This window comes from Pristis pectinata, chromosome 2 (genome assembly GCF_009764475.1).
Source record: "Pristis pectinata isolate sPriPec2 chromosome 2, sPriPec2.1.pri, whole genome shotgun sequence".
In the NCBI taxonomy this organism is placed as follows: Eukaryota; Metazoa; Chordata; class Chondrichthyes; order Rhinopristiformes; family Pristidae; genus Pristis; species Pristis pectinata.
This window is the reverse complement of record NC_067406.1, coordinates 91487303-91765495: the sequence shown is the minus strand read 5'-3', so window position 1 is coordinate 91765495 and position 278193 is coordinate 91487303. Positions and strand designations below refer to the sequence as shown.

General features: G+C 40.2%; 1 protein-coding gene across 3 annotated transcripts; it reads left to right on the top strand.

The window, feature by feature from the left end:
• The first annotated feature begins 162928 nt into the window (after positions 1 to 162928).
• On the top strand, positions 162929 to 274274 carry pde5ab (phosphodiesterase 5A, cGMP-specific, b). 3 transcript variants are annotated; one of them, XM_052010103.1, is made up of 21 exons: positions 162929 to 163452; positions 206070 to 206643; positions 207839 to 207928; positions 212677 to 212748; positions 214931 to 215020; positions 218370 to 218507; positions 224173 to 224240; positions 229025 to 229133; positions 229253 to 229337; positions 239893 to 240068; positions 241455 to 241514; positions 246636 to 246782; positions 253779 to 253904; positions 254114 to 254208; positions 258792 to 258879; positions 259699 to 259799; positions 260770 to 260847; positions 261734 to 261797; positions 265143 to 265217; positions 265364 to 265447; positions 267584 to 274274. In XM_052010103.1, exons 1-21 carry the CDS (start codon positions 163355 to 163357, stop codon positions 267695 to 267697), a joined length of 2532 nt encoding a protein of 843 aa, XP_051866063.1. In that variant the 5' UTR covers positions 162929 to 163354; the 3' UTR covers positions 267698 to 274274. The 3 variants fall into 3 exon arrangements, with proteins under 3 accessions (XP_051866063.1, XP_051866065.1, XP_051866062.1); XM_052010105.1 differs by having other exon boundaries at positions 229022 to 229133; positions 241455 to 241505; XM_052010102.1 differs by having other exon boundaries at positions 229022 to 229133.
• Positions 274275 to 278193: the final 3919 nt, after the last annotated feature.

Genomic DNA, 278193 nt, shown 5'->3' with positions numbered 1-278193 from the left:
TACGTACAGTTTTCTCCTATAAGTTGAGCTGAAACATTTACTGTTTGTATGTGATATATCCAATTAGCTATTTTTGACCTACACAGTTGAAAATGCAAAAAAAACTTCAAAGTATATAGTATTAGTGAAACTATTTAATGAGACTAAGATAACAAAATATTTTGAAATTCTTAGTTTTCCTTTCACATTAACTCAGTCCTAAATTGACCATAATTTTAGATGTTTCAGTGTTTTGGAATTCTGCACCACTGATTGGTTGAAAGAGGAGATTTGATAATAGAACCATAGAACCATAGAACCATACAGCACAAAACAGGCCCTTCGGCCCACCACGTTGTGCCGTCCATCAAGTATCCATTTATACTTATCCCATTTACCACCACTTAGTCTGTATCCTTCAGTACCTTGTCAATTTAAATGCTGGTGCTGAAAGCTACTTAAGTGTTGTGAGATTACCTGCCTCCTCCACCTTCCCAGACAATGCATTCCAGATTTCAACCACCCTCTGGGTGAAAAGATTTCCTCAGTTCTCCTCTAAACCTCTGCCTCCTCATCTTATACCTCTGCCCTCTGGTTTTAGACAACTTCTTCTCTCCGCCTCCTTCCACTTCCACATCCTCTCAAACTCAGCCTTTCCTTCAGGCCCTTCTTCCTGCTCCTGGTCATGCCCGATGCTTAGCAGGACCTCCAGTAATAAAGAGCTAAATATGATAGCCTTTACTTCACTGCGTTGAACATCTACCCACAGTAATGACATTCCGTAGAGCACAATATGCCGTCATCTAAATCAAAGCCCAGCGTAACTCCACATAATTAAGGATCTCTACCTGTGGTTTAGACCTGACTTCCAATGTGCAGTTCACGTTGTATATGGCACATATATACAGCCCAGTATAGAAGGACTGATGTCAATGAAAGTTGCCTGAGATTCATGTGAAACCTGCATACTCTGTGTGGTTTGTTTGTGTGTGTGTGTGTGTGTGTGTGTGTGTGTGTGTGTGTGTGTGTGTGTGTGTGTGTGTGTGTGTACACAGTCTTCGTAGAACTGTGTTAGGCATAGCAGAAGATGCACATTAACATTGCAATTGCAAGTTGTAATTGAAATTGTATGGAAATGGAAACCTTTGGCATGTTGGAAATATGCAATGTGTTAACAAATGTTTATCCCATTATATTTTGAAACATGTTTCACATTTGTATATTTGTTATGATCAATAAAGATCATGTTGATCCTGGACCACTTTTAGCTGAGATTTGATTTCAAAAGGCCTGTTGAGGATGAAATGTCTTCCATCAGTAAGCAACAAAGTTACAAATATTTCAAATAATCTGGAACTAGTTGATGTCCCCACTCCCACCCCCACCCCCACCCCCACCCCCACCCCCACCCCCACCTGCACCTGGTACTGGTCAATGATATGAAGGAACTAAAATACAAATACACAGGCACAGCTACAACTGTGTGTGTAGTCCAGATCAATAATCTCAGTGGGTTGATAGTATCCCTGATATTAAGGTAAGGTTTATAGTATACAGGTAATTTGGTTTTACTTACGTAGCAGATATCACAGGGTAATTACCAAACAGAACTAAGTCTAATGTCCAGGCTTTAACTCTGTACTTTGTCACGTTGTGGTCATAAAAGATGCAATATGGAAAAGCCGCTTAGGTTTTGAAATTATGTCTGTAGTAGATGGCCCAGTTAAGACGTCTGCTATTAGAGTGGTAACTCACTCATGCATACCCAGCAAAGTCCCAGGTTTATTCCTGCTGAGTCAGCTGATCCTAATACAGTGACAAGTCTTTGGCTGGCACCAGTTAACCCATCTCTCCACAGTAGTCAGCTGCTTCAGGCACACAGGCAAGAGTGGAGGAAAGAATTAAATTCCATGTCCATCATGTAATCATTGTAAAATAAGATCTGTCCAGGTAAAATGTACACACTAAGATAATGTGTACACGAAAATAAATGGCTCGGAGGTAGGAAGCAGAGGGTGGTGGTTGAAGGTTGTTTCTTGGAATGGAGGCTGGTGACTAGTGGTGTGCCACAGGGGTCAGTGTTGGGACCCTTGTTATTCGTTATTTATGTAAATGATTTGGATATGAATGCACAAGGCTTGATTAGTAAGTTTTCAGATGACACGAAATTAGGGGGTGTTGTTGATAGTGAAGAAGGTTATCGTAGATTACAGGGGGCTCTTGATCAGTCAGGAAAGTTGGCCAAGGAGTGGCAAATGGATTTCAATACAGATAAGTGTGAGGTGATGTATTTTGGAAAGTCAAACCAGCGTTGGACTTATACTCTGATAAGGTAGGGCACTAGGGAGTGTAATGGAAGAGAGGGACCTAGGAGTACAAATGCATAGTTCATTGAAAGCAGCATCACAGTTAGACAGGGTGGTGTAAAAGGCATTTAGCACACTGGCCTTCCTCAGTCAGGTCATTGAATATAAGAGTTGGGACATTGCGTTACAGTTGTATAAGTCGTTGGTGAGGCTGCACTGGTGAGTATTATGTATAATTTTGGTCACCCTGTTATAGGAAAGATGTGGAAGCAGTTCAGAAAAGATTTACAAGGATGTTGTCAGGACTAGAGGACCTGAGTTATAGGGAGAGGTTGGCCAGGCTTGGTCTTTATCCCTTGGAGTGTAGGAGAATGAGGGGTGATCTTATAGATGTTTATAAAATCATGAGGGGCTTAGATAAGGTGGATGATAGCAGTCTTTTTTCCAGGGTAGGGGAGTCCAAAACTTGGGGGCATAGATTTAGGGTGAGGAAATTTTGTTTGAAATAATTTTTAATTAAAAGGTTATCTAAATATACTTCCACTGTTTCCAAACATCTCCAGTGATCAGAGACATTTAGAAAGAAAGGTTGTGAAATCAGAAGGCCATCCAAGCAATCTGGAGCTCAGCCCTGACTCTGCTGCCTGAGGCCTGCTGGCCACTCATGGATCAGTCCAGCTCGCATAAGGACACAGGCAGCTGCACAGCCCCATAAAGGAATGTGTTATCAACAACAGTCCTCCTTTTAGAATTTGTACCTGGATAGATAAAATTGCAACTCCAATGTAAAATATTATCAAATTTTCACTGATATTCACAATATTTTGTTTGATACAGAAGTGGCGAACTCTTTATAGTTGTTAGATAGTTATTCAATTAGGTGCAATCACAGTGGGAAATTGAATGTTACTACCTTTTGTGCCTTCAATTATTTGCAGCCTGAAACTGATTTGGAAGCATCTGGCTCAGGTTTTATATAACAAATCAAGGGTTACTGAACCAAGCTAAGGTTAAAGAACATCTTCTAACAACATTTGTAAACTGACTGGGTTGGGTTACACTTACAGGAACTGTCCTAATAATTTGGATTTGTGAGAATGAGGAAGCAGTTCATGGAGATGGCAGAAATGAGCAGGAACCACGGAGCAATTTTCTGTATTTGTAGATGATAGGAAGAAGAGCCCAAAGCATTGGAATCAAACAAAAAGAATACAAGAAAATGAGGCAGGAGTGGTTGCACAACCCCACAAGCTTGCTCTGCCAAACAATAAGACCATGGCAGAGCCTGAATCTCCTTCATTATCCAAAGTTCTGATTGCTTAGAATTCAAAAATGTATTAATTCAGCTTGAATATATTTAATTCAATATACACAATCCTCTGGATTAATGAATTCCAAAGATTTATAAGCTTCCGAGTAAAGAAAATTCTCCTTAGTTCTAAATGGTTGAATCCTTATCCTCAGCCTATTCCTCCAATTGTAGACCATCCAGCCTGAGAATTAGCAGACTGAGCAGATGTGGGGAGATCTGGATACACTTGGACACAGAAAATGCAAATCAACAAAACAAGCAAAGTAGAAGTGTCCTTAGAAAGATTGGAACAATAACCTTAATGGAAAGAGCCTGCAGGGAAAGGATTTGGGCTGTTGATAGCGTGACAGGCGCCAACAAATCATCTAAATGATTGAAGTGAGGCAGAAGAGTCCTGAGGTTCCAGAGCAGATGCTGCTTAGCCCACTGAATTCCTCCAGCAGTTTGCTTTTGCTCTTGAGGTTTTTGGTTGTTTTATGTGCCCTATCTACATTGCTGGTTATGTTCCTGAAATGAGCAATTTTTATCCCATTTCAGGTTAGAGAAGACTGGAGATGTTGGGGTGCAGAGATTCAACATCTTTGACTGGTGATGTGTTCATCTGGGGGAAGTGTTCATCATGACTGGGAAATTGACTGCTAAGGAATTTAATGAAAGTATCTAAGAAGATAAAGTGGATGGTTTGAGCAATATAACCATTCCACACACAAGCTGAGAATGTTTGAAACTGGATGTTAGGGAACTGGAGATGCAGCTCGATGACCTTCATCTGGTCAGGGAGAGTGAGGAGGTGATAGAGAGGAGTTATAGGCAGGTGGTCACACCGGGACCATCGGAATCAGGCAATTGGGTCACAGTCAGGAGGGGGAAGGGGAAGGGGAAAAGTCAGGTACTAGAGAGTACCCCTGTGGCTGTACCCCTTGACAATAAGTACTCCTGTTTGAGTAATGTTGGGGGAGACAGCCTACCTGGGGGAAGCAACAGTGGCAGTGTCTCTGGCACAGAGCCCGGCCCTGTGGCTCAGATGGGTAGGGAAGGAGTGAGAAGGGCACTAGTGATAGGGGACTCTATAGTTAGGTGGGCAGACAAGCGATTCTGTGGACGCAGGAAAGAAACTCGGAAGGTAGTTTGCCTCCTAGGTGCCAGGGTCCAGGATGTTTCAGATTGCGTCCAAGATATCCTGAAGGGGGAGGGAGAACAGCCAGAGGTCGTGGTATGTATTGGTACCAACAACATAGGTAGGGAGAGGAATAAGATCCCGAAAAGAGACTATAGAGAATTAGGAAGGAAGTTGAGAAGCAGGACCTCAAAGGTAGTAATTTCTGGATTACTGCCTGTGCTATGCGACAGTGGGTATAGGAACAGAATGAGGAGGAGGTTAAATGCGTGGTTGAGGGATTGGAGTAAGGAGCAGGGATTCAGTTTTCTGGATCATTGTGGCCTCTTTTGGGGCAGGTATGACCTGTTCAAAGAGGACAGGTTGCACTTGAATCTCAGGGGGACCAACATACTGGCGGGGAGGTTCACTAAGGCTGCTGGGGAGAGTTTAAGCTAGAATTGTTGGTGGGTGGGATCCGTACTGGAGAGACTGGGGAAGAGGTGTTTGGCTCTCAAATAGAGGAAGCTAGGAGTAAGTACCATAGGCAGGTGATAGAAAAGGGAAGTGTTCAGACAGGCTTGAGATGTGTCTATTTTAACGCAAGGAGTAGTGTGAACAAGGAGGATGAGCTTAGAGCTTGGATCGATACTTGGAGCTATGATGTGGTGGCCATTACGGAGACTTGGATGGCTCCGGGGCTGGAATGGTTGATTCAAGTGCCGGGTTTTAGATGTTTCAGGAAGGACTGGGAGGGAGGCAAAAGAGGTGGCAGAGTGGCACTGTTGATCAGAGATGGTGTCACAGCTGCGGAAAAGGTGGACATTGTGGAGGGATTGTCTACAGAGTCTCTGTGCGTGGAGGTTAGGAACAGGAAGGGGTCGATAACTTTCCTGGGTGTTTTTTATAGGCCGCCCAATAGTGACAGGGTTATTGAGGAGCAGATAGGGAAGCAGATCCTAGAAAGGTGTGAGAATAACAGAGTTGTTGTGATGGGGGATTTTAATTTCCCAAACATTGACTGGCATCTCCAGACAGTGAGGGGTTTAGATGGGGTAGAGTTTGTTAGGTGTGATCAGGAAGGGTTCTTGACAGAGCATGTAGATAGACCTACAAGAGGAGAGGCTGTGTGCTTGATTTGATATTGGGAAATTAACCTGGTCAGGTGTCAGATCTCTCAGTGGGTGAACATTTTGGTAATAGTGATCATAATTCTATCTCCTTTATGTTAGCACTGGAGAGAGATAGGAATAGACAGACTAGAAAGTCGTTTACTTGGAGTAAAGGGAATTATGAGACTCTCAGGCAGGAAATTGGAAGATTAAATTGGGAACAGATGTTCTCTGGGACAAGTACGGAAGATATGTGTGGCAAATATTCAGGGGGTATTTGTGTGGAGTTCTGCATAGACATGTTCTGATGAGACAGGGGAGTCACGAGAGGATACAGGAACCCTGGTGTATGAAGGCTGTAACAAATCTAGTCAAAAGGAAAAGAAAAGCATACAAAAGGTACAGAGAGCTAAGTAATGTTAGAGATCTGGAAGAGTACAAGGCTAAAAGGAAGGAACTTAAGAAAGAGATTAGGAGAGCCAGAAGGGGACATGAGAAGGCCTTGGTGGGCAGGATTAAGGAAAACCCCAAGGCGTTCTACAAGTATGTGAAGGGTAAGAAGATGAGATGCGAAAGAATAGGGCATATCAAGTGCAGCAGTGGGAAAGTGTGTATGGATCCAGAAGAAATAGCGGTGGTACTTAATGAATACTTTACGTCAGTATTCACTATGGAAAAGGATCTAGGGGATTGTAGTGGGGACATGAAGCGGCCTGAAAAGCTTGAGCATGTAGATATTAGAAAAGAGGTGGTGCTGAAACTTTTGGAAAGCATCAAGTTAGATAAGTCACCGGGACTGGATGAGATGTACCCCAGGTTGCTGTGGGAGGCGAGGGAGGAGATTGCGGAGCCTCTGATGATGATCTTTGCATCATCGATGGAGGCAGGAGAGGTTCTGGAAGATTGGAGGGTTGCGAATGTTGTTCCCTTATTCAAGAAGGGGAGTAGGGATAGCCTAGGGAATTATAGACCGGTGAGTCTTACCTCAGTGGTTGGTAAGCTGATGGAGAAGATCCTGAGAGGCAGGATTTATGGACATTTGGAGAGGTATAATATGATAAGGAATAGTCAGCATGGCTTTGTCAAGGGCAGGTCCCGCCTTACGAGCCTGATTGAATTTTTTGAGGATGTGACTAAGCACATCGATGAAGAGAGAGCAGTAGAAGTAGTGTATATGGATTTCAGCAAGGCGTTTGATAAGGTACCCCATGCAAGGCTTATGGAGAAGGTGAGGAGACATGGGATCCAAGGGGACATTGCAGTGTGGATCCAGAACTGGCTGGCACACAGAAGGCAAAGAGTGGTTGTTGAAGGGTCATATTCTGAGTGAAGGTCAGTGACCAGTGGTGTACCTCAGGGATCTGTACTGGGACCCTTGCTCTTTGTGATTTTTATAAATGACCTGGATGAGGGAGCAGAGGGGTGTGTTAGTAAGTTTGCAGATGACATGAAGGTTGGGGGTGTTGTGGATAGTTTGGAGGGCTGTCAGAGGTTACAGAGGGACATAGGATGCAGAGTTGGGCTGAGAAGTGGCAAATGCAGGTCAACCCAGATAAGTGTGAAGTGGTTCATTTTGGTAGGTCAAATATGTAGGCGGAATATAGTATTAATGGTAGGACTCTTGGCAGTGTGGAGGATCGGAGGGATCTTGGGGTCCGAGTCCACAGGACACTCAAAGTGGCGGCGCAGATTGACTCTGTGGTTAAGAAGGCATATGGTGTATTGTCCTTCATCAATCGGGGAAATGAATTTAGGAGCAGTGAGGTATTGTTGCAGCTATATAGGTCCCTGGTCAGACCCCACTTGGAGTATTATGCTCAGTTCTGGTCGCCTCACTACAGGAAAGATGTGGAAGCCATAGAGAGGGTGCAGAGGAGATTTACAGGGATGCTGCCTGGAATACGGAGCATGCCTTATGAAAGCAGGTTGAGGGAACTCGGCCTTTTCTCCTTGGAGAGACGGAGGATGAGGGGGGACCTGATAGAGGTGTATAAGATGATGAGAGGTATTGATAGGGTAGATAGTCAGAGGCTTTTCCCCAGGGCTGAAATGGTGGCCACAAGAAGACATAGGTTTAAGGTGCTGGGTAGTAGGTATAGAGGAGATGTCAGGGGTAAGGTTTTTACTCAGAGAGTGGTGAGTGCATGGAATGGGCTGCTGGAAATGGTGGTGGAGGCCGATATGATAGGGTCTTTCAAGAGATAGGTACATGGAGCTGAGTAAAATAGAGGGCTATGGGTAAGCCTAGTAATTTCTAGGGTAGGGACATGTTCAGCACAGCTTTGTGGGCCGAAGGGCCTGAATTGTGCTGTAGTTTTTCTACGTTTCTATGTTTCTATATAGGTTGTGTATGAGTTACCACTTTAGGGCAATGAATTTTCATTTAAACTCTGACTAAGCAGGAGTTATTTCTTAGTTCTAGAAGTTACATTACAAGTAATCATAAGGACAGAAAACTGGTTTTAAGTTCGCTCAGGTTCATTGATACTTCAGGAATTCTCGATGTCTGTTTCAAATTATAAAAGTGAAGAAACAAATGTTTAAGGTCACACATAGAGTCATAGAGTCATGAAGCTGTGCAGCACAGAAATGGGTCCTTCAGCCCACCACGTCCATGCTGACTTTTTTGCCCATCTGCACTAATCCAATTTGCCTGCATTAGGTCCATCTTTTAGTTAAATTGAAAGCCTTTTGAACAGTTACGTTTCCATTCATTTTCTTTACATTCATCTTTGGATATAGAGTCAAAGAGAAACACAGCACGGAAACAGAAACACTGACCATCAACTACCCAGCTAGTAAACACTAATCCCACGCTAATCCCATTTTCATTCTGATTTACTTCCCCCAGATTCTAGTTCTCACCTACAACCTAGGGGCAGTTTACAGTGGCTAATTAATCTACCAGCCTCCCCTCCTTGGACTCTGTCTTTACCTCTTGTTGTCTTGGTGAAGCAGCCAGCATAATCAAAGACCCCACCCACCCGGGACATTCTCTCTTCTCTCCTCTTCCATCGGGTAGAAGATACAGGTGCCTAAGGGCATGTACCACCAGACTTAAGGACAGCTTCTACCTCACTGTGATAAGACTATTGAACGGTTCCCTTATACAATGAGATGGACTATGACCTCACGATCTACCTTGTTGTGACCTTGCACCTTATCGCACTGCACTTTCTCTGTAGCTGTGACACTTTACTCTGTACTGTTATTGTTTTTACCTGTACAACATCAATGCACTCTGTACTGACTCAATGTAACTGCACTGTGTAATGAATTGACCTGTACAATCGGTATGAAAGACAAGCTTTTCACTGTACCTCAGTACAAGTGACAATAATAAACCAATACCAATACCAATACCAACCTACATGACTTAGGGAGGAAACCAGAGCAGCTAATAGAGACCCACTCAATCACAGGGAGAACGTGCAAACCAGAAATCAGGATAGAACATGGGTCACGGGATTGCAAGGCTGCAGCTCCACCAGCTACATCACTGTGCCACCCATTTTTATAATATTATAGATGGATTGGTTCTGCAAATTGAAAATTTAGAGCAATTAAGTATATTAATTCAAATTTGATATAGTAAACGTTGCTTCTCATATGGATATAAAAGTAAAATTGCCAGCAAGGTTTTTACAATCTACTCCAAAATGTCTTCTTGTTCTAATTATCTGTCAAAATCGGAGCAGGAGAATGTCAGAAGCCCACTGGCAATAAATGCTACATTTCTGTTTAACAGGGAAATTTTAATAGGTTAGTTACCAATAGGAATATCTGTACAAGTAACTGACCTAGAAATTCAGAGACCTAGTACTATTATCTACACCTAGTATTAGTACTAGGGGGCTTAATTTTAAGCTGATTGGACGAAGGTATGGGGGGATGTCAGAGGTAAGTTTTTTACATAGAGAGTGATGGGTGCGTGGAAAGCACTTCTGGCAGAGGTTGTGGGGGCAGATACGTTAGGGAAACTTAAGACTCTTAGATAGCCACATGAATGATAGAAAAATGGAGGGCTTTGTGCGAAGGAAGGGTTAGATAGATCTTAGAGTAGGATAAAATGTCTGCACAACATCATGGGCCGAAGGGCCTGTACTGTGCTGTAATGTTCTACGTTCTATTTTTTTAACAGCATGTAAATGAAATATCATACAACACAGAAACAGGCCCTTTGTCAAACAAGACCATGCGACCATGAAGTACTCATTTATGCTGATCCTACACTACCCGATGAACCCCATGTGGTCACTGGGTGAATATACAAACTCCACACAACTAGCACCAGAGGGGGATTGAGCCTGGTCCACTGGAGCAGAGAGGCAGCAGCTCTACTAGCTGTCCCACTGTGCTACCCGAAATGTGACTATTTCCAGAGTATGATTGCCACCAATTCTGGGTCAAATCATGTCACTCTGGAAAATCAATAGATCATTCTTGCCTGAGAATTAAGTCATCTTGTTCCAAAGTGAGTCTGTCCTTGAGCACTCCAGGAACAGTCACATTTGCTGCATTTGTATAGCACAATCAGTAACTTCCTGAACTGTGGCTTCTTCTCCACCACAGTGGGCAGAGCTCTTGACCACTTCTCATCTATTTCCCCCACCTTTGCTTTCACTCCTTCTCTCTCTTGACAGAGCAAGAAAGGTTTTCCCCTGGTCCTCAGTTCCCACCCCACCAGCCTGCACATTCAACAGATTATCCTTTGTAATTTCTGCTACCTTCAATGAAATTCCACCACCAGGCACATTTCTGCTCCCCTTCCCTTTTAGGGACTTTGCAACCTCCTGGTCCACTCCTCTGTCCCCACCAACTATTCCCCTTCTCATGGCACTTTCCCATGCAACCGCAGAAAGTTCAACATCTGCTTTGTTCACCTGTCCCTTCCCACCATCCAGGAACCCGACAGCCTTTCCAGGAGAAGCAGCGATTCACCTGCACCTCTTCCAATCTGGCGTATTGCATTCAGTGCTCACAATGTGCTCTCCATTCCTTTGGAGAAAACAAATGCAGATTGAGTGACAACTGTGGAGCAGCTTCATTTAGTTTGCAGGGGTGACACTGAGCTTTCTGTTGCCTGTCACTTTAATTCTCCATCCCACTTCCATTCTTTTTTGTTTCCTTTTCCAAAGGTGGTTTATTCAGTGATTACAGAAATACATTAATACAATATTACAGTACTTCACGATACACACTATTTACAGTTTCATGTTATAACACAGTCATCACTATCCAGAACGCACTTGAGCCCCTGTGGCACCCGCCGGTCCTGGAAGTCCCCCAACGTAACCATGGAGACCGTGTGTGCTCCTTCTCCAGGGACACACGGACATGGGCATAACCCTGGAACAGGGGCAGGCAATTGACTTGGGTAGAAATCTCGACTGCCCACCACCTCGACCCATGAATGGCCACCTTGGCCAGGCCCAGGAGCAAACCGAGCAGGAGATCCCCAGAACGATCCATCCCCCCACCCCCCCCCCCCCCCCCCCCCCACACTGGATGACCAAAGATCAGGAACTTGGGGCTGAAATGCAGCCAAAACTTGAGGAGCAGCCCCTTCAGATACTCAAATAAAGGCTGCAACCTCTCACACTCCGTGTATACATGATACACTGTCTTCTCCCGGCTGCAGAAATGACACCACTTCCACTCTGACCTAAAGTGCTCACAGCTCCAGCAACCTGGGTTTGATCCCAACTTACGGTGCAGTCCATGTGGAATTTGCACATTCTCCCCATGAATGTTTTCTCCGAGTGTCATAATCATAGAGTCGTAAGAGTTATACCTCACGGAAACAGGCCCTTTGGCCCAATTCGTTCATGCTGACCAAGGTGTCTTCCTGAGTTAGTCCCACTTGCCTGTATTAGGTCCATATCACTCTAAATCTTTCCTATCCATATACCTGTTCATGTAGTAAACCTGTAGTTTCCTCCCACATCACAAGTTGGTAGTTTAACTGGCTATTGTAAATTGTCCCTAAATTGCAGATGGGTGGGAGGAGAATCCGGTTGATGTTGACGGGCATGTGAAAGAGAATAGGTTCCAGGGAAATAAAGGAAGGAATGAAATTGATAGGATCGTTCTGAATACTGGCATGGCCTTAATGGGCTGAATTGCCTCTTTTTATATGATAAGGAAGTATACCTGGCTATATCTAAAATAAGCTTGGGGAACAGTGCCTTATCTTCCATCCTTTGGAATTTCATATCAAATTTGACAATATCAGGTAACTTGCTTTCTCTGTATCAGAACTGGCCAGTTCTGCTGCAGCTTATCTATCTGTAATGTTAATGCAGTTTTCCTCTCTCCCCACTGACACTGCCTGATCTGCTGAGCACTTACTACAAGTCTGACCTGGATTTTACAGTGTTTACATGTTCCATTGCTTGTTCTCTCTCTGTCTCTCTCCCTCTCTCTCTCTCTCCCTCTCTCACAGCCCTCATTAATCCATCAGCCACATGGTTTCTTCCTCACAGCAATCCTGGCCGCACCCTAGCTGAGATACTCCCTTCGTCCTCCTATCCATCTCCACCCTCTTAGCAGAAAGCTAGAATGTTTTCTCTCTTTTCCATCTGTGCAAGGATCTTTAACCTGAAACACTAACTCTGTTTCTCTGTCCACAGGTGCCACCTTAACTATTTCATGTTTCAAGTTTTTTCTAGTATTGGTATTGGTTTATTATTGTCACTTGTACCGAGGTACAATGAAAAGCTTGTCTTGCATACTGATCGTACAGGTCAATTCATTACACAGTGCAGTTACACTGAGTTACTACAGAGTGCATTGAGGTAGTACAGGTAAAAACAGTAACGGTACAAAGTGTCACAGGTACAGAGAAAGTGCAGTGCAATAAGGTGCAACGTCACAACAAGGTAGATCATGAGGTCAGAGTCCATCTCATCATATAAGGGAACCGTTCAATAGTCTTATCACAGTGGGGAAGAAGCTGTCCTTAAGCCTGATGGCATGTGCCCTCAGGCTCCTGTATCTTCTACCTGATGGAAGAGGAGAGAAGGGAGAATGACCCAGGTGGGTGGGGTCTTTGATTATGCTGGCTGCTTTACTAAGGCAGTGAGAGGTAAAGACAGTCCAAGGAGGGGAGGCTGGTTTTCATGAAGTGATGGGATGTGTCCACAACTCTCTGCAGTTTCTTATGGTCCTGGGCAGAGCAGTTGCCATACCAAGCCGTGATGCATCCAGATAGGATGCTTTCTATGGTGCATCGATAAAAGTTGGTGAGTGTCAAAAGGGACATACCGAATTTCTTTAACCTCCTGAGGAAGTAGAGGCGCTGGTGAGCTTTCTTGGCCATGGCATCTACGTGATTTGACCAAGACAGGGTACTGGTGATGTTCACTCCCAGGAACTTGAAGCTCTCAAACCTCTCAACCTCAGCACCATTGATGTAGACAGGTGCATGTACACCACCCCCTTTCCTGAAGTCAATGACCAGCTCTTTTGTTTTGTTAACATTGAGGGAAAGACTGTTGTCATGACACCATGCCACTAGGCTCTCTATCTCCTTCCTGTACTCTGTTTCAGTTTTGCAATTTAAAGGAGGTTTCATTCAACAGGTCCCAGTTTGGTGCTGGGAACCAACACTAGTAAGTCCACTTTAATTATTTATTGGCTCTCCTTGGACTCCCAACACTCCCTCCTGTACCGAACCTTCTCCCACCTGTTTCCAAGACGATATTTGACAGCCTTATGTTGATCAGGGATACCTTCCCCTGTGTGCAGGAAGGAGGGGTGGACCTTGCCTGGTCAGCTTGGACCGGGAGAAGGCCTTCAGTGGGATATTGCACACGCATGTAATGGATGTGCTCGCCAAAGTGGGCTTTGGGGAAGCAATCAGAGATTGGATCCAACTGCTCTACATAGATAGCTGTAGTGCAGTTCAAATCAATAGGTGGGAAACAGATAGCTTTCCCAATAGGTCTGGAGTAATGAAGGGTTGTCCACTCTCCCCATCTTGTTTGTGTGTTGTATAGAACACTTTGCCAAATCCATCAAGAAGGACACAAGCATAAGAGGAAAGCAGGTAGTAGGGGCACTCAGATCAAAGCCTCCCTGTACATGGGCAACTTCACTACCTTCCACTCAGATCCAAGGTTGGTCTGCAGACTGATCAGTATCTGTGACCAGTTATAGTTAGCATCAGGGCCAGGGTGAACCAGAGGAAGAATGAGGCCATGCTTTTCCGCAACTGGCCGTACTGGTCTGCCATCCCCCTTCACCATCAGGGAAGGTGCTAGGGATCTGGTTTAGAGGGGCTGAGGCACATAACAAAAATTGGCTGGACTGGACAGGCAAGGTTAAACAAAAATTGGGACTGTGGGAGTGGTGATCCCACTCAATAACTGGTAAGAACCTGGTCACCGGATGCAAGGTGCTCTTGGTGTTGCTGTACTTAGTGCAGGTGTGGCCCATTCTCCACTCTTCCACCCTGGCTGTCACCTGAGCCATCTTCTGGTTCCTCTGGGGATTCAAAATGGAGTGGGTGCAATGAGTTGTAATGTACAAGTTTCTGGACAAAAGAGGCAAAATTGTACCCAACATTGTCCTCACCCTTTGTGTGTACCTGCATTAGGTGCTTCGAGTTTAAGTACGTTGGTATCGTTTTTCACTACGTCCTAAAGTTCTACCTATCTCCCTGCATAGTGAAAGATAGGCCTGGCCCCATTACTGCGCAGTGTCCCGGTCAGCTGGACATTGCAGAACTACCTATCCTCGGTAGAAAAGTTCTTTCAGAGAAACACCTTGGACCACATCTCCATCGGGCAATGGTCAGCCTGGAATATCATGCAGGCACCGTGGGACAAAGGCATGATATTCCACCGGGGGTAGTTCCCTGAGCACATTGTCCAAATCATCTAAGATATCTTTATTAGTCACATGTACATTGAAACACACAGTGAAATGCATGTTTTTTGCGTAGAGTGTTCTGGGGGGCAGCACTCAATTGTCGCCATGCTTCCGGCACCAACATAGCATGTCCACAACTTCCTAACTTACATGTCTTTGGAATGTGGGAGGAAACCGGAGCACCCAGAGGAAATCCACGCAGACAGGGGGAGAACGTACAAACTCCTTACAGACAGCGGCAGGAATTGAACCCGGGTCACTGGCGCTGTAATAGCGTTACACTAATTGCTACACTACCGTGCCTCATCACCAGAACTCACCAACAAGAACCATGACTTTGCTTGGTTGGCAGTGAGAGGGGCTCTCCCTGTCAGATCCTTCCTGTATGGTTGGAATGTCACTCGCAACGCTTGCTGCTCCCGGGACAGCTGCAATGAGAACGAGCTGTCGCCCACCTCTTCGCCATCTGTGCATTTGCATAGAAGGTCTGGAGAAGGATGCAAAGGGCCTTGCCTCCATTCATCCCAAGCAGCTGCGTAACAGAGGACTCTCTTATCTATGGGCTGTTCCCAAGGATGCAAACCAAGACAGACAACAGTGCTGTTGGAAGATCATCAGCTTAGTATAAGACATTCTTTGGTCTGCCCGAAACTTGTTGGTCTTCCAGCACAGTGAGATGTCTGTAGGGGAATGCTGCTGGCTGGCGCATTCCAGGCTGCAGGCATATGTGCTGAGGGATGCTCTGAAGCTCAGTGCAGCCAATGCTAAGGCTCTGTGGGGAAAGACTGCAGTCTAAAGTCCTCCTACTACTAAACACTGAGGAGCTAAGTCTGGGGTAGAAGCATCTCAAACTCATCTCGAACTGTATCATCCCAGGAGGCCACATGAGTAGCAATAGTGCTATGTACACAACTGTTTGAACACTACCGATGTATAGAACAGGTACCTGTGTGAAACTACAAATGTATACAGTCATGCACTGGGTTTTTGTACTTGTATATCTTTTTACGAATAAAGTTTGTTATTGAAATATAAAATAAAACCCTGTTTCCAAGATGATGCCTTATCCACTTGAGACACCTCAGTCCCTCACAATTTAGCCTTATGATTCCCCCATACCTCAACCAACTGCAACACATCCAACTCTGGACTGTTGGCCCTTCCTGCCCAACAACTCCCTGGACTGGTCTTGCCGAACCTTACCTGAGATTTTCCCTTATTTGTCCTGTGATGTTAAAGTGTGTAAAGGACCTGTCAAAGGAGCCCAATGTTGAATTTTGCTGCTGAGTTTTGGACAGGTCAATGGTCAAAATGATCATTGTTGCACTCTGCCACACACCTCTTACAATGGAGAAGGACTTCTAGGCCAGTGTATCAAAAATAATTAAGACCACTATGAGTGTATGGATATCAACTGTGGGATAAGCAGTGATCTTATAACAGAAAGATCGATGTTCTTCAAAGATACTGATACTGCTGAACTATCATAGGGGGATAAGTGCAAAAGTTGCTTTCCAACCAAATGTATCCTTCAAATTATCCAAGCTACATTCTCAGCTCAGTGGCTCGCCCTGCTGGAGAATGTTGAAGTTTAAAGCTTTTCAAACTTCTCAGGGACTAAATATGAAAGTGCTCAAAAACAGCTCAAAAAAAGGCAGTCTGCTCCTCAGTTTTGGTTGCAACTGGTTGTGCCAATTATTCTGGAGATGATTGCAGTTTGCTACAGTAGATGGTATAATACAAGAGAGCACGGGGAGTTTATTGGTGGTGCTTGATGGACTAAGTCACAACTTGGCTTTGTTCCAATAATTTTTTAATCTTTTATTTATTAAAGAGTGGTAAATAAAAGATTAAAAATTTTGATTTTTAACTGTTGAAATGAGCACCAGATCTAAAGCGTCAGCTAATGCTAAAGGTAATGGAGACCAACCTACTTTGGAAGCTATTTCTAATCTGGGTAGAAAGTTCGACTGGAGCTTTGCCGAATTGAAGTCCATTTTAAAGGACTTTTAAGACAGACAAAATACACTTATCCAGGAAAACACCAAACAAAAGCAACTAATTGCTGAAATCGACCAAGCTGGTAAAGAGAGAGATGCCAAACTCCATTCACTTGAAAAAGCCTTAATTACGACCAAGCAAAACCTGGAAAAGCAACAACAGAGGATCATGGACCTGGAAGGACGCAGCAGGAGGAAAAATGTAAGAATCATCAATTTTCCAGAGAACACCGAGACTGGTAACCCTACAGAATTCTTTTCTAAACTTCTGGTCAATGTGTTTGGTTCCAAAATGTTTCCTGTTCAGCCCATTCTCGATAGAGCTCACAGAGCAATAAGATCCAAACCTGCTCCGGACCAAAAACCTCAGCCAGTAATATTGAGATTTCATTATGTCAACGTCAAGGAACTCTTGATTCATACCGCTCGTGGACGTGGAATGATTCAATTTAAACAATGGAAGTTTCAAATAGTTGAAGATTACACCCCAGAAGTTATGAAAGAGAGGCTGACCTACAAACCAATTATGGCTCGTCTCTATCAAAGCAATTATCATCCTGCATTATTATTCCCAGCAAGGTTGAGACTTACACTACCTGATAAATCTCGCAAATGGTTTAAATCCGTCCAAGAGGCTGAAGAATTTCTTATGAACTAGCTTTTAATTTTAGAAGCTAAGAAATGCGAAAGAGACACAATGTTTTTCCTTTGATTTACTACCTACTTGCTTTATTATCCAATTAATTTTTAGATTTAAACCCTTCCTTTTCCATCTTTTAATATTTTTAATGTTTTGTTTTAATAATAATTAAGAATTTAACAAAATGACTGAACTTTTGCTTTCTTTTCAAAATAACTATTAAATTGTATCTTTTAAATGTTGACTCTTAACACCCTTTGGCTCTGTTTCATTCTCACAACTATGGTTGTTAGTTCGATTTGTTTTGACTATGTTGACAGCCTTTAGACTAAACATGGGTGGTTTATATATTTTTTTTTAACTTAGACTACTGCCACCAATAGAACTGGGGTTAGTTTAATTTGAGGGTAGCTTTCTGGCTGCCAATTGGCCAGTTTCTGGGCAGTTGGGGGAGGGGGGCTGGGGCTGGTTTTAGGTTTTTTTTCTTCTGGACTAAACTACAAATATTTCTAAGTTGTCGTCATATTCGCTTCCTCTTTCAACTTTTTTTTTAACTTCTTCCTGTTGGTGAGACTCGTGCATAGCAAGATTAATCCTTTACATACCATATGTTTTTTAATCTGTTAAAATGGATAAGACTATTAATTTTATTTCATGGAATGTTAATAGTTTAAACAATCCGGTTAAGTGCAAGAAGATTTTTAAAGTTTTTCACAGATTAAATGCTCAGATCATTTTTGCTCAGGAGACTCATATCGGGAAGAAAGATAATCAACGTGTTTTTAGATTTTGGAGGGGTCAACAGTTCCATTCAAATTCACAAGCAAAGGTGAAAGGAGTTTCTATTTTTATAGACTCCTCAATTTTGTTTGTCCATCATGAGACAATATCAGACCCAAATGGTAGATTTTTATTAATTACTGGTCTACTTCATAATAAAAAAGTTATGGTTAATGTTTATGCACCCAATGTAGATCACCCTGAATTTTTTAAACATCTTTGCATTTTTTCCTAATTTAAATGAATACACTTTGATTATGGGTGGAGATTTCAACTGCTGTTTAAGCCCTTCGATGGATAGATCTGTGTCAAATCCTACACTTCCAAACAAATCCACTGCTTTATTAACTCCTTCTTAGTTGAATCTGGAATTTTCGATGTTTGGAGATTTCTACACCCATATGATAAAGAATTCTCATTCTTTTCTCACATCCACCATAATTACTCCACGATTGATTATTTTTTTATTGATGCTAGACTAGCTCCACTTACTACAGACTGTAAATACGATGCAATTGCCATTTCTGATCATGCACCATTGAAATTATCAATTAAATTAGCAGATGTATTTTTTGATGTCAGACTATGGCGATTTAACCCTTCTCTATTACAAGACTTAGATTTCATTCAGTTTATTAAAGAACAGATCTCACTTTTCTTTTTAATGAATTTTACTGAAGAAATCTCCAGTGGGATAACATGGGATACTTTTAAAGCATATATCCATGGTCAAATTATTTCATACTCCGCTGGATTGAGAAAACGAACTGATAACGAAATACGTATATTAGCTGACAAGATTAAAGATATCGATAAAAACTATTCTGATACTCCTAATCTGGAGCTTTATAAAAAGAGAACAGAACTCCAATTACAACATAGTTTATTATTAACATCTTCAATTGAAAATCTACTACTTAAAAACAAAAGTCAATTTTATATACATAGTGACAAATCTGGTAAATTATTGGCCAACCAATTCAAACCTACTTTATCTAAACGTCAGATTAATAAAATTCATAAACCAGATGGTACCTACACGATAGATCAAGTTCAACTTAACAAATCCTTTCAAGAATTTTATTCTTCTTTATACCAGTCAGAATCCCCTGAGGCTTCTACATTAATGCATGAATTTTTAAGAGATCTGAAGATTCCCCAATTATCTTTAAATGAACGTTCTACATTAGATGCTCCCATTTCGGAGGAAGAAATAAAGAAAGTAATATTTTCAATGAACTCAGGTAAAGCACCCAGCCCTGACGGATATACAGCTGAACTTTTAAAATCCTTTTCTGATATTCTTGTTCCCTGGTTAGCCGAAATTTTTAAAGATGCCCTATCAGTAGGTAAACTACCACAATCTTTCTATGAAGCAACTATTTCTTTAATTCTTAAAAAGGATAAAGATCCCACTGATTGTGCATCTTATGGACCTATTTCTTTATTAAATGTGGATTCAAAAATATTTTCCAAAATATTAGCCTTTAGATTGGAAAAGATTCTTCCACAAATTATCTCTGAAGACCAGACAGGATTTATTCAGAGTCATTATTTACACTTTAATATTAAGAGATTAATGAATATTATATATACCCCCTCATCCCAAGTTCCAGAATGTGTTGTTTCACTAGATGCTGAAAAGGTGTTTGATAGAGTCGAATGGGAATTCATTACACTTCAAAAATTTAACTTTAGCCCTAAATTTATATCTGCGATTAAAATGATTTATTATACACCTATGGCTTCAATACTAACTAATAATCAAAGATCTCCTTTGTTTAGGCTTTTTCGAGGTACGAGACAAGGTTGCCCTTTAAGCCCTTTATTATTTGATTGCTTTGGAACCCTTGGCTATTACACTCCGGGACTCTTCAAATACATGTGGCATTACTCACGGACAGAAGATTCATAAGATATCTCTTTATGCAGATGACCTGTTACTTTATATTTCTAATCCAGAAGAATCTATCCCCGCAGTACTATCACTACAAGATCAATGTAGTGTTTTTTCTGGCTATAGATTAAATTTTAATATGAGCAAACTTTTTCCATTAAATATGCAAACCTCAATTTACAGGCAATTACCTTTTAGATTGGTAACTGACTATTTTATGTATTTAGGTGTTAAAATTACCAAGAAACATAAAGACTTATTTAAAGCTTATCTATTGCCTTTAATTGACCATGTTAAACAATTATTTACTAAATGGTCCCCATTGTCTTTATCATTGGTAGGCTGAATTAATGTGGTTAAGATGAATATTTTACCAACATTTTTATATTTATTTCAAGCAATTCCAACTTTCGTCCCGAAATCTTTTTTTGACACTATTGATTCTAAAATTCTTTCATATATTTGGCAGAATAAAAACCCAAGATTAATTAAGAAATATTTACAAAAATTAAAAAAGGATGGTGGCATGGCTCTGCCTAACTTTAGATTATATTATTGGGCAATTAATATCAGATATATAATTTTTTGGATACAAGATTCAGAAATAATTCAATGTCCCAAATGGGTACACCTTGAGCACCAATCAGTACTTGGATTTTCATTAGTTTCTATTTTAGGAGCTTCACTCCCTTTTGCACTTACCAAATTAAGTAAACATATGATTAACCCAATTGTTAAACATACAATATGAATATGGTTTCAATTTCATAAATTTTTTGGATTGAATAAATTTAACTTGTCAAGTCCCATTCAATCAATCTAATTTTTTCTTTCATCCATCCAGAGTTGATTCAGCTTTTTCTATATAGAAAGGAAGGGAATAGTATGTTTTTGTGATTTATTCATTGATAACTGTTTTTCATCTTTTGAACAACTGTCTAACAAATACAATTTGTCTAGATCACACTTTTTTCGATATTTGCAGATTAGAAATTTTTTAAAAGCTACTATACCCTCTTTTCTGACACCTTACAAAACTGAAACTATGGAAAAATTTTTGGTCTTAATCCTATTCAGAAGGGCTTGATAGCAATAATCTATGATTTAATTATGAAAATATGTCCAGAATCACTGGACAAAGTTAAGAATGAATGGGAAAGTGAACTCCAGACATCTTTACCTACAGAGACATGGAAGAAAATTCTTTATTTAGTTAATACATCTTCAATGTGTGCCAGACACTCTTTGATACACTTTAAGGTAGTTCACAGGACCCATATGTCAAAAGATAAGCTAGCTTTTTTTTATCACCATATAAATCCTATATGTGACAGATGTAAGTCGAATGTGGCTTCTTTGACACATATGTTTTGGTCCTGTCCTCTTCTGGAAAAATATTGGAAAGACATTTTTAACATTATTTCAAATGTATTGAATATTGATTTACACCTCACCCTATTACTGCAATTTTTGGATTACCAAGGATAGAGTCTGGCCATTTATCTGCCTCTGCTAACCGTTTGATTGCCTTTTTTACACTAATGGCCAAACAATCCATTTTGCTTAAATGGAAAGATCCAATACTCCCTACTACTTTTCAATGGTTCTCTCAAACTATATCATGTTTAAACTTGGAAAAAATTAGGAGTGGTACTGTTGATCCTTCACTTAAATTGGTTTTTAAGGGGTCGTATTCTGAGTGGAGGTCCTCAGGGTGTACCTCAGTGGTGTACCTCAGGGATCTGTACTGGGACCCTTACTATTTGTGATTTTTATAAATGACCTGGATGAGGAAGTGGAGGGGTGGGTTAGTAAGTTTGTGGATGACACGAAGGTTGGGGGTGTTGTGGATAGTTTGGAGGGCTGTCAGAGGTTACAGAGGGATATAGATAGGATGCAGAGTTGGGCTGAGAAGTGGCAGATGCAGGTCAACCCAGATAAGTGTGAAGTGGTTCACTTTGGTAGGTCAAATATGTTGGCGGAATATAGTATTAATGGTAGGACTCTTGGCAGTGTGGAGGATCAGAGGGATCTTGGGGTCTGAGTCCACAGGACACTCAAAGTGGTGGCGCAGATTGACTCTGTGGTTAAGAAGGCATATGGTGTATTGTCCTTCATCAATTGGGGAATTGACTTTAGGAGCCGTGAAGTATTGTTGCAGCTATGTAGGTCCCTGGTTAGACCCCACTTGGAGTATTGTTCTCAGTTCTGGTTGCCTCACTACAGGAAAGATGTGGAAGCCATAGAGAGGGTGCAGAGGAGATTTACAAGGATGCTGCCTGGAATGCAGAGCATGCCTTATGAAAGCAGGTTGAGGGAACTTGGCCTTTTCTCCTTGGAGAGACGGAGGATGAGGGGGGACCTGATAGAGGTGTATTAGATGATGAGAGGTATTGATTGGGTAGTTTGTCAGAGGCTTTTCCCCAGGGCTGAATTGGTGGCCACAAGAGGACATAGATTTAAGGTGCTGGGGAGTAGATATAGAGGAGATGTCAAGGGTAAGTTTTTTACTCAGAGAGTGGTGAGTGCGTGGAATGGACTGCCGGAGATGGTGGTGAAGGCTGAAACGATAGGGTCTTTCAAGGGACTGTTAGATTGGTACATGGAGCTGAGTAAAATAGAGGGCTATGGGTAAGCCTAGTCGTTTCTAGGGTAGGGACTTGCTCGGCACAGCTTTGTGGGCTGAAGGGCCTGAATTGTGCTGTAATTGTTCTATGTTCTATGTTCTAAATTTGAAGATATTTGGAGTCCATTTATTCAATATTTTCACATGATATAGATCCCCTTTCAATAACTTTCCAATTTAGAGGAACGGAGTTGACGACGTAATATTGTTCTGTTTCTACTGAGAAATTTTAGTCTAGTCTTTTTTTTGTTTTTTTTTAATTTTTCTGTGTAGTTTAGTTTGGTTTGATATATTATTTATAATTTTTCTTATTAATTTAGGGATTTTTTTCTTTCTTTTCTTTTATATATATAATAAATCTTTTTCTTTCTTTTAGGTTATATTCATTTACTAAGAGATCGTGGGATCTACAGATTTTTTTAATATTTTATTGTTCTTTATGATTATCTATGCCATGATTGTTCTCCTGATCTCTTTGTATTACATGTACAAACATTGATGTTATATATTAATCTGCATTAATTTGAAAACTAATAAAAAGATTGAAGAAGAAAGAATTGAAGAAGAGCACGATGCAACAATTTTCCAATACAGCACTGACAGCCTTATGCAGCAAGGTGAAGAGAAGGATTGAGGTCTTCCATTTGAAAAGGACCAAGATGTTCTTGCACTCCCCTCCATTCACTCACTGAAAGAGTTTTGGGAGTCATGGAGGTGAATGTGTTGACTCTCAATGTACAGCTGCAATAAGCTGAGTAACCTCACATGTGTAGTCAGTTAATAGACCTAACACTGTGTCCCACCAAATGCTCCACTAGCACCATCTGGTGTCCCTTAGAGTATGACTGCAACAGTCTGAGTCTGTCAGACTTGGGATTCACCACACTTTTACACACTTACCATTACTTCAAGCCTCAGAGGCTGCGCACATTGCCAGTAATTCAACCGCAGGAGCCGATCACTCAACTGCATGGAATTACGCTCACTGACTCACACCCATCTCTCTTGCAGGAAAGGTGGTGGATAACTGGCACCACCAGTACAGACAGGTGGGGCACACAGGTTTGCAACACCTTAACCACTGAAGGAAAGGTTCCTCATCATAATTATAGCTGCCACCACAGAGTCCATGGCCAATGGCATTGAAGAAAACAATATTCTCATACTTAACCCTCTTCCTTACCCCTCATTCTACAATCTCTCCTGTTTTAAAAATTATAGATTATATCAGGACATATGACTTTCTACCACTTTCTCAACAAAGTGGCAGAGAGTAAGAGAGCAAAAATGAAGACACACCAGAATTATTACTTTTAGTTCCCTCTTTGTCCAATCCACATATTACTTCTTGGCAACTGCATCTGGAGCCACAGAGTCAGCTTCCTCAGGCAGACCAATGATGTCCAGGTTCCTTTTCATCCTCCTTTTCATCCTCTTTTCCTCTGTGCTGCTCCAGCATTCAACAGTGTGTGTATTCTGAAAATTACAAAAAAGAAAATCAAGAAACTGCAGATGCTGGAATTCTGAAATAAAACCAGTGCTGGAATGCTCAACAGATCAATCAGCATCTGTAGAAAGAGAAACAGTTAATGCTTCAGGCCCAGGACCATTTGTCAAAACTAAGAAAGAGAGAAAACAAGTGAGTTTTAGATAACAGAGAAGGGGTGGAGGGGCAATGGGAGGAACAAAGAGAATATCTCTGATAGGATGAGACCAGATGACCTAATGTGGCAGATAAGGAACAGATTAAATTAAGCTTTTAAGTCACTGTAATGTTTACTAATGGTAGGCCGTAGGATGCATCTAGCAGGCCAGAGTGCACACAAAAAAAATAGAAAAAAAGAAAAACTGAGCCAAAATGAGGGCAGGCAGAAATGATAGAGAAAGAAAGAATGAGTTATCTAATTTGGAGAACTTGATGTTGAGTCTCTGAATGTTCTCACTTACACACTGAGAAGAATAAAGGTCCAGGTCTTCAGTGCCTGCACTCCAGAACATGAAAATAATTACTCACAAGTAAAATTAAAGCAAGTTGCAAATCTATAAACAGCTGGAGCTTCTCGACTCTTGTCTGTGAGCTGGTGTTCTGGGTACACTGTTAGTACAGTACTAATTTTGGCCCGACTTGGGAATCTTCTACATATACACAGTTTTATAAAGATTATTTCAATACACCCATTTCTGAACTTACTTCATGCCACCTTCCACAGAAACCTTTGTCCATGTCTTCGGCATCTACAGACATGCTTATTCAAAGGTTTACTGGATGGCTTCCCATCACTTACCTTTACTCAAAATTCTATCTGTATCTTGTCCCATACATCATTTGGTTACATTTGTTAACACCTTTTGGCTATAAGGAAACTACAGCATTTTGGAATATTTCTAGGCACCTCTCAGAATTGTACTTTCCAAAGCCAGAACTTATTTCCCTTCACCTATGAGTTTTCATCAGAGAGTTGTCAATCGAGAAGTGAGGTTCAAGTGAATTGGAAGCTTCAATATCCAATTCATCTTTTGACTCCACTTGATTTCCGGTGGGGATGTTTTGAATATAGAAAGGAGTCTGCAATTCAACAGTCATTAGAATTGAAGTGGGCATTTGCTCATTGCGGCAATAATATAATAATGTACAAAGGAAATGGAGAGTCAATTGGTTTCGTCCATAGATTCTGGTGGAAAGCCCTACTGGGACAAAAGAAAGTGAACACCTTACATACCACACAATATATACTCGTTTTATAAATCTGCTTTTAAATTTCAGGTTTGAACTCCCTGAGCCAGCTTTTGCCAATTATGTTGATGTATGAGTTATCCCATTATTTCAGGGCTGCTTTTGGTTGCAGTAATTCATGAAGGTGTGGACAGATACAGAGCTATTCTCAACACCTTTCACTATGTAAGAGTCTTGTTGGTCTACTAGGTTAAACAGGGTTTATCACCATAGAACCATAGAACCATAGAAGACTACAGCACAGAGAAACAGGCCATTCGGCCCTTCTAGTCTGTGCCAAAACGTTATTCCACTAGTCCCATTTACCTGCACCCAGTCCATAACCCTCCAGAACTCTCCCATCCATGTATCTATCCAATTTATTCTTAAAACTCAAGAGTGAGCCCGCACTTACTACATCAGATGGCAGCCCGTTCCATACCCCTACCACTCTTTGAGTGATGAATTTCCCCCTAATGTTCCCCCTAAACCTTTCCCCTTTCACCCTAAAGCCATGTCCTCTCGTACTTGTCTCTCCTTATCTAGGTGGAAAGAGCCTATTTGCATTAACTCTGTCTATACCCCTCATAATTTTGTAAACCTCTATCAAATCTCCCTCATTCTTCTGTTCTCCAAAGAATAAAGTCCTAACCTGTTCAATCTTTCCCTGTAACTCAACTCCTGACGACCCGGCAACATTTTAGTAAATCTCCTCTGCACTCTTTCAATCTTACTGATATCCTTCCTATACTTAGGTGACAAGAACTGCACGCAATACTCCAAATTTGGCCTCACCAATGTCTTATACAACCTCACCACAACATCCCAACTCCTGTACTCAATATTTTGATTTATGAATGCCAAAAGCCTTTTTTGCAACCCTGTCTACCTGCGACACCACTTTCAGGGAATTATGTATCTGAACTCCCAGATCCCTTTGTTCCTCCGCACTCCTCAGTGCCCTACCATTTACTGTGTATGTCCTACCTTGATTTGTCCTTCCAAAATGCAACACCTCACACTTGTCTGCATTAAATTCCATCTTCCATTTTCTGGCCCATTCTTCCATTTGTTTCAGATCCCTCTGCAAGCTTTGAAAGCCTTCCTCGCTGTCCACAACACCTCCAATCTTAGTGTCATCAGCAAACTTGCTGATCCAATTTACTACGTTATCATCTAGATCATGGATATAGACAACAAACAACAATGGCTCCAGCACAGATCCCTGAGGCACACCACTAGTCACAGGCCTCCAGTCTGAGAAACAATCATCCCCTACCATTCTCTGTCTTCTCCCACACAGCCAATTTCGAATCCAGTTTACAACCTCTCCATGGATACCTAGTGTCTGAACCTTCTGAACTAACCTCCCATGTGGGAACTTGTCAAAGGACTTACTAAAGTCCATGTAGACAACATCCACAGCCTTTCCTTCATCTACTTTCTTGGTAACCTCCTCGAAAAACTCTACAAGATTCTTTAAACACGATCTACCACGCACAAAGCCATGCTGACTATCCCTAATCAGCCCTTGGCTGTCCAAAAACTTGTATATCCAATCTCTCAGAACACCTTCCAATAATTTACCCACTACTGATGTCGGGCTCACCGGCCTGTAATTACCTGGCTTACTTTTAGATCCTTTTTTAAACAACGGAACAACATGAGCTACGCTCCAGTCCTCTGGCACCACATCCGTGGCTAAGGAAGTTTTAAATATATCTGCCAGAGCCCTTGCAATTTCTACACTAGTCTCCCTCAATGTCCGAGGAATTATCTTATCTGGCCCAGGGGATTTATCTACCTTTATTCACTGTAAGGCAGCAAGCACCTCCTCCTCTTTACTCTCTATATGTTCCATGACTTTATTGCTTGTTTCCCTTCCTTCCATATCCACTATGCCCGTATCCTGTGTAAATACTGATGCAAAAAAATTATTTAAGATCTCCCCCATCTCCTGAGGCTCCACACATAGACGACCACTCTGATCTTCTAGGAGACCAATTTTGTTCCTTACTATCCTTTTATTCTTCATATACTTATAGAAACCCTTCGGATTTACCTTCACATTATCTGCCAAAGCAACCTCATGTCTTCTTTTTGCCTTCCTGATTTCCTTTTTTAGTATCTTCTTACTTTTTCTATACTCTTCAAGTACCTCATTTGTTCCTAGTTGCCTATACCTGCTATACACCTCTCTCTTTTTCTTAAGCAGATCGCCAATATCCCTTGAAAACCAAGGTTCCTTATGCTTTTTAACTTTGCCTTTAATCCTGGCAGGAACACGCAAACTCTGCACTCTCAAAATTTCGCCTTTGAAGGCCTTCCATTTACTGAGCACATCCTTGCCAGAAGACAACTCATCCCAATCCACTCTTCCTAGATCCTTTCTCATTTGCACAAAATTGGCCTTTCTCCAATTTAGAACCTCAACTCGAGGACCAGACCTGTCCTTATCCATAAGTAACTTGAAACTAATGACATTATGGTCACTGGACCCAAAATGCTCCCATACACATACTTCTGTCACCTGACCTGTCTGGTTCCCTAATAGGAGATCAAGTATTGTATTCTCTCTTATTGGTACCTCTATAGATTGATTTAGAAAACTTTCCTGAACACATTTGACAAATTCCAAGCCATCCAGCCCTTTCACAGTGTGGGAGTCCCAGTCAATATGTGGAAAGTTAAAATCCCCTACTATCACAACTTTCTGTTTCTTACATTGGTCTGCTATCTCACTACAGATTTGTTCCTCCAATTCTCTCTGACTATTGGGCGGTCTATAATACAACCCTATTAGTGTGGCCACACCTCTCCTGTTCCTCAGCTCCACCCACATGGCCTCTGTAGACGAGCCCTTCGGGCTGTCCTGTCTCCGCACAGCTGTGATACTTTCCCGGACTAGTAATGCCACTCCTCCCCCTTTCATCCCTCCCCTCTATCATGTCTGAAACAACGGAACCCCGGGACATTAAGCTGCCAGTCCTGCCCCTCCTGCGTCCAAGTCTCACTAATAGCAATAATGTCATAATCCCACGTGTCAATCCATGCCCTAAACTCATCTGGCTTACCTACAATACTCCTTGCATTGAAATAGATGCAGCTGAGAACGTTTCTATCACGTACAAACCTTTGATTTCTGTTTATACCTGCTGTCCTCACATGACCTTTTTCCTCCTCCACCTCACCATCTGTTCTAACACTCTGGTTCCCCTCCCCCTGCAAATCTAGTTTAAACTCCCTGGAGCAGCACTAGCAAACCTACCCACAAGAATGTTTGTCCCCCTCCAGTTCAGGTGCAAACCGTCCCGTCGGAAGAGGTTCCACCTTCCCTGGAAGGAAGCCCAATTGTCTAGAAACATGAAGCCCTCCCTCCTGCACCATTTCCTTAGCCACATGTTTAGCTGCATAATCCTCTTATTTCTAGCCTCACTAGCTCGTGGCACGGGTAGCAATCCTGAAATTGCAACATTGGATGTCCTGTACTGCAACTTTGCACCTAATTCTCTAAACTCTCTTTGCAGGACCTCTTCCCTTTTCCTATCCACATCATTGGTCCCTACGTGGACCACGACATCTGGCTGCTCACCATCCCTCCTGAGAATATAGAGAACTCGATCCGAGATATCGTGGACCCTGGCACCAGGGAAGCAACAGACCATCTGGGATTCTCGATCTCTCCCACAGAACCTCCTATCTGTCCCCCTATCGAATCCCCTATCACTACTGCTCTCTTCTTTTGCCTCCTTCCTTTCTGAGCTGAGGGTTCCATCTCAGTGCCAGAGACGGGACCACTGCCATTTGTCCCTGGTAGGTTGTCCCCACCAGCAGTATCCAAAACGGTATACTTATTGTTGATGGGAACAGCCACGGGCATGCTCTGACCTGTCTGTCTATACACCTTCCCTTTCCTGACAGTCACCCAGTTACCTGTTTCCTGACTTTTAGGGGTGACTATCTCCCTGAAACTCCTGTCTATTTCTACCTCTCCCTCACGAATGATCTGGAGTTCATCCAGCTCCAGCTCCAGCTCCAGTTCCCTAACTCGGTTAGTCAGGAGCTGCAGCTGGATGCACCTTTTACAGGTGTAGTCATCAGGGACAAGTGTGCTGTCCCTGACTTCCCACATACTGCATACGGAGCACACGACTGCCCTAACTGCTGCCATCACTACCTATTCCTAAGTTATTTAAATTAAAGGAACTTACCGGCCTTACCTCTTTGGGGGCAAGCTTGTCCTCACCCTCTGCTCGCTGAAGCCTCGCGAGCCAAAGCCTCAGAGCTCCACTCCTAACTCTGAGCCACTCAGGAAGACATTTGCTGACCCAAGCGTGTATTATTGTTACTGCAGCAAAGTCTATCTCCAGCAATATTGGTCATTAAGATTCTTTATTAGTATTTGTTCTTCAATTTCTATCACAAAGCAGTGGTTTCAAAAATAACACAATTTAAGCTGATGGTGTTTAGAAGATTAAAGGATAGGACATCCACTTTTATAATGCCTTTTGTGGCCTCAGAATGTCCCAGATCTCCATACAACCAATAATGCGCACTTTTAAAGGGCATCGCCATAGACAATCTGGGCACAGCAAGACCCCATAAACATTAATGAAACAAGTGAAGGATTGTGGTATTGAAATTCTATCATATAGTACATTGCTCTTGCAACATGATAGAATTTTATCAAAATGTTGATCACGTTTAAAGCTCAGTGGCTATGAAGATGTCTGACCATGTATATCTATGTCCAAATGGAATGAATGGGTGGATGGACGCTATTCACATAAAATACTTCTGCATGTGGCCTGTACTGATTATGCAGACGTGTGAGGCCAGGTTCAGCAAAACAAAGAGACTTATCTGACCATATCCAGAGCCATGGAGTCCTGTGCTAGGATCCAACTACTCTTTGATTGTTAAACTATTTGCCTTCCTATCTAGATCTATGAGGATCATATGCTTCTGTAAATGGAGTCAGTAACCTATTCTCCATGGTTTCTGTTCCTCAAGAGTGCTGTTGCTCTTGAGGTAGGAGTGGGGGGAGACATTTCTCTTCCTTGGAGCTCCATTTTGTTTATTATTTGGACAATCATATAGGCTATTGAAATTTCTGAGCAGATTTGCTCTGATCATCCAAAGCTAACCTCAGCAAAGTCCTTCAGTGGGTGTTTGGGCTCTCAGTTCAGTATGAAGGGGATTTATTGCCTATTTCTGCATAGACTGAATGCAGAATAACCCATGGCCAATGGCAAGGATTTCATCAATTTTACATTTGAAAACGATGACTAGCACCCACCAATTCATATCCCAGTGTGACTGAAGCCATCTTTCCTCTTTTTAGATGCTGAAAGACTGCAGTGTATTTTGTGAATGTCAGAACATTTCTATTTCTGGTTAAAGTCATCATGAAGGCAGGCAATGATGATGAAATTCACCACTGCATTCATTATTCCACCACAGCATTTGCTGTCTGATGAAAAGTATGACTGAAGATCATGACCTGGTCAAAAGCTTATGTACCACCAGGTAGCAGTGATCCTTTTGTGTATTTCAGAGAATGGACCATCTCCAGCAGGCACTTTAAAGCTCCTGAATAAGTGTCAGGTTTATTATCACTGAAAAATGTCGTGAAATTTGTTGCTTTGTGGCAACAGTACACTGCAAGACATGAAGAGAGACATAAAGACATAGAGAGGTACTGCCAACAATTACTCAGCAAAATTCTCCAAATCCATAAGAAGAATAAATTATCCAACATCATCAAGCTCTCCTAGGTCAACATCCCCAACACTGAGGTATTAATTACACTCAGTGAGCCCAGTGGGGCTGGCCATGTTCTTCAACTGCCTGACACCAGACCCCTGATACAGACATTCTACTCCGAGTCCTGTTGTAGGAGGAGATTGTGCAGCTCGAGAGAAGGAAAGGTTCAAGAATGTTTTCAAAACCACTTGAAAAAGTTTAGCCTCCTCTCTGACATGTGATTTCCTGGAATGCAACTGCTGAGAATGGAGAAAGAACATCTAGGGCGGTATTCACAACTTTCCACGTGTACATCGGGAACACATAGAAGCCCTGCATAAATGGCAGGAGTGCAGCACCTCCCAAACCACCCACTGGTCCGCCCACCCCATCAAGCACTTCCTGCCCCACTTGTGGCAGAGTCTGTGGGTCCCACATTAGTCTCCTCAGCCAGCTCAGGACTCACAGAACTTGTACAAACACGTCATCCTCAACCCTGAGGAAAAGATTTTCGATTTTGTTTTGTTTCCTTCATTGGAAGATCACTAGAGGGCACCATCTTAACCAGAATCAGTTTCAGCTCACACAGTACTTACCATTGAGAACTGCCACCCAGCTCAGAATGAGCACACATTTCACCGAACACTGTATTCAATTCTTTCTTAAATGACACCATGGATATTGCCTCAACCTCTCTGCAGTGTCCATTCCCAGTGTCCATTACCTTCTATCCATCTAAAACTTCCTCCTTCCTTGTTTTTGTGTCCCTTGTCATTCTCTGATAGTTTAATTTAAAGCACCACTCTTTGTTTTGCAGCATTTATGTTCTCATGTGCCTCAACATGTAGTCAGCTGCACTTCTTCTAAGATGAGAGGCTGAAATTTACTGTGTTTTTTCCCATTGCCAGGTTGGGTACACCAATAGTTAGTTTCATGGCTCTAATCTGCTCCACCATTAATGCATCAATTTTAGTTACCACAACACCTGAGTTGCTCCCAAACCTTCTGTCCTCACTGAGAGCCTGAGATTGAAATTTACAAGAGATATGACTGGGAGCTTTAACTTTATAGCTTTTTGGAGATTATACATTAGACAAATACTATCAATGCTCTTGTCATCTTTACAACTAATTTAAACTGCGTTAAAATCATGTTCTCATATCTCATATGCCTTATGAGAGACCTAGATAGGGTAGATAGAGTTTTTCTCTGAGGGTGGAAATGTCAAATACTAGAAGGCATAGCATTAAGTGAAAGACCATAAGACCATTAGACATAAGAGCAGAATTAGGCCATTTGGCCCATCGAGTTTGCTCTGCCATTCAACCATGGCTGATTTATGTTTCTCTCTCAACCCCATTCTCTTGCCTTCTCCCTGTAACCCTTGATGCCTTTACTAATTAAAAATATATTAACCTCTGCTTTAAATATACCCAATGACTTGGCCTCCATAGCTGTCTGTGGTAATGATTCACCACCCCTTGGCTAAAGAAATTCCTCCTCATCTCTGTTCTAAAGGAATGTCCTTTTATTCTGAGGCTGTGCCCTCTGGTCCTAGACTCTCCCACTACTGGAAGCATCCTCTCCATGTCCACTCTATCCAGGCCTTTCAATATTCAGTAGGTTTCAATGAGATCCTTCTTCATCCTTCTAAACTCCAGTGAGTACAGGCCCAGAGCCATCAAATGCTCCATCAAATGCTCCTCATACATTTAAGGGGAATGGTTAAAGGAGATCTATGAGACGAGTTTTTTACAGAGAGTGGTGAGTGCATGGAATGTATTGCCGGGGGAAGTAGTGGAAGCAGATATGACAGCAACGCTTAAGAGGCATTTAGACAGGTACATGAACAGGCAGGGAATGGAGGGATATGGACCATGTGCAGGCAGATGGGATTAGTTAGCATCATGGTCAGCACAGACATCGTGGACTGAAGGGCCTGTTCCTGTGCTGTACTGTTCTATATTCTATATTCACATATGACACAGAAAGAGGTGATTTGACCCATCGAGTTCAAACCAACTCTCAGACCAATCACATCCAGTCCATTCGGCCTCTTATCTCCCGGTGACCTATTCTCTCTCACATGTTCATCAATCCCACCAGACTTTCCTGCCATCCACCCACTGGACCTAATTTACAGTAGGCAACTAACCTACCAACCAATGCATCTTTGGGCCATAGAGGAAACTAAAGCACCCAGTGGAAACTCATGAGTACACAGGGAGAATGTGCAAACCCCACTTAACTTACTATCCACAGCTTAGCTGATGTTGTGTATGAATGACCCTTAGATACTCAGTCTGGGCTGGGTGTGCTTTCTTGAGTTGACTGACTGGATCAACTCCTCCCTGGACTGCAGCCCCAATTGGTATATTGGTAAACTGGTTTATTATTGTCACATGTACCGAGGTACAATGAAAAACTTTGTTTTGCATGCCATCCATACAGACCATTTTGTTACAACAATGCATTGAACCAATACAAGGGAAAACAATAATAGAATGCAGAATAAAGTGTTACAGTTACAGAGGAAGTGCACTGCAGGCAGACAATAAGGTGCTGACACTCTTGCTCTTTATTCTCATTGTCCACTGCTAGAGATACATGATCAGCCACCTGATCTGCCTTTGGTGTTTTATGTATAAGATGTACTGTCTTACTTTGTGTCTTCATTGCTGTCTCCCTATGTACGATTGGGTTGTTAGCCCCTGTGAAAAATGTAGTCTTCTTTAATCCATGGGGGTCCAGTTTAACAATTTATACTGTGTTTGCAGTAACACAGAAGAACACAATTCAATGTTCTTGGTCATAAGGTTTCAATAATTACACAGGAGGATATTTCTACAGTAATATAGTGCCCTTGGTAAAGAGTTAGAGAAGGACTAGTAGATTAACACCCAAATTTCAACCCTTTAAGTTCTGGAAGCAGTCCTGGAAGACTGGAACTTTTTTATCAAAAGGTTGGAGAAACTTCCAAGGACATGCTTGAAAAACACAGGGGCAGATAGGACCTTACACAAAGATGTTCAACTTATTAGTATTTAACTTCAATTGAACCAAATTTTGGAAGTGAGTACAGCACATGCATGTATCATGCATTTAGAAGATGTGATTGAAGTTAAATTCCTACCCTACTGTAACAATTCAAGTCATAGAGGCTCCTATTTTTACAATCCTGGGTTCTACTAAAGTGCATTGTGCTCAATACTGACAAACTGCTCAGGATAAGACCTTCAGAAAGGATATGACCTGCATCACTGTACCTGAGAAAGTATCCAAGGCAGAAAGCAAAACTCATGAGACCATATTTGGTAGTCTTTGTACCATTGCCAGCTATTTTTGTGGGAACAGAGTATAAACATTGTTGCTTTTTAAGCTATCTTGGGAAGAACAGAAAAGGTCTCATCTCTTTTTACCATGTTTTGATGTTTCACATATAAACTAGAAGATCTGAGTTGTTCTAAAAATAGTTCCCTGAGAACTTTTGTTCTCAGTAATTTTCCATTCCGAGGGGCTGATCTTCATCAAAAGTATAAGTTGTAAGAGTCTTGCTATCAGTCATAAACAAAATCTGTAAAATTCTGGACTGCAGACTGCTAGCCAGTATCTGTTCAATCATGGACCTATGATCTGGTATAATTAAAAAGCTCAAATTTCCATGACACAAATCTGAGTCACTTCCAACATTGAAATTGCTCATGTTTGTAGATTTTATCTGTTTCTGGAGAGAGAGGCTTGGGGAAAGTGGTGTGGCCTGTAATCCAGAGAAGGGGGTCAATGGGACCGGTGCTGTGGAATGGAGTCTCTAAGGATAATTTTCCATTTAGTACAACGTGAAGAAAGTGAAGGTAGTGAAGGGGGGATATCTGGGAGAATGAAGGGAGGCAACTGTGATTTTAAAAGCAGAGCAAAGGACATTAGAGCAAGGAAAGGGGTAAATGCATGAAAAAGAGTGGGAGAAACTGTGATCATAAGAACATAAAGAAATAGGAGCAGGAACAGATCACCCAATCCATTGAGACGGCTCCACCATTCAATAAGATTGGAGCTAATTTGATCTTGGTCTCTACTCCACTTTCCTACCTGATCTCCCTAACCATTGACTCTAATGGACCAAAAATTTGCCTACTCTGGCCTTGCACTGAAAAGCTCAGGTGATTTTGATTCTTGCAGCAGAAAATAAAGTTTTCAGCTCAGTCAACAAGGAAAATTTCACTGGGAAATTCAACCACAGCGTGGATCTTATGATAGTATCTTCAAAACTGACAATAAACTGAGAAATCCACAATGGGATGAATTAATAAAAAGAGGGATAATTTACTATATTCACGGTTAGATGGAAGCCATGTGTGATTTGGGTAATCAGTGTTTCATTGTTTGGCATGGCTTTAAACCTAATGGGAGAGGATCAAGCCTGGATCTGCTGGTAAGATGGGCAAAGATTTGGGAGGCAATACATTCAAAGACATTGGAAGGTTAAGGGAAGTGAAATTAAGGACAATTATGGACCTTTTCCTTTCTCTCTTCCTCTCTCACACACATGAATTTCAATCTACTGTTTGCTACAAAAAGGCAATATCCAATGCAAATCATTCTGTAACATCACATTAATGGAGCCAATAGCAGAAGAAACAGATGTCTAGAAATTCAGAGACATAAGAGACTATAGATGCTGGGGTCTGGAGCATAAAACAAGCTGTTGGAAAAACTCAGCGTGTCAGGCAGCATCTGTGAAGGCAAAGGGATAGTTAATGTTTCAGGTCAAGAACCTGCATCAGGACTCCATCAGTGTCAGGTAAAAGATCCTAGAAGCTGGCATGGTTTTACAAACTGCATCCAAAACAATAAAAAGCTTTCCACTGTCACTTAGGGTTCATTTCTGATCAAAGTGGTTACATATCAAAATATTCTAGCACATAAGGCCAAAATACGGACAAAAGGCTCTTTGGTCGATTTTGTAATACTGAAGTTACTGAATTAAGCCTAAGACATTTCACAAAAGGGTTTCACCATACTGACTCCAGGACCCAGGTATGCAGAAGTCACTCTATTTATATGGAGAACTACAAAGTAGACCAACTGGAATACCAAAACAAGTTTCTGTCTTCAGGCTCGAGCACACATGGTTATTGTAAAATTGCTGTTAATAACTACATAGCTAGCAGTGATAATTTCCCCACAGAGTCTGGGAATGGTCCCGCAATAAGTACAATCCTATCCGGCCACATATTCGGCTCAATTTGGATGTGAAGCACATTGGGACATTCTGAGGTACTAAAGATTCAATAATTCATCCTGATACATTTGTATGTTATAATGTGTGTTCATAATGAAGATCATCAACAAGTATCTCATCTATTATTTACGTAACAACTGAATGAAAACAAAGGATCACAATTTATCTCCTGCATTATTAGCACACAGTTCATCAAGGAGTACATCACACTGAAAATAATGAAGCCTGGATTATTTAAAATACTTGCCTGCCCTCCATCCCAAACCCAGTCACCTGCTGGTTTGTGTTTTGTGAAGCGAGTAACTTACTTATTTTCTTTCTTTCTTCCTTTCTTTCTCTGTTTCTCTCTTTCTCGCTCTTCCTCTCTCTCTTTCTTTCTCTCTCTTTCTCTCTCTCTCTTTTTCTCTCTTTCTTTCTCTCTTTCTCTCTCTTCTTCTCTCCCTCTTTCTCTCTTTTTCTCTCTCTCTCTTTCTCTCTTTCCTTCCTTCCTTCTTTCCTTCTTTCTTTTCTGTCTCTACCTTCCTTTCATTTTTTTTCTTTTTTAACTCTCTTTCAAAATTAATGTGCAAATTTGGACACCAGCTATGTTCAAATTACTGCTACCAGAACAAAACAGATCTTAATGCATTAGATGATATTCTTCCTCCCAGTGATTTCAAACTAACATTTGCCAGATATCAGTTGTGGAACAGTTGATAACATTCTTCTCAGAAGGTTGTGAGTTCAAGTTCCATTCCAGAAAAGTGAATGCTATAATCTTAGATGACATTTTATTCAGTGCAATCGACTTCTTTGCTGTTGGAGGTCCCATTTTTAGAATGGGATACAAAAATGAGATGCTATCTTTCCTCCTCTGTGACTTCTAAAGATGTAGGGGTAGGTTAATATGGGTTTAAAATGGGCGGCGCATTGGGCCAGAAGGGCCTGTTACCACACTGTAAATAAAGTTTTAAAAAAAAATTGAAATTATGAAGAAGCGCATGGGAGTTATCCTCACAGTTCTGGTTAATGTTTATCCCACAGCCAACATTTATCTCTCACAGACAGTTTATCTGCACATTAACAAATGTTTGGGAGTTTGCTGTCTATAAATTAATTGCAACATTTTCTTCACTGCAAAACTGATGGAACTGCATGTAGTTGAAAAGTGACGTGGGATGACCTGAGGATGTGAAAGACATCGGATAAATTCAAGTCACCTTTAGAAATTTAAAGGTTAGCCCAGAAGTCACCATAGGAACTGAGTTTGGAAAATCCAATCTGTAGAGAGCACAACCAGAGGGGAGGGTAGATAGAGGGGGTGGTGAATAGGTTAGGGAGCAAATTCAATTGACTGGGAATAAAAATTCAACATATGCATATTCGGCTCCTGATTTGGAAATTTATTTTGAGTTGTTTATGCTGAAAATTGTTCAGTGGTAAATATTTAGGTCGGTAAAAAATTCACACTGATAACACAATTTAATAAAATTAGTTTACTTGTTTGGCTCATCAGTTTGGAATTGATACCTTCAGAAAAAAACTTTTGACAATTTTCTGTCAAATATCATTAATATTTTGAGACTGAGTTAAGCTCCTGTTGGCTTGTTCCTTTTTGGATAACTGATTGGTAACAGAAGGATGAAGACCTTGTTATGTTGTTAAGAAAAGCAAGGGGACTTTGGACATAAACTCTAACTTTTGATCCATGAACCACAGAATCTGATTTATTTTGTGTGCATTTTCATTTGTGTGTGTGTGTGTGTGTGTGTGTGTTCCTTAAAATAATCAGTATCATTTTGAAGTAGCAATCTTTGACCTCACCATATTTTAATATTATACTGAAATAGAACTTTAATATTCAATCAAATGAAATACACTGCTCATAAATTACACAAGGAAACAATAGCTGATTGACAAAGAAGAACATGTTTATGATCGTGGTGAATCTGCAGCCTATTATCACTCCAGGGAACTAGGATCCTTTGAGAATTCAGCTAATGGAAAATTGGCTAATTTCATCCTGCAGGACATTTCTCAGCATCTGTCCATGTGCAGAGATGGTGTTGTGCAATTAGTTTTGTTTCAGGTGACATGTCAGCAAAATAAATAACCACTGTGACCTTAACTTTGCTCTGTAGGTAGTGGAGTTCTAGTGCCTACCTATTCCTTCTAATACTACAACTTATTTTTACCATTTAAATGTATCCTCAGTTTTCATTCAGATGTGAGCACTATAGCCTAGACACTTTTCAAGCCCTATGGGATTAAATTTTGAATTTACCCAGAAAAGGTTGCATTGGATATTATTTCCAGTGAAATCAAGCCAGTTGCAAAATTAGACTGGGTGCTTCTGGATGCTTCTTTTTGCCATGCCAAAGTAAATTGGAGCAGAAAGCATGAGACTACTACTGTTGTGAACTAATAGCATGTTGAGCTAATGTGTTACTTATCTTGTCAGTTGATGAGAACTGCTGATACTGGGAGACCTGACTATATGCTTTTAGAATTGCATCAGAATTAACTGCAGGCTGCTGAAACATCTTCCAAAGACCACAAAATGTATTTAAAATAACCAGGAGTGCTTTATCCAGCAATTTGCAACTGAGACAATCAATTGTTTTTCCATCACTGGCAACATTACGTTACAGGAAATGTTGTCATGGCCATGGTTGATCACACAGAGTGGGTCATTAGTAAAGAGCCCACACCTCAGGGGTACTACATCCCACCCTAACCTCTCTGATGTTCAATCTATTCACAGGCTCCATTATTCCAAGGCTGCCCTGTGGCCAAGCATCTCCCTAGAACATGGAGCAGGGAATCATGGAAAGGTTGGCCAAGCTGATCTTAGACTATTGGAAAATCCAAATCCTCAAAGCTAGCTGAGCCAGTCTAAACTCATAGGTTAATGATACCATGGATGGACGAAGTTATTCTGACCACATGCAGGTAAGTATTGATCCAGGGAAAGAGAAAAAATAGAGAAACAAACTCAATGGAGCCTCGGTTTCCCACCTCCATCTTATTTGGAGGGTTGTATTCAAAGCTTATCCCAAACACATTATCTTTAGAAGTGACTAGTAGTGTCCATCCCACCATGCCATCCAATTGGTCAAGCGAAGAGAAGTTTCTCGAAGGCCACAGTAAGGGTATAACTATCCCCCATTAGCAAACCAGGGCAGCAATAACTCTGCCCTGGTGGTCAGCAGTGAAGAAACTCGACAGCAGCCAGTGAAGCCAGCGAGGACCACAAACAGTAACAGCCTACTCTGAAGGCTCCAATCAAGGGAGTGAAGATGGCACCAGCACCACCTGAGGCAGGAGACCAACCTTCATGAAGCACAGAAATCCTTGGACTCCGGGAACGCAGAGAAGAGACCTGTGACTACCTCAAGTGAATCAGATAGTTAGCGCGTAAGTTAAGTATTGCATGATTAGCTCTGTGTGTGTGTGTGTGTGTGTGTGTGTGTGTGTGTGTGTGTGTGTGTGTGTGTGTGTGTGTGACAGTGTGTTAATAAAGCTGTGTTTGCATTGGGATCCGACTTATGTCTTTTTGTTTGCCTTGAAAGAATAAAGCACCTGGATAAAACATACTTAAAGGGATATTGGTCGAAGTGTTCAGAGAGCGTCCTCACTGGGATAAGTGTCATCCTGCAGGGAGACCTATGTCTGTGCTCTCGCTCCTGGGCTGCTTTCTACGTGGAGGTCAAGTTGTGTTAGCTCCCAACTTCTCCACCACAGGACCTTGCCATGTGACCACAAAAGATGTCTGCCATCTCTCTCAATCTGCTGCTCATCACTACATCAGAGAGGTCACCCAGGTACTGTGTCTACAAAGTAATAATTTCATCTACTTTGCTTGCAGTGAGGAACAGGTGTCACCTTGGCACTGGGATATGGAGCATTGTTTCCTTCCCATAACTCAGGGAGACAATGAGTGCATTCATGTGTCCACAGGTGCTAACATGAAGAACCTGGATCCTGTATAGGTCATTGTGGACACAAGAAAAATGTCCCTATTTTTAATACTTATGACTGCTTCATTCTGAGAAAGTGTGCACTGCTGGATATTTTTGACAGCCATAACTGCACAGATGGATGCATTCCAGATAATAAGGGCCAGCCTCTACTTCCCTGACTCCTCACACCAGTGTGCTCTTGAACCACAGCACCTAAGCACAAACATATTGCAAGTACCAGGATTGAAAATGCTGCAGGTCTCCGACCTTGAGAACTTTGCAGTATAGACCAAGCAAATGTAGAGACTTCATTATCATGTGTTGAATGTAACGTAATCTTGCCAGTCAAATACAACAGCTCCGCCAGAGGTGGAAGAGCCCGGGGCTGGGAGTCTGAAGCCATGAGGCAGTGTCTGAGGAACGGCAGAGGTAAGGGGTGCAGGAGAAATAAGGCAGCTACCAGGGGATGTTCCTGCTCAGACTCATCTCCCATCTGAGCAGAGGAGGCAGGCACTGGTTGTATAGGCTATAAGATATTCTCAACTTATCTTCATTTCCATTAGAAGCTTGCAAAATAAAACTCCCTGATGAAAACCAAGTAACTTCTACAGTACTTCAACCCCAAAAGACCAGATGATGCACATGACCCCCTAAAATCCTGCTGTGCAAGTCCACCTGTTCTGAATATAAAAATAAATGAACGAATCTCTTTTCTAATTACCTAAATGCCTGATTGATATCTTGCTTAAAGAGCTCACAAAATAAACGTTTTGTGAGGCTCTGTTCTCTGGAGGTGTAAACAGTGTCATGTAGATCACCTTGATATTTCTTGTGAGGACATTAAAATTCTCCCTATATTGCTCCATTGTAGGGATTCTCATTCCTGATGAGATCAGTGTAGCCAACTCCTGCCAGGCTCTTCAGCACCCACTACCCCACTCCCTTTACTCCACTTCCGCAAAGGACCATCTTCCTGGAATGTATCTCATTGACCAGGATTTGTTGTCTGTTTAGGTGAACATCAGGGACACTTCCCTCTCCTCTGCAGCCTCTATTTTCTCCATGGCAAGGAGAGTCTGTGTTTTTCTGTATGGCTGCCATGGGCTGTGTGCTTTTAAGGGCTAACGCCCTTCTCTGTTTGCTGCACAGCAAAGTGTTGGGAGCTGTGGTAAATTTGATGAGGCCTGACGGGAATAGCATGTGTCTGTTTTTAAGCATTTTGTGGGCTTTTAAGCTGGTTTTGGGTCATATTACACTGTTCTAACATGGAGTTGGTCAATCCTTAATACCAAAACAATGTGGAAATGATTAGCCCGGAGTTGACTAAGCATTAATGCTAAATGCAACCATGTATTTGTACACTACAAAAAAGGTGCTATCCAATATCTTGGCTTGTCATTTTAAAAGACCAATTGAAAATAATAATTGTGCCTTCATGTTTCTCTGGATTGTATACTGTAAGAATAAACTTAGCGTACTTGACTCAGCGTTCTGAGAAATTAAACATTTTTTAACATTACTAAACCAATAACATCAGTAATATCAATAATATCCAGATTTCTCATCAATACAAATCTAAGAAAATTGACTAAGAAAACCTCTTTGTTAAATGGGTTACATGACAATATTTGCCTCAGGAAGCAGGTTAGTGGTTGTGTCTGATTGTAAAATCCATTTCTGAGCTTTAACTGTGTTTTTTTATGTATCTGGGAGTAGCGCTGTCAGTTCTTTTAATGATCGGGGAAGATTGTGCATCACCGATTGTACCCTATAATCTAGCAGGAGTTAAATGGAGAAAGTAGAGAAGCAATATTAGATGAAGCTTGTATTAATCAAAGTAAAACTTGAATATGGGATGGTTGGCATCTCTACTTGGGAGTGATCGTACAGGTTATCATTCCAATGCAACTACTTCCTTGGGAGACAGAGGTGATGGGTTTGGGAAGTGTAGTTGAAGAAACCTTGGTGTGTTGCAGCAGAGTATTGTGCAGATGGTACATTACTCCCATTATGGTGTATCAATGGTGGAGAGAGTGCATGGTTAAGGTAGTAGATAAATCCAATTAAGCCAGATTCTTTCACCTGGATTTTGTCAAGTATCTTGAGTGCTATTAGGACTTCACTCATCTAGTTAAGTGCAGAGATTCCACTACACTCCTGCTTCCTTTTTGAACGGGCACGAAGCTTTAATTTTAGGAAGGGAGTAACTTGCTTCATAATATCCAGGCACTAAATGTTTGCGCACAGTATTTATGAGGTAGTCCTGTTGGGTTTCCAGGAACAATAGAGATGCAGCCCATTGCAAGGTCATTCACTCAGGTCTTTGCAGATACTTTACCATGTTCACTTTTTGGTCCGATCCCCAAATCCCCCGATTCCACTAGTGTTCAAAAGTCTCTCCTAGGGTACACCTTAAAATGTTGTTAGATTAGTGATGCATTGAGCAGGTTTGTAGTGCACTTGGTGGAATGTGGCATTTAAAGATGCCACAGTCATGTTAGTGAGTCATAACAACAATATGGGTCACCTGGTAATGACTTACCCATTATGTAGTTCTATCCAATTCACCTCTCAGATTTCCTTGCTGTGTCCCCCTAACATTAGGTGGTTTGCTGGGCTGGGATTGGGGAGACGGATGAGAATTAAGGGTGAAAAATCCATGCACTTTTATAGCACTTTAGCGCACCATGTCACCACGACTGTTTCATTGACAAGTAACCATGTAGAGGACTACCTTTAATTTGCTAATGTACTCCTTTGTGGGCCCCATTGCAGAGTAAATGCACCCAGGAAATTAAAAGTAGTAACTAGTAGAATTAATATCAAGTGGATCAACAATCTTATAACTCAATGTTCCCTTCCACCTTAAGCAAATATTAAGCCCATGAATCAGAGAGAGGGTGGGGATTACATGTAGCCTTAACAATTATGTCCTGAGATTCTGTTTCTTCCTTCACACTTTGCAATTCATAATGCTTAATCTATTTGAACAAAATTTGTTGTGCTATGCAAAATGTATTTGTTACAGTATATGATAATGGAATAAAAAGTCAAGCATTGGTATTTCAATCTTGGATTGAAGGTTGTATAAGGGATTCTAATTTGTGCTTTTCAGAACAGCAAAACAAAGACCATTATAATAAATCTCCTTGCATAACGATCGGTCAGTCAAGAACCTTTAATTTAAATGACTCTTTACAGTTAAGTTCCTCCTATAAATGTTCAGTCCAGTACATTGAAGCTCCCCACACATCACTTACACAATTCTTCAAAATTACCGCACAACATAATCGCTTTGAGAAAATTCACATTCAGCATAAAATACACCAACAGATGCAGCTCTTGTTTCCTCATTATCCTGGCTGCCATTTAGCTCAAGGCGAGAATGTGATACCATGGCAGTCCTCAGGTTTACTTCCGCTCCAGTCTGTCATCATTTGACAGTTGACCTATATCTTTCTAATTCAAATAGATGGGCAGGACAACTGCTGTCTATTATCCTATCGGAGGTTAGCTTCTTTGTCATCTGCTGAGCACATTGTTTTGCGTACAAGACTGATGCATTTACAGACAGTTTTGTTTTATGATGAAGACCAAACACTGTATTGAACTTGGCTGTGAAAATAATTGCTGGAGGAGGCAGCATTTGATTACCACTGTGCAGCCCAAGAATGCAGTTTCTACCCACTTCCATAACCCTGCTTATATTCCTGCTCCTGTAATTCTGGCCTCTTGTGTATCACTGATTTTAATTGCCCACCATTGGAGGCTGTGCTTTCAACTGCTGAATCCCCAAACTCTGGAATCCTTCTTCTAACCTCTCCACCCCTTAACTACTGTTTGCTTCCAAGACACACCTTAAGGCTTTTGGTCATATCCTCTAGCACCTCCTTCTGTGGCTCACTGTCAAAGTTATTCTAATAATGCTGCTGTGAAGCAACTTGAATTGTTTATTCAGCTCAAAGCAGCATGTGAATGCAAATTATTTTTTACTTATACATGACTTGCAATTTTAATTTCTAATGAAGTCATTTAATACATTTCCAGATGTCACTTCCAGTTTCTATTCCCTCTGTCCATGCCTATATTACGGAAGTCCTCTTTTGATAAGTCTCCTTCTAGTCCCATCACTCCACGTTCTCTGTTTACTAGGGTTGATAACTGACATTCAACCCCATTATCCTGATGTGTGGAGTGCCTTCATTAAACAACTTTACTCCCTCTCCTGATAGCTCTTACACAAATCATTCCGCAAAACTCCTTGCTTTTAATATCCCATTAAAAATCTTTCTCTTCAACTGTGTTTCCTCCCTTGTTTTCTGCACGTTTACCTGCATTGCCACAATACCATTCTGGAAATTCTCCTACAGCTCTTTCTATTAAAAAGGTCATGTTACGGTCCATTTGCAATCTACTTATTTAATCAACAATCTTAACTCATGTTTTGTGTCATCGTCAGCTTTGCAGATATTTTCATTGATACCCTCATCCATCACAGAAATCATGCAGGAGACAAACTGACCTTTAGTAGAATTTGAACTCATCATCACCAAAACCAAATTTACATCTTATTGTCTTAAGTGTTCTGACATTTCAAGATATCTCAAGACTGTTATGAGCATACAAAATGCTTGATTTGTCCTAATACTTCTTCTGGCACTCACAACGTTATTATTTTCAAGAACAAAAACAATTTGATGAAACAAATATCATTGTTGAATATCTCTGGTGTATTTGAAATCCAGAAAAACAGGAGGAATTTCTATAGCAACCTTGCCCTGCATTGGATGTTCAATGTCACAGTTCGCATTTTTGCAGGAATGGATTAGTCTTCAAAATAAAAGCTCAGTATCCAATTCTAACAATACATGTACAAATATACTACTTCTGTATAATTCTTGAGCACATTATTCATATTCATAACTGGTATTTTTCCAAACTTCAGAACTTGATCTATAAAAAACTCTAGAGTTTTTTTCACATCTTAGCAGAGTTCATACTGCAGCCCTAGTTCTATAAAATAAGAAAAAGAATGAAACAAGAAGCTTATCTATTGCAGTGACTACTTTGTTATGCTTTTTAGAATTTGCATTTATGAAAAAGAGATTGCAAATAAGAATTACATGGTGTCTACATGTCTCTCATACCAATTGTGTTTGTAGAAATAGAATAAATTAACAGTAAAGATGAAAGTGAAATTGTATTGTTTGTTGGAATGGTAGAGGGATTTCTCTGCATCATTATCTGGGACATTAGGATGCCTTTCAGCAAATAAAGCAAAAAATGCTGGAAGTATTCAGCTAGTCAGATAGCATCTGTGAAAGCTAAACAAAGTTAATATTTATGGTCAATGATCTTTCATCAGAACCTGGGAAAATTAGAACTAAAACAGATTTAAAGGTACAGAGAAAGTGGCATGGGCAGAGAGAACAGAAGGAAAGATCCATGATAGGGTGAGGTGAAAGTGAATGATGTGATAGAAGAACCAAATGAAAAATGGTGTTAAAGGCCAGTGAATAACAATAGGTAGGTCTTGAGGCTGTGTCGTTAGAGGTCAAAGAAAATCTGATATTACCAGAAGAAAAGAAAACTGATTAGTGCAGATGCAAAATTGAAAAGCCCAAATTCTGAATTATCTGCAATTGTTGAATTTAATGTTGAGTCTGGAAGGTTGTACCATGTGTGACTGAAAGTTGAGGTGTTATTTCTTAAGCTTACACTAGGACCAGTATAGGAAGTCTAAGGCTGAATGGGAGTATGATGAAGGATTAAAATGACAAGCATTTGGAAGTTCAGGGTCATGCTTGCAAACTGAGTGAAGATGTTCTTCAAGTTGCCACTCAATCTGCATTTGTTTTCCCATTGCAGAGGAGACCACATCATGAATGTGGAATATGGAACACTAAATTGGAATCAGTTTGGAAAGTTGCTGATTCCCTGAATGAGTGTGTGGATCCCTGCAGGGACAGAAGGGGTGAAGAGAAGGTGTTGCAGTGCCTGTGATCACATATCAAAGTGTTTTGAGGAGCAGAGTGGGTTTTGGTAAAGATGATGAGTTGTCCAGCTCATCTCAGGAGTCCCTTTGGAACACAGAAAGGTGAGGGAAGGGAAGATATATCTGATTAAACATGTCTAAAGAACTGCAGATGCCAGAAATCTGAAACAAAAACAGAAAATGCTGGAAAAACTCAGCAAGAGAAGTAGCGTCCATGGAAAGGGTCAATGTTTTGGGTCTGCGACCTTTTCTCAGAGCTGTTCTGAGTTTTCCAGCATTTTCTGTTTTTGTAATGCGATTCTGTTGGAGGTATCAGGTATTAAAGAGGATGGTCTGTTAAATGAAGAGGCTGGTGGTGTGGATGATGGACACAAGGGGATTTCCATCTGTGTTCTGTGTGGCGGGGGAAGGATTGAGAGCAAAAGTGCAGGAAATGGAATAGAGATGGCTGAGAGCTCTGTCAGCCATGATAGAGGGAATCCATGAGTGAGGAGAAAGGAAGTTGTGTTAGAAGAAATGGTGTGGAAGATGGCATTACTGGAATAGACGAGATGGAGAAACTGGGAGAATAGAGTCCTATCAGGATGCAAAGGAGAGCAAGTGAAGTTAACTTATTCGGGGGAGTACATGGTTTTATATTGGATGCTCATTACTAACCTACCTTGAAATGAAATAGAGAAGTCAGGCAAGGGTCAGAGAAAAAAATAGGTGAATGTGACACTTAACTAACCTACTGTCATTTACAGAAATTTCTCTTTGCATTGAAAACCACATATCTCTCATATAATACACCATGCGAAATCATCCATTCAATCTTCTTCAAACCCTCAAATGGTATACAGGGTTTCCATGAGAGGACAACACTATTCCTGGGCTGTGGTTAGCCAGGAGATGCCACCCCTAAATTAGGTTGCATCCTGTCACCTTTCACTCAACCATGCTTTCTTGGGAAGACCCCTTTTAAACTTCCCATCTGGTGTCCAGCATAGAAGTTCTGGACAGTGTATCTGAAAGAATTTGTCACGTTTGCCCAGGCATCTCCATCTCCTTTTCACCGTCTTGGTTTTGCATTTCTTGTCTGATGCAGTTCTCAGTCTGAGATTCTTCTCAGTCAGAAAATTTGGAAAATCTTCCACAGACACCAAACTCTCCAAAATCCTACAATCAAAACCCTAGAACTTAATTTAATCAAAATTTTGCTTTAAACCTTTTTTTTTGAAAGTGTTTACTACTGCTCTGTGATTGACTTCACAAACATTGTAATCCTGATTGAATATTTTTACTGTTAGGGATTGTCATATGATAGTCCCTTTAAGCTGACGTTAGACTTTGAAATTCATTGTCATGCCCTTGTTCTTTTGGCAATTACCTTAAATCTGTGGCAAATGCTTATCCAACCTACTCCCACTGGAAACAATTTCTTACCTATTTTACTAAAATCCTTCATGGTTTTGAAGGCTACTGTTAAATCATTCCTTAACTTTCTCTTCTTTAAGGAGATCAGTTTTTTAAATCTCTGCATTTAACTGATCTGTTTTCCATGGTGACATTCTGGTGGATTTCTTCTGCACCTTCACAAAAGCCTTGATCCTTGATATCCTTCCAGAGCTGGTCCTGGGCCCAGAGTAATAATTTATAGAGGTTGCACATAAGGTCCTTGCTTTTGCATTCTATGTGGATAAATTTAATCTACAAGTGGAAGGGGTGGGGTCAGGAGGGGGGTTGGTGTGGTCAGGTCAGTGAGAGGTTTTAAAAATCTGATTCCTGTCCTCAACTTGTCTCTAATAAAACATTTCTCTCTGTAACATTGACAGAAAGGAGGAAGAGCAGCCAATCCACTTTCATGATGTGCTCTGTTCATTGAAATATTACAATGATGCCAGAAGACCCAAATGTACTCTGTCTTACAGATAGATTAGTGGGGATGAAGGGTTAGGATCAGGGCTGTCAGTTTCAATGGGGTGGGGATCATGAGGTTGGGGAAGGGCAGATTGAGGGTTTTGGGGCCTGGGACTCAGGTGATTGTGGGGCCTGAGGGTGGGTAGAGAAACGGGTGGTGATGGTGGTGGGGCAGGGATTGATGAGTGAGTGGTGTAATCCAGAGAGAGATGTAGTCCAGGACGAAAGTAACTTATTTACTGCTAGAACACTCAGCAGATCAGGCAGCATCTGTGGAATTCTGATGAAGAGTCTTCAATCTAAAACATTAACTTTGTTTCTCATCCCACAGATTCTTCATGGCTTTATGAGTCTTTCCAGTATTCTGTTTTACTTACCTGGCAGAAATGTGAGTCCCGTGTCATGCTGTTGGTGTCAGTCATAGGTGCCCGCAGAGCAACTCGTTCTAGTTCCCTGCAATACTTAGAAAGAGGCATTTTATACATCTGTGCTCTCTTGATAAGGAAATCATATCAGGGTCACAAGTGTTACTGATGCTGGAAAGAGCCTGGTCAAATTTTTTGATTCAAAATGACCTGGAATTAATCATCGTCATGCTTGTCTCTGGGGGAAAAAAATGTTCAGTTGCACAACACTAAAAAAACATATTATGCAATTGGATTCCTGGGCACATGCTTTTTACCCTACTCTGCTGTCTTCTTTGGAGTCTTCCCCACCTAATCATGGAGGCTAGCCTGTCAGTCAGACTGACTTCCTGATCAAAATCTATTGAAATGAAAAGCTTTGCATCATGGACTGAAAAACTCATGAAAGTGAGGGCTTTCCTCCCGCTTTGTAATCTGTTCCTTTCCACATTAGGCCTTATGCTTCCGTTTATAAAGGGAAGAATTCTATATTCACTTTTAACAAGGCTACAGCACCCCAAAATTACTTCACAGCAGACTAAGCAGTTTGAAATGCAGTTTTTGCTGTAACACGGAGAAATGTCATCCAATTCATGCACAGAAAGAAGCCACACAACAGCAATGATAATAGTGATGAGGTCCTCAATTTTTATTGATACTGGTTGAGGTATAAATGTTGACCAGGACATCTGAAAAAATAAACTTGGGATCATTTATATTCACCTGAAAAAATACAAAATAATCTGATTTATTATCTCACCTGAGAGCCAGAGCCTCCAATTATGCCCCAGTCATTCAGCACAGAGCCGAATTATCAGCTGAGATTTCTGGAGTAAGATTTGAACCAAAGCTTTCTGACATAGATGTATTTTCCCTGAATCAAGGCTAATTCACATGAACTTTAAAGATATTTAAAAGTGAAAGTGTTTCTGAATATACTGACGTAAATGGGACTGGGACTAGCTGGTTCACTTTTTAATTTGGTGATTTTCTGTTAAATAAATAGTTAAGAAGTGTGATTAGCACAAAACCAAACCAACAGTTGTTGCAGTCTGTAAAGAATTAAGTGTTTGGACTCCTGCCACCAAAGTGAAAAGAACTGGTTTTAAAATGCTCATAGCTTGCTCACACATGGAGTGTTATGACACAGTCTATTGCACAATGTTCTTTGTATGATGGCTCTATGAACATAGTTTGGTGAGAGAGACAGGTGCCTGGGGATATATTTTCAGTAAGCAGTGTGAGAGCATAGTCAAAGGACTTCTAAATTTGTTTGTGGATGTGGGTGTTACTGGAATTTATTTAGTTTCTCTGATTGCTTTGAAAGGTAATCTTATGACTTCTTCTTGAATGCCTGCAATCCTCGCGATAATAGCTCTGCCTTCCCCTGGCTGCACAGCACTATTCTTCCCATTGTTTTCTGATCTCTTTCCTCTTGCAGATTCGGGATGTTTCTCCCTCTATCTACATAATATACCAAAATCTCCAGTGTATTCTCTGAAAACGTTGGTTCACTCTCTCTCACATGGTCAGTATAAATTCTGTTCACAAAGCACCTACTGCTTCTTGAAGCCACAATGTCTCTCCCCCTAAGCATTGCTGGATGCCTTTCAGAAGTAATAGCTCTCAGTTGTATTAGCCCATGGCATTACCTACAACAGCTGACAGAAAGTTTATGCTTTGCTTGTTAAAAATATTGGTAAGAACATGAGTTTCATTCAAAGGAGCATTCATTAACTCTGAATTAAGTGATTTCACTTGAAATTTGTGTCAGAATTTGACTTAGCAGTAGATTTGTTGTTTGAAGTCACTATGCCTATGTTTACAAGATTTTTCAGCCTAAACCTATGTGGAAAGGAAACTGCAGATTAGATTTTTAAGGCTGTGTTTTCAGGCTGACAAAAGACTACATTTGTTTTATATACTATTAACAAGGTTAACAACAATTGGAGCAATTCCTATTTTGAATAGTAGAAGAACTTCCTTCACCCAACCCCAACACCATTGTGTTCAAAAAACTCAAAATTGTTACATTGTATAATAACTCTTTGTCTATTTCTGTTGAAAGACCCTGAAAAAACTTCTCACCCTTTGGCTTTAAAATGGGACAGATTTGTAAACACACATCCTAAATACTACCATAAAACTCACTCATTGACAAATAAAGCACCATGATATTTATATGGAAGTCATGCAATACTTGTTTGTGTTTACTGTGATGCCAGTTGTGTGATGGTTCCTAGAAGTTAATGGTAACAGACGAAGGAGGTCCTAGCTGCTGTTGGTGGAATGGAGCAGATACATCTGACCTTTGCAGAGTTCAGGAAGTAATTACTGGCCAACAAACTCAAATGGCAAAGGGACACAGAAGGTTTTTGCTGAGAGCTAATTAGAACAAGTTCGTAGGCTTATACTTCATAAATATGCTTATGATTTTCCTGCACCTAGGGAGAGAAAAATGATGTGACATGTGACAATCGGGAATGGAAGCTCTTGTAAGTTTTCCAGAAGAAAGTTGGGTTCAAAGACATTTATTGACTTTCATGATATGAATAAAATAATTGACTTTCAGTAACTACTCATTTTCAATTATAACTCTTACTACCAATAGTACCAATATCTATGCATACAATGATAACGACTATAACCGTGAGTTTTAAGGTTGTTATAGAGAAGAACAAGAAGACACTGGAAACTAGGGTCCTCAATTAGGGCAAGGCAGACTTCAGTATAAAACAGGATCTGGCAAATGTAGATTGGAGAAGGTACTTGCAGGGAACTCTACAGGCAACTAATGAGAGGCATTCAAAATGAAGTAGTCAGAGTTCAGGGCTGACATGTTCCCATGTGAAGGGTAAGGTCAACAAGGCTTAGGGCAGGTTTAGAGAGTTGAAATCTGGTGAGGCTTTATAAGAATATAGAATGTGTAGGAGGGTACTTAAAAAAGTAATTAGGAGGATGAAGAGGGGTATGGAATGGTACTGGTGGGCAAGATTCAAGGAAATCACAAAGTATTTATAAGTATATTAAGAAGAATAAGAAAAGAGTAGGGCCCATTAAGGACCAATGTGGCAACCTGTCCGTGGGTAAAGTATGTTAATGATATGTTAAAGTATGAAAATACATATCTCTTGTATTCACTATGGAAGAAGAACATTGTAGTTAGAAAATTCAAGGATGGAGACTGTCAAACTTGAGAAAAAATTACCATCAAATAGAAGGAGGTATTGAATGTATTAGCAGGCGTAAAGGTGAATAAATCCCCAGAGCTTGATAAGGTGCATCCGGCAGCCAAGAGATTATTGGGACACTGACAGAAATTTTCAAATCTCCTCTGGCCACATGTGGAGTGCCAGATGACTAGAGGATGGCAAATGTGGCACTCTTCTCCAAGAAGGGCAGTAGGGTTAAACCAGGTAATTACAGGATCAATGGTTGGGAAATTATTGGAAGAGATTCTGAATGTCATCATTGATCTACACTTGGAGATCAGGGACAGTCAGCATGACTTTGTTAAGAAGAAGTCCTCTGACTAATTTGATTGAACTTTTTGAGCAGACAATGATCATACTGTGACAAGGATCTGAAACTGGCTTAGTGATAGGAGGGAGGAGTGATGGTTGAAGGTTGTTTTTGGATTTGGAATCCTGTGACTGGTGATGTACCACAGGATTTGGTGCTGGGACCTTTGCTGTTTGTTATAGATATTGGAGATCAGCATCTGAATGCAGCAGATACGATGAGTAAGTTCACAGATAATGTGAAGATTGGTGGTGTTTTGAATAGTCAGGAGGGTAGTTTTCATCTACTGATTGATTTTGATGCGTTGGTAAGAATGGGCAGAAAATTGGTGATGGAATGTATTCCTGAAAAACATGTGAGATGTTACATTTTGGGAGGAGTAATAAGGTTAAGATATACACAATGAATGGGTTGGCATCAAGAAGTGCTTGACACGGCAGGCACGGTAGTGTAGTGGTTAGCGTAACGCTATTACAGCGCCAGCGACCTGGGTTCAATTCTGGCTGCTGTCTGTAAGGATTTTGTACGTTCTCCCCGTGTCTGCGTGGGTTTCCTCCAGGTGCTTTGGTTTCTTCCCACATTCCAAAGTTGTATGGGTTAAGAAGTTGTGAGCATGCTATGTTGACACCGGAAGCATGGCAACACTTGCGGGCTGCCCCCAGAACACTGTCCGTAAAAAATGCATTTCACTGTGTGTTTTGATGTACATGTGACTAATAAAGATATCTTAAAAGAAAAGAGGGACATTGGTGTATACACCCAAGGATCCCTAAGGGCAGCAGCACAGCAGATATGGTGGTTAAGAAGGCAAATGGGATACCTGCCTTCATGAGCTGGAACATAGAATATAAGAGCAGGGAGGTTATGCTATAACTATATAAAACATAAGTTTGACCACAGCTGGAGTATTGTGTGTAATTCCGGTCATCACAGTATAGGAAGGATGTGATTGCACTGGAGAGGGTCCAGAGGAGATACACTGGGATGTTGCCTGGATGAAGCTATGAGGGACAGAGTGGGTAGCTTGGTTTGGTTTTATTTGGAGCACGGAAGGCTGAGGGAGAACCTGATAGAGGTGCACAAAATTATAAGGGACATAGATAGAGTAGATAGTGAGAAACCTTTCCCCTTAACAGACGTGTCTATGACCAAAGGGTATAGGTCTAAAGTAAGGGATAGGAGATTTAGAAGGGATTTGAGGAGGAATTTTTAATATAAAGAAGGCTGTTGAAAGTTCGGGTTTTCTTATTACTTATAAATAATATATGCAATAAATGCAATATGACTGATTAATTCATACAGATAAATAATGATAATAATTATATGTAAACTTGAAACACTGACAGCAAAAACAAATTGCCTTAAATTTTACAAGAGCACAAAATGGATTTGCCTGGATAAACCATATCAAGTTCCAACATTTATTCTTTTAGGCAGCTTTTTATACCTTTCTTTACTGTGGTGATATGCTAATTCACATTTCCACATGTTCTTATTCAAATTCCTGCAATAACTTGCATTTTAACAACTGTGACTCTCGATTCTTAGGATCACGGTGCTGGCAAAAACTTGACTGAAAGGTGCTGACATTTTCTCTTAAACCAAGCCTTCCACCTGGATTTACCTTCCACACTTGTCCCACTGAGACTGCTGCAGTCCTGGCTCTTAACAATAAATCAAATCGTGGTCTGACCCTTGCTGCTCCTTTGAACATCTTACCTTGCCCCACCTCTCTTAGCTGCTCTCTGTCCAAGTGAAAAAAAACATTCTCAATGAGTTATCTTCATTATTCCCTTTTTTAGCCTCAGCAATTTCTCACTTTACTTTATCATGTTCACTCTCCTCTGAGTTCACTGTTTAAGTTTGGTGATATGAGTTTACACCTATCCCTTCTTCATCTCTTCCTCCAAGTGATATTCATGGTCACCCCAATGACCTTACCATTTCATGTGATCTTACTACTTCCATTGACTCGGTCACAAATTAAACCATCTCCAATCACTTCCTCAGATTGCCCCTTGTCTGCCCCAGTCTCAGGTTCTGGGAAAATCTTTCTGGTAAAACATTTACTGTACATCTGTACTTTGAAAGTCTAAACTATGCAACCTTTGGCCCTCCATTTTTTACAATAGTTCTGCAGCTCCATTTCTACTCAATCAGAGCTTTGTCCCCACCATTGATGCCCTGGTTCAATTTAAAAAATGCTTCCTCTGATCTTTATAATCTGCTCTGATATCTTTATGTCCAAGGTACACATACCTAATCAGATATAGTTTACAACTGGTTTATCCATTAACCATTGAATCGGGCCAGACGAAAACAAAATGGATCTTGATGTTGTCTGCACAAACTGTTTGCTATTCCAGGAATGCAAAGACAACCCTAGAATCTTTCCTGTACCGCAAACTTTCCTAAATCTTTTCCCCTACCTTCTCCACCCTCATCTTCGATAACAAACAAAGGGAGCTCATGGACTGTTTTGATATTAGAATGGGGACAATGCAATTAACTGCCCGTGTTCCTCTTTTCACCAGTCCATTGACTCAAACCAGTAATGCCTCCCTAAACCTAAGGTTTAATCTTCCCAAATCTTCCCCTTGTTTGTCGCCCAGCTCCCCTTGTCTTCGCTTCAAACTCATCTTCTCCAAAACACTCATCCCCAGCTCTCTTTGCCTTATTCCTAGTAAATCACTGACCACTCAACTTTCTTTCCAGGTTCCATGTTGACTGATATAGTTAAACTTTCTTTTCTCTTCGGTGCTCTCTCCTTCTTAGTCAGTGCTAATGTGTTCAAAGAATTGCTGGTCTTCAGTCTTCGCAAACAACTGCCCCATCTCCAAATTTTCTATTGTCTCTTAGTTTATTGGAAATGCTAGAAGCTCTCAAATTCATGCTCATCTTAACTGGACCTCCTTGTTTGATTCCTCCCATCAGATTCCAACTTTGCCTTCATTCATTCCTTATGCTTTGTCACCTTGAGACTGCTGACTTTAAATACCCTACAGAGCTTTGCAATGTGTTATGAAACAAAATTTGACACCAAGTCACATAAGGTAATATCAAGACAAATGGCAAAGACTTGGTTGGCTTTTAAGGAGCATCTTTTAAGAGCAGTGGTAGATAGAAAAGTGGTGGAGGATACATTTAGGGAGGGAATTTCAAAGTAGAAGCCTTGCCTATGGTATTCTTGTTTAATGGTGGAGTGAGTAAATTTGGGAATAATCAAGAGGTCTGAACTGCTGATTTTCATCTTTCTACTCTTTGTAAACCTATTATCCTAAGCTCAGCTGCCTTGTTCTACCTTGCACTGTCCCAATAAATCACCAGTGTGTGTTTGCTGGCCTCCCATTTCTTCCTAGTTTAGTGTTGTCTCATCTTTGAAATTCTCATCCTCGTTTACAGTAGTCTTACCCTCATCTCTGTAAACTCCTCTAGCTTTTTAAACCTCAAGGTAGCTGGATTCCTAAATCTGGTCTCTTGTTCATCCCGGATTTTAATTGTTTCACCATTGGCTGCCATTCTTTCAACTGTTAGTACCTCAGCTCTGGAATTTTCTTGCTAAATATATCTGTCTCTCCACCCCTACTTAATTAGTTAAAAGTCTCCTTTAAGCTCACGTCTGAACAAGCCTTTGGCTCAACTGGTCTATGCCAACCAAGATGCCCATCCAAGTTAGTCCCATTTGTCAGTGTTATCCAAATGGTTTGGGATCTTTTGTTTGATAACAGTCAAAGTGCATTGGGATGTTATTGCTATGTTATGGCCGTATTGGTATTGGTATTGGTTTATTATTGTCACTTGTACTGAGGTACAGTGAAAAGCTTGTCTTACAAACCGATCGTACAGGTCAATTCATTACACAGTGCAGTTACATTGAGTTAGTACAGAGTGCATTGATGTAGTACAGGTAAAAACAATAACAGTACAGAGTAAGGTGTCAGAGCTACAAAGAAAGTGCAGTGCAATAGGGTGCAAGGTCACAACAAGGTAGATCGTGAGGTCATAGTCCATCTCATTGTATAAGGGAACTGTTCAATAGTCTTATCACAGTGGGGTAGAAGCTGTCCTTAAGTCTGGTGGTACGTGCCCTCAGGCTCCTGTATCTTCTACCCGATGGAAGAGGAGAGAAGAGAGAATGTCCCAGGTGGGTGGGGTCTTTGATTATGCTGGCTGCTACACCGAGACAATGAGAGGTAAATACAGAGTCCAAGGAGGGGAGGCTCGTGTATGTGATGCGCGGGGCTGTGTCCACAACTCTCTGCAGCTTCTTGTGGTCCTAGGCAGAGCGGTTGCTGTACCAAGCCGTGATACATCCAGATAGGATGCTTTCTATGGTGCATCTGTAAAAGTTGGTGAAGAGTCAAAGGGGACAAACCAAATTTCTTTAGCCTCCTGAGGAAGTAGAGGCACTGGTGAGCTTTCTTGGCCATGGCATCTATGTGATTTGACCAGGACAGGCTGTTGGTGATGTTCACTCCCAGGAACTTGAAGCTCTTAACCCTCTTGACCTCAGCAACATTGATGTAGACAGGTGCATGTACACTGCCCCCTTTCCTGAAGTCAATGACCAGCTCTTTTATTTTGTTGACATTGAGGGAAAGGTTGTTGTCATGACACCATTCCACTAAGCTCTCTATTTCCTTCCTGTACTCCGACTCATCGTTGTTTGAGATATGGCTTACAATGGTGGTATCATCTGCAAACTCATAGATGGAGTATAAGCTGCAGTAGTGAATTTATTATAATTAGGCATTGAGTCATTGAGTTGTACCGTGCAGAAATGGGCCCTTCAGCCCATCACATACATACCAATATTCTTTCTTTATCTACACTTATTCCATTTGCCCGCACTATGTCCATTTGCCCTTCTATGCTTTTGGTATTCAAGTTGGGGGAGAGAGGGGTGGGGCGGAGTGGAGGGTGGGGGGGGGGTGTTCCTGGTCAACTTCAAAAGCCTGATCTCTCAACTGAATGGCAAAGAGGAACATTGTTGGCTGGAGCTACAACAGTCTCAGTGATAGAGAGACACATTACCTAAGAAGCCTGCAAAGGCAGGAGAGCCCAGACACTTAAAATTCCTTCACATTCTGCCATGCACATCCAGCTGCATTGAATATAAGTGGTTTGATGCAAAATCTCTCTATTTCCATTGAATGCCACCTAGCTTAAGTACGCTTTTCTGTGAGGATATTCATGCTACAGTGGTAAGCAATGGTGTGCTCCTCATCCTTACATATCTTATGAGGATGTGTTTTTTTTTCTGCACTGCCCTATAGCATGGGCATCCTCACTTCTGGTGGTGACCACTGTATCCACCTTCTGTTGGGCTGTTCTTTTGGTGGGTCTGATGGGTCCTTTGATCTCCTAGGGCTTTGGACCTTTCTTCTAGTGTGTAACACGCATCAGAATTTGCCATGACCCCTTGCCTGAAGATGAGAACTGTCTCCCTCTGTCATGCAGCTTCTGTCTCCTCAGTGACAGCCAAAGTGTGTGTTGCTGCTGTCTGATTGCCATATGGAATGTGTGTCCCTCACCATTCCTACCTTGATGCCTTTCTGTATCTGCAAAGTGCCAGGAGTGCTGGTACTTTGGAAGTCTTGCAATTCCAGCCATTGTGCTTGCAAGTATTTTATACTCCTTTGCACTGAACTGTTTTGTTAATTTTTGTTTGGGGTATCTGATGTGTTGTTAGTGCCAAATCCAGCCATTTTTTTTTTACCAAACAATAACATGGGGAATTCAATTTCTCAGCATTGATGTAATTCTTGGCCTCAAGATGAGCTTCAGCTCTATATCTGACCATACCTTTCCACTCTCTGTCCCAGCTCCTCTGGTGCTGAATCCCTCATTTGTGCCTTTTTTTACCTCCAGACTTGGCTATCAGAATGCTTGTTTTACTCCCCATAAACCAGATTTAATGCAAAGCTTGCTGTCTGTGCCTGATTCACATCAAATTCCAGTCACCCTTCACCTCTCTGTTTGCTGACCTACATTGGCTTCTGGTTAACCAATGCCCCAGTTTTAAAATTCTTATGCTTGCTTTCAAATCTCTTCATGGTTATGCCTTTTCTAATCTCAGGAATCTCCAGCTACATAACACTCAAGAATTCTGTGCAACAGATGGTCTCTGGCCTGATGATCATTGTTGGGTTTAATTGCTCCACTACTGTTGGCAATGTTGACAGCTGCCAATGTCCTGAGCTCTGGAATTTCTCCCCTCCCTAAACCTCTCTTTCTCTCCACCTCTTTCTGTCCTTGAGATGTCCACCTCTTCAACCAAGCTTTTGATTATCTGCCCTAATATCATTTTATTTGTCTGGGAGATAAAATTAATTAGCACTTGGAAAATATTGGTTAATTAATGAACAAATTACAAATTGTGTTAGACTAACTTGACTGAGTTTTTTTGACAAATTAATAGAGAGGATAATGAAAGTAGTGTTTACATATGATCACAAACTCTTGAAGATGCCAAGATGGATTGGAAATGTTATTAAAAAGCATATTGGGTATGTGACTTTATTTATAGAAGAATAAATGATGAGAGGTTAGGCCAGTGAGAGTACTAAATTCAATTTTGGGCACCACATATTAAGAAGAGGCTAAGACCTTCAAGAGGTAGCATAGAAATCATGTGAACTGGAATTGTTCTACTTAGGCCAGTGATGGTTATGGAGAGATTTAACAGAGATATTTAAAATCATGAAAAGTTCCCAGTAGTAGAAAGATCAATGTCAAGAGTACATAATTTTGCAGTAATAGGCAAAAGAACCAAAGGCAAAATGAGGGAAGCTATTCATGTCGAGATTTCTTATGATCTAGAAAGCAATTTCTGAAAGAATAGTAGAAGGAAACTTCATAGTGCCTTTTAAAATGTTGAATAAATTATTGAGATGAAAGCACTTCAAGGGACATAGAGAAAGCCCATAGACATATTACAGACAAAGGTTACAAGGAATGTGATTGATGGGATTTCTCTGAGAGCTGACCTAGACTAGATAGTCTGAATGGCCTCTTTTTATGTTGTAAGAGAATATGAAAAATAATTAATTAATTATGGAAAGAATGGATTTTCTCCCACCTCACATGCACTGAGAGTTGGGTAAAATGATTTTTATTCACCAGCAGTAAGAGAGAGAACATGGGAACATGTCATTCCCAGCTGGACTCCTGGAATGTACCTGTGGGGGACTGAGAACAGTGCAAAGCAGAGTTAAGGAGCCTTAAGAGAATGAGAGAGAATTAACAAACGTTCTCTGAAAATTGCAGCAAAGAGTTGGATTTGGCATGAGGCAGTTTATAAATATGCACCGTTGATTGTGTGCGTGCTTATTATCGGAGGCTAGTATGACAATAACCTTTGCTTATCTGTCTTTCTTAGATTTAGTGTTATAACCTTGATCATTAGAAGGGTGCAGAGGATCAAATTCAAAAAGTCAGACAACAAACTAAATTAGATAATTACTTTAAGCAGTTAAAAGGACCTTCATATTCCGTTTATGAAACTTTTGAAGCTTTGCAATTTGAATAAATGTTACCAGATGACACTCTCTCAATATCAGAGTGCATCCTTCTGCAAACAGCAAGAAAGGATCAAAGATCACTGCAAATATAACACTTGCATGCTTTCCTGCTAACTCTTTGTACTCTGTGTTCCCATTTCTGAAGCTGACCTTTACTCTAAAGTTCTTAGCTTTCACACTCCCTTTCATCCACTTCAAACTGGTGGGTTTCCCCTACCACAGATGCTAAGCCCCCATTGATTTAAAACCACCACAAAATATTATACATGATGAATGATTTATTATGTTTTATTGAGAACTATGGTACAAAACTGCATATTACAGTCAGTAAGTGACGTCAACACAGATGTAAAGGTTTAGAATGTCTCCATTTCACGGTCAGTTTTGTGGTCAGTTTTGTGGCCAGTTTTGGCACAGTGGTATATTACATGACTATATACCAACCAAATGAATTTCCATAATACAATACCCTATCTGCGCAGCTGATGGTTTACAAAGCCAAGGGAAAATAATGTAAACATAGCATAAGTCCTACACCAGCCATCACTGGATTTGGAAATGCATAGCAAATGTATTCAAAATCACAGGATACACCAGCGAACTTGAGAATTAATTTTGTTTTATGAAACACATTAAATTTTAACTAATCTACACCTGTCAGTGTAGACATATTTGAAATCTTGTGTGATTGCATGTCAATTGATAATTAAAAAAGCAAAACACAAGACAAAATAGGACAAGCTGGTCTTAGATCACCTGATTCCTGTGGTTGAATAAATATAATGACCTAGAAATGTGATTGCATAGAATGTTTTTTATTAACACTGACTGAAAATCAGTTTATCCCAGAGTGAAATGTGATAATGACCATTTCTGAGTTGTCTCATGTCACTTCAAAACTTTGACCAGATGTTTCCCAGTGAATAACGCCTGCACGGGTGACATGTTTCTGGCACTGTATCCACACCTAATGACGTCAATCCTCACACAAAGCTGTCCTTCAGCATTTCTGGGTGAAATTTTTCCAAATCTCCCTTGTCACTGCTCAATCAGAAGCTAATTAGGTATTCATAACGATATTTGGTCTCCAGCTGCCTTAGCTGAAGGGACACACATGCTCCAAGTTAAAACTTCAGCACTCTTCTTCACAACATTCTGGAGGCTGATGGCTCATTTTGAAACCTGATCCCAATCCCTCATTCCTCTGACCAGCACTGCCAATGAGTGCATGCGTGGTGCTCCTGCTTGTACAACTGGAAGACATGGAACTGGAGCACAAGCATCAGAGGTAGGAGGCATGGATATACTGTTCTGGATAATATTGAGGGAGATGGCTTCTCAGGGAAATGAAGCAAGAGCCAAGCCCTTGGAACCACAGGTGGCTCAGCTGCATATGAGTGGAGGAAAAAGAGTGGGAGAACTGTAGTAATAGGAGAATCAATTGGATGGGGAGCAGTCAGGCATTTCTGTGACCATAAACATTGTATTTTGCCTCATTAGCTTTGTTTGTAAAGGATGAAATAAGTACAGTTGTGAGGGACAATCTAGGCTTAAAAGATGTAGTATCTATTTGAATGGAGCTGAAGTAAAGCATGGGAGAGAAGACAGTGGTAGGAATAGCATATAAGTTTCCTAACAGTAGCAACACTCTAGGAAAGAGTATAAACCGAGAAATAATGTGGCATGTAAAAAGAGCAGAGCATTAATCCTGGGTGAAAAATAGTTTGGGTTAATCAAATTGAAATTGGTAGCCATGAGAATGAATTCATTGAGTGCATTCAAGGATAGTTTCCCAGAGCAAATGTTATAGAGTCCTCCAGGGAACAAGAAAATTTTGGATCTGGTAACATGCAACAAGACAGGTTTAATAAATAATCTCAGGGTAAAAGATCTTTTAGGCAATATTAATTGTAGCGCAATAGAATTTAGCATTCAGCTTGAGAGTGAGGAAACTGGATCTGAAACAACAGTGTTAACTTTATTTAAGGTAATTACACAGAATGAGGATGAAGATGGTTGAAGTGGACGGGGCAAATATGTTAGCAGATAAGGCAATAGGCAAACAGAGTTTAAGGAAATAATTCTTGACACCCAACAAAATACATCCTGATGAGGACGGAGGATTCTAAGATAAGATAAGATACCTTTATTAGTCACATGCACATTGAAACACACTGTGAAATGCATCTTTTGCGTAGAGTGTTCTGGGGGCAGCTCACAAGTGTCGCCATGCTTCTGGCACCAACATAACATGCCCACAACTTCCTAACCCGTACGTCTTTGGAATGTGGGAGGAAACTGGAGCACCCAGAGGAAACCCACGCAGACACAGGAAGAACATACAAACTCCTTACAGATAGCAGCCGGAATTGAACCCGGGTCGCTGGTGCTGTAAAGTGTTACGCTAACCTCTACACTACTGTGCCTGGAAAGGTGGAATGAACCAACCATGGCTAACCAAGGAAGTTTGGGGAGTGGAGAGGCTGGGGGTTGGATTGAGTTGAAGGAGAAAACATTGAGTTGAAGGAGTTGAAGGTGGCAAAAGTTAATGTTATGATCCAAGATTGAGATAAATACAGAATCCAGCAAAGAAGGACTAAGAAAATAATCAAACTAACAAGAAATATAAAAACTGACACTTTGGAAGAGGGATAAAAAATATTCTTATTTAAAGGCAGGAAGATTGAAAAGTTGCAGCACAAATGGATGTGGGCATCTCATGCATGAAATGCAGAAAACTAGGATACAGGTAAAGCAGACAAATGAGAAGAGTAATAGAATGCTGGCTCTCATTTCAAGCCAGCTGGAGTAGAAAAGCCTTATTGCAATTAGTTAGGCCACATCTAGAGTACTGTGTACAGTTTTGGTCCTCTTATTTATAAGAAAAGGTATTACCATTGGAGGATGTTTGTAGTTATGGAGGGATTATCCAATGAGGAAAGGTTGAACAGATTGTGTCTACAGCCACTGGAGTGTAGAAGGATGAGAAGTGACCTTATTAAAAGATAAAGTATCCTTGGAGGACGTTGCAGGATAGATGCTGGGTGAATGTATCCCCTTGTGGGTGAATTTAGGACCAGAGGATTGTTGTGTCTAGAACTTTTCCTACCACCGGTCCTTGCTGGGTTTATCCCTACACCCTTTTGTGAACAAGGGTGTGATATTTACTACTTTCCAGTCCTCAGGCCCTATTGGTGATTGGCTGATAATGCCAAAGATCTCTGCCATTTCCTATTACTGGAATATTAACCTTCCTTATCAGATTCACAGCTTACATGCTTGTGCCTGAGATGCAGCCACTGAAGTAAGGCAAGGAGAGATCAGAGCTGAACTTAATGCTTTTTAAGGCTGAATTTAAGGGTGATCATTCAATGAATCCACTGGAGTGGAGGCACTGCCAATTCTGAAATCCGAGTGCCTAGTCTTGTGAAAGTCTACCCACACTGTAATAAATCAGACAACAGCAGAACCAAAGAACATACAATTAATGCTTTATTAGTTTAACGCTAGTGGGAGTGAGGGATACAGAGAAAGAGTAAACAGTGTAGCATGAGCTTTGTACTGATCCCCACTTGGAGATCTACCGGTCAGTGTCCCTACTTTTATACCCACTTTGTGGGAAACCTTCATGGGAAGTTGCACTTTACTAAGGCAGTTGCTTACAAAAAACTTGTAGCAAAGTAAGATATGCCTTAAACATTTCTTTGTTTCTCACCAACATTTGCAAAATTGTAGCCATAACTATAGTCACCCCATGGTTGAAGCAATATCACGCCATAGGAGGAATAGCTGCACACCATTAACCCTTATATTCCCAGTCATTAACCCTTACATTTCCAGTTATCTTTTACAGTCTTCTCTAGAGAGAGTTATTTACTTATGACAACACAAAGGAGGCCACTCTGTCCATAAGGTCCATGCTAACTCTCAGGGGAGTATGCCATTATTTTCATTTTCCTCTTCCTGTACCCCTGCAATTTATTCTCTCCCACACATGTCAATGAATTCAACGTTGAAACTTTCTGCCATTAACCTTCACTAAGAATTAATTTACTGTGGTTGATTAACCCACTAGCACATCTTTGGGATATGGTCTCCCAGTGAGGAAGTCGAGGATCCAGTGGCAGAAGGAGGTACAGAGGCCCAGGTCATGGAGCTTGACGATAAACTTTGAGGGGATGATGGTGTTGAGTGCCAAACTGCGGTCAATGACACGTGTGTTCTGGTTGTCCAGGAGGTCCAGAGCAGAGTGGAGAGCCAGCAAGATTGCACCTATTGTGGCAAGAGGTGAATTAAAGTAGGTCCAGGTCCTTACTGAAGCAGGAGTTGATTTGAGCCATAACCAACCTCTTGAAGCGCTTCATTGCAATGGGTGTAATTGTTACCAGATGGTAGTTGTTGAGGCAGTTCACCCTGCCCTTCTTGAGCACCGGTACAATTGATGCCATCTTGAAGCAAGTGGGAACCTCAGACCGCAAAAGCAAGAGATTGAAGATCTCCCAGAACACCCCAGCCAGTTGGTCAGCACAGGTCTTTAGCACTCCACCAGCTACGCCATCAGAGCCTATCGCCTTGCAAAGGTTCTTTTGTAAGGGTTCTTGAAATAGTAATAGTATTTAAACCTTCAAACTAGAATGCAAGTTTTGATTGACCATTCCTGATGAAAGCCTCTGTTTCCACTGCAGACACGATCTTTTATTATTTTAAAGAAAGCAAACGACTGAGCCCCTGTGTTTCAATTACTTGTTATTGCTCTCTACATAAAGAGCATTGTATCTGGTACTTTGGCTTGCAATAACATCATGCTGTACAATTCATTAGATCATCTCAATTGAGCATTTTCAAGCATCGTTCTGCAAAGACATTCTTGTTCATGTGAAATATGAAGGTTAAGCCAAGGTACTTTACCTGGTGTAAAAAATTATTGCTGTCTGAACATAAAGAAAGTTTCATTTGTGGCATAGCTAACAGAAATCTAACTTATAAATGAAACTTATTACACAGTTGATAATTTATTTTATACAACAAAAATGTTTCTCATCGTGTTAGCTATATAGGATCCATAGTTCCAATACCATGTCACAGTGGTGTTAGAAGGTACCATCTTTCCATGGAGGGGGAGCTTGATGGCTGTGTTGGATGCCTATGATAAGCTCTTGCCAACTGCTATGATCCACTTTTGCTTCATGTTACTATTGATGGATGATCTTAACTTCTGTAATGCAGCCTGCTAACCTCTGCTCTGCTGCCAAGGTGCCTGTATCTGGGCTGGTGCTCAGCAAGCAGAGACACAATGATGCAGGGTCCCTTCTGCCACCATATAGCCACAGATTCATCATCCTCAAGAGTCCCTCTGTGCACCTCTTGCCTCTCCTCCCCCTTCATACGGGCCTCTATGGATAGCATACTCCCTGCATGGTGGTCCTTCAACAATAAGTTTAGGAAGAGAAGCGTAGAAATAACATGTGCAAATCTTTTGGTGGAAAATGCCCTTCACGTATCTTAGTGATGGAGGGAGGCAGGGCCTTATTTGGCTGTCAGAAAGTGGAAGGCAAGGAAAGAAAGAGTGAGGGTCACAGTCTGGCTGTCATAGAGTTGGGGAGAGGGAGAAAGTATCACTTTCCAGCTGTCAGTGAGTGTCAGGGAGAGAATACTGATCCCTGAATGACCTAATGTTGCAGGTTGAGTGTTGGGCACAGAGCTCTCACTTTCACATACCTGGTGAGGTCATGCTACATTCCTTCCACCTTTTTTAGTCTATTAAGCTCTGCCCTTATACCCTATCAGGAGTGCCTGGCCATTGAGCTAATAGTCCCCTAGCCCTGGCATATAAAAAAAAACTCTCTGCCTTGATTGGACTAAAATTTGAAGATCTTCCTCTGGGAGCTTACTTTCTCCACTCTCCTGCCTCTCCCTCTGCCATTTTTGGCACAACGCCACTTTTGATCAGTTCCAGCAGTGGCCTTGTGTTTGTTCCCTTTAATGGCAAGAGCCGGAGGTCACCGTGATGTAGCTGAGGACCAGCAGCTGCATGAAACTGCATTGGATTTTTTCTGTAGGGTGGTTCCAGTTCCTGAATAAGCCATTGTTTGGAAAAAATGTCCCTGTGCTGTTGCAATGGAAGGCCAAGATCTTCTGGCAAAACCTAAAGCCAGAGCTAGTGCTGTGCTGTTTTAACATTCTGATTTTTAGATCAGTTTGACATCTAGGGCAACGTCCTACATTTGAACATTAATTTCAATTCAAAGAAAAATATGAAAAACTGGCAGTGCAAAACAGGATAAACTGGCACAAACTTTGAAGAAAACAAATGGATCATATTATAATTTAATCACATCTGAAAGAATTCATAGAAATCAGCTTGCTGGAATATTGCTTAATCTTTTTTCCTGAAGTTTACAACATTAACCCACAATCAATGATAAAATTATTTCCTGTAAAATTATAAGCCTGCCTCCATACCTTTGATCCAACCCCCAGTGGATCTGCTTTCCCCTCCCACCCCCGCACCTGCCTATCACTATTGTTACGGACTAGGTTACTATTGGCGAATGTCCCTTTAAGATAGAGCATAGTGTGTGTCTGTGTGTGTGTGGGGCGTGGTGACGTCAACAGAAGATAAAGGACATGATGATATGTTTGAAGCAGTCAGTCGGAGTCAGTCAGAGGAGAGAGAGAGAGAGAAAAGAGAGAGAGAGACACCAGCCTGCTAGTTTTCTCCATCGATGGATGAAAAACAATAACTATGTCTGTCACTACAATCCACGTATGGATTTTTGGAGTAATCTGGTGGAGTCCACTTTGTCGTTAACCTGTAGAGGGAAACAGGTATTTGTGTGGACGGCCACATCTCGGATGCTTTTTGGGGTGGCAGATACTTCCAAACAAAGCAGTGGAGTTCACTTTGTTGTTGACCTGTAGAAGGAAACAGGTATTTGTGTGGACGGCCACGATTCGAGAGCCTTTCGGGGTGAGGAAGATGCGGTGGAGTGGTCACTGCTGAGTAAACACTGAGGTGTCATTTGGGTTCCAAAGTGGAACATGTGGATTTTGTAATTACTCTCTATTTTCTCTCTACGTTTTGTCTTCAGTCAACGGTGGTTGTTGAAGAAACCTTTGCTCACGTTTCACCTTATGGCTTGCTGAACTGAACTTTAAGAACCAGTCCTGGACTTGCAGTTTGGGAATTTGCCACACACACACACTTCGAGTTTAGTTTTTGGGGTTAATGTTTAAGATTTAACATTTTTACTTCTAACGCCTCTAACATTTTTACTTTTATTTTTCTTATTATCATAAGTAGTTATTAATAAAGTAGTTTTTAACACTGATACATGACTCGGTGTGTTTCTTTTGTTGCTGGTTCCTAACACTATCTCTTACCTGCATCTACCGATCATCACCCTGTGCCACCCTGTTTTTTGTCCACCTATCACTGCTCTTTCCCCCCCCCCCCCATATATTGGGCTTCCCCTTCTCCTATCTTCAGTCCTGAAGAAGGGTCCTGACCCGAAATGTTGACTGTCTGCTTTTCTCCACAGATGCTGCCTGGCCTGCTGAGTTCCTCCAGCATGTTGTTTTTTTCAGTAAAATTATTTGTTCAATTTCTTGGAAATGATTTTGTACTTCTACTTTGACAGATTTTTTTTTAAACCCAGTACTTTGTCTTACCTAATCACTGGACATAATTCAGATTCTCTGTGGAGTTTAACCCATTAAGGGTATTGACCTGGGTAGCCTATATTTATAATGCTTCAGCAACACATCAGAAAAGTGACCTTTAGCCCTAACGTACATGCAATGGATATCCACATAAAAGGTTTGAAAAATGAGACAGAGCCTGTTCCTTTTAGCTGAATGTTAACCATCTGTTAGTGGCAGAGGGTGTCTGGATCTGAGGACATAACATCTGTGAGCTGCTCTCTTCCTTTGCATTCTTCATATATAGTTACCATCTGATTTGGACTTCCTCTGGCTACTTTTATTCTTCTGATATCTTTAACAGAATAAAACTTCCCAAAATGCTTCATGGTCAAAATCTAAGCCACGAACTGTGATGGGAGAAAAGCTGGGAAATGTGACTAAAGAAATACTAAGTTGAACAAAACAAAAACATTTTGAGGAGGTCTTTGAAAATAGGGGGTAAAGTAACAGATGGAAGGATTTAGGGAAAAACTGAGTGCAGTACTGAGGTGACTGACGGTTCCGGCTTCAAAATTGAAATTGATCAGAAGCCCGATTTACTCTCAGTAGATGATCTCCAGCCTTATAGAAGCTGATGGCAAGATCTAGAAAACTGAAACATAGCTTTCTTCAGTTTAGCACTGCTCAGTGTAGGCACCAGTCATGTTATCAATGGCAGTTTGATGGTCATTGGTGTGGGACATGGGGCAGAAAGGTTGATCAGCTGGCTTAGCAGCCTAAAACCTATGTGTTGGGGGGTTGAGGGGGTGGGGGTGGTGCTGGTGGGGATGACTGGTGGCAGTGATCTCTGATCTAATAGTGGCTCAAAGCAGCCAGAAGTTCCCCACTGTAGTAACGTAATTTTCGTGGCAGCCTTCTGTGTTTCTCTTGGTCTTGGGTTATTATTCAGGAAAAATGCAAGCCTGGCAATTCTACTCAGAGCAGATCTGACATCTGTTACACTCCAGGGGAGCTAATTCTGGTTTGGTTCTCTTTAGCGTATTAAGTGGATTTAAGGCCTGTTTTAGTTGACCGATAATGATGGCTCTCTGATATTGGGACCAGCATGGCATTAGATTTGTTTACAAAGGCATTCAAGTTTGAGGGGTTTGCTTATTAATTGATCAATGGCTTGCAACCATTTTCCAGTTGCAAAAAGATGCAACTTCATTCCTTCTGCACTTGAAGATTGAGTGGGAACAGGTGAAATGCCAACAAGGTCTGATCTAGAAGAGCAGAAAGGTTGCTCTGACATGCAGACCAGAGCATACTATAGAGAGAAAGCTGGGTCAAGTTAAGCTGCTACTAACATGGATGATGTTGAATGAGGTGTAGTATAAGGTTCAATCAGTGGGTGATTAAACTTTGGACAAGTAGCAGTGCATGAAAGGTGGAGCTCAGCAAGTTTGTCAGGAGAACATTGGAGGAATTAAGCCTGGAGGAAAGAAATGTATGCAAGAGGAATCCAGTCTTAGTGAGAATGAGACAAAGTCATATTGCTGAACATAGGGCACAAGCAGTTCAGTGTCACACAGGCCAATAGTGTTGTTTAAACTGACCTCAGTCTGCAAATTTACCTAATATTCCCTGTTAGGTATATTAGAAAGTAGAAAAAGAAATCCTCTCTCATGTCTGGAAATAATGTTGCCAAATCTACCATGTAAATGTGGAAATAATGGAGCTGATGAGCCAACAGTGAGAGGAGGCATGTGCCAAGCTACGCAGCGTCAATAAGTAAGTGTACAGAGGAGGCAGGGATGGGAAGAAGAAAGGGTGGAGGGAAGGAATGGCTCAGGAAACAATCTCCAAAATCCATGGCATTTATCACGTTGAAGGATGAAGGCAGCTTCAGCGTAGACACCATCAGCTCCAGGGTACACTCATTGAATCACATTGGCACAGAAGTAGGTCATTTAGCCTGTTGAGTCTAGACTGGGTATTTATGGAACAATCCAGTCAATCCCATCCAGTCAATCTGTAGCCTAGTAAATTATGTTTCCCTCAAGAGCCTGTCCAAACCACTTTTAAAATCACTGAACAATTCTCTTTCTACCACCTTTACAGCCAGTGTGTTATGTAAAAAAGCTTTGCCACACATCTTCCCTGTATTTTTTACCCATCATGTTGCATCCATGCTCTTTGGTCCTTGAACCATCCACAAATGGAAACAGTTTCTCTCTACCTACCCTATATAAACCAGGGGTTATCCTGCATTAAGGTACTCTCTACCTTTCCTTCCCTAAGAATAACCACTGCAGCTTCTCTAGTCTATCTTTGCTGCTGCATTTCCTGAGCCCTGGAACTATTCCAATAAATCTTTCCTGTACCCTTTTTCAGGATCCATTCTTCAGTTTTCACTACCACTTCATATTCCCACATGCTATGTGTACCTGCTGATTACCAGCCTTGTTCATTGCACTTTTACACATAGGCATTCTAAACCTATTTTTGTGTTTCTTGTACACTTACTTAATGTGCTCCCATCTAAGACTGTACTTTCTCGTGCTAACATTCCCACTCTTTTGTGATCTTATTCCTTATTCTCTTTCCCACTGCATCTCCCTGCCAATTTAGTTTCTGTGCTCCCTAGCTGTTCTGGCGAACCCCCCTTCATAAATAGGTCCTCCAGTCCCGGAAATGATTCTTGTACCTCTTAAGAACCTGAAGCCCTCCTTCTTTACCCTGCCCTTCACTATGCATTCATCTGCCTTAGTTCCTGTTTATGCACTCACTAGCATGTGGCACTTCAGAGGTTACTATCTACCTGGTCCTATGTTATACGTTCCTCCCTAGCTCTAGTCTGGCCATAGGACCTTAGTCCTGCCTTCCCATGTCATTCGTGTCAACATATGCCATGACTTCTGGCTCATTCATTTCCCCTCACAGAATACTCTGAACCCTTTCCATATTACCCTACCAGCTGTCATGTGGGGAGGATGGTTACAAAAACGCCTGCCTGCCTCCCTGTTCATGAAATCGCCCATGACTACTGCAGTTTGACCCTTTGTTACTGCATGGTGCCAAGCTCTGAATTGTTCTCCTACAAGGTGCTGTTGATGCCAATGGTCTCTAACACTGAACAATGGTTTAAGAGAAGCACACATTCCAATGATTGCCATCCTTTTACTTTCTTGAACTCTTATGTTTCATGATGACTACCTGAAACCCAAGATCCAGGAAACCCTCATCCTCCATTATGTTTCATAGAGACTCCAGTTGCTCCTCAAACTCAGAAATTCTTAGTTTGATTCTATGCGATCCTATATGTGACAGATGTAAATCGAGTGTGGCTTCTCTGACACATATGTTTTGGTCCTGTCCTCTTTTGGAAAAATAATAGAAAGATATTTTTAACATTATCTCAACTGTATTGAATATTGATTTACAACCTCACCCTATCACTGCAATTTTTGGATTACCAAGGATAGAGTCTGGCCATTTATCTGCTTCCGCTAATCATATGATTGCCTTTGTTACATTAATGGCCAAACGATCCATTTTGCTTAAATGGAAAGATCCAATACCCCCTACTACTTTTCAATGGTTCTCTCAAACTATATCATGTTTAAACTTGGAAAAAGTTAAGAGTGGTACTGTTGATCCTTTGCTTAAATTTGAAGACATTTGGAGTCCATTTATTCAAAATTTTCATATGATATAATCCCTTTTCAATAACCTTCCAATTTAGAGGAACGGAGTTGTCGACATAATATTGCTCTACTTCTATTGAGAAATTTCAGTCCAGTCTTTTTGTTTGGAAGTTTTTCTTTTTAGTTTGGTTTGATATATTGTTTATAAATTTTTTTATTGATTTGGGTTTTTTTCTTTTCTTTTATATGCACGATAAATCTCTTCCTTTCCTTTCTTTTATATTATATTCATTTACTAAGAGATCGTGAGATCCACAGTTTTTTTTATATTTTATTATTCTTTATGATTATCTATGTCACAATTGTTCTCCTGATCTCCTTGTATTACATGTACAAACATCAATGTTATATATTAATCTGTATTAATTTGGAAACTAATAAAAAGATTGAAAAAAAAAGAAAGATTCTATGCAACTGGAGTTACTTCCTCGAAACGTGGCTCTGAGGTCACATGATGCAGCTGCAAATCCCTACATAGTATGTGAATTTCAGACAATAAGTTTCAAATGTCCGTTTATTATCCAGGATAAGCTATATATCCTCTCTGTTGCCTTTTTAAAAATACTTAGTAATCTGTTATTTGAACTACCCATGTCTTTGTTTTATTTACTTCACCTTCTCAGATTAAGTTTTAAACTATAAAATTTTCAAGCTTGCATGGAAAGGTATCGTTAGTGCTTCATTATCACTGGGTCAAAATCCTGCAACTTCCTACTTGGTACATGTTCATTATATGGGTTGCAACATTGAAAATAGATCCTACCACGACCTCCTCATGGGCCATGAGGAATGAACAATTGATAAGATAAGATTTCTTTATTAGTCACACGTACATTGAAACACACAGTGAAATGCACCTTTTGCGTAGAGTGTTCTGGGGGCAGCCTGCAAGTGTCGCCACGCTTCTGGCGTCAACATTGCATGCCCACAATTTCCTAACCCGTATGTCTTTGGAATGTGGGAGGAAACTGGGTCACCCGGACAAAATCCACGCAGACACGGGGAGAATGTACAAACTCCTTATAGACAGCGGCCGGAATTAAACATGGGTCACTGGCGCTGTAATAGTGCTATGCTAACCGCTACACAAAAGTGCCTGCCCAATTGGGAATGGAAGCAGAACCCAAATCCCAAGAATGAATAATAAAAGAACTGGTTTGGTATGTTTAGGTTTGGTTCAATGAGCTTCTTTGTTTTTCTTCATTTTCATGCCTTGCTATTTCAATGTCATTCATGGAAATGCATCTCATGTAATATTCCCTCTGTACCCTGGCCTGCGTTAACTTTGATCCATATTGTTCTTATCACTTGCCTATTCTTTTCAACTCACTTTGAAAGCTTTGAACTCTCCCAACTTGTTCAGTAAATCCATTTAGAAAAATACCAGAGGACTTTCGCAATGCTTTCAGGGACTTGCTGTTAATGTTATGTAACACAGCTTCAGCTGAAGGGGCTTGGAGTCATTCATGAACTACAAAATCCTAAACATCATTAATGTGTGTTCACTCCAGAATTCTGAATTAATCCTTTTATCCTTCTTTATCAGCTTCCATTAAAATTGATCAAACCCCCAATATGTCAGGGGTAAAATTTAACAGGAGCTGTCTGTTGAATCACTGGAAAGACAGCAAGGTTCTGACTGAGCCGAACACCTAGCCAGCCTAAAGAAACCAACCACCGATACCTGATGAAACTGTGATTTGAAGCAATTGTTATTTTTTCTGTTATTTTTGCTGTCAGGACAATGATTCCCATTGCTGATCAGTGAGCCTTACACAAACAACATTGCTGAACAATATAATAAGAATTTTATTGATAAGAGCTATATTAGAGTCCATGCTGACCAAGTTGCCTACCTGAGCTAGTCCCATTTGCCCATGTTTGGCCCATATCTCTCTAAACCTTTCCTGGTGGGTGATAGGTGAATCCAGGTGAGTGGGGGATGATAGGCAGGTGAGGGAGGGGGGGAGAGCGGGAATGATGTACGAAGCTGGGAGGTGATAGGTAGAAGTGACAAAGGGCTGAAGAAGATGGAATCTGATCTGAAGCTGTTACAGCAGATGGAGTGAAGGTGCTCAATGAAGCAGTCCCCCAATCTGCCCCAATCGCCCACACATTCCTCCCTCTGGTTCCCTTCCTCACCTCCTTCCCTTTATTCCATGATCCACTGTCCTGTCCTGTCAGATTCCATCTTCTTCAGTCCTTTGTCACTTCCCCATATCACCTTCCAGCTTTGGCACTGGAAGTGTTGCACATCATTATTCCTTCATATATCATTGCTGATTAAATCCAAAAATAGCCAAAAAGTTAACTTCATCAGAAGACATTTGTTATTAGTCAATCACGTTGGTTTTCGATTTATTGTCACAAGTTCTCTGGCTACAAATGATTAGATAAAAATAGAAATGAAAACAGAAAATTCAGGAAAATCTCAGCAAGTCACTAGCACCTCTTCCCAGCATTTTCTGTTTTTGTTTTAGATTTCCAACATTTGCAGTTTTTTGGTTTTCATTTTTAGATAAAAAGTAGAACTGGCCAAGTGCAGGCTCCTGCAGCTGAACAATGGAGGAGATGCAACAGTGGAGCACAGCGTGAGCAACAATGTTAAAGGTTGCAAACAGATTGAGAAAGTTTGTTTACCAAGGCCGCTGTCACTCAGGACCACATTTGTGACACTGATTAGAACCAGTTTGGTCTTACTGCCAGACTGGAAATCTGACTGAAGTGTTTTGAGCATGGATTTCTGGGAAAGATGATCCCAAAATTATCATGAAGAATAAAATACTTGTATATTCAGTTGTCTGGGCTTTGGCTCAAATTGAATGTGACAGCATATTTGAGCACTTTCTGGGGAAAAGGGAGATCATATTTGTATTTACAAGGGATTTACTGGAGGAGAGGGATGATGACAGCAGATTTAATTTTGGTGGGCACACTCAGCAAGAAGAGACAATCATTAACTAAGTCAGCTTATATCTGGAGCAGGAAGGGAATGTCTTTAGTCAGCAGTTTAGTGGGAGCATGGTCAGGGGAGCAGGAAGTGTATTTAGAAGATAAGATATCTTTATTAATCACACGTCCATCAAAACACACAGTGAAATGCATCTTTTTGTGTAGACTCTTGGGGGCAGCCCGCAAGTTCTGCCACGGTTCTGATGCCAACATAGCATGCCCACAACTTCCTAACCCATATGTCTTTGGAATGTGGGAGGGAACCGGAGCATCTGGAGGAAACCCACACAGACATGGGGAGAACATACAAACTCCTTACAGACAGCGGCCGGAATTGAACCGGATTTCATAGTCAGGATTAGCTCAGGTTGAGCAGTAGGAAAGAAAATCTGGAGAAAGATGTGCAGTAGGTGGGAACCTTTGTCGAAATTTTGGGGTGGGAGCTGCAGACGAAGATGAATCAACGCTCCCAGTTTTAATAATGAAGAAGTCCACAAGGTCCACACACTTGAGGAGATGTTGTGAGGCTCAGGGTTTGAGACTGTTTGCAATATTAGATGACTGACTGTCTTAAGACAATGAGCAGCCACTTAGTTCATTAATATTTTTTTTCATCCTTCCAAAGGACACAATCTGATGCACTTTACACATTCTCCCCACAGAATCTGACTAACTTCCTGTTTGTCTTTAGACATATTTTATTTGTAAAATTCTACGATTGTACATTTTAATTAAAAACTTTCTTACTTACATTATAGTACACGGCTCTAATACCAGGTACAACTTAATAAGTCGGCAGTTGTGTGTTAAAATGAAAAGAAACATGGATATGAACTCAAAAAATAATTGGCATCTTTTGCTATACAACCTTAATTTCTTTTGCCTAGATAATCAAATATAATTGACTAAAAACCTTGTGTTACCCTCATTTCAGTTATGCAAGTTAGTAAATAATGATTTGATGGGAAGTTGTTCATTGAGCCAAAATTTCAATGTGTGGGATCCAGCAGTTCAAAGGTGAATATTCCATCCACACAATTAGGTCAGAAATAATGATTCTCTGTGTTCAGTGAAGTGCCAGCAAGGACATAGAGACAATTGTAGGGAAGAATACTTCTTTAGTAAATGTTGTGGGCTTCGGTTAAAATAAAACGGACATCTATATTTTGTAAATTGTTAAAATAAAGACTGAATTTTTGAGAGCTTCGATAGGACTGAAGAGTAGCTGATACAAAATCAAGGGCTGTGTCTGAATTCTCATATCATCTGAGGACTAAATTGGAAAAAGGTTTGTTGGGTGATGATGCAATCAGGCTCAGTTTTGTTTCATTTCTCTCATTATTAAATAACCTGTCATGGAACTGCAGGTCAGCCAGGAATCCTTCCTTTTTCTTCTTTGTGGTACTTACAGTTTTTTAAAATTTTATTTACAGCGTGGTAACAGGCCCTTCCGGCCCAGCGAGTCTGTGCCGCCCATTTTAAACCCCAAATTAACCTACCCGTACGTCTTTAGCATGTGGGAGGAAACCGGAGCACCAGGCGGAAACCCACGCAGATGCAGGAGAACGTACAAACTCCTTACAGACAGTGACGGGAATCGAACCCCGATCGCTGGTGCTGTAATAACGTCGTGCTAACCGCTACGCTACCGTGCACTTCTATTTGCAATCTCCTTAAGGAAGGTATTAAGAGATTCAGGGAAACATTTAGTTCTCAGATGGAACAAAAAATGAGGCAGGAGCCTATTACATCAAGCCTCAACCCCAAACAGCTTGGAATTTCCTGAACTAACTAAGATATTACCAAGAAGCAAACCAACAATATCCCAAAAAAAATAATGGCAGGGCAAGCACTGCAGCCCTCCTTCCAAGGGGAACTTGGCAGCAACGCAGGGATGTCCACCGGCAGATGGAAACTTCATATTCTTCCCTTTTCCACATAACCATTGGTTCCCCAGGCCATCTGGCTACTGCTTGCAAGCATGCAGCTGTTTTTTTGCTTCCAGCCCAATTTCCACTTGTAAGATTCTGTCAGGGAATGAGTCTGCACTGGGGAGGGGGAAGCACAGGCCAAGTTAATTTTCCAGGTCGGGGTTCAGGTGCTTTATACTGTTCAAAGCTACAGAGCAACTTAAAGGCACTTATCTGTCTAGACGCCGGCATTCAATGGGAACAATAAGCCTTCCTTTGGTGACCTAACATCAAGTCAAAAATGTGTTACAGGACAATTACAGATAGAATTTCAGATCTTTCTATTTTATTTCACATCATTTAAGAAAAGGCAACACAAAAAGTTAACCTTTTAACGCATTTTATGTCTGCATTGATAGATACAAAGATTGGACAATGGTGCACCTTCCGAATTGGAGGAGGGCTGATTCCATCAAAACTTCCATGTTAGTCTAATTATGATAATACCAGCCAATTTCTGACACCTGATATTGGGAGCTAGCTGGAGTGACAGGATTTAACAGTGTGTAGCCACAGCTTTAAGAGTAGGTGTGTCTCTGCTGTAAAGATTCCATTAATGTAAAACTCCATTAATCTGGCACACTCAGAACATTAGTGGGGAAGACTGTCAGATTTTTTGGGATATTGGATGTTATTAATACCTCAACACACTTCTAATTCACTTTTTTAGATGATACACATTATTATAATAACTATCCCAATGAACCCAGAAAGTTTCACCTGTATGTTGCCTGGAATTGAGGGCTTGGAATGAGCTGCCAGAGGAAGTGGTAAAGGCAGATGCAACTACAATGCTTAAAATGCATTTAGACAGGTACTTGGATAGGAAAGAAGTAGAGGGATTTGGGTCTTAATGTAGGCAAATGTGATTAGTGTAGGTAGGTCGCATTGGACGAGTTGGGCTGAAGGTCCCGTTTCTGTGCTGTACAACTCTATGACTGTATGACTCGATGAGAGCACAGGAATGTCCTCCACAGCGAGGATCAGGGCAGTGTGAAAACTTCGGGCCAAGGTGAGTGTTAAGGGAACATCACCTGATGCAGAACCATCAGGATTTCAGAAAAGCTGGAAGTGAATTATCTGAGTTTTACTGTATATTGATTTTGAGGGGCAAAATCATGTAAGGCACACTTTGGAAATGTTATTTGGCCTCTTAAGTTTTCAGAAATGTTCAATTTAATTCTATATCATTTAAAATCCCTCTCCATTTGGTCACCTTGTTCTTGATTGTCTGCAATCCAATCTTTCACATTAGTACCACAAGGATACTTTTAGTTTGTCTCTGATCATGTGTCTTATGTATGTATCAATGATGTACAATATACATCAGTATGCATTTATCAGTGTTGTACATTGTAGCCGGACGCAACGCACTACAAAGAACGACATGGAGGCAGCAAGTGCTGAACTCAAGACTCTTTACTTCCACACCAAAAAAGCACGCCAAACTCTCTATACCAATAACCCTCGCGATCTGCGGGGCGGACGTGACGTCAGACCGTTCCTGGAAGGTCCGCCCCGAACGGGTAGTTCAAAACGCGTTTCCGCGCGTGTGCCCGCAGCTCCTGATGGCGGTTCGAGCCCTGCGTGTGCGGGCCACCACAACATCATGAATAGCTAAAATATGGGACTAATTCTTCAAAGTAGCTGCAAGTACAACTACACTCTATCGGCTTTGATAGCTGATGGTTTATCATGATTTGGATCAATCATATATATTGTCTCAATAATCTTAGCGGAAGAGAAATTGAAAAAGATCTGAAATTCTATGGGACATCAGAGCTCATCTCTCGTGTTTACAGCAGGACATCAGAGGATTCCCCTGTAGGGTTAAAGCCCCATAATGCTAATATTATCTCTTTAATCACAAGTTTATTTTATGATCCAGTCACTCAAGAAGTAAACTGACCCACTGTTAATATAAATACAAAAAATAGGAAAATTGCTATTTTACAATCTGGATCTATTGTATATGAATGGATTTGATGAAAATGTCCTGCACACATTTTACCTTTGATGGCAAGTTTACTGAACAGTTGACTTTGAATTGATAAATATTTTTAACTTTCTCAGTTTTGTAATATTCTTTGCTTACATATCCCAAAACCTCTATACTTCTATGTGATTTTAAAAATAACATTGGTTAATTTCCAACTATTTCTGAATTCCTGTGGTCAACCAGGTATAGTGCCAAAGTAAATAAGATATAATCTGCTATATATAAGAATGTCATTAACTGTAATTGTTATGGCTGGTCATAAGGTAAGTTTACAATTTTGAAATTCCTTTGGCTTAATCAATTTTTTTTGTCTGACTCCTTCTTGTGTTACACTGTTACTATGGATATGGAAGCAGTTTATCGTGAATTGACATTAAACAGATAGCTATTGAACTGAAAAAGACCAAAACACCTCACGTTCTGTCTGAGTACATTGCAGCCTGTAGGACTCAATATTGAATTCTCCAACAGGGCTAGGCTAGGACTTTATTCATTGGAGCATAGGAGACTCAGGAGTGATCTTATTGAGATGTACAGAGTCATTAGGGACACAGATAGGGTGAATGCACACAGTCTTTTTCCCAGGGAAAGGGAATCAAAAACCAGAGGGCAAAGGTTTCAGGTGGGAGGGGAAAGATTTAAAAAGGACCTGAGGAGCAATTTCGTCATCCAAAGGATGGTGTGTATATGGAATGAGCTGCCAGAGGACACTTGAACAGGTACATGGATGGGAAAGGTTTAGAGGGATATGGGCCAAACATGGGCAAATAGGATTAGCTTAGACAGGCATCTTGGGCCAGAGGGCCTGCTTTCATGCTGTATTGATCTATATAACTTCAGGTAACTTGCTCTTTCTTTCTATTTGTATCAGGGTTAGTACTTGCTGTTCCCTTCTTCCTTTTTCTTCATTTGTATATTCTGCCCTGCTGTCACAATAGGACAGCTGCAACATCACACACACTTTACAACAGTAGCAACACATTTCACAGACAGGAGCTTGACTGTCCATTCAATGGCTCTCCATCATTTCATCTGATATTCCCTTTGTTCCACCCATTGCCCTCCCCCACCTTCTCCTCTACTTAGACTAACTTGTTTTTTCTCTTTCCCAGTGTTGATGAAGGATCTTTGATTGGAAACATAACTGTCTCTCTTTCCTGACCTGCTACCTGACCTGCCGAGCATTTCCGGCATTTTTGTTTTCATTTCAGACTTCCAGCAGTTGCATTTTGTTTGGATTTTTCAATTGAATGATCGCACTTGCTCTGCTTTCATTGCTAACAAATAGTCATAGCCATTTCAAATAACAATGATAGTTTTCATTTCCTCTGGCATGGCAAAATGCAGCATTTTGTGAGGAATATAAAGGTAAAGTCTGAGATTCCCACCCCAACTTTTCATTCATCACTGAGGCCTTGTACAGTAACAAAATTTGTTGCAGCAGCTGCATGACCAACATTGGTGCACTGTGAAACTACCTTCTTGTGCACCATTGAGACACCTTTCTGAAGAAAGCTCCATGACTTGAAATTTGTTTCTCGCTCCCCAGCTGCTGTCTAACCTGCCAATTATTCCCAGTGTTTTCAGGTTTTATTTCAAATCTTCAGCAGCTGCAGTTTCTTTTGATTTAAGTGTACTTTGTGGGATGGTTTGCAGCTCGTAACTCATGGACTTCAAAACATTAAATAACAGTCATATTTTGCAATCAATGACCAATGAGCAGTGGTCAACTTTCATTACACTTTTTCCTCATAGAGTTTCTTTGGGATCTTAAAATGGAATATAGTGCAATCAGGAATCTATTTTGGTGTGGTGTCCACCACAGGGGTCTGGTACCCCTGTGAATAAGTCAAACAGCCGTACGTCTCATTAGCCAATCAGACCAAGAAATCTGCTACCGGCATTTCAAACTATGAAATCAATGTTAGACTCTTTAAACAACTGCCTAATCACAAAGAAAAAGAAAATTCCACTGACTTAAGATTAGGAGATAAAAATACGGGACATCAATTACAAGTAAAATCTGAAAGAATGAGAATCCAAATTTTTAAAAGTTAATTTTCAGTGTTATACAGATTGCAATAAGATTTTTATAAGAGAGATAATCATGTAATTATCTTGGAGGCTTGACATTTTCTGGTGAGTTAAGAGGAATTTATACAGTGATCTAGAAATCCCTGGATCCTTTAATGGTGTCCTAAAGGGCAGTTCTACAGTGCACCAATGATCATGTTGGACTTAGGGTCGCTGTGACAAGTTTCCGTTGGGCACAATGCCTCAGTAGAAGAGTAGGGATGATGTGGTGGTGGGTGCTTGGAGGTTGGTGGCCTGGGTGAAAGGGCATTATGAATGGCCCCCAGCCCAGGCTCTAAATGCCATTGCCTTCCTCCAAAACACCGTCTCCCCTCCCACCGCCATAATCCATGAACTCTAAACCCACTAGGCTATAATTTCACACCAAATCATCATCCCTCTCTACTACAGCCACCTCCCCCCTCCCCACCCACACCCCACCATACCCCAGGCAATACCATATTTTCATTCCCACTCTTCTCAGCACAGAAAGGAAAGAGTACATTGGAAAAACATCCCACGGATGGCACAGCGGCACAGCTAGTAAAGGTGCTTTCTTACAGCGCCAGGGACCAAGGTTCAATCCTGATTTTGGATGTTGTCTTTGTGGAGTTAGATGTTTTCCCTGTGACCATGTGGGTTTCCTTCAGATGCTCCAATTTTCTCCCACTTTCCAAAGATGTGTTAGGTTAACTGGCCGCCGTAATCTGTCCCTAGTGTGTAGATGAATGGTAGAATATAGAGGGAGTTGTTGAGAACGTTGGGAGAATAAGTAAAATGGGATTCATGTAGGATTAATGTAAATGTGTGGTTGATGGTCAGCACAGACTTGGTGGGCCAAAGGGCCTGTTTCTGTGCTGTATCTTTCTGTGAATCAATGAGGAAGTTTTAGGGATTGCAGGGAAGGGATAAATGAAGGGGTAGATTGCTGGAGAAAGGCAACAAATTAAAAAAAAGTCATAGTCCTACCTAAACTGGCTTCCTATCACTGGATTGCGATGGCTCAGAGATGGCCTTACTCGAGGCAGCAGCACTGAGAAATGTTCCAGGAAGGACCAACAATGGGCACTCCTCAGAACAAAGTGAACTAATTTCCCAGACAATGACTGGAAATGCCTTGCTGAATTTTTGGAATGTTGTGATTCAACCCAGGAATGATTGTAATTATGTTCCACTCCAGAAATAAGCAATTTTCAGGTACATAGAACTAAAAAAACCTTCACTCTAATTACTACGCGCAAACCTTACAGATGTATCAGTGCAGAGTCTCTCAGGGCAAACCAGACAGCACCATCCTGACTTCACAATTAACTGTGCGTTGTGTAGTTGCTGAAAGTTTCTGTTTAATGTATGCTTAATTGCTATTGCCTTACCATTATTTTTAACTGCAAAATCCATATCAATATTTAAATAGGAGCTGGATGCAACATGATGTGCTCATCAGTTAGCAGATGATTTAATGAGTCTGTGTTGCTGAATTCCATTGTTTATGTTTCTGAAGACTGAAGTAAATTTGAAAGGGATGAGTGACACATAGCAAATGGAGCAAACAACTTGCATGTATTTTGACGTTTAATTCCCAGGTGCCAAAAATCATTTTAGTTTTGGCAATTATTTTATGGACTGTTGAAGAAGGGTTGAACATACTGGAAGGTAGACAATTTTCCATTTCATATCTTGTGAAAACACATCCACAGTTCAGACACAGTACACTATTGGTAATGTCTGTCTCATCCAACATGATTGTATAAAAATAGTGTCCAATGTTTGAGATACCATTTAATACTCTTATTTTCATTTCTCAAGATTGAGGCTGAGAACTTGCAGCTGTCAAACACTACAGATTACCTTAAGGGAACCATGAACTACCTCAGTTTTGTGAAAATCTAAAAACTGCAGATGCTGGAAACCCGAACTAAAAACAGAAAATGCTAGAAAAATCAGCAGGTCAGCAACTCAGCAACCATGGAATTAGGAACAGTCAACATTTCAGGTCAGCAAGCCTTTGTCAGAACTGGAAAAGAGAGAGTTAGCATTCACAGGAGAGAAGATTGGGGTAAAACAAAGGTAATGTCTGTGACAGGGGGAGTTGAGATAACTTAATTGGTGTGAATTTTAGGATGGTCCCTCCTTGTTCTTAAGGGAATGGTAAAACGGTGGTTATGCACACGGCAGACCACAGGCCAGAGGTGAATTGAGCTCCCCTGTCTGAGGTGATATGGGCCGGGACACCGAAACGGGCCACCCAAGTTGACAAAAGGGCCCGTGCGCAGGACTGGGTGGAGGTGTCCGCGAGGGGAATGGCTTCAGGCCAGCGGGTAAAGCGGTCGACAATTGTGAGGAGGTACCGCGCTCCTCGGGAGACTGGGAGGGGACCGAAAAGGTCGACATGGATATGGTCGAACCTCTGGTGGGTAGGTTGAGAGTCCTGCAGAGGGTCCTTGACACGCTGCTGTACTTTCGAGGTTTGGCAGTGTGTGCAGGACCAGGCCCATTCGGAAACCTGTTTACACAGGCCATGCCAGACGAACTTGTCAGACACCATCCGGACAGTAGTCCGGATGGATGGGTGTGCCAGGCCATGGATGGAATCAAACACCCGTCGACGCCAGGCAGCTGGAACGATGGGGCGGGGTTTACCGGTGGAGATATCACAGAGCAGGGTGCGCTCACCGGGGCCTACCAGTAGGTCTTGCAGTTGCAGGCCCGAGACTGCAGTGTGATAGCTGGGCATCTCCATGTCCATTTGTTGTGCCTCCGCCAAGGCGCCAAAATCCACCCCCTGGGACAAAACTTGGATGGTGGGCCGTGAAAGTGCATCTGCGACCACATTCTTTTTCCCGGACAGATGGCGGACGTCAGTGGTATGCTCTGAGATGTACGACAAGTGCCGCTGCTGCCGTGCTGACCAGGGATCTGAGACCTTGTTGAAAGCAAAGGTCAACGGCTTGTGGTCGGTGAAAGCTGTAAATGGCCTGCTCTCTAAGAAGTATCTGATGGCCAGGTACAACGCCAACAGCTCGCGGTTGAAGGCGCTATATTTGAGCTCTGGTGGCCGAAGGTGTTTGCTGAAGAATGCCAGCGGTTGCCAACGCCCTTCGATGAGCTGCTCTAGAACGCCTCCGACCGCTGTGCTGGAAGCGCCGACCATGAGGGCAGTCGGGACGTCCATACGAGGATGCACCAACATGACCGCATCCGCCAAGGCCTGCTTGGTCTTGAGGAACGCGGTGTCAGCCTCCTCTGACCAAACAATGTCCTTGCTTCTGCCCGACAGGAGAGCAAACAACGGGCGCATGATGTGGGCCGCAGATGGTATGAACCGGTTATATAAATTTACCATACCGAGAAATTCCTGCAGGCCCTTGATGGAGGTGGGTCTGGCAAAGTGGCGGATGGCGTCGACCTTTGCAGGCAGGGGCGAGGCGCCATGTTTGTCGATCTGATGGCCCAGGAAATCGATTGTCTTGAGCCCGAACTGGCATTTGGCTGGGTTGATGGTCAGGCCGAAATCCCTCAGGCGAGAACAGAGTTGGCGGAGGTGCGTGAAATGTTCCTGGCGGTTGCTGCTGGTGATCAAGATGTCATAGAGGTATATGAAGACGAAGTCAAGGTCGTGCCCAACCGCGTCCATCAGTCATTGGAAGGACTGACCAGCGTTCTTGAGGCCAAAGGGCATCCGGATGAATTCAAAGAGGCCGAAAGGTGTGATCAGCGCCGTCTTTGGAATGTCGTCCGGACGCACCGGGATCTGGCGATAGCTGCGGATGAGATCATCCTTGGAAAAAATGGACCGCCTGTCCAGGTTGGCAGTGAAGTCCTGAATATGCGGCACGGGGTACCGGTCTGGGGTAGTTATGTCGTTCAGGCGTCGGTAATCGCAGCAGGGTCGCCAGCCTCAAGCTGCCTTGGGGACCATGTGTAGCGGAGAGGCCCATGGGCTGTCCACCCTGCGGATGATCCCCAACTCCTCCATTTTCTTGAATTCCTCCTTCGCGAGGCGGAGCTTGTCTGGGGGTAGCCATCAGGCGCGGGCGTGGAGGGGAGGGCCCTGGATGCTGGACGCCGTGCTTGGGCAAGGTGGTGGAGAACTGGGGCATTAGTACAGACAGGAACTCTGCCAGGACCCTGGTGAACTCATTAGTCGACGTGGTGACGGAGTCGAGGTGTGGGGCCGGTAGCTTGGCCTCACCCAATGAGAACATTTGGAAGGTCCTGGCATGTACCAAACGCTTACCCCGCAGGTCAACCAGCAGACTGTTGGCGCGAAGGAAATCTGTCCCGAGGAGTGTTTGCGCAACGGCGGCCAGGGTGAATGTCCAAGTAAAGTTGCTGGTGCCGAACTGGAGTTGCACCGAACGGGTGCCAGAGGTCTGGATGTTGCTGTCGTTGGCGGCTCTGAGGGCGGATCCTAGTGCGCGGTTGCGACTCTCGTGGCTGTTGAGAGGCATGACACTGACCTTGGCCCTGGTATCTACCAGGAAGCGACGGCCGGAACACCTGTCCCACACATGCAAGAGGCTATCCGGGTGGCCAGCCGCCATAGCCATCAGCGGCGGCTGGCCCTGGCATTTCCCAGAAACCTGCATGGTGGCCGGCACCTGCAGGCATCTGTGCCCCACCGCTGGTGGTAGAAACACCATTGGTCGGTCGGTGCCTCAGACCTGGTGGCGGGTGGGGTGTGGTCGATTGCCGGGTCTGGTCTGCTGGGTACGTGGCATGGCAATGCGCTCAACAGACGCCCTGCTCTCCTTCTTCGCCCGCCAAAGGACATCAGCACGGGCGGCCACCTTCCGGGGGTCGCTGAAGTCAGCATCCGCCAGGAGCAGGTGGATGTTGTCGGGTAACTGTTCCAGAAAGGCCTGCTCGAACATCAGGCAGGGTTTGTGGCCGTCTGCCAGGGCCAACATCTTGTTCATGAGCGCAGAGGAGGGTCTGTCACCCAACCCATCGAGGTGGAGGAGGCGGGAGGCCCGTTTGCGTCGGGAAAGGCCGAAAGTCTCAAGAAGGAGGGTTTTGAACTTATCATACTTCTCCTCCTCCAGGGGCGCCTGGATGAAGCCCTCGACTTGGGCTGTGGTGTCTTGGTCGAGGGCGCTCACCACATAGTGGTACTTGGTGTTATCCCTGGTGATCTGGCGAATCTGGAACTGGGCCTCGGCCTGGTCGAACCAGACATGTGGCCGGAGGGTCCAAAAGGTGGGCAGTTTAAGGGCTACTGCCTGTACCTCTTGTTGCGCAGACATCGTGGGTCCAAAAACGTTTGGGCCCGTCGGGGTCACCAATGTAGCGGCTAGCTACACTACTATAGAATAAAGACACGGAGTCTGTTGCTTGGAGTCAGAAGTCGATTGCTCAACAGGGGCGCGGTGTGCCTTTTAAAACCAAAACTCTTCCCGCGCTTCAGTTCCCGTGCTGACGTCACGCACTGGTCATCTGACCTTCCCGCGCGCGGGCTTTCCTAGCCCAACGATGGAGAAGAAAGAGGGCCCCGCGCCATCTTGGGTTAGGGCCTCCAACGACGCTTGCAATCTCGGGAGCCGGTTCGATACCAGTAAGGTGAGTCGCCACATTATATAGATTAATATGCAACATCATTCTGTTTTGTGTTGTTACGGACTCAGTGAATGTCCCTTTTAGATAGAGTGTGTGTGTATTTGTGTGTGTGGCGTGCTTACGTCAATAGAAGATAAAGGACGTAATGACGTTGTTGAAGAAGAAGAAGAGAGAGAGAAGGGAGAGAGACACCAGCCTGCTAGTTTTCTCTATCAATGGATGAGAAACAATAACTGTGTCTACCACTGAAATCCATGTATGGAAGTTGGAAGTAATCCAGTGGAGTTCACTTTGTTGCTGACCTGTAGAAGGAAACAGGTATTTGTGTGTGGACAACCACGATTCGGATGCTTTTCGGGGTGAGGAAGTCACTACCGAGTAAACACTTAAGTGTCGTTTGGGTTCCATCGTGGACCATTTGGATTTCGTATTTACTCTCTCTATGTTTCTCTACGTCTACATCTTATCTTCAGACAACGGTGGTTGTTGAAGAAGCCCTTGCTCATGTTTCACCTTATGGCTTGCGGAACTGAACTTTAAGAACTATTCCTGAACTTGGAGTTTGAGACTTTGTCACACACACACACACAAAGAGTTTAGTTTTGGGGTTAACGTTCAAAGTTTAACATTTTTGAATTCTAACATACTAACATTTTAAATTTTATTTTACGAATTATCATAAGTAGTGATTAATAAAATAGTTTTTAACACTGAATCAGGCTCAGTGTGTTTCTTTTGTTGCTGGTTCGTGACAGTGTTCATTCTGAGAAATGTGATTTATCTGGTTGAGTTTCCGTATCAGCAGAGAAAAATAATACAAACATCTGGGAACAGCAGGACTTGACACTGAAAGGGTTAGGCAGGCAATGTTGCAGATATTTTAAATAAAGAAGGCAAAGTTCAATGGCCTACTTAGTGCTTTCAGCTGCTTAATTTAATTGTAATTGTTATGCTAGCAAAATTATTATCTCTTTGGATTTCTAAAAAGGCAAGATTACAGCTAAAAACACTTCCAAGAGATTCTTTGAGCACTTTCATCTTTACACTGATTTTGTTTTCTTCTTTCTTATTGGTATCTTTAAGCACAAAATTACATTTAATATATTTTTTTTCAGGATGTGGACATCGTTGGCAAACCCAGCATTTATTTCCCATCCCTAATTGCCCCTGTTCAGAGCAACTTGCTGGGCCATTTGAGAATCAACCACAGTGCTGTGGATCTGATGTCGCAAATAGACCAGACCTTGCAAGGATGGCAGATTTGCTCCCTGAAGGACATTAGGGGACCACATGGGTTTTTAATGACAATCCAGTTGTTTTGTGGCTATCATTACTAAGTGTAGCTGCTCTTTTTCAAATTTCAGATTACTAACAAGACTTAAATTTCATAGCTAGCACAGTAGGATTTGAACTTGAGGCTCTGGATTGTTGGTTCACACTTCAGGGTTATTAATCTGTCATTTAATCACTTCAACCAATATCATTAGTGTTGTTCAGATGACAATGATTTTTTTTAATAAATACCAGCAGTCTCCTATTTCATTGATTGCTGTGAATCAGGGGATTTGTTGCTTCAAAATAATTAATACTTGGATGTAAAGGAACTAAGTACAGGCTCTCTGTAGGGACTAGTAAGGAGGATCAGGCTCCTCCAATCTGATGGAACTCTTTGAAGAAGTAATGGAAATGAATGAAGTACAGAGGACATGGTGCATTAGAACATAGAAAATAGGAGCAGGACTAGGGCATTAGGTGCTTCAAACTTGCTCTACTATTCAACAAGATCTTGGCTGGTCTTCTAACTCAATGTCTTCTTCCTACCCCCAAAAAAGGTGTTACTGGCCTTTACTGCTCCGCCCCTCCCCCCACCTTCCTATTCTGCCTTCTGCCCTCTTCCTTTCCAGTCCTGATGAAGCGTCTTGGCCCGAAATCGCTACTGTTTGTTTCCCTCCATGGATGCTGCCTGACCTGCTGAGTTCCTCCAGCACTTTTTGTGTATTGTTCCAGATTCCAGCATCTGCAGAATTTCTTGTCTCCTTACTGGCCTTTATGAAAGTTTTTGAGATATGTTATTGGAGAATATTAAAGGTGCATGTCATCAGGGGAAAGATAGCAAGGGAATAAATACTAGTTAGAAGGGAGGATATAGAATGTAGAAGAATAGTTTTACAGAATGGTTGGAATTAGATTGCTGAGCCTGACAGGGTTCTTTTTCTTTACTGTATAGATATATGATATAAACACAGAATTCAAGATCTGAGGAATTATTAGTAACATGGTAGAACTGGGAAGAAATGATGGATGCAATTTAATGTCAGCAAATATAAGGAGACACATTTTGACAAAAATAATTTTACGCTGAATGAAAGAAATCTGCATGACGTGGAACAGCATTTAGCATTAGACTTTCAGATTCATGAGACATTTAAATCCCTACTTCAAGTGGATAAGTTTGTAAACAAGCTAATGGAATACTTGGTTTTACAGCAAGTGAAATGAAATATGAGATGTAACAGTAAATCGGCATCATACTTTGCAAAGACCACGAGGAAGTTTGGAATCAACACTATCAGAAGGAATGTAACAGATATATTCTGAGAGAGGTAAATCAATTCATGGAATTTTCCCTTGCGTTTCAGCCTAGACTGATGGAATTACCTAACTATTTAACCAGTCCAGTAATGTCCTGACATTATGGCTAGAGCACAGACTGCATGAACTGCTACTCACTTGATGTCCTCTTCTCTAGCCTCAGCTTACTAAGACAATTGTCTGTCACCCCAGTTGAATCAGCTAAATTGCAACAAATGAGGGGTTAAACTTTGGACTTGTCAAAAAGGCTAGGTCAGTGCCATGCAATGTAGCTCCCTGCAGTGCCACTATGCTATATGATGTTTCCAAATTTCTTTGCCGCATGGATATACAGGAAAAAATATTGGATGCCTGTAGAGTAAAAAGCAATTCCAAAATTAAATTATAATATTATAAGAAATACTCCTGCATGTTATGGTATTGTTAGCACATTAAAAGTGGAATAGCAGAACTTACTTGGGTGAACACCCAAGTGACTAGTTTATACCACCAACTGGAAAATGAGTAAGCGAAGTCAGAATGATTGTTACCAGTGGAAATTGAAGTTCAATTTTGCTGTCAAAGTATCAGTGATTACTGTTGGACCTTGCATTTAACCATCAGAGGAAATAGATTGTGAAGTTAGTGATTGATTTATTCTCATTCTATGGTTGAGTGGATACATCTAAACTGTAACACCACTCTGTACTAACTAGTTGTCGGAAGTTGAAAGTGGTTGGAGAAAGCAAAATAAAATGCACGTATTTTATTTTGTTTGTTTTCTCAAAAATATTTGACATCAACAAATTATGGAAGACCTAGATTTTATAGAAATGGATAGCATCCCATCAGCTCAAGGAAGTAGCAAAAGCTGGGTAAAAGAGATTTCTTAATAATTTCGTCAACATGATAGACTTGAGAAACATACACACTTACTAAGAAGAAAGAAAAAGAACTGAGAGCTTAATACCTTTGGATATTTGGTCAACCCTTGGCAGTAAGATATTAAAAATATATTAATATTTTATATTTTTGTTTGAATTTATTTAAATATTTTTGTGTGTTTGAATTTGGCTTTTAAATTTTAAATTTGCTTAATACTTGCAAATTGTTTGAATATTTTATTTGCGTTTGGAAGTCTCTGAATATCAGAAACATCTGAAGTCTTTGAAAATTTTGATAGTTGGCTAAGCCACGTGGTTTGGTTGAACTTGGCTGTTGAGATTTTCTTCAGCTGTTTAGTGGCAGAACCTATCTGACCTCCTCGTGCAATTGGTATTGGTATTGGTTTATTATTATCACTTGTACCGAGGTACAGTGAAAAACTTGTCTTGCATGCCAATCATACAGGTCAATTCATTACACAGTGCAGTTACATTGAGTTAGTACAGAGTGCATTGAGGTAGTACAGGTAAAAACAATAATAGTACGGAGTAAAGTGTCACAGCTACAGAGGAAGTGCAGTGCAGGTAGACAATAAGGTGCAAGGTCATAACAAGGCAGATTGTGAGGTCAAGAGTCCAGCTCATCATATAAGGGAACTGTTCAATAGTCTTATCACCTTGGGATAGAAGCTGTCCTTGAGCCTGGTGGTATGTGCCCTCAGGCTCCTGTATCTTCTGCCTGATGGGAGAGGAGAGAAGAGAGAATGACCCAGGTGGGTGGGGTCTTTGATTATGCTGGCTGCTTCAGTAAGGCAGCTAGAGGTTATCTTTGGAGGGGAGGCTGGTTTCCGTGACGCGCTGGGCTGTGTCCACAACTCTCTGCAGTTTCTTGTGGTCCTGGGCAGAGCAGTTGCCATACCAAGCTGTGATACATCCAGATAGGATGCTTTCTGTGGTGCATCGATAAAAGTTGGTGAGTGTCAAAGGGGACATACCAAATTTCTTTAGCCGAATCCCATTACCTCACAGTCAAGGCCTTGCCAGAAGTGATGAAACTATTTTCATTTTACAGGTTGCTGCTAAGGTAAATGAGTTAAGTGGGAGGTTTACTAAAGGCTAGCACTAAGTACGGCCAGCTCGCTGCTGACTATAAATTCTGTGCCAATGTGTTTTGACATGACAAGGAAACTGGCTGAATTAAGTATTGGTATTGATTTATTATTGTCACTTGTACCGAGGTACTGTGAAAAACTTGTCTTGCATACTGATCGTACAGGTCAATTCATTACACAGTGTAGTTACATTGAGTTAGTACAGAGTCCATTGATGTAGTACAGGTAAAAACAATAACAGTACAGAGTAAAGTGTCACAGCTACAGAGAAAGTGCAGTGGAATAAGGTGCGAGGTCACAACAAGGTAGATCGTGAGGTCATAAGTGTGATATTGAATCACAATTGATTGTTAATTTTATGGTAAGGGAGCACATAAGGATGTCATTCAACTCATCTTGCCTGTGCATGCCCGGAGGAAACCCACGCAGACACGGGAGAACGTACAAACTCCTTACAGACAGCGATGGGAATTGAACCCTGATCGCTGGTGCTGTAATAGCGTCGCGCTAACCGCTACGCTAACGCTCCCCCTAATTCCACACAGCATGTAATTTTTCTTTTCCCTTTGGGTATTTAACTAATCCATTTCCACCATCCATTCAGGCAATGCACTCCTTATTAAAGATCTTACCTCTGGTTCTTTTACTAATAAGTTTAACTCTGGTTATTCAACCTTCTGTCACTGGAAATTATCTATTTTTATTTGCTCTATCAAGACTGTCATGATTTTGATCATCTTGATCACTTATCACCTTAACCTTATCTGCTCTAAGAAGAATAAAACCAGTTTCTCCACTCCCCCTAATAACAGAAGTCCTACGTTCCAGGTATCATTATTGAAGAATTTATTAGTGTTTATGAATGGACTCAACTAAGCCACGCCAAAGCAAAAGACTTCAGTCCATCTTTCATCTTGAACTATGGTCAGATCTAAATGTAAGGAGACTTTTTTCCAAACTATCCAACATTTTCACAAATATTATCAAGGTATTCCCATCAGAATGGGCTGGCTGCACACTAGCCAATATTTCCAGAACATCCATTCATTTAAAGATAGATGGACACTTCATGGAGTCATTGATGAGGAAAGAGTTCATGAATTAAGAGAGGTTTCAGGCATTGGTGAGTGAATTTAGGTGGGATTGTTGGATTTTATATGGACTGATGGGAGATGAAAGCTGCTTGAGTGAAGTTGCAGGACCAGGGGATCATACCCTTTGTCTACAAGGTTTCCTGACTCAACCTTTTGCTTAATCAGAGCCAAAAGAGAGGAGTGAACCATTAGTTCTGGACATGAGCCTCATGGTTTCATTGGGTTGGATGCTATCCAGTTTTGTGTAAGGTGACCAGGTCCATGTTGAGTACAGTATTCCACCACTGAAGCATAGAGAACAAGAGTGGATTTCCAAGGACTGTGGAGAGCCATGGATCTTCTTTCATATCACGCTCCCTGTCTGTCCCCCTGTAGTCCATCAATGCCTGGAGAAACAGTTAATCCAAACAGCAGATTGAGTTCATGTCCCATTGCGGATTCCGGTCACTTGGCCAACCATGACAACACCTACCATTCTAGGAAACTCCACCTGCGTCGTTCACAAAATTATAATGCTTGGAAATCAAAACAAATTTTTAGTTACAACCTACCAGTATTTTATGAAGGTCTAGCATGACTTCCATACTCCATTATTTAGGCCAAAGTTCTGATGTCTCTATCTAAAAGGATTGTCTTGTGTTGACACCTTCAAAGGTCTCTTCTCTCAATACTCTTAAAATTGTGCTATTTAGTTCCAGTTTCTTTCCCTCATTCCACCTACCAAACTGATGATTTCATAGCTTTCTGAGCTAAAGTTCACCTTCCCTGTATCTGCCCTTTTCATCAGTCTGTCAACTTTTCCTGAAGGGTGTTACTGTCCTCCTCAATACTTATTGCAGATGTGAATTTTGTGCTTTCTACATATATTAAAATATATGCACTGTTCACCCAAGTACAGATCATTAATATAAATCAAAAAAATGAGTGGTTCTAATGGCATACGACACACATCTATCCTTACTTATCCTCAGTCTCATGCATACACAAGTGGCTGCCACTCCATTAGTTCCAATGGGCTTTCATTTTACAAACTACCACCGTAAATGTGGTTGAACTTATTTTTAGAAAGTCATTGGCTTGTTGAATTGGTGAATACCTATCAATATAGTTGTCTACATGGATTTCTGGAATGTTTTTGATAAAGTCGCAGAGAAGAGATTGTTAACAGAAAAGAGAACTCATGGAGTTGGAAGTAATTGTTTAGCATCAGATTGTGATTGAAGCAGAGGGCTGGCAATTGGTTAGGAAGAAGATATCTGAGTTGGTAAAATAGGGACATCAAGTTGTGACAAATTTTATTCTCCATGCTAGTGAAACCTTGTCTTGTTGACCATATAAATCAATGACTTAGATAAAGAAGTGGGGAGTCTTTTCCAAGTTTTCAGATGATACCATTTTTGGAGGTGCAGAAACTTTGTTTAGACTGGAGCAGAAAATTATAGAGAGACATAGATTAAGTCAGTGAGCAAAGCTGTGGCTGATGATGTATATAGAGGGGAACCAAGTTATCCAAGAAGGAGAAAATGGAGTACAAGCATTTGTTCAAAGCCTATTTAGAAATCTGTGTTTGGTTTTGGGAACTGGTTCTCAGGGATGATTTATTGCATCTACTGCACAAGTTTACCAGAAAGATACTGGAGTTCAAACAATTAAATTATAGGGTATGAACATTTATAGGGTTACAAAAACTTGCCACTTATTCTGTAGAATTTAGAAGCTTGAAGGATGATCTGATCCAGATCTTTAATATTTGCTGATGATACTAAATCGAGTGGGATTGTGAGTGTGAAGGAGGAGGATTTAAAAAGGCTTCAGGGAAATCAGTGCAGGCTGAGTGAATGGATGAAAATACAGCAAGCGGAATGTAATTTGGAAAAATGTGAGGATATCCCCTTTGGTGCACAGAACAAAAAAATAGTATTTTTAAAATGTTAAGTGTTTGGGTAATGTTGATGTTCAGAGGAAGTTGTGTGTGTTTGTATCGAGGTTTCTGAGCCATAGAGTCATACAGCACAAAAACAGGCCCATTGCCTCCCCCACCCCTAGCACCCCCCACCACTACCATGTCCATCCCAACTATCAAATAACTATCCATATTAATCCCATTTACTAGTGCATGGTCTGCCTTCTATGGCAATTCACATGCTCATCTAGGTACTTCTTAAATGTTATAACAGCACCTGCCTCCACCACAACTTCAGGCAGTGAGTTCCAGATTCCACCCACCACTTGAGTGAAAACATTCCTTCTCGGATCCCCTCTAAACCTCTTACCCCTTATCCTAACCCTGAGTACTCTGCTTTAGGGTACTCTCTTATGCTCCTCATACTTTTGCACACCTCAGTTTTCTCCATTCCAAGGAAAACAAACCCAGCCTGTCCAGTCCTTCCCAATGACTCAAATGGTCTATCCTTGGTGAATCTCCTCTGCACCCTCTCCATCACATTCTTCCTCTGATGTGTTGGCCAGCTCTGCACGCAATAGTCCAGCTGTGACCTTACCGAAGCTGTATTATAACCTGCCTGCTCTTATGTTCTATGCCCCTGCTGATATCCCACATGCTTTCTACATCACCTTATCAATATATTCTGCTCTCTTCAGAGATTCTTGGACACATACTCCAAGGTCCCTCTATTCATCAATACTCCCTGGGCCCTACTATTCAATGAAAGCCAATATTCAAGTACAATGAGCAATCAGGAAGGCAAATAATGTGTTAGCCTTTACTGTAAGAGGAATAGAATCTGCAAGGAAGTCCTATTGCAATTGTATAGGGCCATGATGAAACTGCGTCTGTGATGGACTTGATAGTATTGCTCTAAGAGAACTGGGCCATGATGTACAATTTTGGTCTTCTTACCAAAACGAGGATGTACTTACTATAGAGGGAGTGCCCCAAAGCTTCACTGTACTAGTTCCAGGAATGATAGTGTTTGCCTGTATGCTCTAGAGTTTAGAACAATGAAATTAGATCTCATTAAAACTTACAAAATTCTTACAGTCCTTGACAAGATGGCTGAAGAGTCTAGAACCAAAGGTCACAGTCTCAGAATGATGGACAAGCTATTTGGATTGAAATAAGGAGAAATTTCTTCACTCAGAGGATGGCGAATGTATGGAGGTTGATGAGCTGGTCCATTCAAAACACAGATCAAATGACTTCTGAGTAACAGGGAAGAAAGGGATATGGGAAAATAGAGCTGAGGTAGAAGATTGACCATGACGGTTGTTAGGTGATTTGACCACTGTAAATTGCCCCTTGTGCAGAGAAATGATGGGTGAATCAGGTGTGGGATGAGGAATGTTAATGGCTATGTGTGAGCGAACAGGGTACAGGGAAATAAGTGGAAGAATGGAATTGACAGCATTTCTCTAAGAGAGCTGGCGTAGACTCCATGGTCCGAATGGCCTTCTATGTAATAAGGAAATATAAAACGCCCAAAGCATAATTCTGATGATTAGTGGAATGATAAAGGGATTCATTAAGTTAGATACAGTTAAATAACTTCCATTGATGAGAATACTTTTCCTTAATTTATTCATTCAGCACATTCCAAGCATTTAATGTCCATCCTAATTACCCCTAAACTGAGAGCCAACCACACAGAGTCATAGATTTATACAGCATGGAAACAGGCCCTTCAGCCCAACTGGTCCATGCCCACCAAGATGCCCCATCCAAGCTAGTCCCATTTGCCAGCATTTGACCCATAACCTTCAAAACCTTTCCAATCCATCTACCTGTCCAACTGTCTTTTAAAAGTCATTGTTGTACCTGCCTCAACCACTTCCTCTGGCAGCTCATTCCACATAGATATGACCTTTTGTGTAAAAAAGTTGCCCCTCAAGTTGCTATTAGATCTTCCTGCTTTCACCTTAAACCTATGCCCTCTAGTTCTTGATTCCCCAAACCTGGGAAAAAGACTGAGCGCATTCATCCTATCTATGCCCCTCATTATCTTATACACCTCTATAAGATCACCTCTCAGTCTCCTATGCTCTAAGGAATGAAGTCCTAGCCCGTCCAACCTTTCCCTATAACTCAGTCAGTCCCTCAAGTCCTGGCAGCATCCTTATAAATCTTGTCTGCACTCTTTCCAGTTTAATAACATCTTTCCTGTAGCAGGGCAACCAAAACTGAACAAATACTCCAAGTGTGGCCTCACCAGCATCCCGTACAACCGCAGCATGACCTCCCAATTTTTATGAAGCATGACCGCCCTGATTTATGAAGGCCAGCATGCCGAAAGCCTTCTTCACCACCCTGTCTACCTGTGAATCCACTTACAGTGAACCATGTACTCATACTCCAAGGTCCCTCTGTTCTACAACACTCCCCAGGGCTCTGCTGTTCAACTGTGAAAGTCCTACCTGGAATTGACTTTCCAAAATGCAACACCTCGCACCTATCTGAATTAAACTTCATTTGCCAGTCCTTGGCCCACTTACTCAGCTGATCAAGTTCCCCCTGTAATTTTTAATAACCTTCTTCATTGTCCACTGTTCCACCTATTTTAGTGTCATCTGCAAACTTACTAACTATGAATGGGTCTGGAGTTACAAATAGGCCAAACGAAGTATGGATGACAGATTTCCTACCCTGAAGAATGTCTGTGAACCTGATGGGTTTTTACACAATCCAATAGTTTCATGGCTACCATTACAGGGACTAATGTTTTTTTTCAAATTCCACCTTTTACTTACGGAATGCCCTTGGTTGTCCCGGGTGAGTTCCTACCAGCACCTCGGGGGCCAGAGGAAGAACCTGCTGCGATGCTTGACTGGCTGCGCGAGCGGCTTGGCAACCTGGCCCCAATACCCACCTCGCGACACGGACAGGCCCCAACCCATATGCTGACATCCCTCCAAGACTGTAAGTTTGTCTTTGTCAAGAGGGGCACTCACCGAACACCGCTGCAGCGGCTGTACGAAGGGCCATTCCGGGTCATCAAGAACAATGGGTCTACATTTGTACTAGACATTGGGGGGCGCGAGGAGGTTTTTACAATTGACCAGCTGAAGCCGGCTCATTTAGACCTGGACCAACCGGTAGTGGTCCAGCGAACGTGACGCAGGGGCAGGCCCTCCCAAGTCATAGTTTATTTAATTCTGGCTTTCGTGACGATATTGCCGGTTCTGGGGGGGGAGGGGGGAGTTATGTAGCGACTCACCTTACCAGTATCGAACCAGCTCCCGAGATTGTGGGCGTCGTCGGAGGCCCCGACCCAAGATGGCGCGGGGCCCTCTTTCTTCCTCATCGTTGGGCTAGGAAAGCCCGTGTGCGGGAAGGTCAGGTGACCCGCGCGTGACGTCGACGCGGAAACTGAAGTGCAGGAAGAGTTTCGGTATTAAAAGGCGCACCGCGCCCCTGTCGAGCAATTGACTTCTGACTCCAAGCAACAGACTCCGTGTCTTTATTCTATAGTAGTGTAGCTAGCCGCTACAATAAATCAATTAAATGGGATTAGCAATTCATTTTCAGTTATGATGTTTTGTTTTCTGATTGAGCAAAGAAAATATTTCCCTGCTGATACAGCATTTGAAATAAGTTCAGACTGTATTACTTTTCAAACAAGCTTGCATGGTATGGTTCTTTCTCCCCAATAATTCAATAGAGTTGCAGGCGTTGCTTAGAATGTGCAACACCACATTTTGCAACTCTATTGTACAATATTGTGAGCAATGGCTGCAATTCTATTTTACATGAAGTCAAGCTCTACCTAAATGGCTCACCTCCTAATATAAGTCCTGTAAAAGGATCAGGTAGGAGCAGGACCACTATTATTATCACTATTGTTAAGTTTGACCTCAGTTATAATGGTTTTACATTGATGACTTTTAACTTCAGATAACTGACATGTGTAGCAAAGGACATTTCTGTCAGGAATTTCCTTGGAGCCTCTTCTGCTCTGGCAGTCTAACTTCAGTTAATTAAATTATGATAAGATTTACTGAATGAAGGTTAAAGTACTTTGTCCAGAATTTAAACATACTGGCCAGATGGAGTTGTCTTCATTAAAGAATGTTGGCAAGTTTCTATTGAATGACATAGATCCTGTTGAAATCTATTACTGTATCACTGGGAGATGATACCATCTTGAGAATAATGACACACACAACCTCCAACTGTCCTCTCTTCCCAAGCAAAAATAGTTTTTCCATGAACAAAGTGTTCCTGTAAAAGAAATTACAGATTTGACTTCTTCATCAAAATCTTTATAAAGAATTTTTCCTATTAACAATTTAAATGATTTTCCTCTGTCATTTTAACAGAGCTGTTAACAGATTCTTCTTAAGAAGATTAAGTGCACCAGTTAACTTATTGGAACACAGTGTCATGCAAACTGTAAATTCTAAGCTTATAAGGCAATTTTTTAGTTTAACGGTCTCCTTTATATCCTTCCCCCAACTCTCTTCATCTTCAGAATATAGCAAAATATCAAAAGGTTTCTTGATTTCTTCATCAATAAGATTGAGATAACCCATTGAAAATACTACAAATATGTCCACCCTTGTCCTAATCCTCCACACAAAAAAAATTCGGAAGCCACTTATGTCTGCAACTTCTCTTTTTATCATCCCATTCCTGCTCTCATTAAGCTAATTTAATCAATAAGACCCACCTCTTGGTTCTTTAATCTTGCCACCACACCATCGCCCTTTTCACTACTCTGGTACATTCACACAAATTCACATATTCACACAAACACAGTCATTCTTCTCTTCAAGACCATACTTATTACTCACCTCCTCAAAATCCCTACCTTTTCAATTCTTAACAAACTTCATTTTATCTCCAAATTCCCCATCCTCTTAAAGGTCTTGGAATTTATCAAATGGCTGTCAATGCGCATCTGGTGCAGAATGCCCTATTGGTCACTTCGGATGTTTTGATCCTAAGTTTAACACCGGCAAGATGGCCCCCACATTATCAAAGATGTAGGCCAGAGAATTCCTTGCAATGCCTTTACAAATAGAAAAAGAACAGTGATTCAATCATGGAGAAATTAGTATGTAATTGTTTCTACATTACACTAAAGTGAAGAACAACTTCCCTGAGAAATGAAAATCTCATTAAAACAAAGAACTTTAAAATATGATGAAAACTGACAGCTTCTTGTCATAGAACATAGAACAGTACAGCACAGTAGTATGGGCCCTTCGGCCCACAATGTTGTGCCGACCTATATAAACCTTATCCACATTCAGTCTATCCCCCTCTCTACTTCACCTCCCGTAACCCTCTATTTTTCTTTCATCTGTGTACCTAAGAGTCTCTTAAATGATCCTGTCATATCAGCTCCTACCACCACCCCCAACAGTGTGTTCCAGACACTCACCACTCTCCGTGTAAAAAACTTATCTCTGACATCTCCCCTGAATTTTGCTCCATGCACCTTAAACGGATGACCTCTAGTACTGACCAGAGGTACTGGCTGTCCACTCTGTCTATGCCTTTCATAACTTATATTGTCAGTTGTTCATTTTATTTTACTTTCTAGCAATTGTGATCTTTTACTCCTGAGGTGGGGTCTGCAGTGATAAGGAGTTGAAAAGGGACATATGGAAATGAAAATCTGATTATATTGGGAGATGAACCTATATTGTCTACCTTATGATTCAATCCATTTGAAGAGCCATACCAGATTCCTGAGCAGTTAATCTGGACTCCTGTGCAGAAAAGTGAGATCATATCTGTTCTTTAAAGTGCATTAAAAAAAACATCTCACAGTAACATTCATAGAAAAGGGAATATTTCCCAACATTCTGGTCAATCTGTCAAATTATAAAAATGCATTATGTCCCCATTTATTCCACTGATATGTGTGGATCATGATATGATAATATCATTATTGGTTGACATAATGACCCTGCTTATGAAGACAAATATAGCTTACATTTGAACAGGGTTTTTTAAAGACTAGTTCAATAAGCTGTAAAGCACTTAGAAATATCCTAGAGGTCATGATGGCATTTTATAGTCAAAGAATATATGGAAACTTTGAAAACTATAGAAAAGGTTCAAGGAAGACAATTAATCAAGTGCTCTGTGCCTGGAAGATGGATTGCAAAGCTTTTATTTTATTTTGTTAGCTTCCAACTTCTCTACTGTTGACTGAAAGAACCAGGATGATCATTATTTTATTTTGATAATGACTAGTTTTTAAGGGCACAAATCATGGTCAATTTTACAATACATAGTGATCTCAAGAAAGCCCTTTAAAGACTGGTAGAGCAACAGTTCAGAAGTCAGAAAGTGAAACTAGCCATCAGGGACTTTGATGTCCTGACAGAAAGTCTACATGGACCTGAGCTCTCTTATTTGAGATAGCGGTTGACAAATAAATCGAATAAAGCAGCAAAGAGTTTGACACAAGATCACTGAGAGAACGACCTTTGACTTCACCAACAGTTGCACCTGGAAGGAGGTCCTTTAACAGGTCAATGAATTAGAAGATGCTCGAACTAAACAAAGAAAATTCCATCAATCAAATAAATCATTGTTTCCATGGAAAATCTCAGTATATTCCAGAACAATTGTTTCTGCATTTATGGGAGAAATATTTACTGGGTTGTTAAACTATAAAGTGACAGTTGTGAATGATTTCAACTAAATGTGAAGCCCACTATTTGTAGGATAATCCACATTGGCAAATGCTGTATAAAATCCATTTGTGGCAATAAAAATAACTGTTCCAAAATAAAGAATGAATATCCAAATATAGAAATGACTACTTAAATATTTACTAGTTGTTTCATCAGCCTTGTTCTTTTTCCCTACTAACTGCTCTGCCTGAAACTGGAATAGAACAAGGGGGTCACCGAAGCCATAAGAGGCATGTGCTGCACATTAGGGCATTGTGCTATTCCCAGCAAAGAGACAATTAAATATGAATATGCAGAGGATTGAGTAACCTGATAGAACATCCAGATATGGAACACAACAAATATAAGCGCTGAGAACAATAATTTTCATGCTTCCTGATGTTGTACAGATTTTGTGTTATTAAAGGACAACCAAGCTAATTAGTGAAATTAGATACTAAACAATCTGGGTTTTCTGTTTGCTGTAACTATAACGTCTCCAGAAGTACCACAGACGGATATGAGACAAAGTGAAATGCTGTGCAATCTTGATGCAAAGTTCTTCTTGATCAACATGATGAGGGACAGTGGACATTAATTAATAGAGTTAAGATGCTGCTGTGTGAAACATTTGGTGGTCCTTTAATCCAGGATCACATTTTGAATGTAAAATGCTGTAAGCGGACCTCAAGCTTTAACTTGGTTACTTTCAATGATATGTTAGCCCTTTTGTCCCATGGTAGGTGCAGGTGTTTGAGCAGCTAATGAACTGTGCTGCATTAACTTCTAGGTTGACCCAGGCATTGAAAAGACAGACCCCAGCACATAGTGTGGCATAAATGTGGCTGATAGCATTTTATCAAGAGTAGTCTATCAGAGGATGCAAGTTGTTGATTCTCCTTCTTACTTAAGTACCACTAAGAGGTAATATGTTAATGCTGTTTCTGAGGAAAAAAATCAGATTTTCAGATACTTTCATGATGCAATCCAATCTGTTGTCCCAGAAACCCCCAGAAATAATTGTACTCCAAAGTGAATTGCATTGACTTTGAGAATGTGGAAGTGTTGGTACAAACAGAAGGCCAAGGAGAATGTCTTCTGCTGCATGAGATGTCTGCTTTCCTTCACACATTCTCCTCATTTTCCAGAAACATGAAGTAGAGGAAAAGACAGCTGTGCTGAGGAGGATCCAACTTAATTTCAATCAAATAGATTATGGCACCCAGGTGAAAGGGAGGGAAGAATACAAGAAGATACATGGAACAAATGCACTGGAGCAGAAATTTTGGTCCATCTCTACCCTGAAAAAGTCTCTTCACTCAGGAAATGAAATAAATTGAATTCAGCTTTCACTAGGTGGTTCTTTAGAAGAACACGAAAACTTAGAAATCATAGAAATCATAGAACAGTACAGCACAATACAGGCCCTTCTGCCCACAATGTTGTGCCAACCTTTAAACCTCACCTAAGACTATCTAACCCCTTTATCCCACATATCCCTCTATTTTAAATTCCTCCATATGTTTATCTATCAATCTCTTGAATTTGACCAATGTACCTGCCTCCACCACCACCCTAGGGAGCGCATTCCATGCCCCAACCAATCTCTGGGTAAAAAACCTTGCTCTGATATCTCCCTTGAAATTCCCACCCATTACTTTATGCCGTCTTGTATTGAGCATTGGTGCCCTGGGAAAGAGGCACTGGCTGTCTACTCTATCTATTCCTCTTAATATTTTGTACACTTCTATCATGTCTCCTCTCATCCTCCTTCTCTCCAAAGAGTAAAGCCCTAGCTCCCTTAGTCTCTCCTCATAATGCATACTCTCTAAACCAGGCAGCATCCTCGTAAGTCTCCTCTGCACCCTTTCCAATGCTTCCACATCCTTCCTATAATGAGGCGACCAGAACTGGACACAGTACTCCAAGTGTGGTCTAACCAGAGTTTTGTAGAGCTGCATCATTACCTCATGGCTCTTAAACTTGATCCCATGACTTATGAATGCTAACATCCCATAAGCTTTCTTAACTACCCTATTCACCTGTGAGGCAACTTTCAGGGATCTGTGAATATGAACCCCCAGATCCCTCTGCTCCTCCACACTACCCAGAATCCTGACCTTAACTTTGAACTCCGCCTTGGAGTTTGTCCTTCCAAAGTGTACCACCTCACACTTCTCCGGATTGAACTCCACCTGCCACTTCTCAGCCCAACTCTGCATCCTATCAATGTCCCTCTGCAATCTCTGACAGCCCTCCACGCAATCCACAACACCACCAACCTTTGTGTCATCTGCAAACTTGCCAACCCACCCTTCCATCCCCTCATCCAAGTCATTAATAAAAATCACGAAAAGCAGAGGTCCCAGAACTGACACTTGTGGGATACCGCTAGTCACAGCTCTCCAATCGTCAAAAATTCCTCAATGTTTTTCTTAAGAAGCTTCGGTCTTTAAGTAGCATGGGTGCCATCCTTCAGTTCCACCTCCTTTGCATGGAGGAAGCTTTTGTTACACATCTATGGAAAAGGGAAGCTAACCTGAATATTGGAATTGCAGAGTCCAAATTAAGCCATTATGGCTGGCGTAAGTACTGCCTTGTTGTATTTCTGCCCTTAAAGAGGATCCACACAATTTCCCTATTTCATCCTCTTCTACAGGTGGTTTTTACATGGTGTTTAAGGATGTAATTACTTCCTAGCAACCCTGGATGCCCACTTAAGTGTTTCATTTTTATAGAATTTTGCATTTTGCATAATTCATTCTGCAGAAGGCCAATATATTATGGCAGTCTTCTCACTGCTACTTGGAGCAATCAACGTTAGTTTTCTTAACCTATCTACATGCTGCATTCTCCTTATATTTCATCCAAATCTGTCAAAACCAGTTTCCATATGCTCATTGGTGACACCCACACACATTTTGGATCATTTTTCTTGATACCACAACCTTCTTGGTATCATCTGCCTTCCTCTAGAAGCCTCATTAATTCCACACATCTTGCCATTCTCACTTCCCTCCAGAATTCAGCAGCATCCATGTGATGTGGTGTCAAGCTGTGATCCTGGAGAAACCCAATCTGGGCACTAGTGTGCAGGTTAGATAAGTGTCGATTTTGTAATATTGACCATTATATTTTCCAGCACAAGAACAAAAAAAATCCTGGAAAAACTCAGCAGATCAGGTAGCATCTGTGGAAAAGGAACTGTCAGCATTCCAAGGTCTGCAACCCTTTATCAGAACAGATGCTGCCTGACTTGCTGAATCTTCCACCATTCTTGATGGTAGTGGGATAGTAATTGGACAGATTAGATTTGCCCTGCTCTTTGTGGACAGGACAAATCAGGGAAATTTTCCAAATGGACAGATGTCAATGTTGTAAAAGCTTGGCTAGAGGCATGGCTAGGTTCCGAAGCTGAGCTGTTGGTTCTCTAGCTGTGCCCAGTGGTCTTAGTCATTTTTTTAACCTCGTGTGCAGTAAAATTAAATTTATTGAAGATTGCCTTCTATTTTGGTGGGGGCTTCAGAAAGAAGCAGAGGTGGATTATTCATGCAGCCTAGCTGAATGCTTTAATCTTATCTTTGGCATTTATGTACTACTCTCTGCCATCAGTAAGGCTGGTGATGATTTTGGAGTTTCCTCTTCCCATTACCTATTAAATTTACCCTCACCAATTACCACTGGATATGATAAGATTCCAGTGATTTGATCTGTTTAGTTGGTTGTGGAGCAACTTAGTTCTGTCTGTTAAATATTGCCCTTGCTGTTAAACACGTTTTATTCCTATATTGCATCCCTGCTTGGTTAACAACTTAATTATTGGTTCACACTGTTATTAAACCAGGGTTGGTCCCTTGGTTGTAATGGTAGAATGGGAGATACGTTTTTGCATTGGTTTATAGATTGTGCTAGAATTCAAGTCTGCTGATGGTGATGGCCCACCACTGTCAGATCTGTTCTGAATCTGGTCCATCCACAATATTTCTGGAATTTATTAACTTCAAGGTGCATTGGCCAAGTCAGCCAATTTGTAGTTTTATGAGACATGAATTATTATTGAGATAATGTGCTTCTCTTAAACCACAATCAAATACACATTATTGGTCGCAAAAGGAATGGAATCATTTTCAGGTAGCAAAAAGGCAACAAGCACCAGCTTGATGTAAACCTCATCATCTTCTGTTATCTTCTTGTAACTACATTAGTCATCAACTGGGACTTCATCTGTCAAATAGCATATGGAAGTTTTTAAACTTCAACCTTCCGTCAGCAAAGTTATGTTTCTGATCTGTTCATTTGGACAGTTAACTGCATAATTTATATTGTGTTTGTCTTTAAGCTACACACTAGAAGGCTTAATCAAGCTATTAATTTCAGAAATTTTGTTGCAATTTTATTACCCATGAGCATATGGGATTGGGAGAAGGTGAGTGATTAAATCCCAGGAAATTGACAGCACACCAGAAAGTCAGTTTCAGTCGTTGTTTCTGGGTTTTACTGAGAAGTGACATAAGGTTGACAGCCAACCCACAGCCAGGAGACAGGTTGTAGTTTTAAATGTTAATGAGGCTGATGGCTGCTAGACACTCTTTGATACAGTTTAAGGTGGTTCATAGGACCCATATGTCCAAGGATAAGTTAGCTCGTTTTTATAACCATATAAGTCCTATCTGTGGTAGATGTAATTCTGAGATGGCTTCCCTGACACATATGTTCTGGTCCTGCCCTCTTTTGGAAAAAATATTGGAAAGACATTTTTGATATTATTTCAGTGGTCCTATTACTGCAATTTTTGGGTTACCAATGATGGATTCTGGCCATCTATCTGCTGCAGCTTGTCGTATGATTCCATTTGTTACTGTAATAGCCAGGAGATCCATCCGATTTAAATGGAAAGATCCTAAACCCCCTACTACATTCCAATGGTTTTCCCAAACTATAACATGTTTAAACTTTGAAAAAAATTAGGAGCGGTACTATTGAGCCTTCGGTTAAATTTGAAGAAACTTGGAGCCCATTTATTCAGCGTTTTCATATGATGTAAGCTGACCTTTTCCAAATCCTTTTCAATAACTTTCTATTCAAATATAGAGGAGCAGAGTTAATGACATAATAATGCTTTTAACCGATGAAATACAACAGCCCAGCTTTTGTTTAGTTTTTGGTTATTATTACTATTTGGTTTGTTATTTCTCTTTTTTTTGGTTTGGATTTTTTTTCATTTAATCAAATTTCTTTTTAAATCTTTTTCATGCTCTATTATCAAGAGATTGGGAGGTTCAGATTACACATTTTACTCTTTGTGTCTGTATATGTTAAATGTCATTATTGTAATCCTGATCTCTTTCTATCATGTGTATAATTACTACTGTTATGTTTATTAATTTGAAAATTAATAAAAAGATTTTGAAAAAGAAAGAAAGAAAGAGGCTGATGGCCTTTAACCAGCATTGTGGGTTTTACTGTGCACGGCAGGACTCGAGAAACCGGACAGGTGGTGGAGGCATTGCATATACAGCACCGCAGCACTGCTCGTTTTCCAAGAGGAACAGAATGATTCCTCTTGCACTCTCTCCACAGCTCCTCCAACATCACAGGGCCACCTCATCTAGAGCTTTTCCCATACTCTCACTCCCCCACCCCCTGAGGTTTGGAGATATCACCTTCCCAGGAAATGGAACACTCCTTGCCACTCTAAAGGGGCTCAGAACTGTGTGCATCTGTAACTTATTCCAGATTTCTTCTCACCCAGTTGGAAACCAAGCTCATCATTTCAACTGACTTTTGGACAGAAAAGCTGTCTTGCCAAAAATCTTGCTGGGAAGCCCTAATTTCCAAATTTCCCACCCTAAACTCTGCCTCCTTCTAGGTAATCCTCTCCAGTAAAGATCCTGAGTACAAATATTTTCAATTGTGATGAGCTGAAGAGGCTGAGTAAATTCCTAACACTGTGCAGGGTTTGCTGAACGGTCCAAGATCCTATGACCCTGCTGCTGCCACTCCGCTGATATAATCATAGCACAAAGCATCCAGTTTCTTAGTCCAAAGCTATGTTGGCTAGATGGGTAATAAATGGTCAGGCAAGATTAGAGATCAGGGGATAATTGGACCAGAACAGAGGGAAGAACGAGGAGCCTTCAAAGGGTGAAGAAATTTAAATTATAGCGTGAATGAAGGGAGAGTTAATATTGGAGTCTTTGAAATGATGAAGGGATTTAATAGTATATCTAATGAAGGAACCAAGAACAAGTGGGCATAATCTTGAATTTAGCGCCAGGTCCACTTTGGAGTGAAATGAGGAAAGTTTTTTTTTCTTATAAAGGATCGTAGAATTGTTGGATTGAATCTTTTTTTGGATTTTGATCCCACAAAATATTGCAGACTTTGGGTCAATTGCAGTTTTCAAGACAAAACTTGATGGATTTCAGGTGTAAATGTATTAATGGACACAGAATGAAGGAGAGTAAATGGAATTAATATGACTGAAAGGTGAAAAAGGCTAAAAGAGAGTATATGGTCTCCTTCTGTTGCAATGGCCCTGCCCACTAACTAAGTAAGCAGCAGATACTGCCACTTACTCTGGGATCCAAACATGTAGGTTCTCAACCTCAATATCTATTTTTTTTCAATAATACTTTCCATTATTTCCTTGATATCAAATGTATCGGTCACGGGTTGCCTTTGAGAAATCATTGCTGGCTGTCTTTAATTATCATGTCATTTCAGGGGAAAAAGTAATTTCATCTTATATTGTGGTGTTCATAAACTGGTCAATGGCTCATCAACTGGCTTATTCCTCTTCTGAACCGAGACATTATACTGTTTGCCCTGCAGCCCTCTGAACAACTTCCATATCCAAAGAAATTGTAATTTGTAATCAGAAGCTATGAGTTTGTGTTTGGCTTCTGGCACTATCCCAGTTCATTCAGAATTAGGTCCATCTTCACCAAGGGTTTGAACTCATTGTTTCACTGTTACTTCCTTCTCTACATCATCTGATATTAGTACCTTCCTCCTCATCATTTCTGCAAACTTCTGTAAAAAAACAAAACTTTTTTTTGTTTCTTTACTATTCCTTCATCCAAAAGATTTCCCATCTTTTCCTCATTGTTTTTTTTCTTTTATTTTTCTTTCAGTTTTTATGTGCTTATAATATCTTCTGCTATTTCCATTTATGTCAAGTTTCTTCATGCCCTTCTTGATATAACTTGTTTCTGTTTGACTTCAATACTTTTTTTATTTGGCTTGATTTTTCAGTTTGATTTCACCCTTTTTAAAATAAAACCTCTTTTTATTTTTTCTCTTCGTGATCCAAAGAGTTCCAGACATCGCTGCTCTACTGTTGTTAAATTATGCAGATATCCTGGAGCTAGGCACAGATAGTCCGGGTGCAAGCAGAGTAGTGTGGGGGCAGATACGGTAGTGTAGCGGTTAGAGTAATGCTATTACAGTGCCAGCGACTCAGGTTCAATTCCGGCCATTGTCTGTAAGGAGTTTGTGCGTTCTCCCTATGTCTGTGTGGGCTTCCTCCAGGTGCTCCAGTTTCCTCCCACATTCCGAAGACGCATGGGTTAGGAAGTTGTGGGCATGCTATGTTGGCGCTAGAAGCGTGGCGACATGTGTAGGCTGCACCCAGAACACTCCACGCAAAAGATGTATTTCACTGTGTGTTTCGATGTACATGTGACTAACAAAGATAACTTGTATTTTATCTTATCCCGCACATTTCAGCATGGTGAAGAGCAAGAAAAATCTTGCAAGGCTAATTTGATGGCATTAGACAGGAACTTGTTGATTGGGAGAGGCCGTTAGCAGATAAAGGGACATCTGACAAGTGGAAAGTTTTTAAAAGTGAGACAGGGAGAGTTCAGGGCCAGCATTTTCCTGTTAGAGTGAAGGGCAATGCTGGCAGGATTAGGGTACCCTGGCTGACAAAGGATGTTGAGGCTCTGGTCAGGGAAAAGGAGGCATATGTCAGGTATTGACAGCTGGAATCAAGTGAATCCCTTGAGGAGTATAAGGGATGTAGGACTACATTTAAGAGGGAAATCAGAGGCAAAAAGAGGACATGAGATGGCTTTGGCAGACAAGGTAAAGGGAGAGACCCCTTAGGATCAATCTGGTAGTCTATGTTTGGAGCCATAGGAGATGGGCAAAGTGTTAAATAAATATTTCTTGTCTGGATTTACCATGGAGAAGGTTTTGGAAACTGGGAAATTCAGGGAAAGCAATAGTGATGTCCTGAAACATATCCATATTAACAAAGAGGAGCTGCTGGTAGTCCTAAGGTACATAAAGGTGGATAGCTCCCTGGGGCCTGACCAGGTATATTATGAAACATGATGGGAAGCCAGGGAAGAAATTGCTGGGACACTGGCAGATACATTTGTATCATTGTTAGCCATGGGTGAGGTACTAGAAGAGTGGAGAGGGGCTAATGTTGTGTCTTTAATAAATAAGGGCTGCATGAACATGCCAGGGATCTACAGGCTGGTGAATCTGACATCACTGGTGGGGAAGTGACTGGAGGAGATTTTGAGAGACAGGATCTACCAGCATTTGAAAAGACGAGGACTGATGAGGGATAGTCAGCATGGAGTTGTGCATGGGAAATCGTGTCTCACAGATTTGATTGAGTTTTTTGAGAAAGCGACCATTGGATTGATGAGGGCTAAACAGGAGACGTTGCCTATTAGCAACGTGTTCAACAAGATTCCGCATGGCAGACTGGTCCAAAAGATGAGGTTTCATGGAATCCAGGGTGAACAAGGCAAATGGATACAAAATTGGCTTGCTGGAAGGAGTCAATGGGTTGTATTTCAAACTGGAGGCCTGTGACCAGTGGTGTGCCACAGGGATCGGCGCTGGATCCACTGTTGTTCATCATCCATATTAACGATTTGGATGAGAATGTAGTTGTCATGGTTAGTAAGTTTGCAGATGACACCAACGTTAGTGGTCTGGTGGACAGTGAAGAAGGTTGTCTAAGATTACAACAGGGTCTAAATCAACTGGGAAAGTGGGCCAAGGAATGGCAGAAGGAAGTTAACTCAGACAAGTACAAAGTGATGCACTTTGGTAAGTTAAACCAGGGCAGGACTTACACAGTGAATGGCAGAGCCCTGGAGAGTAGAACAGGGAGAATGACAGTTACAAGTAATATAGTTCCTTGAAAGTGGTGACACAGGTAGCTAGAGTGGTGAAGAAGGCGTTTGGCATGCTTGCCTTCATCGGATGGGGCACTGAATACAAGAGTTGGGACATTATGTTACAGCTGTACATTATATTACAGCATTGATGATACCGCACTTGGAATATTGTGAGCAGTTCTAATCGCCTAGCTATAGGAAGGATGTCACTAAGCTGGAAAGGGTGTAGAAAAGAATCACAAAGATGTTGCTGGATCTGTGCGGCTTGAGTTATAAGGAGAGACTGAATAGGCTGGGGTTGCTTTTCCTGGAGCATAGGAGGCTGAAGGGTGACATTATGTAAAATCATGAGGGACTTAGGTAAGGTGGATGGTCACAGTCTTTTTCCCAGGTTAGGGGAGTCTAAAACTAGAGGACATAGATTGAAGGTGAGGGGGGAAAGATTTAAAGGGGACCTGAAGGGCAAGTTTTTCACACAGAGTGTGGTGGGTATATGGAACGAGCTGCTAAAGGAAGTGCTAGAGGTGTGTACAATTATAATGTTAAAAGACATTTGGATAGGTTTCTAGATAGGAAAGGTTTAGAGAGATATGCGCCAAACTTAGGCGAATGGGACTAGCTCAGGTAGGCACCTTGGTTGGCCTGGACGAGTTGGGCTGAAGGGCCTGTTTCCATGCTGTATAACTGTATGATCCTTTCTGCCACCACCTTTACCAGTAAAACTGCCTCTTGGCCTTTTAGGAATGGGATTCAGTACTGCTTTCAAGATTAGTTTATTCCTGATCCAAGAAAAAGGCTGTTCTGAATCTTGAAAATTAACTTGGATATGTTGGTAATTTGAGCAGAGAAATATTCAGGAAACAGAGACAGAAACAGTAAATAAATTTGAAAAGGAGATAAAGGTGTTTACTATGAGATGCAACCCACTCATCATGAATATCAAAGTACACAAAGTTGTCCCTATATGAATAAAGTGCCAGGGTGATTCTTCTATCACTGTGTTGAGCAAGAAACTGCAATATATGGCAGAGATCAGTGGCAGAGGTTGTCTGAAATGACCCTGAGGCCAGATGCTCAGAGATCCAATGACCCTGACCTCCATAATATGAGCAGTCTGGACCTGTGATGATTGCTGAAGGCTGAATGTCCCATATCTCAATGATGTCCGCCTATGAAAACCTGAATCCATACACACATTGATCCTTGGAGTGGGATGATCTTGTGAGTCTGAAAAACCTGTGCATTTGGTCTTCAGAAGTGAACATTCGTATGTCTCCTATGCCAAGGACACTGACCCTTCCTGAATCATCTGCAGTGCCTTTGCACAAAGCTTCCAATAGGACATTGCTGTCTGTGGTTGATCACTGGAGTAAAATGGTGCAACAAATAATTCCTGCTGGTTTGAGCACTCATGGAGGGCAATGGAAGATGTTGTAGCAGCCTGAAGTCAATTTTGGACTGCATTGAGAGCGGTCTGATATCAGCAGGGTGACTCATTTTAAATGGTGACAAAATGTACAATGCAACATGCTGTGCTCTTTGTTTCTCAGTGATTGTTCAGCAATGGTTGCTCTCTGAAGCTTTGATCTCTAATTTATTTTGGTAGGGATTGAAATATGCCTTGTGCAATGTTAGACGTAATTAGTTGTGTGCCTGGTGCTGGACAAATTAACATGGATCGCAACTGCTCGTGCCCAGTTTTGTGATTGCTACTATTACACAGGGAAGTGATCCTTAATGCAATTTCCTCTGGATAAAACTGATCTTATATTACAGAGTGTTGAAAAGGAAAACAGCATTACATGATCTAATTTCTCAATAATTGTCCTTTGGCAAGTAAATGATGATCATCTGGTTTGTAACATTACCTCTGTGATTAACAGCTAAAATATTCTCAACATTACACAATACTCAGTTTTATAAAACAATGGGGACTAAACAACTTAGGGAGCCCAAAATATTCTTAGGTCACAATGCCTGGTTTAGCCGAAGATATCATTTTAGTAAAATAGTTGAAATGTATGACGAATGGCCACTCAGCAGATGGTTAAGCAGATCAATGATCATATAATTATGTGTTGGCATTCAATGAAGAAGTTTCATGCTGTTTTGGTGGGTAGCTCTTCAGTTAAGAGCCTCACCAGTGCAACAATGGGAGGAGAAGAAAAGGGCAGGGCATAATACAGCAGTTGGGTGCCGTCTTACAGCTCCAGCAATACGGATTTGATCCTGACCTCTGGTCCTGTCACTGTGGAGTTTGCATGTTCTCCATATGACTGCCTGGGTTTCCCTGGGTGCTCTTATTTCCTCCCATATTCCAAAGACATGCTGGCTGGTAAATTAATGAACTACTGCAATATGCACCTAGCATAGGTGGATGGCAGGAGAATCAGGGTGAATATTTATATGACTCCTGATGGGTATTGAGAATGAATAGGTTGCACGGAAGTGGGTGGGGATTGATGGGATTGCTGGGATTGCTTTGGGAGCTGGCATAGACCTGCTGGGCTGAATGACCTCCTTCTATGAGGTAGGAAAATATAAGAAAAATTAGAAATGTCATGCCACTTAAAGCCTCGTTCAACTTTTAGTGTTGCTGATAGCAATCATTTGACAATGCTGCATTCAAGGAGGATTTTTGAGAAATTGGAAGACATTCTGGGACACTTTCAAGACCTCGCTTACATCTTATCACCATTTTCCTGGATAATTTCTCATAGCATTGCCTAACGAGAGTGAGTGTCCATTGAACAGCTTGTAGTCGTCTTCAGGAGAATGCCCTTTGCTGTGCATGAATTAGAGGAGGAAGAAATGAATGCAAGAGAAGATTGCAGGAGAGAGGGGAAGAAGAGGCAGGAAGGTGAGGAGACCTCTCCACAGGAGACCCTATCCACCCAGTGGATTCAGAGAGAATGAGGAGGCTGTGCTTTACCAAGAAACCTATGAATTCTTGGAATACAAGGATAAAAGCAACAAGAGCAGAAGTAGGTTAATCAGTCCCTCAAACCTGCTCCACCATTCAATAAAATGATGGTTGATCCAATCTTGGCTGCCACACCACTTTCCCATGGTCTCCCCTCACCCTTTAACTCAGTTGCAAGGAACTTATTCAATGACCCAGTCTCAATATGTCTCTGAGGGAGAGAATTCCAAAGATTCACAACCCACTGAGAGAAGTTCATCTTCATCTCCACCTCAAATGGCTGACTTCTTATTCTGAAACTCTCTTCCCTAATTGTGGATAATCCAATCCTCTCAATGTCCACCCTATCAGTCCCCCTCAGAATCGTATGTGTTTCAGTAAGATCACCACTCAGTCTTCCATATTTCAAAGAGTATAAGGCTCAACTTTCTCAATTAATTGCAACATACAAAGTGCTGGAGGCACTCAGTGGGTCAGGCGCATCTATGGAGGTAAATGGTCAATCGATGTTTTGGGTCAAGACTCTTCATCTGGTCTGAAAGAAAGAGGGGAGATAGCCAGTATAAAAAGGTGGAGGGAAGGCGGGGATCCAGGTGAGGGGGGGTGATAGGCAGATGAGGGAGGTGGGAGAGTGTGAATGATGTCAGAAGTTGGGAGGTGATAGGTGGAAGTGACAAAGGGTTGAAGATGATGGAATCAGATAGGAGAGGAAGGTAGAGCATGGATAGAGGGAGGGAGGTAGGGAGGAGAAGCAATGGGAGGAGAGTGTGGGTGATGGGCAGATGGAGAAGGTGGGGGAGGGAAAAGAGATAGGGGTCCAGTTGGATCAGGAGGAGATAGAAAAGGATAAAGGGAAAAAGGGACACAGGGGGAGCGGTTACTGGAAGTCTGAGAATTCAATGTTTACGCTGCCGGGTTGGAGACTACTCAAGCGGAACATGAGGTGCTGTTCCTCTAATTTGCATTTAGCCTTGACTTGGCAGTGGAGGAGGCTGCGGATCTATTTCTCAATCTATTTTCATACATCAACTTCGCCCTGCCCTTCTCAAGAATCAGACTAATTAAACTTCTTTGCACTGCCTCCAATACAAGAATATTCTTCTTTAAAATCGAGTTCAAAATAGCATCCAGTACTCCAGATGCAGTCTCAAGGGTTTCCTGTAAAGCTACATCAAAACCCTTATATTTATACTTCTTACCCAATACAATAAAGACCAACATTTCATTAGCCTTTCAAATTACTTGCTGTGACTGTATGCCATTCCTTTGTGCTCCTTGCATTGAAATTCATTGTATTTGTACACGTTGTAGTCTCAATCCATTTAAATAATAATTTGCTGATAAATTCCTCCCCCAAAATGGTTAACCTTGTAATTTTGCTACATGATACTCCATTTGCCAATTTCTTGCCACTCACTTAACCTATTTCAAGCCCTTTGCAGATTCTTTGCATCCTCCTCACAATGTGCTAATCTACTTATCTTTGTAGCATCGGCAAGGCTGGCAACAGTATACTCGGTCCCTTCATCCAAATCAGTTGTAAATAGTTGGGGCCTTGGCATTGGTCTCCATGACATGCTACTGGTTACAGTTTCGCAATGCAAAAATGACCCAACTTATTTTTCTTTTACAAAAACAGAAGTGCTGGAAATGCTCAGCAGGTCAGGCAGTACCTGAGGAAGGAGAATGGGTGTTTCACTGGGAAAGAGAAAAACAAGTTAGTTTTAAGTTACAATTGTGGTGGGCGAGAGCAAAGGGAAATCCTATGTTAAGATGAGGCCAGGGTTACCATGGGGATAAAATATTGATGAAATTATTGATAGTTAAATGAGGGAAGTTAGAAAGAGAGAACAAAGGAACAGAAAAGCTGTGGAATGCAGATCTGTAGGAAATATCCAGCAGGTCAGTGTGCTGGTGCAGAGAGAAAAACTGAGCCAATCTTCAGGGGAAAAGGGCCAAGCCCATCTAGTCATTCCTTATAACTCAAGGCACACAGACCCAGCAACATCCCTGTGATTCTTTTCTGCACCCCTTCCAGCTTAATGACATCCGTCCTAGAGAATGGCAACTGGAAATACACACCATATTCCAAATGCGGTTTCACCAACATCTTGTACAGCTGTAACATGATGTCCCAACCCTTGTACCCAATGGTCCATCCAATGAAGGCAAGCATGCTTTCTTCAGCTCCTTGTCTATCTGTGTCACCATGTTCAGGGAACTATATATTTGTACCCCTAGGTCTCTCTGTTCTACAACACTCTCCAGGGCCCTGCAATTTACTGTGTAAATCCTGCCTGGTTCAACATACCAAAATGCACTTATCTGAGATAAATTCCATCTGCCTTTCCTTTGCCCAATTTCCCAATTGATCTAGATGCTGCTATAACCTTAGACAACCTTCTTCACTGTCCACCAGAACACCAATTTTGGTGTTTTCTGCAAACTTACTAAAAATCCCACCTACATTCTCATCCAAATTGCTGATGTATATGACAAACAACAGCACCAAACTCTGTGGCACACCACTGGTCACAGGCCTCTATTCTGAAAGACAACCCTCCACTACCACTCTCTGCCTTCTACCACCCAGCCAATTTTGTATCCAATTGGCTAGCTCACCCTGGATACCATATGATCTCACCTTCTAACCAGTCTACCATGCAGGTCCTTGTCAAAATCCTTTCTATAGTTCATGCCAACAATGTCCACTGCCCTGCCCTTGTCAGTCCTCTTTGTCACCTCTTCAATAAACAGAATTAAATTTATGAGACACAATTGCCCACGCACAAAACTTTGCTATTCCTATTTAGTTCTTGCCTTTATAATAGGATCTATCAGAAACCTATCCAGTAACTTCCCCACCACTGAAGTTAAGCTCCCCCACCAGCCTGTAGTTCCTGGCTTGTCCTTGCAGCCTTTCTTAAACAAAGGCACAACCTGAGCCACGCCATACTTCACCCATGGCTAAAGGTGATATAAAAATCCCTGCCAGGGCTTCATAAATTTCTTCCCTAGGATACACTTGGTCGGGCCCCAGGAATTTATCCAACTTTATGTGCCTCAAGGCCACCATCACCTCTGCTTTTGTAACATCAGATAGATTACAGAGGGATGTTTAACCAGTGGATGTGTACCCTATTACAGATGGGTGAACTGCAGTAGAACTGGCCAGTCTGATCTAAACAGAGAAAGCAAATTACATGTACTTAAGGAATTTCATATTGTGTCTAGTCAGCTGCAATGTGCTCAGAGAGAAGATGAGATGCTGTTCTTCAAGCAGAAAGTATACAGTAAATGGCAGGACCCTTGGGAGCATTGATGTACAGAGGGATCTTGGGGTACAAGTCCATAGCTCCCTGAAAGTGGCAACACAAGTGGATCGGGTAGTAAAGGTGGTATACAGCATGCTTGCGTTCAGTAGTCCAGGCATTGAGTATTAAAGTAGGAAAGTCATGTTCAGCTGTATAAAACTTCATTAGGCCACATTTGGAGTATCATGTACAGTACAGGAGCAATATGAAGGCTTTGGAAGGTGCAAAAGTAGTTGGCTATGAGGTTAAATAAACAATCCAAGTTCTAATCTGGATCGAAAATATTGGCTACGAGGTTGAATAAACTTGGATTGTTTTCTCTGGAGTGTTGGAGGCTGAGAAGTTTACAAAATTATAAGAGGCATAGATAGAGTAGATAATCAAAGTCTTTTTTCCCAGGGTGGAAATATCAAATACTGGAGGGCAAGGGTTTAAGATGAGAGGGAAACTTGTGCAAGGTAAGATTTTTACAGAGAGAATGGTGGGTTCCTGGAACCCACTGCCGGGGGAGGTGGTAGAAGCAAATAAGATAGTGACGTTAAGAGGATTTATACAGATACATGAACAGGCAGGGCATAAAGAGATACAGATTGTGTGCAGGCAGATTGGATTAGTTAGATTGGCATCATGATTGGTACGGACATAGTGAGCCAAAGTGCCTGTTCCTGTGCTGTACTGTTCTATGTTCTATGTTTGTTCTACGTTCTTATGTTGGACCTTGTTATAAGAGTAAAAGGAGGTCACAGATAGCTAGGTCTGAATGCGAGTGGGAGTGGAGAATTAAAGAATTAAACTGGAAACTTCCCCACAGACTATTAGTTAGCCAATCCCCTATTAATGCCAATGTATTAACCCCAACCACATGCAATCTTATTTTGTTCAGTAACCTTTCATGTGGCACATTATCACATGCTCTTTGGAAATCCAAATGCACTACATCTATTGGTTCCTCTTTAACCATTCTGTTAATTATATTATCAATAGCAAATTTGTTAATCACTATTTCCTTTCATTAAAGCATGTTAACACTGCGTTACTGTATTATGATTTTCTTAATTTCCTGTTATCCCTCCTCAATAATAGAATCCAGCATTCCCCCCCTCATAAATGTTAGACTAACTGGCCAACAGTTCCCTGCTTTCTATCTCTCTCCTTTCTTGAATACAGTAGATGCGTTACATTTCCAGTTTCACGATCCTTTGGGACCTCCACAGAATGCAAAGTGTTTTGGTAGATTAAAACCAACAAATTGATTAACCTTGCAGTCACCTCCTTTAAGACCCTAGGATTCTGGCCATCAGGTTCTGGGGACTTGCTGGCCTTTAGCTATAGTTGTTTGCCTAGTACTTTTTGTTTCATTTACAAAGATGGTTTTAAGTTTCTTGCTTCCTTTAGACCCTTGATTATCTACTAGGATCGAGATGTTTGTCATGCCTTCTACTGTGAAGAACAATCCAAAATAATTATTTAGAGACATTTCTATTTCCCAGTGTTACTTCCCCAGTTTCATCCTCTAAGGAACCAATGTTTATTTTGGCTTCCCTTTTCGTTAGGACATTGAGGAGATTTGGTACATCACCAAAGACTCTTACAAATTTCAATAGATGTACAGTGGAGAGCATTCTGACTGGTTGCATCACCACCTGGTATGGAGGCTCCACTGCACAGAATCACAAGAGGCTGCAGAAGGTTGTAGACTCAGCCAGCTCCATCATGGGTACAACCCTCCCCACCACTGAGGACATCTTCTAGAGGCCTCAAGAAGGCAGCATCCATCACTAAGGGGACCGGGACATGCCCTCTTCTTGTTACTCGGTACAGGAGCCTGAAGACCCACACTCTGTCATCAGATTTCTGAATGGTCCATGAACACTACCTCATTAATCCTTTTTTTTTTGCAGTATTTATTTATTTTTGTAATTTATAGTAAATTTATGTCTTTACCCTGTACTGCTGCCACAAAACAACAAACTTCCTGTCATATAAGTCAGTGATAATAAATCTGGTTCTGATTCCTCTTTATATATTTGTGGAAATTCTAATGGTCTGATTTTTTATATTATTTGCTTGTTTACTCTCATATTTCATCTTTTCTCTCTTCATAATTTTTTTTTGATCATCCTTGGTTGGTTTCTAATAAAAGCCCAATCTTCTGGCCAACCACTAATCTTCACAACATTGTATGTTTTTCCTCTCAACTTCACTCTTATATTCTGACACTAACTGCAAGTGTAACTGTAAATTTAAGGTTGGTGCGCTGTTATCATCTTAAGGACCACATCACATGGTTAATCATTGCTATATGGTTATACAGTGCTTTAGTTAAAAAGTGACTGTCACAATACACTGAACTTTTCCTGTCCTGTTCTTGGTGAGTTATATGATATCAATACAAGGCATGAAAGAAATAATATACACTTTATTGGTGACAAAAATGAAGGTGATGAAATCATGTGTGTACAGAGAGAACCTTGGCAATACAATGCAATGCAAGGCAAGAGCGAATAAACATGTTCTTCAAAGTCAGCCATATTACTGAAGCTATGGGTGAAGATGCTGAAGCATGCGATGCCAAAATCTTTGAGTGAAAAAAGTCTATCTTTTTAGCGCTGGTTAGCTCTAATATCAATGTGACACAATTTACCATAGTGATGCTATGCCACATAGTCAACATATCATTTATTGAGATTGTGATTATTTTATTGATCCATTTTAGTCCAATTTTAGTGGTGGTCTCATAAAAACTAATTTTTAGCGATGCACACTGAGTGGTCAGGAGGGACAACACGATCATACCTTCACTCTCATTCGTGGCATTGTCAATGTCGGCTTTTAGTGAACTGTGCACATGGTATCGTTTCATTAGTGCGCTCACAGAGAAACATTTTCAGATGCTACTTCTTCATACTATGGACTTGGGATAATAAGAATATAAGAAATAGAAGCAGAAGTAGGCCATCATGATCATGACTGTTATGGTAAAGAGGCACTTCCTAGTCCTCCTGGTCTTGGTGACTCATATGTTACCATAAGAAGGCCCTTGAGGAACAGTGTACACTGCACCTAATAATCAACTACAGCCCATCTTCAGTAATTATATCAGAATTGCTGTTACTCTGAGAACAAGAGGCACTCCCAACATGGCCTCCTCCACCTCTGCAAGACTAAGCACAGACTAGGTGGCCAATTTGCAAAGCACCAGTGCTCTGTCTGCAATGGCCATCCTGAGCTCCCAGTTGCATACCATTTCAATTACCCTTCCCATTCCCACACTGACCTCTCCATCCTCGGCCTTCTCCACTGCCAGGGTGAGGCCAAACTAGAGTAAGTGTAATTACTATATATAGAATAACATCTCGTATTTCATCTGGGTAGTCTGGAACCTTATGGCATGAACATTGAGTTTTCCAATTTCATGTAACCCTCACCTCCCCTGTGTCCCTCACCCTCTCCCACCCCTCTCCTTCTGATCATTATCCACTCCTCCCATTTTTTCCCCTTTCCCATACTCCTCCTCTAGCCCCCATCATCCATTTTTAGCCCCTGACCCCGCGTGGTTCTATCCACCTACTACCCACACATTTCACCCACTGGTTTCTCCCCCCCCCCCCATCTGGTTCTAGTTCTACCTGCCCTTCACCTCTCCCCTAATGGTTCCCATTATCACCTGAAAAAACAACAACATGCTGGAGGATCCCCGCAGGTCAGGCCGCATCCGTGGAGAAAAGCAGACGGTCAGCATTTCCGGTCAGGACCCTTCTTCAGGTGCTGCTTGACCCGCTGAGTTCCTCCAGCAGATTGTTTGTTGAATAAGAAGAGGACTACTAAACTACATGCCACTTATCAGAGCCTCTTGGTACAAGTGTTCAAAATACTTTGTAGTGTCCACTCTTAACAGACCCAGACCACGTGTACAATTGAACCAGTGTGTGCTATAAAGAAAACCAGCAAGAAATTTTGAGGCTATTTCTTTGTCTCAGACTCCAGATCATGGCATGAACCACTGATGCATTGTGCTCATAGTTCTTTGTATCCTATTTGATTATCTTTCTGCATTTTAATTAATCCCAGATAGCCATTATTCATCTGTCATAGAGAAAATCGAGAACAACACATATGGTGGCTGTGAATAAAGGAGCAAAGGAAATTCAAACTTTCATGCACAAGGGCCTAGAAAGTATATTTTCCAATGCTGCTGATGATAGTACCAAGGAAATACTTAATTATATATGATAGCGTGGAGCTGTATAATAGCTGTTTTTACACTAGTAATCCAGAAACAGGATGTCTGCTTGCCTTGGAATTTAAAGTCATTTAATTAAACTAACAATCTAGTTGCCTCAATGGTGATCATGAAACAGTGATTTCTTAAGAACCCTTTGTGCTCACTAATGCATGGTCTGGCCAGTATATGATAGTAGATCCACTGTAATATGGTTAATCTTAACCTAACAAGACATTCAGCTCAATGGCAATCAGGGACAGACAATAAGAATATGAGAAATAGAAGCAAGAGTAGGCCATTCATAATGATCATGACTGATCTATCCCGGTACCACTTTACTGCACTAAAACAATATCTTTTGATTAGCTTAATATCCAATACATCCTGACCTCCCTAGCAGGATTATTCCTTCCTTTAAGGAATAAATGTTTTTTTACCTAGCAGTCCTCAATGTGTAATTTTAATTCTCAATGAGTTTATGTCTCCACAGAAAAACAAAAAGAAGCTAGAAATTTATTATTCATCTGTGTATTCATATTGCCAACAGTGTTTTAAAAATACAATAAGATTGTTATGTTATTTTCTTTCTACTATGATCAGTTTTAACCATATGATTTATTTCCTGATACTTCTAGCATCTTATAGGATACCGAGAACAGTTCCAAAACCTCTAAAAATGATACTAATGACAAAACTAATTAAAATAGCAAAAATAAAACAATTGTATTAAATTATGTGATAAGTTTAAGCATGAGAAATGTCCTACAATATTATATAATTCCATTCATCAAATCTTATTAATATTCCTTTAAAGCCTTCATTAAGATACCATCTCTTCGATGATGTAAAAATACTTTTTTAACCTATGATCAACACTAGCTCTCTGCACACTTTTCTACAGCCCAAACAAAAAACACTTTGTGAATCTAAGTGCCCAAATCCAAGATGGAAGTCTCGAAAAAAGTGTCAGTTTCTCTTCAGAGACACAATTTTCGCTACTGACAGGGGGTGGGTGCATAGCTTCTGTCAGTGATAATTTCATTTCAGGTCTATAATGGAAATGCGAATAGATTACCAACCAAAATAAATAGATAATACCTGCTCTTGTAAGCTATTTGTTGGCAGTAACTGAGATATAAAGATAAAGTTCCAAATTTTGGTTTTAGAAATTGTGCAACTTGCAATGATAAATTATTACAATAGGTGAAGGTGCAAACTGTTAACTTCGGGAGCTCTACATGTTGCACCTGTATCTACTGTGCAGCAACAATTCCCTTGTCCATTGCAGTCTGCCTCTTGTTTGTAGTTTATGCATTAGCAATATTTAATACATAGTTGAGAACATTTCAGCCAAAATGCTGCTGCACATTCTTTTAGAAAATTGAGATCATGTAGGTTATTTTTACAAATGATAGTGTTTTCAAGCGGTGAACTTTAAACAATTGTTAATATTGTGAGGATGAGGCCAATGTCCCTTGTCCTCAAAGCTCTGTTTGTTTAAGTAGTAACATATTGCTCCAGGGCTGAAAGTGATGGATTAAATTAGTTTCACTAACAGTGTGGAGAATGAACAATGCCATTGTGCAAAGTGACAAAGTGAAAGCCTGGAAGTGACAAAGTGCGTCACATGTTATATCTCGGTTTGAGGTTTACAAACTAACTGACCTGATTCTGTCAGAAAGGATTATTTCATTTTTTCTAACTTAGGCATGAACTCAGATAAATCTCTCAGCTCCATTAGGTTTGCTGCTGTTTGAAACCCAGGGAATTAATTTCCTCTGGCAGTACAATGGATAACATTGTTACACAAAATTCTCATGAACATTTTAATAATTTAATTTGGGATTATTCCAGAGTCATTTAAGTACCATGGTTCACAAAGGTTTCTACAGGAGGTCATGCTTGATGGGCAGAAAAACCTTCAACATCTACGTTTATTTTTGACATTTTTCTTATCTTTTTAAAAAGTTAGTTGGGTAATTACTCTATAACATATGACATACGGTAATTCTACTCAAGCAAATTAACCGAGCTGAAGCCAGAACTCTACTTTAATGCAGTACTGGCTCTGTCAACATCTTGACGTCTTAATGTGGGCGCCATTGTGGCTGCTCAGGCCAAACCAGCTGAGAGTTGGATTGAGAAATAATAAGAGGCCTGGCTAAGTTTAGATTTGTTTTAATGAACTATTATGTTGTGAGTTCACGGTCACATGAGATCAAATTTCTTTATGTGTCCACTCACTATGTAACAGCAGCATGGAACTGGAAATTCCCAGTACTGAGTCTGGACGCAACAAATACATAAATAAATATTTCAGTGATTGCAGAAAGGAGCAGTGATATTTCATAACATCAGGTTGAAAACACTAATAACTTGCATTGACCTCGCACCTTTACTGTAGAAATCCTAAAGTGGTCCACAGAGCTGTATTCAAAAATGGAGACTGAGGCAACGAAAGAGCCAATAGGAGGGACAACCAAGACCTTTGTCAGTAAGAGGTGCTTAGAGGTGGGGGCATTGGCAAAGATGATGCCAAGGGAAGAGAGAGAGTTGGAGGGTGTGAGGCTAAGGCAACTGAAGGTATTGGAGCAAGTCAAGTCGAGTTTATTGTCAAATGCACAAGTACGGTGAGGTACAGGTACGGTGAGGTACAGGTACGGTGAGGTACCTGCTTGCAGAAATATCATAGGCTTCATAGGCAATCACAGGATTGGAGCTGCACGGGAAGTCAGTCGAATTTACAGGGTGGTTGTAGGGCTGGTTGAAGTTAGAGAGATAGGACACAGGGAAGACAGTGAACCGTAATAAAAACATGTATGAGACTTTCAAATATAAGAGAATGAGAGATGACTGGCCTATGTGAATCAGCAAGTGATGGGACTTGAGTGCAGGTTTGGATATGGGCAACAAGGGATATGAGGTCAACAAAGAAAATGATGGCACAGTTGATTCTGGTAGTAATAAGCAATGAGTAAGAGAGAAATAAACAGGCATAATGATGGCATTGATTGATTTAAAACTCAGCTCTGGATAAATTGAAAACTGAGGTTTTGTGCATTCTGATTGATCATCTGGGTAGTGGTACAATCTGAAACAACAGCTTTCATTCTCCTAATTCAAGACCACATCTAAATCACCCATATTTAAATTGGACAGGAATGCTAGGCAGTTACATTCATTGTAGTCAGTGGCAAAATTTTCATGCAGACTCAGACTGCATCATTATCTGAGGAGTTGTGAACACAGGGACATCAACAAAGAGCATTCCCACTTCTGTCTTTTTAATGGAGGGAAAGTCGTTGACAAAACATTAAAGATGGTTAGGCCCACATCACATCCAAGAGATGCTAGGAATGCTCTGAGGCTGAGATGTTACACCTTCAACAGCAACAACCATCTTCCTTTTGTGTTACTTTATGGCTCCAGCCAGTGAAGGCTTCTTGTCTTGAGTCCTAACACTGGGGATGAAGATCAGCAAAACATTATACAGATAAAGTGCAAATCCTTTTTATAATTGTCCACTCCTAACTGGTGTCAGCTCACAACAAGCACTACTTGCCACTAACTGCAAAAACCCACTTCTTAGTAACATTCCTGTTAAACAGGCACAAAAGAATGTTGAACTGACTGCACACATTGTATGAAGAAAAATCCTGCTGTAAATGATTGACACTCTGTAAATCAACAAACAAGAAAATAGATTTTTTTTCTTTTCAAGGAAATAGAATATTTTTAGAAATGGTGGCAGCAAATGTTGACAATATTGTTGCAGAAATGGAGATATTTACAGCACCAAGTGGAATGTCAGGGAAAAATAAGTCTACAGTATCACGCTGGTGACCATAATGACCCACATAAGCCTGACCTACTGTTGCATTAGGGGAGTGGTAACTCAACATATGAATGGAAAATAGGGAACAGGATTTGGATAGAAAATTGTAACAGCAACTGATGTTCACTCAGCAGGTCTCATTACTGTTCAGTGAAACAGTATTCTGGTTTGAAGCAGATGTGAGGCCCTCAGGAGAGTGGGCAGGTTACCAAAGAAAAACAGTGCAAACTCACATTCAAGATTTTTTTTGGCATATACATGCAGGAATGTTGAGATGCAAATTTCTTCCATGTTATTATTTTTAATGTAGCGTCTTTTTATTTTAATAACGATTCAGTATTTTTGAAATCACATCACTGAAAATTCAAATGTTTAAGTAAAGCTAGTCACCACTTGTATACAGTCCTTAATTTATTTACCAGAGACTCACTACGGTAATCCCCCTTTAAACCATCTGACGTGTACAGCAGACAAATCATGTTGGGACCAACACAGCTACTATCAGTGATTAGCTTGGTATACAGATGAAGGAAATTTTGACTCATTTGCAATATATCAGACAGGTATTATCAGCATAAGTATGAAAGCTGACTCTATGCTTCATGATCCAAGGAGCTGCTTAGAGATAAGGTAGAAAAATAAAAGTAAACTTCATACTTATGCAATGCCTTTTATGGTGCCATGTCATCCAGATGCATATTGCAGCCAAAAACACACTTTTGAAATATAGTGTACCTTTTAGTGCAGGAATTGTGCACCAATTTGCACACAGGATCTATCACAAACAACTGTGAGATAATATCATCAAAAATGATTAATCAATCATGAATTGAGGCTTGAATGCTGGGCAGGATGTCAAGGATAACTCTCTTGCTTTTTTTTTGCCAAAGTGTCTTTTCCATGAGTACACAGAACATTAGTTATATTATTAGACTAGTAATTGTAAGAGCTGGACCAATGGTTCGGACTTACATTATATCAGAGCAGCTGGGGAATTAAAATGGATTTAATTAAATAAATAAATTTATTAAACTAGTATCCATAATGATACCATAAACATACCAGATTATCGAAAAACCCATTTGTCATCAATAAAGTTCTTTAAGGAAGGCCCCATAGCAATGTAGTTGACAACTGCTTTCATGCTCAAGTCTTTCCAGTAAGACTTGAATTGCTAGCCATTGTGTCAGCATTGACTGTGTTGGTTGGCAAAAGAATCCATTGCTGGAGCTAAAAAACACTAAGAAAGCATTAATTTGCTTTTTCATTATTTATGCTGAGTCCAGAAAGTTTTTTGAGGAATGGTGTATAGTAAGGGGTTAGTATATGCAAGGAATAAGATCTATCATGTTTAAAATGGTGCAGTGATGAATGTCATTGAAGGTGCTGTCAGCCATGCATCATGTGAATGAAGAGATTATTGTCTCTTACAATGTTGAAGGCTGTCCCTTACAACGTTGGTCTGCCTATGGCTCTTGCTCCCTGCAAAAGGATCAATATAGAGTCATATAGTCACTCAGCATGCAAACAGGCCCTTCAACCCATTGAATCCATACTGACTATCAAGCACCCATTTACTATAAGTTTACACTAATCCCATTTTATTCCCCCCACATTCCCATCAACATTCCCACCAGATGGTACCACTCACCTGCACACTAGGGGCAAGTTACAGCAGCTAATCAGCCTGCTAACCCTTGTGTCTTTGGGATGTGGAATTTGGAGCTCCAGGATAAAACCCATGCGGTCATAGAGAGAATGTGCAAACTCTATACAGACAGCACCTGAGGTCAGGGTTGAATCCAAGTCACGAGCTGTGAGGCAGCATTCCATGAGCTGTGCCACTGTGCTGCCCAATTCCCAACTGCTATTTTCAACTTATCTAATGCCCTCTCTCTCCATATGCCACTTTGGATAGGAATGTTCATGGTGTCTTGCTAGTGTGGTCTTGTGAGAAACGTTAAACAGTTGAAGTTTTCTCATTCCTTCTTGTGATAGTCTATTTATCATGGGGAAATTGTATCAGTCACTTGAAAAATTATACCTAGTGTTAACTTGAAATGACCTAGGTGTATAAAGACTCTAGTGTGATTATATGCCAGTGCTGTCAGTAATGTGGGTTGACTACTTCCTGTATTACACATTTCCGTCGTTGCTTATTTGCAGCCTCCAACGATAACTCATGTTGACATATTACTTATATTGCATCTCACTTATAGGCATTGGTTGGATGTGAGCGGGAGCACTGTTGTGTGTTATCTGCTTCCCATTACAGCAAAACTCTTGCCTGCTGTTTGTTAAATATCAAGAAGCCCTTGTTAACCCTAACAGAATTTCATAAATAGTGATAATTCATCAACTGGGGACTTCACTGGACTTTCCAACAAACTCCCTATGCATATTCAAGCAGAACAATCAGAAAAATCCCCCATTGTGTGCATTATCAAGAGTTCCAGTTGAACATTGAAGCAAATTTGATCTCCTTATTTGGTTAATCATTCAAATTCTACATTTCCGTAATAAATGTGTATCAAATAGTTTATTTGCTTCTCTGACTAACTTCAATTTATTGGCTAACCATGAAATAGAACTTTCCAACTATTGTGTTTTCATCTGTTTTATGAGATCATTCTGGCTCCACGCCACAGGGAGCTTTGGCAAGTCAGAGGTATCAACAGAAGTAACAAATTTCGAAGTGCATTCTGCACTTAACACTTGCCAAAATGTCCAAAAATGTTTCAATAAACAGTTTCTAATGTTATTAAATTAAATTTTTTCCATCACATAAGTGTCAATTTCAACTTGCTACACTCTGCATTAACACACTAATGGCTTCAAAATGGGTTAGTAGACTTACCACCTTCTTATGGTAACCCCAATGATCAGCTCCAATGCCATATTTGGAGAGACCTGCCTTTGTACAGTCAATACACCTGTCTGTTAAGCCAACAGACCCCTTTTGGTTATTCAAACCATGGTCTTCTGGTACACATAGGAGCTTGAATGCAATTTTGTGCCATGCAACTTTGTCTACACTTCTTGCTGCTTCGGAAAAGCAGCTGGCATAATCAAAGAACCCACCCACCCCGGATGTTCTGTCTTCTCACGTCTCCCACTGGAGGCAGAAGATACAAAAGCCTGAAAGCACCTACCACCAGGCTCAAGGACAGCTTCTATCCTGCTGTTATAAGACTATTGAACAGTTCCCTAGTACGATAAGATGGACTCTTGACCTCACAATCTACCTCGTTATGACCTCACACCTTATTGTCTACCTGCACTGCACTTTCTCTGTAGCTGTGACACTTTATTCTGCATTCTGTATTGTTTCACTTTGTACCACCTTGATGCACTGTATAATGAATTGATCTGTATGAACAGCATGCAAGACAAGTTTTTCACTCTACCTCGGTACATGTGACAATGATAAACCAATTCCAATGAGGATAAAAGTGGTTGGATTACTAGTTGTACAGGCTTTGAGCAGGTTTTGGGAGGTAGACTCAAAAAGACATTGGAAAATTAAAATATAAACTTTGTTTTGTGAGGTGAAAAAGCAGTATTTACCCAGGCTTATCCTCTGCTGATTTGTGGTTCTGAACTGGTCAATACTGGTCTTCGCTAAGTCTGACAAACTGCATCTATATACTTACTTGGTGGCTGCAACCTGTCGGCTCCCCTTAGTAGATGTTACAACCCTTTGGCCAGAACAGGCTTGGTACTGTTAACATTGACACATAATGCATTTGCTTTTTCCTTTTTCATCACCATCCTTTTTCAGTGATGGTGGTCAGCTATGATATACTTCTAATTCTTTATCTTTCTTCATATAAACTTCCAGATGAAGTGCACAACTTAGTAAATCTGAAAACATGACCTCTACAATTTAATACTGATTTATTTTGTCACTTCTCCAGTTCTGAAGAATGGCTTTTGTTCTGAAACATCTCCTGTTTCTCTTTCCTCAGACGCTGCCTGAACTGCTAGGTGTTTCCAGCATTTACTGTTTTATCTATGATTTCCAGCATCTGCAGTTTTGTGATTTTCGTTAGTCTCTTTGAGCTTTATTGCTACAACTTATTCAGTCTTTAGAAACCATTATTCCCAAAGAAAGTCCTTCTTTGCCTTAGCAAAAGTAAAAGTCCTCTTATCTGACTTATTGCAGAGGTGTATGCATAACTGAAAGAAAACAAATTAAAGGTTGCAAGTTATAGATTAAATCTCTATTTTCTTCACCTTGGTCGCTTGGTAATTATCGTGCTTTATCTAGTTTGCCTTATTGACTTAGGTATGTTTATGCATTAGTCCTCTTACGTATTCATGTAAACCCCTCCAACCCCCAAGTGTACTATGTTACAATCCCATTCTGAATCCCCAATGCTCACTGATATGTTTACTGCACTAGTAAAATATTATTGAATAAATTAAGCAATACAAACAGCTTTTTCCAGATGAAAAGGAATTATACACAAACTAATGAGAATTGTTTTATTATGTTTTCTTTGAAATAGTTGTGTAGGAAAGTTTGCAGTAATCAATTCAACTGAAATTGACAAAATATGGATTTATGTGCCAAGATGTTCCTAATATGAAAAATCTAATTATTTATTCAGCAGACAGGCACTCTAAACCACTTCAGATGCAAGATCAAATGAGTCGAAATGCTGAATGGAATTTTAATTAAATATAATTAGTTCCGGTTTTCAAGACAATTAGTTCTTCAGAGAAGATGAAAATTTGTTTAATAATATCTCTGCCTGGCCAATTTTGAAACAGATGAATCAACGAACCTCCAAATAATATCCTTTTCAATTATAATAAGAATCCACAAGGTCAATGTATCTTCTTATAACAAATATGCATGTCCCTGCAAAGCTGCAGTGATTCAATGCCATATCTCCGCCTTCTCAAGGACAATTAGGGATGGTCATTAGATGCTGGCCACCTAGCAGTACCCAGATTCCGAAAAGTAAATAAATAAATAATGACAATTACATGTTTATTATGATATAAATATATAATTGAATCTAGGCCATTTGGCCCCTATTTCTACGGACCAGTTACAAGTTCTACAAACTGATAATTGGCACAATTGCCCCATTCTAGAAATATGAGGGATAAGGGGTATTGTACCTTTGGAGGAGCCTTCTTACATCAGTAAAGCAGAGATCCTGACTATCTACTTGTGGACATAGAAGATTTCATTACATTATCCTTTAAGAACCACATGAGCTCCCAGAATCAAACAAGATTTATAAACTGCATCTAAATGTTACATCTAACCTCAACCTAAATATAAATGCCCACAGCATTCACAAAACAGTAGATAATTAACAGCACAAATAGAAATAAACATGCAGGATTCTAGTTGCCATTATGGAAACGTGGATGTAAAGTGACCAAAAATGGAGGATGAATCCTCAAGGATATTTGACATTTAGAAAGAACAAACAAAAAGGAAAAGGTAGCATAGTGTTATTAATAAAGGAAGATATCAATGCATCCTTGGCAACTGATCTTGACTTGGCAGATCATGATATAGAATTGGGATCAATCAGGGTGGATCCAAGAAATAGCAAAGGGCAAAAACATTGATAGGAGTTATTCACAGACCACCAAAGAGTAATTGTAATATTGGGCACAAAATAACCCATAAAGTTATAGTAATACAGTACTTGTGTCGGACTTCAACCCAAGTGGAGAAGTCAAATGAGATGGTTTTCTAGATTAATATGTTGATGAACCAACCAGGGAGAAGGCTATTTTGAATTTTGTTTTGTGTAATGAGAAAGGATTAATTGATAATCTTGCAGGGAATAGTGAGTATGATGGAATTTCACTTTGAGTTTGAAAGGAATTCAATTCAATCTGAAACTTGGGTCTTAAATCTTAAAGGAAACTATGAATATATGAGGAAAAAGTTGGCGATAGCTGATTGGAAAATCTCATTAAACGGTTTTACTGGGACAGGCAATAGCTAGCATTTAAAGAAAAAAAATGGAGAACTGTAAATTTGCACCTTCTTCACCCTTTTGCAATGGGACATAAAAGCACCTCCTCCCCACTAATGTGAAATGTATTGCTTTCAGCCACAGAGATATCTTCAAATAAAAGGGGACAATGTCTTGCACTAATAATGAACTTAATGATGAGTTTAGCACCTGTCGTTCAATGACTTGTTGCAAAGGCTGATTGTAATATTTTGGATTAGAACAAGGAACAGCTGCAAAATGCATCAGTCCATTGCTATTCAGCACAGACACTAATTACTTTGCACCATTTGTTTACTTCTTATGAGATTTCAATCTTAAAGAAGTGCTTCATTTTGCATTAAATATTAAATAAAATTTATAATGTCACTGCATAAAAGCCAAATTAACAATGAACAAAGCAGAATGAAACTTATTAGATAGGTGATAAACCAAAGTAGACTGCAAACAAAGGTCCTGAATTGGGGGAAGGCTGATTTCAAAATGATAATGAAGGACCTGGTAAAAGTGGGAGAAGCTACTTTCAGGTAACTGGGAGAAACTGATGGATGAAGTAATGAGTGGTTAGAGCCAACGTGCTCCTGTAATGGTGAAAGGTAAGGACACAGATCTAAAGGATCCGGAGTATCAAGAGCTGGATAGAGAAAGGAAAGGCATCTTTTGGCGGGAACTGAAAACTGGAGAGGCCCTACAGGAGTATAGAATATAGAGAAGATTAAACAGGAGAGCAAGGAAGGGTAGGAAGTAGCACTGTTGGACAAGATTAAGGGAAACCCCAAAACAATTTATAAGAATACTAAGGGCAAAATGTAGTTGAGGAAAGGGTAGGGCCTGTTAAGGACTGAAGTGGAAATCCGTGCATGGAGCTGAAGGATGTAGGTGGGGTCTTAAATGAATTCTTTTCATATGTATTTACTATAGAGAAGGACATTATAGCTGGAGAATCCAGGATAGGTACGGTGGAATTCAAGAACAAATTACCATTGAGAAGGAAGAGGTATTAATTGTCTTAGTGGTGGATAAGTACCCAGGACCTGATGGGATGTATCCCAGGCTGCTATGGGAGGCAAGTAGGGATTCTGACAAAAAATTTCAAATCTTTTCTGGCCACAGAAGAGGTGCCAATGACTGGAGGACACCAAATGTGCACCTTTATTCAAGAGGATCAGCAGAGATAAGCCAGGTAATTATAGACCATTGCGTCTAGCATCAGTGGTAGGGAAGTTATTGGGAAAAAATTCTGAGGAACATCATTAACCTGCACTTGGGGAGGCAGGAATTAACCAGGGATCAATAGCATAGCTTTGTTAAGGGGAAATCCTGTACGACTAATTTAATTGAATCTTTCAAAGAGGCAACTAAGTGTCTTGATGCGAGTAGTGCCGTTGATGTGGTCTACATGAGCTTCAGTAAGGCCTTTGACAAGGTACATATGGAAGACTGGTCCAAAAAGTAAGAGCCCATGGGATCCACGGCAATATGGAAAATTGGATCCAAATTTGGTTTGCTAATAGAAGGCAGAAAATGGTGGCTGTGGTTGTTTTATTTTGTGATTGGAAGCCTGTGACCAGTGGTATAACTCAGGGACTGGTGATGGGACCTTTGTTGCTTGATATTATACATTAATGATCTGGATGTGAATGCGGGAGGTATGGTTGGTAATTGGCAGTGTTTTTGATAATCAGAAGGGTAGCCTTCAGCTATAGAACAATATTGTTGAGTTGTTGAGAAGAGCAGAGCCATATTAACTGGTGTTTAATCCTGAAAAGTGTGAGGTGATACATTTTGCGAGGATTAGGAAAGCTAAGATAAACATAATGAATGGTGGGACTGTAGGAAGTACTGAGGAATAGAGGTAAATTGGTGTACCTGCCCAAAGACTGTTCCAATTACAGGAAAAGGAACAAATGCTTGTCACAGAGTTTCTGGGGATGATGGACGTGCATGTAGGCTGATTATAGTCTAATAGTGGGGTAGAATATCCTGAAGTATAGTTGGTTGGAGGGGAACAGTGTCACTGAGAGAGGGTTGTTAGTCCTTAAGGAATCATAGCAATTTCTTCTGGCCCACAAGCAATGTTAAAATGTCACTTAACTCATGGATTCAGATCTTCTTATCTCCTTTCACCTGCTGGATAGCCTGCAGCCTGGGAAACCTGCCTAAAATAAGTTAAAAATAGAATTTCTGATAAATTATAATATCTAAATGACCAAAGAGGATTAGTCACTCACCCTTTTTTTCTGTCTCTATTAAAGCTGGAATTAAATGAGTCTGAAGGGATCTTGATTTCTGTTTCAGAATATTGGAAATCTAATCTCTGACATGACTCCCAATTCCTCAATTTTGGGAGGTATTTAGCTCTCTCTCAAAGATTTATAGTGTGTAATAAAAGGGAAGTTTTTGTTGTTAGTAGAAACATGGACTAGTTTTCAAAATAGCCTACCAATGATGGATAAGCACCATTCCTACTTCAAAATGCAGAGCTGTAGCTCTTGTTGAAATAGATTGACTGCAGGTGGTATGTGGTCGGTAAATATCCACTAGTGGAAGAACAAGTGCCAGTGAAATAACTTGGATCCCTTTACAAGACTGAAAAGAAAGACAATTTGTTGGTATCAGCAGCAATGTGAAGGTAAGTATGCTGCTTAATTTTGCATGCATTTCTTGTGGGATGAATCAAGCATGATATGCAATTAAGTCAATAATTCCTTTTCTCTCTGGAAATAGCATTTCAAGTTTTTACATAAGCACATCTTTTCTCACACAGCTGAGGTCATAGGCATAAATGTGATTGATTCACTAAACAATAGTCTACTCAGTGCTTCTTTTCCTTCATATAACAAGTCTAATCCTTTGCAGCCAGACTATTTAACCTCCACTTTTCCAAAGCTTTGTTGCCATGTTCTACTCTGAACCAAGTAACCCTGACTGATAAATTTTGCCCTAATTGATCTACTTTGGTTCCTGTTTCTCCAATGCTTCAAATTTAAAAGCCTAGTCCTTATAATAAACTTGCTACATAACTTCACCATGTCTGTATTTTCTTTCAGCCCTATAATCCTTGCCATCACTGATCTCTCATCCTCTGATCTCTGGATTCTTACGTATCCTCCTCCTCCCCCATTACTGTTAACCCCACAGCTTCCCATCAGCCATTGTCCACCTTTGCATCTCTTTATAATCCATCACTTCATCTAAAATTTTGAGTATTTTTTTCTTTGCCTCAGCATCCTATTTTTGAATCTGTTTATGTGAACCAATTGGAAGAGTCTTGTGTATGTGAAATGCTCTACATAGATTCAACTTCTTTGTGTTGTCATTTAATGATAAGTAACTAATTCTGGAATTAATTTACAATTTCCAGCATAATGAAGCTATTTTTACAATGTTGTTAATTTCTTAATTTTCCAGGCTTCATTTCAAGGTTTTGCTGTTTACATCATGCTGAGTAAGGTAACTAATTCAGGTAAATGATGTAGGATATAAAAGGATAGTGCTACAGTTTTGCTTTATTTACCTTTGTGGGAAACTATCTGCCACCATTTGTGCCCATGCCCATTCAAACAGTTCTATTGAATCTCACACATTAGTGATATTGAATGAACTTGAAATATTTCTCCTATTTCTTTGATTTAGAGTCTCTTTGTACAATAGAAAATAAAATGTTGAAAATCTGCGGATCATCTGAAAGCTTTACTACAAAATGTGTTGACGTGGAACCAAGATTTGTTGGAAATGAACAAACTAAATTAAGTTCTCAGAACAAAATCCCAAAATATGAGGTCCATTTTATCATGCTGTCATTTATTTTGTGTTTTGTCAAAAGTGAGTCATGTAACATCTTTAACAATTGATTAGAGATGAGGAATTATGTGACTTGAAAACTTAATTGTTATAATGATATATTCTGTGAACAAAGGTTTTATAATTCTAAGTCTTCTCAATAGTTTATTCAAATTTATTTCTCAAGATTTAACTAACATAGCAAACATGTTAATAAAGAATTAAAATGTCTATGTATTTATTTCAAATGACAATACAATAGAGATTTAACCTTTCAGACTAAACTAATTACTTTGGCAAAATCTTGATGCAGGCTGCTGGTTGTAGGTAGAATAGAGGGAAGCCTCGGAACAATTCAGCAGATGGAAGAACAAGAAGAAATTGCTGGTCTTCCAACAATGTCTTATAGCAGTAAATAAAATGTTAAAATGAAAGAGGTATAAAGAAAAAGAATAAAAGATTAGATAAAGAGAAAGAAAATGAAAGTAAATTAACTTCATTATTTGATATGTTGAAAGTCTACTCAGATCATTCAATATCTGAAGGATATTGACTTGAAATAGTTACTTTTCAGAACCAGGGAGGTTGGTTAATTATTATTACCACTTTTAATTGTTAAAAAGTACTTAAAAAGTTAAAGTGCTACTTAAAAAGTTAAATGATTTCTTTGTGCAGCACATATATTGTCAAAATACGTCAAGTTACTGAAAAAAAGGAAGCTAAGGGTGAGAGGAGGTGTTCACAGCTAATGTGGAAGTGGCACTCAGCAACCTTCATAAATTTGCCTCTGGCGAAGTTCCTGCACTTCAATTAACATTTGTGTATCATCTACCCATAAGTAATGACGATACCAATATATTGACAGCAAACTCTGGCCCAAGGGATATCTCTACCTACTTTTGCCCACTCAGTGTAAGGCCAATTTCACAAATCTGACCAGCCATAGGAAGCTAACCATACCATGTTTTACCCTCCTCTTGAGAGAAGGAGGGAGACAGAGGGCATGGCATTTGCCCATTCCAGCAGCTTAACTCTTTCAAAAACAGAGTGCTCTCTGAGTTTTTATGGATCTTTTGCCAAAACTATGTGAAACGAGTGGGAGGACTGTTTAGAAAATAACGTCATGATGTTTTGAACACATTGCATAGAGCATTTATTTTCTCAAGACATTTTCAGAAGGTCTTAATATATTCATGGACTGCCAGACACTTAAGCCTAACTTAGTATTGCATTAGAGTCATACTCCTCAAGATGTCAAAGCCAGTTGGGATGGCATGGCCTACATGAGTAGGACTCATACTGTGACCATATAACCAGGAATTGGGTCTGTTCCTGAAATAATGTCAATTTTTAGCTCACTGTACAATGAAATTTGTATCACCATAAAAGTGGAATAGATCTGTAACATAAGATTAAGCAGCAAAATTGATTAGGCTTAATAAACCTATATAGACTTATTTTATTGTGCTCAAGAACAGAATGAAATGCTCCACTTCAAGAGTTTTGCAAATATTTGATATTGTCCACTGAAAAGCATCTGATAAAGAAATATGATTTGCATGTGAACTTTTAAATATGAGCATGTGGATATTATTTAATATACTGTATATACTTCTGTCAATGTTATAACATCAGGTTTAAATGCTGAATTTCAACAGCAGCAAATACTGACTGAAAGCCAGTGTTGATTTCAACAGGAAAAAATGCAAAACTCCTTTAACTCAATGAGTCATTTAAATTAAAGGTGATTCAAAATAAATGTAACAACTACAATTACTAATATTTATTACTATGACAGTGCATATTGTAAAATTGGCTGTGATTTTAAAACTATTTTGTGGGAGGGATAAGAACACATAAACTAGGCTGATTAATGAATATCAGGGCACAGTGCAATCATTGGTGCTCAGTTAAATACTTAGGTTTTCAAAATGGTTTTGATATGATGCCTTCTGATCAGAAGAGGAAAGCAAATTATAATCCTGGGAATAACTTGGTAGATTTTTTCCTTGCAATTTTAAATCATTCTTGGCATGTCTGCATTGCTGAGAAAAGGATGGCCGGTATTTATTGTCTATCTCTATCTGTCCTGAGAAGACAGTGGTGAGTTGTCTCCTCAAGGTTCACTGGTAATTGGTAGGCTTCCTTCCCTAAAGGACGTTAATGAGTCAGTTGTGGTTCATGACCTCGAAGTTGCCAGTTCATTTTATCCAGGTTTAAAATTGTTAAAAAATCAAAATTCTTGAACTGTCAGGGTGCCAATTGAACTTGTATTTTGAATAATTAGCCTGAGCCTCAGAGTTACTTATCAAATAACATAACAACTACATGACTGCCTTTACACAGCTGCCAGCAAATAACCTGATTAATTTCCATAAAATTAAGTTTTCCAGATGAAATCCATTGCTGCTAACTCAAATAGTTTTCTGATCTTTCCATTCTGGAATTCTATTACAAATTGTTTTGGAAACTGAATCAAAGGTGCAAAAATAACGGGGTTGTTATCACGGGAGACTTCAACTTCCCAAATATTGATTGGCACCTGCTTAGTACCAAAGATTTAGACGGGGAAGAGTTTGTTAAGTGTGTTCAGGATGGATTCCTGTCACAGTATGTTGACAGGCCGACTAGAGAGAATGTCATATTAGATCTAGTATTAGGTAATGAACTGGGTCAGGTGACAGATCTTTTGGTGGGTGAGCATTTGGGGGACAGTGACCACCACTCCCTAACCTTTAGCATTGTCATGGACTAGGATAGGAGCAAAGAGGACAGGAAAATATTTAATTGGGGAAGGGCAAATTATGAGGCTATAAGGCTAGAACTTGTGAGTGTGAATTGGGATGATATTTTTGAAGGGAAATGTACGATGGAGATGTGGTCATTGTTCAGGGATCTCTTGCAGCATGTTAGGGATAAATTTGTCCCAGTGAAGCAGAGAAAGAATGGCAGGGTGAAGGAACCATGGTTGACAAGAGAGGTGGAACAACTAGTTAGGAGGAAGAAGGCAGCATACATGAGTTTTAGGCAGCAAGGATCAGATAGGTCTCTTGAGGAATATAGGGTAGCAAGGAAGGAACTTAAGAAGGGGCTGAGGAGAGCAAGAAGGGGACATGAAAAGGCCTTCGCGAGCAGGGTTAAGGAAAATCCCAAGGCATTTTTCACTTATGTGAAGAGCAGAAGGATGACAGGAGTAAAGGTAGGACTGATTAGGGATAAAGGTGGGAAGATGTGCCTGGAAGCTATGGAAGTGGGTGAGATCCTCAATGCATACTTCTCTTCAGTATTCACCAAGGAGAGGGGCCTTGATGATGCTGAGGACAGTGTTGGTAAGGCTAATGTTCTAGAACATGTTGATATCAAGAGAGAGGATGTGTTAGAGCTGTTAGAAAATATTAAGACAGGTAAGTCCTCGGGGCCTGACGGAATATTCTCCAGGCTGCTCCATGAAGCGAGGCAGGAGATTGCTGAGCCTTTGGCTAGGATCTTTGAATCCTTGTTGTCCATGAGAATGGTACCAGAGGATTGGAGGGTTGCAAATGTTGTCCTCTTATTCAAAACAGGTAGTAGGGATAGTCCAGGGAATTATGGACTAGTGAGTCTTGCGTCTGTGGTGGGCAAGCTGTTGGACAGGATTCTTAGTGATAGGATCTATGAGCATTTAGAGAATCATGGTCTGATCAGGGACAGCCAGCATGGCTTTGTGAAGGACAGATCATGTCTCACAACCCTGATAGTGTTCTTTGAGGAGGTGACCAAACAGATTGATGAGGGTGGTGCAGTAGATGTGGTCTACATGGATTTTAGTAAGGCATTTGACAAGGTTCCACATGGTAGGCTTCTTCAGAAGGTCAGAGGGCATGGGATCCAGGGAAGCTTGGCCGTGTGGATTCAGAATTGGTTTGCCTGTAGAAAGCAGATGGTTGTGGTGGAGGGAGTGCATTCAGATTGGAGGGCTGTGACTAGCGGTGTCCCACAAGGATCGGTTCTGGGTCCTTTGCTTTTAGTGACTTTTATTAATGACTTGGATGAGGGGGTAGAAGGGTGAGTTAGCAAGTTTGCAGATGACACTAAGGTTGGTGGAGTTGTGGATAGTGTGGAGGACTGTCGAAGATTGCAGAGGGACATTGATAGGATGCAGAGCTGGGCTGAGAAGAGGCAGATGGAGTTCAATCTGGAGAAGTGTGAGGTGGTACACTTTGGAAGGACAAACTCCAAGGCAGAGTACAAAGTTAATGGCAGGATTCTTGGTAGTATGGAGGAGCAGAGGGATCTTGGGGTCCATATCCACAGATCCCTGAAAGTTACCTCACAGGTTGATAGGGTAGTTAACTTTCATAAATTGAAGGATTGAGCTTAAGAGCCATGAGGCAATCATGCAGCTTTATAAAACTCTGGTTAGACCACACTTAGAGTACCGTGTCTAGTTCTGGTCACCTCATTATAGAAAGGATCTAGAAGCTTTGGAAAGGGTGCAGAAGAGATTTACCAGGATGCTGCCTGGTTTAGAGAGTATGGCTTATGAGGAGAGACTAAGGGAGCTGGGGCTTTACTGTTTAGAGAGAAGGAGGATGAGAGGAGACATGATAGAGGTCTATAAAATATTGAGAGGAATAGATAGAGTGGATAGCCAGTGCCTCTTTCCCGGGGCACCAATGCTCAATACAAGAGGGCATGGCTTTAAAATAATGGGTGGGAAGTTCGAGAGAGATATCAGAGGGAGGATTTTCACCCAGAGAGTGGTTGGGTTATGGAATGTGCTGCCTGGGGTGGTGGTGGAGATTGCTAGATAATTCAAGAGATTGCTAGATAAGCATATGGAGGAATTTAAAATAGAGGGATATGTGGGAGGAAGGGGTTAGATAGTCTTAGGCGAGGTTTAAAGGTCGGCACAACATTGTGGACCAAAGGACCTGTATTGTGCTGTATTGTTTTATGTTGTATAAAGTGTACACATAGCTGTAACCCACTTTTACATATTTTATGACCAGAACAATTGTACTGTTCCACTGGAGGTAAATGATACCAGAAAAAAGAATTATATGGAGTTCTTTACCACTATGCCAAATGAGAGCGTTCATTCATTTTAAGTGGCAGTGATGCAACTGTAGGTGCCATGGTGAAGAAGAATCACGGCTATGATATGTGAAAAGAGATGTATGTTAACAAAATAATTCGAAGTTTTTTACCAGTCCCTTCATTACTCTGTTCAATGTAAGGAAATTAGTGAATGATTTTTTTCGCACCAAATTCTGGAATAGACTCAACATAATTCTTGGTGTCAGTGACATTTCATCCACGTTTTTGGTAGTCAATAAGGGGCCTTGTATCTAAGCACATGATACCCATAACATTTATTTAGGTCTGAAGAAAATGGGATATGGAGAAGTATTAGAGTTGGGACATCAAGTGACAGTTGTACAAAACGTTGGTTAGGCCGCACTTGGAGTATTGTGTGCAGTTCTGGTGCCACACTATAGGAAGGACGTGATTAAGCTAGAGAAGGTGCAGAAAAGATTCACAAGGATGTTGCCTGGATTGTAGGGCTTGAGTTACAGAGAGAGATTGGATAAGCTAGGTCTATCTTCCCTGGAGCGAAGGAGGATGAGAGGTGACACGAGAGGCATAAATAGGGTAGAGTGCCAGGATCTGTTACTCACAGTAATGATGTCTAAAATTAGAAGAGCATAGATTTGAGGAGGTTCAAAAAGAATCTGAGAGGTAAATTTTTCACACAGGGTATGTGGAACAAGCTGCTGGAAGAAGTGGTGGAGGCAGGTTTGGTAACAACATTTAAGAGTCATCCGGACTGGTATTTGAATGAATAGGGTACAGAGGTATATAGAATTAATGCAGGTAAGCAGGATTAGTATAGATAGGCATGATGGTTGGCATAAACGTGGTGGGACGAAGAGCCTGTTTCTGTGCTGTACAACTTTATGATTCTAAGCAGCATCTGTTTTGTGTCCATTAAGTATTTCTTTATACTTCCCTTATAAAGATCCATGAGCTTCTGAAAAATCAGTCTTTGTATATTACTATTATGCATATTCATTAATTTATTGCAGTTATATTCAAGATTGGGATTGATGGTTTATAGGGTATCAAGAGAAATGTAGCAAAGGGTAGTAGGGCAGGCACGGTAGTGTAGTGGTTTGCGTAACGCTATTACGGCGCCAGCGACCCGGGTTCAATTCCGGCCACTGTCTGTAAGGAGTTTGTACATTCTCCATGTGTCTGCGTGGGTTTCCTCCGGGTGCTCCAGTTTCCTCCCACATTCCAAAGACGTACAGGTTAGGAAGTTGTGGGCATGCTATGTTGGCACCAGAAGCATGGCGACACTTGCGAGCTGCCCCCAGAACACTCTATGCAAAAGATGCATTTTACTGTGTGTTTCGATGTACATGTGACTAATAAAGATACCTTATCACTTATCACTAAATGATGCTCAGATAAAGATGAGCCATGAGCTTAATGAATGGCTGAACAGGCATGAGGGGCTGAGGGCCTGCTTCTACATTCTTCAGCTACAGCTGAATGTTTACTGTTTGTGACCATTGTTTAGTTGTGTTTAGTTTATGAATGAGTGCTTCATGTGATGTACCTCATAATATCCTTAACTTATTAACTTCTTGATATCTTGCCTATTTCCTGTGGTAATGTTGAGCTATTCCCTTTCTTGCTTACCTTTTCATTTGCTTCTGTTTCTGCATTATTTTGTGCTCCCAAAAGTGAAAGTACAGAATATCATTTCTTCCATCAATAATTTCACATTCATTTATTTCAACTTCAAAATTTTCCATATGTATTCAATCATCAATGTTGGTAAAATTTCTAAATACCTCAATGGGTAAACGGTATAATTTCCAGCTAATTGATATACGTCAAACAATCTTTGCACCACTTTCACATTTTTTTGTTATTTTCTACTTATAAGATCTCATAGGGTGTATTAGAATGATATGACTGAAAATGTTGGTTGGATGTTCTTCCCCACCCGCCCCGCCCCCCCCCCCCCCGCCCACCAAGCCTTAAATATGCCAAAATTCCTTTTCTATCTTATCCATGGAAAATTTGCTAGGATATTTTTAACTTTCACTAGTGGTTGAGAGTAAGTTATTTTCTTTGTTATTTCCAGAAAATAGGATAGATGTCTAATTACCTGATCCTCTTACATTGTTGGGTGTTCCAGAATGAATTATGCCATACATTCTTGCAGACTTGTTGGGAATTAACTTAATGAGCTGACATGCTTCATGCATCAGTGAATTGATGACTGAGTTATTTAACATGAATTTCCTCCTGTTGCTTGAAAGGATCCAGAAGGATGTAATTTCATCTGATCAGTTTACCAGCCACGAGTACAAGTGGGATTGTCTGGCTTGACGAGATGTCAAATTTTCCTTATTTTAGTCTTCAGATATTTCTGATGTCAAGCTCACACTTGATTCAGTTCTGTTGTCATGGAGATGGTGTACCTGCAGTGAAATTGGTTAGGAATTTAAGGAAAGTGAACAAATGTTGATGAAGGAGCAGTGGCTTTTTCTCCATTGGGATGGCATTCAACTTTACAGAAACTCACAGAAGATGACGTGGCAATGCTACATGTATCTTTCTCAGTGGTAGAATTAGAAGGTCCGTTGAACTAATCCTTATGAGTTTAAGTTTTGCAAGGTATCCTGAAAAGTACATTCTGTAGTTAAAATGTACCAGTAGTTAAGGGAAAGGATATTAGATTAAACAGCAGGAGTGCTGATCAGGTTGATGTTAAGCTTCTTGGATCCACCCCTGCAGGGGTATTCTAAAACATTCCTGACAAGAGCCTTGTAAGAAAGTGGAGAGGTCTGAGGAGGTGCCATTCATTTCAGAGCACCCAGTCACGAATGGCCTTGTTGATATGATTAAGCTTGTGGTCACGAGTGACTGACAAGTTGGTGGAGGACTTTGTGTGGTATTAAAGGTGAGAGATTAGACCTTGTCTTGTTCCAGAATGTAATTGTCAGAGAGCAGTGGCATTCACTTCCTGCTTAAGAGAACAATGCAACATCAGAAGAAAGTTAGTCACTGAGAAACTGAATATCATTGAGTTGAGTATGCTACCCTAAGGAACTCTAACAACAGGATACTGGTGCTAAATAACTAATGTTTGACAAAAAATATCTTCCTGTGAATTTGATAGAATTCTAGCCAGTGACTGATATTTCTTTTAACTCCAATTTGGCTATGAGTCCTTAGTATCATAGTCACCTCCCTAGTAAAGCATATATGGTACAGACAAATCTTATCAGACACCCAGTATCTGTTCTTTGACATATATTGGGTGATTGCAGAAATGCCAGTTTTGAAATATATATATGTTCTGAAAAAGCATTCTAATTAGTGGTACTGTAAAACTGCTAGCCAATGAAGACATTCCTGCAACAAGGAGCCTTGTGTGCTGATTGGGCATTAGAAATACCTCCTCACCCCACCTCAAAATCCATTATATGTTATTAGTCATGCCGTGTAACACAAATTGTGGATATCACATATTTGAAATTCACAGTAAGTGGGCTAACATCCAACAAAGAAAAGTTGGTGTTTATATGTTGGAACAAACCCTTAATTAGAGTTCCTATTTAAAACAGTCCAGAATGAAATAAGGAAGGTGATCCTCATTAGGATTGATGTAATATTGGGGGCAAGGCTGGCAGAAATACTGGAAAACCAAATTAAAACCAAAGCTTTGCTAATTTAAATTATTTGGCCTCATTATAATTGTGCCTCATTGTAACTTGATCCGCTGAAAGGTGGTTGGCAAACTGCCTGTCTACAGCTATGTCATGATGGGATGCTTAAAGAGTGGGTGCTTCTCCTGAAGGGAGACTTACATTACTGAATTTTTGTATTGCTTCCATTTCAATTTCTCTTTTTATGGTTGGTGAAACGGTTGAAAGAAAAAGAAATATTGACCCCAGATTTTCAGATGGCTCCCTGGAGGTGCCACTGGCAGTGATTAAGGCCAGGGTGAAACCTCTTCATCATGAAGCAAGGTGAAATGGCAAAGAACTTGCAAAGCAAGCCTGCTTAGAGGTGACAAAGTCAACAGTTAAAAGATGGGAACAAGATTCAGTACTGTGAATGCCTAATTATGTCTCGCACAACAGCAAACCAAACTTGTACATGTCTGCCTGATTGGCCACCTATATCCTACACTGCAATAGGCTGTGCTCATGCACATGTATCTTTGCTAAACGTATGTTGGTTCCTGGTCCTTCCATGCATCAATTTTAAAAAGCCCATATTTAAATTGCTTTGTGATATTGATCCTTCTCTACTCTGTAAATTCTTACATTCTGCAAACTAAACTGAAAGCTTTTCCTCCTCTGGTTTTGTCTTTATGTTCATTGCTTCTCTTTTTACCTTTCCTCTGCATTCTGCCTTCAGCTACCTAAGCTGATAACTCTGGAATTGTCCATTTAAATTTTTGCACTCTCCTTTCTGCTTTAAAATTCTCCTTAAAATGCAATACTGGTTAAATAATTGGACATTCCTTGCAATACCTGCTTTTTTGGCTCCAAACTTTTGACCTACTGGCTGCACAGACAAGTAACATTCACACTACACAAAGGCAAATCAACAATCCTTTCCAATGAGCAAGTTTAACCATCTTTCCTTGACACTCAATGGGCATTACCATCATTATATAATTGTGAAGAAGCTGAAATTGTTCTTGAACTTTAAAGGAAATATGTAACTCACTTTGTTGATCTGCTCAGAACTTGGTTAAACCTACTTCTAAATGAATACCTGCACATTTTTGTTCTTAGTCAAATCCAGTCCTGTCACTTACCACTGTATCACCCTGCACGCAAGCATCTGTAAAATGACAAAAGGCATTCTCAACAGTGCTATAAAGCAAAAACTACTCCTCAATAAGCTGCTTGTTTTCTGCCAAGACCGCATTGTTCCAGACCTCATTCATGCACCAGGACTGAACACTGAAGGTGGGATGACAATAAAAGCCCATGATATCATATGATGAAGTCTGCCATGTAGTACACTGATATCTTTGGTTGAATGCTAAGGGCTAATAATTTCAGTCTCAGGACATTTTTGCAGGAGTTCCTCAGTTCAGTGTCAAATCATCAACTGCCTTTCTTTCACCATAAGGTCAGAAATGGGGATTACACAAACTTCATATACATTTGCATTCCCTCAGATGATGAAGCAGCTTGTGCCCACATGCAGAAAACATCCATGTTTGGTTTAATAACTGGAAGTAATACCTATATCACACAACCGTCAAACAATGATCATCTCCAACAAATGGTCATGGATCACGTGGGAGGTAAATTCCCCTGATATAGTACCTTAAGGCATTCAGAAAAGCTGTCCATTGAATCAAGCCTTGGTTACTGGCTCTAATAAAGCTGAGTCCTGCAAAATCCTCACCTGCCTCTACTGCAATAGAAATAATCTGGTTTTGCACCTGGAAAGGTGGCACCTGCAGTGTTTTCTCACTGATAGCCACTAATGCACCGTGCATCCTCCGTGAGGATCCTGCTTCTGTGCTGGCTCCTAATTTATACATGACAGTAATCTCTGCGGTGTTGCCTACAATACTAGTAGCAGTGCATTCATCCTATATCTCCTCCACCTTGTCTTCCTCTAGCGGTGAGGTGGTCTCCTAGGGCTTGATACATGTGATGTGTGGGAGCCTGCAATGATAAAGCTGAGAAGGGCAAGATGCAGTCTGTGATAAGAAGTTGAAGAAGTTTTGAGTGAGGATGTGTTTGGGTCACTCAGGATCAGAAATAGTTGAGTAGTGGCCACAACGTATGAGGAGAAAAGTTTTTCCTTTCTTGTGGTCACAATGTCTCTTAGTTCTTTCCTGTTCACAACTAATAGAATCAAGCTATGCTTTCTATTCTTTACCGTTAAAGTTGCTGTCACCTTTCACATGTTACTTTTTCTTTGAAGGGAAAGATGAAAAGTCAATGTATTGGCAGGGGTTTTGTTGAGTTGAAAAGTGTGTGTGGGTGTCCAAGAGTGAATAGAGATGAGTAAGATGATAAGGAAAAGGAGGCAGTATTAGAACCCTTCTGGCTGCACAGTCAAGTTACATTCACTGTACACAAACGCTTTTGGCTGTGCATGCCACTGAAACAGCACATCAGCACATTAGTTGTCTCTTCTATTACATTTCTTTGTGGCAGTTGTAGCTGATGCAGATGGCATCACAGAGTGATTCGAGTACTCCAATTACTCCCTAGTGCCCTGGCCAGATAAGGCCTCCTGCTAATAGTCCATCTCCCTGCTCCTCCTCATTCATCTTCCAGTAGCTTATCCTGGTCTCTTGCTCCTCTGCTCATTTCTCCAATTTTCTGTTCTATGGTAATGCCTATTAATCACAAAAGTCTAGGAGCATCTGATTTATGCAGAAGCCCCTAACTCAGGGCAAAGCCTTGCAGCATTTATCTCCGTGAACTTTATCAATTTTAAAGAACTAGCTGAAGTTCCATTAGCAGGATCACGGCAGCAGCCAATAGAAATTAATCAGCAACTAATAAGTTACAAAAACAGAAAATGCTGGAAACATTGAAAGCAGCATCTGTGGAAAGAGAAACAGAATTAGGTTGGTGTCATTAGCTAACTGTTTCTCTATGCATGGATGCTGCTTGATATGCTGAGTATTTCTAGCATTTTTAATTTTTGTCTCTGATTTCCAGCATCTGCAATTTTATTGATTTTCATTCACAGACATGCAACTGATAATCCCCTATAAATAACACTGGTGGGGAATCCTTCCTGCTAAACAATGATCACATGTTTGTATGAGTTTAAGAGAAAGCAGTAGATGGTGGGTTGAGCACCAAAAAGACAGCAGTGTCATAATGTTAGCATTTCATGCTGTATTGCTTCCTCCACATACATCAACAGGCATTATTCGTGGATACCCTAACACCCTCACTAATACAGTATCTGATATAATTTGTTGCACAAATACACACATTATTTTTAAACCAATTTACCACTCAGAATGCTCAGAAATGCAAGTTACAGAAATAAAAACTGTGACCAGACCCTCTATATATTTAAACCCCAACCCAAGCCCCATTATACATATTATTCCAAGGAATTTGCATATTTTGGAATAAATGCCCTAATGCAAGGAATAGCTTTCTCTGGATCTCCATTTATAGGTCATGGCAAATAGTTGTCTTCAAACAGATGCCAAATAGAATTTTTTAAACATGAAGTTAAATAACACAATATTGTTAGTTATTTATAGCAAACTGAGTGCAGAAACTCATGAAATTTTGCAGAAATGGATCATAATTCCATTGCATGCCACACAAATTGATGGATTTCAACACTGTCAACATAATAAAAATACAGAGCAGATATCACTTCTATTGGACAATTTATTGGTTAAAATAGATCCAAAATTTCTTCTAATCATGTCTCAATCATGGTTCATTGCAACAGATACACTCAAATTAAAGTAAATGAACTATTCTTAGATTGGTGCCATTATTCATAATATACAGCCAGATGAAGTGAGGTCTGATTTATGAGATAAATTTTTATTCCTATCAAACATTTACCATCTTTTCAAAATTCAATCTCTTTTTGTTTAGCTTTGTTTTCGGAAAACTATGCTGTTAGTGATGGAGAACGGAGTGCATACCAAAAAGGAATGCAACATCTAAGATGCAGTTTCTTTTCTTTCATTCAAGCAAGACATCTTTGGAAGATGACCAATGTGATATGTATCACGGGAACTACAGCTGCCTGAAATAACATGTCTGATCCAAGTATGAGATTGCATTATATAATTCCAATTTATTTTATTACATTTTATTGATCTTAAAAAGTACTCTGATATCATTATAAAATACTTTGCTTATTTTAAAGGGAGTGTTTAGAGAAAATTTGCTAATACTTTTTCTAGCCAGTTTAATCTATATTTTGTGGGTTAATATGACAATTTCAAAGCCTCCAGCAAGATTATGTTAGGATGAAAGCCTTTGGAGCAGCTGGATAACCAAACTGCAACTTACATAGTTCCAAGTTTACCCATTCTTGCACAGTTCCTGGAAGTTGCCGTCTAGTTTACTCATGTAACTGTTAGTTGATCTTATAGATTCATAATTAATTCCTGGAAAATGATGCTGATAGCCTCATTCTTATTTTTCTAAAGAAATTTTCTGCAAACAATAATCTTAGAAATTGCATTGTATTTCAAAGGTACTAGGTCCACAGAAAACTGCTCTGCCAGAGTCCTTTATATATTACCATTATATGGGTATCAATAACAATCCCTGAGGTACCTCTCTGATCAAAGGGAACGAGTTTGATAGGCTGGGGTTATGTGTGAAAAGGAAGATGGAAAACAAATAAAATTACAGATGCTGGAATCTGAAACAAAAGAGGGAAACAAAGAGGAAAAAGATGGCAGTGGGGTAAGTGGGAGGATGATGGGGAACAAAAGGGAAGGGCACAGCTGAGACCCAGAATTTTAATGATTTTGTTTGTATTTTCAGATTGAATAAAATTTTACTTCACATTCCTTCAGATCAAATTAGTTCATGAAAATAATGAACTACAGAATCTCTCTTCTAACTTAACTATTGCATCATTACTGTCTGATATACACAAGGATACCCACTCATTAACTGGTTGATCAGATTACGATCAGGAATTAAGGACTTTGCATGTTGTTATAGTTTCCTTCAGTCACCGTCTCAACTTTTCACAAGGTATAGGGAAGCAGTTGGAAATTGCAGGCACAAACTTACTTAAGTCCAAAAAAAACTGATTATAAAATCATCTGAACTATGCAGAATGGGAACAAGTAGTGCATTAATCTGGGATCTAGCAATGGGTTTTGATTAAACTTGGAAGGATTTTTAGTTTGCATTAACACATAATTTATCATTCAGATTCATAGACGTAACTGTGGAAAAATAAACTGATTAGTAATACATCCAGATGTTAAAATTCAAATAAGAACAATAATCCAAAAACTCAACTATTAATGCATCATTTCTTTCCATGAAGAATGTGAATGATATAAAACAGTCACATTCATTCAAAGCAATTAGTTGTAATCTGAGTGTTGATTTGTTCAGTTATTGATGAAGAAAAGCAAAACACCAGTTGGCAAGGCCTGCAACAATGGAAGTAACATGAGTAGAAAGATGATAATTGGTTTATTATTATCACATGTTCTGAGGTACAGTGAAAAACTTTGTTTTGCATGCCATCCATACAGATCATTTCACAACATCAGCACATCGACGTAGTACAAAGGAAAAGCAATAACAGAATGCAGAATATAGTGTTGCAGTTACAGAGAAAGTGCAGTGCAGGCAGACAATAATGTGAAAGGCCATGACAAGGTAAATTGTGAGGTCAAGAGTCCACCTTATCGTATAAGGGGTCCATATAATAGTTTTATAACAGTGGGATAGAAGTTGTCCTTGAGCCTGGTGGTACGTGCTTTCAGTCTTTTGTATCTTCTGCCTGATGGGAAGGGGGTGAAGAGATCATCTCTGGGTGTTTGCAGTCTTTGATTATGCTGGCTGTTTTTCCTCAGCAGCAAGAAGTGTAGACAGAGTCCATGAAGGTAGCCTGGTTTTTGTGATGGACAGAGCTGTGTCCCCAACTCTCTGCAATTTCTTGCAGCCTTGGGCAGAGCAGTTGCCATACCAAGCTGTGATGCAACTGGATAGGATGCTTTCATTGGTGCATCTATATTAAAAAAAAGGCTTTCACCTATCAGGATATAAGTCACTTTAACCACGGATGGAGCAGAAAATAAATCATTTAGCAATGTAAATCTTCCCAAAGCATCCAGATCCTGGGAGAATTCAGGGAGTCCAGAACTGAAGGAAACAGCTAGACTGTAGGGGTTTTGGAGGGATGTTGAGACATCCTCTTCCACTTACCCTTCTCTGCAACAGTCCTCAGGATCAGACAGGCCTTTTCTCTGCTTCCTGCCTCTGTCCAAATGAGGAAGAGGCTGTTCATCCCCAGGAATCCTGTCCTCTTGATGCTGCGCAGGAGAGGTTATGAGCAGTGGCTCATTCAACCTCTTCCTACTCTGGATCAGGAAGCATAGGCCTCCTGCCAGTCCATGTGTGCTAATTCAGGTCAGCACTATCTGGATAACCAGTACTAGAACTGGCCACTGACTTTAGGATTGCAAGATCCCACTGGGATGATCAGTTCAATGGACAACATTTGCGGTAAGATCAGTCTTGCTGCAACTTTATAAAACATACAGCTAGAACATTGTCTGCAGTTCTGGTCGTCTCACTATAGGAAGGACGTGATTGCACTGGGAAGGGTGCAGTTGAGATTCACCAGGAAGTTGCCTGGTGTGGAATGTTTCAGTTATGAGGAGAGATTGGAATAGTTGTGTTTGTTTTCCTTGAAGTACAGGAAGCTGAGGGGGAAGCTGATAGAATACACAAAGAGGCATAGATAAGATAGAATAAAAAAAGAGAGGTGCTCAGGAGCAGGGGGCATGGGTTGAAGGTGAAGAGTAAGAGGTTTAGAGGTGAAATGAGGAAGATCTTTTTCACCCAGTGGGTGGCTGCAGTCTGGACACCCTATTTGAGAAGGTGGTGGAGGTAGGTACTCAATACAACATTTAAGAACACACACTTGAATTGCCAAGGCATAGTAGGCTACAGATCAAGTGCTGGTAAATGCGATTAGTGTAGGTAGGTATGATAATTGTCGTGGATAAGGTGGACCGAAGGGCATGTTAATGCATGGTATGACACAATGAAACAAAGGCTGTCCCCTCTGTCATGGCTCTTCATTCCAATCCAGGGTCCTGATGGTATTTATGTACAAAATTATATCAGCAGCCATGGCCCTACATGATGCATAGATGAGAATGTTATCAGCATCTTCAAAATGTGATTCTGCAGTACTCTTCGGAGATTGAATCCCATTTTGTTGTTATCTATTGCATTCTCCAGAGTCTAAGCATCATAAGGCCATCACACTTTCCTATCGCACAGGACCAGGAAGAACACACAGAAGAGGAGAATTAGAAGGAAGAGTAGGAGAGGAAACAAGAGATGAAAGAAAAGAGAAGATGGTGATGAAGAGAAGATCTTAGTGTGCATGAGCATCAGCCTTTGTCCAAAGCTTCCCCTCCTGAGTCCTCCAGAACAGAACTCAAGTGTAACTGCATTTTGTCAAACTGGTAGAGAAAGCTCTGATTATCCCCCAGAATAGCTGTAGTTCATTTGTGCTCAAAGACTCATCACAAGAAGGACTGACATCTCATGATCCAATGTCTGCAGTGCCAAGATCTGAGTTGGTGGATGTAACGATCTGACAGTGTCTTCTTCTTTAGTCTTTGATGACTTGTTAAGCAGGACATGTACTTCAGATAGGGTTTATGATATAAGTTAGGCACAAGTGTATGAATATGGTGAAGAGGCAGGAGTTGGGTAAGAGGAGAACATTTAAACAAGCTGAGCACTGTAAGGGTAATAAAGGAAAGAGGCGAGAGGAAATGGCGTATCACCAATTTTAGTGATCTCTTATCCTCAGCTGATCATAGGCTAAGTGGCAATCAAACACATTGACCATCAGCATCCTCTTCTCAATTCAGCTAAGCCTGTGAGCCCTCCACCTGTTTGTTGCCATTTTCTTCTGAGGGAGGGAAGAGTGTTAGTGAAAGTGTTACAATATGTAACTTGACCATGCCTAGATGACTAGCTGGAAAGATATGTAAATAGTTAGGTACTATTGTTCAAGTAGTGTAATAGTGTTAAGTATGTGATTGTTTGATGGAGCACTTAACCATTCAGTGAAGGTGCCAATGTCTTGAGATTGTTGTTAATTAAATGACGGTGATGTGATACATGGGGCATAGTTGCCTTCGTTGGCAGATAGACTATATTGCAGCTTACAATGACCTAACTCTTAGCTGTGAGGTCAATAAACATCTGGCACTGGCATCAGATTCTTAGTGAATCATTTCAGATTTTAATTCCTTGGTTACCACATCCTATTGACTCCATTTTGAGTCTGGAGACCTTCTAGGGGTCCGCAACAGTGAATAAAATGCCAATGTCAGCAGTGGTGAAATGAGATGCCTGCTTCTGAGCAATTGATGATAGGGCAAGCTTCTTCTCAGTACTCCCCAAGACAGTAATAGTTGGAGTCAGCAATGCTCTCCCCTTAAAGACATACAGGAATTATGAGAAGTAGCGCATCTAGGGTTCAGCAATACACAGAACTCCTGAAGTTGCGCATAGTTCACATGCAATAATAAAGAATAATAATTGGCAATTCCGAGGTGGTTAAATCTCTGTGCAAGGTGCAAGGACAAAAATCATATAACAACAGCACATAGCCTCCACTGAAATTAGAACACAAGCACCAAATGGGAGACAATTGGCTCCTTTGAGTAATATTGTCACATTTTTGATAAGGGCACAGATGTTTAATGACTATAACATGATTAGTAATATAAACAGAAAAAGTCAATGATGAAGGAAAATGCAATCTGCCTGTTCCAGCTTAGTACAGTATTTGTCATCTATTTTCCTTTCTCCTTCTATAAGACTGACTCTAGTTCTGTTTCTTCTTGACCTATTTACTTACCGTTCCCTCTGCTTATTATACCTACCCTTCTACTTGATCCACTTCTGTGTTTATCTACTATTTTTGCTGCTCTAAGGTCAATTTGGAAAGTACTACTGCCAGACAGAGCCTATGATTGTTTAAACCTCTGCAGAATTCTTTGATTAATTAGAGGAATATTAACCTAACTTTCCAAGGCACTATTTAATTTGATGTAAAAATGAAGGCAAGGAGCTGTTTATCAAGGGAGAAGGAATTGGGACGAGGAGGACTGGGAGAATGAGGCAAGTGAGGAAAGCTCATTATTTGAGTGGAAAGCACATGAAAAAGATGACAGAGCAATAAGGGAGATTTAATATAAATGATGAATGAGAAAAAGTCACCAGCAGTGATGATGAAAATTGTTGGAAAAGAATGAAAAATGAGAAATAGCGAAGCAAGAGTATAAGCCAAGTATTTCAACAGCACATTTGGCACATACTGGGACCAAATAACAAGAAAATGTGCCCTCTAGCCTATGATTTTCTATCCATCGTGTGAGTACATTATTTCCTGATATGTAGCCCTGGTATGCATGAACATTATAAGAAATGGAAAATCATACTGTTAAAGGGAATAGCAAAGAGCATTTAGAGAAACAAAAGTTTTTCTAAGCAGGAAAAAAAAAGTTTGAGAAGATTTAAGTGACTAGGAAGAATGACAACAAAGGGAATAACTTAGAAATGCTATAATGCATCCAAATATTCAAGAAGCCAGTGGTCTAAAAATACTACCATACAGGGCAACATTTTTGTGTATTTTATATAACCCTAATCATGCAAAACAAGACTGGTATACAGCAGATTAAGGTCATTACAGGAAGGATGGTACAGAGAGGACCTTTAGTTGGTAGTGAGATGATGGGGTTTATTGAGGGAGAAGGATCAAGCTTGGAGTTAATAGTGTCAGGGCCATCAGGAGATGGGACATCAGAGGGGTGGGGCATCAGGGACAGGGAATCAAGGATCAGGTGGTCAGATATGAAATCTAGCCAGAGTCTAGGGGAAGGGAAGTGTGGAGGTGCAAGCCCAGTGCCCCAAGGAAGCAAGGGGGTTGGGAACAAACACCATGGATCAAACTTTAAAGGAGACTTGCCACAAGTCAATAAGCATCCAGATTCCAACAACAGTAAAATAGGTAAGCTTTAATGTAAAACTAAAGCAGGCCTCTACTTTCAGCCTGCTTCAGTGGGACTCGGAGAACATAGAACATAGAACAGAACAGCACAGGAACAAGTCCTTCAGCCCACGATGTTGTACCGAACTAATTAAGCTAGTAATTAAATGCCTAGCTAATCTAATCCCTTCTGCCTACACAATGTCCATATCTCATATCCCTCCATCCTCTGCACATTCATGAGCCTAAGAGCCTCTTAAACACCTTTGTTGTATTTGCCTCCACTACCACTCCTGGCAGCGCATTCCAGGCACTCACCACCCTCTGCGTAAAAACAAAAACATACCCCGCACATCTCCTTTGACACTTGTCCCCTCTCACCTTAACTGCATGCCTCTGGCATTAGACTTTTCAACCCTGGGGGAAAAAGATACCAGCTGTCTACTCTATCTATGCCACTCATAATCTTATAAACTTCTATCAGGTCTCCCCTCAGCCTCCGCCATTCCAGAGAAAACAACATAAATTTGTCCAACCTCTCCTTATAGCACATACCCTCTCATCCAGGCAGCATCCTGGTAAACCTCTTCTGCACCCTCTCCAAAGCCTCCACACCCTTCCTGTAATGGGGTGACCAGAATTGAATGCAATACTCCAGATGCGGCCTAATCAGAGTTTTATAAAGCTGCAACATAACTTTCAGAGTTTTGAACTCAGTACCTTGACTAATAAAGGCAAGCATGCCATACGCCTTCTTTACCACCCTCTTAACCCGTGCAGCCACTTTCAGAGAGCTATGGACTTGGATCCTAAGATCCTTCTATACATCAACACTGTTAAGGGTCCTGCCATTAACAGTGTACTGTCCCTTTATAATTGACCTCCCAAAGTACAACACCTCAGATTTGGCCAGATCAAATTCCATATCCCGTTGTATCCTTTGGTAATCTTCTACACTATCCACAGTACCATCAATCTTGGTATCGTCTATGAACTTACTAACCCAGCCACATTTTTATGCACGTCATTTACATATTACCACAAACAGCAGAGGGCCCAGTACTGATCCCTGTGGAACACCACTAGTCACGGACCTCCTGCCAAAATAAGTTCCATTGACTAATACCCTTGGTCTTCTATGGGCAAGCCAACTGTGAATCCAAATGGCCAAGTCACCATGGATCCCATGCATCTTTATCTTCTGGATGAGCCTCCCATGAGGGACCTTGTCAAACAAATTACTAAAATCCATGTAGACAACATCCACAGCCCGACCTTCATCAACCACTTTTGTCACCTCCTCGAAAAACTCAATCAAGTTAGCAAGACACGACTCGCCCCGCACAAAGTCATGCTGTCTCCAATTAGGCCATGCTTTTCCAAATGCTCATAAATCCTATCCCTAAGAATCCTCTCCTACCACTGACGTGAGACTCACCGGTCTATAGTTTCCAGGATTAACCACCCTACTTCCCTTCTTGAATAATGGAACAACATTAACTACTCGCCAGTCCTCTGGAACTTCACCTGTGGTGAGAGAGGACATGAAGATCATAGTCAAGGCCCCAGTAATCTTATCTCTTGCTTCTGTCAATAACCTGGGGTATATCCCATCAGGCCCTGGGGACTTATCCACCTTAATGTTCTTTAAGAGACCAAACACTACCTTTTTCTTTATCTCAAAATGCCCTGGCATATTAGCATGCTCCACACTGATCTTACTCTTCACCATGTCCTTCTCTTTGGTAAATACCAATGCAAAATACTCATTTAGGACCTCGTCCACACCCTCTGCCTCCAAGCATATGTTTCCTCCTTTATCTTTGAGTGATCCTACCCTCTCCCTAGTTATTCTTTTGCTCTATGTATAGAATGCCTTGAAATACTCTTTAATCTGATTTGCTAAGGACTTTTCTTGGCCCCTCCTGGCTCTCCTCATTCCCTTCTTGAATTCTTTTCAAGTTTCTTTATAATCTTGAAAGGCTCCATTTGATTTTAGCTTCCTAAACCTTAGATATGCTTCCTATTTATTACTTGACTAAGTTCATCACTTCTCTCAATATCCAAGGTTCTCTTACCATCCTTGTCCTTCCTTCTTACTGGAACATACCTCTCCTGTGCTCCGTGCTGTTGGCCTTTAAATGCCCCCCCACATGTCAGATGTGGACTTACTCAAAAACAGTTGTTCCCAGTTAACTCTCCCTAGTGTCTGCCTAGTTCTTGACTCAAGTGTGCAAAAGAATTTTCATGTGATGTCCATAGGTGCTTTACGTTCTCTTTACTGTTAATTGGCATTGCCCACTACCTCTATGCATTTGCATGTCGTAAGCATGGAGGATTCCCATTAGATTTCCTGAAATATAGTCTACAGACAGAAAAGTCCAGATTCTGGTTAGTTATCAGATAACATTAATTCATGCAGCATAAAAAATCTTTGAGCTACTTGGAAGAATTGTGAGCCCCAATATTCTGTACTTTTCATTTAGGGGTTTTCATATTTATGTAAAAAAGGTCTTGACACAGAGAAAGTAGGATTTACAGGAAATATGTGATTAGAAGTTATGGATCTGAATGTGATCTGAATCTGAATAGTCCCTGGAACTGCTGATTCTTAGCAAGGAGAAGTGCAGTTATTAGATGATGAAACTGGTTCCACCTTTTTAAAACAGTGGGTAGGGTTACAATTGACCAAGTCATACAAAATATAATACAAAATACAAATCTATAACAAAAAGATCCTACAATTTCTGCTTGGGTCTTGAACTTGTAAGGTCTTTCATGAACCAAATGCATTCTACAATTTGCACAGCATAATTCTGCTTATTTTTGCTTTGAATGTGGCATTTGGTGCAAAATGATTCAATGCATCATTTTTAAATTATGTTATTAATTTTTTCCTTACAATATAGAAGTCCATTCAGCCTATGTTGTCTAAGCCAGCTGTCAGAGCAATGTCATAATTCTCAATTCCCAACTTATTTCATTGTCACCTGTTTTCTCCCACATGCCCATTAACTGTTCTCCCAACCCTTCCAATTCTGCAAGACCCATCTATGTTAGGGACAATCTATTCTCTAAAATTTCTTTCCCTGTTGCATATCCATTCTGTCTTACCTCCTTTAAAATAAGAACATTTGGCAAGTACCATAAAAATAGAAAATGCTGTTAGAGAAACAAGTTGTCTTGTTTACAGTCTCCACAAATGCTGCCTGGACTGCTAGTAAGCAAGTATCTTCCTCTTTGTTTCAAATTTCAACATTACACAAATAGCAAAAGCGGTAGTAAAAGGACAAGGACAATTAAGGACCAAAAAGAGGAACCTTGTAGTGGGAGAGACCATGGCTGAGGTATCTTGAGGTGGATAATAGGATAATGTGGAGACAGTGGTGACATTAGATGGGAAGAAAGTAAATTGTTTAAAAAAATTTACACTTCTCGAACTACCTAGAATTCATCCTCAGTCAGTGAGGAAAGTTAAGAGAAGTTATGCAGCCGTTTGGATTTGGTTAGATTGTTAGAGGACTGAATGTTACACATTTATTCAAAAAGTATGAAAGCTATACTTGGTAACGGCAAGACAGTCAGCATGCTGTTTAGAGATATTAATCCATGTGAAATGAATTGGCATTTGGAAAAGTACATATAAATAAATGAAAGTTGGCATGGATTAATCAAAAGCAAATTATGGTTGACAAGTTTGATCAAGTTAATTGATGAACTCGTATTCCCTTATGACATATACTATTAATGATCATTAATGTTCTAACTCAGGTATTTGGACTTTACAAAAGCAAAATAAATCCATCAGAAAAGATGTAACAACAGAACACTTGGAAAGCCTTAACAGGATTTGGCAAAGTTAGCACAGGTTTATGAAAGGAAAAGCATGCTCAACAAATCCACTGAGATTTTTGAGGATGCAACTAGTGGAATAGATAAAGGAGAACCGGTGGATATAGTGTATTTAGATTTTCAGAAGACATTTGATAAGGTCCCACAATAAGACGTTAATGTGCAAAATGAAAACATATGCAACTGGGGGTAATACATTGACATGGACTGAGAATGGGATGGCAAACATAAAACAAAGTAGGAATAAGTGGGGCTTTTTCTGTGTGATAGACAATGCCTCTGGGATCAGTGCTTGATTCCCAGTTACTCACAATAAAAATCAATGACTTAGATGAGAAAACTAAATATAATATCTGAACATTTGCAAACAACACAAATCTTGAGGGTGGGGGTGAGAGGAAGGTGCAGGAAATGTGATCTATGAGGAGGAAGGAGAATACAATGAGGCTCCATTGTGATTTCAACAACTTGCATGAGTGAGCAAATGTAAAGTAGATTCTGTGTAGCATGGATAAATGCGAGTTTATCCACTTTGGTTCTAAAACCAGAAAGACAGATTATTATCTAAATGTTGATAAATCGGGAAAAGGGATGTGCATTGAAGTCTGGGTGTCCTTGTACACCAATCACTGAAAGCAAATGTTCAGGTGCAGTGAGAAGTTAGGAAGGCAAAGGGTATATTGGCTTTCATTGCAAAATTATATGAGTATAGAAGCAAGAATGTGTTGCTACAGCTGCACAGGGCCTAGGAGGGACTATATCTGGAGTTTTGTTTGCAGTGTGAATCTCCTTTTCTGAGGAAGAATGTTCTTGCCATGGAGGGAATGCAATGAAGGTTTACTAGACCAATGTATGAGAAGAGATTGGATTGATTAGGCCTACATTGACTGGTTGAGAGGGGATCGCGGAACCTATAAAATTCTAACAAGACTAGACAGACAAGACGCAGAGAGGAAGTTCCTTATGGCTGGAGAGTCCAGAACCAGGGGTCATGGCCTTGGAATTCAGGGTATGCTATTTAGAACTGAAATCAGGATATATTTCTTCAGCCAGGGGGCATTGAGTTTGTGGAATTCTCTACCATGGAAGACAGTGAAGACCTTAAACATGTTCAAGAAGGAAGTAGGAATATTTCTTAATGTTAAAGGAATCAAGGGATATGGAGAGAAAGTGGGAACAAGGTACTGGAGTGGATGATCAGCCACAATTGTACTGAATGATGGATGGCTCTCTCCTGATCTTACTTTCTGTGTTTCTATGATTTTTTTCTGATATTGCAGATGCTGAAAATCTGAAGTCTTGTGAAGGCTTAGCAGATGAAACAGAATCCATGTCGAAAGAAGCACTTCCAGATCATTGACCTTTCATCAGAACTTAAAGAATTTAGAGATATCCAACTAACATAAGGAAGTACGGAACATGTGTTAGTGCGCAGGATTTAAAGGGATGGTAATTGTGCAAGAAAAGAAATAAAGGATAGGTCAAGTGGGACTGTAGTTGGCAGTAATAGAGTCATTATGTGCAATTGATGTCCAATAAAAATAGTGGTTGTTATGGTCTGAAATTTTTGAATTCACTGTTGAGTCTAGAAAGCTGTGGAGTGTCTAATCAAAAAGTGAAGTATTGTTTCTCAAGTTTCCGTTGAGCTTCTGTTGAACTTCAGGAAAAATATCGTTGGAGGTCAAGAATAGGAATATTCAGAATGCTGACAGCTGCATCAAGAGAAGAGGAAGCAGATCACCTTGAAGGACGGTTTGGTGCGCCAGATAGGGGTGGGGTGCAGGGGTATAGACATAGTGGGTAATAGTTAGCTATTACTTGGATTGACTTGATTAATCACATTCTAATCACATCATTGACAAAACTGAATTGCAAAGAACAAAATATGTATATTTTTCTTCCCTTGTTGACAGTCCTTACTACTGCTGTAGTCAAACTGAATACATAACACTTATGATTTTGCAATGTTTGTAATTCTTGGTCGTATAAAAAATTTCAAAGGCTTGAAGCCCAATTAATGACTACTTCTTGAAGCTGCTATTTCTCTGTCCTGCTGGTATTTCTCAGCATTGATTTCTTCTTTGGAATATTCAGGAGACAACTTTAAAAAGCTGTTTGGCATTCCATATCCTGTTTCGACCTGAACTGTCAACAATTCCTTTTCCCCCCACAAATGCTGCTTGACCTGCTGAGTTCCTCCAGTAGATTATTTGTAGCTCCAGATTCCAACATTTGCAGTCTCTTGTGTCTCCATATTCTGTGATGTTGACTGAATCCTCATCAAGCTATAGCCCAGATTAATGAGGGTATATTAAGCTTTGCTGTGATGTATTCAATGGACAGCACAACGGGGCAATAGTTAGCACTGTTGCCTCATAGCTTCAGTGATTTGGGTTTGATCCTGACCTCAGGTGCTGTGTGGAGGTTTCATGTTCGCTCCGTGACTGCATGGGTTTCCACTGGTTGCTCTGGTTTCCTCTCACATCTTAAAGATATGCTGGTGTTTGGCTACTGTAAGTTACTGCTTGGGATAAGCAAGTAGCAAAAGAATCAAAGGGGCATTGATGGATGTGTGTGAGGAAAATAAGTTGCAGGGTAGAGGGGAATAAGGAGAATGTTGGCAGGTTGCATGGACCTGTGAGGCTGAATGGCTTCCTTCTGTGTTGAAATAAATAAGTAATAATGTCTCTAGTGTATGAATAGAATCTGCTATAGAGTGGATTAGCTGGGACCCTGGGAAATCCCAACACTGTCTTAGCCAAAGGATGATGAGCATTGCTTTTAAATCTGAAAAGAAAAATTTTTAACTTGGGTGCAAGAATATTGATGCAGTGGAGTTTTTAAAATTAGAGCCTCATGAGAGCTTCCCCAGCTGACAGAAACTGAACATTCACTTGCAAAATGGTGAACTGCTTGTTATAAATAAATTGGGGATTGAGAATATGTTATCCATTGCAATAATTGTCTGTCCATACATCTTCCAAGGGCACAGATAAGATATTATGGTTTCCATTTATAATATCTTGGGCCCTAAGGAATTCAGACTCTTAAAGATAATTACAGTGCTGTCTTATTGGTACTGAGTACTCAGAAGAAATCTGATGAAACAAATAACACTGGAAGAGAGTAAGTGTGCTTTACTTTATATGTCTCTGAAGAGCTGATTAGTTCTGGTTTTGGATTCATACAGACACAAGAAGCAATATAATAGCAACAGGAGTTGGCTGTAAGATTCCTTAAGCTTTCTCTGATAGTCAATGAGATCATGGCTGATTGTCTAACTCAAATCTACTTTCTTGGTTTATCCCCTTATCCTTTGAAAGGCAGAAAAAAAACTGCAGATACTCAAAATTTGAAATAAAATCAGAAATTACTGTAAGGTTACGCCACATCGCTGGTGAGTGACATTCTGTCTTACTCTCCACAGATGTTGCCTCATCTGCTCGGAATTTCCATCATTTTCTGTTTCTCCCCATTTCACTTGATTTGCTTTGAATCCAGAAATCTGTCCATGGGTACAGTGAACAAAGGTAATGTGCGCATTTGTGAACTAAACAACAACACAGAAAACAGTGCACAAAATATAGACGGGTTTCAGAACTGCTTGTTGCACAAGACAAGCGTGGGTGCAGGGGAGCAGTGTGTGGATGCACAATGACAGCCAAAGGCACACAAAAGGCAAGCACTTAAAGGAATGCAGAACAATGGCCAGTTAATGTTTTGGGTGGTTTTGGCCTTGGTTGGATACACAGATATGTTTGAAAATTTTAACTGTGGGTAAACAAATAATAACATGGACTGCATCAAAGGGTAGGTGAAATGGGAATTGGGAATTAGGATTTTGTTTATTGCAATCACATCCAATATGTTTTTCTCAGACAGCTCAAGTAAAATGTGCCTCCTCTCTCACTCCTTTTCTTTCTTCTCTTCTTCATCCTTTTTCTGCACTTCTTTCACCTTTTGATCCATGACTGCTGGCAAAGGCTGAACCCGCATTATTACTTGGTCCCAGTGATCTTGAAGTTGGCCTTGCAGTCCAACATAGGTTGCTTCCAGATAGGTCCAAGCAGCAGACATATTGCTTCACTGTATTGATAGTCTTGTTCAATCAGTTGAAAGTAGCAAAACAATTGTCCTCTTGTGAGCAGGCTTCAAAGGGGAGGATCCAGATAGGGAGAAAATATCCCTCAAACATTGCACCCCCACCCCCACCCCCCGCCCCCCCAGCCGAGTTGCCATCTTTTGTTCTGGGATGGCTCAGAGTTGTAGGGCACAAGTGACTGCTGTGGATGAGAGAATTACCAAATCACCACTGCTTGCCAGGCATTGGTACTGTCCATTATATTCAATTATGTATGTCTGCTGACCAGCTGAACATTCAGGGAGTGACGTTCCTTGCAGTTCCTGAAAGTCTGAGGATTTTCATGTGGCACTAACAAATCCCTGCTTCATTGGAAAACCTACCATCCTGGTACATCATAGAGATGATTTTGACTTTCCTGCGCCGGAGCCTCAGTGACCTCCCTAATGTGGTTTATAAGATACTACTGATGTCCCACAAATTCCTGGTGCTGTGGAAATGTTTAAACACCATCAACTTTACTGCTGCTGGTAAGGCAGTTCTGGTCCTGCTCTATGGCTGCAATTGTGGCTGTAGCATATTGTTTCGCCATCAGCACCTCCTTGGCCACATGGAGATGATCATATGTTTCATGCCAGAACTGAGCACTTATACCTATCAGGTAAGATTAGACAGGATGGGGTTCACTTCTCCAGAAGGATGATGATAGGTGTCTTTTATATTGTGAAAGGATGATGGGATAGAGCATCTTTGCCCTGAAAGTGATTTAAAAAATGGCACAAAATATCACAAAGAATTCATGAGGCAAATGACATAGATGCATATAAGGGAAAGGTGATTAAACACATGAAGGAGAAAAGAATAGTTTGTGCAGGTAAAATTATAAGGATGGGGTGAAGTTTATGTGGAGCAGAAACACCAACAGTGGGGCTGAATTGCCTGCTTCTGTGCTTTATATTCTATGAATTATATGTAAAAAGAGGAACCCTGGATAAAGAAACTCAGAAAGGCATCATATGTTAATATCCTACAACAGATAATTTAGAATGAGTTTGAGACTGAATCTGGTGAAGTAAAGGTGAAGAATTCTATATTACAGAAGGGAAAGAATGCCTGAAATATCAAGTGATGTTACTTGAAGAATGTTCTGCAAATGTTGCAACTTGATAACCTATATATGTACAAACTGCTTAAATACAAAATGAAAGGACAGGTGGAAGTTAATGGTATACGGTGACAGAAAACAATTGGCAAAAAGTCTAACTATGACTACTTAGGGTTTTATTTTATTCTAATGGCCCTATCAACAGCACATCAGGAATGGCCAGCTGTCAGTCATGAATCACATATGCCTTTCTGTAGCTTGAAGTGTGGCTTTTTAAATGCTTTGCTTAGCTGTCTCATTCAGCTGTCAAAATTCCAAAGATACAAAAATAACAAAGTATGCCAACAGTTACAAATAGATAACCATTCTTTTCATTTTCATTGGGGCACTCAAATATATATTTTATTTCAATTTACTGCAATATATATGCAAGGGGTGCAATATATATGCACTCCTGTCTTCACAGTTGAAGTTAGTCAGCATCATGAAAAAATCTCAAGTATTCTTCTCCCAAGTTTTTGACTGTTATTTCCTTGATTTCGACAGAATTGTCAGGAGGTTGCAACAAAGTAAACTCTTTGAAAAGCAACATTTTTCACTCCCTTTTGTGGTTTAAAGAATAAAGTTGGTATAAAATTAAATTCAATGTACTGTTTTTGAACTTTAATGTTCGTTAATGAGTTTGTTACCAAACTCTGTCAGATTGTGACCTGATGTATCCAGGACGCTACGATCCGCAGCAGCAGACATTAACGAAAGTGTCTCTGCTTTATTTGCCCTTATCAATTCTCTATTTTCCCCTCCCTCTCTGTAGCATTAATAATTTTTTTCTGGATGCATCCTTCCGTGATACAAAATTATAATTCATGTCTTAATTTGTTGATTCTTGAAAAAGGTTCACAATGAGTAATGTCGCTGATATATTATGGATGAAGTCCTCCAACATTTGTTCAAAACGTCTTCTGAACCAATGGAACGGTTAAAGCTATCTGGATGCCTCTGCCTCTCCGCAGTTAGCTCCTGCTGCCTTCGGTTGTGTGTCACCTTGTCCTGCGAAAGAGTGGGAATGTGTCACAAAATTTCACTGATCTGGCTGTCAATACGTGACCGAATATTGTCTGTCACACCTGCCATATGCCATTGCCATCTGACAGTTTTTCGGCTCTCCTGACCTCATGAGGAAAGAACATGTGCCACCGACTCCTCCCTCGCTTGCACTAAAACTTCAGTGCAATATTGGAAAATCTCCCCTAGGTAGTGCCATTATTATATCATTTTCCACGCACAAACCGCATTTTTATTAAGTGCACGTTCCCTTCTAAGTAGTCCGGGGTAGCTTTACGTTTTTGAGATCGTTCTGATGTTTGCAGCTACTCAGCGGCAGAGTTAGTACTAGCTACATGCCGCAGTCATGCTAATTACCAGCCAGCATCATAAATCAAGAGCACAGGTTAATTCCACATGGCAATCTGAATGCTGCTTTCGGAGGCTAGAGAATTTAGGTTCTTCATATCGTTTTGTTGGCTGGGAGATTTTATTTGTCCTCCGGGCTTTGTACGATGCAGTATAAAAGATGTTAAGGAAGGTCGGCTGGGAAGAATTACGAAGTTTAATAAGGCTTTACAAAATGTCTTATCGATGAGAACGACATTAGCAGATGGTACCATTGTAAATAAAAGCAGCATATTCATGAATGCAGTCAAATATGTTGGAAACAATGATTTCAAAGTAAATATTATTGGCGCAAGTTATTTTCTTATAATTATAACGATCATAGAAAAACAATACTTTGTTAAAATGGCCGCTGCATTTAAGCAAATTTGTAAGAAAATGCAATAAAATGAAAAGTTGAGAACTCCTACGAGTCACTGTCTGACTGGTATAATTGCAAAGATGTACTTCTTACCCAAGAAATGTTTGAAATAGGCGATGGTGACACATCAGAACAAATATACCGTACAAATGTTTTGTGTGGAGGAGGAGATTGAGAGCTAGTCGGCTGTGGTGGGAAATCCCGAGGCGTGTTTTGGAGCTGCTCTTCGCTTCACTACAGCCGGTGTCTTTCGGGACTCCTCTGCAGCATCGGGCTGCCAACGAACACCGAGATTCATCGGAGGTGGGGGTGGGGGGGGGGTGGGGTGCAGAGTGGGTGGGAAGAGCCCAGCTCCCGCGTTTGGCGGCGGTGACTGAAGCTGTCAGTCACGGGCTGGAGGCGCGCGAACTGCCCGGGCGACAATGTAACCGGAGCAACCGGGAGCGCCGCCCTCGCAGGCTTGTGCAGGGAGCAGCGTGTGCCGCCCGGACACCCTGCAGTCAGGGAAGGAGGGAGAGCCACAGCTTAGGGGGATATAGCGGATGCCTCTGGGGGGTGAGTGACAGCCTCGGGGGAAAGAGTGGCTGCGCGGGGAGAACGGCGAGAGAGATAGTGAGTGATCGTGCAGGAGAGCAATGAAGCGCCGAGTGACGGCGCGGGGGAAGGAGCGGCGGCGAGAGTGATAGACCCGGGGCAGCAACCGACGGTGGGAGCTGCAGACCCGAGGGGAGCAGTAAGTGCGGGAGCGGCACTTCAAGGAACCCTGCAGGGCTGAACTGAAAAGCAACCTGGACCATGGCGACATACAACCCCACCGACTACGAGCGCACGGAGGCTTGGCTCGATGATAATTTAGACTTTGCACATTCATACTTCGTTCGGAAGGCCACCAGGTAAGCAGACTAAGACGAAAAGCCAGCAAGCCTTTTTTGCAAGGATCGGATAGAGAAGTGTGATTCTAGAGCTTTGTAGTTGGTAGAGCAGCATTGAAATGTATCAAATTTGTAGGTCCTTCTGGGGTTGTGGTTGACAACTTGCGTCGTGGTGAAATGACAACTTCTCAAAGTTTGAACGGCGTTTGGGCGATGAGAGATCACAGGGCTAAAAGTGCTCGAAATTTACGAATCGGCAGAGTCAGCAGGAAAGGAAAGCCAAGAATCGCAAATACTCGACAAACATCCTGTTACTTCTAAGTTATACTTGGGTATAGGTTTTGGCGGATGCTGGATATGCCAACCGCACTTTCCTAGAGTGCATTTACTACTTCCTTGTTATGTCATGTGAAAATTTGGGATTGCGTAGTATTCCTGAAAACGAAGTATAATGGTGATAACTATGTAATATCAAGGAGTTATACTTTCACTATTTTTTATAGAAATTAGTTGTCATGTAAGACTTAATAATTACACGGTGATAAGCAAAGACCAACTGCTGTTGACAGGCAGAATATACATTGCAGTCGACACAACACATGTCAAATTAAGACATCAAATGACAATTGGATAAATTAAAATAAAACAAAATGCAGGTGCTGGAAATCTGGTTGTAATAGAAAATGCTGGAAACACTCAGCGGGTCAGGCAGCATCTGTGGAGAGAGAAACAGAGTTAATGTTTCAGATGGAAGACCCTCAGTCACAGAAGAAACACAGTTAATGTTGCAGGTTGCTTAATGTTTCTACAGATGCTGGATGAAGTTACTCTGATATGACATTTCTGATGGAAATGTGTTGCAGTTGCATATTAAAACAATATTTCAGAAGTAGGGAAAAGTAAAAACGTTGACAGTAATCATAAGTATATTTTATGAATTAAAGTACTGAAGTCTTTTGTATTTGTTACAGAAATTATCATTGGGCATTGATTTTTCTGACACATTACTCAAATTTTCAACAGTGTGCTTATGATTATTTTTTGTGATATAACTTTAACAAATCTTATAATATTTGAACATTTTCAAAGAATAAAAAAAGTCATTGCATCATTATAAATGGAATAGAGGTTTGTTCCCTGACAATTGATTAAAAAAACTGTTATCTAATTTACAATTATTTTGCTAGGAGACCAAAATTATTATGGTTTTAAATATTGTAATGTTAAAAGTATAACATCAACTCTGATATCAAATATAGGAAGGATGTGGAAGCTTTAGAGAGGGTGCAGAGGAGATTTACCAGGAATGCTCCTGGATTAGAGAATATGTTTTATGAGGAAAGGTTGAGCGAGCTAGGGCTTTTTTCTTTGGAGTGACGCAGGATGAGAGGCGACTTGATAGAGGTGTATAAGATCATGAGGGGCATAGATAGAGTGGACAGCCAGCACCTTTTCCCCAGGGCAGCAATGGCCATTCCCAGAGGATATCAGTAAGATCAGAGGACGAAAGTTTAGGGAAGATGTCAGAGGTAGGTTTTTTACACAGAGAGTGGTGGGTGCCTAGAACACACTGCTGTGGGTGGTGGTAGAGGCTGATATAATAGGGACGTTTAAAAGACTCTTAGATAGGCACATGGATGTAAGAAAAATGGAGGGTTATGGGCTGTTCAGGAGGGAAGGGTCAGATTGATCATAGAGTAGGTTTATATAGATCAGCACAACATTGTGGGCCGAAGAGCCCATACTGTGCTGTACTGTTCTATGTTAAATATAGAATAATTAGAAAAAGGTTTTACATTGGTGCAGAAACCATATGCAGATGTGTTACAATTATTTTTACAATGCAAATACAATAATATTGGATTTGTGAATAGACCTAAAACTTTGTAGCAATGCTTCACACAGCTGTTAGCAATATATTGATTCACCTTTGCGATTTTCTTACTAGCAATATACCATTTGAGTGTATTTTTTAATTAAAGAAAATTTCACAGTACTGGAATGGAATGGAATAAAAGGGGCAGCAGCTTGGATAACAAATTTGTTTTGGGACAGGAAGGAGAGAGTTGTGGTGAATAATTGTTTTCTTGGGCTGGAAGAAGGAGTGAACTGGTGTTCCTCAAGGGTTGATACTAGAAGCATTGCTTTTATTTTTATATATTAATGTCTTCAGTAGCGTTTCAAAATTTGCAGTTGACACAAAGTTTGGAAGTGTAGGAAAAAGAGGACTTTGACAGGCTGGTGGAATGGACAGGCATATGATGGATGAAATTTAATATAAGGAAGTGCAAAGTAATATATATTCATTAGGAAAACATGGAATGTGTTCTGAAAGGACAGCAGGTTCAAAATAAACCTTTGACTTTGGAAGGACAAATTCAGAAAGCTGTTCAAACACATTAGAGTCCTGAGCTTTATAAATAATGGCATAAAGTGCAAAAGTAAGAGTAATGTGTTGAACCTCTGTAAGACATTAGGTTGGTTGCAGTGAGAGTATTACATCCAGTTCTGTTGACTACACTACTTAAAGGTGTGAGGGGGCCCCAGAGTGTGTCCAGAAAAGATCTGGTGGAACGCTCTCAGTGATTACGATCTTCACATACACAGATAGACTGGAGGATTTGGAAATGTTCTCCTTAGTCTAGAGGAATTAGGGAGGTTATTTAATAGAGGTGTTTAAGATCATCAAGATGAAGTGAATAAAAAAGGTTGGTTTCTATTGGCAGAAGTCAGAGCTGAGGGATAACATTAGGCAACTTCTTTTTTGGACAACACAGTCTTAGTTGGAAGTTACTGCCTGAAAGGTTGGTGGAAGCAGATTTGATCATGAATTCCAGAAGAAATTAGATATATATTTGAGGGAGAAAAAATCAGGACTACTGGGAAAGAACTTGGGGAATGGACCTGACTGGATATGTTGCAGAAGTGTTATCTGAAGCTTGTTTTTGGGGTCAAGCATGAGACCAAGGAGGCGAATAGCCTGGTTCTGTGGTGATTCTTGCTGGCACATGAATTCAGAAGAAAGGGAATCAAGTTTGTGATAGGGACAAAGGTAATGGCCCCAGTCTCTGAAATGTTTAGTTGGAGGAAAGTACAGGAAACAGAACAATGTAATTTTGTCACCATCTGCATGCCAAAATAAGTCACTGATGAGATGATTAAAAGATCTGCCTTCCGTTTTAAGGCACCTGCACTTCAGGAAAGTATTTTCTAACCTGCCAAGAATTATATTTCTTTCTGTTCATAATGTTATGGTATAGAGGAATTATTGAACTTGACATTATGAAGAATCTGAAACAATACTAGAAAAGTTAACATTTTGTTTCAAATGCTGGTTTAGTCTCATTTTTGCTCTTTGCCTCAGCAACTCATCCAAGTCAACAGACATTAACAGTAAGAATTTAAATTGACATAGATAAGTACTTCTTATGCTGTAAGTAGGTTGAATGACTCAGAACCTCGATGAAATTCAGAAGAATGATGTTGTGTGCATTAATTACTGTGCTTTTAAAAATCATGAAGAAAGTAAATAAGTTAGAAGTAGAAAATAGAACTCTTTTATTTACACACCATAATACCACAGCACAAGAAAGGATTTAAAGAAGCAATTAACTGAACTTCACTGCAGGAATGATATTTTGACACAGAATTATTGAGGATAACTGATAGGAGTGGGTATAATGCTGGTTTTACAGTTCCTGATCTTAATCGTCATGGAAATCAGTGAAGAGTAATATTATTTTGGATTTTCTGTCCAGTAAATTCAGATAAAATGACCCCACATGGTGTGTAGTTGGAGAGCTGAAAATATGGGCCATGAATTGGATGTGTGATAAATACTACAATCTTATTGTATTGTGGGCCTTAATTTAAACTTTAATCTTTAAGTCTTTGCATCATCAATTGGGGAAGACAGATAAATCATCACAGACCATTTAGCACGTTGAAGCATTTTGAATTACTACTTAAATTCTTTGTTAGCTAACACAGGACATCAATGACATGAGTAAAGTAATGCTTGTGTCAAAATTGGATGACAATGTGATTATATGAATGCATTAGCAGTTCTACTCAGTATTCAAGGAACCCAATGCCTAGTGAATTACAATTAGAGAAATACAAATGCATTCCATAAACTCAAAATGCTTCAGCTCAGAGAGGAAAAAAAGTGTTAGGATTTCCTAAGCCACAATTTAAGGTTGAAGTGCCAATCATGAAAGAAGGACATAATAATATTTTCAGAAGGCCTTAAATAAGGTGTCACACAATTGCTTATTAGAATGGGTTAATGAACAGAAACAGAGAATAAGAATAAATGGGTCATTTTGAGGTTTAGAGGTTGTGACTAGTTGGATGCCCCAGCTGTTCACAATCCATAACAATAATCTGGATGAGGGGATGAAGTGTAATATTACCTAAGTTTGCTGATGATACAAAGCTAGCTGGCACTGTGAGCTGTGAGGATGATACAGAGCGGCATTGGGGGATAAAGACAGGCTATGTGAATGGGTGAGGACATTGCATATGGGTAATAATATGGAAAAATATGAGGTCATCCACTTTGGAAGAAAAAAATAGAAAGATGAGGTATTTTTTTAATGGTGAGAGACTGAAAGGTGTTGGTGTTCAGAAGTGTCCTTGAATAAATGGAAGCTAATACATAGGTTAAGTAAGCAATTAGGAAATGGTATGATGGCCCTTTTTGCAAGAAAATTTGAGTAGTAGTGTAGTGACATCTTACTCCAATTATATAAGGCCTTGGTGAGGCAACATCTGGAATACAGTGCACATATTTGGTTTCTCCATGTAAGGAAGCCTATAGTTGCAATAGATAAGGTATAGCAAAGATTCATCAGATTGATTCCTGGGATGGTGAGATTAAGTAAACTAGGTCTATACCCACTAAAATTTAGAAAAAGCGAGGCGATCTTTTTGAGCAAAAAAACAAGCTGCTGGAGGAACTCAACAGGTCAGGCAGTACCAGTGGAGGAAAAAGGATAGTCGACGTTTCAGGTCAAGATATTTTCTTTTCTTTTTCAATCTTTTTATTAGTTTTCGGATTAATACAGATTAATATATAACATCAATATTTGTACATGTAATACAAAGAGATCAGGAGAACAGTTATGGCATGGATAATCATAAAGAACAATAAAGTATAAAAAAATCTGTAAATCCAACGATCTCTTAGTGAATGAATATAATATCAAAGAAAGGAAAGAAAAAGATTTATTATATAAATATAAAAGAAAGAAAAAAATCCCCAAAACAATAAGAAAAATTATAAACAATATATCAAACCAAACTAAGCTAAATAAAAAAAAATTCAAAAAGAGAACAAACAGAAGAAAAAACTGGACTAAAATTTCTCAGTAGAAACAGAGCAATATTATGTCATCAAATCCATTCCTCTAAGTTGAAAGGTTATTACAAGGGGATCTATATCATGTGAAAATATTGAATAAATGGACTTCAAACTTCCTCAAATTTAAGCGAAGGATCAACAGTACCACTCCTAATTTTTTCCAAGTTTAAACATGATATAGTTTGAAATAACCATTGAAAAGTAGTAAGGGGTATTGGATCCTTCCATTTAAGCAAAATGGATCATTTGGCTATTAATGTAACAAAGGCAATCATAGAGTTAGCAGAGGCAGATAGATGGCCAGACTCTATCCTTGGTAATCCAAAAATTGCAGTGATAGGATGAGGTTGTAAATCAATCTTAAATACATTTGAAATAATGTTAAAAATATCTTTCCAATATTTTTCCAAAAGAGGACAGGAACAAAACATATGTCTCAAAGAAGCCACATTTGATTTACATCTGTCACATATAGGATTTATATGGTGATAAAAAACGAGCTAGCTTATCTTTTGACATATGGGTCCTATGAACTACCTTAAACTGTATCAAAGAATGTCTGGCACACATTGAAGATGTATTAACTAAATGAAGAATTTTCTTCCAAGTCTGTAGGTGTAGATGTCTGGAGTTAGCTTTCCCATTCATTCTTAATTTTGTCCAGTGGTTCTGAACGAATTTTCATAATTAGATCATAGATTATTGCTATCAAGCCCTTCTGACAAGGATTAAAACCGAAAATTTTTTCCATAATTTCAGTTTTGTAAGGTGTCGGAAAAGAGGGTATAGTAGCTTCTAAAAAATTTCTAATCTGCAAATATCGAAAAAAGTGTGATCTAGGCAAATTGTATTTGTTAGGCAATTGTTCAAAGGATGAAAAACAGTTATCAATGAATAAATCATGAAAACATACTATTCCCTTTTCCATATAGAAAAAGCTGAGTCAACTCTGGATGGATCAAAGAAAAAATTAGATTGAATGGGACTTCATTCAATCCAAAAAATTTACGAAATTGAAACCATATTCGTATTGTATATTTAACAATTGGGTTAATCATATGTTTAATTAATTTGGTAAGTGCAAAAGGGAGTGGAACTCCTAAAATAGAAACTAATGAAAATTCAAGTACTGATTGGTGCTCAAGGTGTACCCATTTGGGGCATTGAATTACATCTGAATCTTGTATCCAAAAATGTAATATCTAATATTGATTGCCTAATAACATAATCTAAAGTTAGGCAAGGCCATACCACCATCCTTTTTTGGATTTTGTACATAATTCTTACTTAACCTTAGGTTTTTATTCTGCCAAATATATGAAAGAATTTTAGAATCAATAGTGTCAAAAAAAGATTTCGTAACAAAAGTTGGAATCACTTGAAATAAATATAAAAATTTTGGTAAAATATTCATCTTAACCGCATTAATTTGGCCTACCAATGATAAAGACAGTGGGGACCATTTAGTAAATAATTGTTTAACATGGTCAATTAAAGGTAGTAGATTAGCTTTAAATAAGTCCTTATGTCTCTTAGTAATTTTAACACAATCTAAAAGGTAATTGGCTATAAATTGGGGTTTGCATATTTAATGGAAAAAGTTCGCTCTTATTAAAATTTAATCTATAGCCAGAAAAAACACTAAACTGATCTAATAGTGATGGTACTGTGGGGATAGATTCCTCCGGATTAGAAATATAAAGTAACAGGTCATCTGCGTAAAGAGATACCTTATGAATCTTCTGTCCACGAGTAATACCACATATATTTGTAGAATCCCAAAGTGCCGTAGCCAAGGGTTCTAAAGCAATATCAAATAATAAAGGGCTTAACGGGCAGCCTTGTCTAGTACCTTGAAAAACCTAAACAAAGGAGATCTTTGATTATTAGTAAGTATTGAAGCCATAGGTGCATAATAAATCATTTTAATCGCAGATATAAATTTAGGGCTAAAATTAAATTTTTGAAGTGTACTGAATAGATATTCCCATTCGACTCTATCAAACGCCTTTTCAGCATCTAGTGAAACAACACATTCTGGAATTTGGGATGAAGGGGTACATATAATATTCATTAATCTCCTAATATTAAAATGTAGATAACGATTCTGAATAAATCCTGTCTGGTCTTCAGAGATAAGTTGTGGAAGAACCTTTTCCAATCTAAAGGCCAATATTTTGGAAAATATTTTGGAATCTACATTTAATAAAGAAATAGGTCTATAAGATGCACAATCAGTGGGATCTTTATCCTTTTTAAGAATTAAAGAAATAGTTGCTTCGTAGAAAGATTGTGGTAGTTTACCAACTGATAGGGCATCTTTAAAAATTTTGGCTAACCAGGGAACAAGAATACCAGAAAAGGATTTAAAAAATTCAGCTATATATCCGTCAGGGCTGGGTGCTTTACCCGAATTCATTGAAAATATTACTGTCTTTATTTCTTCCTCCGAAATGGGAGCATCTAATGTGGAGCGTTCATTTAAAAATAATGGGGGAGTCTTCAAATCTCTTAAAAATTCATGTATTAATGTAGGATCCTCAGGGGATCCTGACTGGTATAAAGAAGAATAAAATTCTTGAAAGGATTTGTTAATTTGAACTTGATCTATCGTGTAAGTACCATCTGGTTTACGAATTTTATTAATCTGATGTTTAGATATAGTAGCTTTCAATTGGTTGGCCAGTAATTTACCAGATTTGTCACCATGTATATAAAATTGACTTTTGTTTTTAAGTAGTAGATTTTCAATTGAAGATGTTAATAATAGACTATGTTGTAGTTGGAGTTCTGTTCTCTTTTTAAAAAGCTCCAGATTAGGAGTAACAGAATATGTTTTATCAATTTCTTTAATCTTGTCAGCTAATATACGTATTTCGTTATTAGTTCATTTTTTCAATCCAGCGGAATATGAAATAATTTGACCACGGATGTATGCTTTAAACGTATCCCATATTATCCCACTGGAGATTTCTTCAGTAAAATTAGTTAAAAAGAAAAATGAAATCTGTTCTTTAATAAATTGGATGAAATCTAAGTCTTGTAATAGCGAAGGGTTAAATCGCCATTGTCTGACATCAAAGGATACATCTGGTAATTTAATTGATAATCTCAATGGTGCATGATCAGAAATGGCAATTGCATCATATTTGCAGTCCATAGTAAGTAGAGCTAGTCTAGCATCAATAAAAAAATAATGAATCATGGAGTAATTATGGTAGACAGGAGAAAAGAATGAAAATTCTTTATCAAATGGGTGTAGAAATCTCCAAACATCTAAAATTCTGGATTCAACTAAAAAGGAATTAATAAAGACATTGGATTTGTTTGGAAGTGTAGGATTTGACACAGATCTATCCATCGAAGGGTTTAAACAACAGTTAAAATCTCCACCCATAATCACAGTGTATTCATTTAAATTAGGAAATAATGCAAATAAGTGTTTAAAAAATTCAGGGTTATCTACATTGGATGCATAAACATTAACCATAACAACTTTTTTATTATGAAGTAGACCAGTAATTAATAAAAATCTACCATTTGAGTCTGATATTGTCTCATGATGGACAAACGAAATTGAGGAGTCTATAAAAATAGAAACTCCTTTCACCTTTGCTTGTGAATTTGAATGGAACTGTTGACCCCTCCAAAATCTAAAAAAACATTGATAATCTTTCTTCCAGATGTGAGTCTTCTGAACAAAAATGATCTGAGCATTTAATCTATGAAAAACTTTAAAGATCTTCTTGCGCTTAAGCAAATTGTTTAAGCCATTAACATTCCATGAAATAAAATTAATAGTCTTATCCATTTTAACAACTTAAAAAACATATGGTATGTAAAGGGTTAATCTTGGTATTTTACCAACAGGAAGAAGTAAAAAGGTTCAAAGAGGAAGCGGATATGACGACAATTTAGAAAAATTTGTAGTTTAGCCCAGAAGAAATGAAACCTAAAAACAGCCCCAACGCACCCCCCCTCCCCAACAGCCCAAAAACTGGCCAATAGACAGCCAGAAAGCTACCCTCTGATTGAATTAATCCCAATTCTATTGGTGGTGGTAGTCCAGATTAACAAATATATAAACCACTCATGTTTAGACTAAGAATGAACAAGATAACCCAAACAGAGATATCGAAGTAACAACAAAGTTGTGGAATTAAAACAGAGCCAAAGGGTGTTAACAGTCAACATTTAAAGAATAGAGTTTAATAATTATTTCAAAAAGAAAGTAAATGATCAGTCATTTTGTTTAATTCTTAATTATTATAAAACAAAACATTAAAAATATTAAAAGAAGAAAAAAGAAAGGTTTAAATCTAAAAATTAATTAGATAATAAAGTAAGTAATAAATCAAAAGAATCTTCCGCATTTCTTAGCTTTTAAAATTAAGAGCTAGTTCAAAAGAAATTACTCGGCTTCTTGGACAGATTTAAACCATTTACGAGATTTATCAGGCAGTGTAATTCTCAACCTTGCTGGGAATAATAATGCAGGATGATAATTGCTTTGATAGAGACGAGCCATAATAGGTCAGCCTTTCTTTCATAACTTCTGGGGTGTAATCTTCAACTATTCAAAACTTCCATTGTTTAAATTGAATCATTCCACGTTGACGAGCAGTACGAATCAAGAGTTCCTTGACACTGACAAAATGAAATCTCAAAATTACTGGCCGAGGTTTTTGATGCGGAGCAGGTTTGAATCTTAAAGCTCTATGAGCTCTGTCCAGAATGGAGTCAGCAGGGAACATATCGGAACCGAACATATTGACCAAAAGTTTAGTAAAGAATTCCATAAGGTTACCAGTCTCGGTGTTTTCTGGAAAATTGATGATTCTTAAATTTTTCCTCCTGCTGCGTCCTTCCAGGTCGATGATCCTCTGTTGTTGCTTTTCCAGGTTTTGTTTGGTCGTAATTAAAGCTTTTTCAAGTGAATGAAGTTTGGCGTCTCTCTCTTTACCAACTTGGTCGAGTTCAGCAATTAGTTGCATTTGTTTGGCATTCTGCTGGATAGGAGTATTTTGTTTTTCTTCAAAGTCCTGTAAAATGGACTTCAGTTCGGCAAAGCTCCGGTCAAACTTTCTATCCAGATTAGAAATAGCTTCCAAAGTAGGTTGGTCTCCATTACCTTTACCATTAGCTGACGTTTTCTATCTGGTATTCATTTTAGCAGTCAAAAATCAAAATTAAACTTGTGCCAGTATTGTAAAAGACTTACTAAAGAGTAGTAAATAATAGATTGAAAAGTGCTTGGACCAAAGCCAAGTTATGACTTAGTCCATCGAGTGCCACCAACAGACTCCAAGATCTTGTATCAGGAGTGAGAGTGTAAAGGGTAAGTAGCGAGTATAAAGAGGTGAGGGGAAGAGGTGAGGCAGGAGCTGGCAAGGAATAGATGGATCCAGGTGAAGAGGGGTTGATGGGCTAATGGAGCCAGGTGGGGGAGGGTAGGGTGGCAATCTCTTTGAAATGCACAAAATTCTTAAGGGCTTGACAAGGTAGATGTGGTGTTGATGCTTCTCCTGACTGGAATGTCTGGATCCAGATGTCACAGATTCAAAACAAGGGGTTGGCCACTCAAGACAGAGAGGAAAAGAAATTTCTTTACCTGGAGGGTAGTGAAACCTTGAAATTCTCTATCTAAGAGGGCAGTTGATGGGCAGTTGCTGAATATATTCAGGATATTCATTGATAGTTTTTATGTAACATTAAGGACATCAACAGATATGGGATTTGTGCAGGAAACTGACACTGAGATTTTACTGAATAGCACAGCAGGCACGAGGGGCCAGATGGCCTACTCCTACTTCTGGTTCTTATGTTCTCATTCAATTGTGCCCCATTTACAATGAAAGTGAGTAAAAAGATACAACTCATTTGAGGCAGACTTGTATCACATCCATCCAAGGATATGATTAAACAATGGGATTAATGTAAGATTGGTGTAAATGGGTAGTTGATGGATGGCACAGAATCAAGTGGCTGAAGAGCTTGTTGCCGTGCTGTATCTTGTTAACACTGTACCCAAATTATTTGTCAATGTTAACTGTTAGTTCAAATTATTCAGTGTCACCTCTGCATGGGTATATTTTCAAGTAAATCTTTAAATATTGGACCAAGAATGAGGCACAGTTCAGATAATGATGGATCTTATCAGGTGAGCTGGAAGTATCTATAATATTACAAAAAGTAATGTTCTCTTTTACCTCGGTTTGATCACCCAATTGGTGATGGCTTCACCAAATAAAACAAGGAATTGCTTGGACTGCTAACTTCTTTTGGTTAGCATGTAGGAGCTAAAACCTTATAAACATCAAAAATTTATGTTACCTTTCTATGAAAACTGCATATTGGAGATATCATAACTTGAGATATTTAATGCTTAACTTGTTAAATCAGAAACTTAAGATGTAAAATTCAGACATTCTTATCTGAGTGCTAAACACAATAAAGGGGAGTAACTTTTGAATTATGAAGATCACTTACTCTTTTTGCAGAAAAAAATATTGGCATAATTATTCAAATGAAAACACAAGATCACACAATTGGAGATTGCTTAAATGAGAAATAATTTTAATTTATTGTTTTTTTACATTTTTTTAAAATTTTATTTACGGCGTGGTAACAGGCCCTTCTGGCCCAACCAGTCCGCGCCGCCCATTTTAAACCCCCAAATTAACCTACCCGTACGTCTTTAGAATGTGGGAGGAAACCGGAGCACCAGGAGGAAACCTACGCAGACACGGGAGAATGAACAAACTCCTTACAGACAGCGACGGGAATCGAACACCGATCGCTGGTGCTGTAATAGCGTTGCGCTAACTGCTACGCTACCGTGCTGCCTATTGTCCTACTCTCATACACATTTGTTCTTTAATTATAATCTGTGATAATGGATCATACAATTTCTAGACTCAGTTATTATTTCTCACAATGGTGAGTGAACTCACATCTGGATTCCTCAAAGCCTTTATGCCATTTATAAGGCATGCCAGAAATGTGGTAGAATACTCTCTATTTTTCAGGATGAGTGCAACTCCATTGACATTCGGGAAGAGCAACACCATCCAGATCAAAGCAGTCCATTTGATTGCTGACACTCCCATTCTGCATCTCTTCTTCCACTACCATAAACATTCATTTCCTCTATAAGATGCACTACAGCAAAGCACCAGGACTCCTTTGGCAGTATCCCTCAGAGACACAACCTCTACATCCATGTACCTTGCAACTGTCTAAGGCTTTGAATCAAATGTTTATGTTATATGTGACCTTGAGATGATCTATGGACATGTAAAAACACCATCAGTAAGACTGCCCGATTTGGCTCCATAAAATCACCTGAATCTCCCCTGCCGTACCTCATTCATGCTTCTGTTAATACTAAACTTAATTATTCTGATGTAGTCAAGGCTGACCTCTCATGTTCCATCCTTTGTAAATCTGAAGTCAACCTAAACTCATCAGTCCATGATCTACCTTGCAGTTTCCCATTTATCTATCACCCCTGTAATGCTGACTTACAGTAGACTAGCTCGTAGTAATTCAATTGTTTCATCCTTCACTTGGGTCATTTAAAATTAAGGTGCGTAGGAATTTCCCTTTTTCAGAGAGTGGTGAATCTCTAGACATAACTAACTTGGAGGGTTGTGGAGGTTAGATCACCGAAGGTTTTTAAGGGGAGTTAATAATTTTTTGAATGACTAGGGAATTGAGGGCTGTTAAACTGGTACAGAAAAAGACTTAAGGCTTGGGGCAGATCAGAAGGTATTTTGAGAATATTATTAAAGTGCAGCTTGGGTGGCACAATGGTGCATCTGGTAGAGCTGCTGCCTCATAGCTCCAGCGACCTAGGTCCATTATTGACTTGTGGTACTGCCTTTGTGGAGTTTACACATTCTCCCTGTGCCCACGTGGCCTTCCTCCAGGTGCTTTGGTTTCCACCTGCATTCCAAAGCTGTACTAGTTGGTAAGTTAATTGGCCACTGTAAATCATCCCTAGTGTGTAGGTGGGTAGTGTGTAGACTCTGGACGTAATGGGAATATGGGGAAAATAAAATGGGGTTAGTGTAGTATTAATTTAATTGGGCGCTTGGTGGTTGGTGTGGTCTGAAGGGTCTGTTTCTATACTGTATGTCTATGGGGCGGCACGGTAGTGTAGCGGTTAGCGTAACACTATTACAGCACCAGTGACCCGGTTTCAATTCCTGCCGCTGTCTGTAAGGAGTTTGTACGTTCTCCCTGTGTCTGTGTGGGTTTCCTCCGGATGCTCCAGTTTCCTCCCAAGACGTACAGGTTAGGAAGTTGTGGCATGCTATGTTGGCACTGGAAGCGTGGCGACACATTGTTTTTTAACATTTAAGTATGTTGTGTAAAAGGGACAGCTATCCCCATAGCTAGAAAAAAAAAGCAAAGAAAATGAAGGAAATTCCTGTTACCAGTAGCATTTTGCAAAGATGCTTTAATTAGCCAGATCCCTGTGATGTTGGGGAGAGGGGCTGGGTCTGAGTGGGTTGGAACAGGATGGTTTCAGCCCTTAAAGGGACTCTCCCAGTTCACATATATCATCACTGCAAGTTGTAATAAATCATTGAATAACAGTCAGAAGCAAGAGATGGGAGGGAGCAAACCTCCTGATTCATGGACAAAGACTTCAAACTTTTACTTGAGCAGAACAGCTGGGTAGAGTGGGATATGCAGGGACCAGGACAATACAGATGTGCCTGTCAGAAGGTGACAGTGGAGTTCACCTCCAGGAGCAATATTTTCCATCAGGGAGAAATCCCACATTCAACCCCAGAGATCCAGGCATAGGAGGAAGATGTAAGGTGATGATTAGCATGCAGCTGGCATGGCATCAATATTGATATTGCATTTATCTGTCATATTGCGTTTATCCCTATTAAATTCCAGCTCAGATATTGAGACTGTGCAGGACTGTGCTGAACAGGGTCAGAGGGCTCCATTGCATAAGGCAAGGCATCTGGCAGGAATGACCTGCTCTCTGGCAGGAGAGAAAGGTAAGTTATTGTGGCAATGACTCCGTGCCGTAGTATTTCCCTGAAGGAGTCAGCTGAAGACCATGAGAGGGAAGATTTAGGAAAAATCAAATGGGAATACACATTGAAATGCATGGTGCCTTGCCTATATTGTCCAGTCCGTCAGGGTGAATGTATTGGTATTGGTTTATTATTGTCACTTGTACTGAGGTACAGTGAAAAGCTTGTCTTACAAACCGATTGTACAGGTCAATTCATTACACAGTGCAGTTACATTGAGTTAGTATAGAGTGCATTGATGTAGTACAGGTAAAAACACTAACAGTACAGAGTAAAGTGTCACAGCTACAGAGAAGGTGCAGTGCAATAAGGTGCAAGGTCACAACAAGATAGATCGTGAGGTCATAATCCATCTCATTGTATAAGGGAACCGTTCGATAGTCTTATCACAGTGGGGTAGAAGCTGTCCTTAAGTCTGGTGGTACGTGCCCTCAGGCTCCTGTATCTTCTACCCGATGGAAGAGGAGAGAAGAGAGAATGACCTGGGTGGGTGGGATCTTTGATTATGCTGGCTGCTTCACTAAAGACAACGAGAGGTAAAGACAGAGTCCAAGGAGGGGAGGCTGGTGTCTGTGATGCGCTGGGCTGTGTCCACAACTCTCTGCAGTTTCTTGCAGTCCTGGGTAGAGCAGTTGCCGTACCAAGCCGTGATACATCCAGATAGGATGCTTTCTATGGTGCATCTGTAAAAGCTGGTGAAGAGTCAAAGGGGACAAACCAAATTTCTTTAGCCTCCTGAGGAAGTTAGAGGCGTTGGTGAGCTTTCTTGGCCTGGCATCTACGTGATTTGACCAGGACAGGCTGTTGGTGATGTTCATTCCCAGGAACTTGAAGCTCTCAACCCTCTCAACCTCAGTACCATTGATGTAGACGGGTACATGTACACTGCCCCCTTTCCTGAAGTCAATAACCAGCTCTTTTGTTTTGTTGACATTGAGGGAAAGGTTGTTGTCATGACACCATTCCACTAAGCTCTCTATCTCCTTCCTGTACTCCAACTCATCACTGTTTGAGATACGGCCTACAAAGGTCTATCATTTGCAAACTTGTAGATGGAGTTAGAGCAGAATCTGGCCACACCGTCATGAGTGTATAGGGAGTAGAGTAGAGGGCTGAGGACGCAGCCTTGTGGGGCACCAGTGTTGAGAATAATCGTGCCGGAGGTATTGCTGCCTATCCTCACTGATTGCGGTCTGTTTGTTAGAAAGTCAAGGATCCAGTTACAGAGGGAGGTATTGAGTCCTAGGTCTCGGAGTTTGGTGACAAGCTTACTTGGGATTATTGTATTGAAGGCAGAGTTGTAGTCAATAAACAATAGTCTAACGTAGGTGTCTATACTGTCCAGATGCTCCAGAGCTGAGTGTAGGGCCAGGGAGATGGCATCCGCTGTGGACCTGTTTCAGCGATATGCGAATTGCAATGGGTCCAGGAAGGTGGAGCTGTCTGTTTAACACATCTCACAGTAGATGGTGCAGAGTCAAAAGAAGATCACTTCTACTTCAGAGTTGAAATGGATCTATACCAGCCAATATCACCATATAAGCAACACAGGACCAGATGGATTGGATTTTGTTTCCATGGAATCAAAGGATAAAGCTGTTTAAAGTCTACACTACCATGGAGTTTCAAGCTGAGCACATTGGATCTCTGCTAACTGTGGGCCAGCAGCAGGTCAGTCTTCAATGTTGGCAGACTGTTGTTACCTAGAAGCACAGAGATGTCTCACTGGACCAAATTGTAGTCATGATGGAGCCCTTTTCTGGTAAATGTTTATTGGGGTTAGCAGCTGTCCAGAGGCTAATGCTACAATTCTGCAAACTGCATCACAGAATATCTGTGCACCATTGTCTATCAAGTCCTTGAAGAGACTCTGCAGCAAAGCAGAGTTTGAAAGTCCTGTCCTTTCTCAGGAATTCTCTTCTTTCCGTAGGGTATAATGCAGTGCTTTTGCTAATACATTTGCCAATGCCCATAACCAAGTTTCCCAGATAGCAGCTAATCTTGGTGGAATGTAATAGTTGGAGGCAGAACAATCCAGATAAGACTTTATCGTAGGCATCAGCATGACCATCTGTTTCTCCCTGCATGGAAACTTGACAATCTCCCAACAGCCAGGCAGGGGAACACTGCGATGCAGCACTAGAACCTTTGATCCAGCAATGGACGGCCACCAGCATGTATGAAGTATGTTATAAATTGTGCAATGTTCCATATATATATATATATATATATATATATATATATATACACAATATATCTGTTAATGATGTCCCAATGAAAGGAATTTTAATGCTCATACAAAATTTTATTTATATTTTGTGCTAAATAAAGCATGTTTATAAGTTTAAAATTTCATTTCAAATGAAGAAACTGTAGGGAAAAAAATGAGTGGTCATGTTTAATCGGGATTGTACAGTACAGGATGCCTGCATTGAGATCCAAAGCAGCATCTTCAGCTCCTGCAGTAGCTGAAGCACAGCTACTGAATCAGCTGCATTCATCATCATAAAATGTCAGGCTATATCTTAGCTTCGAAAGTATACTGTGGTCAGTATTACTGCATCCATTGAGTAGGGGGTGGGGTGGAAAGGCACCATTATTTACCATTCCAAAGGGGTGTATAAGGTCAATTAAGCTCACAGAAAATGCATTATTTAAGCATGTAATTAATTAAAGTGCAAATTATGATATCAAACCTTCAATCAATAGTGAATCACTCTCAATGCAATACCTGTGCCTCCCAATCAGTCGACACTTTGAGAGGTCGTGTTCAGTTTTCATCTTTCTTGCTTGTCTTGGAGCACAAAACTTTTGTGGCTACTTCTCAGTGGCTCCAACATCCAAGCCAAATATTTCTGGCTGCTGAGTCACCCAGAAATACACACAAAATTTGCTCTGCTGTGGCTAATCTTTCTCAACAGCACTGCACCATTAATTTTTGAGCTGCATGAAAAAAAAACTGGCACAAGATCCTCAGTACTGAGCACTAAGTTTGAAAATCAAAACATTTCAAATGCTGGAAATCTGAAATAAAACAAAATTGATGGACAGATGGCATCTTTGCAAAGAGAAGCATAGTTAATTTTTCAGGTCAGAGGCCCTTCATCAAAACTTGGACAGCTACAAAACAAGTTAGTTTTAGATTGCGGCATGGGGGAGGGCTTGATGAGGCAAAGGGAACACCTCTGATAGGATGAGACCAGGGTTGCCAAGGTGATTCTACTGTTTATGGGGCCTTCTGGTTCATATATTAATGAGAGAAGTTAGAGTGAGAACAAGTAAATATGCACATAAAGGTGTGAAATGCAGGTCAGGGCTGTTGTGAAACCTGAAACCAAAAGGGGGTTGCTGGAAATGCCCAGCACATAGACAGTGTCTGAAGAGAGAAAACAACGAGTTAATAATACAAACAGAAAAAATGAATGATGTGAAGTTACTGAATTCAATATTGAGACCTAAGGGCTGCAATTTGCTCAAACAGAAGATGAGGTGCTGTTGCCCAAGTTGCAATGGGCGTCATTGCAACAGTGCAGTAGACCAGAGTGGGAGTAGTAAAGAGAATCAAAGCTTCAGGTAACCCAAAAGTCAAAGTTACCCAAGTGGAGTGAATGGAGATGCTCCACTATGAGGTCTGAATTTAATTTCTTCAATGTAGAGGAGACCACACCATAAGTGCCAAATCCAACATGCAAGATTGCATGGGAATGCAACTGCATGGTAATCACACAGATGGAGATGCAACATCTGCTCACTTGCATCATCCACTTTCATCACCTAAGGGCCCAAACAGTCCTTCCAGGTAAAGCAGCAATTCACTAGCACTTCTTCCAATCTAGTGTATTGAGGTGCAGCACCTCATCTTCCATCTGGGCACATTTAGGTCTCAATATAGAATTCAACAATTTTACGTAGCTCACTCTTCCTATTGGTATCAAGAGCAGTCAGTTCTGCTGTAAGGTTATCCACTGAAATATTATATCAGTTTTCTCCCTCCACAGAGAAAGTCTGGTAATGCGGAGTACTTCCAACATTCTCCTTTTGGTTTCAGGTTCAGCAACAGCTCTGAGCTGCATTTCAAAACTTTACATATCCTTTTCCTTGCTTGCTCTCTAACTGCCCTCATCAATCTATTAACCAGTTTGATAAACATTAGAGTCATCTGGGTAACACTGGCCTCACCCTTTCAGAAATATTTTCTTTGTCTTAATGACCCTTTTTTACCGTCATTGAAAATTAAGTATTTTTTCTCACTTTCCTAGTTCTGGTATAGAGTCTTTGACCTGAAGCATTAACAGACGCTGCCTGAACTGCTGAGTGTTTGATTTTTTATTTGAGCCCTTCTCTATCTCCTCTCCTGCTCTCGCCCATGGCCTTGCTAACAATGGGATCCTGTTTCAGGTCTTGTGAGGCTGGATGCAAAGTTCTTCCATCTCTTCTGTTGGTATGTTAATGATCCACTGGTAGGCAATGGAAGTGCCAGTGATTACGTGTTCCAGTTTCTGACCTCTGGCTTATCTCTGACTATTGCATTTCAATGTGCAAACACAAAGTCTGCAAACAGCCCAGCGCGGCACAGAAACCAGCCTCCCCTCCTTGGACTCTGTCTTTACCTCTCACTGCCTTGGTGAAGCAGCCAGCATAATCAAAGACCCCTCCCACCAGGGTCATTCTCTCTTCTCTCCCATTAGGTAGGAGATACAGGAGCCTGAGGGCACATATCACCAGGCTTAAGGACAGCTTCTATCCCACTGTGATAAGACTATTGAACAGTTCCCCCATATACGATGAGACGGACTCTGACCTCACGATCTACTTTGTTGTGACCTTGCACCTTATTGTCTACCTGCACTGCAGTTTCTCTGTAGCTGTGACACTTCACTCTGTATTGTTATTGTTTTTACCGGTACTACCTCAATGCACTCTGTACTACCCTAATGTACAGTAACTGCACTGTGTAATGAATTGACCTATACAATCAGTATGCAAAACAAGTTTTTCACAGTACCTCGGTACAACTGACAATAATAAACCAATACCAATAAACTAGCAGAGGAAGCACAGAAGTGACCAGGGACTGGATCATTTCTTGCTGGTGGTTCCGTAAAGAAGTGTGGTTTAGCTCCTCTTTGATGCCCAGCTTGTGTTAGACTTTGTGTTTGCACATTGAAGTGCAATAGTCAGAGATAAGCTGGAGGTCAGAAACTGGAACGCATAATCACCTGCACTTCCATTGTCTACCAGTGGACCACTAACATACCAACAGAAGAGGTGGAAGAACTTTGCATCCAGCCTCACAGCTTTATAACAGCCGTGGCTAGCATAATTGGCCTGATCCCATTCATTTGAAGTGCGTCACCAACCCATTGGAAGGCCAAGTGCAATTAAGTACTTTAGTGATTTTTTTCTTTATTTTAGCTTTGCATTTTTATTTAATTTAATCAATTTTTCACTTTATGCTGCTTTTCATTAAATTTATTTATTTTTAATTATTTACCACTTTGCGATAACTCTGCTTCATGAGGTGACTCTTGGGTTAGGATGGTCAGCTGGGCTGTCTTTCTGTATCCAGATCAGTTTAGTGCTGCTGGGTTGCCACTGTAGGCTGCAAGTTTGGACAATGGGCCAGAACCATTACAATGCAGTCCATAGTAAGTAGATTGGAAGTTCCAAAGTGGCAGTGTAGCACAGTGGAAGCCTCACTGATAATTGGGAGCAGTTTTCAGAAAGAACAGGAATATTCAAGAATGTTCAGGAGCAGAAGTTGCATGTGAGATTGGTGATTCCTTAAATCACACAGCTACAGAGGAGACAATGTTATAAAAGCCTGGTTGATATATGATTGGCTAGACAGCATGGGGGCTTTGGAACAATGCTAGTGAACTTCATTCAATGTTGCATGGAAGTCATGAGATGTGCTTTCAGTACCGAAAACGTTTCACCTTGCGCATGTGTGAACTAGTTTTGGAAATACACTGTCAAATTTCTGTAGTAACTGAAAATGAGCTGGAACCAGTTATCACATTACACTCTGGGAATTTTTTTCACATAAAACTGAAAGAAAGCAATGAAATATCTAGGCCATACTATCTAATCACAAGTGGGCTGCACTTGTGTCAGTTTAAAGAATCACTCCTGACAAAATGAGGAGCTCAAAGGTTTTTTTATTGTGGTCTAACTTGCGTATGTTATGGCCCATAGCACAAAAGATAACTTGTTAAGGGTTTGTGTTGGTGGTTAACTATAATCACCACATGGCAGTTAAAAAAAGGATGCATATTTAGCATTTTAAAGCCAATAAAAGAAAATTACTATTTAATTGCAACATGTTTATTAATAGAATCATTACATGGTTACAACATAGAAGGCCATTCGCCCTATCATGACTATGCCTGCCCGGCACTAGATCAACTCTGAAATGCCATTCACCAGCTCATTCTATGTAGCTCTGCAAATTTTTCTCCATCATATATTCAATTTTTTTGTGGCCACAGTGAAACCTGCCTCCACCACATCTGCAGGCAATGCATTCCAGATTCCAGTGTTATGGACTAGGTGAATGTCCCTTTAAGATAGAGCTAGTAGTGTGTGTGTGTGTGTGTGTGTGTGTGTGTGTGTGTGTGTGTGTGTGTGTGTGTGTGTGTGTGTGTGGGGCGTGCTTATGTCAACAGAAGATATGTCAACAGCAGGGGGATGGTAACCAGGATGCTAGGTTACAAGATGCTAAGGTGAGGGAGAAAGTGTATAGAAACGAATCCATTGAGGATGGCAAGAATGACAGGCAGGTGATAAGTCAGGATAATTTACTGAATAATAGAAGTACAACAAATCCGGATGTTAGGATACAGAATGTTAGGATCAGGGATGAGGATGTTCGGATACCGAATGTTAGGATAGGGGATGAGGTCTACACGAACATGTCTAAGATAGTAGGTAGCGAAGATAGTAAGAAGGATGGACAGGTAGAAAGTCAGGATAATCTGCTGATCAATAGAGGTACAATAAAATCAATAGCAGATACCAGTCTAAACATACTATATTTAAATGCACGTAGCATCAGGAATAAAGTAGATGACCTAGTGGCACAACTACAGGTTAATAAATATGACATCGTTGCAATCACTGAGTCGTGGCTTCATGATGGATGTGATTGGGAACTGAATGTCAAGGGGTATACAGTATATAGGAAGGATAGGAGGGTAGGCAGAGGGGGAGGTGTGGCCATGATGGTTAGTAGCGATATAAAATCAATAGAAAGGAAGAACATTGGGTCAGAGGAGGTGGAATCCTTATGGGTGGAGCTGAGAAATAGCAAGGGTAAAAGAACAATAATAGCAGTCATATATAGGCCCCCGAACAGCAGTCAGGAAGTGGACCATAAGTTGCAGATTGAGATAGAAAAAGCATGTCAGAGTGACAATGTGAAGATAATTATGGGGGATTTTAACATGAAGGTGGACTGGGAAATGCAGCAAGGTGGTAATACTCAGGAGAGTGAGTTTGTGGAATGTCTAAGGGATGTTTTTCTGGAGCAACTTATTGAGGAGCCCACCAGGGGATCGGCTGTTTTGGATTGGGTGCTGTGTAGTGAACCCGAGGTGATTAGGGAACTAAAGGTAAAGGAACCACTGGGAACAAGTGATCACAATATGATTGAGTTTAGTTTCAAGTTTGAGAAGGAGAAGCTGATAACTGGTGTATCGATATTTCAGTGGAATAAGGGAAATTACAAAGGTATGAGAGATGAGTTGGCCCAAATTGATTGGAGGAGTAAGTTAGCTGGAGGGACGGCAGAGGAAAAATGGAAGAAATTTCTACAGGAAATTTCAATGCAGGACAGATATATTCCAAGAAAAAAGAAGGTTTTGAATGGAAAAAAGGCACAGATGTGGATAACGAGGGAGGTGAAGGATAAAATAAAAGCAAAAGGGGCGGCGTACAAAGTAGCAAAAATTAGTGGGAAAACAGAAGATTGGAACGATTTTAAAAATCTGCAGAGAGAAACTAAGAAGGTCATTAGGAAAGCAAAGATGAGTTACGAAAGGAAGCTGGCGGACAACATTCGGAAGGATTCTAAGAGTTTTTTTAAATACATAAGGAATAAAAGAGAGACACGGGTTGACATAGGACCAATTGATAACGGTGCAGGAGGTATTATAATGGATGATAGTGAGATGGCAAGGGAATTGAATGAATATTTTGCATCGGTCTTCACCGTGGAGGACATAAGCAATGTGCCCATTAGTCAGGAGTCTCACGAATTGGAGCTGAGTTCAATTGAGATTAATAGGGAGAAGGTGCTTGGAAAACTAAAGGGGCTTAAGGCTGATAAGTCTCCCGGACCGGATGAGGTGCATCCCCGGGTTCTGAAGGAGGTGGCTGTGGAGATAGCGGAGGCGTTGGCGATTATTTTTCAGGAATCGATAGATTCTGGCATGGTTCCGGAGGACTGGAGGGTAGCGAATGTAGTTCCGTTGTATAAGAAAGGTGGGAGGCAGCACAAAGGCAATTACAGACCTATTAGTCTGACGTCAGTGGTGGGAAAATTATTGGAGTCTATCCTCAAGGAGGAGGTTACCGAATACCTAGAGGCGCAAGGCAAGATAGGACCTAGTCAACATGGTTTTGTGAAGGGGAGGTCCTGTCTGACCAACCTATTGGAGTTTTTTGAAGAAATCACAGGTAGGGTGGATAAGGGAGAGGCGGTAGATGTTGTGTATTTAGACTTTCAAAAGGCCTTCGATAAGGTGCCTCACAAGAGACTGATTAATAAGATGAGAGGTCATGGAATTATGGGCAGGGTAGCAAAATGGGTGGAGAATTGGCTGGTTGGCAGGAAGCAAAGGGTGGAAATAAAAGGATCTCGTTCTGGTTGGTTACCGGTTACTAGTGGTGTGCCGCAAGGGTCGGTGTTGGGGCCTCTCCTTTTTACCTTGTACATCAATGATTTGGATGATGGAATAAATGGTTGTGTGGCTAAGTTTGCGGATGACACCAAGATAAGTGGAGGAGTAGGGAGCATAGAGGAAATAGAAAGAATGCAGAGGGACCTAGACAGTTTAGGAGAATGGGCAAGGAAATGGCAGATGAGATTCAATGTTGAGAAATGTGCAGTTGTACACTTTGGAAGTAGAAATAAGCGGGTAGATTATTATCTAGAAGGAGAGAAGATTGATAGTGCGGTAGTACAAAGGGACTTGGGGGTACTCATACAAGATACCTTAAAAGTGAACCACCAGGTTGGATCGGTGGTTAAGAAAGCGAATGCTATGTTGGCATTCATCTCGAGAGGTATAGTGTATAAAAGTAAGGAAGTGTTGATGAGGCTCTACGGGGCGCTAGTGAGGCCTCATTTGGAATACTGTGCGCAGTTTTGGGCCCCGCATCTTAGGAAGGATGTGCTGACGTTGGAGAGGGTTCAGAGGAGATTTACGAGAATGATTCCAGGAATGAAAGGGCTTAAGTATGATGAGCGTTTGTCGGCTCTTGGACTGTACTCGCTGGAGTACAGAAGGATGAGAGGGGACCTCGTAGCGACATTTAAAATGTTGACAGGTAAGGATAGAGTAGATGTGGCTAGGCTGTTTCCCTTGGTGGGCGTGTCCAGGACCAGAGGGCACAATCTTAGAATTAGAGGGTACAGTTTCAAGACAGAGATGAGGAGAAGTTTCTTTACCCAGAGGGTGGTGAAATTGTGGAACTCCTTGCCACGCACAGCAGTGGAGGCCAGATCAGTGGGGGTATTCAAGGAGGAGATAGACAGATATCTAAATAGTCAGGGTATCAAGGGATATGGGGATAAGGCTGGCAAATGGGATTAGAATAGTTTTTTTTTTCTCTCTCTTTTTTTCCTACCCCATTTCTTCTTCCCTTCTCCTTGGAGCAGACTCGATGGGCCGAATGGCCTGCTTCTGCTCCCTTATCTTGTGATCTTGTGATCTTGTGATAAAGGACATTATGACGTTGTTGAAGAAGTCAGTCGAGGTCAGAGAGAGAGAGAGAGAGAGAGACACCAGCCTGCTAGTTTCTCTATCGATGGATGAGAAACAATAACTGTGTCTGTCACTGCAGTCCACGTATGGAAATTGGAAGTAATCTGGTGGAGTTCACTTTGTTGCTGACCTGTAGAAGGAAACAGGTATTTGTGTGGATGACCACGAGTCGGATGCTTTTCGGGGTGAGGAAGTCACTACCGTGTAAACATTGAGGTGTCGTTTGGGTTCCATCGTGGAACATTTGGATTTTGTAATTACTCTCTATGTTCTCTACATCTACATCTTATCTTCAGACAACAGTGGTTGTTGAAGAAGCCTTTGCTCATGTTTCACCTTGTGGCTTGCTGACTTGAACTTTAAGAACCATTCCTGGACTTGGAGTTTGGGACTTTGCCACACACACACGACGAGTTTAGTTTTTGGGGATTAATGTTCAAGGTTTAACATTTTTACTTCTAACATACTAACATTTTTACTTTTATTTTTCTTATTATCATAAGTAGTGATTAATAAAATAGTTTTTAACACTGAATCATGACTCAGTGTGTTTCTTTTGTTGCTGGTTCGTGACACCAGTCATGTGCTGCATAAAAAGGTTTCACCTCATATCATTATTAATTTTCCTTGCTTTTATTTTGTACCCATGACCTTTAGTTGACAACCCTTCCACCAAAGGAAATGACCTACCAATATCCAATCTGCCCAGATGCCTCATCATTTTAGATATGCCTATCAAATCACCCTTCTCCAAGGAACAATCTCAGCCTCTCATCCGTCCTTGTAACTGTACTCCTCAACCCAGAAACCATCTTTGGAAATCTTTTCTGTACCCTCTCTAATTCCGTTTACATCTTCCTATAATGTAGTGGCCAAAAATAATAGTCCAGCTGAGGCTGGATCAGTATTTTATAAAAGGTCAGTATAACTCTGCTTTTATACTTTACGTATCTGTTGATGAAGCTCAGAATTGCATGTGCCTCATTATCCACTTTCTCAAACTGCTCTGCCACTTTCAATGACCTGTGCAACCATTCCAGTGGGTCTCTCTTCTCCTGAGCTCCCTTTAGAACAATATCCTTTATACCTTACTGCCTCTCCTCATTCTTCACACCAAGAAGTATCACCTCCCATTTCTCCACATTAAACTTCATTAAATGTTATCTGTTATGCTTATGCCCACTTTTAATTACTTATATCCTTTGAACAGTTTTCAAATGTATCAGGCAGCTGCAGGAGCAAGGTCAGGAGGTCACTTGGCCTTCTGGATCTGTGAAAAGTAAGTGCAACCACATGAAGAGTATGTGTAGTGAGGATGAGCAGTGGGCTAAATCGAGCCTGATCCAGCTTAATCATTTGCTGTTTGACACAAACAGTTGTTTCCCTGAAGGCAACAATCTTCTGGAACTTGCTTGATAACTTTGGGAACATGAGAGGATTTTCTTTCATTTTCCCATCTGTCATTTTGTCTGTTTGTATGGTGTAAGATCAGGAGAAAGCCTGGAGAAGTGGCATAAATGAGAGAACCCCTGTGCAAATTACTGACACAGATATCTACCTCCAGCTGCTACACTTTGCATATCACTTTGATAAAAATGAAATATTCAAATATAGGAAAATATGAAGAACTCACTGTTGTCACAGTACAAGGGTCAGAATTATGACCTTCAATTCCAAATAAGAAACTTCCAAAGTAACTTTTAATGAAAATGGAATTTGGCATTCAGTTACTGTAAATCAGTGGTCTTTATTTTATCCAAATATGGCATAAACCTCCCTGTTGTTATAAAACCAAGGATCCTGACTCACTATGAATGGCTCTAAAGGTCACTATCTAGCAACATTAAATTCATTTATTTGTCAAATTTAACATAAAACCATTGGAGTTATTAATTAACATTCACTATTTTATAGGCACAATTGCTTTATCAATAGTACTTAAAATTCTGAAACATGTCAATATTAAGAAAGTAGTAGGATGTTTTGAATGCATAAGAGTGGATAAATCCCCAGGGCTGGATGAGATCTAACCCAGAATGCTATGGTAAACAAGGGAGGAGATTGCTAGGGCCTTGACAGAGGTTTTTGTATCTTTGTATCATCAGGTGAAGGACCAGAAGACTGGCGGTTAGCTAATGTTGTTCCTTACTTTAAGAAGGGCAGCAAGAATAAGCAAGATCTTTGAGCTTTAAGTCAGTGGTAGAGAAATTATTGGAGAATAACCTAAAGGACAGGATTTATGTACATTTGGAAGGAGAGGGCAGATCACTAACAGTCCTGTCTCACTAATTTGATAACAAATCCTGTCTCACTAATTTGATTGAGTTTTTTGAGGAGGTAATAAAGGAGATTCGATGAGGCAGGGTGGTAGATGTTGCCTGTATGGACTTTAGTAAGGCACTTGACAAGGTCCTGCATGGTAGGTTGGTCTAGAAGGTTAAGGCATATGGGATCCAACGTAAGCTGGGAAATTGGATCCAAAATTGGCTTGGTGAAAGGAGGCTGAGGGTAGTGGTGGAAGCATGTTTTTTTCTGATTGGAAGCCTGTGACCAGTTGGTGTATCGCAGGGATCGATACTGGGACCTTTGCTGTTTATGATATTCAAGTGACCCCTGCGTTATGGCTGCTTGGGTAACACAAATTCGCCCTTATAGAATTCACAAAATCACTAACCAAAAATTTGAGGTACAGAATAAATGTTGAAAAAGGTAAATAAATGAACACAGAAGAAATAGATTTTCAACCTGCTTTCTTGACGCATGCACAGATGACACAGCTTTACGTTATGGCAAATTGCAATACTGACTGTTTTCTAGAGATGCAATTACTCCCCTCCACCTCTCCCCCCCGCCCCCCAAATGCAATGGTCACCTGTATATTAACAACTTGGATGTGAATGTAAGAAGTATGATTAGCAAGTGTGGATGACACGAGGTGGTGTTGTGGACAGTGAGAAACATTGTCTAAGGCTACAGCAGGATATAGATCAGATGGTGAGTTGGGCAGAGCATTGGCAAATGGAATTTAATTCCAACAAGTGCAAAGTGATGCATTTGTGCTGCAGCTGCATGATGTGGGAGCTAGTGGACCCTGCTGTGATGCACAGTGACCACATCTACAGTAAGTGCTCGAGATTGGAGGAACTTTGGCTCAGAATTGATGAGCTGGAGTTGCAGCTTCAAACACTGCAGAGCATCAGGGAGGGAGAGAGATATGTAGATGCTGTGCATCGGGAGGCAGTCACCCCCCTTAGAGCAAGTACTTCGAGGGTCCAGGAGGCAGAGAGATGGGTGAGTATAAGGGGAGAGAAGGAGAAGGGGAGCAGGCAGACAGTGCAGAGGACCCCGGAGGCTGTTCCCCTCTATAACAGGTATTCCCCTTTGGATGCTGTTGGGGGGATGACCTACAGGGATCAAGCAGCAGAAGCCAGGTTTCTGGCACTGGGACTGGTCCTACTGTTCAGAAGGGAAGGGAAGAGAAGAGGAGGGCAACAGTGATAGGGGACTCAATAGTCAGGGAAACAGACAGGAGGTTCTGTGGACGTGAGCAAGAATCCAGGATGATATGTTGCCTTCCAGTTGCCAGGGTCCAGGATGTCTCTGATCGGATCCACAGCATTCATGAGCGGGAGGGAAAGCAGCCAAAAGTTGTGGTACATGTTGGTACCAACGACATAGGTACAAAGAGGGATGAGGTCCTGCAGATCGAGTTTAGGGAGCTAGGCAGAAGGCTGAAGAACAGGACCTCAAGGGTAGCAATCTCAGGAATGCTGCCAGTGTCATGTGATAGTGAAGGTAAGAATAGGAGGAGATGGCAGATGAATGCATGGCTGAGGAGTTGGTGCAGGGGGCAAGGTTTTAGATTTTTGGATCATTGGGATCTCTTCTGGGGAAGCTGGGACCTGTACAGAATGGATGGGTTGCACCTGAACTCAAGGGGGACCAATAACCTTGCAGGCAGATTTGCTTGTGTGGTTTGGGAGGGTTTAAATGAGTTTGCGAGGGGGATGGGAACTGGAGGGGTAGGTCAGTGGAAGAAGTAAATTCAGATCCAACATATAGAGAGGCTTTGAGGAAGGAGAAGCAGAGTAGGGTAGAAAAGTAGAAAAGTGGATGGGCTAAAGTACATTTACTTAAATGCAAGAAGTATCAGGAATAAGGGTGATGAACTAAGACCTTGGATAAATACATGGAACTATGATATTGTGGCTCTTGCAGAGACTTGGCTGTCACCAGGGCAGGATACTGAATATTCCTGGATTTCGGTGTTTTAAAAGGGATAGGGAGGGGGGGGAGAAGAGGAGGAGGGGTGGCGTTACTGGTCAGGCATACTATTACAGCTGCAGAAAGGGTGGATAATGGAGAAGGATCCTCTATAGAGTCGGTATGGGTGGAGTTAGGAATAAGAAAGGAGCAGTTACTCTGCTGGGAGTAGGCCCCCCGGTAGCAGCAAGGATACTGAGGAGCAGATTGGGAGGCAGATTTTGGAAAGGTGCAAGAATAACAGGGTTGTTATCATGGGAGACTTCAACTTCCCAAATATTGATTGGCACCTGCTTAGTACCAAAGGTTTAGATGGGGCAGAGTTTGTAAAGTGTGTTCAGGACGGATTCCTGTCACAGTATGTTGACAGGCCAACTGGAGAAAATGCCATATCATATCTAGTATTAGGTAATGAACCAGGTCAGGTGACAGATCTCTCAGTGGATGAGCATTTGGGGGACAGTGACCACTGCTCCCTAACCTTTAGCATTGTCACGGACAAGAATAGGAGCAAAGAGGGCAGGAAGACATTTAATTAGGGAAGAGCCAATTAAGAGACTTTAAGGCTAGAACTTGCGAGTGTGAATTGGGATGACATTTTTGAAGGGAAATGTACTATGCAGATATGGTCGTTGTTCAGGGATCTCTTGCAGGATGTTAGGGATAAATTTGTCCCGGTGAGGCAGAGAAGGAATGGCAGGATGAAGGAACCATGGGTGACAAGAGAGGTGGAACTACTAGTTAGGAAAAAGAAGACAGCATACATAATGTTTAGGAAGCAAGGATCAGATTGGTCTCTTGAAGAATATAGGGTAGCAATGAAGGAACTTAAGAAGGGGCTGAGGAGAGCAAGAAGGGGACATGAAAAGGCCTTGGCGAGTAGGGTTAAGGAAAATCCCAAGGCTTTTTTCACATGGGAAGAGCAGAAGGATAACGAGAGTGAAGGTAGGACTGATTAGAGACAAAGGTGGGAAGATGTGCCTGGAAGCTGTAGAAGTGGGTGAGGTTCTCAATGAATACTTCTCTTCAGTATTCACCATGGAGAGGGGCCTTGATGATGCTGAGGACAGTGTTGGTAAGGTTAATGTTCTGGAGCATGTAGAAATCAAGAGGGAGGATGTGTTGCAGCTGTTAGAAAATATTAGGACAGATAAGTTTCCGGGGCCTGACAGAATATTCCCCAGGCTGCTCTGCGAGGCGATGGAGGAGATTGCTGAACCGTTGGCTAGGATCTTTGAGTCTTCGTTGTCTACAGGAATGGTACCGGAGGATTGGAGGATGGTGAATGTTGTCCCCTTATTCAAAAAAGGAAGTAGGGATAGTCTGTGGGCATTTAGAGAATCATAGACTGATCAGGGTCAGTCAGCATGGCTTTGTGAAGGGCAGATCATGTCTCACAAGCCTGATAGGGTTCTTTGAGGAATTGACCAGGAAGATTGATGAGGGTAGTGCAGTAGATGTGGTCTACATGGATTTTAGTAAGACATTTGACAAGGTTCCACATAGTGGGCTTCTTCGGAAAGTCAGAGGGCAAGGGATCCAGGGAAGCTTGGCCGTGTGGATTCAGAATTGGTTTACCTGTAGAAAGCAGAGGGTTATGGTGGAGGGAGTGCATTCGGATTAGAGGGCTGTGACTAGTGGTGTCCCACAAGGATCGGTTCTGAGACCTCCGTTTTTCGTGATTTTTATTAATGACTTGGATGAGGGGGTAGAAGGGTGGGTTGGCAAGTTTGCAGATGACACTAAGGTTGATGGTGTTGTGGATAGTGTGGCGGACTGTTGAAGATTGCAGAGGGACATTGATAGGATGCAGAGCTGGACTGAGAAGTGGCAGATGGAGTTCAATCTGGAGAAGTGTGAGGTGGTGCACATTGGAAGGACAAACTCCAAGGCAAAGTACAAAGTTAATGGCAGGACTCTGGGTAGTGTGGAGGAGCAGAGGGATCTGGGGGTCCATATCCACAGATCCCTGAAAGTTGCCTCACAAGTGGATAGGGTAGTTAAGAAAGCTTATAGGATGTTAGCATTCATAAATCATGGGATCGAGTTTAAGAGCCGTGAGGTAATGATGCAGCTCTACAAAACTCTGGTTAGACTCCACTTAGAATACTGTGTTCCGTTCTGGTCGCCTCATCATAGGAAGGATGTGGAAGTGTTAGGAAGGGTGCAGAGGAGATTTACCAGGATGCTGCCTGGTTTGGAGAGTATGGATTATGAGGAGAGACTAAGGGAGCTAGGGCTTTACTCTTTGGAGAGAAGGAGGATGAGAGGAGACATGATAGAGATATACAGAATATTAAAAGGAATAGGTAGAGTAGACAGCCAGTGCCTCTTTCCCAGGGCACCAATGCTCAATACAAAAGGGCATGGCTTTAAAGTAATGGGTGGGAAGTTCAAGGGAGATATCAGAGGAAGGTTTTTTACCCAGAGAGTGGTTGGTGCATGGAATGCGCTGCCTGGGGCAGTGGTCGAGGCAGGTACATTGGTCAAATTCAAGAGATTGCTAGATAAGCATATGGAGGAATTTAAAATAGAGGGATATGTGAGAGGAAGGTGTTAGATAGTCTTAGGAGAGGTTTAAAGGCCGGCACAACATTGTGGGCCAAAGGGCCTGTATTGTGCTGTACCGTTCTATGTTCTACGATTCTATGATTTTGGGCAAGTCGAATGGGGTAGAACATACAGTAAATGATAGGGTTCTAGGGAATGTTGATGAACAGAGAACAAGGCAACACTGGTCGATAGAATGGTGAAGAAGGCATATGGCTTGTTTTTCTTCATTGATCGGTGCAGAGAATATAAGGTTTGGGATGCTATGTTGTAACTTTATAAAACATTGGTTAGGCCACACATGGAGTATTATATGTAGTTCTGGTCACCATATTATAGGAAGGATGTAATTGCACTGAAGAGAATGCAGAAGAACTTCACCAAGATGTTGCCTGGATTGCAGGACTTTTGTTATCGGGGGAGATTGGATGGGCTGGACTTGTTTTCCTTGGAGTGAAGGAGGCTAAGAGGTAACCTGATGGAAGTATATGAGATATTGAGAGGCATAGATAGGGTGGATAAGCAAAATCTTTTTTCCACTGGTAGGGGTATCAAAAAGCAGGGGGCATAGGTTTAAGGTGAGAGGAAGGAGTTTTAAAAGGGATCTGAGGGTTAAGGTCTTTTATACAGAGAGTGTATCTGGAACGCATTGCCAGAGGAAGAGATGGAATCAGTTACAATTACTACGTTTAAGAAACGTTTAGACAGACACTTAAATAGGCAAGGCTTAGAAGGATACAGTGCGACTATGCGGAAGTGGGATTTGTGTAGATGGGTAAAAAGGTCAGCATGGACGTGGTGGGCCAAAGGTCCTGTTTCTGTACAGTTGTTTGACTCTCTGACACTTCATATGGCTGACTCAAATGCTTTGAAGATTGAAAGCTCACTTTTAATTTTACCTCTTTTCCTTCTTCTGCCAAAATATTTTGCAGAGTTCACTGAAAGATCTCAATAGTTGAGGGCCATTTTACATTGGAGAAGGTACAGGGCAATAATTGGTGCTTCTTACTATTTCTTACTAATTGTATGTTAACCTAGAAATCACAATTGTTGATGTCAGATGATTAGGCTGGATAGTGTTTGATCTAGCCTGCCGCTCGAGCTCGCTGCCCTTGCTGTTGCCCCTGCCTAAACTTACTTCACATAGACCCTGATATCCAACTGTCCTCCTTGCCTTGCTGCCTGCGGTTATCCTATTTAAGAAATTACAAAGTTACAAAGCATACCTTCATGGAAAAGTATGCTTAAATATTATAAATTTATTTTAAAATAATTAAGTAGAACATAAAAAAAAACACTGGCAGTAAAATCAAAGATCCCATTTAACTGTAAGGAGTTATGCTAGCTGATGCAAAGCTGAGGGTTGGGATGCAAACTACATTTGGCACCTCAGGTCAGTATATCTGGACTCAATGTTGAGTAGGAGGTCAGATGCGGAAACATCATTCCTGACTTCCATATTGCAATGTGCAGGCTTGGAAATCAGGAACATGTTGTTATGTGCACTGTTGCTAGATGGAGGTTCTTTAGGAACTGCTAACAAGTGATCAGTACAATCATCCCATTAATGCATTTATATGACATTCCCTTATCTCTGAATGTGCTGTGGGCATTAACTGATGGGTTTAAAATGATATAAACATCTCTAAAACAAAAGACTTTTCACTAAAATTGGCATTGATAATTTCTTCCTTATTTACTGTTGACATTGGCAGCCAGCTGTAAACATGGCTTTCAATTAAATGTTGACATCTTGTGGAACAGAGTTGAATATAGGAGGTTATGAGAAACAGCAAATAGATACAAACTATAAGATATTGAGAAATACAATGTAGGGATATTGATGGAATGCTATTCTGCTACATTTATTTTCATTAGACACAGATTGGTTAACTTAATCATGGACAAACTCACCATACAGTAATTTGTGATAGGATGTCAATCAATCACTGGTTTTTATTGTGTCAATTACATTGGAATGGTGTCCATGAATGATTGGGAGCATTAGGCTTTACACGACTTCAGAAAGACAATATTATTGGTTTAAGAAGTCACAAACTGTGATGTAATAGTAATGGTTGATTGAGACTTTGGTGCCAGTCCTAGTCTCATATTTTCAGTGAACCTTTCCCCAGGCCAACAGTATAATACTGGAGCTGGAACATTATTAATTAAAACTAATATCACATTGTCTGAAATTTTAAACACATTTAGTTTGTAAGTCATTTAAACAAATAGCAATTTTACTATGCAAAATGTAATTAAGATAGACCCATAGAGATTAAATTCTGTGACCAAATTCACAGATTATCACCAATAACATCTTTGAAAGAGACACATACTGTACCTGGGAAACAATAGTCAGTGAACTTGATTGCTACCACTATAGGGAATAATAGTAACCTAACCCTAATTGACTATAACAACCTCTTTGTATTTTCCCTTAGTTTCTCTCTCTCATATTCCTACCTATTTTTTTAAATTAATTATTGCTAACAGATGGTTATGAAATGACATGGTAATCTGCTTCAAGTTATTCATGTACACCTAGAAGACAGACTTTACTGTTATTAAAGATTCAATTAATGAATGGTGTTGATAAATTGGAAGAGGCTGTCTTGACAGCTGCTGTCAGCATTAGCAGAACCCTAAATCAGCTTGTAATATGAGTTGTTGATGTATGCTATAATAGAAAATCACATTTGTTTGTGCTAAGCATCATGATAAACTTACTATGTCATGAATAGTACTAGGCAAATTTATTCTGGGTAAATTTCTTGCTTAATTTCCACATTCTCCCTAGAGACAACCTCAATTTCTCTCCATTTTTACTCTGCTCTCTTTCTAGTTATCTCTATGAAAGCTTTATTTGATCTTAAATTTCAGTTGAAAAAGGAATTATAATGGGAAAAGCAGTTATCTGCATTACTCCTTATCTCCATCTTTCTAACTTTTTTGTTCTCTTTCTCATATGAATGGGCAATTAAAATTGCTGTCTCACAGATATAAGCAATTTGCCTAGTACTATTCATGACATAGTAAGTTTATCATGATGGTTAGCACAAACAAATGTGATTTTCTATTATAGCATATATCAACAACTCATATTACAAGCTGATTTAGGGTTCTGCTAATGCTGACAGCAGCTGTCAAGACAGCCTCCACCAATTTACCAACACCATTCATTAATTGAATCTTTAATTAATAGATCACTCATCAATCACAGCTTGCACAGTTTGTAAATTTCTAAACTATCAGCCAGAGCTGTTGTCCAGTTGCCTTACTGACTCTCAAACAGTTCTCTGCCATAACCAAGAAGAGGTGTCTCAAGATCCTCCCCACAGGACCTACAAACAGACCCTGATTATCATGCTAACTTGATCTTCAACATTTTGCACAGATCTCATCTCTAAGTGTCCTGCACTTCTTCTCCTTTTGTTCTTCACTTATTTTCCAGAGAGGTCATTATTATTATGGACCTGGATTTTGTGATTATAACAACAATGAAGTGGTCAGCATTTGCTGCAGTAACATTCTGAAATTGGCTGCAATTGTAACCATAATTTTGTGAATAAATTTCCATCTTTATTTCATGCACTGTAAAGGAGAGACTGGATTGACTGGCACTGTTTTCTCTGCAGAGAAGGAGGCTGATGTGTGATTTTATAGAGGTTTATAAAATCATGAGGGGCATAAATAAAGTGGATGGTCGCACTCTTTTTCTCAGGTAGGGGAGTCTGAACCTAGAGTGCATGGGTTTAAGGTAGGACGGGAAAAATTTAAATAGGACGTGAGGGGCAATTTTTTTCACACAGAGGGTGACAGTTATATGGAATGAACTGCCGGGGAAGTAGTAGACGTGGGTATAATTACAACATTTAAAGTACATTTGGACAGGTACATAGATAAGAAAAGTTTTGAGGGATATGGGCCAAATGTAGGCAAATGGGCTGAGCTCAGGAAGGCACTTTGGTTGGCATGGACAAGTTGGGTCAAAGGGCCTATTTCTGCGCTGTATAACTCTATGACTCTAAATGTACAAATATTAGTGAAAAAATATGCTTATTTCCTGATTTTCCATTGTGGGAATTGTTAGCCTATTGAATGATTCCACTGTTGCTGGATGCCAGGGCTTGCTTTGAATTGATGTCTGACAGTAATTGGCGTCAAAAACAGGAATGTGCACACGATCGAAACCATTAGTTTGGGGTCAGTTTTGTGCAATGGTGAACACTATCACTTTGGCACTAACCACATAATCCAAGCCATTATTGATTGGTTGGTGCAGTGACCAGTCATGTTGTATGTCAACTTTGTTAATACATCCTGATCTCTCTTAGCTAATTTGGCATAATTATTCTACAATTCTTTATACCTGTATATCTGCACTAAATGTTATCTGGCATTGATGAGGCCGCTAATTTATTTTAGATAACTGATTTGTACATTGTTATTAAAATTTCACAGATTCAGTTCTCCATCTTGCCACTCAATTGAGGATGCGTGTTTCTCTTTCAGTAATTAAAATTAGGCATGACACTCCAGCTACACCTTATATTCTTTCTCTTGGTGTTTTCCAATAATTTCTGCAGTGGATTATACTCTTTCATTTACACTCTCTGTCAGTTGTGAATCAGTTGGCATCCATTCCAGAAAATCTAGCTTGACACTCCAGTGCAGGGAATGCAATATGGTCAGAGGTGCCATCTTTTGAAAGAGATTTTAAATCAAGGTCTCCTAGGTGGATGTAAATTTATTATTTTGAAAGAAATTATGGGAATTCCTGCTGGTGCTTGCCAACATTTACCAATTATGATTAGCAGAGCAAATTATCAGATCATTATTATCTTATGGGAGTTTGGGGTGAGAAAATTGCCTGCAGAGTTTCCTACATTTATAGCAATGACAGCACTTCAAAAGTGATTCATTTTGTGCATTTTTGATTCATTTTCTGTCCTGATGAAGGGTCTCAACCCAAAACGTCGACTGTTTATTTCTCTCCATAGATGCTACCTGACCTGCTGACTTCCTCCAGCACTTTTTGTGTGTGTTGCTCCAGATTCCAGCATCTGCAGAATCTCTGTGTCTTCATTTTGTGTATTGCTTTTTTTGGGTTATTCTTAGGGCATGAAAACCACAAATAAAAGATTTCCTTATTAAACATTGCTCAAGGAAATTAACAACTTTTTACATGGATTCTTTATTATAATAGAATAACATGCTGCTTAGATGACAGGGTAGATACAGGGACCATGTTTCCACTGGCTAGTGTGTCCAGAACAAAGGGGTTACAGATTCAAAACAAGGGTCAGCCATTCACGATTAAGATGAAAAGACATTTCTTCACCCAGTGGTTAATGAATTTTTGGAATTCTGTACCTAAGGTGACCATGGAGGCTCGGACACTGAGCACATTCAAGACAAAAATCAACAGATTTTTGGATATTAAGAAAAACAAGAACTATGGGGTTCATGCAGGGAAGTTTTGCTGAGGTGAAACATCAACCACTATCTTATTGAACGGCAAGCCCAAGACAAAGGGTGAATGGCTTAGTCCCGCTTCTATTTCTTATGTCCCTGCATTCAGAGGAGCATTAACAGAAGAAAGTGTTCAGATAAGAAGATAGTAGAGCAGATAAGGTTGAATTTAAGGAATGTCCTGAAGTGCAAAATGCAGAGAGATTTGAAGAGCGAAATTCTGAGTTCAAGAACTTGACAGCTCTAATCATGCAATTAAAAGTAGTGATGCTGAAAAGGCCAAAATTGAAGGAAAAAGAAACTTCAGTGTTGTGGACTGGAGATTTCAGAGATATGGAGGATTGAGACATAAAAGCAATTTGAAAACAAGGATGAAATTTTAAAATTGAGATATTGCTTCACCAGGAGGCAGTGGAGGATTGCCAGCATAAGCTTGATGAATGAGCAGAACTTGGCCTGAGTTAAGGCACAGACAACTGAATTTTGGATGACTTTAAGCTTAAGAAGGGAAGAGAATAGGAGGCAGGCCAAGTGTGTGTTAAAGTAGTGAAGCCAAAGGTAACAAAAGCTGAATGAAATATAGAGCAGTGAAAATAAGCAGTCTCAGTGATGGTACATGTAAATTGTCTGAAGTTCAACTCTTAAGCAAAAACTGCTAGGAAGATGGATGGTATGGGAAGTTGGGGAAAGGAGTTTGCAAAGGAGATCAAAGACAATATTTAGATGGAGGAAGTTTTACTGGTTGCTGTGCAGGCTGAGACAAATTAGAGATAGTAGTGTGGGAGAGAAGTGGTAGTATGGTAAAACTGTGCATTGTCAGCTCACATGTAAAAACTGACATGCTTTTGGATGAAGTTGCTGAAGGTTAGCATGAAAATGAGGTGTAGGAGGAGCTATGGATAGATCCTTGGGGAACCCCAGAGGTGACAGTGAAAGAGAAACCATTGCAATGATTCTCACACTGGACAAATAAGACTGGAATTGAGTACAGTTCCACCTAACTGATAAGCATATGGAGGAATTTAAAATAGAGGGATGTGGGAGGAAGGGGCTAGATAGTCTTAGGTAAGGTTTAAAGATCAGCACAACATTGTGGGCTGAGGGGCCTGTATTGTGCTGTACTGTTCTACGTTCTATGTTCTAACTTCATGACAATAGAGAAAATTGAAGGAAGCTTCAGTGGTCAACTATGTCAAAAGTTGCAGGCTGAGAAGGACTAAGAAGGATAGTTTACCTTTGTTACAGTCACACAGGATGCTGATGGTGATTTTGATAAGAGCTTTTTCAGTGCAGTGGCAGAGATGGAAATCAGACTGGAAGAATTCATACAAGGAGTTCCAGGACAGATCAGCACAAATTGGGAATTGAATCAGTTGGGAGACAGGCTCACCCTTAAACTTGTCTGATATTTCATTAATTTAAATAGATGGATTATTTGCAGGCTTCACTACTGGTGTCTCTTTATGCTTTCTAGCCAGAAAGTCATTCATATAAAAGAATAAAAGAGAAAAATGTGTCCCTCTATTTCCAAGCTACTAAAGTAACAGAGTAGTTTATTTTTTGATCGTCATTTATACAATCGATTTGGATGAGAATATATAAGGCATGGTTAGTAAGTTTGCAGCTGACACTAAAATAGGCACTATCATAGACAGTGAAGAAGGTTTTCAAAAATTACAGGGGGATCTTGATCAGCTAGGTAGGTGGGCCGAGGATTGGCAAATGGCGTTCAATTCAGATAAGTGCAAGGTGTTGCACTTTGGGAAGTCAAACTAGGGTAAGACTTACACAGTGAACGATAAGGCCCTGGGGGGCATTGTAGAATGGAGGGACCTAGGAGTACAAGTACATGGTTCCCTGAAAGTGGTGTCACAGGCAGACAGGGTGATGAAGAAGGCATTGGCATGCTGGCCTTCATCAGTCAGAGTGTTGAGTATAGGAGTTGGGATGTTATGTTACAGTTGTATAAGATGTTGGTGAGGCAGCACTTGGAGTACTGTGTACAGTTTTGGTTATCCTGTTATAGGAAAAATGTCATTAAGCTAGAAAGTGTGCAAAGAAGATTTACGAGAATGTTGCCAGGTCTCGAGGGCTAGGCTGGGGCTTTATTCCTTGGAGTGTAGGAGTCTGAGGGGTGATCTTATAAAGGTGTAAAAGATCATAAGGGGTATAGATAGGGCGAATGCACACAACCTTTTTTCCTGGGAAAGGGAATCAAATACTAAAGGGCATAGGTTTATGGTGAGTGGGGAAAGATTTAAAAAGGACCCGAGAGGCACTTCTTCACACAGAGGGTGGTGGGTGTATGGAACGAGCTGCCAGAGAAAGTGGTTGAGGCAGGTACAATAACAACATTTAAAAGACATCTGGTCAGGTACATGGATAGGAATGGTTTAGAGGGATACGAGTCAAACATGGGCAAATGGTACTAGTTTAGCTGGGCATTCTGGTCGGCATGGATGTTGGGTCTAAAGGCCTGTTTCTGTGCTGACTCTATGACTCGATGACAGCACCATGTGTGCACAGTGGATTTGCTTGATACCACTAAAGACATTCACTTGATATCACTAAGGGCATTCTTGCCCAGCAGCATTTAGAGCAGCGCTATTTAGTAGATTACACAACGTCTTATACTATTCATTAGTGTGAAAATCTTTTATTAACACATGGTGCATAAATCACCATAGCTTGTTAAAATTAATCAGAAGTACATTTGTAAGGACCTTACAGTCAGGGAAACCAGGGCAAATGATGGCCAAGGCTGCATGGAAAGTGTAAAGTTAAAAAAAAATTACCTGAGGTGTACCTGGTTCTTCATCATTTAGATTGGCCTAGTGGTAAAAACAGAATAGCTTCCATACGGAAGCTCTGGTTTAAATGCTAATCACTGTCATATTATCAGAGTCTGATCCATATTAATAGTTAAGGATGCTGCTGGTCAGTGGCACATGTCTTCTCACTTAGGCAGTTAACTAGTTTAGATTGCACCCTACAGCAAGGCAGCAGCATTGGACCTGGCTTTAACAATGTTTAGGTTTCTATTTCCATGACATTGGCACATAAAAAAAGTAACTTGATTTTTCTTTATTTTCTTTCTGCTCCTTTCCATTCTCATAAGCCTACATCATATGAAATTTCCTACTAGCAAACAAGGTTCTTCTGTGCTGGCCTGTACTTTAACAATTTAGGTCACTGCATGAGTGGAATAACTGCATATATTTTTATATAATGGACTGGAAGACCCACAGTTAGTAAAGGAAACTTACAGATTTTCTATTACAATGAACACTTTTCCTTCACAGGTGATTTCCTGGTTATTAATACTATGGGCTGAAGATTTCAATTGACAAAAATATGGAAATGTGTATTCACTGTTGATCTGTTTTCCATCCCTTCAATATGTGCTATTGAAATGCCCTAACTGCATATTATATATGCACTCTTGCCTATGGTTTTCAAAATCATAGCATTATGTATATTTCTTAGAGTTTGATTTTATTTCATCAGTCTATGGATAAATCACCATAGATTGCTAAATCTATGGGGCCTAACACAGGTAGGGGCTACCTAGAGCCATTGCATTGTTTCATTGTCACAACCAGAAAGCAAGAAATTGATGAATGTTCTTCTTTTGACCAAGAACATGTAACCTTGTTTTTTCATTTCTTGCCCTTTGAACTTCCTTGTCACATGCAAAATGCCTGTTGCAGTTACCGAAGTATAAACTCATTCACACATTTTCACTGGGAAGTTTTTTGGTTTTCAAAATTAATCCTAATCATTTTTACCTGGGAGCCAATCCAGAAGACTTCCTGAAAACCAGTAATTCTGAGATACACAAGGTTTCCTTTGGTGTATTCTTTCAGTTATGCACAGAGAAAATATTAGCAATTACATTTTATTACTTCTGCTGTGTGGAAAATTATTTTTAAAAACTATGCTGTCAGCAAAATAAATTAAAATGGCAATATTGGGCAACATGTATATTAGATATGCTCATCATATTTCAAAGCATATTGTAACAATGAATGTTGTTACTTTTGTAGACAAACACAGCAGCCAATTTCTTCAAATAACAATATGCTCTGTCACCATTCTGATTTTGTTGATTGATGATTAAATGGAGTGTTGGCCAAAACTCTAGAACTTGCTCTTCTTTAAATACTGCAGAATTTTTCACACCCCTAAAGAGGTCCATAGTGTAATTATATTGCAGCAAACCAGCATCTCTGACAAATAAGTAATCCTTCGATATTTCATTAACATTTGGATTAGATTATGTGCTCAGATGCTACCATAGAATTTGGACCTCCAACTGTCTTCTCAGAGATGAGATTGATGCTACTGAGCCAAACTAGTACTCAGTGGGCAATTTTGTTTTCTCTGTATCTTAGAGTAGTAGGAGATAAACCTGTTCTTTATTAAGGGTATGAGGTTTGCATATCTAGAATGTGAGTTTTTTGGCATTGGAAAAAACACAGGGAGAAATCCAATTGGGACCAAATGTGGAGAGGTGAGTACAGCCAGTGCTGATATTCTCAAAAGTGTTTAACAATGGCAACTAAAGAATAATTACTCTGCTTCAAGGTATTAAAGTTACCTGACTTACATCCCTCTATTTGCTAAAATGGATTTTCATATCAAAAATCAGTAATTTCCAGAAAGCATAAATGAAACTAAAGTTGAATCCTAATTATTTATTGTTGCATCAAGGGTTAAAAGTTATTTTCATTAAAAATAGATTATGGATCCAAGTTTCCAAGATTATTGTTTACATTGAACATTTTCACTTACTGAGAACTTCCATCTGCTGTTTTGGATTGTGTTTCAGATGATATAGCTTCAGCTCACAAAGAGAAACAAAGGAGAACTGGGAGATGGGGTGAGGAAGAGACAGAAAAAAGCTAGAATTGACCGGCATTGCTAAGGGTCCATTAGTAGAAGTGGGTGGCTGGCTGAAGTGGTCATCCTGAGAGGTGGAGTGATCCAAGACTGGCAACTACACCTCAGGCTACAGATCCTGAGACCTTGGCCCCTGGTTGCCTTGATAGCCTTTTGAAAGAGCTCTGCTGTTGAACCGTCTTGAAATGTCTCTTTAAAATGAGGGCAAGGCAGGCTACAAAACTATGTTACATTTTTAAATGCACCTTTGCTCCCTGCTATTTGAAGTGGGAAACCGTGGTGACATTTCCCAGCTGTGCCCTTACTTGGGTCAGTGGAGGTGTGTGGGCGAGAGGTGTGCTGTGGAGGTCAACTCCCCATTCCCAGAATGGACGCGACTGAGAGACATCCTCAAGGGTTGTCCTGCCTATTCTATGGGAGCATTGCTGATCATCAGCAAGTGTGTGGGCGGTCACATGCCTGCCCATGATCAATGAGCCCGCCCATGATCAATGAACGGCATGGAATTTTCCAGTCAGAGATTTGGCAGGCTCGAGGATAAACACAGCAGCGCATGTTGCGGCCTCAAACTTTCAATGAGGCACGGATGGATCTTCGGTCGAGTGAACCCTCCCAATAAGGCCGAGTCATATAAAGAACAGTAATGAATCACTTACCTGCACTTATCCTTTTAATCAAGGTCAGCGACCCCATTCGTATCACGATCATGTTACATTGCCAGCCATCTGGCCCCTCAGCTCAGGATATCTGTGCTCTGTCCCTGGTCACAGCTCTGGGTCCAGCAGCTTCTGCCTTGTAATGCACAGGTGCAGAAGGTAGGCACGGCTGAGCCCTGCGCACTGTGGTTTACTGATGGTTCTCTACAGAACTATTGGTTGAAGGTCAGCATGTTACAGCCTGATGCATTTTCTGCTAATGTATACTGATATTAATATTCCACGTTTCTCACTGCAGTCTTTGAGGAGTGAGCAGTGTTGGAAATGAACAGCATTATTGGTTTTCATAAGATCATGTGCTTATATTTCACAGGGAAATGGTCAATGCATGGTTTGCGGAAAGAGTGCATACTTCGAATGAAGCCACGAGGGATTTGAACTTAGTGCATCATATGGCCCGACTGGAGCTTGCAACCCCAGGGACTCCTACCAGAAAAATCTCAGCTTCCGAATTTGACAGACCCCTCAGACCCATTCTTGTTAAGGATTCCGAAGGGGCTTTAACATTTGTCTTTGATTCAGACAAGAAGGATCACATGCCGTTAAAAGTCCATAAATCTGGCTGCGAGGCCGCACCAGTCGACGATCAATGCTCCAGACTTTTGGAGCTTGTCAAAGATATCTCAAGCCATTTGGATGTCACAGCACTCTGCCACAAAATCTTTCTCCACATTAATGAAGTGATTGCTGCTGACAGGTACTCACTTTTCCTGGTGCATGAGGACAGCTCAAATGAAAAGTTTCTTGTCAGTAGGCTCTTTGATGTTGCAGAAGGTTCCACCCCCGAAGAAGCTTCAACCAACTGCATTCGTTTAGAATGGAACAAAGGGATTGTAGGATATGTAGCAGCTACAGGAGAACCACTGAATATTAAAGATGCATATAAGGTTTGTACGTACCTTTATTTACACATGCAGAAATAATAGGGTTAATTACTCCAGATATCATTGATGGTGCCTTTCATTTTTTACATCAAGCTCAAATTTAACAGTCTTATGTATTTTAGGTGTTTTGTTTTGTGTGGAAAAAAAACCCATGACATAGGTACAACAAAATAGAATGGAAAAGCTGCACAAAAATATTAAATTAAAAATAAACCTTGGTGATTCAAAACATGCTCAGATTTAAATTAGACAATCATAATATTTAGTTCTGATTTTGGTTTTCAGGGAGACTGTTCCTTCAGCAATCACAAAATGGTAAACATAGCAAAGAAAAACAAATGATTCAGACTTGAAACTATTTCTGAAGTGTATTAACACCAGTCCAAAACATTACCACGAACACCCAACAAATTCTCTTTAAATTATAACAATCTTTACAGAGCTTTTTTATTGCATCGTAGAAACACTTTCTTGCAACAGCCAAACTCTTCCAGGAGCCTCAATAAAAAGTTACTTATTAATTTTTACTATCAACCTTTAACTCATGTGCCTGACCATATTTGATTTTTTTCTGAAGCTGAGATTTTTTTAACAAGAAAATAATATGATTAGCAACCTATTTAAATGTAAACCTTTCATTAGCTCATTAAATAGTGCAGCCAGAAATGTGAGGTCATCACACATAAATAAAAATCTGAATGATTCAAAGATGATCAGTTTTTTTAAATCTGGAATTGTTCAATAACTGTAATAAATGTGAGTTATTTTTTTAAGTAAGGAAACAACTAATTATAGCCTACATCTGTGTAATTGCCATTTAGTTCCAAACCTTCTGCTTCTTATAAATATACTGTACCAGCACTGGCACTACAGAAATATCAAGAACAAGAGAGTGCCAGTACAAACAACTAGGGCAGAAACTCCAGCACTACTTTCCCTTTGGGAGCTTCTATTGCACTCCTACATTGCAGATGGTGATTTCTAATAGAATTTCCTCCTAAAATATAAACATGATACCCAGGAACAAGTAATGAAAAATAGATGCTGTATTCTTTGGTCAGGTCGCAGACTAAAGATTAAGAAATACAAGGGTAAAAACCCATAATCAGATATTCAGTTAATATTGTATATCACCCTTTTTGGGGTTCTGTGTGCAAATTTTGATCATATCTTACAAAATCTTCTCTAACCCTTACAGGACCCCAGATTCAATGCCGAAGTCGACCAGATCACAGGGTATAAGACACAGAGTATTCTCTCCATGCCAATAAAGAACCACAAAGGGGAGGTAGCTATCTTTTACTGGCACATTATGATTTCTGACTGATCTATGCAGCTGTATAAGGAGCTCAAGGACAATTTATGTTACTTTATTCTACACTGCCTTCAAAACCTGATGATTTCTTTATAGCTTGTGTCTGGAGCAGTGCGCAACATTCAGTGTGATGTAACCAGATACTTTACAGCGCCAGTGTGACTTTTTAGGATTAAAACAGCAAACCCTGCAAATACTCAGCAGGACCTTCAGGAATTAAACTTGCTTTGTAGCCCAGCATTCTGCTTTTTCTTTGTGCTGCTTTGCAGTATATCAATATAACAAGCAGGAAGTCAGCTAGGTCTCTTTCAAATTGCTTTTGGCAGTTTCAATCCTACTGACAAAGTAAATATGTTATTTTTCTTTTAAAATTCTGATGTGCACTGTCTGTGAGAAGAGCTTCCTGCAGCAGTTCAAGGTGGCAGCTCGCCATCAACTCCCAACAGCAGTTAGGGATTGGCAATAAATCAGTCTTGCCAATGACACCGTGACCCATAAATGAATTAAAAATAGTGCAAGGGAAAAGAGGATGATGATGGGGCAAATAAAGATCAGCCAAAGGTGGTGTAAGTGGTTGTAGAAAAATAGTAATCAGAAATTATTGAACTCAATGTTGTGCTTATGTCTGTAAAGTGCCTGGTTGAAAGATAAGGTGCAGTTTTTCGAGGTTATGCTGAGCATCATTCAAACAGTACTGGAGGCCAAGGATAAAGATCTCATAATAGGAATGAGATGAAGAGCTAAAATGAGTGTTGCCACCTCTTCCATTTTTATAAATGAGATCAAGAAGCATTATCGATCCTCTTCTACGATTTTTCTGGTAACAAGACTGCAAATGAAAGGAAGGGTCTTTGGATAAAAGTATTTGACTGTGTCTCCTTTTAGAGATACTATAAGTTTTGCATAAAGCCAAATGGTGTTGCTACAATTATCAATGAATTGAAAAATTCTTAATAATATCCATATGTAATACCATATTTCTGATATCATGTAGTGTGAGTTCCTGATATTGATTAACAATTGTTCAGTTCACAATAAAATTTCGTAGACGAGAGCATAAAATCATATTTTTCTATAAAGACTTGAATGTAATTTGCAGCTCTGACATACAATACAGGAATTGACTTCCTTCATAAATTAGGTACTGTACCTATTTTCATTTGTATTTGATTGTACAAGAGTTAGCATTTCATTGAATTCTAGTCTCACATACTTCGAGTCATGGAGCACTACAGCCCAAAAACAGGCCCTTTGGCCCATCTAGTCCATGCCAACCTGATCTTCTGCCTTGTCCCATCTACCTGCACCTAGACCATATCCCTCCAAACCCCTCCCATCCATGTACCTAGCCAAACCTCTCTTAAATATCACAATTGAACCCACATCTACTACTTCCACGGGCAACTTGTTCCACACTTGCACCGCCCTCTGAGTGAAGAAGTTCCCCCTCAGATTCTCTGTATCTATTTCACCCTTCACCCTAAACCTATGTCCTCTAGTTCTAGTCTCACCCAACCTTGGGGGAAAAAAGCCTGCATGCATTCACCCTATCTATACCCCTCTTAATTTTGTATACCTCTATAAGACCTCCCCTCTTTCTCCTGTACTCCAGGGAATAAAGTACCAACCTATTCAACCTTTCCCTATAACCCAGGTCCTCAAGTCCCAACAACATCCTTGTAAATTTTCTCTGCACTCTTTCAAGCTTATTGATATCTTTCCTGTAGGTAGGTGACCAGAACTGCACACAATACACCAAATTCAGCCTCACCAATATTTTGTACAACTTCAACATAACATCCCAACTCCTGTACTCAGTGCCCTGATTTATGAAGGCCAAAGTGCCAAAAGCTCTCTTTACAATCCTTTCTACCATGACGCCACTTTTATGGAACTATGGACCTGTATTCCCAGGTGCCTCTGTTCTACCACACACCTCAGAGTCTTACCATTTACTGTGCAAGTCTTACCCTGGTTTGTCCTCCCAAAGTGCAACACCTCACACTTGTCTGCATTAAATTCCATTTGCCATTTTTCAGCCCATTTTCCTAGCTGGTCAAGATCACGCTGCAAGCTTTGCTAGCCATCCTCGCTGTTCACTATGCCCCCAATCTTAAGATTTAAGGTCTCTTTATTAGTCACATGTACATCGAAACAGACAGTGAAATGCATCTTTTGCGTAGAGTGTTCTGGGGGCAGCCCGCAAGTGTCGTCATGCTTCCGGCTCCAACATAGCATGCTCACAACTCCTAACCCATACATCTTTGGAATGTGGGAGGAAACTGGAGCACCCGGAGGAAACCCACGCAGACACATGGGGAGAACGTACAAACTCCTTACAGACAGCAGCCAGAATTGAACCCAGGTGGCTCGCACTGTAATAGCATTACGCTAACCACTGCACCGCAAATTTGCTGATCCAGTTTACCATATTATCACCTAAATCATTAATAGAGATGATAAACAACAACAGACCTAGCACTGATCCCTGCAGCACATCACTAGTCACAGACCTCCAGTCAAAGAGACAAACATCTACCACCATTCTCTGGCTTCTCCCACTAAGCCAATGTTGAATCTAATTGGCTACTTCATCCTGAATGCCAAGCACCTTAACCTTCTGGAGCAGCCTCCCATGTGGGACTTTGTCAAAGGCCTTGCTAAAGTCCATGTAGACTGCCTCTCCCTCATCAACCTTCTTGGTAGCCTCCTCGAAGAACTCTATAAGATTGGTTAGACCTGACCTACCATGCACAAAGCCATGTTAACTATCCCTGATCAGGCCCTCTCTGTCCAAATATTCCCTTAGAATACCTTCCAATAATTTACTTTAAATAAAAATGTAACTAATGTAAGAGCAATTAGAGATAAATTGCTCCTAACATCAAGATGATTTGACTTTCAGTTAAGTAAGAAAATAAAGCATATCTTGGCCAATATTTATCCCCGAAACCACAACATGAAGGAAGATTACTTAGGTATTCAATATAACTTTGTTTGTGGGATCAATTTATTGGCTGTAAAAATATTTTGAGCCATCCCAGGAGACATGAGTGACACTTCATAAGTGTGTCTACTGTAATCTCTTCTTCTTTCTTTCAGCATAACATATTGTGATTTGAACTTTTAATTTTTCTAGTTAGTTATACCCCGATTAACTGAGATGATAGAGGCAACTGTGGAAATGATGTTGTTTTCTGATCAGATGATTGTTATGGAAAGAATTTGGGGAGATGATGGGGAGAGAACCAAAGAGGTAAAATGGGGAGGGAGAATGGCCAGGACAATTGCTGAGGATGTGAAGGTGAAAAGAACTAATCTTGTGGAGATTGACGCCTTGGACTTCCCAACATCGGCGAAGTAAGTAGGGTCCTTTCATAAGATGGAAGTAAACCTCAACTCTCAAGCTATTACCGATGTTAAAAAAAAATAAACAAAAGCAAACCGAAAACTTCAAAAAAAAAGAAAAAAAGCTGGACTGTTATTTCTTTGGTTACAAAAAACATTATTATGTTGTTACCTCCGCTCCTCTATATTCAAAGGTTATTGAAAGGGATTCGAGAAAGGTCTGTTTATATCATATGGAAATACTGAATAAATGGACTCCAAACTTCCTCAAATTTAAGCGAAGGATCAACAGTACCACTCCTAATTTTTTCTAAGATTAAACATGTTATAGTTTGAGAAAACCATTGAAATGTGGTAGGAGGTATAGGATCCTTCCATTTAAATAGAATGGATCTCTTGGCCATTAATGTAACAAATACAGTCATACGACAAGGTTGTAAATCAATATTCAATACAGTTGAAATAATATTAAAAGTGTCTTTCCAATATTTTTCCAAGAGAGGGCAGGACCAAAACATATGTGTAAGGGAAGCTACCTCCGAATTACATCTGTCACATATAGGTTTATATGGTGATAAAAACGGGCTAACTTGTCCTTAGATATATGGGTCCTGTGAACCACCTTAAACTGTATCAAAGAGTGTCTAGCACACATTGAAGATGTATTAACTAATTGGAGAATTTTCTTCCATGTCTCTATAGGTAAAAGTACCTGGAGTTCTCTCTCCCATTCATTCATAATCAGGTCATGAATTATTGCTATCAAGCCCTTCTGATATGGATTAAAACCTAAAATTTTTTTTGTAATTTCAATTTTATGTGGTATCGGAAAAGTAGGTAAAATAACTTTTAAAAGATTTCTAATCTGTAAAATTTGAAAAAAAATGTGATCTAGGCAAATTGTATTTATTAGACAACTGTGCAAAAGACAAAAAAGAGTTATCAATGAATAGATCATGAAAGCATGTTATTCCCCTCATTTTCCATAAAGAAAAAGCTAAATCAATTCTGGATGGTTGAAAGAAAAAATTGGATTGTACCGATGTTAGAGGCCTGCATTGTTTCCACACATCATATGTGAAAGAAATTTGCGTGTGGCATCACGGTGCATGCCCAGTGTTTTCCATGCTTATTCTCTTTTAAACCTGTGGAAGACTCAGATTATATACCTAGAAGTGTCCATTATTTGTGAAAAGTACCTGATTATGTTTAATGTTAGGATTTTTTAATAAAATTAGGTAATAGAGCTTAACAAGATGTTACCTTATGATGAAATATTTCAAGGTCAATGTATCCTTTGTTAATTTAGAACTTTCTGTCGATCTGTCAATAGAACTGTATTTGATGTCTGTTTAACCATTTCTGTTTACCAGGTAGTTGGTGTTGCCCAGGCAATCAACAAGAAATGTGGGACTCATGGAACATTTACCAAAAATGATGAAAAGGTAAGATGGTATAGTTTAAGATCGATTACTCATTCTACCCATTTAGATTATTGTGATTTGACAAGGGCAGGAAAGTACATGTGACACCACCATCTGCAGGTTCCCCTCTAGGCTGCACACCTTTCTGACTTGGAAATATATCACTGTTCTTTCATTGTTGCTAGGTATAAATCATAGAACTTCCTAACCTACAGCATTGTGGTTGTACCTTCACCAGAAGGTGTGCAGTGATTCAGGAAGACAGTTTACCAACACCTTCAAGAGCAATTAGGGATGGACAATTAATACTGGCGTTGGAAAATAATGTGAAATTTATTATTTATTATTGTTGCATCAAGCACTGCATCTGATAATTTGAAGTTGTTGTTCCTTCATGATTTATGTCTTTAAATTTGCAAATCAAGCTTTCTAAAGAACAATTACATTCAAACAGAATTGTGACAGATTGGTGTGTTCCTTCCCAGTTCAGTGTTGTTTGAGTCTAAAATATTCTCAACTGGTATATTCCTTAATTTCTGTTCTTGGAGTTATTTGGGCTGTTATGATCAGTGTTAACATGGATATTTTTTCCTTCCTTTTCTGTCTTCTCCTCCTCTACCCCCATGCCTGAAAGCAGTGAATCTTACTGAGGTAGTGTTTCATAATGGTGATGAGCACCTAGTGACTTTCTCAAATGGGTCACTGATATTGGTGGGATATTTACCCGTGGGGGCCCTGCTGCTCACATGAGTACTTTGGTCATCACCATTAAATGGCAATCAGGGGAATGCTTTAATCGATATTAATGTCAGCAAATATGAACACATTGGCCTCTTAGTCAGAGGTTACAATACAAGTTTCAGTTCAAAACTTGAATGTAGAATGTAGCATAATGTTTTTAGGAAATGCATCAACTTGAGTGGTATTGAAAACATAGATTCTCATACCAGAACAGTAAACTATCTGGCACACTGTGCCTTTGTAAGTGATTGGAGAATTCATCCAGTTTAATCCCACACGCCTGCTTTTTCCTCATGATGAAATGCTAAAGTAAAATGGTGGTTATTTGATCTTATTCAAGTTACCTTAGCAATATTTAGAAAAAAGTAAGTTGTTGTTTTACTATGGTGATTCTGAGTATTAGTTCTTTCAGTGGACATGGTACATTAAATACATTGAAGTGTACGCCTGATTGTCTGACTTCAGCTGCCTGTGAATTTTCTTCCACTAACAGCACAAGATTAGAGTCATCCTCTTGACCAAAATTCTTCTCTCAAACAGCATTATGAAAAATAGGTTTCTTCTTTTGGCCTTTATGAGATCTGTTGTTTGTAAATCTGTTATATATTTCTTGTGAAATATGTCAGGATACTTTTGGGATGTAAATGCTATAAAAATACAACATTGTGTTTAATGCAGGAATTACCTTTCAAATGTGTGAAACTTTTCCCATGAGAGATAAAGGATTCACACATTATGTATTCCGTAGCAAACTTCACCATTAGAGCGCCATGATATCTTCTCACAAAACTGAACTAAAAATCTACCTTCTATATATTGTAACAAAAGCTTAAGTCTTTAAAAATTTCATAAATTTTAGATCTTCAGGCTAAAATTGATTGAATTTTATTGGGTATGTATGTTGATGGTGCAATATTACAATGAATTAAACTGCAACCTCAGGTGAATTAACTGTGTAATGTTATTCAATTATTGTAAATTGAATAACTGAATCTATTGAAATCTCTGCTAGAAACCTTAATTGTTGCAGTTGTGGCAGGATAGCAATTACAATATACTTCTAGTTATCGTTGAAAAAAATGGTATGATTGAAGTGGTTCACCTGTGATTTACTTTCTACAGTGACACTCTCATATCCCCATTATCACCTAACTTGTCAGTCACCATGCACTGTCTTGCCACTGAAAACTGGCCACCAAATGCCAAGTTTGTGTGGACCCAAGAATACGCTGGAGTCTCAATGCTAAACACAATGTGTTTAAGCTTTGCCAGACGACCTGTCCTGTATTTTGCTAATCATTTAGAGTATTGAGCCATGTTCATCCAATTGCTGAATGAATTGATTCTTTTTCTGTATTTCAAGATTTAACTTTGACTTATTTAGTTAGAAAGTTGTTCATAATATTGGTATTTTTCTGATGACAATTTCCACTGTGTGGCACTAATATTGTAATTGTTTCAGGATTTTGCTGCCTATTTGACATTTTGCGGGATTGTCCTCCACAATGCCAAGGTGTATGAGACTTCACGGCTTGAAAATAGACGCAATCAGGTATTACCAAAACTGAGATGACAGTTGCATATCTCATCATTGGCACAAATACTGGACATCAGCAATTGCTTGGGGAGGTGCAGGTGGGGGAGCTGTGGTGATGGTGGGAGAAGGGGATTGGGGGGGCAGGAGATCAGGTGAATTCCTGGAGTCTTTTCTGTAAGATTCAAAACACTGGAAAAACAGTGGTCATGTCATTTTTCCAAGGTATCAAGCTTTTCCACTGAATTTACCTAGAACCCCCATAAGAGGGTAATGCAAGGTGATATCTGTGGAGAGAAAAACAGATGCTGCCTGGCCTGCTGAATATTTCAAGCATTTTATGCTCTTGCTCCACAAAAATTTGATCTATGGAATTTCAATCAAATGTTGCTTTCCAAATGATTTTATCAATTTATCTTGCATCTGTTGCCTTTATTATAACAAATATTGCATTTTGTCCAAAACATCAACAAATCACAACAGAATACAATCTGAAATATGTGTGAACGTTAGATATGTACCCTGGTCTTCAGCTAAAACTTAGTTTTGCTCCAAGTACAGAAAGCAAGCAGCTCTCAATTTAGTGAAGCTGCTAGCTGATCTATAGTAGACTTTGTGTTCCCAGTTAGCCCACTTCCCACATTGAAAACAAACATTGCCAATGTTAAAGCCAAAACTGAGCAACAATCAAATTGGGACTTGCTGAATTCGCAGCTATATATAACAGCTTTTTTATCCAGATTGTCTCTGAGCAATGGCACAAAAAACTAACTAAATATAACAAAATAGTACTTTAGGTCTGCCAATTTTCTTCAAAGCTCTCTTTTTGGGAAGAGCTATTTTACCTCTTCAACCTAGATTTCAACACAGTGCCAACTGTTCAGCATGGTTTAGCACAAAGCTGGGAATGTTCCCAAGTAAGGTAAAAAAGGATGGATTATATGAGATGTGCTAAAATTCAGACTGATTCAGGAAGAGTACACTCCTGAGATTAGGATGCAATGCTTGGGAATTATCAAAAAAGTGCATGAATGATGCAGGTCGTTATTAATGTGCAACTTTTGGCAATGAAGAGATACCCTGTGAAATGTGATCACCAGTTGCTGGACAATCCATCCCATTCTGTCTTTAGGCTCATGAAATGACATTGCACCTTTAACTTGCCCCACGAGCCTCATGAAGTTGCTTCATTTGTTCATTAATTGTCCATTAAGCATGTTAAGTATGTCTAGCCATTAACAACATGATGATTGCTGATGACTCCCAATCAATCTCCCAGCATCAGAAAGTGAAAAACTTAAAAATGTGGAAGTTCATGCTTTCAGGTAGTGAATTTTGTTGCAGATTTTAGATATTTGCTTTTCTTGTCGTAATTTTTTTCCATAAATCCGTTCTTTCTATCTCTATACTATTCATCTTGTATTTCACAGTGACATTGAATTTTCTGATGTATCCTCATTTTCTGTCATCCTCCTGTTAGTTTCTCTGTCCTTGCATATCATTGGTTAGGCTGGCATACTGTTGGCCTCCTTGTTCAGCAAAGTCCCATGCACACTGGCAACCTCATGTCCTCTTACTTTTTAAGTGGTCCCTTGGGACTAAGGATGACCTGCTTGCACTCCAGTTTTGTGGTGACTGATGACCCTAATGAGGAGCCTGCAGATTTTGCCACGGTGGGGCAGAAGGTGGTTGGTGAGGCAGGCAGTTGAGTAGCCTGTGGTGTGATACTACTGATGTTTACACTGGACTTTTGTGCATTCTCGACATATAGATTCAAGGCTTTTAGTGGCATCCTGAATATTCCTTCTCTACATTAAGCAGGATTGATGGGACATGGATTTCCAAGAGCCAGTGTGAATGTTGCATATTTTCTAGGAGGTTTTGAGAACATCTTTGAATCGTTTGCCTCTATTCACCTGATAATCTCTTCCAGTGACAGAGGTCAGAATAAAATGTTTGTTTCAAGAGTTTGGTATCAGCAGGTGAGTGATTTGTCCTGCCCAACAGAATCTTGCATGGGCTTTAGTGTCAAAGGTGGTGTTGTACAATAGGGGCAGGTTGAAAGAGGACGTTGAGTAAAATGACCATCCTCTTGTATGCTTCTGTCTATGAATTGACAGTGGCCTGGAGTTCAACCTCTGAATAGATTCATGATCATCAGCTCACACTTTCAGCAACTTACAGAGTTAAACATCTTTGAGATAAAGCATGCAGGATAATGTCTAAAGAGCTCAGTACACCTGAATGAGCAAATGCTGGGCAAAGTACAAGAGAAGCAAAGGACTCAGATGCTGGAATCTAGATGAAAAACACTATGATGCTGGAGAAACTCAGAAGGCCAACTGGGCAAAGCTTAACTTCAAAATATTAAAACAGGAAATCCTGGAAGCACTCAGCAGGTCAGGTAGCAGGTGTGAAAAGGGAAACAGAATTAGTGTTTCAGATTAAAGTCCTTTCATCAGAACCTGAAATGTTAATTCTGTTTTCCTTTCCAAAGATGCTGCTTGATCTACTGAGTGTTTTCAGAATTTTCTGTTTTTATTTCAGACTTACAGCATCTGCAGCATTTTATTTTAATTTTCATAGCTTAACGTTATCTCCTTTATAAGTCATTAATATTTGAGATTGGGTGAAATATACCTGCGGCGGTAGTGCAAAGGAGCTGATGAAAAACTTGAAATAATAAAAAATTAATGCTATTGATTTGCTGTCACCTAAGATGATTTTACACCTGCAATTGACCGTCAATATGGTTGTAAGACTTGGATTTCAAAATCAATAGTGCCTCATTGCAGCACAATTCCATTAAAGTTAACAGAATGAACATCAGTTAGTTTGATAATGAATGGGTAATCTATTCTGACATCTTACAGTTTATAGGTACTTAAATTACTTAACTACAGGTAAAAATGCATGATCACAAGTTTCAGACACCAACAAGAAGAACATTTTCTGTAGGTACAAGAAAGAGCAGTAGATTATTTTCAAACTGTCCTGAAGGCTGAAAATTGATTGAAGTGATATTAGCAAGTGAGTCAGTTGCAGCAAGAGATATAAGGGTAAAAATTATTCTGGTCTGTTGTTATCAATATTGTAACTGCATTAATGAAATTTTATTTACTTTGATTCCAAAATCATAAATCTTATCAGTTTTAAAATGTTTACAATTTTACCAGAAATAATGATCTGACAAAATGTTCCTAATGTGGATAAAATATGTAGAGATCAATGAAACTCTCAACATATGTCACAACCTGATAAATATTACCTTCTCAGAGTTTGTATTGGAATGGAAAGGGAAAAGAATTTTTGGTCATTAATACATGCAAAGGAAATAACATGCATTAATAATAATTTATTTCAAAAGGTTCTACTTGATCTTGCAACTCTGATATTTGAAGAGCAACATTCCTTGGAAGTAATTTTGAAGAAAATTGCAGCAACTATTCTTTCATTCATGCAGACTCAGAGTTGTACCATCTTCATTGTGGATGACAATTCCTCTGTAAGTATTATAGTATAGATGATTTTAAAAAATATTGTACATTGTTTCTTCCTTGTTAATGGTATGGGGCAGGAATATAGGGAAGTGCAAAATTCTTCAGCTGGTGAATTATCATAAGTATTTATCAGAATATCCTCATAGGACATAGATGCATTCACCTGATCTTGTATGATGATTTCTGCAGAACACATTTAGGGACAGAATATCTCTATTTCACCAAAGTTAAGTTGAGTTTGGATTCCATATGTGGCTAGTATCAGTCTCATGAGTTTTCACCACAAGGTTGGAGGCAGTAATGCAGACTGAGAGGAGTAATAAATATCCTGCATACCTTGCAGATGGAAATGGGTCGCAGTTTGTGGATTGGAGGATGGGGGACTCAGGTGGATGTCATGGCTTAGACCCCCAAAGGACTAACTACACTCCCCTTACAAAAAGAATGAATTTCCTTGGTTCTGGGGCAGCTGGAATCTGCCTCCATCGATCCCCAACTATGTACTCCTGTGTCTGCGTGGGTTTCCTGCAGCTGCTCCGGTTTCCTCCCACATTCCAAAAACGTACAGGTTAGGAGTTGTGGGCATGATATGTTGGCACTGGAAGAGTGGTGACTCTTAAGGGCTGCCCCCAGCATATTCTCAGTAATGCAAAAAGATGCATTTCACTGTGTGTTTCGATGTACATGTGACTAATAAATAAATATCTTATCTTATAATATCTTATCCGGCAGTGATGTTGGTTTTCTTGAATGGACATGCTCCCATAAAGCACGCTGGAGTCTCAGGTGGCTACCACCTTGGTTCAAATGAGGAGTCCACTCCTGATTGCTGCATATTCTTGCAGGCTCAGTCTGAAATCCATCAGTGAATATGATGGATTGTGATTCCAGTGTAGGTACTGGGATAACAATCCATTAAAAAATGGAGCCATAGAGAAGGAATATAGGAGGAATCTTTCCTCATTCACAATAAAGAGGATCACAACTTCCACCTATTCCTTCATAGGTTTTAATTCTCTACCATTTAATTTTTATTCTTTCAGTTATAAGGATTAATTGATAAGATTGGTTGCCTGTCTGAGAATTGTATTCTGGAACCAGATTTGTAAATTTAGTATGCAGATGTTTATAAAAATACCCAGTGAGGGACTAAAGTTGAGGCCACAGCATAAAGCATAGAAATTCCTGATTTTTTTTTTTCATTACTTCATTGCCTTGTACTACTTTCTATTGTAGCCTCACCATCCTTGATGCCAGCTCTCTGATGTCTTCTTGTCTTGTGTCTATCATTTGATATCATTTACTTGAAACCTTTTAGAAGTGTCAATGCCAATGTGACAAGCTGTAAACATTAAAAGTAGTTCTAAAGATTTGTTTGTGACCAATGCAAAAATTAAAACTTTTATCTGCCATCTAACAAAATAACAGATAAGATAAGATCTTTATTAGTCACATGTACATCGAAACACACAGTGAAATACATCTTTTGCGTAGTGATTTTGGGGGGCAGCCCGCAAGTGTCGCTACGCTTCCAGCGCCAACATAGCATGCCCATAACTTCCTAACCTGTATACATCTTTGGAATGTGGGAGGAAACCAGAGCACCCGGAGGAAACCCACACAGACATGGGGAGAACGTACAAACTCCTTACAGACAGTGGCCGGATTTGAACCCGGGTCACTGGCGCTGTAAAGCATTATGCTAACCACGATTGCAAAGCCATGATGATTACAAATTTTGCTAATTGTTTACTAAATATCAGCCTTGAAGTTTCATCGAGTTCCTTACCCTCATGAAACAGAACAAACGATGTGAGCACAGCATTGTGTACATCTGCATGGAGGTAAATATGTGAGATGCATGCCTAGAGTCATGGATTTGCCGTTTGACTTTTCCCATTCCCTGCTTACAAACCACCTTGGCATAGAAATCCTTAGACTTTTTGCTGTTTTTTCAGCATAACATATAAGAAAGTGATTTTTCTGCCCCCCCCCTCCCCCCCCCCAAGAGTGGAATGTGATAAGAACCATATCTGTATTGAATCTTGCCACTTCAGGAAATTTGACAGGGCACTTCTGATCATGAATTACATTTATACAACTGATGTGATTTCCATGTCAGGTTCATACTAAATAATGCAGTTCCCAAATGGAATTCCTTTAGGGTCAATATCCTGGAAATTAGAGGATGTTGTTCCAAGGCAATCTCAAAACAATCAGGTTTTAATAACATTCCTCTGGCTGGCCCACCATTCAGCAAAACCCATTATTTACCTCCTCTCCTTTGAGCCCCACTCCTCCAATCTCCAACAAATGGAACCAACCCCTCCACCATTCCCCTCAACTTCTTTCTCTCCTCTCTCTCACATACGTCACACACACAATCTCAGAGTAATCTTCCCCCAAGTTTTGAATCACCTGATTCTGTGAGTGTCAGGCCCTTCAAGCCAGCTGATTATACCAATGTTCAGCTCCTGGATAATCCTAGGCATGATTCTCCAATCAAGCTCCCACCCTGGATTGTCCAGGTGACTTTCCCCAAGCGTAAGCTCCCTGACACCCTGAGTCCATGATCAAGGCTTCAGTCCCTTGTACCAACAAAAGGCAGCAATCCCTGGCCTGCTGTCACAACTATCACCATCACTCCTTCCCCATCTTCTACTTCTTTCTGCCTCCACTTGGTCCCCCAAACACCTGCTCTTAAACCCCTTCACCCAAATTACCTCATTGACAGATGCCCGATCTGAAAAGTGCAAGAATCCATAATGAATATTCCAGAGAATACATCCAGAGTAATTTAGACAGCACAGGAACAGGCAAGGGATGGAGGGATATAGATGAGATTAGTTTAAGTTGGCAGCATGGTTGGCACAGACATTGTGGGCTAAAGGGCCTGTCCCTGTGCTGTGCTGCTTTATGTTCTATGTACAGTAAATTCTAGGCCAAACTCTTCCTTGGATGTATTTTGATTGATTGGTTTGGGAACTTAATTTGTGATGGATATCAAAAGAGCATGTATGTATTCTGTGTTGTCATGGACTTCCAATGTGCTTTATCATGATCAATATTTTTGTTATTAATTCAACTATCTTATTACTACACCTTTAAAGAAAGCCAGCTTTCATTGATAAGAACAAAAGATACTCTTTTGCTTTTCATTGGCAGCCTTGACTTGAAGAGCCATAATGAACTTGAACAATATCTAAATTGATAAAGATTGTTGCTTAATTGTTTAGTAGTTATTCAACAGTCATATCCTTGGCAAGTCAGAATAATTTTGGACCTTGATAAGTTAGTGATTATACCACAATATATAAAATAATTTCGATCCAGTATTTCAGAAGATATTGTTTCAAGACAGAGTAAGCAGGCAGAATCTATGGAGGGAAATGAACAGTTCGGGCTGAGACCCTTTATCAGGACTGAAACGTCGACTATTTATTTCCCTCCATAGACGCTGCCTGACCTGCTGAGTTCCTCCAGCATTTTGTGTGGCTTGCTTGTGTTAATTTTGTAGTTTAACTTTTGATAAAGTGTAAAGAAATTATATGTACCTGTAAGACAAAATCTCTGTTCACCAGGAATCTCATTTTTTTGGGGATACATGAATGAGGATCATCTGAGGGGTGGAGTCAGAGTATCAGGGATTCATGAGAGGTTATGGCCTTAATAGCAAGAGGGAATTGGAAAATTGGGGAATCGGAAGCTGGACCTAGGGAGGTTGGAGTGGGGACAACTTAGATCTAATTTCCCCAACTCCATGCAGAATGTTGCAGAGGAATAATAATATCCCCTGCATGACTGTGGCTGAAATCATTTTAAATATGCAAGGAAGGACCAGTGGAATTTCTGGAGAGATCTGAAATCATCTGGGAGTGTTCATTATGACCTTTCACATGAGGCAAAGTCAATTTCCAGTATTATGTGATCAAATTTTTAGGCTGATATTGAGCTTGAAGGGGGAAAAAATGGCTTGAGAGTAAAAAGTGGGGGAGTCAAATTAATCAAATGGCATTACAAAAGAACCAGCATAGGCAGGGTCAAGTGCATTGTATCATACAACACAGGAGGAGATGTGTTCTATGATAAGTTCCACATTGTAAATCATGAAAATATGTCAAATCTAGCATATAATTTTCTCAGATTTCAGTTTTTACTTTGCCTGTTTTTATGGTTATCAAATTGAGGGATGACAATCCTAAAGAATAGAACATTGTCAATTAGGCACCCAATGGCAATAAGAAATCATCTCAGGCTAGAAGTGGCGCAGAATTATTGTAATTTTGGCCTCTCCCCACATTTCCTTGATGGTGTATCTCAGTTCAATCCAGTTCAATCAACAAGAGAAGTATCCTGCAGCCTCTCTGTTTCCTTTGCCACAAGAGTGATATTTCTCTGCTGTGAATTCATTGATCTTTGAAAAGTAGAGTGAAGCTGCAAAAGTAATGACATTCATAAACTAGCCACGTTGTCTGTGAGGGAAGCTGTTCAACCCTCTGTGCAGGCTGACGAATGCAAACATACTCAACAGAACAATTCTAAGACAAAGAATTGAACAGAATGAGAATTGGATGCCAGTGATTACATATGATCGACTTCTTTTGGACACTTGGTTCATGCTATCAAAATAGCATTTGGAAGAATAGCTCAGGGAATAATAAATTATAAATGGGACAAACTAGATTTAACAGAAACAATTACAAAATTACTAAAGGTTTGGCATGTTGCATGAAGCAAACTTGCTATTTAGGAGAGTATTATAAAACTATAGCCTTGTAAAAGGTAAAAAAAATTGTAACCACAGATAATTAGAAGAATTTGCTGGAAAGAGCTCTATCTTCAATAATGCTGTTGTGTACCATGGGAGTTTATAATTACATTGTTTAGTAGCTAACATATGTGAATAGAAAACATATGTGAACCTAAAGGAGTGAAAAACAGGGAAGATATCAGTTATCCCATACAATTATGACATGGTTTAGTAAACTGACATGTCTCAACTGCAGATCTAACATATATAGCTGGCAAAGTTCTTACCAGACCAGAGTTATAAAGAAATTGTGATTGTGCTCTTCCATTTTAACAAACATATTAGCATGTTTCCTTGAATTTCTTTTACTCTGTTATTGGAAAAAGACATTAGACATAAAAGGCATAAAAAGATTTTGATGGCAGCTATTAGCTTATGATTTGGTCAGTAATATTATTAGGTCTATCCATGTCACAGCATTATTACAGCTTTATTCCTCTAAATTGGTTTAATTATTTTGAATGATCTGATGGATTAATTGATCTTGGAATGTCTTTAAAAGTAATCAGGCTATTTCCATAGCAATGACACTATTTAACGTTAACAAATAAAAATGGATATTTAATATTCCTTAACAGGTATGAAGAATAGGTCTGTGCAAAATTCTCCTGGTGTATTAAGACTGAAGGGAAATGTTTGGCAGAACATTTTTACTTTTGTTTTTCCTCTGTTACACTGTTTTGAAATTTCCCTTAAAACAGGACTGTGCTCCTAGATCGAGTCAGGTCTTCAGGATTGGAGCTTGGTTAGATTTTTAAAAGCTGATCAGCATCACCATTCCCTGTGGTGGCTGCTAGCTTACCAGAATTAATCCTTTCACAACATTAAAAATAAATTGTGTAATTTACTTGCATTTTCAGGACTCGTTTTCCAGTGTCTTTCACATGAATTCAGCAGAGCTAGAAGATCCAGCAGAGTTCCAGAGGAGGTAAAACATTGCCTCATTAATCATCTTTCCTTGAAGCACAGAAACTGGGTTAGAGACGATCAAATTTGCTTTAGCAATAAACATCAGCACAGCTTTTATCCAATCGCCCAAGCTGCAGTTAAACCATAATTTGATTTCTTTTTACTCTGTAAAGACCCTGGGGAAATTCATTAACGGAAGCAATAAGTATGTTTTGTTATTTGACCAGATAAATTGCAGTGTCTGAGATAGACTCTTTCTATATTTTGAAACAAATAGAAGCAGCAATTATTGTCTCTCAAATTAGTCTTTGCAAAACATATATATGTATATTTCTCCCACCCCAACACTTGCTAATTTTTTCTTCCACCCATTTTCTTAAGCAAACAAATAAATTGGATATTCAACAACTGGCAACCATAATTCTAAGGAATCAAAATAGAACTGGTTTCTTCCAAAGAATAATATACAGAAAATAACAAATTTTATAACTGTGTTCAGTCAAGTTAGATCTTGAGTGTATATTTGTTAAATTTACACTAAAAAAAAAGTGATTAGTAAGAACCATTTCAAGAAATATAAATTGGGTCAGAAAATAACAGGGTGGCGGTGATGTGTGTTGACACTATTACAGGGATTTAGCTTGAACTTTAAGGTAGTGAGATTCTCTGTTTCCTTCTTTATAACTAATCCAAGAATAAGCAGAAATTTTTGTGAATCAACTTAAAGCAAGTTATACAGAGTTTGAAGCAAAAGTAACAGCAGCATGTAAAGAATGTTGGCTTCAAGTGTACTGATCTTCAGATTGTTGAGAGTGGATCAGTTTACTCTTGACTTAAGCATCTGCATGTTGCAGTATGGAATTTGGATATGAATTGCAGGTCGGATGCCAGAGACATCCTCCACCACCACTGATCCAGGGGCTGAGCATAGAAGCATTCTGAGCTGATGGGCCATGTGCACTTTGCCGACGTTCTCAGCTTTATGCCAGGGATATTTAGTGGAACCTTATTCAGTTGAATAGGGTTACCAAACTTGATTGGAAAAAGTGCAGGTTCTTTAATTTATTTCACCTTGATATTTTGAATTAATTTTTAGCACTCAAAGTCATATTGAAGTTATTTTCTTAATTTATATATTTTACTTTCTCAGCTCCATATGATCAGTTTTAAACTCTCTATAATCAGCAGAAACATTTAAATATCGTTCAAAGGCCTTTGAAAGCAGTAAGCTGTCAAAAGGCAGAGGGCAGACAGTGAGCAGGTCCTCAGGATCTGCTGTTTGAGGTCTATTTGCCACTAGTGGCCTGATCTGTCCTGTGAGATGTCCATATGGAAAATTGAATGTGTAGGGTCGAAAATAATGAAGTGTAGCCAGGGGGAGTGCATAGGGGCACAAGTGCAGCTGGCAGGCCAGAACAAGCACAGATCAGTCCTTTATAAACTACTCTACATTTCCTTGTGCAGTTTGTAGCAGCAGCTTCAAGATTACTGCATTTAACTATGCCATGCCAGAGGTTGCTGCCAGTTTTACCCACTAATTAATGGGAGTGATGCTGACATTCTCGGTATTACTGCAAATGACTTTCCTTTGTATTACACATTGCAATTCAGAATATTCCTCTCTCTCTTTTCTAAATAGGCTGTTGTCTCCTTTTCAACTTCTATTGCTCTTCATCCATTAACTCCCTTTTTACTTTATTTCATTATTATCTTCTGCTGTTTCCATTGTCTCCCGCCCCACTTCATTTATGTGTGAAATGCATTGTGAGAATCTGCCTCCATCTTCTTATTTATTAATCCTGCTCTCGTAGCTTAAACAATTATTCTTGCAACATGACTTCTCTTTTAGCACAGTGGTGATGCTAGTAGAGCTGCTGCCTGACAGTTCCAGTGATGCCAGTTCAATCCAAACTTCCAGTGTTATCTATGTGGAGTTAGCATTGTTCTCTTTGTGACTGCATGAGTTTCCTCCAGATACTCCAGTTTCTTCCCACATCATGAGGACTTATGGTTGGTAGAATAACAGACCACTGTAAATTGTCCAGTGTACAGGTGCGTGGTATAACCTGAGTAGAGCTGAGGGGAACATGGGAAGAATCTTGACCTGAAGCATCGACTGTCCATCTCCCTCCATAGATGCTGCCTGACCCGCTGAGTTCCTCAAGCTTTTTGTGTGTCGGTGGGCAGGAGGGCCTGTTTCCATGCCTGTTATATTATCTGGCCTGAAATATTTCTATATCAGCCTTCCTATTAGAGGAGAGCCAGAACAAAAATCCTCCATTCTGCTCTGTCCCAATCTAATTCAACTTTTTTTCCTACATTGGACATCACTGGTTAGGGAGAATTGTCTCCCAGCAGGATCATTGCTACCTAGATGCATCAGGCTACTGCCATGCAGATTTCTGTTGCACCATATTAGGACAAACATGGTTGCATTAGAAGATCAAAGTTTAAAGCATGCAGAAACATTGAAAATATCTACCCATTATGTTACTTTTAGGTTGAGCATTTGACTGATGTCCTCAGTGGATGGGTAGTTGGAACCAGAAGAAAGAGAAGGATGTCCATTGGGCAGGACCATTGCTTCCAAAGAGTAACAGCTAATATTTCACTGCAAGTTTAGGGTCTTACACCATCCCTGCCCTGATGTTGCCTTTAGTCAGGGCCAATGTGAGGTGGGAAAATTGCAAATTGCTAAAACCTGCCTCCCTACAATCATACATGGAAAGAATATGAAAGGGGTGGTGAGATAGGAAGGTCTGGCATTGTTGTCTCCATGGTACTGTCTAATTTTAGATGGTCAAGCAGAGGAGAGTCCAGACAGCCTTGTTGCACTCAAATTTCCCAGTGACACCAATTCCAGACACCAAGGCAAATATATACATCTTTGGTCACAAGCATTAAATGTGCATGACAGTATTGAATGAGGGTCTTTCTTCTGCACATTTAGTTACACTGATTTCAGTGGAACCAAATGCTAAGGAGTTTGTGAATACTATTGAGTGCATTTAGCATAATAATCAAAATGATGAATTTCACCACCAAGAAATGTAGATTTTAAAACAGATGTGTGTGAGCATAGAAAAGAGTTATTAAAAGGTTAAGAGCTGTAAGTGACAGCAGGGCAAGAGAGAGGAGAGGAAATGACAGAGATAAGAAAAAGCCATAGGGTAGCAAATTTGATATGAGGGAAGTGTACGTGTTTGAAGTAAGGATTTTCTGAGAGCTACTGAAGATTGCTGCTGCTCACTCTAATTTCAGTTTACAGTTACTAGTGACTTCTGTTCCATTAAATCATGTCATCTCACCCACCATTTCTCACACGTGAAGAGGAGGGAAAAGACAACGAAAACCACATAAGATAATAATGAGATAAAGTCAAAGAGGAGCTAAGGGATGAAATTCAGAAGAGAAATAGTTGAAAAGGAGAGTCAGTAAAAAAAAAACAGTAGAAATGGGAGTTATATTCTGAATTGCAATGTATAATATAATGGATGATCATTTGCAGTATTAATGAAAAGGCCAGCCTCCCTTCAAATTATTAATGGGTAAAACTACAGTTTCTGGCATTCACACATGGCACAGTTAAATGCAGTAATCGAGAAGTTGCTGCCACTAATACCATGCTCTAACATGGACTATGCTGTTCCTGCCTTAATGAATGTAACCTGAACAGAGATTACTCTTATGGCATGGTTTTCAGCTAATTACCCAAGATCATTACACTGAAGGTCAGTTTAAGCCTCACACAGTCAGGAGTAACAATCACTTTGTACCTGAAATATTAAGTATCAAGTTCCATTTCTCTCAGAAGACATTAACTATTGCAATTCCTTTGAGAAACTAAGTAGTAAGATTTTACTTAGCTTTTGTATTTTATTTTGTTCCTTCCTCATAATTTAACAGTTATATTGTTTTTTGGACACTGATTTACATCTCATTTTTTTTAATATACTTTCTGCTTTGCTGTCTCTGAGAATGTATCTAATCAGTTGAATAGCCCCCATAGACGATTCACCTGATCACTGATCATAAGTGATAAAACTCAGCCCGAGAATAGCTTTAACAGCTGGTTAAACCCTGCTCCCTGGCGTCACAGAATTCCACAAACATTCAATATTTAACAAAAATTTACAAAATGTTAAACTGTTTTAACTAGCAAACAATAAAATACATTTAAAAGAACAAAATTAAATCAAGGAAATATAAAATGATCTTGTGCTTCCCTCAGTGGCTATTTCTTCTGATTAAAATGAATGAACCATCAGTTAACTTTCCACGTTCAGTGGGCAGATTTCTCAGCCTAAGTGTTAGGAAAATTGCAGACATTTACACTCCCCTGTTCCAATGAGGAGTCTGATAGATGAATTAGTGATGATCAGCTTTGCAGGAAGTTGAGACTACCACCTTAATTCAGGGATCTGAAACTTCCATATAGTTGCAAAGGTAAAAGCCAGCTAATGTGGAAGATCCAGACCTGCCTGTTAAAATATTCATCGTACTATCTGAGTATTTACGCTCAATTAAAAAGGCCCCTTTAAAAACTACTTGCAATACTTTAGTAATCCAGCATTAAATAAATTGAACAGTAAGTTGGATTTAGATTTACTAAACGGATGTAGAAATAATAAATGGTTGAAGGGTACAGGACAGCTTATGGCTTAATCTTACTGGCAAAACAGTTTGGAAGGAAACAAAGAAAGAAAGCTCTGTTTAAAATTGTATATTATTATCTCTAATGAATGGGCAGATCTCTTGTTAACTACTGAGCCTGCTAACACAAATTTGTTCTGTTTTTAGCAGGAACTACAATATAAATAAAATCAACTATATGTTTGCAAAGTATGCAAAAAACACCATGGAAACATTGAATATTACAGATCTTTGCAAGGATACAAGGTTCACGTGGACAGTAAGTGAATATTTTAAATCCTCAACAAATTTATGCAGATTTAGCTCTAGGATTATATAATTTAGCTACATTTGGAATATTCCCGGTAGCTTTTAACCCTATTTTTATTTGCTTGATAGAATGAAAATGCAGAAAGTACAAACAAGCAAATAAAAAGCTTGCTCTGCACCCCAATTAAAAATGGAAAGAAGAATAAAGTTATAGGTACTGGAGCTTCTCTGAACATTTTAATGTACATTTTTGTTGCTTGTATGTGTGGGGTTTTATGTGCATTTTTATATTCATTCTATCAGCAATCTTTAAATGATTCACTTCATACGTTAAAAGATGCGTAGTTTGGTAGAGAAATATTAGATTCTTGGTTCTCTACTGTCTTTTATACTATTTTCACTGGGGTGCATTAATTATTGAAAAAGCTTAGCTAACTACTGTTGCAGGAGATACTTAGATTCTGTGGAGTCCAATCTGTGTTCTTAGTACTGCTATTATTGAACTGGGAATTATGGAAAGCACAAACTTAATTACTGAATTTATCTCCTTAACTCTAAATAACAATACATCCCTTTGAATTGCATATAGTATACTTCACTGGAATAATTAATTGGTTTAATTACAGAAGTTTATAGAAGAAACTATTCTCATTACATGTATTAGTTTAGTGAAAGTTTTTCCTGTTAAAGAATTGCATAGATAGGTGGATTGATGTGGAAGTATGGACAGGGATGCAGAGATACATGCTTAACTAGTAAAGGGTGTGAATGAGTATAAATGCATATAGGTGGGCGATCAAGAAGGGCAGATCGAGAGGGGTGGATCTAGAGGAAAGGATCAAAATGAGTGGATATAGATGAGTGGATATTCATGGATTATTGATGAATGGATTTGGATAGATGGATATGGATGGATTAAATTAACTGGTTGGATTTAGATGGATGGAAATTGATAGATGGGTATAGATGAATGGCTATAGATGGATAGATTGTGATGGATGAATGCTGATGTACTAATGTTGATGGATAGATAGTTGTTGGATGGATATGATTTGATGGATATTGATGAACTGAGAAAGATAAATGATACAGAAGGATTGATATAATGTATGTATACTGATGTGAAGATGTAGACGGACAGAGGTTGATAAATGTGTATAGAGGAATGATAAGCATGCAAATCATTGGATTTAGGTTGTTGGATACTGATGGATAGACTCAGGTATATGGATATAGATGAATGGATATCGACAGATACATTGGATATTTCTTTTATGTTCCTCATGTGCATTGAACCTGCATTATTAGCCAAGTTTGCCAAGTCATAGGTGATCACCAACCAGACAGCAAACCAAATACAATGCATGGAAGGACAGGAATTCAATAGAAAACATAAAGCTGCTTTTCAAATGGACCATGTGTTCATTCCTGTCAGTCTAGGCAAACCTTTAGCCAATCCCCAAATGTCAACTTATTTTAAGAATGGAGAAATAGTTGTGAGGGACCCAGGTAAAATTCAGTTAATTTATGTTTTTTTAATTAATTGATTTAATCTAAATTTTTTAATTGCTTTTTTTTGGTATTAGGATTAGGTATTATTTTAGTCACTCAAGTGGAGAAATGCCAGAATTTCTCCACAAAATTCAGACCTATACGTATCTGACAGAAACAAATTTAAAAAAGTGGATTGAAATGTACAGAAAGAGAATGAAATTCATCTTTGTGATAGCACAAATCTGGCAATAGTATATCAGCTGCTGCTTTACATTCCACCTGATTTTCTTTTCCATGAATGGAGGGAGAGTACAATGGGCTGCTGATGCATGATTGGATATTTTACAATACCACTAACAAACACTCAAAGCTATATGTGTACATGCAGACAGATGACTAAATCTTATTTCAAAGCTATTGATTTTTATTTTGAGCATTGTCAAGTATTACTATCTTATCTTGTATTTAGAATGAAGGGCCAAATCTAAAGATTACTGCATATCAGAAAAAGGAAGCAGTTTCAATGTGGAACAGTTAGCCTTGATGCACGTCGTGTCCATGCAGCATCACATGATTCTCTTGTCCAATAGGATCACAGAACATCCCTATACCTGTACCTTGTTTAATCAGAGTACAGCAAGTCTGTGCATATAGATACACCACATTACCCCTCTTTTTTTAAAAAAAAGGAAGTTGCTTATGTTAACATAACCTTTTAACAGTGTTGTGCAAATTTATGCATCATTATAACAGGCTTTCTTTAAGTGAAGAACTATAAACCTAGTCCATTAATTTGTTTTCAGAACATTCCTGATCTCCTTACAGCTTTTGATGTTAAGTCAATTTTTAAGACTGTTTGGCTTTAAGTTGAATTCAAAGAAGAATCTGTTTCATTGTCATATTTGCTTGGATTTGGCACTACATTTCCTGAAGTCTGCACTGGATCTAGTTTTGTAATATAGTTTTAAAAAAAAACTGCTAGATCCTGATGCACAGTGTCAACCCAAAATGCTGACAATCCCTCTGCCTCCACAGATACTGCCTGACCGGTTGTGTTCCTCTAGTAGTTTGTTTTTTTTTCGCTCCAGATTACAGCATCTGCAGTCTCTTGTGTCTCCATTTGGTGATATAGTAGGACTTGTTCCACCTCTTGAAGAGTTCATTTAATCAACATGAATACATCAGCTTTTATCATGAATTTCAGCTGAATATTTCTTAGTTCCATAGACCTCTACAGTGGTTCCCACCTCTTGTGTGTGAGTTTGACTTGCTAAGGAAGCTATGAATACAAATACACTCATTTTAGATGAAATTACATTTCTTCTGATTATTTTAGTCAAACTGTTTCTATTCAACTTGAAAGGGCAAATTTGGTTGAACAAGGCTGAATCATATTCTCAACCTTCTTTTCATTAAGAGTTCTGCAGGTGTATATCTGTACTTCAGCAAGAAATTGGCAAGGCAATGTTACATGTTGAGGTTTGAATATCCAGTACTTACTTGAGGATTTTTTCAAAAACTTTTCTGACTGATCTTTCAGCCAATCTATTTGTAGCAGCATAATATGAAGATACACCACCTGGCAATTTCAACTTTTGCATGTTACCACAATAAACAGGAAGAACTTCTTGCAATTGGCGTATGAACGTTGATGTCCCCTGCTCCACATCTATTTTTCATCCCTTTTCAATGAGTGATACAAGAAGAGCTAGAAGATATCATTAGGAATGACTTGAGCTTTGCAATATTTTTGGACTTTGGTGATGCTGTCTATATTTTTCTTCCTCACTGCCTGCAGGCCAGTGGAATTAACTTTTAAATTAAGGTACACTGCGCATTGCAAAAATGCACATTTGCTTCACTTCAACTTGACATTGTTCTGATATAATCTCCAAGCTATGATATTTTCCCTTCATTTGTCATTCAAATTGCCACTGAATTTAGGATTTTTTTTTGCTTGCTTAGCCCTGGATGTACACATTTTCTAATATGAACTTTATTTTGACAACTGAAACACTTCACCATTGCAATGATAACAGACTAATCAGGTCTCACCAGTACATTTCAGGCTAGGTTCAGCTCTGGTTTTGTAGCCTTGGACTTAGCTACCACTCTTCAACTGTGGGCTGCAGCTGTACCTTGCAGTGAGTGGCAATCTCTAGCATTCTTGAATCCCATTTCCATTGACACAGACATTGGATTTGCAAATTTGAATGTCAGGTTTTGCACGCTCAACAATTTTGATCAAATTAATTCATCTACCTGTTCACACATAAATCTAATGCAATTTAAAATTACACTTTAAGGATAAGGTCTTTAAGGAGACATTGTACCCACTAATTTTTTCACCCTGCTTCCAGATTCTCAAAAAACTTGCAGCTTTCAGCTATTTTTAACATGAAAGTAAAAGATATTGGGGGATATTAGTAGTATTAATAAATCGGTGGGCTGGGTGGAGAGAGTTGGTATCAGACTCAGTATCAGAGACCAGCAATGGGTGTTAGGGGTAGCTATTTGGAATTGGAACCTGGATTGATACATGTGGAAATATTCTATGTAGAATGGTTAGCAAGGATTGAGCCATGTTAAGTAGGTAACATGAAGAAGAGAAAAATTCAAATAAATGCTTAAGTATCTTATGTGCAAATTCCACCACTGTTTCACAAAAGTGTTTTTTGATATCCTTGTGTTTAAAAAAAATTATTATCATTTAGCTATTTGTTATTTACTTTGTGGAATTGAAATATTTGATCTTTTAAGAAATTGATGACAAAATAGTGTTGCAGTAGAGCACATTTAATCAGTTAAATGCACATGGCAATTGTGGTTGATGAAATTATTATATTTTCATAGTTTTTGCACCCAAGTGTTCAGTGATTTATACCTGCTGTATTCTGACATGCATCATGCTGGAACCCATTTTCGGTGCATGCCTCTGTCTTTTACATTCTCAACTTTGTCAGCAAAATCTTTGCTGTTGCTTCTTTGTGTGGCTTTTGTCTCATGTACATTTTCATCTGTTGATTATTACTTGAATAATGTTAACAATGGCTGTATAGGTTTTAGTAAAATTCTGGTTTGATTTTATACAGCATTTGCCTCATTAATATAGCATATGATCCCTCCTCTTTTTAAAATTAGCAATGAAAATATGAAGTAAACAGAAATGTGGAAAGTATACCTCTAGGGAGAACAACACAAGTTTATCCAAGCTATAAGGTTGGACAAACTTAGGTTGTTCTTCCGAGAGTGTTGGAGGCTGAGGGGAGACATGATAAGAGGTTTGTAAAATTAAGAGAAGCATATATAGGGTAGACAGTCAGAATCTTTTCCCCAGGATAGAAATGTCAAACACCAGAGGACATGCTTTTAAGGTTTTTTTGGGGGGGGAGGGGGTGCAGGGAAAGAATGAAGCAGGCAGTCTAGTAGTTTAAGAGGCCTTTAGAGAAACATGAATATGGAGGGATATACATGATACACCAGGTGGAGGACATTTAGTATAGATTGGCATCAAGATCAGCATGACGTTGTGGCCTGAATAGCCTGTCTGGTGCTGTAGAATTTAATCAATAAAACCCCTGGAAATCTGTTGATCCAAAATATTGTTCAAGGATCTGATAATACCCTACAATCAGAGTATTTTATAAAGACATATTGCTTCCACTTCTAAAGCTTGGGAAGCAATATCAAAAAACTGCTTGTGTTATTCCAAAGTAGAATAAGATATGCAGTCCTTAAAATTTCTACATCAATTTGAATCTGAATCTGAATCCTTGCTCCTTTGTTGCAAATATCTTTGTTCATGAGTGACGTACTACTCCAGTAGCAGCACATTTGGATTGCACAGGTGAAAGTGGTTTCTTGAATATAAAATTATTCATGAAATCAGCATTACTTATTATGAAGTACTGTTTTCCCCAAAGTGATTTTAGAACATAGGAATTGCAAGACAAAAAGACCAAGGTCAATTTAATTCACCTTGTACTGATACATGAACAGTGTTTTGATTAATCACAACAATCTTGGGCAGTTAATCTTCAACAGACCCTGATTAAGACAAAGATACCACAAATCTGTAGTTTTCTCATTACTCTGAGCCAAAGAAATGCCCACAGGCACCATAGTTCCAAAGTTTTCAGATAGCATTTACAAAGGCATACATTATTAGGAAATGAGCATAATTATTTGTAAATAGAAATAAGAGCAATGAATTTCTATGCAGTTGGGAGGACGACAGATTTAGATTTCGTACTCTAATCTTGGCAGATCAATATTTTCAGAAGTGCTGGGATCATCTGCTTCTTTTACAATTCATAACATGTGATATACCTGGAAACACTCAGGGAAGAAAGCAGAAAGCCAAGAGTTGCCAGAACATGCAGCATTTAAAGGCAGACCACACTCAAAGGCACACAGTCTTTTTCCAAATGCAAACTCAGGCTGGAAAGGAAGATTTGATCCTGTTTGTTTCCTAGCTGACAAACTGGGTTAAAATGATCCCAATTGTGAAGTTTTACATCACATCTCAGTTTGTCAAATGACAGCACAAGAATAGGCCACAGGAGGGGTCAAAGATCCACAAAGTGTAGGTATAGTGCTGATAAATAATTTACTTTATATTTGGTACCATTAACTTGTATGTTTTACACTGGTCCCAGAGAGACTGCAGGAACTGTGAATTTTGCTTTGTGGCTCAACTGCTTTCAGTTACTGATGCTTGTAAATATAACCATAGAACAATACAGCACAATACAGGCCCTTTGACCCACCATGTTGTGCCAACCTTTAAACCTCACCTAAGACTATCTACCCTCTACCTCCCCCATATCCCTATATTTTAAATTCCTCCATATGCCTATCTAGCAATGTCTTGAATTTGACCAATGTACCTGCCTCCTCCACCACCCCAGGCAGCGGATTCCATGCATCAACCACTCTCTGGGTGAAAAACCTCCCTGTGATATCTCCCTTGAACTTCCGACCAATTAAAGCCATACCCTCTTGTAGTGAGCATTGGTGCCCTGGGAAAGAGGTGCTGGCTGGCTACTCTATCTATTCCTCAATATTTTGTATACCTCTATCATGTCTCCCCTTATCCTCCTTCTCTCCAATGAGTAAAGCCCTAGCTCCCTTAGTCTCTCCTCATGATCCATACTCTCCAAACCAGGCAGCATCCTGGTAAATCTCCTCTGCACCCTTTCTAACACTTCCACATCCTTCTTATAATGAGGCGACCAGAACTGGACACAGTTCTCCAAGTATGGTCTAACCAGAGTTTTGTAGAGCTGCATCATTACCTCACGGCTCTTAAACTCAATCCCATGATTTATGAAAGCCAACATCCCATAAGCTTTCTTAACTACCCTAACCACCTGTGAGGCAACTTTCAAGTGATCTGTGGATATGAACCCCCAGATCCCTCTGCTCTTCCACACTACCCAGAATCCTGCCATTAACCTTGTACTCCACCTTGGAGTTTGTCCTTCTGAAGTGTACCACCTCACTTCTCTGGATTGAACTCCATCTGCCACTTCTCAGCCCAGCTCTGCATCCAATCAATATCTGCCTGCAAGCTTCAACAGTCCTCCACACTATCCAGAACACCACCGACCTTTGTGTCGTCTGCAAACTTGCTAACCCACCCTTCGACCCCCTCATCCAAGTCATTAATAAATATCACAAAAAGTACAGGTCCCAGAACCAATCCTTGTGGGACACTGCTAGTCACAACCCTCCAATCTGAATGCACCCCCTCTACCACAACCCTCTGCTTTCTACAGGCAAGCCAATTCTGAATCCACATGACCAAGCCTCCCTGGATCCCATGCCCTCTGACCTTCTGAAGAAGCCTACCATGTGAAATCTTGTCAAACACCTTACTAAAATCCCATGCAGACCACATCTACTGCACTACCCTCAATCTGCCTGGTCACCGCCTCAAAGAACCCCATCAGGCTTGAGACATGATCTTCCCTTCACAAAGCCATGCTGGCTGTCCCTAATCAGTCCATGATTCTCTAAATGCTCATAGAATCCTTTCCAACAGCTTGCCCACCACAGACACAAGGTTCACTGGTCTGTAATTCCCTGGACTATCCCTACTACCTTTTTTGAATAAGGGGACAATGTTTGCCACCCTCCAATACCATTCCCATGGACAATGAGGACTCAAAGATCCTAGCCAACAGTTCGCAATCTCCTCCCTCACCTCGCAGAGCAGCCTGGGGAATATTCTGTCAGGCCCCGGAGACTTATCTGTCCTAATATTTTCTAACAGCTCCAACACATCCTCTCTTGATATCTACATGCTCCAGAACATTAACCTTACCAACACTGTCCTCAGCATCATCAAGGCCCCTCTCCATGGTGAATACTGAAGAGAAGTATTCATTGAGAACCTCACCCACTTCCGCAGCTTCCAGGCACATCTTCCCACCTTTGTCTTTAATCGGACCTACCTTCACTCTCATCATACTTCTGCTCTTCACATATGTGAAAAGCCTTGGATTCTCCTTAACCCTACTCACCAAGGCCTTTTCATGTCCCCTTCTTGCTCTCCTCAGCCCCTTCTTAAGTTCCCTCCTTGCTACCCTATATTCCTCATGAGCCCTATCTGATCCTTGCTGCTTGCACCTTATGTATGCTGCCTTCTTCCTAACTCGTTGTTGTCACCCATGGTTCTTTCACCCTGCCATTCTTTCTCTACCTCACTGGGAGAAATTTATCCCTAACATCCTGCAAGAGATCCCTGAACAATGACCACATCTGCATAGTACATTTCCCTTCAAAAATGTCATCCCAATTTACACTCGCAAGTTCTAGCCTAATAGCCTCATAATTGGCCCTTCCCCAATTAAATATCTTCCCATCCTCTCTGCTCCTATCCTTGTCCATGACAATGCTAAAAGTTAGGGAGCAGTGGTCACTGTCGCCCGAATGCTCACCCACCAAAAGATCTGTCATTTGACCCAGTTCATTACCTAATACTAGATCTAATATGGCATTCCCTCTAGTCAGCCTGTCAACACACTGTGACAGGAATCTGTCCTGGACACACTTAATAAACTCTGCCCCATCTAAACCTTTGGCACTAAGCAAGTGCCAATCAATATTTGGGAAGTTGAAGTCTCCCATGATAACAACCCTGTTATTCTCGCACCTCTCAAAATCTGCCTCCCAATCTGCTCCTCAGTATCCCTGCTGCTACCAGGGGGCCTATAGAATACTCCCAGTTGAGTAACTGCTCCTTTATGGTTCCTAACTTCCACCCATACTGACTCTAGAGAGGATCCTTCTGCATTATCCACCCTTTCTGCAGCTGTAATAGTATCCCTGACCAGTAACACCACCTCCGCCCCCTCTCCCTATCCCTTTTAAAACACTGAAATCCAGGAATATTCAATATCCATTCCTGCCCTGGTGACAGCCAAGTCTCTGCAAGAGCCACAATGTCATAATCCCATGTACTTAACCAAGCTCTCAGTTCATCACCCTTATTCCTGATACTTCTTGCATTTAAGTAAATGCACTTTAGCCCATCCACCTTTCTACTTTTATACCCTGTACTCTCCTTCTCCTTCCTTAAAGTCTCTCTACATGTTAGATTTGACTTTTCCCCCCATCCACTTCATCCTCAGACCCACCCCTCTGGCAAACTAGTTTAAACTCTCCCGAACCACCCTAGCAAACCTGCCTGCAAGGATATTGGTCCCCCTCAGGTTCAGGTGTAACCTGTCCTTTCTGTACAAGTCCCACCTTCCCCAGAAGAGATCCCAAATATCCAAAAATCTAAAACCTTCCCTCCTGCACCAACTCCTCAGCCACACATTAATCTACCATCTCCTCCTATTCCTACCTTCACTATCACATGGCACTGGCAGCAATCCTGAGATTGCTACCTTTGAGGTCCTGTTCTTCAGCCTTCTGCCTAGCTCCCTAAACTCACTTTTCAGGACCTCTTCCTTCTTCCTACCCATGTCATTGGTACCAACATGTACCACGACCTCTGGCTTGTTCCCTCCTGCTCAAGAATACTGTGGACCCGATCAGAGACATCCTGGACCCTGGCACCTGGGAGGCAACATATTGTCCAGGATTCATGCTCACTTCCACAGAACAACCTGTTTCCCTGACTGTCAAGTCCCCTATCACTACCACCTTCCTCTTCTCCCTTCCCTTCTGAGCAGCAGGACCAGTGCCAGTGCCCTGGCTACTGCTGCTTGATCCCTGTAGGTCAACCCCCTCAACAGCTTCCAAAGCAGAAAACCTGTTATTTAGGGGAACAGCCTCCAGGGTCCTCTGCACCATCTGCCTTTTCTCTTTCTTTTTCTCTCCCCTGACAGTCACCCTTCTACTTCCTGTACCCTAGAAGTACCTGCTCCAAGGGGGGGGGTGGAGAGGCAGGTGACTGTCTCCTGATGCACAGTATCTACTTAACTCTCTCCCTCCCTGATGCTTTGCAGTGTTTGAAGCTGTGACTCCAGCTCATCAATTCTGAGCTGAATTTCCATCAGCCTCCAGCACTTCAGAAGTGGTCACCGTGCACCCCAGCAGGGTCCACTAGCTCCCACATCATGCAGCTGCTGCACACCACCATGTTCTCCATCTGAACTAATTCTTACTCCACCTAGTTTTATCCTACTTAAAAATTTATAACAACAACAGCTAACAGGTAAACCTTACCTACCAGGTACTCACCCGCCTCACCCCTTCAGCACCAAAGCCCCTAGAGCCAAAGCCCAACCGCTCTGCTCCCTCTCACTCAGCTGCCTGCTCCAAACGCTGCCCGCTCAATATGGTGGTCTTCTTAAACTGCCCGCACGCTAACCGCTTACGTCACACGCCTGCGCAGTCTTGCCCTGCTATTCCTGATTAGAGAAGACAAAACTTAGCTTGTCCGAAGTCCGCCAAAACGACCCGAAAAACGAAACTGCCGAAGTTGTTTCTTTCTCTTTTTAAACTGTCCACGCGCTAACCACTTACGTCACGCGCCTGCACGGTCCTGCCCTGCTATTCCTGATTAGAGAAACAAAACTTAGCTTCTCCAAAGTCCGCCAAAATGATTGGTAGGATTTAGTAACCCACCAGAGTATCTAAGTTTGCTTTGTGATTGTAAAAGATTACATCATGCTGGCAAAGAGGTGTCTGTTATTCCAGCCTCTATATCACATGATTTCAAACTACATGAACTGAACAAAATGCACAACATTGAAATATAATTGCAGTCAAATTATAATTTTAATTTCTTTTTTAAAATATGTAATTGTGCTCTGCAGGTGTTTGCCAGCTGATGAACAAAATGGGTGAAAATTTTGACAAAATCAAGGCCTTCAATAAAAATGATGAACAATTTCTGGAAGCATTTGCCATTTTTTGTGGATTGGGCATACAGAACACTCAAATGTACGAAGCTGTTGAAATGGCAATGGCAAAACAAGTAGTGACACTTGAGGTAAGTGCCAAAAATGTTTTAATTTTCATTGCTACCTTCCAAGCTCATCATTTGGTACATCCTTATCCACTGATCTTCCTTTCCCTGAACCGTATTTAAATAGTTGGCCAGTACAGAAATACCTAGAGATATTATTACAATTATGTCTTAATTGCTTCATGTTCCTTGAAAGATATGATCAAGCACTGTTACTAATGTTTCAAGTCACTGGTTAAAGGAAACATTTGTTTATGGCCTGGCTTACTCATTCCTGCTATACCCAACCCATAGAATATTATTTATATTCAGGAAGGCTTGGCTGCAGGTGACTAGCATTAGGGTTGGTGGGTAGGGATCATGGATTATAAAGAGCCCTTCATAAGAAACTTCCTTGTCTTTGTCCTGAGAAGCCATGAGGTGTCCAATGAAAGGCTCGGGCCCGTTGCCCACCTGCAGAATGTAACACATGATCAAGGCCTGGAATCCTAAAGACTGAGTGTGATACCCTAGAAATTGGTGTCTTTTACAAGATTCCAGATTTAAAGAGACTGAAACTGAGGATTCTAGGATCCTTTCTGCTGCTGTTACCTGCTCCCCTCTATGGCAGGCACTGGAGATGCACACAAAGTGGTGTATGTGCTGGGGACATTCAAACTTAAGAATTTTACCAACTTTGCTTTCTCACTGGTGTTTTGCTGTTCCCAGGACTTCCCACCTATACAGTTCCCACTGACCCTTGATCCTCAGAAATCAAATACATATTTTAAAATGGAATCATCCTCCTTACCAGCTGGAGGAGGCAGATTCCTTTCACGCTGTGTTGGTTTAGGAACCAAAGAGATCTGGTTAGAAAATGGGATAAACAATAGATTTTTTTTGAAGCAACCAACCAAAAGAAACATGAATGGAACAGAATATTGAATGATTAAAGTGGGTGGGATGAGCCACATGTCAAATAAGTGTTCATGCAGATCACTTACATTGTCTGTTTTGTAAATTCTGTGAAATTCTAAGGGCTGGATATTGCCTGACCTGCCCCATGCTACGCGTGTGCCTCCTGTCGGATACCCAGTCATGTTTGCCGTTCACGGTCGAGTGGCTTGCTGAACCTTGGAGGCCTCATTGTCATGACTATTCCATGAAGAGGAGTATCCATGAATGGCAACTTGGCCTCAAACAGTCATCCTGGCTTGGACAATGCCTCTAGACAGCTAACACCATCAGAAGGCTTTTTTCACTAAGATTAAATTTAGAGATGGTGGAAAGTCATTTAAGTAATTACAAGCAAATTATTCTAAAAGTTTTTTTTAAAGTAAGTAATTTATGTAAATGAATAAAAAAACATTGCTCTTAATTGCAGGCATTAGATAATGTGTTCAGAACATATTTTGATGATTCTCTTTTTAGGTACTTTCATATCATGCATCTGCTACTGAAAATGAAACTGAGGAGCTTCAGGTAACAGCGGTAAAAACACTTTTCATTTTTTATTTGGCATACTGTTATTTTGTACATCATTGATTTAATTGCATATAGGTTGTGACTATATCTGGTAACTTCCAGTATTTGGACAGGTAAATTTATAGAGTTCCTACTGCATCACAAGTGTCAAAACCTTTGCTCTTTCCAAGGTTAAACTAGAGGAAATTGTGAAGCAGCCAGGAATGGATATAGGACAAACAGTCCGTTAATACATTTGAAAAGGTGAGGTAGCAAGTTAGAGGTAGATAGTCAGAGTCATCAAGTGCTGGAGCACAGAAACAGGCCCTTCAGCCCATCTAGTCTATGCTGACCTGATCTTCTGCCTAGTCCTATCTACCTGCACCCAGACCATATCCCTCCACACCACTCCCATCTATGTATCTATCCAAACTGCTCTTAAATGTCACAATTGAATACACATCTACCACTTCAGCTGGCAGCTCCTTCCACACTTGCACCACCCTCTGAGTGAAGAAGTTTCCCCTCAGATTCCCCTTATGTTTCACCTTTCACCCTAAACTTATGTCCTCTACTTCTAGTCTCACCCAACCTTAGGGAAAAAGCCTGGGTGCAGTCACCCAATCTATAACCCCTCAATTTTGTATACCTCTATAAAATCTCCCCTCATTCTCCAAAGTCCTAACCTATTCAACCTTTCCCTATAACTCAGGCCCTCAAGTCCCAGCAACATCCTTGTAAATTTTCTCTGCACTCTTTCAAGCTTATTGATATCTTTCCTGTAGATAGTGACCAGAACCGCACACAATACTCCAAATTTGGCCTCGCCGATATCTTGTACAACTTCAACATAACATCCCAACTCCTGTACTCAGTGCCTTGATTTATGAAGGCCAAAGTGCCAGAAGCTCTCTTTATAACCCTATCTATCTGTGACATCACTTTCAAGGAACTATGGATCTGTATTCCCAGGTCATTTTGTTCAACCGCACAACCCAGAGCCCTACCATTCACTGTGCGAGTCTTACTCTGGTTTGTCCTCCCAAAGTGCAACACCTCACACTTGTCTGCAATAAATTCCATCTACCATTTTTCAGCCCATTTTCCTAGCTAGTCAAGTTCATGCTGCAAGCTTTGATAGCTTTCCTTGTTGTCCACTACACCCCCAATCTTGGTGTCATCTGCAAGTTTATTGATCTAGTTTACCACATTATCATCTAAATCATTAATATAGATGATAAACAACAATGGATCCAACATCGATCCCTGCGGCACACCACTAGTCACAGGCCTCCAGTCAGAGAGACAACCATCTACGACCACTCTCTGGCTTCTCCTGCTAAGTCAATGTTGAATCCAATTGGCTACTTAATCCTGAATGCCAAGTAACTTAACCTTCTGGAGCAGCCTCCCATGTGGGACTTTGTCAAAGGCCTTGCTAAAGTCCATGTAGACAACTTCCACCACCTTTCCCTCAACCTTCTTGGTAACCTCCTCAAAAAACTAAGATTGGTTAGACAATCACACAAAGCCATGTTGACTATCCCTAATCAGGCCCTGTTTATCCAAATACTTTTATATCCTGTCCCTTAGAATGCCTTCCAATAATTTACCCATGATTGATGTCAGGTTCACTGGCCTATAATTTCCCAGCTTATTCTTAGAGCCTTTCTTGAACAATGGAACAACACTAGCTATCCTTCAGCACCTCATCCATGGCTAAGGACATTTAGGGTACCTGCAATTTCTGCACTAGCCTCCCACAGGGTCTGAGGGGACACCTTGTCAGGCCCTGGGGATTTATCCACGTTAATTCATCTCAAGGCGGCCAGCATCTCCTCTTCTGTAATCCCGATATGGTCCATGACCTCACTACTCTTGCCTCAGTTCTATTGTCTCTGGCTATCTCCAGAGTAAATATGGATGCAAAAAATTCATTTAAAGTCTTCCCCATCTCTTTCAGCACCATACATAGATGACCACGCTGATCTTCCAAAGGACCAATTTTGTCCCTTGCTACCCTTTTGCTCTTAATATAGATAAGGAAACCCTTGGTATTCTCTTTCACCCTGTCTGCCAGAGCAACCTCATGGCCTTTTTCACCCTCCTGATTTCTTTCTTAAGTGTTCTCTTGCATTTCTTGGACTCCTCAAGCATCAATTTGATCTTAACTGTCTATACCTGATATGCACCTCCTTCTGTTTCTTTACCAGAGCCTCAATATCCTTGATAACCAAGGTTCCCCAAACCTGCTAGCCTTGCCTTTTATTCTAACAGGAACACTGTTTCCGTACTCTCAATATTTCACTTTTGAAAGCCTGCCAATTACCAAGCATCTTTTTGCCAAAAAAAGAACCTATCCTAATCCACACCTGCCAGATCCCTTCTGATGTCATCAAAATTGACCTTACTCCAATTTAGAATCTCAACCCTAGGACCTGTCCCATCTTTCTCCATAATTATCTTGAAACGAATGGAATTGTGATCACTAGATCCAAGGTGTTCCCCTACACACACTTCTATCACCTGCCCTGTCTTGTTCCCCCAAGAGGAGATCCAGTATTGTGCTCTGTAGATGGGACCACTACATATTGATTAAGGAAACTTTCCTGAACACAGTTGACAAACTCTATCCCATCCAATCTCTTTACAGTTTGAGAGTCCCAGTCTATATGTGGAAAGTTAAAAATCACCTCCTATCACAACCTTATTTTTCTTGCCACTGTCTACTATCTCTCTAAAAATTTGTTTCTCTAAATACTGCTGACTATTGGGAGGTCTATAATATAGTCTCATTAACATGGTCATCCCTTTCTTATTCCTCAGTTCCACCCATATTGCCTCAATAGATGCGCCCTCTTGTATGTCCTCTGAACACTGCTGTGACATTTTCAATGAGTAATACCATCCCTCCCCCTTTAATACCACCCTCTCTGTCATGTCTAAAATATCAAAACCCCAGGACATTGAGCTGCCAGTCCTGCAAGTCTCACTAATGGCTACAACATCATAATTCCATATGCCGATCCATGCTCTAAGTCCATCTGCCTTACCTACAATACTCCTTGCATTGAAATAGACTCATCTCAAGACATTAGTCCCACCATGCTCATCAACAAGTAGATTTCTGTTATTACTTGTAAGCTTTATATCTACTTTCCCCCACAGCCACTCCACTTGCTGCCTTGCCACTCTGGTTCCCACCCCCCTGCAACTCTAGTTTAAGTGCCCCCACACCACTGCTCTCTTCTACAAGCAGAACTAGCAAACCTTCCCACAAGGATATTGGTTCCCTTCCCTCCAGTTCAGGTGCAAACCATCCTGTTGGTACAGGTCCCACCTTCCTTGGAAGAGAGCCCAATGATCCAAAAATCAAAGCCCTCCCTGCTGCACCATCTCCTTAGCCATTTGTTAAACTGCACTATCTTCCTATTTCTTGCCTTGCTAACACATAGCATAGGTAGCAATCCTGAGATCACCACCCTAGAGATCCTGTCTTTTAACTTAGCACCTAGCTCCCCAAACTCACTTTGCAGGACCTCATCAAGTTCCTGCCTACGTCATTGGTACTGATGTGGACCATGACTTATGGCTGCTCACCCTCCCCCTTAAGAATGCTGTGGGCTCAATCCAAGACATCTCTGACCCTGGCACCTGGAAGGCAAATATACCATACGGGAGTCTCATTCTTGTCCACAAAATCTCCTCTCTGTTCCCCTAACCAATGAATCCCCCAATCACTATTGCACTCCTCTTTCCCCCTCCTTCCCTTCTGAGCCACAGACTCAGTGGCAGAGGCCTGACCGTTGTGGCTTTCCTCTGGTAGGTCATTCTCCTCCACCCCCCAAACATTCAAAATGATATACTTGTTATTGAGGCGAATGACCACAGGGGTACCCTGCGCTGACTGCCTATTCCCTTTCCTGACAGTCACCCAGCTACCTGCATCCTGCAACCCAGGTGTGACTGCCTCCCCATAACTCTTGTCTATCATCTCAGTTGCCCAGGTGATCCAGAGTTCATCCACCTCTGTCTCCCTAACACAGTAAGTAAAGAGCTGCAGCCAGATGCACTTCTCACAGGTGTAGTCATCAGGGACACTGGAGGTCTCCCTAATTTCCCACATTCTACAAGAGGAGCATACCACTACCCGGACTGCCATTTCACTTCTCTAACTGTAGAATAAAGGAGAGAGGAAGAAGTAAAGACCTTACCTAACCTCAACTTAGCCTCCACTCACCAAAGCCTCCTGAACCAAAGCTGAATCAATAATAACAACAAAATAAAATACTTACCTGTTCTTACCTATGCCTTCTCTCTGAAGCTGTTTTTCCCCTAAAGAACTGCTTTCACTCTCCAAACTTGGGCCACTTACTCCACCTCTTCAAGCTAAAGTCTCAGCTTCCCCACTCTAACACTGTCCACTCACACAATGGCCATTCTATTTGACCCTGACTTTTTTTTATTGGCTGTGTCAATTAGCTACTCCGCTAATAACTAACAATTTGCAAATGTGCCAGTTGTAGGGTCCTGCTGAGTGAAATCAGCAAGTCCCGAGACCTACCTCCTTTAACCTTTCCCGCCTCTCGCTTCAAGTCTCGTCCCTGCTCAGTGAAATCAACGTCCAGTGACTTACCTGCTGGAAACTTTAGCCTCTCGCTTCAAGTCCCATCTCCTGCTGAGTGAAATGACTAATGACTAATGTCATGAGTGTACGTGGAAACTGACTTTTTATCTGTGAATGATGTCTCTATGGGGGACTCTATAGATGACAAAAAAAAGAGGGATAAGAGTACGTAGATCCTTGGGGTACACCAGAGTAGAAGGGATATTATTACTGCTGATTTTCTGCCCGGATTGCACATGAAATGGTAGGACCAAAAAAGGATCTTCTGAATTATACCAGAATTGTGTTGGAGGAGGGTACTGTGGTTGAAGTGAACAAGGATGGTAAAATAACCATGACCACAGTTGTTGAGGATGTTATTAGTGACTTTGCCTAAAGCTATTTCATTTACTTGTTCTGTCAGGTCATCACTTAATTAGAAGTAAAAATTAGAGTAGGAAAAACATAGTAAGTATATATAATCATTCACCTTATGCACTTATGTTATGTTCATTCTTGTAAGAGTTGTTTTCTTTTTATAGGTCAAGACAGTTCCTTCTGCTCATTCACTTAAGCTTCTAGATTTTAGCTTCAGTGATTTTGACTTGTCTGAAGTTGAGACAACATTGGCTGCCATCCGGATGTTCACTGATCTGAATTTTTTACAGAATTTCCAGATGAAGTATGAGGTATAACTAATTTTGAGAGTTGAGTTAAGTGACTATTCCTATAAGTTTAAGTTTTGTCTATTAGCAGAAAGAAGACCTTAATTTCTTTTGGTAGGAGGGATGAAGGACTTTAACTGCTGTAAAAAAGAAAACATTGAATTTTGAGCACTGTATATCTTGTTAATCTAAGAGCTAGATTTGGTAGAGAAAGGGATGGAATAGATTACATTTTGCATGATTTTGAATCAGAAATTTTGAAATAAAGTCTAGTTTAGAACCTATCTAATGTTCCAACATACTTAATCTTAAATTGGTACAATTTGTGAAACTTGCAGCCATTTGTTTCGACCATTGGGTTGATAAGTAATAGTTCTGTGCCTATAAGGTAAATGCTTTGGTTCTGTTCTCCTGTATTCCCAAGTAGAAATGAAAAAATTAGTCACAAAACTCAGTGAATCCAAAGGTGCTGCCACTCTTATCAGCTTGAAATTAGCAGTCAGAAGTAAGCCACCCACTTGTTTGGGTTTCTAGCTGGGACCTTGTTGAAACAACTTGGCTTGGTCTTCAGCTGGGTGGTCCCGTGTGGTCACATAGTGGGTGGGGAAGGTAGTTGAAGAACAAGTCTCAGTCACAACACAGTTAGCAAAACCTTTGACAGCCAACGAAACCAGGAGTCAAAAACGATGAATATTTCTGACATTCAGAAACATTCAAGAATTACTAGAATCTATTAAAAATTATTCAAACTGTTAGAAATATTAAAATGTTAATAAAACAAAAATACATAAAAATGCAAAAACATGTAAATGAAATTAAATAAGTTTAAATTACTTTTTAAATAATAGTAATACTTACCGTGGTCCATCACAGCTGTCCTCTGCTGAAATTAATGGAGAAGAACTCATTGCAACACTTTTTTAACTTAGTATTTGCAAAAATCTAAAAGTTTCTTGCACTTACATGAGAAGTACAGTTGAAATTACCCTGAAAAGTCCAGACTGTTATGTACCACTGGAAAATTATAACCATGTTGCATTTTCTGAACCCTACTTTCATTGCATGACGTTCCATGGTCTCACAGAAGTTCTCTGTTAATGCTACAATTGTTAATGAGTTCCATATGTTACTGCATTAAATTAAAACATTCTCTTATTGGATTGTTATTTCAAAACTTCCCTGTTCTTTTATTGGGTGTCCCTAATGACATGCAGCATTCTCTGCTTCAGACAGTTTGTCCTTGTCAATATTCTTCTGTTACCAGCTGCAAAGTCGATTCAGGACAAATCATCTTCCTATTTGCATCTCTGTGGGAAGTATTTTCCCTTCATTTCCCATCATCTGCAATGGAACAAAAGGGATTATGGTTGATGTTTAGTACTGTAGCGAACCAATGCATTTTTATTTGTGATAAATCAGAAATAATCTTTAAATATTGAAATAATGTTTACTTTCATATCTTTAAAGATTAGTTTGTGATGAGTCATTACAAATTTTTTTAGCAAACCAGCCATGGTCTTTCAGGGCTAACTGGCATTTAAGCTCAAAGAAAATTGAAAATAATATAGGAAAAGCCTGAGAACTTTCATGGTGATTCAGATCTATTTCACAGATCAAGGATCTCCTTTGACAGTTTTCATCTCCCAGCATTGCCAATATTCAGTGGAAATTGTTGATATAGTGAAAACAATATGGTGAATAATTATTGAAACCTTTCCACTGCATAGATGAGAATATTTTTCCTGTTATATTGAGTCTGGACTAATCCATGGTGCCATTTATTCTCTAGTAAGTGGAAACTAAGCGCAGTGCACAAATAAGGGGAGATGAGTATCTTATCTTATCCTGTATGGTAAATCCTTTTAGCTTGTGACATACTTTTTAATCTTCTACTTCATGTACATCATCTATTTCAGAACCCGGCATGCTGTACTCCTGGTATTTTTTGAGTTAATGATGAAGGTTTGTAGGTTTGTCCCCAAGGCTCCAATTTCCTCTGGAAGTGGAGAAAGCATTTGGTGCATAGCCTGTGATGTCATTAACCATGTAACTAATGCTGGGTAAACCTCAGCAATGCTAAGGTGAATCACACCCAGAAGTCTGGGTCAATTTCCCAAATATTGCTAATTGACTCAGAAATGTGCCTAAAATGTGTGCAGAAATGGGTCCAATTTATAGGCTTTATCGTACTAAATTCCCTGCCTCCTGAAAATGGGTGAAATAATTGTGTGAACAAATAATCCATTGTTTGCAACTGCATTGCAGTTGCGGTATTATAGAAGAGTGAGCGAACAATTTAGAAAGAATGATTTCAGACTCATTCACCTACCGCTCCCCCCAACCCTGTCCCCCCCCCCATCACAGTTTAAGAAACTGGAATCAATTTTGTAAGAGCTATAGCATAATGGTGAAATTAATGAATCAGTAATCCCAAGACACACTCACATTCCACCACAGGAGCTGGGAATTTAAATCTGGTAAAATAAATAATCAGAAAATATAAAGCAAACTGTAACTAGATTGGAATCAAAAATTGACAGAGGATAGTGGTGAAGGGGTGTTATTCTGACTGAGGTCTGTGACCAGTGGTGTTCCACAGGGATCAGTGCTGGGACCTCTATTGTTTGTGATATATATGAATAATTTCGATGAAAATGTTGATGGGCTGATCGGTAAGTTTGTAGACAATGCAAAAATTGTTGAAGTTGTGGACAGTGAGGAAGGTTGTCAAAGGATACAGCAGAATATAGATCAACTGGAAATTTGGGAGGAGAAATGTCAAATGGAGTTTAATCTGGACAGTTGTGAGATGGTCAAATGTGAGGGGAAAGTACACAGTAATTTGTAGGACCCTTAGGAACATTGATGTAGAGAGGGATCTTGGGGTGCAAGTCCATAGCTCACTGAAAGTGGCAACACAAGTGGACAGGGTGGTAAAGAAGGTGTGTGGCATGCTTACCTTCATCTGTTGGGGCACTGAGTTTAAAAGTTGCAAAGTCATATTTTAGCTGTATAAAACTTTGGTTAGGCCACGTTTGGAGCATTGTGTGCAGTTCTGGTCACTGCATTACAGGAAGGATGTAGAGACTTTGGAGTGGGTGCAGAGGAGGTTCACCAAGATGTTGCCTGGATTGGCGAGTATTAACTAGAGTGAAAGGTTGGACATACTTGGATTGTTTTCCCTGGAGTGCCAGAGGCTGAGGGGAGACCTGATAGAAGTACAAGAAATTATGGGAGGCAGAGTCTTTTTCCCAGAGTGGAAATGTAAAATACCAGAGGGTGGTGAGTGGGAGAAAGTTTAAAGGAGATTTATGAGTCAAGTGTTTTTTACATAGAGAGTGGTAAGTGCCTGGAACACATAGCCAGGATTGAAGCCGATGTGATAGCAATGTTTAATAGGCATTTAGGCAGTCCCATGAATCAGCAGGGAATGGAGGAAGATACACCATGTGCAAACAGATGGAATTAGTTTTAATTAGGCACCATGGTTGGCACAGGCATCGCGGCCTGTTGTGTTCTAGGTTCCTAATGGTGACCTTGAAACTACCGATTATCATAAAAATCCAGCCAATTCACTAATATTCATCAAGGAAGAAAGCCTGTCACTGCTACTCAGTTGGCTATGCATAATTCCAGACACAGAATGTAGTTGACAGCCTTCTCAAGGGCCTAGTAAGCCCCTCAGTTGTACCATAACTGCTGTGACCTTCATCAGTTCAGAAAGGCAGCTAATATTTCTCAAAAACACTTGAGGTGGGCATTAAACTCTGTCTTTGACAGTGATACCCACATCCCATGAGAATCAAAGGGCAGAGCTGACAGGTAGTGGCTACAGAGCAGTGTTCATACAGAAGTCTGCAAAGTTCTACTTCCCTGCTGGTCTCCATCATGAGGCATGGCCTAATTTGAAGACGTGGGTGTCAAAGATGTTAAATGGTAATGAAAGAGTAGGCATTAATTTTATATTGTCTTTATGAAAATATTGTCAATATTTTTTTGATCATAAGGGAGAGAAACCAAGCAAGTCACAAATAATTTTCAGTGGTACCTTGCATATGTATCACATTTTTGTACAATATTCTTTCCAAGGTTTTTAATTTGTCTTTTGACATTGAAATCTTTTTAACCATGTCTTTTAATCTTGCAAGATTCAGCAAAAGAATTTGGGGAAAAAGAACAAAGCTAATAGGGAATAGAAATCAGCTGAACAGGGTTGGAATTGCTAGGCATGTTCACACTAGAAAATAAAAATGCAGCAAAAAATTTATGGTCAAGTATATCATGCAAAGAGGCCTCAGCGGAAACTGAGAGACATGTCTTGACATTTGCAAGAAAGTATGAAGTCTGCTTAGGTGGGGGGAAAAAAGTCAGAGGGGGACCTACAAGACTTTCTTACTAGCTGCACTCATTAACATAATTTAGCTCTGTCTCCCAAATGTGAAGATTGGTTGAGGAGGAAACACTAGTGGTCACATCTGAAGACCTGTGAATAGTTCTAACAACTGGGGGGTTGTGGGATTGGTAATAAGAATGAGGTGGAATTAAGACAGAAAAAAAGGCAGGGAGGAAAGGAGGCTGTTAATTTCAGCCAGAGGAGGCCAACATCTTTCAAGTGGGTAACACTCCTACTCATTCTACCCCAGTAGAAGTCCTGAAATTGACACTTAATCATAAGGAGTTGGCAGATTCCACCTCTTTCCACTGCTGTGTCTCTCAACACCAAGGAAATCAAGGCAGTAGCAAATAAAACAATGTTCAATTGTACAGGGCATTATAAAGAGAGAGACATTGTGCAGAAGTGGATGTTTTAGTTAAGGTAGGAGACAGGAAGATCCATTGAGCTTCATAGAGGGGTAAAGGAGCATCATATGCCCAGCACAGCATTTGAGAAGTCTAGAGCTGGGTGTCTTCTGAGAGGTCAACTAAGGCAATATGAAAGGAGAAAGATCTGAGTTGTGAAAGAGGACCTTCAAAGGTTTTGAATTATTGGATGAGAATCTGAGCTGGGTGGAAGAGCTAAGAGGCCTGGACAATATAGGGAGAATCTGATAGTGAGAGACGCCAACATAAACAAAGGTGCCTTAAATAGTCTCCAGAACCTATCTTTCAGGAGGGCTAGTAACAAGTGTTCTCAAAAATCTGTCATTGAATGAGACTGGGAAATCCCAAAAGAGTTTTACAGCCAGAGAATTTTTGAAGTGTTATCACTGTTGGAAAAAAAAGAAAGTGCCACAACCAGCAAAATGAATCTGATAATCTGATTTTTAGTGATCAGCATTTTAAGAAACTTTTCCACTTAGTAAAACTGCAGCAGTCTCATTTCCATAATGCTTTCCATGGAAATTATTGAAAGAGTTATTTATGAGGAATGTTTCTGCAACTTTAACAGTGCTATTCTGTCAAATACCGTTTTCTTAAAATAAGCTAATATTAAATAACTCTCCTGAGAAGATACAAAAGACTTCCCTGTGAAACACTTAGTCAGCATTATCTTGGTTTAAACTCCCAACTCCTGGAATAATGTTTAATTGTAAGTACCTCTTATTTTACCTCAAATACCCTTCTTCACAAAGTAATTCTCACCTCACACCTTACATTAATGCAAATACAGTGTAGAGGAAAAACTGTTAAAAATCAAAATTAAAAATCAGCATAGGAGATTGAAATGAAGCATAGGTGATTGCCACTATAGAAATTCAGCAAAACATAACCAAAAAACACTAGGCAAAAAACAAGTTCACCCACAGCAATTCATCTTTCTAGAACCCACTGTCAAATGCAAATCAAGTCTCTTGCTTTTAAATTTTGGCCAGGAACTCTCAAATGGGATGCTTTAAACATCTTGTAGCTTCCTTGCCCATTGCTATGTTGTTTCATTTGTTAATGAGTTAAAGATAAAATAGTTTTTTAGACTGGAGGCCCGTGCTTAGTTGTGTGCTTCAGGGGTCCGGGCTAGGCCCATTGCTACTGTCATCTATATCAACAATTTGGATGAGAATGTACAAGGCAATGTTAGTAAATTTGCAGATGACACTAAAATAGGTGTGGTGTTATAGACAGTGAAGATGGTTATCAGGGATTACACAGGGATCTTGACCAGCTGGGTAAGTGGGTCAAGGAATGGCAAATGGAGCTTAATTCAGATAAGTGTGAGGTGTTTCATTTTGGGAAGACAAATCAGATTATGACTTTCACAGTGAATGATGGGGCCCTGGGGAATGTTATAGAACAGAGGGACCTAGGAGTACAAGCACATGATTTTCTGAAAGTGGAGTCACCGGTAGGCAAGGTAGTGAAGAAGGCATTTGGCATGCTGGCCTTCAGTCAGGGCATTGAATATAGAAACTGGGATGTTATGTTGCAATTGCACAAGACGTTGCTGAGGCCACATTTGGAATATTGTGTTCAGGTTTGGTTGCCCTGCTATAGGAAAGATGCCATTAAGCTGGAAAAAATGCAGAGGAGATTTATGAGGATGTTCTGGGATTTGAGGGACTGATTTATGGAAAGAGGCTGAGCAGGTTGGGGCTTTTTTTCTTTGGAGCATAGGAGAATGTGGGGTGATCTTATAGAGGTGTATACAGTCATAATGGCCATAGACAGGGTGAATGCACACAGTCTTTTTCCCAGGGTTGCTCAATCAAGAACTAGAGGACGTAGGTTTAAGGTGAGAGGGGAGAGGTTTAATAGGAACCTGTGGGGCAACTATTTTAAACAGAGGGTGGTCAGTTTGTGGAACGAGCTGCCAGAGGAAGTGGTTGAGGCAGGTACATTAACAATATTTTAAAGACACTGGACAGGTATATGGATAGGAAAGGTTTAGAGGGATATGGGCCAAACGTGGGTAAATGGGACTAGCTTAGATGGACATCTTGGTCGGCATGGACCAGTTGGGTCGAAGGGTCTGTTTTCGTATTCTGTGACTCTAGTGAGTGGTGGCATCATTGAGATGATCCAAGTTGAATATTTTTTTTACAAAGCAGCAGTTACATAAATATTGAATATTTTTTTCTCTTACAGGTTCTTTGCCGCTGGATTTTAAGTGTTAAGAAGAATTATCGAAGGCATGTGGCATATCACAATTGGAGGCATGCATTTAATACTGCTCAATGTATGTTTGCTCTGCTGAAGTCTGGCAGGATTCAGGTTTGTTCCTATTCTTTTTGCTTTTATGTGCTATATACTTGTTGCTGATTATTATTCAGGCTGAGCTATGCTTCCTCTTGTGTTGAACCTAGTCTGTAACAGTGATTTTGCATGCCTCTTTCTCCACTTTTTTCACTTCCACCTACTCTTAAAAATATTGTATTATCTAGGATTTAAAATTTAAAAGTTCTGTTGTCTTTATGTTACAGAGCAAGTTAACAGATCTAGAGATTTTAGCTCTCATCATAGCAACGCTGAGTCATGACCTGGACCACAGGGGAGTGAATAATGCTTTCATAAAAAGGTATTGGCATTGCAAATGTTGTGAGTCAAACATATTCCTGACAGTGATTGGATATTAGTATTAATATTATACTACAGTGGGTAGCTATGCTGTGTCTCAGACTGGTTTTTAAATGAATTCAGGGCTTTAGTCTATCCCAAATCTTCTCCAGCCTTGCAATCCTCTGAACTCTGTACATTCCACTAAATTTGGTCTCATTTGCACCACCCATTTTCATTGCTGTAACATTGGTGCTCATGCTACTTAGGCTGCCAAGCTTTTGAATTACTTTAAATAAATTTCCACCCCTCCCTCATCAAGATGCGCCCAGAAACTCATTTCTTGTCAAGCTTTTGATTGTCTATCTAAATTTTTTGTTCTGTGTTCATTGAGGTTTGATAATGGCCCTATGAAACACTTGGATGTTTTATATGTTAAAGGTATTTTATAGCAAAGCACATTACTATATGTGAGATCTTAAATGAGATGGCTTTGCTTTGAATTTACTTGTTATATTTGGTATTATCTGTGGTTTAATAGTAAAAGTACATTATATCAGACCTTGATGTAAAGGAATAAATTCTTGCATGAGATGAGCTATACAATCCATCTTGATGAGGGAAAGTTGGAAATTTAGTGATGATACCAGTTGATTACAGGGAAAATGTGTGTAAATATACAGTCATGGAGTCATACAATACAGAAACAGGCCATTTGACCATCAAGTCCACACTGACTATCAAGCATGTATTTACACTAATCCTTCACATCATATTTTATTCTCCCCACAGTCCCATCAACTCCCCCACTGCCCCACCCCCAATGATTCTACCACCCACCTAGACAATGGAGGTAATTTACATCGGCAAATTAACCTACCGAGCTCCACATCTTTGGTATGTGGGAGGAAACTGAAACACCCAAGGAAACCCACTCAATCACAGGAAAACCGTGCAAAATCTACACAGACAGCACTGGAGTTTCAGATTGAACCGGGGTCACTGGCGCTGTGAAGCAATAGCTCCAGTAGCTGCACTGCTGTCCCTATATATTGAGACTTCTGCATGTGATAGGTATTTGCTGTGCTCACAGTCACATCACCTGATCACAGTCCAACCTTTATGTTGTCCCTTGGGGTTTATTTTAGGAAGAAATATAGTACTTGAAATAAAGCAGAAAGAGAAAATATTGGACATCAGAACAAAGCTAACATTTCAAGTTGACAGCTTTCATTTAGAAGTGGAAATAGTTACAGGTATAAGAAGATCGTGAAAAGAGGAGGCTCCAAGAACATACCCATCCTTAATGATGGCAGAGTCTAGTATGTGAGTGCTAAAGAAAAGGTATTTGCAGCCATATTCAGTAGAAGTGCTGAATAGATGATCTGTCTCAACTTCCTCCCAATACCCCCACCACATCATAAGCTAATCAGTAGCAAATTTGATGTATTCCACATGATATCAAGAAACTGCAAGCAGCCCTGCATATAGAAAAGTCAATGGGAGCCCAGATGTAGGAATGATGGCCTGTGCCCCAGAATTAGCTGTGTTTCTAGCCAAACTGTTTCAGCACAGTTACACCACTAGTTTATATCCACCACTGGGGAAAGTTGCCTAGGTATGTCCCATTCACAAAAAAAAAGCAGGGCAAATCCAATCTGGCTAACTACCACCTAATCAGTTGTCAATAATGCTATCAAGTGGCACTTACTCACCAATTGCCTGTTCACTGATGCCCAAGTTGGGTTTTGTCAGGACTGTTTGACTTCAGAGCTCATCACATCCTTGAACCAAACATGGACGAAAGGGATGAATTCTAAAGGTGAGATGAGAGTGACTGCTCTTGGTAAGAAGGAAGCCTTTGGCTGAGTGTAGCATCAAAGCACCATGATAATACTGAAGACCACAGGAAAAAGACCCCAGTGGTTAGAATCATACCCCACACAAAGGAATATGATTGTGGTTCCCCGATCCAAGGGCATAACTTCAGGGCAGTGTCCTAACCCCAACCATCTTTAGCTATTTCACTAATGACCTTCTTTCCATCATAAGGTCGGAAGTTGGAATGTTCACTGATGGTTTCACATTGTTCACTTCCATTTGCTGCCCCTCAGCATGTGAAGCTGTCCATGCCTACATGTGGTATGTCCTAGACAACATTCAGGCATGGGCTGATAAGCGGCAGGTAACGTTTGCTCCACAACAGTGCAAAGCAGTGACCACCTCCAACAAAAGAGAATCTAATCACTGAATATTGCTATTCAATGGCCTTACCATTGCTGAGTCCTCCAACATCAATATCTGGGGGTTCACTTCTGATCAGCAACGTCAATATCAGAGGCTGCATATCCAGCGGTGAGTGACTTCCCTCCTGACACCCAAAAGCCTTTCTACTATCTTTAAGGAACAAATAAGGAGCATAGAAACAGAAAACCTACAGCACAATTCAGGCCCTCCGGCCCACAAAGCTGTGCCAAACATGTCCCTACCTTAGAAATTACTAGGCTTACCCATAACCCTCTATTTTATTCAGCTCCATGTACCTATCCAAAAGTCTCCTAAAAGACCCTATCGTATCCGCCTCCACCACCGTTGCCAGCAGCCCATTCCACACACTCACAACTCTCTGACTAAAAAAACTTACCCCTGACATCTCCTCTGTACCTACTCCCCAGCACCTTAAACCTATGTCCTATTGTGGTAACCATTTCAGCCCTGGGAAAAAGCCTCTGACTACCCATACGATCAATGCCTCTCATCATCTTATACACCTCTATCAGTTTCCCCTCATCTTCCATCGCTCCAAGGAGGAAAGGCTGATTTCACTCAACCTGTTTTCATAACACATGCTCCCCAATCCCCTATGGTTTCCACATCTTTCCTGTAGTGAGGCAACCAGAACTGAGTACAGTACTCCAAGTGGGGTCTGACCAGGGTCCTATACAGCTGCAACATTACCTCTTGGCTCCTAAATTCAATTCCATGATTGATGAAGGACAATACACCATATGCCTTCTTAACCACAGAGTCAACCTGTGCAGCTGCTTTGAGCGTCCTATGGACTCGGACCCCAAGATCCCTCTGATCCTCCACACTGCCAAGAGTCCTACCATTAATACTATATTCTGCCATCATATATGACCTACCAAAATGAACCACTTCACACTTATCTGGGTTGAATTCCATCCACCACTTCTCAGCCCAGTTTTGCATCTTATCTATGTCCCGCTGTAACCTCTGACAGCCCTCCATACTATCCACAACACCTCCAACCTTTGTGTCATCCACAAACTTACTAACCCATCCCTCCACTTCCTCATCCAGGTTGTCTATAAAAATCAAAAAGAGTAGGGGTCCCAGAACAGATCCCTGAGGTACACCACTGGTCACTGACCTCCATGCAGAATACGACCCGTCAACAACCACTCTTTGCCTTCTGTGGGTCAGCCAGTTCTGGATCCACAAAGCAATGTTCCCTTGGATCCCATGCCTCCTTACTTTCTCAATAAGCCTTGCATGGGGTACCTTATCAAATGCCTTGCTGAAATCCATATACACTACATCTACTACTCTCCCTTCATCGATGTGTTTAGTCACATCCTCTAAAAATTCAATCAGGCTTGTAAGGCAGGACCTGCCCTTAACAAAGCCATGCTGACTATTCCTAATCATATTATACCTCTCCAAATGTTCATCAATCCTACCTCTGTTCATAAATCCTGCCTGATGGAATTCTTTCCATTTGCATGGATCAGTGCAGCACAAACAACACTCAAGAAGCTCGACACCGTGCAGGATGAAACAGCCCCCTTGATTGACACCTATCGACCACACTGAACATTCTTTCCTTCCATTACCAGCACACAGTGGCTGTGTGCATACCATCTGCAAAATGCACTGCAGTTACTTACCCAGGTTCCACCAACAGCAGCTCTCAAACTGCAACTTCTACCACCAAGCAGGGCAAAAACAACAGGTGCATGAGAGCACCATCATCTGCAGGTTCTCCTGCAAGTCACACACCATCCATACTGACTTGAAAATCTATCACTGAACCTAAATCCTGGAACTCTGGCCCAAGAGCTCTGTGGGTGGGCGTTTACCAGAAGGGCTGCAGGGTTCAATAAGTTAGTTCAACACCATCTTCCCAATGGCAGTTAGGAAAGGGCAATAGTGCTGGCCTTGATAGTAGCATCCAGATCCTGGACATAAATACAAAAATACAAGGGGCGTGGAGGAAGAACAGAAGAGAATGTCAACATCAGCTTACAAGGCAGGAGAGGTTAAATGACAAAATGGGTGATAAAAGTCAAGAAAGATGAGTCTTGAGGAAGTGTACGTAGGAATACGAGAATCATTGCCTGAAATTGTTGAACTCATTATTAAGCCTGGAAGGCTGTAATGTGCCTGACCAAAAAATGAGGTGCTGGCCTTCAAGCTTAGTAATCTATATTTGTTTCTTAGTGAAATAAAAGCTACTTAACTGTGAAACATCACTTGCAGAAGCAACCCTATTTAAAGTATTATTTCTTGTAGATGTTTTCTTTTTGATAGTTTAGTGAAACAAATAATATAAAAATCCTCTGTCTGATTGATGCTGTGTAGGAGTGAGCACCCTCTGGCTCAGCTCTACTGTCATTCCATGATGGAACATCATCATTTTGATCAGTGCGTCATGATACTCAACACTCCAGTAAGTGACTGACTCATTGTTTTTGTGTTTCATATTAATGAGTAAAGCTGGTACTCTAATATTACAAGGGCTAGAGCTTTATTTTCAGCATCTATCCACTACCTTTCTGTAACTATTGCAGTATTGTTGGGAGGTTCTGTAAAATCTAATTTAATGCAACATCATTCATTGATATTGCAACCGTTACAGAGTCCAGAAGGTGAAGGTAGAGTTAAAAATCATTTTGATTCTTTAATCTAATGATCCATCCTGACTCAATGCCTGACAGTCATAAAATTCAGAAGCATGATCATGCTAATCAAATCTATTTGGTTTGATGATGAGCTGGCAATCTCATACTTTATCCCAATACATCTAACAATCTTGACTTGCTGATCATTCTAGTCAGAATTTGGAATATTCTTGTGAATGTTTCCTCGTTGGTGGCTGCAGACTGAAAAAAATGGCTTTAGTTAATGGCAGTTTGAGAAGCATGCCAAAAGAGCAAAAGCAGTTGCCAGCATAATTGATAATTAACTGCTAAATTATTGATATTAATGGCATATATGATGCACTCTGCATTTACTGAGTAGAAGTCAGTTAAAGGCTGTTATGGTTGGGCCTTAATCAGTGTCTAAATTTTCAGCATTCTGAATTGTTATGCCAGAAAAAATAGAGTTAATATATCAGGTCATTGATCTTGCACCATCACCTGAAAGGATAACTCTTGTTTCTCCCTATCAGATGAGTGTTTCCAGCTTTTTTCTGTTTTTATTTCAGCTTCACAGTATCAATAGAATATTGTTTATGAATCAACTAATGCTTTTTTGTTTCCTCCAGGGAAACCAAATTCTGAGTGGCCTTTCTCTGGACGAATATAAAGCTACTCTGAAAATGGTTGAGCAGGCCATTCTAGCCACAGACCTAGCAGTCTACATGAAGTAAGTATTGAGGGAATCAAGGGCTATGGGGAGTGGGCAGGAGAGTGGTCGAGGAAAGCTGGGTCAGCCGTGATCTTATTGAATGGCAGAACAGGCTCAAGGAGAGGACTGGTCTACTCCTGTTCCTAATCTAATGGTGTTAAGTAGTTCGGGTAGAAGGAAGTAGTCGGAAGCTTAATCACAAATTTTCAAGCTGAAGTTCTGAATTCCAAATCGCAAAATTCAAACCCATGAAATAAAATGGAGTAGAATGTATTTTATATTGGGTAATGTAAGTAAATTCACACACACAGGGTAATAGGGAATTGGGACTTAGCACAAGAGATGAATGATTTTGGGTAATCTGGAGGTTACATATGAAGAATTCCTGGCAAAGAAAACATGGATCAGACCCTACATTGATGCAAATTTTTAATCATCAATGGAAGAAATTAAAAGCCCATATGGATGTGTTGTGGAGAGGGAAGTAGGCTGTCTTCCTGACGAATTGAAAGTAGAGTTTGGTTCTCAACTGAACGTTAAAAATGATACAAAGGCTGCACTTTGACATATTCAATCCATTCAAAGATGTCTAGGATATAGAGATTTTCACAAAGCCTAACTAAATGGTTTTATGCAAATCTATAGACTGAGAAAATTCAGTCTCATCCATTACTTGATGTCAACCAGTCAGATGGTAGAACGGTGATCAGGGTTGAGGGTTATGGGCAGAGAGCTAGATATGGTCATGGTCAGCATTCAAATTGAAGCTAATTTCTTTGAGCATTTTTTTGGTCTTTTCAGACTAGCTAGTACTCTGATAGAATAGACTATCCTCCCTTTGTAGAGCCTATTTGAGTAATATTCCAGGGATGGGCTGCCTTTTCTACAGATGCCTAGATGGTGGAAACAACAATAATGCAGAGAAAGAGGAAAGTTTGTATAAGACCTATTATGTAGAATCTAATGCAGCTAAAATTATTATTTTTAGGAGAAGAGAAGAATTTTTTGATCTGGTGAAAACCAATCAATTTAACTGGGAAGATAAAAGTCATAAGGAGCTGCTAATGTAAGTAATAATCCTATATATCATCAATGTACCAAAATGTTATGTCAAAATAATATTATTCAATTGTGCCAAACTGTCACCAAAGGTTTTTAAAAAAAAAATTGGAGTGAAGGGAGGACAATGCCATGGTATCATCAGATTGTTAAAGATAATAGTCAGTAGAAGCATTTGCTAACATATAATATAGACAGTGGACCAGATGAAGTAGGTTAAAGATGTCAAACTTATATTTTTAATGAGAGAGACATTGTGAAAGGTAATTAATTAGAAAAAACAGTAAAATACATAAAAAAAAGGACAAAAACATGAAAGAAAGAAAAAGCAGAAATATGCAGACTAAGAGAGTTAATGCAACAATATTTGAGGCAGTTTAACATAAAGTGTGATATAATATACTTCTCGGGTAAGAATACAATGTAAATGATAAAACGTTGAATATGGGAAAGTGGTAATGGTGGAAGGTGTTCCGTACAAAAGCCCGAGTAGTTAAATTATTGATAAGTAAATCACATATACAAAAAAACAATCATCTTAAAGAGCAATGGAGTCACGACGTTATGTACTTCTACCAGGTCGGCACTCCAACGCTCCACAGAATACAGTCCAAGTTTGTCAAACCTCTCCTTATAGCTAGTACTCTCTAATCCAGGGAACATCCTGGTAAGCCTCTCTTGCACCCTCTTCGAAGCCTCCACATCCTTCCTGTAATGCAGTGATCAGAACTGCACACATTCTTCACTATCGTTTTTAGAGTATTGCCTGATGTAGTAGCGAGAGGAATTCTCATCCATTATTGTTTAGATGATTGCAAAATAACTACTGAAAATGTTAATTTGTTTACGTATGTTTAACAAAATGTTATACTTAATTTTACTAACATTAACAGGGCGATGTTGATGACAGCATGTGATGTGTCTGCAATAACCAAACCTTGGCCTGTTCAACAAAAGGTAATTTTGATAGTATTTGTGTATAATCCTATAAAAATGTCTAGGACAATGTAACGTCAATATCATTTTGGGAAACATGGTCAATAGATATAATGGTCTAGATTTTGCTGTCAGATTAATAAGAAGGTTAGTGTTTCTCCCAGTCATTTATACACAAGCAACAGAGCAATTTCAAGCAAGGGGCAAATGAGATTAACATTTGAAAATCCTGAAGTTGCTGATTGAGTTACATGAACTGTCATTAGCCTTATGAAATGGCAATTTGCTATCTGCCTTGAAATGGGTTGAATGATGTGAAAAATCTGTAATTGCTTAAGATATATACACAAAACTCAAAACATTCAGTTCGTTCAAGTCGTAAGTACACATTTAACTATGTGATAAGCATTAATTATTGCCAATCAGCCGCACTGACAAATAATCATAGCAAATATTAAGTCTCCTTCATTCGAGAATTAATTACTATTGAAAGTTCAAAAAAATCATAAAATATCAGAGAATTCACCTTTGGTTAGTAACCCTAAGTGTATGGCAGAGTATTAGCTGCTAGTTCATTGAAATCAAGGTACTTTATAGATGGAGCTAAGTACAGGTATTTGGTGCTCTTGCATTAGTGACTAAAGGTAAATTTAGAGTCATAGAGTAAAAAGCACAGAAAAAAGGTCCTTGGACCCACCATGTCTACAGTGACCAACAAGTACCCATCTATACTATTCCCATTTACTAGCACTTGGTCATAGTAGTAGCCTACTATGCCTTGGCGATTGAAGTGCTTATCTGATGCTTCTTAAATCTTGTGAGAATACCTGCCTCCACCACCTTCTCAGGCGATGCATTCCAGATTGCAACCACCCTCTGGGTGAAAAGATTCTTCCTCAGATCCTGTCTATACCTCTCACTCCTCTCCTTAAAGCTATGTTGTTTGGTTTTAGACACCTCTGCCATAGGGCTAATGGAGGCAAGCATCCCAAGTGACCCTATCCACCTGTACCTTCAGGGATCATTCAACGTACACCAAAGATGTTGTTCCTTAATATTCCCTAGGTGCAACACCATTTATGGTATTTGTCCTACTACCCTTACTTCTATACTGTCTCAATGAAGCTTGAGGAAAAGCACTTCCAAGTAAGCACATTGCAACCTCCTGGACTCAGCAGAGTTCAACAATTTCAGGTAGTCACTATTACAAAATTTTTATTGTAGATTTCCAGCACTTACAGGTATTCTAAATTTATTTGGTAATTTCAGATAATCATTCTGCATGTTCACCTTCTCTGGGCTTTTGTTACCTTATACCATCATCCCTTTTATCTTTTAATCTCTACTGCCTTCCACACTACCACACAACTTCCCTTGTGAACTCTCCTCCCATCCTCTCCCTTACCTTGAGCTCCTCTGCACACCCACCCCCACCGATCTTCCTCTGCATCTTAAAACTGGTTAATCTCTAACTTTCTAGAAAGAAACAGAGACCCCTAAGGCCTTCCTGATGGGGGATGGAAATGTACAGGGACTGGATGTCCATGGTGAAGATGAGGTGGTGGGGGCCAGGGAATTGAAAGTTGTTAAAATAGCGAAGAGCATGTGAGATGTCCCAGAATTAGGTGGGAATGGACGGAACAAGGGGGGGACAGATGAGGTCAAGTTATGAGGAGATAAATTCAGTGGGAAAAGGGAAGGCAGAAATAATAGGGCTACCAAGGCAGTCTGGTTTGTGAATCAGGTTGGAGGCTGTGGAGCGAAGATCTGATGAAGTGATTTGATCTATGATGTTATGGGAGACAGTGCCCTGATGATCGTTAGTGGGGTCATGGTCAATGGGTAGGTATGAGGAGGTATCCGAGAGCTGCTGCCCAGTCTTGGCAATGTAGAGGTACAACCCTTGTCTGCGGGCTTGATGACGAGTTTGGGGTTGGTGAAAGGAGAGCTGTGCATTCAGAGGAGATGAGTTTGTTGTGGGTGAGGGGAGTGGAGAAGTTGAGGTGGTTGACATTGAGTTGGTAGTTGGAAATGAAAAGGTCGAGAGAGGGTCAAAGGCCAGAAGGGGTGTCCAAGAGGAAGATGAGTGTTGAAGGTGGAAGAAAGGGTCATCCATTGGGGGTAAGAGCCTTCCAAAGGGATAGGCATGGAGGCGGAGGTATCGGAAGAAGAGCTCAAATCACGGCAGGCCCGGAACTCATTGAGGTGTGGGCACAGGGTACAAAGGTGAGGCCTCTGCTGAAGACAGACCACTCTGCATCAGAGATTGTAAGATCAGAGGGGATAGTGAAAACACCGCAGCAGTTGGCACTAGGGTCAGGCACAGGATCAGAAGTGGGGTGGAGGGCTTGGGGGGGGTGATGTGGTGGGGGGAAGAGAGCAGAGGAGAGAGGGGTAGGAGAGGGGTTTGGGGTGATGTATGGGTTGGAGGTGGGATATGAGATCAGGGGTGGGTGGGGGGGTTGTGGCAAGATCGGTAGCAGGGAAAGAGCGGCAGAACCCAGTGACGGCAGTGTCGGAGGTCCCGACCTGAAGGCAGCCAGGGCAGCACTTGCAGTTCAGGTGAAGGGTCTCGACCAGAAATGTCGACTGTCCATTTCTCTTCACAGATGCTGCCTGACCCGCTGAGTTCCTCTAGCAGTTTACTTTTGCTCCAGATTCCAGCATCTGCAGTCTCTTGTATCTCCATTATCTAAAACGCTTTTTGTTCTGATGAAAGGTCATCCACCTGACAGTTTAAAATAAAACCAGAAGAAGTTGGAAACAGCAAAAGGTTGGGCAGCATTTACAGAAACAGAGTTAATTTTCAGGTTCAAGGTCCTTTGTCAATTCTACCTGACCGACTGAGTGTTTCTAGCGTTTTGTATTTTTGTTTCAGATTTCCAGTGCCATGAGTTTTTTTTCACTTTCATTTACACCTGACAGCTTAACGCTGTTACTTTCTTGACAAATGTGCCTGACTTTCTTGCTATTTCCAACTTATATATTCTTTTCATTTCATCTCAAACCACATTAAATCATATGGCTGTATAGATGGAATATCTTCAGCTTTATTCTTTTCCACTAATTGGGTAGCCCTTTCCAAGGACCATTTCATGAATAAAGATCATCAGTTGAGACTGGTATTCCTAATTCTGCCAGTGTTACTGTTGAGCCAATCTTCAAAATGGACAAAAGCAGCTTTGTGCAATTTAGTTTTTTTGGTTAGCAGTCCTTGTGGTATATGTTAGCTGTAAACATTTGTGACAATGTGTTACAATATCTAATGTTGGGCTAATATGCCTTATGAATACAATTGCATCATGTCCCAAGTTACTTCAAGGTCAGTCAGCACTACAGGCATTATTATACTGTTTTTTTTTCCAGACAGCTGAGCTAGTGGCAACAGAATTTTTTCAACAAGGTGACAAAGAAAGGGAAGAGTTAAACATCGAACCCATTGTAGGTATCAGATTGAAATATTTTCTATAAACAAAACATAGAAATCAAAATGTCTGCTGCTATCCAATTTTGAAATGCAAATGTACTTCTATGAAAAGGAAAAAATTAAATAATATTTGTGATTTTTTTAAAATTTCCATTTGAAGGATTTAATGAATAGAGAAAAACGTGATCAAATCCCAAGCATGCAGGTTGGATTCATTGATGCAATCTGTATTCAACTATATGAGGTAATTTTTTCCAGTATTTCATACCCTTTTTAACTTTAAAGATAAGCGTTTGCCTGCGGTTTCATTGGTTCAGATACCGGGCATCTGTTCCCTCATCTTTCTCTAAATTCCCCTCTATTTATTGTTTACCTCTGGATAGTATTCTATGAAAAAACAAGCTCCTGGAAAGTTCTTTAAGAATAACATTTTTATATAGGTCAAGTTAGGTCCAGGCCTAGGCACAGAAGATTGGATTAGAGCTCTCCGTGGCAAACTATTACACCTAAATTAGCTAGGCCCAGAGCACTCCAGATCACCGCTGATGATTGATCACCCAACCCAACTTATTATTGAGAATTAGATGAGTAGAGTTGTTTGTGGTGGAGGTTCTTTCCACACATTTCCATTTCACAAATCCATGCCATTACGTCTAAAACCTGAACAAGCAGCACTATGGTGGCAAATAATGCAATTCTAATTCCAGCAAAACCACAGTGCACAATGGGTGGTGTGGGGATAGTTTGGTGGGGGAAGAAGTTGCCATCTAGAGCATTGGCCTTTTCCTTTTTTAGAACAAGAGTGTATACAAGCAAACTCAAATTACTCTTGCTCAGTTTGGAGAATCTTTGGCATGTTGTTGGATTTTCACATGTCATTTTCTGTATCTATTAATGTGACATCAAGTAGAAGTGAAAATTTGTGTTTGATTCCTTGCTCAGATTCTCATGTGATTGGCCAATCCCTACAGTCTATATTTCTACCATTGCATAGACTAAGACATAAAGTCAATTATGTCAAAGATTTTTATTAACAGAGCTTTAAACATTGTTGAACAGTGACAACTCAAGAGAACATTTTCCCCAGGATAATGAAAACATATGTTAAATGTAACCTTTCATTCATTAACCATCATCATAGTTAATGGGGATACACATATCCCACATCATCACTTCCAAAATAAGACCAAAAATTTGATTCATGCATATTTGGGTTGACTGCAGATACCTGATCTAATGGTGTCGTTCTTGAACATAAACATCCTGATTGCCATCTAATGTGGTAGTGGAATGTTTTTCCAAAATCACCAAACATTAATTTACACTAAAGCACCAACCTCCACCCTCTGCAAATTAAAACATTATTTACATCAGACACTTTTATAAATATTATTGTGTCTTTTCACAAACCCATGATGCTGCAGAACAGTTCAAAGCAATTGAAGTACCTTTAAAAATGCTTTTTTTTATAAAGCTACTCTGAGGTTATGAGTGTTCATGGAAAGGGCACAATGTATTAATCACCCTAGTTGATCTTGAAAAGGTAATGATGAACTACCTTCTCAAACCACCATTGCCCATGTGCTAAAGGTAATGATGAACTACCTTCTCAAACCACCATTGCCCATGTGCTAAAAATGTTCCCAGAGTATTTTTAGGTAGGAAGTTCCAGGGTTTTGACTCAGCAATAAAGGAAGAACCATGTAATCATTGCAATATAGGGCAATATAGCAGCTAATTTCCATACAGCAAGTTCCCCCCAAACAGCATTGAAATGAATGATATGTTAAACACATTTAGTAGTACTGGATTTGAGGTAAATTTTGGCCAGAAGAACAATCTTGCTGTCCTTCAAATAGTTCCATTGGATGTTTCATGTACATCTGAGAGAAGAGAGGAAGCTTTGGTTTACTATCTTGTGTAAAAAAAAATAACACAACTGACAGTGCACCAGTTGAGTGTCGTCTGGGCTTTTTATGATTAAGTTCTGGAATGAGGCCTGAAATATAAGCTCCAGACTGAGGAAAGAGTGCCATCATTGAGAACAGGCTGATATTTATTCCTTTCGGAAAACCAAAATGTGCACAATTTGACAGGCTGTGTTGTTTGCAGGATAGTAGATATTCAACCAATGTCTCACAAGGGAGTTAGAAAAAATAATTTGTATCAAGCCCAGGTAGGTTTTTCTTCACCTCTCTGGTCTTCAACATTCAGACATCTTTCATCCTAATCCAAATACCAAGGGTATTCACTTGGCTAAATTTTGATAATTGGCATTAATCTGATATGTAGTTATTTGTATAAATATTTCCAAATTTAATTGTACTTTGCTGATTCATTGCAATTAAACATTTACCTTTTTTTTTATTTTCCTTTCTAGGCTCTGGCAACGATTTCTGAAGCTTGTCTCCCATTGCTTGAAGGCTGCAGAAATAATCGAAAGAACTGGGAAATGCTAGCTGCACAAAACCTGGTGAATGGAGAAAAAAAGTGACATACAGAGATTGATTATCTATTTCATGGTCTATTGAGAAAGCAGAAGTTTTGTGTAAATTTGGAGTTAGCAAGGTCTCTAAAAGAGTAGTAAATATTTTCAGCACTTCAGCTTCTTACTGGTGGGGTTATATCCAATTCCACTTTGACAAGCTGTTATTTTTTGTTTCATTTTTTATCACTTATATGGACCATAAAACAACCTCCATCTTGCTGAATGTACCTGTTGGTTGCGGATGATAGTCAGCAAATGAAAGAATGAAAAGGCAACTGAGTTTTTTCATCTTAAAGGAGCCAACTTACGACATTGTCCTGATATGTTCATGTAGCAGGCATTTTATTAATGCTTCGTTTTTATTTAAGTGTGGAGGTCAAACGTAAATGCACTGGTCAAGGATTATTCAAAGACACCATGATAACCTGACACATATTTGCACAATGATTAATTATTTTTCTAAGTAACTCTAGCTCATTAAAGTATAGGTACTTCAGTGGTTTGATTATCAAGTTACTTCTGCACATGCACATAATTCCTGTCGAGTTTTCACTGCATACATGCAATTTTTATTGGATGCTCACTTGCAGGGAATGAAAGAAAAAGTAGCAGTCTGGCCTAGAATGTATGTTTTCCCCAGATAAGAGCACCATTTATTTTTAATCAATTCTTTGGCTTCCATTAAACACATTCACATATTATTTAAAAATACCAAGATTATGGTACACAAAATTATGTTTGTCTTTTGATCTTGCATGACAGGGGAAAATGGCAGACTGGTTTTGTAAAAGTGTCTGTTGCCACATTTTACAGCATTAACAGTAAGTTTTATGTTGAATAGCATGTTATAACTTTCAAAGTATATATATTTTAATGTTTGCTGTAGGAATGCAAGGCAGGAGCAAAAGAGCACAAGCAATTTATTTTGCAATTTTGTATGTTGTAGCCAGTGAGATTGTGGAGATGTTTTTGCTCAGTATTTACATAAATTGTATTTAGTTATAAATGCTAATTTATGACAAATATCAAAATAGTTGTAGTGCAAGTTATTAAAACTGTACTCTTAGTTACATGATTTTATTCCCAAACCAGATTCCTTTCAAGTGTGGTTTCCCATTGGCAATTTAAGATTAGTGATTTTGCCAAACTCTGACCCGAATAATCACCTGCTTTTCATTATAAATCTTTATATATTTGCAATAATTAGTTCAGTTTGCCGATCGTAAAATTCACATAAGCCCAGCCTCCTAGAGAAATGTGATATTATTGTGTAGAGTCAATTTCCAGGCAACTTTTACAATTCATAATAGATAAAGCCACCTTTACTGGTTAATGTTTCACTCTCCAGGGCAAGTGAAAGATATTGTTCAACATCAAAACCTAGGGACAGAGGGGCATCAATTAAATTAAATTTTGATACATGGAGCGCTCTTTCATTAAAAATATGAAGAAGATAATACGAGGCAGAAGCCTACTCTGTCACACCAGCCTTCATAAACAAATCAGTCTGAATTACCAGAGATGAGGAAGAGATTCTCAGTTTATGTAAAACACCCAGAATAAGAAGTGGATAGTGCAACGGTTGTTTGCAGTAGTACCCTTGCTAATATTTAATGACGTCTCTTTGATGCTAAACCAAACAGTAAAACTGCTTGTGTCTTCTCCCATTCTTAGTGGTCTGTTATCTATAGCAGTAGAAAATGTTCAATAAAGATATTACTAGATTAGTAACACTATAGCATTAAGCTTCCATGTATATAACATGGAAATTAATTCACAGTTATAAATCATAACCAAGGTAACTTATGGCTACTCACAAGTGTATGATTTCACACAATGGTTAGAAAATAGCAACACTAGGGAGGTTCTCCCAATTATGCTGAAACACCGGTTGTGAATGATATCTATAAATTTAATTCATAATTCTAAAATAATTCAAGGTTAATTCAAGGATTTTAGTAAGGCGTTTGATAAGGTTCCTCATGGTAGGCTTCTTCAGAAGGTCAGAGGCCAAGGGATCCAAGGAAGCTTGGCTGTGTGGATTAGGAATTGGCTTGCACGTAGAAAGCAGAGGGTTGTGGTGGAAGGAGTGCCCTCGGATTGGAAGGCAGTGACTAGTGGTGTCCCGCAGGGATCGGTTCTGGGACCTCTACTTTTTGTGATATTTATAGATGACTTAGATGAGGGGGTGGAGGGCTGGGTTAGTAAGTTTGCGGACGACACTAAGATAGGCGGTGTTGTGGATAGTGTGGAGGGCTGTCGGAGCTTACAGAGGGATATTGATAGGATGCAGAGCTGGGCTGACAAGTGGCAGATGGAGTTCAATCCGGAGAAGTGTGAGGTGGTACACTTTGGAAGGACAAACTCCAGGGCAGAGTACTGGGTAAACGGCAAGGTACTTGGCAGTGTGGAGGAGCAGAGGGATCTGGGGGTTCATATTCACAGTTCATTGAAAGTTGCCTCACAGGTGGAAAGAGCAGTTAAGAAGGCCAATGGGATGTTGGCTTTCATAAATCGCGGGATTGAGTTTAAGAGCCGCGAGGTTATGATGCAGCTTTACAAAACTCTAGTTAGGCCACACTTAGAGTACTGTGTTCAGTTCTGGTCGCCTCATTATAGGAAGGATGTGGAGGCGTTGGAGACGGTGCAGAGGAGATTTACCAGGATGCTGCCTGGATTGGAGAGTATTGAATATGAGGAGAGGCTTAAGGTACTAGGGCTTTATTCACTGGAAAGGAAGAGGATGAGAGGAGACATGATAGAGGTATATAAAATATTGAGAGGAATAGATAGAGTAGACAGTCAGCGCCTCCTTCCCAGGGCACCAATGCTCAAGACGAGAGGTCATGGCTTTAAGGTTATGGGTGGGAGGTTCAGGGGAGATGTCAGGGGGAGGTTTTTCACCCAGAGAGTGGTTGGTGCATGGAATGCACTGCCTGGGGTGGTGGTGGAGGCAGATACATTGAACAGGTTCAAGAGCTTGTTGGATAGGCATATGGAGGAACGTGAGATAGCAGGATATGCGGGAGGAAGGGGTTAGGTAGTGTGAGGGTGGTCTGATGGACGGCACGACACGGTGAGCCGAAGGGCCTGTTTTGTGCTGTATGGTTCTATGGTTAAAATTATTCTTGAATTGTGTGACACATTACTCAACTGACCTACTATTTAGAGTTTTCCTGTGGAATATGGGTGAGGAATGTCATTTTAAAAACTTCTTAAGTTGTTACATACATTGAGTCCTCACTTTTCTGATCTGTGGTAGTCGAAGGAACAATTGATTCTCAAACTATCACCAAGAGGAAGAGAACTTTTGTTTGCAGGTGAAACTCTGAAGGGGAGATTGGCCAAAAACGTTGGAATGTTTCATGAGGGCAACTTGAAGTGAGTCTGATAACGTGATCAAACAGTGTGATCAATTAGTTGAACAGCTTTAAAGCTGTAGTTTTAAATATATTCTGCTGGGCAAAAATTAAGTACTTATTTTCATAAATTATGATCATAGTATATTACAAAACAGTTGTATGGTTTCTGCATTACCAGGACACTAAGAATGTCAGTACCTGATGACATTTTCCATAATATCAGTGGCAAACTATTCAGCTTTGTATTTCTAAGTCATAAAACTAGCAAAACATACTCTGTTTATTTTAGATTTGGATTACTTGTAACTATTGTGAAGTCTAAATTTCAACAGAGTTGTGGTGCAGTTCGATTCAGCAGAGTTCCTCATGGACTAGAGTGATAGGTTTCATGTATCATAGTTGCAGTATGACCATGGATTGATGGCATGAAATTGCTCCTAATTTGGCATTAAAGTAGCATTTTTCCCCCATGAGGACACAGTGATGCCTGGAAATGGAAGTATCAGACCTCATCATAGTCTTGAAGCAAATATAGGTACAAGAGATCACAGTGAGGAAAGGGGAACCAGTCTCAGCATTAAGGCTGCATTTGACTGAGTATAATGTAAAGAATTTTGAGTGAAACGGAGGTCAATGGGACTGAAAGAGAAAACATTACTGTCTGGAATTAGACATCTGTGGAAGAGTCTGCATTTCCCTCACTGGTCAACCAGAAGTGGAAGCAATTCAAACTCAACCCGAGAGACTGACCAAGAAGAAGATGAAGACGACCCGACAGAAAGGAAGGGTGTGATTGTCAGAAACTAGTCAATGCTAACCAGAGTGTTACTGTAGGGACTCCTCAAGTCAGCATCATTGGCCCAGCCACCTTCATCAGTAACCTTCCCCACTCTCATGTGGAAATGCTCTCTAATGTTCAGATTCGATCACAATTCCTCTATTATGGAGCAAACCATGTTGGCCTGCATCAAGTTGCAGATGACATGCAGGCTTGGGCTGATGTGGCAAGAAACAGCCATTTCATGAGCATGAGACAATGACTTATCAACATAAACAATTCTGATCATGTCTCCCTGACTATCTACATCACTAGCATTGGTGAGTCCCCAACAACGTCTTGGAGGTGAAAATTGATCAGAAACCTAACAGGACCAATCAAAGTAAAACATGGTTTTAAGAGGTAATGGCTGTGATACTCAAGAGTGGCTCATCTTCTGATTTCCTGTCATCTAAGAGACTCAAGTCAGGAGTCTCACAGAATATCACTTGCCTGAAAGAGGGCTGCTGCAACAAAATTTAAGAACCATCAATATCTTCCACATGAGAGCAATTGGCTTAATCAGTGCCTGTGCTACTGAACTCAGTAATTACTCCCTGTTTTGCCAACGGTCACTGGCTGAAAATGATTCACTGCAGAAATACATTGTCAGGCATTCCCTTTGCCCACCAGCTCAATATTCTGCTACAAATTCCTCTCCCATCCACACACCATGCTAAATTTATATCATGTAAATTATTACATCAGTATGTGTAATTCTTTAGCTAATACCATGATTGGAATACTTTCACATTAGTATTCCAATAATTCAAGAAGGTCCACCATCTTGGGTAATTAAGCAACACCCGTAACCAAATTGTGAGATGTGACTTTTTGAACTGTTAAAAAATTCACAAAAATATCTTGAGCTAGCATTAATTTGGTATTTAATGTCAAAACAGTTCCTGACTATCAACTTCCTGTTCTTTCCCCTCTCTTTTACTTTTGTCCCCCTTGAACATAAAAGGTTGGACAATCAATTATCATTATGGTTAGCGTTTCTGAACACTGTTGTAAAGTTCCCTTGGAAGCCCTAGTGGGTAATGACATATGTAGCTGCAGCAGCATGCCATGTAGTCAGAAAATCCCAGTGTCTTTTAATAAATCATTTTTCCTATTCCTACTGGTCTTTATTAGAAAGCAAGTGGATGTGAGAGTCATATAACTACAGTATATTTTGGTTACCTCCAGAGGCAAAAATTTACTGGCCTTTGTTATCTCAAATTCCAGGAGACTGCCAGTACTGTGGAACTGGGTCTTTGTTAAAGTTAAAGAAAAAAACAGATATAAATTGCACTAGTGTCCAGTAAGGTTCAAAGAACACATGTAGTCTTGATTTTTATTGGCGTGAAAGGTAATTTACATTCATACCCATGTTTAATTTTCCTTTGGGTGAATGCATTAGGGTTAAAGTCTAGAAAAGTTCACAGGGCTTCTGAGGAACTCCATCTGTAGTTGTGTGGGAATGCAGTGGAAGGCCAAGAATATAGACAGCTATTGGAGTCACCAGATCCCATTGTTTACTTGGAGTCTCCATGTAATCTTGGCTAAAGTGGAATCTTCCTTGCTTCTGTCTTAGAGAGAGCCAAAAGGAGGCGGCTTCCTTGACTGCGAACTGCCATTCCTAGCTGTAGCAGCTGCTTTTGTAACTACAGTAGCCTAAAGTAGACAAGCAGAGACAAGGGCCCCACAAATAATCATCTGAAAAATGTATGCGTGGTTATGGACCAACACATGCATATATCCTTTCTAAAAGTGGTCAGTTTAAAGTCCTGTGCACACCTTTAACACACAAGGGTGGAGTAGGAATTCAATCCCAAGAAGCACGTGAGCTCTAAGAAAATGTATGTTTAAAATGTGTCCTTTTGTGAGTGGACCAAAGTTGCCAAACAGCAATGGCAGCAGGTGCAGAGCTTCTAGTCCGTATGGGAATATGGTCATCGACCAACTCCATGATAATTACTGACCCCCATGTCTCAAGTACATCAGCATTGTCAATGGGACATGCATGGAAGTGATATTAGTAGAGTCAGGCAATCTCTGGGATAATGTTCCATGTAATTTCAGGTTCAATATGTTCAAAAATAATCAGGTAGGCCTGTTCTTACAAGGTCTAGTCAGCTGAAGTAACAACCAGATTAGCATTGAACAACACTGAGTGATGTGAAATGTACGTCCTAATTAGTCCACCAATACAGAGGTTAAGCATCAAAATTTAATACATAAATCATAGATTTAGGTCATTCTTTTGTGGCCATATGTTGATCGTTAAGAACTAGATTGAATATGTTTGCACATTTTTGATTAAATGCTGTAAAGTTGACCATTTAACAACCACAACAGAAATTATTAGAGATGTTAAGTGTTTTACATTTCCAGTTTGTGCAGCATTTTTCTTAATATATACTGATATGATACTATTGGAAGGATCACATGTATAATAAAGATTGCAAAAGTATTTCATTATGATCTTGTTCCATTATTCCAATTTTAAATTTATTTTGGTGGGAATTTTTTGAAAAAAAGGTAGCTTATCCGATATCAATTTGGCAAAATGAATATTAGTAGTTATTATACTAACACAATTAATGGGACAACAAGATCTAAAAGCAAAAAAACAACAGGTGCTGGAAATCTGAAACGAAAACAGAACAAAATAGTAAGTCAGGCATGGAGAGAAAATTAGAGTTAACTTTAAGTTCTGATCAATGGCGATTGACCTGAAACATTAACTCTTGTTTCTCTATCCACAAATGCTGCCTGACCACCTGAGTGTTTCCAGCATTTTCTGTTTTTATCACAATTGCAAGGAACGTCACAGCCACTTCCTTCTTTGCCCCTAAGTCCATCAGGCCAAGTTACTTCTAAGTTTACTTCCAGCCTGAGCACAATTTGCACCTTTTTTTTACTCACTCTCACCTTTCTATCAATTTTATCTCCAAAATTATCTTGCCCACGAGCCCATTTCATATTGAAATTAAACTGACAATCCAATTTCCCTCCCTGGCCCATACATTAGTTGTCAGCAAGATAGTTCCCACTCTCCTAATGAACAGTGCTTCAATTTTATTTTAAATAACCATATGTTAGATTGGTAAGGTTTATCCCCTGGTGATACCAGTCTGACAATGATGTCTTTCAGGACTCAGCCAACTTGGACAAACATGACAAGCATCTCTTACTCTCAGGTTAGTTCTTGCTGCCTCTGGTTGTTCACCACCTTCTTTAGTAGAGAGTGAATATCTTGCAATACGTTTAAGTGTTATGGTTGAACAGCTGCCCAAATATGCAAGCTGAGAATTATATGTGTGAGGTTAACAAATGAGGGTGAGATGAATTTATAAATACTACATGCAAGTTGTAATTAATGAAAGCTCGTAGGTAAGCAAAGAAGTTGGGGCACATTAGGCTGGGTCTGGACACTTGTCATTGGAAGATACATTCAACTTGTTTCAGACCTGTATCCAGTTCCTCAGAGCTCAATTCCTATCATGGACCAATACAACAAATTGTTCTCATTGCCCCACAGATAAGTCACATCTTTACCTCTTGCACCATGACGGAACCAGGAAATCATGTGCCTGCTCCTTCCCTGGGCAACACCAATCTCCTTTCCCAGCCAGATTCCTTTGGAGAATGACTCCCAAATATGCTCCAAACACTCCCAAATGCTGGCCAACTTTAAGCAAAACAAGTTATAAAGGATATTAGAACCACTTCTGATGCACGTCGGTAGAGAACAAGTGCTGGCTACACAGGGATCATTACAATGAGCGGGCAACAAGGTGGCAGCTCATACTTAACAGGTGCAGGTTAACTGCACATGATGATCTCTGTAAGTGCTGGACTAATTTGTTGAATTGTTCAAATCAATGACAACCCACATTTATATAGTGCTTTAATCAGAGAGGTCTCAGAGTTCATTAGAAAGCACCAGTGTAAGTGTCCCTCCTCAAGACCTCACAAATCTGACAATTCTGAAAGGAGGTCAATCCAGAATATATATTTCCACATCCTGTTTTCCTCCTTGGGATGGGGTACTAAGAAAAATTCCAGGTCTCCAGTCAAGCTTGGACTCCACTTGGTAGACCTTAAATGCACTTCATCATTCCCACTAGAATATGCCAAATCCACAGTGACCCTCAGAAGGAGTAGCTCCAACTTAGAATATCCCAGATCATCACTAGCATTCTAAGGAACAACATGTCTGTCCAGTTTTTTTTACAAGGCATCTAGAAAACTCCCAGAAAGGGAGGAAAACCAACATTTTTAGGATCTAACTGATGCAATGGAAGATGGGCAGAATCCCAAAAGAATTAAGGCCAGATGAAGTAATTTTGTTCTTAAATTTTATATTACAACCATATTTGTTCGGAATAAAAAAAGCATTAAATCTCTAAAAAAATATTCAACCATTTTTATTGTCAGTCCAAATATGATTGAAGTCAAATAAAATGGCCTGCATTTCTACAACACCTTTTATAGTCTCAAATCAGCCTCAAGCACAAAGCTAATAAAGTACTTTTGAAATATACTTGTACGTAATCCCAAATTGAAAAGAAATCCAGGGGCATTTTGAGAATAAACAGATGTTCACAAATAAACATTTTATCCAAATGTAGCAACTGATGATCACTGTTCTTCTTTAAAGACAATCATTTTGTTCTGTTATAGTAATGATTGTCAAAAATTGCTCCACAGTGCTGTTCTCCAGCATAATCAGTTATTAGGATGCATTTTAATGGAACATGTGTAATGCTTAGCGCTTCAAAACATTCAAACTTCTTTGCACAATGGACTAGTCTGGGATAATTCCACCACACTTCCATGATTTATAGGTACAATCATAAAACATTCAAGGACAGTGTTATTTAAATAACTGGGTGACATAAAAATTCCATCCACATTGTACTTTGCTGTAAATCATAATTGCATCCAGCCTGCATGAATCACTGGGGACTATTTATATCATTCACTTTAATATGATCCCTTCTATGGGCAATCACATTTGGGATTCTGTCATGAGCACTTGAAAGTTTATCCACACCATCTTTTATATTGTAGTAGAACAAGGTATTTGTAAAAATTACTAAATGGGGATAAAATTAGTTGTGCTATTTATATTAGTCACTGAAGTAAATGCACTATTGCAACTGATTGATAATTTACAGTCAATACATGAAACTTTCAGGAAATGTCATTCACTCCTCCATGCGGTGACTTGAGTTCACAAAACCTATGCAAATTTAGGTTCTTTCTTTACATGCAGTTGCAGGGTGAAGTACTTTTTTTTATTATTTATAATGTTCTTTTCTGCTTCTCTTGAATAATCAACATCATCCAAGCCAAGGGAACTACAGTTGACCTGTGTTTGGGCTTGTGCCACTGCTGCATGGAGCTCCACTCAGCCAAATCACCTAGCAGTCTGGTTAGTGAATCTTTACAGCCACACTGATAAAATCTGAAACAGAGAATTGCAGGTTGATGAGGGACTACAAATGTACTCTATAAGTCTGTAGGCCAAAAATTCCTCCTACTTCCAGCAGGAAAGACTGGAAACTTGCTTAAGGACATATGCCAGGTGCCAGCTTTACATGAGAGGGAGACACACTCTTCCTTCACAAACCCCATGGAACAGAATGGCACAAAGTTGGAACCTGCAGATGGGAAAGGAGGAAAACAGAAGAAACTACATACACCAGAAATCTCACATCCAGGCTCTCTGCAAGACCCAGCCGATAATCAGCAGCAGTACCCTGCCTCATGATGGTTGTGAAAAGGAACAAGTTTCATTCACTTCACATTTTGGCTCCTTTGTGGTATTTTCAGAAAAAAGCCATTCTATCCACCACCTGCATGCCACCTCTCAGAGCATTCCAATCAGCCCCATTGCCCCACTCATTTTGTTGGAACCTTTTCTCTCTCAAATGCTCATCAACTTCTGCCTAAATATCCTGCCACCCACCTACACTGTGGGCAACATGTAGTAGCCAATTAACCTGCAAGTATTCCCCTGGGCTGTGGGAGGAAAAGGAAGCACCCAGGGGAAATTCATGCAGTCGTGGGGACAACATGCAATCTGCACACAGATAGCATCCAAGGTCAGTATCAAAGCCAGATTACTGCAACTATATGGCAGCAACACTAACTGCTGTGCCTCTGTGCTGAGTCTATGCCGACTATCTGCAATCATGTACAACCAAATGAACATTAACAGTTTCCCTGGCTCTCAATTTGATGATCACATTCACGATCCTCTGGATGGTGTGGGCTCAATTCCACTGAGAGCAGTGCTCATCAATTGTAGTTACCGGCAACTTTTC

Excerpts from the sequence above, each read along its gene's own strand:
- pde5ab (XM_052010102.1), top strand. The coding sequence starts at position 163,355 with ATGGCGACATACAACCCCACCGACTACGAGCGCACGGAGGCTTGGCTC. Across the intron at positions 259,800-260,769 it reads GACCTAGCAGTCTACATGAA|GAGAAGAGAAGAATTTTTTG; the intron begins GTAAGTATTGAG and ends TATTATTTTTAG. Across the intron at positions 260,848-261,733 it reads AGTCATAAGGAGCTGCTAAT|GGCGATGTTGATGACAGCAT; the intron begins GTAAGTAATAAT and ends TAACATTAACAG.